Source organism: Sylvia atricapilla, chromosome Z (assembly GCF_009819655.1).
Source record: "Sylvia atricapilla isolate bSylAtr1 chromosome Z, bSylAtr1.pri, whole genome shotgun sequence".
NCBI classification, from domain to species: Eukaryota; Metazoa; Chordata; class Aves; order Passeriformes; family Sylviidae; genus Sylvia; species Sylvia atricapilla.
Window position 1 is genome coordinate 40,654,363 of NC_089174.1, and position 248,352 is coordinate 40,902,714.

A 248,352-nucleotide genomic window follows, 5' to 3' on the forward strand; every position below is an offset into this window, starting at 1 on the left:
GCAGTCCATGTGTCCTGGAGTTGACTGTGTTTGGCTCTGTCTGACATGAGGGAAGCTTCTGGCAGCTTCTCATAGAATCCACTCCTGGAAGCCACAAAACCTGGCCACACAAACCCAACACAAACGGTTTGAGTTGGAAGAGACCTTAAGGATCATCTAGGTCAAACCCTCAAACATTTGTCCAAACACGCCCTGAACCACCCATATTCCTTCATAGAGCACTACAAGGAAAAACCTACTTACTAGCCAGCTAAAAAGTAGTTCTCTAAAAATAAGGATGATAGAGACTTACACAATAATGTATACACAGTTTTCTTCATTGTGTTTCATGCAAGAAACAAATGTCAAATGCAAAAAATAGTTAAATGTAATAAGAGGGCAGGGTTGAAGAATATGTGGTCCAGTTAAGCCATTCAGGCTCCGCAGTCTTTAAACAAAGCTATTTCAGAGGTACCTTATGTCTCAATGCCTTTCCTTTAGATAGGAAATGGAAATATAGTGTATAAATCTATTTTAACTATCATACTCTCGTTCTTTAGGCATAAATACAAGTACCTCAAGAATATTCAGTACAAATCTCTTACATTAGACCAGATAGACATGGATAAAATTTATTATGAAATTAAACTGGAACTAGAGAAAAGGAAATCCTCATTTAGTGTTGCATATACCTATGTGGCTTCAAGACTTCAAAGCTAAAAGTATCTTCTCTACAGAAAAATTAATTCATTTATGACTTCAGACCTGCTGCTAAAAAAAGAAAAGAAAACACACAAGAAAACATTAAACTTGACTGTAATCTTGCTTTTACATTGAGCTGTCTTAAATGAAGGTTAGAAATAGTACACTAAGTCAAGTAATAGTTCAAAATGTCTTTAACGTTAGTGGCAAACTAGGCTTACCTAGTATTGTTAGTGAAATATTTTTACTTTAGAGCAACTAGAAAAGTTCTTTGAATTAGCTCTAAAAGCTGAGCTGCAGCATGCCAAGAAGAAATGAGGCAATGAACTCAAGGGATGGTGTTTTTTTCCCTGCCATTCTATTATTGCCTGCACATGGCACACACCCTTGCAATCCACCCAACCTTCCCTCAGAACCTGGCAAAATCTGTCCCTTACGTCTACTAGTGATGACACATCCTGGAGGAAAATTTTCTTGACATTTGTTAAGTTAGCTTCTGAGGTGTCTTTCCTCAGGTTCAAACAGTGGAGACACCAGAAAAGGAGAATGACAAAGCTGGGAAATGTTGGTGTTTGTCCAGGGGTAAAAGCTGTTGTTAGCTGCGTTGGTGTGAGTTGAGGTGTGAAATATTATCCATGAACTTCTTACTAAGCAGACAGAGAGCCATGGTCCACAATTAAGTCAAGGGAACCAGACTACCACTGCTGGTGTAATGAGTACAAAAAGATCCATTCACTAAACATCCTCTCAAATGTCCCCAGAAAATTCTGAGGAAAATGAGGGATCAGCAAACCAAGACTTCTTGAAAATATTTAATAGTGATCAAACATGGAAAGAGTAAGAGATTATTCCTTTATCTAGGCCAAGTCCCAAATGCTGTCCATTCAATTTGTGAAAATAAACATAGAATTTGCCTCCATAACCCCTAAAAGCTCTAAAAAACAATGATTCTACTTGCATTTGACTCCAAACACATTTGAGAAGTAAAATGTTATTTCCCTGGTACTAATAGTATTCTCAAACGATGAGCCTTTTCTCTTTTAAAATTATTATATTTCTAGAAGGCAAAAGACACACCACCTTAAGCTGTGGGAGCTTAGAAACACTATTTTGTTAAAAATGTCAACTAAATGGTAGTTGATGCAGCTGTAGTTCTGCCCTATGTACCTGAGGTAAATTCTGCTTGGGCTAATTAGCCATGAAAGAATGTTGTCAAGTCTCAGAAGAATAAGCATGGACAATTCCTTCCTGACTGACATATTATTCTCTAACACAAAGCCATTTTACTTTTCTGTCAACAATTCTCATGGAGATGAATCGGTGTTAGTTAAGCCCAGTGCCCAGTAACAGGAATGCAATAAAATGGTCAAGAACACTTGGCATCCAAAGCCCCAGTTTGCCATTTTTGTTTACTGTTCCTCAGCTATTATTCTTAGAATAGAATATATTGCCTCATAAACAGAAAGAAAACAATTGCACCTACTAAAAAAGATCATTTAAAGAAGTGTTCTGCAAGACCATTTTCTCAGCCACAGGGTGTCAGCCTCCATTCCTCTCCCCGGCTATAGGTAACACGCTCATACAGTTTGTGAACTGGTTTTCTGCAGAAAATGTGAGATGAAGGAAGCAGCAGATGATCAGGAGATGTGTAGTTTGAGAACTGGCGGAAGTGCACTGCCAATCACCAGCCTTTGTAGAGGTCCTTCAAGCTCTCTTCTATTACAGGACAAGATCACATGCTTCGAAGGATGAAGAGGACAGCAAGATACTCCAAATTTGCACATGAAGATAAACTAGCACTGTCAGAATGCCTTACCAAATGTATTTCCTATTCCCTTTCACATTTCTGAGAGGTTCTTAAGGGAAAAAATAAAACAAAATACAAGCCACAAAATTAAAAGGAAACCCCTGAAGAACAAAACCAAAGAAGCAACAACAAAAAAACCAAACCACCAACTCACACCCCTCACAGAAGAGAACAAAACCAAAACAAAACACAAAAAATAAAACAAGCCAGTTAGGAGAGCTTGTTTGAATTTCATCTGATCTTCTGCATGGTTCTTGGGGCAGTCACAGATCTGTGGACATGGTGAGTCCTCTGCTGCTGGAAAGAACTTGGTGCTCTATCCACATGTATGAAGTCACCCTGCAATACGCATCAGCAAACTGGACTTGGTACAAGCACAGCATATGACAAAAAAGGGACTCTACCGCTCTGCCCACTCCAGCAAAGCAAGGAGTTAAACAGAGCCCAGAGAGAAAAAAAGGTCAAAATACTTTTTTACATGCACAGACACTTTAATTGATAGGGGTCTTCTAGTAATGGAGCCAATTTAGTGCTCACCTTCTCAATGGGTATTTGATCCAGAACAGGAACTCCCCCAAAATATGGTCAGTTGCAGGTCTGCTCACTAATTAGAGTAGAAGGAAATGGATGTTTCGATGTCCTTCATGCAGCCTGACTCCTCCTCACCCTTCATCTACTGCTCCCATTACAGGACTCGTAGTCAAACACCTTGCTTGCCCTTCTTGGGCCAGGCAGCTCAGATCTTGCCTGCGTTTAAGGTTGGTGACCATTCTAGCTTTGTGATGAACAATCTACAAGCCCAGGGTCACCCAACAATGAAGTACTTAATTCAATCAGCTACCCTAGCACTGGGAAATCTGAAGGCCTGGCATTTTTTTTCCCCAGCAGACTGCTGGGCAGACTTTTGGCAAGCTGGCATTAATCTGGGCAGGCTTTTGACAGAAACCTGCCTGGCAGGCAAGTTTGGAAATGTGCCTGTGTTTTGTCAGAAGATTTGTTAAAACAGACACATTCCCACAGAATGTTCTGATTTTGATTAATCAGCACTTCAGGGTGGGTAAAGTGTTCCCCTGGAAGATTTTTGACCATCTTTACGACAATCAGCTGCACATTTGCAGCATTCCCAATGATACTTCAGTGTCTTCCACTCAAAATGTTCATGCTGATGATAGTCTGAGTGCTTCCCTGCAGGAAGGCTAAGCTCCACCATTTCTGTCATGAACAAGGGCAGGGTGTGACACAGACAAGGATTCCAGGCCTGGGTTTTTGATATTAGAGCAATATCTTGCAGGCAAACAGAGAGAAAATGTCCTTCCCATGACTAAAGTACCTAAAAAATATTCATAAATATGAATTGCATTAGTTAGTTGGTTAGTTCATCTCACACAAACCCAATCTGTAGCAATGTATCTATATAACAGGCCATTCTGATGCACCAGCCAAACTGGTTTTGAGTAATATTATCAAACCAGCTGCAGTTTTGTTATTAGAGCTCTCAGGAATTCACCAAGGTTACTGAGAGAACAACAGGATCAAAAATAACAAGAGAACCTGAGAAACTGTCTGCAAAAAATGTAAACCCTAGACAGGGGAAGCACAACGTGAGGATGGATGCTTGACCAGCTGGATGTCCTGAAGGATGTGCCTGCCTCATGAAGAAGCAGCTCAGCCGACCCAGAGATGTGTGCCACGTGGACAGTAGACCTAGAATCTGTATCTGCTGTGTAACATAAACAATAAACAGATTCTGTTGGAATCGTATTGGTTCTGTATTCAGTGGCCCATTTCTCCCCTGTGTCGATTGCATTTTGCAATTTAGTATTGTGAATTACAGTCATTAGAACTGCTGAATTAGAAAAACAAAGAAAACGTGCAGGTTAACTCATACCATTCTCTGCTCTTCTTTCTGTGTTCTCGTTTCACATTACCACCCTGCCTTCTCACCTACCCCCTGACCTCCCTCTCCCTCAGTGCGTCTGGTATATATACTTGAAAGTCAGTGTTATTTGTTTTCATCCTTGTCTTTTTTAGAATAACAACAAGGTTCTGCTTACTCTGACAAACTGAACTTATTCTTAGGCCCTGCATTTCAAAGCAGGATTTGATACACGAGAAACCCAGAGGAGTATAATAAGCCTGTCACACTTACTTTTGGTTTTGGTTTAACTGATTAATTTATATCAAGGTATTGTAGAGCATGTAATGATTCTACTGCACTTTTGTGCATCTGTGAGTCATGAGGTAGCCTGGGTCTGAGAGAGGGCCAAGTCACAAAGTTCACATATAGATTTGGTTTTTCTGAAATCTAACGAAGTTCAGATTTGAGGGTTTTGACCATCTCAGAAGTATACAAGGATTCAGTTCCTATCTAATTACTTGTGAAATGTTTCTTTTTCCTTTCTCTTCCATTCCTACCATTTTGGATTTTATTTCAGTGATTGTGTTTGCCACGATTGGAAAAATTAACAAAAAAGTCATCATTATTACATTATCCTTTTGCTGAGATTAGAAGGAAGAAGGAACAGAAATGTTCCATTGAATGAAAATAATATTTCCCACACTTGCAGTCATCTGTGGCTAACTAGTTGTCAGTAAGATCTGAGTGACTCAGAGGTAATATCAATGGCAGTGACAAACTCCGTAATGGATGTCATGACCAAGGGTTTACAGGCTCTTACTTTTGAGGTCAAATATCTCTTTATGGGAGGAGTGAGGAAGCTATTAGCTTAACAATTAAAATATACATCTGAAAGGAAACATTTATGATATATAGATTTCTTAAAGTAGAAAGTTTCTCCTGTTTCTGAAGACTATCAGTCTCAGGACTTTCTCATCTTCTCTACTGAAATTAATTAACAGATGACATTTTGTCTCTGGTTCATCAGTGCTTATCTCGTACTTCAAATTCATCAAAGACCAATTTTTTAAAACAGAGGTAATTTTTCTCTGGTTGTCTCTAGTTTCTGTTTTCTTCAGCTCTTGCTAATCTCTTTCTGCAGAATCCAAATTTACCATACAATGTGCAAACTTTGCTAGCTCTTTGACCTTTGTATTTAATTTTCTGCATGTTGCTATGTAATACTGTCTGCAGTCCTTTCTCTTAAAAATCACACATTTGCATGCATACTTTTGAAATATGGAATGAAATCTTCAGGCTCAAAACTTTTTTCATTTGTTCTTTCACAAGTTGGTGGAAAAAGTATTTTAAGGCAATATAAACCCTGCCCCTAACTACATAAGAAGGAAAACAGTAGTAAATGGAAGTTTAAGAGAGAAGAAGTGAAGCTGTGTGGAATAGCATTTTGAAACACACTGGATGTTAAAATCAAGAGAATAGTTGATTCTGATAACTCAAAAGAAATTTAAATAATTTTTTAAAGAATTTAAAGAATTAGTAAAGTCCTAAAGAACATGTTATGTTTGATATTTAGCATTAATAGAAAAATACCAAATTGGTTTTCCTGGCTGATGGTAACAGCATAAGGTTTCCAGATATGTGAGAAACTATGAGTGTAAAGATTGATGTCTCTAGTAAATGTATGGTATTGTTGTGCAGACTGTGACTCTAACAGAAACATACTTTCAACTAAACAATCATATTATGGACTAATATGATTGGTGGGTTGATGGCCTACATCAAGAACCTAATGGGAAAAGGAGGCAGGAAATCCTACACATAGATGATGCAGCCAAAAAGTAATCTTAAAAAAAAAAAAAAAAAAAAAAAATTAGAGGAAGTAGGGAAGTGATAACGTGAAGTAGTAAAACCAGGAAGGAAGCGTAGGAGGAGAATGAGTAAACAGAGGTTAGGGAGGTCAGTAAAGATGTCAGAAGCAAACTGGATGCACAGATTAATGGGCCTGGACTAAATGACATTGACTAAATGACATTAATGCCACTACTTTGGGTAAGCTACAGAAGACAGTATTCAACTGTAAGAAGCAGTCCAGTCTTCACAATACAAGAAGAGCCTGGAATAAAAACATCAAAGACATAGTACAGGAGAACCATATGCCACCAAAGTATTGTCAAGCATAGACTCCGGGTGTTTATTTTAACACCTAACCTGAGATGATGGGGCCCAATAATCTAGTTTACAGTTAAATTTTCTTAGTATTGAACTGAGATATTCTTTACATGCTTGCTCTTCATAAGTGTGTTTCATGACTTAAATTGACCCAGTTTATTCCAATCATAAATTCTGCCTAAATATCCTTCTGTAATTTGAAAGGAATTAGCCATAGTCATTATGAAAAAAACCCCACCAAAACCCAAGACGCTTTAGTAAGAAACCATATCACTGGATGTAGGAATAACATTTGTTACATTATTATTTTATTTCAACTTGAAGGTTAACAGAAGGATAAAATCATTTTTCCTGCCATACTCTTCAACCTTCTTTCTTCTTTCTCTATTTGCAAAAAATAGAAATAAATCTATTTTCATCATTAAACCCCAAATGTTTCTCACACAACAGTTTTCTGCTACAAACAAAACAAACTACCAGTATTGACACTTCTGCCCTCACTCTACCAACCAAGCCAATATTTAACTGGCTGTTCCTATGTAGTCTTTTTTCTGAACCTTATTCTTCATAGGCTGCAGCAGCAAGAGGGAAAGAGGGTCTTATGTTCCTCTTTGCAGAACCTGATGGCTCAGAAGTACACATTAGAGAAATCTCCCTTTTTGCAGAAGGTACAAATCTTTTTGACAAAGTTATGCCCTGGTGCTCCAGCGACTGATTCATCATCCATTATCCAGGAACATGCTCTGCTACTCTTTGGTTCACTATCACCCTTTTGGAGTGGAGAAGAACACCTCTCATGCTTGTCAGTAGTTTTTATTTGGTTCCTGGCCTCTACAGACCAACCTCACCTTCTCAGTGGAAGAAATGAGGGTGGGCTCCTCTATATCACAGCAACTCCAAGGACATCTCACAGCTAAAGAGCAAAACTGAGATTTTTTGAGATTTGCGCTTCTTTGTAAATAATGGTCCAATAAATCTCAAGAAAGCTAACTTTATGTAAATTGAATGAGGTCTTAACTGCACTCTACATGCCTACCTTCAGACACATTTTGTCCATGTAATGCTGCCAGTTTTCATGCTTTAACTGCTAGGGGAGATTTCTGCAGTGGCCACTGCACCAGCACAGAGTGTTTTCTACTCCTCCAAACCTGGCTAAAAGCAAGTAGCAGTGCTCTATGTTACGGCTGGAAATGGCCACACTCTGCACACAAGATCATGTTTCTCCCAGCCGAAAAAAGATGTGTATTCACTGCTGGCTATGTGCTGAGCAGGTAGGTATTTCACAGCAGAGCAGAGTGAGCTCAAATTTCCCATTGTGAAGCACCGAGGCTTTTATTACAGGCTTACTAGAGCAGATGCTCTGTGGGTTGCACAGCCATAAAATAGTTCTTGATTAGTGTTACCTCACTGCTAGTAAGTTGTTGGTGTTTTTACTGCAGCTGGACTTTGGAACAGAACCAATTTGGTGTTAGTACTTTCTTTTTAGGAAAAAAAGTTTTGGTTTTTGGCTTCTTTCTTTTTCTATCTGATATCTCTTATTCCAAATTCAACATCTTCTCATCTTTTTGATGTGTCTGGAGGTGATCTGTCTATGGTTTTTGTCACGGCTCACCAGCAGGGTTTTCAGGGAAAGGAGCCGTTAAGAAACATGGAGCTTGTCATCATATAAATATCTGTATGCTGCTCCAAATTGAAGAGAGCTACTAGTATCCAGTTTCCTATCAGGTACACATCAAATTTTGCAATGTCTGGAAATCCAGTTCTTGACTTGAGGAGGGGAGTAGGTAAGCCTCTGATTTACAGATTAGCCTCTGTAGTACCTAGAGTCAGCAACAAGAATTCCCTGGCAGATTCTTTGACAGATTTCTATATCCTGTCTCTTTGTACAATACATGCATAATTTTGAATAACATGGGTTTAAGACTATTTCAAAAATTTTATTTGCTCTCTAGAGTAGAATCAGGTGCGTATTTCCATTTCTAGGCTCTGTTTAAGTATCTGATCATCACCCGTGAACAGATGCCAACAGTTTCTATTTCCTTTTGCAAGATGCTTAAACAAATCAGGCCATTACCAGCCGTCTGTGTTTGTTGCTGAAGCTGCAACAAACACAAATGAACATTACTGGCAAAAAAATCTCAAAGTAAAAAGGTTTATCTTTGTCAAGGACTGGCATATGTTTCTTAAAATCATACAGGATTCCTTTTCAAAGCATTTTGCTGAGCAGTATCAGTGTTGCTACTGCACTGACAAAGCTCAACAGTGTGCTGGGCTCAGTTTTATAAGAATCCCCACACTGCATGTGCAAGGAGAGCTAGCCAGAAGACTTTTATTTCCTGAAGCCTGAGGTGCATGCAGAGCCTGAGTGGAATGCAGGGCTTGGGTCAGGTAGCTTCCTGCCCAGTGCCACACTGTGGATAGGATGTGGTGCATCAGGCACCCAGCAGGATGGGATGTAGCAGCAGCCTCAGCACAGATGTATTTTAATAAGGCACATCCCAAGCAGTATTAAGCACTGAAAGGAGATGCCCAGCTAGGACAAGTCAGTCTGTGGTTCTCACCAACTGACCTGGAGTTACTGAATCCTGAAGGGTCACTTACGGCACACTCTCCACTTTGCTTCTTCTCAGCTTCTTCACTCTTCTAGTTATCTTTCCTCCTTGACCTTAAGCAAAGTGTTTGAAGAATAAGGATTATTACACTGGTTTTACATTAAAACTTTATTTTACATTGCAAAAATAGTGTGTTTGATATAAATTTACTTAAATAAAGCGCCTAATTAGAAAAAAGGTAGCATGATGGAGAGAAAAATAAGAAAAAAGGTGGAGTCAAGAAAGAGCTGCGAGGATGTAAAGAGATCTTTACATCTGGCTGCACAGGTGACACACCTTACCCAAACCAAGCCTTGCTTAGGCCCAGCATGCATACCCAAACTTCACTGGTTCTGTTTGGCCTATAGCAAACTTGCAAAGTAATTGATATCTGCACAGAGGAGCTCTCAGTATACACAGTCTGCTTCAACTGAGCGTGCTTTCTGCAAACCTAACCACCTGGTTGGTGAGCAATATCCTAGATTCAGTTTCAGTGGGAGGACATCAGTGTAAGGGCGTGCATGATTCAGGAACCCCCTGCAATGACAAACTGCGATTTTTACATACTGCTCTTTCAACTCTAGTGGAGGAAAGTACCATGAGATGACAGAGGTTAGTTTTGAAACTTGAAAACTATTTGTATAAAGTTGTGTTTTGTGATAACCCAATATCACAACATACCAGACACAGTGTGTTCTCTCACCTCCATAACAAGGGGCAAGCTAGTAGTTTTGACCTTCACACCACAAGCTGCATAATGTTTCTAGATGTCACTGTGTCTTAAATGCAGGCATATTGCTGATGGTGATTTTTGTGGACCATGTAATATTAGTATTAGTTCTGCAGCTAGATTAGATGCAAAGAGCTGTTGAAGCTGCCTAAGATAGTGACAGCTAAGCAAATAACTCTTACTCTCCTCTTTAGACCAAACAAAAGCTTCAAGTAGTCTTGCAAGTTCTCTAGTTTTAAGCACATGCAAAGTGCAGCTCTCAGAAATTACTTCAAAATAGAAGTAAATTTAAGGAAATAAATTGGATTTTCTTTTACCATTTTCTGTGTTCATAAAAATAAAATTGCCATAATAGAAACAGCAGGGGGAAAATAAGCAGTGAAAGAACATCACCATTAAAGCACTCATCGTGAAGCTGACAAATGTATTTTCATAGTATTATCTGAGTTCCAAAGATAGCTCTGGAAAAGGAGGTCAGCCTGGAATTGGGGCATTAAAAAAATGTTGGCTAAAGACAGGAAAGGTCATGACTGTTTGCACAGTGCTCTACTTTCTCCATTAAAAAATACCCACCAACAATAAAAAACAGTTAAGGAGAGATGATGATACAGTGCTGGAGGGAAAAAAAAGCAATGTGTGTGATTGGTGAGCACACTCACCCCATCTATGAAATCATCTACATGCGTGGCTAGATGAACATCTGCTGCATAAAGTCAGCACTGGTTTCAGTATGCCACAAAACAATTTGGCTTTTGCTTATTTTCTGAGGAATGGTACAGGAAGAATATATACTATACTCGAGTAGCTAATAATGTAGCATTTAATAACGACATCAGTGAGCAAGCAATGCTAATAAAATTCAGCATCTTTGTCTCAAATGTGTTGTTAATCCAACATGATTCAGAAATGGATGAACGGGGGTGGGAAAGTAATCAAGCATACTTGTTTATGTTATTTCCTCTATTCTTTATCAAGAAAACTAAATGCCAGCATGTGATCAGCTCTGATTCCAGCACACAGTTGTTTGCAATGAGTGTTTTAATGGACTGCTTGAACTGATGGCAGAAATAAGAAAGATCATCCCTTAAATTCTGTATATACATACAATATAAATCCGGCCTGTATTTATCAGTGATTAAGTATGACAGGGAGTAGTAGATTATCCAGGAAATTCCATATGCTGTGTGGGCCAGATCCTCAGCTGGTACAAACCAGTTTAGCACCAGTGAAGTACTAGCAGTACAGTAGGGACGATTGTAGCTGCCAAGTTTGATACTGCACCATGTGTGATATTCTATGCCAATTATTTTACAAGCTTATTAGGTATTTGCATCTAATTTGCATATAACCAACTTCCTTTTTTGAAAGCCTACACTCTAGTACTGTGGGGGTGGAAAGCAGCCTTGCTGCACAAAACCCTCAGCTTAACTACTGAGCATGTAAAAACTGGTGGAGGTTTTTATAGCCACTCATGTTCTGTAGTTCCATACCTATGACTGACAAAAGTAAACTGCATCTTCTAGTAACTAAAAATGGTGGCTAGGAATTTGTGTCTAGGGACTGCCACTGAGAGCCCTGGCCTCTCAAATCCTGCCCCAAAATCCTGTGCCTTACAGCAGCCACAAAACATTAATTACATGTGAGCAGGTTTAATTCTACAGATCCAGCTGAGATTTGTACTGGTAAACTTAAGACAAAGATTATAATCAACCATGCTGGCAGGTACTTAGTCTTCTACTAGAATGCTAGTAACTTTTACAAGAGAGTTACTAGGTGTGCTTGGAAAGTTACCTCTGTGAAAGTGATGGCTGAGATTTGACAGTCACCAGTAGGCAGCCACACATTATTTTGTCGCCCTACCCCACCCAATTGCTTAAAAAGACAGCTCTCATCAACTCACTGTTAGTATACCAAACAATTAAATTTACTTCTCTAATGCAATATTTACATCAGAAGAGTGTATGTCAGGCTGCTGACATTTACACTTTTTTCTTTGACGTGGCTTTGGAATGGCAGACTAGGAAGGCATTGCACAGTCCTCTTGTATTCTTTCTGCAGAGGAAAGAGCGGAGAAAGTCATGCCACTGTCTGGTGGAGAACAGCCTTCTGAGTGCAGCAATGTTTGGGAGTGCAAAACTTGGATTTCAGGATTTTCTGGGTTTTTCCCTTACTCCAAGAGTAGACTGTAAATAGTTAAGAGTTGGAGATGCTTTGAGGTTTGGGTTGACTGCAAGAAACTAAATTCAGAACAATTCTCTTCAATCCATAGATTTCATTACTTGAAAAGATCAGGCACATTAAAAGGAGACTAATGAAAAGCTATGCATCAGCTAATCTGCTCAAGGATAAAGACATGTGCCGCACCCTGAGTTTGGTTCCTTACTCTGAGAGGCAGAATGACAAAGCAGGGGAGAATGTAGGCTAGAATGGTTCAGAAATAACTTTTTAAGCCCCTCTGTAATCTAACTGTAAAATAGATGAACAGCTGTTGGTTTTCTGTTTTGGAGCAGGATCCACTGATAGGCAAGATCGTTAAGTGCCCAGGAACACAAGAAGCTGCCTTAAAAAAGCTGTGGTTCCCTGACTTGTGTTTCATTACACTTTGTTCCTTAAGTTAGAGAAAGGACAGGAAAGTACAGGTCAGCCAAAGTGAGCACCTGTTGCAGATGAGCTAAGACACACTAGTAAAATGGGAAGGTCATATAGGGCCCACAACTTCTAGCAGGTTTGATAAGGGACCAGGCATGGCTACACTCCTCAGTGAGCAAGGGCATCACACTCTGACCTAGATAGGAAGCTTGTCTGAGAGGATATCAGTGATGATAGCACACTAGTACAAATTATTACTGGCAGCATGAACTGAATGTCTTACAACACATTCTCTAGAAAAATTAACTAAAGTAAGATGAATGCAACACAGATTTTCTTCAACTAGTGCAGGGACTGTCTGCTACCTTAGTTGCTCCCTTTGGTACTCTCTAGAAACATCCCACAAAGCCTAGGTCTCAGACAATGTTCTTTCTCTTCATCTTGTTTAATAGTTTTTCCTTTACTGTGTTAATTTTCACTGTGTTCCTTCTTCTGGCTCTTCATTAATTTGAAATGCCAATATCAACACATTTTGGCACTTGCTGTGTAAATACATATCCAAGGTGTGCTCAGTGTGGTATTAACAATTCCAGCTCCCCTGCTGCCATTAGCTCTCTCAGTGCAGACATCAAACAACAATACATTATCTTAATGCAAAGCTGTCAACTGCTTACTACATTATACCTACTGTATAGTATTCCCAGGCCAAGACTATATTAAAAACAGAGTTGGGACAAAGATCATGGATTAAAAATGTGGACAAAATAACCACTGCAAGAATACTGCAATTATCCCCAAAACAAATATTAAAACCCCTTACTATTCAAAGTTCAATTTATACCAATAGAAATTCACAGTAAGGTCATCAAAACTACTTCAACTCTGACAAGTAGTGACAGCCTTCAATAAACAAGCATGTTAGTCTTATAATATTAACAGCTGCAGTAGCATCAAATATTTCTAAAGTTTAAAAGTAATTCTTTCTTTTTCATATGCTGTCTTTGCAGTGAGCTCATATATGGACAGCAAATACATGCCTTTTTTTTAGCATGTGGAATGGCCTTCTATAATAGAGTGGAAAATGCCGGAAGAATGCATTTATATTGGACATAGGAACAGCTTTTATCAAAACCCATGTGTCTTAATGCTAAGTGTCTCCAGAAAGAGTCTTTGCTCTGATGTAAATTGGATCACCTGCTTTTATAATGTATATTTTGACTTGCATCCACAGAGTTCATGACAGTAAAATAGGACACATCCTTCACATGTAATTACAAGTTCAACTGTCTACAGTGTAAATTGTATGCCCTTTAAAAACTGTTACTGGTATATAACTAAGTAATGAAATTATTCAGGGTTATTGTCCACATGCAAGCAATATTTGTTAGAGAACAGTTTACATTCAGGTTTAACCAGTTTGCAGCCCTGCTGGCTTACCATATTACTTTCCATGATAATGGTTTTATCTAGTTTACGAAAACCACATTTTAAGGAAAAAAAGCTATGTTACAAAGTAAGGATGGAAATAAACAGCACTGAGGGAAGTGGCATCATGAAGCAGCACACAACTACAAGGGAAGAGCCTGTAGCCCATCAGACTGAGGCACAAAGGGTGAGAGCAGCTATTTGGGGAGAAGGAGGGCTAGAGGTCATTTATGCTTGGCAGCATGTTTTGAGAAGTTGCTTACAATCTCCCTTCTGGACACTACTGGGAAAGAAAACATCAGATGAAAGGAACAAGGAGGTTCCCCCATAACCTGGCACTTGAGGAGAGACTTTGACTGGAAAAGGACCCGGCTCAAGATTGTATGTGTTGCTCTGACCTTTCTCTCTTGTTTGGAGTCCAGACTGTCAAATTTTGTCGCTTAACACCCAAGCCCCAGCAATGTGAATTGAATTTATGCCACTGGCCCTAGAACTGTATTTCCTTTGTTTGCAGCCATTTAAACAAATTCCTCTTAATCACTTAATGTAATTTTTACATATAATTGTGAGCCACATAAGCATAAAGAGGCAGGCATGGCACCAGAAGTATTCATGGAACTGCCTTTGCTTACACCAAAAGCTGAATTTGGTCCAGTATTTTCGCACAGAAAGGCAATGTGTAATGTTACTGCAACACATTTGCTCTGGCACTGTCTCACTGCTGCTGGCACAGACACAACTCTTTGATATTGAGTAGGTAAATTATTTTCCTTGCCAGCTTTCTATCTGTAACTTTGACTACCAGTAATATTTGCTAGCTACGATCAGTATGTTAGCTGTTAAGTTTCATTTCAGTTGTAGCTCAGACATTAAAACAAAGCTAGAGGCGATGCCTGTCCTAACAAGTCACGATATTCTGTGATGATGCACTTCTGCGTCATCTCAAAATGACAGTATGTTCCATGAAAAAGAAAAGGAAGGGGGAGTAGGCTTATGTCTGCATTTATCAGAAAGCACAAAAACACATTTCTGTCTTCATTCCTGTGAACAAAATGCAACCACAACTCTCCATCAAAGAACAGACTGCAACACTGTAAAACAGTCAGTAAAATCAACACAGTGAGGCTGGGTTTTGGGATGGGAAAGAAAAAAGGTGAATAGCAATCAATACCAGATTTTAACTGCTACATCTTAAGATTTTAAGATGATTAAAGAAGGATAGTTTCTTACCAACAGCTACCTATAAACCATAGGAACCAGCTTAAACTACTTTAGCTGTACTTTAATTTATATTTTAACTCTACATTAAAATATCAACAAATGTGATTCAACCTATAGAGCCAACTGGACAAATTCTACAAAATTTATTGTCTCATTCCTTCCATGCTGGCATATCAGTCTACTGAGTTACAGAACAACACAGCAAATACATTGCCTTTTTGAGTGTCTAATAACAGAAATAACAATCTCATACAATTAGAAATAATATTCTACTCAAAATATGGGATCTGGATTAGAAAGGTGCAGTGCTCCTACCTATGGAAAAGAGTATGCCTCACAAATGGGAAGGGATTTGTGCAAGAGAAACAGAGAGGATATTTTGCTCCACATGCTTTTCTCGATGTGCAGTTTCACACCACAGCCAGCTAAATGAAATGGGGAGATTACTTCAAATGATCTCCTACTTCTTGTCCTCTCTCCAGCATTTTTCACCTGCTCCTGTTTATGTTCCATTTTGCTCTCAGGAGTTGCAGGGCTGGCCAGTGAGCAGCTCAGACAGATGGTGGATTATCCCCTGTGCTGGTTCAGTGAGCTGATCCAATGCTCCCTTTGGCAGAGAGATCACTAGATCTGCTGTACTTCTTATGCCAGTGTTTGCACCAGAGCTGTAGCCATCTCTGGCTGTATCTCAGATCCAGCATACGAAGCACCTTGTAATCCAATGGCTTGAATCTGTGGGGCTGACAATCAATCAGCTATTCCAAGCCCCTGCTAAATTAAGCTAAACAAAGACAGCTAATTTTGTAATTTAAAGTGACGATGTTGATGTTACAGGCAGTGCATCTTTTCATTAAATGCTACCCATCAGACTGCCCTACTTACTGTGAGGGTGCTGTAATGAAAGGGATGCAAATATTTCATAATACCAACAGAACTTCATAAAAACACTATTTCTGAATATTACCACTCATCACTTGCAGCCTGGTATTGCTAGCAGCAATTGAGGCTCACAGTCTGAGGAACATCACTGCTGCCTCTGCTCCTTTGCATGACTTGTTTGTCTGGTATCCTCCACTGACAGGTCAGATTGTAATCTCGGGTGAATTGTAAGCACCATGTATCTGGAAATGTCTGCTAAGATACATGTTTATGTATGCTGTGTGCCCAAGATTAGTGCTTGGCCTAGCACCAGGAGTTAGGAAACCAGACCCTACCCAGAAGTTAAGAAACTTGCTTACATTTGTTGTGTACTATTTTAAACATAAGAACAAAGAGGAAAACACTCTGCACTGATCCTTGTTGATGTGGAAAGTCAGACTAAGACACCTATTTATGTTTCACAATGTTGAGGAATATCTATTACTGACAGTTGTGCTGAGCTTGTTGTGCAATAGGGATTTACAAGAACTTCTGCAAACTTACCCTCTTAGGTACCAAATGAACTTAAGTATCTCCATATTTGCTACACAAAGTTCATTTTAGTGCTGAAATACTTCATGGCACTCTTTGTCCCATACTTACTTCATACTATTCAGCAAGCAGCATGTTATGCAGGCCTGGAGGCTGATTCCTGCAGACATATAGGGGAAGGTCTTTCAGTCAAGAGCAAGGTCTTTTTCTGCAGGATTTTTCCACAGAGTTGTTTGGGAGTTTTGGTGGTTGTTTTTTCCTGTTGTTTTTTTGTTTGTTTGTTTAGGTTTTTGTTGTTGTTTTTATTTTTGTTTTCCCAAAGTGAACAGAATAATGCCAGTAAAGACTTTGAATTTCTAGTGCTAGCGTTTAAATGAGGCAAACACTTTAAAGCATCCCCTCTCTCATGTCAGAGGTTCAGGGGGCTCTGGAACTGAAATTTGGTGGCCCCTGGTCTCTCAGAGGCAGTCAGTGGGGTCTAGGAAGGTGACCTAAGTGTGGGCAGCTCTCAGTGCACTCACTGCAGCCTGGAGGAGCCACTGCCTCCAGATCACAGAGAGCAGTTGCAAACCCACAGCCCCAGCATGTGCACGTCCCTGAGACATAAAAAAGGTAGAAGAGACAAACCCCAGCCTGCTGGAGGGGGTTGCTGGTAAGTAAACAGCACACAGGGCTCGACTCAGGCCTGCAGTGCATCTGTGCAAGACAGATGCCCAGTTTTGAAAGGTGTCTGGGCAAAACAATGTTGAGGCCTTGTAAAACTAGGTGCTGAAGTTGGGCTCTTACCACAACAATTAGTTGCTTACATAAGTGACCTGATTTTTCAAATGTGCTGAACATCCAACAGTTCCCATGGACTCCAATTAGGGCTGCTGGCTGCTCAGCAGTTTTGGAAATCAGACCATTTCTCTGGATGCCTAAATATGGGCTTGGGGATGCTGGCTCTAGCCACCTCGACTTACAAATTCTGGTCATGCTATTTCTGCAGCAGAGGCAACCCCAATTAAACTGAGCAGTTAGAAGTCAGTCTAGAAAAGGAACATGACTGCACTTGGAAAATCTTTCTGGTCTGCTGACATGGAGAAATGAAATTGAAACTCCTGTGTTATTTATTGATAATCATCTGTAAGATAAAATAAGAATGCACATATCCTTCATACCTTACTATTTACCATCTTGCTTGCACTTTAAGAGAAGTTGCAGAACACCAGGAACTGATTTTGAAAAACTGTTAATTTAGTATACATTCCACTAGCCCATCCCAAAACACAATGTACACAGGGAAAGACTTGGACTTCTTTTCATAACAAAGAAAAGAAAACAGCAATAAATAAAAGAACTAGGAGGCAATGGTCAGTGTTGAAACTAGTTCTCAGGTTGTTCTGCAAGACTTCCTTCGTCCACCCCCTCCTTCTAACCCTCCACAGGGAAAAATGCTTGGGGTGACAGGTAGCAATATGCTTCAGAAGCATTCTGATAATAATGAAAATTTTGCATTCCCCTTCAAACTCCATCAGATGGAAGCTCTTGTTAGCCATTAATAACACTTCACAGTTGTCTAACAGATTAGCCAGCAGTAGAAAGTGTACAGTGCAACCTAAGTTTGCTCAGGTTCTTTGTAGCACTGATGTGAATGAGACAAACTGTTAGAGATATTCATACTTCTTATTCATACTTAAGCAAGCTCTCTTTCTAAATGCCTCCTGACATCCCAGTCATTCCGCAATCTCTTTCACCACTGTCTGCTTAATGCGTCCCCATGCGAATCTGGAAATGTGAAAACAAGGTTGAGAGCCAGCACAGGTTGTCTGAGCAGTGATGAAAAGGTGTTCTTGTTAGGGTATTCAGATTAAGCTTCTGTATTTGGCTCCCCGAAACAGGCACGCTTGGCAGATGTGGTGTTAAGTGTATTACTAATAATGGCTTTCAGCAAATTTTTTGTAAGGCTTTTATACCAATTCATTCTCCTGGCAAGCATTTTCTAAGTTTTGAAAACATATTTAGATATTATCACTAACTTATGTAACACTTACAGAAAGCATGGCAAGTAGTATGGAAACTGAGCTAATTTTCATTTGTATAGCTGATAGAATCATGTAACTATATGTTTGCCTGTGGCCTGTTTGCATGCTGATTCCTGTCCCTATAATGTTAATGTAATTATGTAGTCTTCACCATGAGTCACATAGGAAACTTCAAAGACAATGAAGTTCGTTCATTTGTACACCATGTATTTCCCAAATTTAAACAGGAAAGTTATCATCACAGCATCCCCCAAGGGGTCAGCCCAAGTGATAACAGTTCCCTTCCCTTTCCCTTGTAAGTATTGCTCAGAGTATTAAGTAACTTTCTCATGGACATTACAGAAAGGGTAATGTGTAATCTATGACTTCACATAAGACAAAGAAATCCCTACTCATCTCATATAATGGATCTCTACTGAATAAAGACAATTCATTCTTAAACATATTTACTTTGAGGTGACAGGGGGCATTTCACAGCCTGTGATAGCAGTTTCATAAAAGTATCCATTTACTCAGGAGAGCTTTTTCTGCCCTACTGGAGGTAATGATGCTTGTAACACCATTTCTCTTTCTCTTCTGTTTTCACTCAGCCCTAAATTGCTAGACACTGATTCCTCATCTTCCAGAAGGTATTTTTTCTAAATAAATGGAAAAAGGAATATTAGTCCGGGGTGGACTGGTGTAAGGCTGTGTCCTTTGAGAAAAATCCCAGCATCCAGTTTTTAGATCCAATGGTTGGAGGAATTTAGGTATACTGAGAAAAACTATCTGTGTGGGCTGTCTAGGAGCTTCATTCCTAAAGTTTCAAATGAATCTCTGGCTGGACACTGAAAAAAAAAAAACGAAAGAGTTTTGTTATAGTGCCGAGTGAATCTTACTATTCAGAACAAGAGAATTTATGTAATTTTTCCTTTCTGTCCCATCAGAGCAACACAGAGTTGCATTTAGGATTTGATTTGTCATTCTTCATCACTGACAGGAAGGGGAATTTTATTTATTAGTCATAAGAAGAATAGAGAATGTTGGATTTCACAAGATATCAAAACATTTGGTTGCAGATCCAGAAGTTTCCACCAGTGCTACACAAATATCTCTAAGTCATCAGTGATGTGATATTCTCAAATGGATCTCAACCTTTAGAGACCAAGCCACTGATTCCTGAATTTAAAATGCACCTTCACTTCCTGGGCTAGCCTTACCTCTTTCTCATCTGTGTGCCTCAACCTGAATTCCACTCCAGTTCTGTAGGTTCAAGGCAGACCGCAGCTGGTGAAAATTTTCAGCAAGCAGGTAATAGACAGTTGTTGTAGCTAGGTAAGGACAATGCTTGTGTACAAGAAAAAAATTGACTTGCTTGGGGACCTGGAAAACATATGAATTAAAAAATTATTGTTTCTCAGACTCCTGCATAGATCAATGTACTTAATATCAATAAACATACTAATGAAATGCAATTCCAGTTACTATTCAGAAATAACAAGGTCAACCAAATTTACTATGTATTTTCTCTACAGATTATACATCTGCTATACTAAAGCCCATTTTAATACTGTTCTTCTAAAATACAACAATACTGAGCATTTGGAATTTAAAAAATCCTGGCAATCCTCCCTGTGCAACTTTAATTCAACCTCTGTGGTACATATGTATTGTCATCATGTATGATGAGATAGTCACATAGTGGTTTCTTCTTACAAGACCTCTGCCTCTTTCTTAGGAAATTACTTAGGAAGCACAGTGCCCTGTAGTTTTTTAATATTTAATTCTTTCCTCGTGCAGTACACTGTTGCCTAATGTGTTGTTTATTTAATACTATTCAAACCAACTCTGAAAAAAAACCACATAAAATTTCCTCAAGGGCTTTTCTGTGGCGCTTACTATAACAGGGCTGCAATGATACACAAATGTTAATGAATCATTTCAGAGGTTAAGAAGTGAGTCAAAGAGATTAAAACCTGGTAAGCAATTTCAAATGTCTGCAACCTTTCCAATGATTATTTAGCACTGTATTTTCAAAGTTCATCTTCCACTAACTACAGCTACAGCTGTGAGCATTCAGCATTTCTACATTACAGTCTTACAGTCTAAAGTCAGAAGACCAAGAAATATGGGGAAACAAAATAATGGCCAGGCCTGAGAAATCATTTAGATGTTGCCTAGTTAGGGCTTCCTTGTGGAACAATCCAGGTTTATAAAATTGGTCTGAACCAGCCATAAATTGAATTTCTAAACATAAAAATTCCAGTCTGGACTTCAGAAAAGTTATGTCAAAACTGGAATGTGTCCATGAATGTCTTTATTTTGATAGACTGGAGTTTTGTTTTAGCAGTGTGCCTTTTGGGTGTGGAGCTGCTGCCTAGATCCCAATAAGCTTCTCCAGTGGAAAAGCCGCTTGGGGGAAATTCAGGAAAAGCAGTCAAGCTCACACATCCACACACGCTACAAGGCTAACTCAGCAAGGAGAGGCAGAAGGGCCTTTTGTATGATAAAGTTCCAGCGAGGTTTATTTCAGGCGCTGAAGAGTATCAGGAACAAAAAGAGCAGGCCATGTGCTGAGAACCAACTTCAGTATGGGGTCAGCAGCTAATGACCTGATGCACACGGGTGGTACAAAGGGTAGGCAGGGTCAGTGACCTATAGAGAAGATGGACTGGTCACCAGGGTCCCACAACCAAAGAATTATCAGGGAAAAGAGAGACCATGAGAATCTGGGCATCAGGGAGAACAAAACTGGGGTAGTGTTACGGAGTGTGACAAGGCACTATGGGGACGTCCTCTCTTTATTCTAGGTGGGAAGTCTCTATGGTAAATCCTTCCAAGGCCAGACCCTGGGTAATACCTCAAAGGGCTCCAGGGACTCCACATTTTGTGACAAAAACATCGTGTAGAAAAATTCCTAAACAGTTCCCTTTGCACTGAGGACACACCTAGAAATCAAATTAAGGTTGTTCCAACATTCTTTTTTATTATTATTTCTTAGCTTTTTAAGTGCTTTAGAGTACATTCATAATAATAATAATAATATAAATCATTTACTAGTGTTTGTGGGCACTCTGGTTCCATATCAGTGAATGCAGACGTGTTCATACCGACAACTGCACATAGACACAAACATGCTGGGACATGGTACTACATTGACTGTCAGCATTCTTATTTCCATTTGTGTACTGCAATTAAGCAAGATAGAAACAATATATAAACAGAAGATAATCTGCTACTTCTGATATTTTTGGTAAGTAATGGCAGACATGTCACTTAGGAATATGATTTAGTGGTGGACTTGGCTGTGCTGGGTTAACAATTGCACTCAATGATCTGAAAGGCCTTTCCCAATTTGAATGTTTCTATATTCTATGAAGGTGCCTCAAGCTTTAGCTTACACTGTAGAATCAGGTTGTTAGCAATTTTCACAACTATGAACAACTATATATAGACAATAAATAGATTTTCAAAATATTGCTGTATTCATTGTTGTATTATTTACTTCTCTAGACAGGTTTCTAATTCATTCAGAAAGGATATTACAGGGGAGGGTTAGGAGATGGGGACGACTTTGCAATGGGAATAGGCTATACTTTTACCCTAGATGTTATACAGAAAGAATTTTAATAAAACCACCAATTGTATTACATCAGTGCATCCTCTTAAATCCCATGGAGATTTTCCTAAACAGAGCTAAGCCATTTGCTTCAGACATCTTATCTATTTCTGTCACTACACAAATCCCCTAAATATTTCAGTCACTGCAAGGCCAACTGAAATGGTAAATTACCTCGTATACTAAGGGGAAAAGTGTTGAATAGCACTAGGTTTGGATCCTGCTGAAAATGAGGCTGCTGGGATTGAAGACAACTGCAGGAAAATCAGAATTATAAGCAGTATCATCCCTAACCAACAATTACAGTAGTGCCTATTGGTAGCATTCCTTTATACTTCTCCTTGCTTTTATTTTGTCTGATGAGACATTCTGCTATTTTTCTAAGAGCATGTTGAAAGAGAACAGACAAAGGATGGCCTCACCTATTATTCTTTGCAATGGAACTGTTTGCAGACAGGTCATCAGAGGCTACTGCAGCTTTTGGAAAAGCTGACAATACAATGAAAGTGTTTCTGAAACCTAAGGCTGCCTGCCTCTGCTGTACTTTTCCTTCTTCATTTTACAGTGTCAAATGCTTTTCTTAGTGCCCTTTAGCTAATTTTGGAAGCAGGGGCTTTTATTAGATGTCTGGTTTTAACCTGGGAATAAAGCTAGCAGCATCAGGGCACAAACCCAAGTGACTCAGATAAGGTTCAAATTCACTTACAAACTTATTCATAAAATTGTACAATGAAGGACAAATCCAAAGAACAATTAGCTTCTGCCACTACATGAATTATCTTTCTAACAAAACCACCAGAGCATTAACTCTAATCCTAGGAACTGACAATTCATAATGATGACATCAGCCTACAAAGGGAAAGCAGAAAGAAATGCATGGAAAGTATTATTTTGCTCCCTTACACTCTAGGATTATTATTTGTGGTTTGTGGTACCATCTCACTTGTGACACAGCCTTTCAGTTTTAAGTTTTGCCACTGGATTTTTTTAAGATGTCCTTATCAGGAAAAGACATAAGGATTCTATTTTCAGCAAAGATCCTGAGTTTTGAGGCTTTTCAGTTTTAAGTTTTGCCACTGGATTTTATTAAGATGTCCTTATCAGGAAAAGACATAAGGATTCTATTTTCAGCAAAGATCCTGAGTTTTGAGGCTTTTCCACACCCTTTATAGATGTTTCTGAAATTTAAAGGCAAGTCAAGAAGCATATGACATCTTTACTAACAGAGAGCAAACTCCAGAACCCATGCCTGTAATTCTCATGTACTATAAAAACACCTATAGTTTCATATTATTAAATACAGCAGAGACAGTTGAGCCACAGAATTCTGATCGATGCTTCAAAAATTGACCTTGTTTACACTAGCAAATAACTTGCTGGCAACTCTAGTGTGAAATGAGCTCTGCTCTCAAATCACGGAGGAGATCTTCAGGAAAAGGCTTGACATACACTTTGCTGTATGCCAGCAGATACACTTCATTAGTACAAGGCCATGGAGGAGGTCCCAATATTTTGGACTCTGCCTCAATACCATACTAGTTCTGGTATGGACATCTTTTGCCCCCAACTAATTTTCAAGACAACACGGAGTCACTGCAGCACATTAGAGAGATGCCATCTGTGTGGAGATGGATCTGCACAGCAGCACACTCTTTTGAATTAAGCAGTTCCTGTTCTCCTTCTCATTTCTCTAGCCTGCTCCTTACCCCACTAGTGCTGGCCTCTGCATTGTCTTACCCCTCTGTAACTTAGGAAATTTGGCATCTTCATGCAAGATGCCAGTGGCATCTCCATCCTGTCCCAAACAGCCCCTCACCTGAGTTGCTGCACTACCCCTGCAGGAGACGAATGCAGACTTTAGGGCTGTTCTGTCTGGTCTTGTAACAAAACAGCTCACCGTTTGCCAGGGCACTGGCCTTAAGATCTTGGAGTGTTGCCATCCTGCTGTCAACCCCACTCCCCCCACCACCCCGGCTTTGTTTTCACTGATGTCTACTACTTTAAAGGATTAAGTCTGCCTGGATATGTATCGGATGTCAAGTGGGATGACATCGTAGCAATGCTGTCACAAAGGAAAATTAACAGCATGTTTCTATTTTGGCAGAAACCAGTTGTTCATGTGGGACTGGAATCTCATTGAGTTGGGGCTCATGCCATTTGTACCTTAAAAATAAGCAGCGTGGACAAGATGCCTGGTTGAACATGCATGCCTGCTTAGCACCTAGATTTTAAAATACACTAGAAGAAATACATGTTTTCCTGCAAACTGTGGTGTTTGGATTCAGAAAATTCCCTGCTGGGCTTTTTAAAATAGGTTGTCATACTTACATGCCTCCAAGAAGGAACTTTTTAAAAATAGTTCTCTCTTGTATGATGATGACACAATGATACCAGCTTTCTTTTCCTGTTCTGAATTGAAACTCATGCTCAGTAGGAAGTGGAAGGGAATCTTAATCTCTCTTTGTTTTGAACTTTCTTGAAGGCTGACACCAAAATGTAAGTATACGGGTTGGGCACATTTTTTCCTTGAAAGAGGTCAGAGGGGTGAACTCCCAATTTCCTCTTACTTCACTGTGGAAAGATGCCACAGCATATTTCTGCTGAATGTTTATACTTTTCTTGGGAAGTTTCTTTCTTTTTCTTCTTTAAAGAATTTATGACATTTTCTAGAAATCAAGGGCAACAACAATATGCTCAGACCAACTTGAAAAGCCAGCAGATTCACACAGATGTTGGGACAAAAGCTTTCCAGTTCATCATTTTGAAACAAAGTCGAAGAGAGAGGTCTAATGCCACGCTTGGTTTTGTTCGTTTTGTAATTATTTGAAACACAGTGGCAGTCTCTCCTGAAGTGGAACCTCAGTAGAAAATGAGGATGAGGAAAGACTGTAATTTCCATTTGATCTCTATGCACCTGTATACATGCACGTACGCTTTGTTTTCAGATGTGTGGCTCTAACTGCAGCGTCCCAGGTAGAGCTCCCATGGACTGCCCCTGACCTGTGCAGGTCAAACGAAGTGAAGAGGGTTTGGTGCTGCAATGAGCACACACTCTCCCAGCAGGTGAGGGTTGCCCAGTGACCTCCTTCTGGCACGGCTGGAATCTTCAGCCTTCCTGCCATGGAGCTCTTTCTCAATGCTGTAGTCCATCTGCAAGCCTGGACACCAATGCTAGAACTACTAGAAAAGACAAAAGTGTTGTTGCAGTTACTGCTCAAAGCCAATTCAATCCACTATAGAAACACTGGTGTTTGTTTGAAAGAAAAAGCACACTGTACCTGTATGTAAAGAGATAACTGAAGTCTACTGTAAAAGAAATATTAACTGAGCAGTGAAGTATTTATTGAATTCTCCCAGCGGCAGTACACTTTTTCTTTCAATTTAATACTTTAATTGCACCCAAAATTCTTTGGACACAAAAGGTTAATGCAAAAATACTATATCCCCTGGTGTGCAGGCTGTTGTCAGCTTCCATCTCTTCATCTAATCTTCTAAGTACAAATCAGTTCTTAGATATGGAAGAAATGAAGAAAGGTGTGATTAATACTTGAAGCTGTTCTCTAGTTTCTCACCTATTGGCAGAGGCTGTAGCAGCAGTGATCAGACCAGTGCCAGCCTTCCTAATTCACACTTTACACAATCAAAATCCCTGAAGATCTTGTGTAATCTGCAAAAATCCTGGAAGACGGTATTTGAACCACTGATTTCTGATGTTGCCTTTGGCCTTCAAAACTTCAGTATCGAAAAACCAAAAACTCATCCTGAATTGTTTTCATCCTAGTGCTATCTCCTAGTGAAAGATTTCAAACCATTTTGCTAAGCACTGGTGAAAAAGCCAAGACTCACAACACTCCTTGGAGCTGAATAGGATTTGCTCTTACCTTTTCTGATCCTTCCTTTCCCCATAAAGCAAATTGCTTATAACCGTACTTATTAGCAATGTGACCTGGTTTTGCAGCTCAGAACAGTGGAATGTTGTCCATGAAGAAACATCATCCAAAACAGCAATAGACCCTTATGCTCCAGATACCATAGCTCACACTCACTTGTCCATTAATTAATTTTAATTTATTCCTGACAGTTATCACTTGCACACAGGTTGTAAACTAGACTTACAAAACTAGATATTCATTTCAGTTTATCCATGCTTGGTTTCTCTCTGCTTCTGAATAAAGCCTCTGACATTACTTTTAGACACCAAGCGATGTGCTCCAAGTATTCCATCCCCGCCATAATTTAAAATGGCTCTTTAGTATTTGATGTGACTAATTAATCTAAAAAAAAAAAGAGGCCCAAACTGATCAGCAACTTCAAAAAAGTATTGAAAGCAAGCCTCTCATCATTTTCACATGGAGACATTTCTTAGGATATTTCTTAGGACCTTAGAAAAATAGTAAAGTAGATCTGACTGATTAGAAATAAACAACTGAAGTTAAGAATTTAAATGACATTTAAATAAAAGTATAGCACAAGAAAAAATTGGGCTAATGTTGAGGCCATCCAACTAAACTTCCACATCAGACAAAGATTACATTTTTTCCCACTAGTAGAAATACCTGTCTGGATCACTTCTGATGGGGGAATCCCTTCCAAGTTAGATGTCACAACTTAGACAGGAGAAAGAAATTCTGCATCAGAAAATTAGCCAGTTAATTAAGTATTTGTCAACAGGAAAAAAGCCACAGGCACAGATGGATTCCCAACTGAGATTTCTAAGCTTTTGGAAGTAATACCATCTTCTAAGCTGTTTAGAATCCTTAATGATGTTTTTGAAGTCAAGGGCAGTTAAAACTGAATGAATCTGATGGAAACACTGTCACCTTTAATGAAGATAAACCAGTAAGCCTGTTGCCATTTGCCAAGTTATTTCAATATAAAAAATACCTACAAATAATTTGGCAAACAGATTGGAAAACTGTATAAAGCATTTGATTGGCAGAGATCAGGTTAGTTTAAGTTCTGGCAGGTGGATAACATCTGGCAGCTTATGGATTGAATTGTAAAAGGAATGAAAGTGACATAATTAAAGGTTGTTAAGGTTTTTGTTACAGTCCATGGAGATAATTATTATAAGCATGACAGATAATGGAGAAAGAGCAGATCTGAACAACTGGACAGCAGTAAGATGAGGCTAACCATTTCACATGAAGGAAGAATTGTACACTTTGGAAGAATCATGTAAGCAACAGTGACCTCTCCCTTGCACTTCTGACTTTCAAGCTATTAGAAAAGGACAAGTGCAGCAGATCCAGAGAGCAGTAAATAAGGAAACAGCAATAGTTAGCTGAGCCAGATGAACAGATAACTGCACCAATGAAGGCATAACAGGTGTGTTAAATTAATGTTTTGAAAAATCTACTGACAAATATCTACTGATAGCTTACTGATAGCTGGTTAACATTAAAAAATAAGAAAGCTGCCTTTTTTAGAGTAGTGGCCAAGGACACAAATATGTCCCTAACCCTAACACCTGACATGGCTAAACTGCTCCACATTGTTTTAGGCTGATGGTATCCAAGATACAAAACTGCACTAGTGACTAACTTATCGACTATCTGGCAGGTACATCTTGGCTGCATACAGCCAGTGTTGTCTACACGATTATATCTTTTGCCTCTTCCCAAGTAGTTTTAAAAGGGAAAAATAAGATCAGAATTGATGAAAGAAAATGCCAAACACTTGCTAAGATTCCAAAGAGTTTTTCTTACCTTGCTTTAAGAAATGAGAGAATTCACCCAATGGGATTTTCAAGATATCCCAGAATCTGTTAGAGGGAGAGAGGTGGGCTGAGGTACCAACTGAACTCATACCAGGCTAAATACAAATAGTGCAGCTTGGCTATTCTGGTACAGAAAGATCTTAAATATTTCACACAGGACAAACAGTATTAATTGGCATTTTCAGAGGAACCAAATGAGCTAAAGTGTCCAGATCCCTGCCTAACTCCATTGGGCTCTAAAAATACCATCATTTTGTAGAGAGATAAAAGTTGTTTTCTCAATATAATTTAAAATCGCATTTCATTTCAGTTGAAATTCTCCTCAAAGTTAAGAACTTTGCTGAAAGTCATTCATTAGGTATTTAATTTTCGCCAAGATTTAAAGTTAAAACACAAACATATTAATTACACTTTAGTCCTTTCCTAAAGGAAAGTATTAGCACCAATATAATGAAGATACCTAGAAATTTTTATCAAATACAAGGGAACAAAAACCTTAGAGTAAAATATTTAAACTTGTTTTTTAAGGTTGTGGTTGGAGGGATTGTTTTTGTGTTGTTCTTCATATTAAAACAAAAAAAAAAACACCAAAAAACCACAAACAATCAAACAAATATAACACACAAAAAAATTGCAACTAAACAATATTTTGAGGACCAAGAATAATGAAACAAATACAGAATCCAAACTCTAATAAAAATTCTTCCTTTTTACTTCAGCCACAGGGTCCAGCAACCTCTTCAACAACTCCCAGTTCCCAGACAACATTATGCCTCCATTTTTTTCATAAATGCAAAGAAGAAGGACTCCAAAGCACAAGAGAATTAACTAAAGGAAGGATTTAGAGATATCACAAAAGCATTTATATAAAATTAATTTTAAAATGCTTTTATTTCAAACCTCAGAGAAAGGGTAGAGTTTGCAAGCCACATGCAGAGGCAAGGAGGTGATAATTAATTCTGTGAAAGGACCACAGACATAATTTCAAAACACAGCAGTGAACCTAGCAAGCCCGATACAGGAGATGAAAGTTAATTATAGGAGTAAGTAGGGAAAGACTTCTGATAAGAAAATTCCCATTGTGTTTTGGACCCCTAAAGTGAAGGAGGGTAGCTTTCTCTACAAGAATTTTTTCCTAGGGAAACAGAAAATAATTAAAAGTTATTAATTCAGAAGCACCAAAAATTTTTTTTCTTTCAAGATAATTCACAAAGATGTGTATCACTGGCTATCAGAGAAAGTGTGGGCTGAAAGGCAGGTGAATTTTATGCAGATTCAACCAGGCCATATGGACTTTAATTGGATGATAAAATGATGTAATACTGGATAAAAGGCAAAATTATCACTTCCTGCACTTGGTGCCATAATAAGACTCATGAGTATATGCCATAAAAAGAAATGCCTTCAGCAACAAAATGTGAGTAATAAGCAAAAATTTTTATTAATTCTGGGCAGTTAGCGTGCATGTTGAAAATCTGGATACATAGATGGCAACTTCAAACCTCTTTTCTATAGAAGAAAAAATATTAGAGCAATGCAGACTTCCTCCAGTATTTTGATGAGATGGTAGCAAGTGGGGTTTTTTTGTGGGCATATGCAATTAGTTTCATTAACAGAAGAAATACGTGCAGTACACCAAGAATTGATTTACCCTGCAGTGCACATAAACACCTGGGATATCATGATGACATCCACAGTACCCAAACTCTAAACAGGTATTGAGACATAGATTGAGCTGACTCAGAGGAGAGCAAAGATGGTAAACCAGGGCTATGTTAGAATATCCTAAACTCAACTGAAAATGGGCTGCCAAGAAGATACCAAACATAGATGCAAATTCTTAGAATTTGGTGCATGCTACAAATAAAAAAATATTACTAATGTCACAAGCATTAATAATTTGTTATTTTGCTTCTATCTGTCTTCTGATTTCATTAATGAAAATTGAAAGGTGCAGGGAAAAGAATAAAGATGTTAAATATGGAACAGACACCTATTTTTAAAATATCTATTGATCTTGTAAGATAGTTACTGTTTTTTCCTCTGTGGTTCACACCTTTGTCTTCCAAGTAACATTATTGGTGTTTATTTCACTTCTGAGAGCCAGTCTGGAGTGCACTGAAAGAGCTCCAGTGCATTCACCAGGCATGTCTACAGCTTGTACTTTCTCCACTGAAATATTTTGAAGTGCTCATACACTTGGCCTTATTCAATTTTCATCCTCACAAAAGCTCACAAAATATTTTAAAGTGTTGCAGAAAACAGCATGAAAAGCAGAAGCAGATCTGAAGGAATTTTCCTAACAAAGTCACTGTTTCATCCATACAACCTAGTATCTTTCCAGGAAGTTCAAGCTTCCATTTGTACAGATCACAGTAGAAAGTGATATACAAGATACTCTTTATAGATAGTTTTGTTTTGTTATTTGCATGCTCCATTAGGAAGAGTGGATTAGAATCACAGGAGCACATAGGCAGCAAGCATTTTGGCCATGCAGTTTTGCCCTCAGTACACTAGGAATGCTCACAACCACTAATCAAATTTACAAACCATGATACAAACCGTACCAATTCCTCTTTGAAACTTTTTAACAAACATTGGAGCCCTTGGAGCACAAGAAGAAGCTCTGGAATTATTATTAAGCATCCTCATTATCCTAATCAACCCTCTCCTTAAACTTTCCCTTTACTGAGCTAACACTGCTCTGCTTTTAGCATTAAATATCCTGTATCATACTGCTCAGTGCTGTCTTGCATCTCCCTGACCCCTGCTCCCTATCCACTGTACAGGCCCTGGCTGCTTTTGGTATTTCTGGTTCAGTTTCACTGGGTGATTCCCAGCTTGTGGATGATTCCGCAGACTGAGACTACTTGACCCACTTAATTCTGTCTGTCTTGCTACCTGTGTGTCAAAGAAGCTCCAGTTAATGAAGATACACTTGATAATAGTCTTGTCTTTTCAAGAAGGCTAGCACAGAAAGTTATTTTTCTTCAGCTGATAAACACTGCTTAGAGATTAGCAATTTATTCAAATAAGCCTGTCCATTCCTTTTTTTCCTCTTTTCTCTCCTCTGCCTCTCCGTTCTATAGTAGATTCTTTTTTGCTGGGTACTACTGCCTTCTGGTTTTCCATAGCATGTCCAGCAGAAACAAGTGAAATAATGTATTTCAAGGTTAAATTGTTCCTCCTGTCCCTTACAGCACCTCCTGATCATTAAGTCTCTAAATAGCAAAAATAGAGCTGTTTGTTCTGGTGGGAAGTGAAGGCCAAGACAATCCGTGCTCTAGGGTTCTTGTCTCTTCCCAAGCAGCTGAAATCGGTCTTGATAACAAGCACAGGCAGCAAGACTCTATATTTTCCAGTCCAGAAATACACCAAGAAAATATCTGAATTGTGGAGAAAGCTGTCTAGCAGGTGATTCGTGCTCTGCAGTTTCTTTCCATGATCATAAATGCCAAAAGGACCTCGGTGGAGGTCAAGACAACTTTTCTCCTCTTTTTCAACATATGAAGAACACTAGCGCTCTGCAAAACTGTATTATTGTCTTGTTCCATCCTCAGTTCCTGAACATGAATAGCAGCTGAGCACGAAGAAGACACATGCCCATATGAACAATGAAGTACCCATAGCCTGCAGTCCATGTTTCAGTCCTTTACCAAAGACAGCCTCACATATGAAAGATGAAGGTGTACCCAGAAAAACAATCAAGGCCCCTAAATAAAAATATTGTTGCACGTAATGCTTATATTCTTTAACTTCTTTTGTCTTTACAGTCTCCTGCACATAAACACATAGCATCTGGATTGTGAACAATCTTGAGATATTTGTAAAGTGCCTTCACTATCCAGGCTGTAAAGGAATTCAGTGGGGTAACCTTGAACAGAAAATTAAGCCTCTGTGCTATTCTCAACCTTTCGTATTTGCTTGTAATACCCCAGAATGTGTCACAAGTTGTCATAGCTACCAAGGGGGTAGATTTTCAAGTTAAGTGCGTGCCAACATCCATCTAACAGAAAGACATAGCACATTTTAAATCTGTAGCTCTTTTCACCAGGAGTTAATGATGCAGTCAATTTGAGCATCACAAGGCACACAGACATTAAAAATATAATGATTTAAGGAAAATAAGTTATGACAAGGCAATTTTAAAAATGTACTTACAATCACCAATCCAACCCAATGCAAACAAAACCAATCATTTCACAAAACCAAGGCATGCACCACAAGAATGTTCTGCTGGGTGGTGTTTTCAAAAGGGTTCTATTGTTCAAAGTAGCTGACATTGCCAAAAGATACAATAATTTTATTACATTTTCTTAGTGAACAGTAAACTTCTCTGTATATTACAAAATGGAGGAAGAACTGCAGGGTTTTCAAAGGAAGAAAAATCTGCATACTAAAACATCTCTGCTGCAGGCCTCAGCCATGAAACAGTTCAAAGAAAATACAAAATACAGAAATAAATTATCCAAATTTTACTGAAGGATCAACACCTAGCTGTTTGTTTCTGTGATAAATTACCTATAGACAGCTATAAGAGCAGAAGTTTATAGGTCTACGCTTAAGATAATTGCAAAAAGTATGTAAATTTAGACAGCTAGTCAGTGGGAAAAAAAGGAAAACGTGATTAATCAACAGAATTAGATGGAAAATGTCTTTGCATATAAATGTAAGGAGCAACTGTGCTTTAATTGTAGCATTGAGAGAATGTGTCTTTCAAATGTTAAATTATTCATCATATTACATACTTGAATGATCTTTTCTTAAACGTTCATGTAGGAGGTAAAAATTCTACAGACAATGCTTAAAGGAAGATACTGTAGAAAATTCATATGACAATTTTAGGAGTCACTTATCTGCCTAGACTGATAAATAGTAAATATGAAAAGATAAAAAAATTAAAAAGAATGAAAAAGAACTTTGAGAGATACAATTTGAGAAGCCTGTTTCTTAGAACAACAAATAGTGAGTCATCACAATAGAGAAAGAATTAGTCATTCTTTGCAACACTACAGTACATGAGTTATGCAGAAGATATGCAGAATATGGACTAGACTCTAAATCAGGACATAAATGGCTAATTTTTAACAAAGGTTCATAAAATGATCAACCAAAGGATGAAATCCTGTTCTTTATAGTGTTCTGTAGCTGCAGCATCAAGCCAACAAAGCAGTATAAACTGGATTCAGGCAGGCAGTTTGGAGATGCAGTTAATAGCAAAATCTAATCCTGACATGTCACACAGGTAAAGCTACCCTGGGTTATACCAAGAGATCTTACCAGAATGAGGATGACATGAACAGAACTAAGCATGCCTTGCAGACACCAAGTCTACTAGCAGATAGATGTAATCTATCAGGATTACACCAGTAATTTGGCTTACTGACACCATTTTATAGGCAAACAGGGAAAAACTGAGCAAAAGTATCTGTTTTTTTCCTTTTTAACTTAAGAAGTAGTCTAGATTAAAATATGTAAACCAGAATATTTTAGTCCACCCTAAAACATAATCCCACATAAAGTTAGAAAAATGCCACCAAAAAAAACATGGAGAGTGTTAGTTATTGTTGACTGATAAGAATGGAAGTGGCATTTTTCATCTGGATAACCTCTCTGGAGCAGTTTCCTGCCTAGAGAACACAGTTTGAGCTGGGATTTGGGATGTCATAAAGAGGATACCTGCTAAGCCTGCTAAAAGCTGAGGACTATCATCCAATCTTACTCTTTCATGTAGGATGAAACGATGCCACAACAAACAGATTCCAAAATACCAAAAGATACTTTATGTGTCTCAGAAAGATGCTGAAAGAATCTGGATCACAGATAGTATTACCTTCCATCGTCCCAGGTGGTGGACTGGGCCCCGGGCAGTTAGACAAGTGGATACAGAGGATGTCAAGGCCAGTGCCTGTTCAGGGCTTCAGGGTCTTTGATCTGGGACACACCTTCAAGAGACCAGGGATGTTAACAAATGGGGAACACGTGACCAAGTAAGGCACAAGTGTTAAGAAGAGCAAGCTGGCAAGACTTATTAATGAGGCTTTAAACTAGGTTTAGAAGTAGGTGCTGTACTGAGTGTCAGTGAGGAACCAAAAAATAGCAGGGAAATACTTGTAGATCAATCCAAAGGAATTAAAGAGGGCTCCTCCCAAAAGATGAAGAGGTTGCCATCCCAGATGAAGTGCTTCATCACCAACAAGCATGGGCCACAAGCAGGAGGAACTGGAAACTGATACAATTAGAGAATCATGATCTGATTGCTGTCACAGAAACACAGTGGAAAGAGTTACAGGACTGGAGCACTGCAATTGAGGACTACAAAAATTTCAGAAGAAGTAGGCTAGGAAGGGGACGCAGGGTCACTGCACTCTAAATTTAGGAAAGGATCAATTGTGAAAGAGCTGCCTCTACAAACCAGACAGGAACAGGTTCAGAGTCTGCAGGTGAAAACCAAGGACAAGACCAAAAATGGACACCTTGTGGTGGGGATCTACTATAGGCTGCCTGACAAAGAGGAACCTGCTGAAGAGACCTTTTGCTTTGGATACAAGAACCATTGCACACCCAAGCTTTCATCCAAATTTCAACTGGGATTTCAATTGCCCAGACATCTGCTAGAGGAAAACAATACAGCTGGCTGCAAGCAATCCAGGAGACTCTTGGAGGACAACTTTCTGGTCCAGGTATTAGAGAAAACCAACCAGAGGTGAGGTGATACTGGACCTGATGCTTGCCAGTGGGGATGAGCCCATTGAAGGAGTTGAGATGGAAGGCAGCCTAGGCTGTAGTGACTGAGCCCTGGTTGAGTTTGGGATCTCAAAGAGCAGGAGCCTGGAGATGAGCAAAGCCAGAACCCTGAACTCAGAAGAGTGAAATTTCACCTATTTAATGCATTGACAAATGACATCCAATGGGAAACTCTCCTCAAGGTCAGAGAGGCTGACCAGAGCTGACAGCTCTTTAGGGACAGTTAGAGCACAAAAGCCTCTCTCTAACCTAGAGTGTAGGAAATAGAGCAATACAGGCTGGAAACTGGCATGGTGGAGCAAGGATCTGCTTCTCACACTGAGGAGTAAGAAAGAAATGTACAACCAGTGAGAGCAGAGAAAGTGACCTAGAGAGAGTACAGGAGTACAGTTGAATGTGTAAGGATAAGGTCACGAAAGACAAAGGCAGAAATAGGACTTGGAAAGGGATTTGAGCAATAACAAGAAGGATTTCTGTGATTTCAGAGCTGATGAAAGAAAAGCCAAGGAGCATGTACCCCCTGATAAGCTTGAAGGATCAACAGGCAGCAACTGACATGCTGAAAGTTGAAGTACTCAATGAGTTCCTTGCCTCAGTCTTCACCAGCAGTCACTCTTCCCACTTGTCTCAAGTCCTTGATTCTTTGTGTGGGTATAGGGGAGTGAAGTCCCTCCCACTAAGTGAAGAGCAGTTTTAGGATCACTCATTGAAACTGAATAGCCCCAAGTCTATGGGACCTGATGAGACACATTCCAGAGTCCTGAGGGAACTGGCTGATGTTGCTGCCAAGACAATCTCATCATACTTGAAAAGTGAAGGCAGTCATGTGAAGTCACCAGAGACTGGGAAAAAGGAAATATCACTCCTATTTTTAAAAAGTGGAGAAAGGAAGATCTGTGGAGCCCCAAACCAGTGAGCCTCCCTCTGTGTCTGGAAAGATCACGGAGCAGACCCTTCATACAGTATGGCACATATAAGACAAGGAGGTTATCTGAGGCAGACAGCAGGGATTCACTAAGGGCAAATTGGGCCTGACCAATCTGGTGACCTCTTATGATGGCATGATGGCAACACTTGATATGGAAAGGCACAAACATCTTCTATCTAGAATTCTGTAATGCCTTCAATACTGCCATGTTTTTTCCTGTCCGGAAGCCATGCTGTTCTTCTCAGCAGCCAAAGAGTCCCTTCTGCCCACCCTCAGCAACGACCTGATGTGGTATTAAATAACATCTGGGTTCTGGCCATGCCCCCTCCCAGCTACTGCAAAAAATTACCCCTGTCCTTGATTGAAAGCAAGACAATAGGGAATATGTTATACCCACTTACTACTGTGCCCTCTGGCCCATGTGTCCGTGGGGCTATTTATGAAATAAGTCCAACTTGGTTCTTTCTGAGTTGCCATGTTGCCATAGAAGTTGCATCTCAAGGCCCAGGGTGGTGTTTTGGGCCCTGATGTGAGGCAGGGAGTTCATCTGCAAACATCCAATGTGTTTTCCACTGTCGTAAGCCCATAGCACTTGGCTTGGTGAGTTTGCAGCAGTGTGATGTAACCTGTTTGCCAGGATGCCCCTTTGTATTTCAACCATTACCCACCATACCAGAGAGGCCTTGCCCGCTTTGGCCAGCTCGTTCCACAGAGCATGTTTCACAGCTGTGGGTAACTGGGAGGCAGCGTCCATGGTTAAGTCCACCTCTTGATCACAAGCCCACGTGTATGTCCCCTTTCTTCTCTGATGAGTGGCATCTTGAGCCCACTGAGCTAGAAAAAATTTGCTCTTACATTGCCAGCCCAGATTAACCTGAGATGCTTTAATCTTGGTGGCCTCACGCACCAATGCATCATTGTGATGCTCTTCGGTAGCCTAACTCTGGGCACATGTGCAACTCACAATGTACTTCCTCAGCCAACTTCTCTATCAGGGCAGCAGTTTCTTGCCATGATTCATCAGCCCAAATGGGTTTCCCTCTGCACTGCCAGCCAACTGGCCTTTTTCCATTGGTCCAGCCTCAATGCAGCATTTGCCACCATCCACGAGTCAATGTAGAGGGAGATTCCTGACCATTTCTCTCATTCAGCGATACCTAAAGTGAGCTGGATGGCAGCCTGACTTGATCCACCTTTTCCTTCATTAGCTCCTGTGACTTGTCACACAGAATTTGTCCCTGTGATACAAAAGGAACTGTCATTTAAGAGAGTGTATCACCTTTAATTTTCAGGTAACTGATTCTATGGTGGGGCCTCCTAAGCATGTGTCACCTTCTCCACCTTCTCCTCTGATCATAGTCCAAATTTTTCACCTTCAGGCCAGTTAGTGATGAATTCCAAGATCCCTCTGCAACTGGGGTTTTTATTCAAGCTTGCTGTGTGGTCAGCACAACCCACTCACTCCAGGTAGCACCAGTGGCATGATTTGTGGAAAGGACTTTACTGCTGAACACCCTGCCTGGCGCTGGCAGCTGGGGCACCAAGAGGAGCTGTGCTTCATTTACAATCACTTCTGAGGCAGCTTGAATCCCTTCCTAAGACGTCAGTATCTCTTTTTCAGTCAGCATGTAGTTAGTTTTGGATCCTTTGTATCCCTGACTCCCGAACCCCTGGGGTCATCCTCGAGTATTTCCTCGGTCATCCTCCCTGGGTATATTTTGCCAGTGATTCCAGGAAGGACCATTCTTCCTGGCTGCAGTGTACAGTTCATTTTTAATATCTTGTCCTGACCTGACTGGCCCAAGGGCAGTTGCATAAATCCTTTTAAATTTGCACAAAAGCTTGTTGTACAGGAACAACAACAAAAAAATCATCCTTCTTCCACAGGGTAGAGCTTACAATCTAGAATATGCATCTTCCAAAAAATGATAAGCTTCCAGGAAAGCCTGCATTTCCTTCTTGCTGATTGTGGGGACATAGCTACTATTTTGTTCACCATGTCCACTGGAATATGACAATGTCCATCTTGCCATTCTACTCCCAAAAATTGAATTTTCTGGGCAGGTCCCTTGTCCTTGCTTTGCTTTATAGCAAAACCAGCCTCCAAGAGGATTTGGATTGTCTTCTCCCCTTTCACAAAAAAACTTCCTCTCCTGTGTTTTTCCACATGATGATGCCAACAATGTATTTCAAGTGTTCTGGAGTCTCACCCTTTCCCAGTGCAGCCTGGATCAGCCCATGGCAAATGGTGGGACTGTGTTTCCAAACATGGAGCAGACAGTTCCAGGTATACTGGATACCCCTCTAGGTAATAGCAAACTGTGGCCTGCACTCTCCCACTAAAGGAAGAGAGGAAAAAAATTAGCAATGTTGATGGTGCTACCACTTTGCTGCTTTGAACTCCAGTTCATACTGAAGTCCCAGCATGCTGGGCACAGTGGCACTCAGTGGTGGTGTGACTTCATTCAGGTTGTGATAGTCTGTTGGTTCCTGGGCTTACACACTGACCATACAGGACTGTTAAAGGGTGAACGAGTCTTGCTGATCACTCCCTGTCTCTCCAGTTCATGGATCATCTCATGGATGGAGGTCACAGAGTCCCGGATGCTGCAGTCCTGTCAATGGTGCAGTGATGTTGTAGTCATTGGTACCTGTTGTTCTTCAACCCTCAGCAGTCCCAAAACAGAGAGGTCTTCTGAGAGACTAGGCAAGGTGTTCAGCTGTCTCATTTCCTCTGCCTCCACAGCAGCTTTTTGGGTCCTTAAAATAACCTCTTTTGAAGCAATCTGAGCTAAGGATGCACGAGGCCTCTGGGCCAGTCACAGAGAACTGTTTTTCATTTCCAGTCATGCTCTCTCCACCTTCCAGTGCAGCCAGCTGCTGGGATCCCCTTAGCACCCCAGAAAGACGTGGATTCTGTCCCCAGATAGCATCTATCCTGATGGCATGGGGGGTACATCATGTGCTGTTGTGAACTAAAACCTTACACTCCTGCCAGGGCTCTGGATCCACACAGTCCAATAGATCTGATTGTCCTTTTCTTCTGATATCTTCCGACTCCTTGGCTGGAGTCAGGGCCCTCCTAGTCCTGATCATGGCACTCATTGCTCACTCCTTGTAAATATGAACTCAGGTCCCTTCAAGAGGATTGTAAACAACATCAGGCCTCCTATTCTGTCTGAGAACTTGCCCACTGGAAACTGGAGTGGCATTTATCCAGAACCTCCCATGGTGGCTCTTCTTCCTTTCAACTCATGTACCCATGCTGCAACAGCAGAGGTGGGTTTTCCATCCCACTTCCTCATGTCCTCTACAGGATCATGCAGGTAAAACCACAGGTTATCTTGTGGCTCTCTCTCTAGCACGGGGTGCTTACTCCTAATAGCAGAGACTCCAGCCCATGCTGGTGGGGCACAGGAACTTTCTCTCTAACTTTCTTGAGTCTTTCAAATCTGTCTGTGGCATTGAACAGTCTTTCCACATTTAAGGAGCATGTCATTAGGGAGGAGAAAAGATGATGATATTCCCAGAGTCAGGTAGTCATTTGAAATATTGTTGGTTCTCCTTTCATTGACTGCAATGAACTTCAGTGAGCTGGTGTACAAAAATGGTGCACTCCTTATGAAGTTCTCCAAATGGATTGTGTACACTGGACCTCATCCAGATCTACAAGAAACTGTTAGTTATTTGAATCCTTAGAGACTACCTCCTGCACACATATTTCTATCTAATTTTCTCCATTGTGCTCCAATGTATTGGGTGAATTATTAGATTACCCTTGGGAGAATATCTTTCTCTCATGCTTGACAGGAGTCACCTCCAAAGGCTGAGAGTTTCTATCCTCTTCCCAATCTCCTTTTCAATGTCCAAATCCCAGGATAGGGATACCAGTTGCTTGGCTTCACTACCATCTAGTTTCATATCATGGGCCATGATATCCCAGCATCAGAGCAGCCAGGTTACTCAGGGCTCATTCAACTGACAGCTAAAATCTATTTGTATTTCTTCGAGATCACCCAGGGATAGAGACAGGGTGATTACCTCTAGTCCTTCCTCTTCCTCCTGTTCTTAGGGCCCTCCTTCCTCTTTAATCCTCACTATGTGATGTGTTCTTGAATTTCTTCTTCTGTCTAGGGGCAGCTGCTACCAGCACAGGTTGTTCTTCTGGTACAGGTGAAGTTTCAATGGCCATGGTGCCTGTTGGTCTGCTTTCTTCCTTCTCCCCATGAGGGTGCTGTCTAGTGATCAGAAGTGTCCAATATACAGTAACCAGGGCACAGCATGTTATGTAACATTGACCCTCTCTGGAGATACCACAGAATTTTTCTTTCCCATTTTTCATCACTCCAACAAGATGTAAGGCCCCAAATGACTCACTGAAAAGCTGTTTACAGTGGCTCCTATACTCTGGGTTAAACACACAGGAAAAATATTAACTTGATGTACTCAAGACAGAAGTGTACTGACAAACTACAGAAAAATCAAGAAAATTTGGCAAAAGGTTTACTACAACAGCCGATCAACATAAAGCACTTCTTACCGCATTAATGTGTCCCACTCAACTTAGCAAACTTAAAAACTATTCAATGTTAAGTTACTCAAAATGTTTCAATAAGAGGGAATTAGATTAAGAGAAAGACAGAAAAGATAGAGCAAAGCACACACATAGCTACCAACTCTCAAGTACCACCAGTGCGCAGAGACAAACTCCCAGAGGAAAGTAGGTTCAAGACATGCTGGCCTCATGATCAGCCTTAAATACCCCTGGGACTTTGTGGGTCCTCCCCACAAGTGGGACTTTCAGTCATTTGGCCCCTCAGGAGCAGGGTTAGGGAAGAGTGGAGCCCCAACTCCAGTGTTACTCCAGTGATTGGCAGCCCTGCCAGGCTGGGATACGGGCTCTGGGATGGGGGCCAGTTCACTATCTACCCAGAGCAAGGCCCCACCTCCTCCCTCACCTCCCCACAGGAATCCCAAAATGAATGGAGACATCAATCCCTCCAGACTCCAGACTCCAATCCCTCTCAACAGGGGGTGAAAAGCTGGGGAAAATTATCCTTCCCTGTTCCCTCTACAGACTGAGTACGGTCTAGACTTGTAAAGGTAATACCTGAGGTAAAGGTAGGAGAGCAGCACTGAATACACACCCCAAATAACCTTCATTGTTCTTTATATTATCATGTTATAAGCTGATACCATGCAGTACAGCAGCAAAGCAATCCTGATCCCTCTTCCTGCTCTGAAAAAGAACACTGCAAGATGCACAAACAGGAATATTTACAGGATTGAGTAAGATACCCACATGAACTGACCAAGCAACATTATGACCAGTGCCTCCTTATCTAATGCAATGAATGCTTAAGGTCAAAGCCACCTTTGTGCCAGTGCCAAATAAGCTGGTGGTAGTTTAGGAATGGTATTCAATTTAGTACTCTCTCTAAAACGATGCATGGCTCACTGCGTCCTCCACTTCACCTGCAGCACCCTGGAGACGGGAATTGGAAGCACAGAAGGCAAAGGTCACAGGAAGAGATTAGAACAATTTACTGGAAATAGCAATGTGATAAGAAAATGAACAGTAACAGAAACAATACTAACGACAGAGGGTACAAGAAAAGGAACAATTCACAGGAACCTCCTGATGACAGACAGTACCGGATGGCTCCATCCACCATGTTTACTTGCCCAGACTAGGACCCCTTCTCTCCTTCTCACTGACCCCCAGCAAAGACACAAAGTGGTATAGAATAACCTCCACGTCATAGCCATGCGCCTCCTGGGAAAAATTAACCCTATCCTAGCTGGAAACAGGACAGATTAGTATGTCTATACAGAGACACAGAAAAGCTTCAAGGCAGTCTATTAACCCATTAATGTATTCCTTAACTTTCACAAGCTACCTACATTAATTCTGTAAATAAGGACATTTATACAGATTTGTAACAACAGTATCATAAAAGCATGCTAACAAAACACGGGATAAAACAAAGAAAAAGCAAACCCAAAACATGCTTAAAGAAGTGATTCATTGCCCTGTTAGTGATCAAAAACAGGTTTGTCTGGCTGTGGAACACAGGTTACATCTTGCACTGCAGACATGAGCTCAGTAAAATACAATTAAACAATTACAGAACAGTTGTGGATCTATAATAGGTAGAGGACATCCCAGAGCCCCCACTCAACTCTGTGGAAGAGAGATGCTCACCTTTTTGGAATGTGTTGACAGAGTCTTGCCTTTACATTCACTGTCACTTGAAATACACAGATTATTTCTTCTCATTGCTCTGTGTTAGCATGCCAGTGTCTTCTGCTTGTTTCCACTAGAACTAACACAGTCAACAAACTAAAAGGCAACTGACTCAGTCTGACCAGGGGTGCCTTTCATAAATTACCCTTACATTTATGACACGCTTAGGGTTATGTTGTGCTCAGTATCTGTTCCAAAATATTTCAGTTATTACAGAGCCAAGTTTGCCAAAAGAACAGTTTATCTACATAAAGAAATGATACCTGGAAATCCTGCCAAGTGAGAAAAAGGTCATCTATTTAAGCAAGGAGTGAAGTTGACAAGTAGCTCTGCCCCACACAGGCTTGCTCAGATCTATCATCTGTGAGCTGTGCATCTGAAGAGGGACAAGTTAGCATTACCCTTGACTCGTGTAACATGACAGTTTCACAGCTGACTTTTTCTTTTTAGTGGGAGCTCACCATAGATTGGGCATATTTTTTTTCTTATTTCCCAAGGCATTTTACATTCTACCTTAGCTTTTTTTACACACAAAATGGTTTGAATACAAGGAAGGTGAAGTGCCCTTTCTTTAAAATACCTCTTTACTTGAATGACTTTATAATCAAACAACTTTTCAAAAGCTAGAGTACCGGAGAAACGCCTCAGGGTTTAGTCAGAACATCTAAGATGCTAGAATTTGGGGCTTCAGCTCTGAACCCCTCAAGTAAGGTGCCGGTAAGCCTAGAGCTGCCTGACGCATTCTCTGATTCCCACATTTACAGGTACCTAAAGCAGTAATACTGTGGATGGTCAAAACCACCCATGTTCTTTATGCCGACCAAAGTAATAAGAAGTCAAGAATAAACTCTGTTTCTGCCCAAGCCTTCTGTGAGATATACAGAAAGCATTCCTGAAGCTCACCTAACCTTTGGCAACAAGTCACATTACAGTATCCTTTTACAGTGTTTCACTTGTTCCCAATGCTTCTTGTATTGCATGTTTTGCAGGAGAAAAGCTTACACAGGAAGGGTGGGGACTGCCTCTAGCCAACTTCAGAGCTAGTCTGGTGCTGACAACACTTTCCTAGAAGAGAGGTAGGAGATAAGGTTTTTGACAGCCTCAGGCTGAGCAGGGTAAGGACATACACTCTTCCGTTTCCTAACAGAACATTCCAAGCACTTGACTACTATCTTAACTGGGCTTCAGGCAAGCCCAATTACCATCTTTCTTCTTCTTCATCAAAGTTTCAAGGATCTAAACAGCCACTTTTCTCCGAAGAGAGCCCTAACCTGTGAATCTGAGGGGAACTGAAGGTACTTAAACAGCAGCCTTTGCTCCCTGCCTGGTTAGGATTGCCAGCATCTTGCTTTTTGTGAAAATTTCTCGTGGTTCTAGGAGGCAAGTAGCTCAGTAGGAAGGCTGTCATTTTCCCCACGTAGTTCTTCCAAATGCCTGTTTCTCAGCATGAAGCCTTTAGAGAGCTTATATGCATTATATAAAATCCTGGGTTGTTTTTCCCAGGCCAGACAAGCTTCACTGCTGGGTGGATAAAAAGATCACCATCCCATGTCTCTTCTATTTCCACCCATTTGACTGGCTGCCACTGTGCATTTTTCCACACCAAGCCATGCAGTTTCTTTCAGCTGTGCATCCTTCTCCATTAGAACTGCAGCTGTGTCAATCTCTACACTGCTCAGCTACAACAAGAGGCTTATCCTCAAAGCATTTGTGGATTTCATTATTAGGAAATTTCAAAATACATTCTTGAGTTCAAAGCTAGAAATGATGCACAGAAAAATCCTTAACAAATTAAACTTTTCCTCAGACTGAATTTGATATATCATACAATTAAAACCACCACCCCTAAAATAGTGAATAGACCAAATTGCAGTGATTTGATAGATTTCAGTGGACTTGTAAATACTAGTTCAGGTTTTACCCTAGACAGCATAAAATATTAGGAGGACCACTGTGTTGAAAGCAGCTAAAGTCTCTTTCTCTGTGTGTGTCTGTGTGTGTGTGAAATAGGAAACATTAATATGTTTATGAGTCTGAGAATTAAAGAATTAGGTTAAATTAAATCCCTCACCAAAATGTTAGTGCCCACTATGGTCAGCATTGTGTTCCAGATTCATTATCAGATTTAGTACTTTGTACTGACTCCTAAAAGAGGATGGCTGATAACTGAAATCAAAATAATAATAAAGGAGCGATTCACTTGTGGTCTGATTGGGACTCCAAATTCTCATCAAATCAGGAGCAAATACAAAAAGTGAATTTGATCGCTTCTATTTTAGGAGGTTTTTTGATTTGTATTCAACAAGCAGATATAGAAAGATGTTGTTTTCTTTTTCAAAAACATGACTTGATTTTGTTGATTGTTGAAAATTAGCTTCATGAATATTTCAGTATGGAAAAAGCATTTCATCAAGTATTCACTGACTTCATAGAGCTAATACACAATTGACTTAAAATAACTTCTGTTTACAAGGCTGTATTACATAGAAAATGTGCAATCTGCTTGGTCTAAGATGGGTATTATTCAACACAGATATCAAAGCAAAAGATCTCTGAGCATTTTGGAGCCAGTCATTATGAAAAATACTGCAAAGAGTATTCCTTACTAGCCTATATATTTTTAAGAGTAATGGATCTGAGACAGGTCCAGAACTTCTGAACTGAGTTTCTCTGTTTTGACTTCTGAATGCATTTCAGTATTTCAGTGAATGGACTAGACAACTCAGGTAAAATGCTGAGAATTTTTAAAGATTTAATTTTAAACATTTAATATTGAAAATCAAAATCATGTGTTTTTAATGATGTATAGACTGTAGCTAGATTTTCTTGGGAAATCCCAACTTTGTGACAAAGAATCAGAACAAATTTGGCTAAAGGGGGTGATAGGTAAGTACAAACATTGCTGTATGACAAACTGTCTGGAAGCCCATTTACTAAAAGCTGTTATCATCTTTATTTATTTGACTTACTAAACACAAGTTTACAAAAATTCAGTCGTGTGGATTTGGATTCGCCCACTAAATCTAGAAGGCAAAGAGATTCCAAATACAAAGTGCTTGCGTCATGTACCTATTGTTATTTTGAAGACACATGTAATAGAATTCATCAGTATCATGTTTATTAGGTTTTTCTAATAAAAGAAAGCCACCATTAAAACTACAGCTATAATGGGATTGCTCTGAGCTCTGTTAAGAATAATTTAATAACCAATCTGAAATTCCCCTTTTGCACCTTGCATTTTCTTAGTGATTATAAACAGCAAAGCTGCTATGAACATCACTGATTTTAACTGCTTACTTTAACAATTTTACTTGTTATTGCTTAGATTCCATAAAAAGAAGAATGTGCAGGGAACATTTTGCGTGTGTACAATACATTATGGAAAGCCAGGGCAGACTCCAGAGATCTGAAGAACTAGTGCAGTTGGATTTATGCTGCTGAAACCAAATGTAAATAAACATAATTTCATTTTTATAATGTAGATCATATTGCTTCAAAATGTGGCAATCTCATAAAACCAGTTGATCTTACAATTTTGCCATATTTTCAAAGAAGATCTGTCTTGAAAGATGTTCCAGTGTAGATAAGTACAAATATTCTGGTTCTCAACAGAATCTGCTCAAGCTTAAGTGAATAGCAGGAAAAAAATATCTTCCATTGTACATAAAATTACAACTTTCTGGATTAAAAAAGCCCCTATTAAATCCAAGAATTATTTTAATTTGAAGGTACTAGTTCTAGGATAACCTTAAGATTCAGAAAAATGCCAGTTCTTATCAAAGGAAAGGTTACATTGATATCTACAGTATGTGTCATATTTATGCGATACTACTAGAGGCCTCTAAACTGAAGGCCAACATGTCAATTATTAATAGATCATATAGTACAGCCATAAACACTAGGTTTGCCTAATAGAGTCTTTTTTTTTTTTTTTAATGAAATGTATATCATACAAATATTTACACAAACTTCCAAGTAAACATGTTAACCAGTTGATTTTATTTGCTGCAGTTTTAGATGCTTTCCATATCAAAGCCCTGCAAAAACTTACCGATTGATTATCGTTGGTGTGCTTGACAATTGCTATATATAAATTCCTGTATTTGTGAAATTATGCCATGTCAAAATTTTTTCAATTTTCATTTTTGATTAAAGCATGATTTTTTTTTTCTCATTAAATTTGAGACAGATTTTGGAGAAATATCATTATTCTCATTGCATATTTGGCAGAATGACAAAGAAAAACAACACAGTGCCCAAATGTACCTCACAACTACGATTATGTTGTGTCACATGGGCTCAGCTGAGCTCAACCACAAAGACAAGTGATTATCTCCTTTCTTCCCTCACTGCTTCTCAAAAATGAGGGACAGTTCATACAATCAACATTGACACTATACATCAGAGTTCCAAATATATACATATGCTACCTGAGAAGATTACACCACTGCTTTGTGAGAGCACAGGTTTGTTATTTAATGAGAACATGAAGGTTTTTTGGACCAAAAGAAGGTTATTAAACACAAAAGCAGTCCTGATTTGCAATACCATTGACTAGCTTGTGTCACAGAAGTCTTTAATGAAAATCAGTTTCTTTCACAGTGAGCCCTAAATGTTATCAATCAAAATCTAGTTTCCTATGGATGTGGACACCCTTTGAAATTATATGCTATCAGGATACATAAAGACAATTCCATTTCTCAGCATCAGTGGAAAAGTGCTCAAAGCTTTTGGCTGCCTGTTTATGAATTTTAATGAGGCTTGGATTTGTCTCAGAAGGAGGCAGCCCTAATTTTCAAAGTGATTCAGACAAGTCAGTACAATATTAGAAAACAGTACAAAAAAGCATGAGCAATAATATAATAAAGCACTTTGATGAAGCTATGTTGAGGAGGGGAAGGTGGCTTATATAAAAATCACCCCCGCTGTTTCTCCTCCTAAACTACAAAATTACCAACTTTAGATCTCAGTTTCCAATGTCATTTTTACCCCCTTTTTTGCTAAATAGTCTGTGGTATGAAACGAACAGTAAAAATAGAGGCTCACTGTTATATATTAGTCTCAGACAGGATGATTTGACATTTCTCAGCCATCAATTACAGGACAGACATAAGTTAATCTTGGTTTTAGAAAATGTTTGCCTATCTGAATTAATTTACCAGGATATTTAAGTGCAGAAATGGATCAATCAGTAGGAGAAGCTACTCCATTATTAGCAAGGCCTTCAAAGTTCCTGGTCCAAAGTTCCTCCACTCTTCACATCTCCCAGATATGTGCTCACATCTATGTACCACAGCAGCCTCGCAGCGCCTCGCAGATCCTATTCCAGCCTCTCTCCTCACTTTATTTCTTACATTTCTTATGTGTCCTAGCTGTGGGCAGGCATATACAGTGTTTTCTAATTGGCAAAATAGAGAGCATCATTGCCCAGTGTTGCAATACCAGCACAAGGCTCATTTATGCAGTGTCCTTGATCTCTTCAACAATCCAGCTTTCTGGGCTCTGTGAAAACCTGTACTCTGTTTGTGTGGGCTTAGAAAGAAGCAATAGATGAGAAGAGTCAATATTTACCACACAGAAAAGACCAAGTCCTGCATAAGTTTCCTCATCGTAGGGGGTCATGTGGAGTGAGAAAGGTTGTAACCACTCAGTTCATTACAAATTGGTGGCTTTAGGTAAATGCCATGGTGGCTGAAGAAGATCAGTGTTTAGAGCAAAGAGCCAGCTCCTAGATTATCAGTCTCTGCGCAATGGATGAGTTACTGAAGACCTGGGAGATGGAGGAAGGAAGAGTGTCTCTCACGTTCTTGTAAGAGAGACGGCCCAGGACCTTCGTAAGCTGGAAGAACAAACTGATTTCTTGCATTCACTCAGCTCCATCACCCCAACTTTCAGCACAAGCAACATGGTCTTATCGCTCCTGCTGGAAAAATGTGGGATGGAAACGTCTCTCATTCAGACATCCTTCTGCAGTTCATCCTGCTGGATAAACGGTACTTCTGTAAGACATAGAAGGTGAGGAGAAATGAAATAACCTAACAATTTCCATCAATGATAGCAACTAAAGCATGGAGTTGTTCAAAATACCTCAGGGAAGACTTTGCTCTCTCATCAGAGCTACTTAAAACTTGCTGTTCTTATCTTCAAGATCTCCACTTTGCGTTCTGAAGTCAGGCCCTTAAATGCAACAGCAGATGGAAGTTCCAGGTTGTTGGGAGCCTATGTGAGTCTTCACATGGTCAGATAAAATTGTATTGGTTCTTCTGTTGCCTTTACTGCCATGAACTGCTAAAAACATTTAAGAATCTGTAGAAAGGAATTAAAGTCACATAAATGCTGTAGTTTTCCTCATCTTTTTTTCCCCCCCCATATTTTTATGCTCATTTTCTCCTATCTCCATGTTTTATTCTCATCCTTACCTACTGGACTGTTTTGTTTTCCAACCTCATTCCACTTTGTCAGTCTTTTTTTCTTATGTAGCTCTTTAAAGAGGTATCTATTCTTCTAATATCTATTACCTTTCATTTTCATTCTGCTCCCATTTCCTTCAATTTGCTTACTTGTACTGAGGTCTAGCTTTCAAATTGTTTTAAATTCCCCTACATTTATGTTTAGTGCCAGCCCCTCACTTAATCTATTTCATCTGATTTCCCCCCTCTCTCCCATGTTTCATATGTTTGTTGAGAAAGATAAAGGAGACAGTATTCTTAGAATGCCAATGACATAAAGAAAACAACGGCACATTTGAAAAAAACCCTGCTATTTTTAGCCAGAAATGGCAATCTCTAAGCCAGGTATTGTCATAATATCCTTCAAAAAAGGTGAGAAGTAGGTTGAGAAAATTAGTTTTACTCTTAAGCTAAGCACTGGTTCCTATTGCATAAGACCATATGATATATTCATCACATTCAGTTAATGAGATCAGTTAATGGTAAAAATAACATTTAGGGAGTGTTCATTTATGAGCTATTTAAAATGCTTCATTTTGGCATTGAACACTACCACACCCAGGAAAAAAAGGCTTTCTGTTTTCGTGCCTTGCAATATATCAACTATTAGCCTGATACCAGAGTAGTTGTTATCTCACTTTGTTTACTAAATTGGCAGGTGATAACCACACCTATCAATGATGAGAGTCCTTAAAATTTCCCTGGAAGGAGCATAAAATAGTCTGTATTTCTGAAACTTTTACCTGGTAAAGGACTAGGGATTTGTTACAGGCACATAACATACTTTTGAATGACCACCAAAAAAACGTGATCTCCAAATTCCTTCTACTGTTTCTACTCGGAAAATAGATTAAGCACTGGCTTCAGAACTACAGAATAAGTTGTGCAAGTGCAAAGTGTCGTAATCAGCAATTGGTCAGATAGTATCAAGTAAAGGACACTTCTGGATCTAAACTAGGAGTAAGTTGATTTTATCTTCCTTTTGCTGACTTGCTTCTGTAGCCATTGGCATCTCATAACCTATGTCTGGATTCTGCCAAACGAACTATTTTATATTCTTTTAACTTAGTTTTTCTTAAAACAGTTATACAGTAAATTGCAAATGTGAAGGTCTTAGTAAGCTTTGCAAATGTAAGTCTTTAAACAGACAGCAGTGTTCCAGTTATTCAGACAGATCCCAAACTTAGGACATTGCTACAGGGCATCTAAAGAGCAAACCTGAATTTCTTAAATTTGTGGTGCTTAGCTAATAGCCATATCTCTTTCATGTTTTTTAATTCCCATTACTTTTTGCATTGTCCTAGGAGTCACAGTCATGGATCTTTGCTCTCTGTGTGCTGGCTTGGGAAACACCCTACAAGATAATTAGTCATTGACTCTGAAACGTGAGTATAAGGAAACGTGTTCTGCCTCCAGCCTCCCAGTGATATTTTTTGTTGTCTAGGAATGCATACCACAAAGCCTCATCTGCCAAGAGAAGTGCGTGTATGTACATATATATATATATATATATATATATATATATATATATATATATACACACACATATATATAATATATATAGCAAGACCAGAAAGTTCCCTCACTAAATAGGTCATACAGCTAAGCCACACAAAAAAGCTGCACACTGGCCTAAATGACAATTAAGGAAATTTCTGTTTATACAAGTGTCTTTTGCTCAGGGTTGTTAATCTACTGACAAAAGAGTTGTTTCAGAATGCAGTAAAGATTATGAAATCAGATAAGAATGCACAAAGATTTCAAGCAAAGTTATAAAGATAGAAATATATTAAAAGACACATTCCCATGCATCCCTGGGCAACCCATCCAAGGGAAACAATCAAAATATATGACAAGCATGTGAATATGAAGCTCAGAGGTCTGATGCTATCTAAATATAGAAGTGACATTTGTTGTCCAGTAGATGAAAAAAACATTTTATATCCAAAATGGCAAATTAGATAATTTAAGTGCTCATGAGGAGAAATGCCTATTTTGCTGAGAAGGAAACAGAAAGGGTAGAATTTATATAATGACATGGCATTTCATGCCCAAGCCATGGATGACATTGATGGTACCTGCGATTATACATTAGGCATTCCTGGTTCCCCAGTCTCACATCGGCATTTGGAAACTTATGTCTATACACTGAAGAGAAAGCAGTGATAATAAGGCTTTGCCAGAAAGTTCTTGAATATCAAAACAACTGTCAAGCTCTACCCTCATCATGTGTGAATAAAGTTCAAAATAGGAAAGTATTAAGAAGCACAAGCCCTAAAGCCACATTCTCTGTCTTGAGATACATGTTATGAACTGCAGAAACCCTGTGTCAGCAGATCTCAAATCATGTCAGGCATGCAGGGAATAAAAGAGATTATCAAAACTGGGATGAACTAAGCCCATGACGTACAACCCTGCAAATGATCTGCTATTCAACAGGGGCCAGTACAGATCTTTCAACACTGGGGACCGGTGTTTGAAATGCTTAATGGGAGCAAGAAGCCCTGCCTCTGCATGTTCAACCTGCTCCTGGAGCATCCACACGTGCTTGGCCAGGCAAGTTCAGCAGCAGTTTAATTTTCTGTTTCCAAAATTATGACTTCCTACACAAGGTGCTAAATCTAGGTGAAATGTTTAGGTTTTATGAGCAAGTCTCTCATATATAAGTCTTTCATATATACAAAAACAGCAACTCTAAACATTGCAGCTAAAAGAAAACATGAAAATTTGTTACAGAGGATGTGTATTCACAGACAAGTGGCTACCTACAAATTTAGTCTTATAGTATATTAGGAAAAAATAATGTGTTTAGTTAAGTGATCTATATCTTAATAAAAATATAATGGTACATATTTCTAGCACTGCTAACAAATAATCATAAACAAATCCTCTTGTATTGGGGAATGGTGCTCTTTTCATCATTTCATTTAAGCAGGTTTTTCCAGGAGGAACTTGTAATTTTCATGTTAGAGAAAACTCTTTCCAGCTGTAATTTTGCTCCTGTTTTGAGTGTATATGATTCTTTCAGGACTTTGAAATGTGAACAGGATTATCTGAGTTAAGGCTCAAATGATAAACTGGCATGAATAAGTGTTCTTTCCTCTATTTGACTGGACTGATGAAAATACAGGCAACCATATGATCCTACTCTTTTATTTTATGGGAATTTAATTTAAATGAAAGTATTAAACACTTCTGACCTGCCTTTCATAATAATTATCATTAGGAGAACTTCTTTAAATGAAGAACAATATCAAACCAATTAATTTTATTGGCCTATAGAGTCTGTCTTTGCTCCAACAAATATTTCTTTGTCATATCCATTGCTGAGTTTTTAAAGGATTAATTTTTCTAGATAATGCCATGGGCTGATGTTTTCTTCTTTTCTCCATGCATTCTGCCCCTACAGATTTTTCCTCTTTATTTGGAAAGGAAAATTGAAAAGGCTTTTTTTAATCTGAAAATTAAGTAGAAAATAGAAAATTGAAAGAATATACAAGCACTGTCCTTCTCTCTATATTTTATCTTGAACTGCCTGTATAGCTGCCTTGTGGACACAGTAATTTATGCTATAGATGCTTTTGCCATAGCATTCTTGTACCAGAATAAGGAAATCAGGAAAATATTTCCCTTTTCAGGAGATTATTTTACTTTGTACTTATAAGGCCAAGCTCTCCATCAAAGGAATCTTTGGATAACTTTTCCCCATCGTAAGTGCCAAATGAAAAGGATTCATCATGAAAGAAAAATTGACAGGTCGATATTCTTCATATCTGTATACTGAACTTCACCTCCAAATAGGCTTTAACAGTGTTTAGAAAGAGAGGACACCATTAATTCTTTTTGGAATTTGTCTCCCACAGAAAAGGGCTGTTTGAAAAGCACTTGATTTTTCCTACTGAACTTTCTATGGTCTGCCTATTTTAAAATGTCACCAAAGCTACAAACTGCCTTGGATATTCACAGAAAAGTCCAAAAATCCTTCCTATAGATATCTGAAAAGAGGTGCCTAGGGATCTTGAAATTTATGAAGAGACATTAATGTCTGCACAATGAAAATAATTTTTTAGGCCTTCAAATGTTTTTTTCTAGCTTCTCACATTTCTCCAGACCTGTGATTTCAGTCTTCAGTCATTCTTTCCTCATCTCTTAAAAACTAATGTATTAGACTACTTCATGTTCTTTATTCCCTATTACAAGAAAAATAAATACAGTCACTCCTGCCTGAAATATTCTTTTTCCCAGTAAGCCACTCCTCCTCCCTGTCCAACACTGAATTTAAATCTGATAAACATGGTGAAGAATCACACATTTTGTGGGATCCCAAGTCATTAGGGAATCAGCAAGTACTCTTGTATTTTGCAGCAGTGCTAACAAAATACATAATTGCTAGAGTTATTTTTTCCTTCTTTGTAATCAAAGGTAATTAAACATTATTTACTGTGTGGTCAGTATGAGCCCAGATAATATGAATTATAATAATCACAAAAGAGCTTTTAGGTGAGTGGAAAATAGCAGCCATAATTTTTTTCCTCCTTTAGAAGAAACTAACAAGCAAACCCAAGCAAACAACAAACACAATGCCATTTTAGTGCATTTCTGGGAATACCTAATTAGAACTACACAGCACAAGTCAATATTAAAGCTCCATAACAAATATATACCTTTTAAAAATTCACCGGGATTCAAATCCAAACAAAAGCTGCTAAGTGACAGAGAAATAATAGAATTACAGCTGTAGGCTAGGAATGCTGGCTGTAACAAAGAATCATGCCATTCTCTGTTGCCAGTCCCACAGAGGCATCAGTAGAATTGATTCCTCTTGTAGTCTAAAAGAGAAAAACAAAAATACAAATATTTTCAAACCTTTTTCAGCTGTACAGGTGTTACATATTTTCTAAATGACATGCTAGTCACACAGTTTAGAAGAGCAGATCCTATACTGCAAAAGATCAATATTTTTAACTAATTTCTCTTTTTAAAAATATAGGGGAATATATGGGATAAAAATGTCAAATAGCATGCTGAAGTATACATTTAAACTGTTAATAGACAAAAAAATTAAGAGCTTTTTGAGCTTTTACACAACACAACTTCATCAGCAGCAATGCCCCTTCTACAGACACCTTCATTTTCATACTAATTGTTCCATTTTGTTTCAATACAGAAACATATTCAAATTTAGTGAGCTTCACGTGGAGACAACCAAACATTTGTGTTACAAAGTAAAACAACCAGCAGGAAATCTGGTTCCAGTTAATCATATCTACTGGATATGATATCTAATCATATCTGAAGTTTGCCTTCAGTTTTTGTCAGTGTGATATTGTTATTACTTAGAAACATTTTTCTCCTACCCATCCAGTCTTAAAAATTATGTCTGCCATATTTTTTACAGCTCAGCCACTGATAGATCTTCCTTGTGGCCCTTGATAAATGCTGCAATACACCCTCCCTGCTCATTCGCAGCTGTTCCTTCTGACCTGCCTATTTTTCCCACTGACTGTCTTTCACATCTGCTGTAGCTTTTCTTCTTCCCACATGACATCCTAAGAGCTCCCCGGCTTACTTGCCGTCCATCCTCTCCTCATCCCTCCCTGTGTCTGACTCCTGCCTACCCACAGCCAGCTACACCATACATTGCTTTCCCAGCCTGCGCCATTCAGTTTTTCCAGGTTTTCCTCTGCGAGCTTGAAGGAGTGCACGGGGAAGCAGCAGCAGCCACGTCCTTTGTGAGGATGACTGGAAAAAGATTGTGTCCCTGCCATGCTTGTCAGTATTGTCTCATCAATATCTCTTCTCCAGATGCTGCTGACTCGCAAGAAAGTCTTAGTGTTTGATGCTGTGAGAGCCTGCACAGTGACCTCTGTGTTGCACCAGTTCAGTGATCTCTGGCTGGTGGCTGTCCCCAGCCCCCTTAGACCCATGGTGATACCTGGCATTGCTTTATTAGCAAAGAACCCAGAGCAAGGGTAGCAGCAACCCACAGAGTCCAGACCTGTTCTTTTTTTTAAATTCCAACTTTTGATTTCCTTATTGCTTTTTTAGCATAAAATAAAGCTGGTTTTTAAACCTGATGGTATTACAGGGCTGGGAAACAGAACTTATCAACATTCACTATTGGCTTGCTACACAGTACACATGGTACTTTAAGCGTGATGTTTGCACAATTCTTCCACAGTGGCTGGTTGAGCGAAGACATGACATAAAGACTGTGTTTTTAAAATGTCACATAACCAAAAATTTTGCCCAAGGAGTTACACAGAAGAAGCATGAAACAGTTTTAATATAAAACAAAAAAACCCTGACTTTGATCAGTACTTAGAAGTGAAATCTATCCTTAGGCCACTTCTTTGAAACACAGGCATCAGGAGAGCAGAACAGCATCTTGTTAAAGACAGACTAGGCAAAGAAGGTGGTAAATGAGAAAGACCTTTACAGACCCTTAGTACCAGCACTTACTAGAAACCTAGTAAGTGTCTTAATCAGCATACCTCCGTGGAAAAACAGCATTTCATAGTCCAGTTTTAATTATCCCTTCTTTTATATTAAATTCTACATCACTGACCTTGCAGGTTTTCAAAGAAAATGTGAATAAGTAAAGGTTTTGCATTCTTGCTAGCATTCATATTTCATACACGCCCTGAAGTCTGAACATGTTTTTAAAAATTCAAGTATAACCGAGATGTGGTAAGGCAGATCATACATATTAAAGTGCACTGTGGATTGCATATACTGAAGTCTATGTATCTGTCTAGGCACATAGCTGGAAACCAGCCTCTTGTCAGAGATGCTTTGACTAAGCCCATGTATCCTAGATGTTTAAACATTTTGTGGTGTGGATTTTCACCCTTTAGGTTTTGGTGTGTGAATTTAATTTTCAAAATAAATGTTTGTGGATTAGTTTTGGTCTGCAGACTACAATTTAGCACATGGATGAAAATGAGACAGACTCAAATCTAATTCACACTATAAAATGCAGCTGGATGTACTGAAGTACAGCTGGGATGAACAGGCATGGAGTTTTTTGATGGTTACAAATATTGTGAAGTATATGAGCATTTCCAAAAACAGTGGCTATAACACTATGACATCACATTTCATTTTCTCAGCATTCTGTGTTGAAGAATGAAAGGTGGAAATGCAGTCTGTTTTGTCTTTCCCAGCAAAATATTTCTTCCCTTTTCTATACAATTTATGTTGAAAAGAAATTATCAACCGGATTTACTTTTTTTATATACATTATATATCAACACAATTCTGAGCTGAATTTTATGTTCCATAATCCTATCCAGAAATGTTTTTATCATGAAAAAATAACTGCCCTCTTGAAATTCAAATCTATAACACATAATTGAGACATTAACTCTAGACTTGTAAGAGGATATGTGGAACTATTTTCAGCTGCTATCGATTGTTCGTGACTGTGCTTCTGAAGCACTTGGAACACAGGGATTGCCGAAACATTTTTTGAAGGGGATAGATTCTGTAGAATGATTATTTCCATAAAGAGATACCTTCTAGGCTTTTGCCTTCACTTTCTACAATGCCCACAGTAATTCCTGGGAAAGTTAAACACATAGTAAAGAAGACAGACCATACAAAAAAAATTGAAACTGCATTTTAAACCAATTTTACACTGGCAGTGGCATTGCTTAATATATCAAAAACATGGGATGCACAAATATTTTCTCATCTGGCTCCTGAGCTGAAGATTACGTGATTGGAAAAGAATTGCTTATGCAACTAAAACTTCATCTGAATAGTTGTTTATGTGATTCATGCCAAAAGTAAAATTTTAGTGTCCTTTCACCTGCCCTTGAAAAGCTTTTCAAGAACACCTTAAGAAAGTCTCAAAGGGAGAGAAAAGACAGGATGTAGAAAAATATGTCCATCTTTGTTCTCTCTGTATTTAAAGATGCACCAAAAGAACTTACTGTGATTATAGGGCATATCCAGTAAAAGATAAACTACAGCAATTTAGCCACAGATTAGGTGTCTAAATTGTAACCCGAGACTTTCCTGTCCAACTCACTTAGGTCTTCATTAACACGCTAATATTTAATGTGCAGAGCAACAGGCTTGTCTTGCAAGGTGCAGGATGACCCCTGTTCACAGCAGCAGGAGAGATGCTTATGGTGATACCAGGCTTGGTAGCTCTTCTGCCAGAAGTGGAAGCCCTCTGCCACTTGTAGCATCACCAGGCAGCACAGCCCTGGTCTGCACCAGGCTCCAAAAGTTCTTCTCTAAAAAGACACCAAAGATAACTTTCTCACATATTGAAGTAGTGGATGTAACCTCAAAAGTGTACACTAAAAGGCTCAGAGTCAGCAGCCTAGGATCACAGTCACTAAAGGAAGATAGTTTTTATGGGTAAAAAGAAATAATTCCATCTTTCATCAGGGCTGTGAAAGATCATGTCTGAGCCACACAGATGACACTAACAGCCAGAAGACTAAGGAGATGCCTGTCATGTCCCTGATCCATTTCACTGTACACATTTGTACACATTGTACACATTGTATGCACACCTCTTGTCAACTGAGCCAGTGACTGTTTCAGCACATTTCCTTGTCATCTGGATTTATTGAGGGAGGCAAAGTTGAGTATTTTCAGCTTCTTTTATGCTGAAAACTAAGGCCTAATCCTCAGGTAAACTCATCACCTGTCTGTGTTTCTGCTCAAAGAATTACTGAATAAACTCGTGGTGAGCTGTACTCACTCTAGGTTAGACCCTGCCTAACTTTCACGTAGCATTGGTCTACACTTCAAGGAAAGTAGCACAGCTGCTTGGATGGAATGTGGTTTTATGGCTGTTGCCCCGCAAAGTAAATATTAGATTTCATATACATTTAGCCTATGTAGATCAGTTTAGTGAACTTACTTTGCTGACAGCTGAAATTTGTGTGATGTGGTTTGATATTCACAAAAGACACACATTTGACTTTGTAAAAATACTTATGAATTTTGTAGCATGGACACATTCAGCATGTGGAACATAAACATTTTCATTATCTGCACTAAAACAAATTCTTCTCTTGACATGCTCCACCAGAATTCTCCTACAGGTTTCTCTGTTGATGCAGGTGGGTTTTCTTATTGTTTGGGTTTTGTTGTTGGGATTTTTCTAACATTTCTTCTTTCCATGTCTCACAGTGACCTTTACAACATAGCCATTATGCCTTTAAGGTTGTTAATTAATAGAAGGAATAAAATCCAGCTTGCCATGACCAGTCAAACTTTGAATCTATTACAGACTCTTCTTCCACACTGCTCCCCTGTGTCTCTTCTAAGAGGCCGCAGACAGGACATATCACAGCTCCTCACAGAGAGCTGAATGTGTTGCTCATGGTACCAGCCCACCCACATGTACACCTGGATTGGCTGGACCAGTTCTGCCAGATACACTGTGTCCTTGTAGGGAAAACTCACCTATTACAGGGACCCAAGTCTCTTCCCACCATCCCTCTATGTTGTTTTAGAAACTAATTTCAACAGACATTAAAGGAACTTAATGGAAGGAAAGAAACTTTCACTTGTCTATTCCAAAGCTGATAAAAATTGGTCAACAGATTCAAATTTCTTAAGCAAAAAGAGATAAAGAAAAGTAGAGATTGCATAATGATATTTTCATCAGGAAACAATGTTAAAAACAGGTTCCTGAGTCCTTAGATGTAATAATTACAGTTGGTACTGCATAATACACATTTCTATTAGCATTAACTCATTAAATATAAATAACCTTTGGAGTTTTCAGTGGATAATAACCCTTTAATTTGACTTAAAAAAGAACTAAATCTGAGGCAATTGCAAAGTCACTAAACATGGAGATCCAGTTTTCAAATCTGAAGGCAGAAATTAGCAAGTTTTCTGTATTAATGTCTTTAACCAATGTGCTAGATAGTATTTGTCACATACCCAGGTATTCTGCTGGAAATTTCAAATTCCAGGTATGGTCTTGGTCTCAATTCACACAAAGATACTTGTATGGCAAATACATATCATATCTGTACTGATTATACACAGATTGCTACCCAAATTCTCAGTTTAAGGGTCTCATATTTGTCCAGGTATAAAAAAACTATACTGCCTGCTTATGATAATGTATGTAACAGATCAGATGGGGCATATCACAATTTTATATGATCACAAGCAGTGGAAATGTATTGAATAATTATTCCCTGTTGAAAAACTGTGAATTTCATATGAAGATAGTAGGTAGCAATTTCAAAGCAAACAGAAGATATTTCTTCATCTAACACATAGGAGTTCAGTGGTTGAAGTTCTTCTCTCTGGAGATGATGGATGATGCTATCAGACAAACTGACAAAGCCACTGATAATATGCAAGCCACAAATTATTGTATAAAAGCATCTATTTCTTGGACATTTGCTGCTGACCAGCATTTCCTCTGTTTCTTTGTTTTGTGAAGAAACAGGATTTATTCAGGCAAGCATCCACACAGTTCCATGTATCTGTCAAGCATCCCAGACCCAAGACACAGTAGCAGCATCCTCTCTGTCCCCATGCCCTATGATCAAGACCACACCATGGTAGCTACTCATTACTAGAGCATGGAAAACATTCAACACATTGTGGCCATCAGGATGTTAAATTTTAGCAAGCAAGAAGAACAGGTGAGAAAGAGACTTTTAGGTTCAAAACAGTTCTTGGATTCTTATAAGCTGAGTTTTCAGTCTATGGATTGAGAGGCCCTGGTCCTCATGCAATACTGGTACCTGGTGCATACTGACAGCAAACCACAGTGTATTTTGACATCACTTTTAATTAGCTATTTTATATGAAAGGAGTATTTTATCTTGTTATTAATTTTCATGCTAATTGTTTTCATAAAATTTCTGTTCTTCAGAAGTGCTACCTCATAAGGCAATATGTGTATTTCCTTATAAAACTTAGCACTTCTGTAACTGGTAAGAACACAGCCGTCAGAAGGCATCAATAGGGTTTTTTCATCAGAACATATTTCATTCCTTAAATATGACTTCACATAGCCCTTTCACAAATGTTTTATAAATTAATCATCATGAAAGGATGCCAAGTAGGTTATATACTTTCTTGGTAAAGGGGAAATGCAAAAGGCCAATCTTCTATTTGCTCTAAAACAGAGGCCTCCTGTTTATATCTTGTTGCCTATTTAATAGGAAATACTCTTTTGTATTTTTAAGAAAGTTCCCATGCTATTCTTACGTTGCAAAAATGAGACACTTTCCCAAATCAAACGCACTTAGGTTGTCCTTGACTTGAAGCATGTTTATTAAGTGTGCATCTACAAATATGAAGAACATCCTATGCACATAATTTGTTTGCACAAAATAAACTGTTCAGGCAAATATAGTGTGACACATTGCACTTCGCAGGAAGAAACAGGAAATGTTTTTCAGATGACTTTTTTTTTAAAAATGCCTTTTCATATTGATGATGCATGTGCATATTACCTCCAGCATAACAAATATCAAATACAAGGGATTTTTAACATTTTTATATTAATTAATTATTGCATTGTTTCATCTGGAGAAAAGAAAATCTTTTATAATTTCAATTAAATTAAAAAAAATAATTCTCAAAAAGAATATTTTTGAGTTTAATAAGAATCCATGTTATTAGCTTGTCCAGTTGTAAAATTGAATCAATAATTATCTGCACAGTTCAGCTTACAGGCAAAGCTGAAAGGGAACATTTGCACACAACTACATACAACTGACTTCATTATAACCTGAATACTACCAAGATGAACTTCTAAGGCCAGACCTACACAAAAATACTCAACATTTACTTCTGAAAAATCTCATCTAATGTTACTAATTTATTTAAAAGTAAACACACATTATATGTATGCCTAGAGAAGGTACTTGTCAAAAAATGTAAGCAACTTCATTATTTTCTCAGATCTCTCTAATTTTAGTAATTTGTACATGCAGGAAACCAAGTGCATATGAAATAATTTTAAACGTTATTTAATACAGATCACTCTTAATTTTACATTTGATAAAACAATTGATTTCTTGCATGTCTATATTCAGAAAGGCAGCTTTATGTATTGCAAAAGTGAAATAATATAAGAGAATATCAGAATTGTGTGGGGATCCTACAAAGAATTGCAAATTAAGATGCAAAGCTTTAAGCTCACTAAATTTCCTTTTGCCACTAAGAAACAGTATTTGTTTTCCACCAAAGTTTTAAAAACCCAATTGCACAGCCAGGCAGCTCCCTTAGTAATATTGGGATGTTTGAGAAATTTTTCTTCCAAAAAGAGAACATTTTATTCAGTTTATCCAACTAATTTGGACCAATTCACTCCACTACTGATAGCCTGATTGACATATTAAGGAAGAAAACAACACCACAATCTAGAACTTTTTCAGTTTATAGGCTATATGAAAATAGACTATAGAACCTGAGATCTTCTAGAAGTAGGTCTTCGTGATGAAGACAATTCTTTCATTTTCATTTTTGTACACACTGCTTAATTGCTTGACTAGATACATTCATTTAGTGTCTAAATCACACTTTAACTTTAGAAAATGCATTACATAGCCAATACATTTATGATAGCAGTACTGCTTAATAGAAATATGTTTTAACACCATTTGTGTTTATTTTAAGTTAACTCCTGGTCTATTCAAAAACAATTTGGCATCAGCCATAAAGAAAAGAATAATCACAGGGTAACATAAAAATGCATAATTTACTTTTTAAACAAAATTAGCTACGATCTGTTTAATAAATATGTACAGGTACATCATTAGGTTTTTGTTAGCCTTACATATAAATCTCGAAGTTCATTAATTTGATAATCAAAATGTTTAGGTTCTTACCAAACAGTAACAATTTAATATTCTTGAAGAAACTAATATTACTACATCAAAAAATAAACAAACAAAAGGAAGGAAAAAGAATCACCAAAACTACAGACATCAAGTGTGCTTGCTTATTGATCTAAATCAATCTATCTGCAAAAAAAAAATTGTTTGAACTTCCTTAAGGTCTTGTGAGATGATCCCTTTTTTTCTGCAAAGGAAGATACTAATTTTGCAAGATAAAATGCAGATTTGTTGTTCTGTAGGTATAACAAAATGATGTTGACTCACCTGTGTCTTAAAATGGGGCTATTATTTGGAATGTTTTCTGATAACTGAATCTTTCCAGACAATCATAACATGATGTTGGAATTGACAATTACATCAATGATACTGCACCACGCATTGCACATGACCTGCATACTGAGGGAGAATAGTACAAGCAGGAAGGAATGTTTTTTGCACTTGCTGAAATTCATCTCATCTCATAACATCCACTATGTTCAGTAATTTTGAAGTAATTTTGAAGACAGATGTAAAACCAGCAACACCCTACATCCACGTTCTACATGCTGTTACTGCCTAAGTTCTCAAGAAATGCTAAAATAATGGTGAAATAACCTGAGATAAAGTGCTGAAAAAACTCCAGAAAAATACTCTGACACAGATTAAGATTTGTAGAAATGCTCACAAGATATTTAAGATTCAAGCTAAAGCTTCATACATGAAAAAATACAACTGAATACTTAAGCAAAATTGGGGTGATTTTCAGAGACACCCAGCAGTTTCAGCTCCCATTTAGTTTACCTTTAAAATTTCATAAAACAATCTATTTGTGTAATCTGTAGCCTTGAAAAAAAGGTCTCCTGTGATATCTCATAAAAGATTCTTAGCAGATAGATGTAACAGAAGAGATATTGTCTCTTTCTTCAAAGTGAGTGCTGAAAGTCCAATAGCTTTTCCAAACACATTGTTTATAAGCATTTTTTTCAAAGAGGATGAAACTATAACACTTTTAATGTTTTCCTCAAAGTGTGTTTCTGTTTGGTGGCTTTCCTCCAAGTTTTTCCAAATTGTTCTGTGAAGTGATGAGGAATGCTTGATGGAAATAGGAATAGCAAATCCTACACAGAAAGGACAGAAATTACTCTGAAGTGATTGATAAAAGAAGTCAAATATGTTCCAAAATAGAAGATTCTTTTCTTTCTAGTTAAAAAGAGCAATGTTCTGCTTCAGAATGTTTTGTCTGAAAAGGACACACTATTTTCTAGGTGAGCAATTGGCTGGCTTGAAACACACACTATATAAGTGTATATTTATATAAAGATATATACATGTCAACAGAAACACACGTGTATGTACAATATATCAGCGTATATTTAACTGCTTCCCACTGAATGCAGTTTATGGTTTACTGCTTCATAATATTTTATTTTCACTCTTACTTCCACATTTTCTTTTAAGAAACAGAAGTCATGGTCTTTGAACAGAGTCCACTGCAGGCTCTGAAACTCGAGGGTATGTTTCCTCTTGTCATCATTAAATGACCTGTCATTAATTAAAGGACTAGGAAGTTATGACATTGTCTACTACCTACATAGACCCTAGGCATCAGCGTTTTTCCTCACTTTCAGATGATTCTCCTTTGGACTGCTTCTGTAAAGGGGAACAGCAAATTGGAAATGGAAGTGCACTGTATCTCCCCAAGGGAAGACCACGTGTCAGTACAACAGCCAAACCCTGGGACGTCCTCCCAGGGCATTGCAAGATTATGCAGGGCTCAGTGGGCAGCAAAGGATCTTGGACAATGCTCAGAGTGCCAAGGTTTTAGCATGGGTGTCAGCAATCATGAGCTGATGTGCCTGTAAAATCTCTTCCCACGTAACGCCCAGGGCTATGTGTTTACCTCTGTCATGTGATGTGACACAGAGATTAAAGAGAGGCACTGTTGGAGAGTCATTTGGGAAGCAACCAGGTCAGACTGCAGCTTGTCACCACTACAATTATGGTTCCCTTCTCATAGAATGGGCCAACACTCCAACCAAAGCTGTTCCCAAAGATCTAATCTTCATTCTGCCAGCTAATAAAACTAAAAGAGAAGTGTAAAGAAACTTGCCAAACAGATCTTAAAAGACCAAGAATATTTAACTATTGACTGGTACCCTTCCTGCAGCATCTAGAGAAAACATCGTCTCAGAGTAGACTTTACGTTAGAGCTCCCCACTGGACTGTGGGAGAAGAATGTCAGTCTGTGGATCACAAGAGGCAGGGAGCAACTTGATCTCAGGTGGAGCAGGTCTCAGTATTGCCGTCCTTTATAGTGAAAAGGGAAGGAGCACAAAAGAAATCAGTTTTGTTATAATGCTAAGGGGAAGGGCCAGAGAAGAGCATACCCTTGCTTCCTCTCACCCTCACATGTGAATGCTAAGGCCATTCACATCAGTGCAAGCACTAACATACAGCACTTCTTTCCTGCCAGCTCTGCTCTCAGACTTTGGAATGTAACACAAGTAACCAATTTAATATTAATTTTTATTGGAGCACAGTAGCATGTTAGTCTTATTTACTTTTTATAAACCCTTAATAAAGGCATATAGGAGGACTGGACGAAAAGTCAATGTTCATAACGGCCCTGACCCCAGATATTCTGTACCCAGCCAAAACAACACCCAGCTTGCATGATCTACATCTGCGAAATAGAGATGGAATTAACAAAGCTCGTATGTTCATATTCATATAGTCACTTCAGAAGAAAATATTTTTAATGCAATGAATCCCAAGTACTAAATAAGACAAATAAGATTTCCCCAATGACTACCTTCAATCTTTGTTTACAACATCACCAAAAAAAGCCCCAAAAACATATGATTCAATTTTTTATCTACCCATTATTTATTCATTCTCCTAGTAGTATCTCAGTAAACTAGCATGTGATTTGGCTGCTCAGTTATCCCCCAAGGATTCTGGCCAAACACTCCTGCACAAAGGAAACCCAGAGAGTATTTTCATTTTATAACACAAAGAACGTAGACATATCTTTTCTAATCTCTTTCACTAAATCTTTAACTGCTCATGGACATATTCCAGACAGCCTAGTTCCAGCTTGGATAAAGTCTTCAAACATTTGGAGACTTCTGAAGTACCCTTGCGCTCTATTGTGCCCCTGAAAGCAGGTCCTAGTAAATCTCCTTATCTCTGGAACACACTGAAAAGGTGTATTTGGTTACACATTCCAAACACAAAGAAGAAAAAAATGAATGTGGGTTTACATACACACACACACACACACACACACACACACACACACACACATACATATTCTCTCTCTCTCTCTTGTTCATGTAAACCGAACTGGTTAATTTGAGGATATTTTTATTCTCAGAAAGTGTAACTTACAACTCCAGCAGGCTTGCTCTGTCTCACTTTGAGTTCCCCTTTTTTGATTTTTGCCTGAGAAACATAGCTCCTACTCTAACTATGCAAAACCTGCTGCTTTCACTTCACATCATTTCCCCAAAATTAATTTCTCTCTCTATCTTGTTTTTCTTTAGTGAAGAGGGGAAAAAGATCTGTCACAATAAACGAAACATCAGGTTTTGTATCTCATCATTGTCAAAAAAGGAAAAATCTGTGGTCAGGTTCCAGCAGAGAAAAATATTCAGAAATGTTCTGAAATCCTTCCATAAGCCTGGGCCAGTCTTCACCATTAAAGGATCTCACATCTGTAATCTAACTACACCCTCTTGTAAACAAGCCCCTTATAAGCAGAGTTCAGCATGAATGCACCAAAGCTCAGCCACCACAGCAACTCCCTATTACAGTGAACAAAGAGGGAAAAAACAACCACCCTCACACACATCTTCAAACTAAAAGAAGTCAGAAGCTGGTGGCTGGAGAAAGACAGCTCTCAGTGTAATAAATGTAGTGGGGAAGGTCTGAGGGGCACTGACATGTCCTCCTTACTAAAGAATAGAGTTGGTAAAAGGCAGAAAAATCTAAATAATATGAGAAAGCATTGTGAAAAACAATTGGTGGAAGAATGAGATTTGGGGTGGGCCTGAGCTGTAGTCAACCACCCACTTAAGCCCTCTGTATTTTAAACACAATTGGTATGTTCTGAGGACAACTATGGTTCACTAAGACTATATTATTTGGGTATCTAGAAACTCTGAAGTATTATAAAACCCTGTCAGTCGCTTAAATATGTAGTAAATGTTATCTATTTAATGGATTATAAAAATCCTGATTAAAAAAAAGTTTTAAATTGTACTTAGAAATTAAAATCTTCATAAGAGTGGAATAAAGAGTAAGACAGCTAACTCTGACTCTGTGGAGTGTATGGCTAAAAGCATGGTGTTTTTGAAGCCATCACCTTCACAGGAGAGGACACTAAATATTATGGGAAGGCACACAGAGATGTTTTCATTTATAGCATGGCAAATTATTCCATCTACATTTATTGTGGCTCTTGACAATTCACTTCCCAATCCCAAGGTTTAATTGTAAAGTTCCTTGAGATCCCAGGAGACAGGGTAAGACACCTAAGTCCAACACACTACAGTACTGTAAAACTGCAGTGAAAATAATTTTTACCACAAGCATAATTTAAATCAAATATAAGCACTGAATGTCATTCTTGTGGAAAGATGACTTTGTCTTGGCCTTTTGTCCAGGGCTGATATTTACTTACTGTATATTTATCAGAACAAAAAAGATAATGTCTAAAGAACTGAAAGAATTTCAGGATTTGTAATAAAACAAAACCTCTCTAATGACTCTGTAATGAATGTAATGTAATTCAGGAATTCAAAAGATGTAGAGATTTTAATAAACTGAATCCCTTCACTGCATTTGCTTTTGTTCAGGCATGTCCTGCATTTACTTTCTCACAAATCCTCTTCAGACTGGCAGTTTAACTAAAACTAGCATAATCGAGTGTATTTGTAATAATACACGTGGTAATGCTTCTCACTAAAGACTAAAGTCTAAATTTTCTTATTTCCAAAAAAGAACACTAAGTGAATTATTGCACTTCAGAACATGAAGCTTTTAGGTTTTACTCATGCACCTCAAAATATGACACCATAGTGGTCAGACATAAGCCACGACAAAATGAATTTCTATAGAGACATACACTTTTAGTATGAGCTTATGATATGGGCTTGTGGCTCATTCAGACTCTGCAACCAGACCAGCAATACCAACAAGGACTGGAAAGGAATAAAATAGCTTGCCTCTGAATCACAGAACTAAAGGGAAGCTGATTTGTTCCCTTGCCAATATGACTTTTTTTGTTTTTGTGGGTTTTTTTTTTTTGGTTTTTTTTTTTTTTTTTTTTGGTTTTGGTTTTGGTTTTTGTGGTTTTTTTGGTTGTTTTTTTTTTTTCTTTGAACAGTTCCAGTAAAATTTTGATGTTCTAGTGTTTCCTTTTTACCTCTTTCATAAAAAAAAAAAAAAAAAAAGTCGTTTCACAATCTGGAATATGCAGATGTGAAAACCAACTTGAGAGGTACCGATGTCTGCAAATAACCCAATGATTATATAGCTCTAAGGAGAAGCCTCAGACTGCCCGCTTCAGAAAGACTGGACAAAGCTTGATCACAACCCACTATTATTTCTCATAGATGCCATTTAGTCCATGCTTGCAGTTTGCCAGTTGTAAATTGTACTCTTATCATACTCTTTTATTATTCCTTCAAACCTTATCTGACAAGGAAAACCAAGAAATTTTATTGTAGCCAGTCAAGAAAGTATCTTTCTGTGGAACTTACAAAGAATTTGGATTGAAACTGGCACTACACATCCCTTAATCTTTTTATTACCTCATAAACTCATTATGCTTAATATTTCAGGGGACTCCACTAAGGATTTATTACAAATTTTAGTATCTTAGCCACACGAAGAGGTTTGAGAGGGTTTTTTTTTAGATGTCATTTTCTAATTGAGCATTAAGTGCCCATTGTAGCACTAGGTCCCTCATGGTGTAACAGATGCCTTTATGTTTTAATTCATGTAAGTTCCATGAATATTTACATATATTTGTTAAAAACAATTCAGCTACAGCAATACTATTCAGTGTTCCCTCATCAACAAATAAGAAGTGCTCCCTTTGCCACATGCTTATCTCTCAGTTATTAATATACAATAACAAATTCCAAGCTCTCAGCTGGGAACATTATATTGTAATTGCTTAGTAGGCTATTAGGGCATACCTGCCTATCAGAATCAAAATACAGAAATTAACTCTCCTAGTATGAGTAGAGGTCGATTGAGTTCTTATGCCATCTCGTGGAAAAGTTATTAATTGCAAGACAATCTTAAATATTTCACATGGTCTGTATATGAAGAAATCTGGGGAAAAAATCTGCTGCTTATGAAGTAGTAATCTTGTTTGTTAATCTTGTTTGTTAATGTCTTATAGTCAAATATTTTCAATTATTTGACCTAAACTCAGTGGCTTGTCTTTCTGTTTGCTGGGCAGACTGTACCTTATAAAAGCTTGATTTTCTTTGATTTATATTTCTTTCCTACCAACTATTTTTAGATCTTCCTTCATGTCCACATTTATACAAAAAGATTCTGTGCTTCTTTCAAAATCTGATGCACAACAGAAGCATTTATTTTCACCTGAACTGCTGGCTGGAATCTGTTTTTTTCCCTCCAGTACTTTTCTGAAAATCACAAACTGATTGTTCTGAAAATAAATATTCACTGATTGCTTAATTAAACTTATTAAAATGCAAATTAAAATCCCAAACTAATGGCAATAATTAAAAAGAACACATTACCACAATGATGAAAGATCAGATTTAACTTTTTCCATTATCCAATACAACGTCAATTAAGTATAATTGGAAAATGAGAAAGCACAAAAGAAGTCTCAAAACAGCTTTTGCCACAGAAACTTAGCCAGAATGAGTTACCTCACACATAGATCAGAAGAGGATGACAGTGTGTTATTCTGCAAGGGTGTTTGGATACTTTTGTGTTCTATGTCCACTTGTAGTCCATGAGAATTTGAAACACAGGCTAAATCTTCTGTCCTCTCCCCTCCAGCCATAACATTTTGGCTGTAGAAAAAAGAAACAATTTTCTAGATCCCACATCTTTAATCTATAACCACTTGCTGAACTTCATTCACAGAAGAATACAGGTGACAAGCTCCAGGAAATTCAGGAGGTGTGTGGTCAAATAACAGCAATACTTGAGGAATTAACCATGCAGCTCTTTTTAGCACTAATGTGAGTCAATAAAGTTAATCTCTATATTCCACTTTGAAACTATATGTGCAAGGGTTTGAATTATTTCCTTTTATTTTTTTTTTATGGTTTTCCTTTGATGTCCTTCAGCATGTGAATGCAATAGTGGAATTCAGCACCATTTACTCATTGCAAAAGAAATGGAATAGAATTGCCTGTGCACAATCTAATTCAGCAAACTTTTCAGGAACTGCTCCATCCCACTCTCAGAAGGAACAGGCTGTTTTGCTACATTTCTGATTCTTCCTAGAGCAGATATTGCTCTATTACACTTCTGCATTATATTTCAACTGGTCAAGAATCTTCTACCGATAATGTGAAGAACTAAAAAATTGAGTGATTATCTAAATAAAAGCCACTTGACATAGCAAGCTACTGTGCTAACATATTGCTGCATGGACCTCCTTCAAACTGTACTATTTAAATTCTTCTGGCCTCTTAAATGTCACTTTATGATTGGATGCTGCTGCAATACCTGTGCTATAAAGCACAGTGGACTTTTCAGAGAGACTTTGGAAGAGTTCTTGTGGATGAAAGCAGTTATTCTTCTGATTGTGTCAAGCTCTCAGTAAACCCGGATCAATCACAATATGAAGAAACACAAAGCATGAACAGTTAACCCACTGCTGGGAGTGTCTCAGACAAGAAACAAGGTGGTGTCCCAGCTCCTGTTATCCTGGTCTCAAGCATGCAGTACATTAGAAGCCTACATTACAGCCCTAAGTTCCTACCAGAGTGCTCTCATCACCTTTATTGTTTCCAGAGATTTTGTGATCTCAATAGCAAACTTGCAAATAGTGAAGTCTTGAATTACAAACTATCCATACAAGCCTAGTCCAAGTCACACTAATTCAAGAGCTGACATGAGTCAGTTTTACTCTGACACAAATAATTTGCTTCTTAACATGGGTCACAGCTTACATATTGTTCTCCATACCATAAGCCTATGGAAATACTTGCTCCAGTACCATCTTTCACGTCACTATCAAAATTAGACCTGTTGTAGGTGGTTATTGTTGACTTTTTTCCTAATAGGAGAAGTGAAGCCTTATTCCAGTCACATAAAAAATAATGAGACTATGAAATTAAAGTGCTGACAAAGTAGAAAAGATTATGATCTCTTCCTTTCAGAATGTGTAATGTATGTTCCTCTGTAGCAAGGGTTCACCTAAGCATGCTTTCTCATTTGTATATTTTGCTGCTACTGTATATCTGTGGCAAATAGCATTTTTTTCTGGTCAAAATCTCTCACTCAGTATTCAATTACTACAGTAAAACCTGCTGTCAAAACGTTATCCCTGATATCTCCTCAAGAAACTTTCCTGCCTTGCTTCAGATGTAGCTCCCAGATCTGTACATGCTGAGGATTCCTACATAACTCAGCGTAATTTCCAGACATTGGATCCATTCTCTTGATCACATGGACTCAGATATGTGATGGACTGGGTAAGAGAACTGGCTACCTGGAGTTTCTTGTGTTGCCAGCCCTAAGCATACAGAAACTCTAACCACTAAAAATTACAAGATTCTAACAAATTAAGTTGATTCAAGGGAATTTTCTTGGTTTTGAGGTTTGACAATCATGTTAAATCTTGTTTTCCAAGTTGTCTTCTAAGGATTTAATACTGATAGTTTCTTTTCTTTCAGAATCATTAAAAATTAAATCTAAGTACCCTTAACACAGTGAAGTCAGTGAAGATTTCTGAGGTCAGCTTGAGTCAAAGGACAATTTGGTAGCTATGTTAATGGACCTATATTCAAGGAACTCAAGTACATAATCTGCAGTAATTACAATTCTGCAAGACAAATTAGATGGTTAATAACATTTAAATAGAACCATGGTATTCAAATTTCGTCATTAGTAATAGCTGTGCAACTGCGATGTCGTCAGAGGGAACACACAGACAGACCTACATGAAAACTGCGAAACTGTTTTTTTGATAGGGAAGAAAGGGAGGAGAGCTGAATGCTGCCCTCCCAGCCGTGCTGGTTGTATAAGGTTAACAGAGTGGAAAGTATTACAAATTTAATTTGCCTTGGAAGGTCTGCCAATTTTCCATATTCACACTTCTTTTATAGACAGTGCCTCACTCTTCCTTGCTATTTTCTTACTTGCTGTCAGGCATTTTCTTTTCAATTAATTATTGCACTGCTTCTTGACATGTTTTGTTTCATCTATTTAATCTCCTTGTACATATAGCTATGGAGACATGAAAAATGTCATCACTTGCCTCAGAGAGGACATGGAAATGACTTATAGCTCCTCTAGTCTTTCCATAAGGAGCCACAACTCACTTTGGTGTCTAACCCGTGTGAATAAAGAAGAGTGTAGGGACCATGTATGTCCCCATGGATATGACATTGGCCACAATGCCCTTACCTGTTGGAGTGAAAATGGTGTCAGCTTCAAAGTTAAACATTCTTGTTATTATAAGCCTATGCAGTGACAGGACAGTAATGCATATTTACTGAGTGTTTTGATGATCTTTTCTCAGAGAGTTATAAATTATTTCTTAGATGAGAGCTTTTCACACTTGATGAATAGCAGATGATTGTCAGTACTTTACTATTTAATTTTTAAATTAATTTGAAGTATAATTCTCCAACTATAAAGTGCTCTGAGACTACTAAGAAATTAATCACATTAAATGAACATCATTATAAGTAATCATCCTTACATGACTCCCAGAATCAGACACTGGAAGAAATTAATGCATCAAGGTAGGATTTGCAAGGCTTCCTTTAAACAGAAAATGCATTTCGGAATTGCAAAAACACTTGGAATGTATTGAAATTGTGGAATTATGTGGAACTCCTCCATTTTAGGTAAAAACCCAAGTTTATACTTAATGAGAGCATACAAATTTGTAACACCTGTGAAATTTAAACTTATTCTTTAAGCTCATATTATTAAAAAAAAATTAAAAGCCTTCTAGATCTGAGAAGTGACCTGCAATCTCAGTCTTATGAAAAAATTCCAGTAATTATACTTAATAAGACAAAAAGGCAATCATGCATGAATAAAAGCAAATATGTTGCGCTTTCTATGAAAACCCATGACATCCTCATAGTGAAAAGTAAAACACCAAACACACAAAATATAATTATTAAACTTACTAGCAATTGCCATTAAGCTCACTTCTTGTAAAAAAATGCACAAAGTTTAAAGAGACACTGGAAGAGAAAATATGAAGCACATACCAGAACTACAGTTTGTAACTATATTTTGCTTTTCTGGTAAAATCCAATCCCTTGAAATGAGAAAGAAACAGGAATAAACTAGTTCTGAACATGGGACTGCCAATTTTTTTATAACCATACGGATATTTGCAAGTCTTTAGACCAATGTCAGAAAAAAAGCAACAGGTTGAAGATCCAAGCTATTCAGCTGAGGCAGCCATGCAGAATATTCATACTGAAGCAGGAAATTACAAATTAAGAAAACATAACTTTCTTTTTTCAAGATAGTTCTAAATTAAATTTAAACAAAGTACAGAGGACCTGAACTTGAGTAGGAAGCTTCTTGTGTTAGTCCTTCTGCTAAATGCTCAGCTATCCAGTGGCTTACACTAAACTCTGGAGACCACTATTACGATTAGTTTAGAAACTTGCCTCTGCTTGATTCGTCTGGTTTTTTCTAGCATCTGCTAGGGTTTTTGGTTTTGTTTTTGGTTTTGTTTGTTTGTTTGTTTGTTTTGTTTTGTTTTGTTTTGTTTTTTACCACATAGAATATGAATCAAAAACTGAAGCCTGAAAAGCTAAGTTTTTAAAACTTTTGTAAAAAATTGTCAGAACAACAAAAAAAGTGCTGAGAATGAAATGCTACAGTGTAATGTTGGAAACCAATACAAATTAAATTTTAGATACCACTCATTTCTTCAGAATTATTTTAAAGAAACTGATATACAATGAACAGATTTAAACCTGAATTGCAAATCAGAGCATTTTTTTGGACGGAACTTCAGTGTCTTATTTGTAAAAAGGTCGGCTAAGGTTAACCAAGAGAGTTGCAGATTTATTGAATATATAATACATAAAACAGAACAATTCTACAGAAATAATAATGAATAATAATGAATACTACAGAAAACGAAAAGCAAAACAAAAAAATTCTGGATCCACACTAACAAGACTTAAACTTAATATGCAAGGTAATTCTTAGACTTCAATAAAATTTTAGACTCCACAGTGTTTAAAATTTTTATCCAGTTGATTTTTGAAATTTCAGGGAAGTTTTGGAATTGCTGATAAACTTTCCATAAAAAGCCAGAAAATGCCTCAGTACAAGTGAATTTCCTAAAGTGTTCTCATTTTAAAACAGTTTGAGGAAGAGTGGAATTAATTCTTCAGCACTCTAATTTTTCTACACATGAGCAGACATTTCATGGTCAACAGATGAAAGCACAAAATACTAACGCACAGAGTCCAGACAAAAAGGTCTTAAGAAGTTTGTTTTTCTTAGCTGGTTTATGCCTACTTGATGAGGCAGAGGTCTGCAAAACGAGTATTTTACGACCCTACACCAAAACCCAAAAAGCAACTTTGCTGCCCCTGACCCTATGCACCAGAAAAACAGAAAGAAAGAAGTAAAAAGTGTGGTAGAGGGGCTGCCTTCATTTTGCTCCAAAATAAACACTTACTTGCTTTTTAAAGGATAGAGGGAGTAGAGAAGGAAAACATTGACTTAATGGAGCATAAAAGAAAACAAAGTTTGTTAAGTTCCTTTGTCCCTCTCTAGAGAATTACCTCATTTAAATGCAAGACCCATTTATGGATAATGGGAAAAACAAAAGCTTTGTGAATGTAGGCATGAAAAATTCTTATACTTGCAGAAAACATTGATGAGTCAATATCTATTTATTTGGAAGATTTATTTGGTGTAATAGATAAGAACTTTAATTAAAGCCTTCATCTGTGGAAGTTGACAAACACTGCACCTTTACTGTTTCTAACCGTGATAACGCTGAAGGGTAATGTTTCTGTGCAACAGTGTCACCAAGGTCATTATATGGTATTTAATTATTACGTTGAAAAAATGGAGCATCACACACTTATCTCTGATGTGAATGTAAATGTGACCTTTTCTAGAACTAAAAAGGACATGAATATAAAGAAGGAGCAACATATTCCACTTATTTCACAGTATTTCAGCAAGAAGGCAGATCTAAATCAAGAATTACAAGTGAAAATGACACTGCTGTGAGTGTACTTCGATTTATAAAAAATAAAAAGTGCAGATACAAGCTGTGTGGGTATATGGGTAAATAGGTATTAATATCTCTGTATTCTTCTGGATTACAATTTCATTGCATTTTAGTTATAGTTTCCATGTGTACTGAATCTGCTTAACAGAACTTTCCTCTGTCACCAGACAAAGTGTATCATCAAGATGCAGAAACACAAATTTTTTAATTAAACAGAAGTAAATGGTAAAAACAATGCTTTATAAGTAATCTATTTAAGTATCTCCAGTAAACCTACTGGAGATATAAGAAAAGCTGCAAAAGAAACATTGAGTGTAATAGATTATATGTAGATTGTAAAAATACATACACAGATGCAAATAAAATTTATGGGACTAGCAACAAAGGTGAACATATACCAAAGTGTCATCTGCAACAACAGACCACTGTCACTAGTGTGAGAGACAAGGTGCAGAGGTGGAAGACTGGTGTTCACAAAATTACTGCTCAAGCAACTGTATTACCCAAGTAAAGAGTTTCATTTTAAAGGAGATGAACTAGGCAATGATCAACACAATTACCTAGTTTTCCGTAAGGTTGTCATACAATTGTAAAACCAAGATATTTTGTTACATAACAAAAGATTTGAAATAAACCCATAGTTACAGTGCCATCATGGGTAACACATCTTGCAATATTATGCTCATGCAACACTTTAACCAAATCAATAAAAACCTTTGAGAAAGTGTGAAATGAAATATATAGGCAAATCTATCTCACTATGACAATTCCAGGATATTCCAAAAAGCATCTGCTTTGTTCAGTGCCCTTCATTTTATTAAATCCTAGAGTTCCAAGTGTTGTCTTTTATAAAGATTGTGAAATCAACTGGCAACATATAAATATTGATCTAATTGTTTTTACAGTGTCTAGTTTCAGGATTACTGATAATAGGTTTAAGGTTCTGAGAAAAACGCATGAACTTTGCTCTGTTAAAAAATTTACTAAGGATTTGCTGATAGACCAAGTCACAATGATGCACAATTATATAAATGGTTTCACCTCATTATGGAACACTGTACTGCAGAAATTTCAAGTTCTCATTTATACTGAAGCACAAATGCAAACTGAATTTCAAAGGTACAATCATGAAATGTCTTACAATACATCTCTCTTATCCTACCTCACACTTGCAAAAGGAGCTGATATATTTCTCATAAGTGTTGTGCGATTTATGATTTCAAGAAGCTCATTTTCTTCATTGCTTCTACAGTTACTTAACACTGTCTTATTGCAAGCCTACTTGTAAAAGTCTGACCCTGCAGACAAATAACAGTGTTCAAAACATGTCTGTATTTCCATGAAAAATAGTTTCAGTGAAACTTGCTGCTTTGTTGCTACAACTGCATCTTCATGTTTCAGAAGCAATTATTTAGAGACGCCCACAGTACTAGCACATTTGATAGGTAAAAAATGCTTATCCTCTCTAGCCAAAAAAATCACAGGTCAAAGCTGCAGTTATGGTTGCAATACATCTTGAAATACATCACATCCTCTAGTGATGTCAGCAAAAAAATAAAATGTTACTACAAAGGCTGTCACTGTCTCTAGCTGCACATCTCTTCCCCCTGTTTGCCTCTGACCAATGGCCTGTGCTGCCACTTGTGTCACAATAAACAGGGAAGGCCAAGAAAGCATGGCCATTTCCTTTAATGAGATGTAATTTCTGCGCTGGCAGCAATATTCAGTAACGCTCAGGAACATTCCAAGATAATGGAGAAAATTAATTTTTTTAAACACAACTCTTAAGACATCATCCTCTGAACATCTCACTTCTCTTACCTAACAAGACTGTTATACAACCTAGACATCTGTAGGCCTGAAATGTAAGATGTCTTAATAACTGTGGGCCCTTAGAAAAGATATATTCTGGCTACTGCTGTAGCCAAGACAAAGAAGAGGGCAAGGTCAGAGTCCAAGACCAAACCAAGTTTTACACTGATCTTTCTTTATTTGATTTTCGCTGCCAGCTGGAAATTGAACTGCAATAAAATTAACAGCACAGTTTCTCTCTATTATGTTTTCTTATAAAGGAAAGTTAGCTGTCAAAACTGCAAGATTTTCAAATTATCTGATTGACCAGAAATGTCAAACCTTGTGACAGTCAGGACTCTAAAGAACTGTTCTTTAACTCTTTAACTCAGCTCGTCTCTCCCCGAGTTAAACCAAACCAGAACGGTTATGGCAGAGCTTACCAGCTCAGTTCACAGCTGCTTCACTGTCATTTGACACTCGTTTTGTTAAATGTCACTGGGATCTCTTTGCAGGGATGAGACAATGGCATAAGCAAAACAATGCAATACAAAAGAAAATTATTCTTAAACTGGTTCCTAAATATGCTGGGTGATTTTTTTATCTTCTAATCAACATCAGTGCAGAAAACTGCACTGAAAAGAGAGGCTAAGATACATAAAAGCAAAATAATCCTTAATTCATAAGAATCTATAATGCCAGGTGAAATGTCAGTGTACTGCTCAAAACACAAGAAATTCTTTGCCAATAGCTCACTGGATTCCTTTCCTGAAACTTACTGCTCTGTCTTTTCCTTGAAACTTTTCCAGGGACATTGTTTAATATAAATTCTAAAAAGCATTAAAGACCCTTTTAAAAAGTGCTGAAAGTGCATCCTTTACCAAAACAGGACTGTATTTGACTGTGTCACATGAGAATGACATTCAGGTTTTTTAATTCAGTTAAAAATAGTGGCCGGTTTTGCAAGTATGTATTCATTCAATGTTGGGAAAGATGGGACAGGAAGGTCTTATGGATATGATTGTCTGGTAAGAAATACTGGAGATATAAAATCTGTGAGTAAAACAGAAATGAAGGCCAGCTTTGAGATGTAGGCATGGCAGGCAGGAAGACAGTGATTAACTGAAGATAGGCTGAAGGACAGAAAACAAAAGGACCCAAGAATGCAGCCCCTCTCCACCCTGCCAAGGCATCAAGGAAAAAGTAGATAAGAAGAGTAGTCTTTAGGGTTTAGAATATAGCATGATATGGTAATTTAGTAGTTCTCATAGGCTGCATGCAAAGTTTGTAGGTTTTGTATCTTGCACCTGTTGGTCACTGTAAATGAGAATATTCAACACAAAAGGAAATATAATGTGTTGGAACAAGGTCCTCGCTCACTTCTCTTCTTGCTCTTTTTTCCTCTTGCCTCTTTGCCCCTTCTCTTGCCCGCTCTCTCCCTCTGCTTCTTCTACCTCCCTCTCTCCTACCGCTCTGACCCCAGCACTCTTCTTACCTCCCTTATCTCATACCCCATCTCTCTCTCTCCCTCTCTCTTTGGGGCTTCCCTTCAGCCAAAGCTGGTGGCTGAAGCAGGCCCTCTTTACCCACAACCCTTGCAATAAAACCACATGTTCCTAAAATATCTCAGGTCTGCAGAGTACCTTCTCCCTGCCGTCCACAGATGCCCCTACAATCCAATAGTCTGCTCAGCCCTGCGACAGTACACAGGTATTCACATGCGTATGTGTACAGCAGGAATTTAAATAAGCAAGAATTTAATCTATATGCAATTCATCTCAAGGTCACATTTAAAATTATCCTGACTTAAGTGAAACTTCTGTGAAAAAATATTGAAGGGGTTTAGCATTTCCTCACAGGCTTTGCAGAAATATAAGATCCTGACTTACAACCCAGTATTCACAGCAAAACCAATCAAGAAGAAACACCAGGTGACAGCTTGCACACAAGAACACACATTGGTAACATTGTCTTGGAAAACTGCAAGTCAAAGATAATAACCTAAGTAAACGTGGAAGTTATGTTGTCAAAGGTCCCCATTAACCACTAGCATAAGAACATTGTGTATTAAACCCACAAAACCATCATGTAAACTGATTTTTATGTTAAAAAAAGTCATCAATTAATTTAAACCCTGCATTTTACTTGCACAAAATGCCTTCTGGGTTCCCAGAAAGTATCTTCTCCCCTGACTGTGGCATGTTCTCCTGCTTTCAAGAGCCATCCAGAAGCAGAAGTGCTGGAGCAGCAGGAGAGGGTTTGCAGAGCTTTACTCCTGTCCTAGAGAGAAGAAGCACTAAAAACCCTGCCTGAAACTTGATGGCAGAGCAGATCTCTCACAGGATGAAGCATCTTCTTCCTGTGAGTGCATTTCCTGGAGCAGACCAGGCAGGTGAAATCTCAGGAGCCTCCGAGATGGGGTCTGTATCCGCAGCCAGTTCGACGCCGTGCCGCAGGGCTGGGCAGCTGTCAGTCTCCACCACCACATTCCCTGGAGCCACACAGAACATGGTGGACTCAAAGTGCTCAACTCTCAGTGCCATGGGACATGCACCAGCTATCAGGTCCTTGGAAGAAAGAAATAAAAACCCAGTAGCCAGAGGCCAGCAGGGGAGGGTCCAGGTTGGCCAGGAGGTACTTGAGTGGGACAAAGCAAAACCTTACTCTCCCCATTGCTTGGGCATAGTGTGTCAGATTAGCACCTCAGACTGGAGGTGGACCTCTTCCAAAGAGACAGAATTCCAACTCCCCTCCCCTAAAAGACCCTCTTGTGTTAGCACACTTTAAAATGCATGAACAAGGTAGGTATATTAAACTCCCACTTATTAAAATCAGATAATCGCAAATATGTATGTGGGTTTCCAAGCACAGTCAGAAAAAAAAGAGGTTTTCATGAATGTTATTTTGGCAAATATTTTTCCCAAGGGCATGGGCTAGTGAACAAAAGGATTACAAGAAATTACAGGATGTACCATGAGTACTTTTTTGTATGCACAGAACAATTTAAGGCATTATAATGTCATATTGCCACATGAAGGAAAAAAAAAAGAAAAAAACCACAGACTTTTTAATTTATTCAGAAAATCATACTCTCTTTACTGTCTCATATAAAAGCTTTAAAAGCAAAATGAGATTTTTAAATCATGCTTTAAGCATAATGTCGATTACAAGTTGGAGAGTGTTAATTTAAAGAAACAAAGTGAAAATTTCTTGTGGCTTTAATCCAAACCCTTTTGAAGCTGCAGAGTTTTTCCCAATGACTTCAACTGGCTTTGGTTCTGGCCTCAGAACCATTTGTGATTATAAGATGTAACCACCCCTTTCAGACCAGCGCACTCAAAGAAGTGCTACATCTGCATACGGCGTACCTGCAGCCAGGCAGCCTGTACCAAGCCCGGGGTGCCAGCAGCCTCTTAATCCACTGATCTCCTGGGGAACAGAGGATGCCTTTCATAAAGCCTCTGTGCCACATCTTGCATGATGCTTTGCTCACCTTCAGGGTGCTAATCTTGCCTGCAGCAAGAATTCCCTTGTATCCCATGTGTTTCCCTTCCCCATGCCTGTAGAAGCACTCACAATTTTGTTGTTTGAAAGAGAAGCAACAGAAACTCAAACAATTTACATGGGGTCCCAAAAGGTGCCAAGTGACAGACAATCAGAGTAGGCATTCAGTCCAGAATTAATCTCATCCCTTGAACAAACATGATCAGGAAAAATACTTAGTCCTAGCCCCCTGCCCTCATCCAGCACTATCTCAAACACAGTCTTACAGAGTCTCAGCACCTCCAACACAGTCAGCCAAAACAACTGGCTTGAGGCTGAGCAGGGTAATGAGTATTCACACCATTCTCTGCTATGGCTTTTGCTGAGTGTCCCAAAGCAAGAGGATCCCTGAGCTGAAAGCATCTGTTTAGGAGGGGAATTCCTCATTGGTTTGGTTGGATTTGCTTCTTCTAAACTGGAGAAGCTATCTCCACAAAAGTAGCAGACACCAACAGCAGAGGACTGTTACAGCAGACACCTCGATAAAAGAACAGGTAAAGAAATTACAAAAATAGTAACTAATCATAAGCAAAGACATGGAAAAACACCAACTGAGCACTGACATTTAATGGGATGCAAAATTGCAGGCCACAGCAAAGCCAGGGGTGAACTTGTGCTGAAAACCAAAGATCTTTCTTCCAAACACCCTTTCATTCAGGAATGTTTGAGTCTGCAAGTTAGTCAATGACAAAATTCTTACTCTACTGACATTCAAAATGTCAAGACTGAGTCCATTCATAAGTTTATCTATTTATAAATCTACAAATTTTGTCTTTTAATCTGCTTTAAAAGAACAGTATTTCAAGTAAAGGAGATGTAATAGCGAATGCTGTGGTTGTCCTCTAAGAAATATCCAAGAGAGGACAAGGGAGAGGGATATAATAAAGGCATAAGGAACAGAGGAAGCAAAGACAGCCTGAAATACCTTCTCTTCATAAAGAAACAGATTTTTTTATTCCTGGTGCTCTCAGTGTTAGCAGTATACAATTTAAAAGGCTTCCTCAGTAATCTGTGAAATTATCAGCTGACCTGAGGAGACACGCATTTGTTGTGGACACAAAACAGAACAAAAATGGAGCACAGCATCCCTTCCTTGGTATAAAAAGCACATGGCTGCTAGCATTTTGCAAGACATTTCTCCCATTTTGCAAGATAATTCTCCCATTTAATTACTTTCATATCAGATTTAAATTAAATCTGATATGAAAGTAATTAAATGGAAAACCACATCAAATTATGAAAAGGTATCCACAGGATTAACAACAGAGCAAGACAATGATTTTTATCATAACTGTAAAGCCTCAGACTACATTTGAGAATAATCAGCCTCAGCTGAAGTAATATTATATCTAAATTAAATTAATGTACCTTAAATGTTTCTGGGTTTAAGTTACTTAGAGATTCACTTTAGTTTGCTGACTGCTTTCCTACCCACCACCCCATCTGTTAATTATTTTGTCATTGTGAAAGGAATTTCTTTTGTTTCACAGTGCTGGTGGATATCAAATAGCTACTTCAAAAGCAGACTAGGAACTACAGTTAAAGTTCTTGATAAGAATTTAAAAACTGATTGTTATGAATCAAAACTACAACAGCTTCAAACACCTTCAGTGGCTAGTTTATTTGTTTGAAAAGAAATTGATAAGAAATCTATGTGGATGGTGGGTGGGTTCTACAAAAAATATATTCTTCAGTAACAGATATAAAATATGAAGCAACAAAAACACTTTCTGTAAACCTCCATGACCATTTTTTATTTCTTGGTGTATGGAAAAGACATTCAATTAAATGAATATTGTAATTTTAATTTAAAGTCTCTCCTCTAATTCCGCTGTTTTTAAAGTTAGCAACCTCCTGAACAGATGGATTATTTTAGTTTTAGACAGAGGTTTTAAAAAGGACAGTTAAACCATCAGGTACACTGTAATCGAGATAAAGCAAAGTTCCTCTTTTAGATCAATAAAAATGAGAAGTAGCTACATGGGATTCTGCCTTCATTCAGTATTTTATTGTATTAAATTCCGACTCCTGGAGATTTACAGCCCTCAGAACCTCATACTATTTCCAGATCCTGCCATAACCTCTGTTACATTACTTCCCCCTGCTTGTGCAATCTTGAGGTGTTCAGCTAAGATTTAGAACTGTATTTTTTTAATTTTAATCAAAAACGGGGCCAGGATAGAACAAGGACGCCATGACAGTGAAAACCCTCTCTGCAGTTCTGCACAGGGGCAGCGGTCCGTGGGTGCTCCTATGGGATTCCTCACGTACTGTTTGTCCTGTGAGTCTGCTCCTGCCACAGCCCCAAAGGACTGTGACTGAGTGGAAGCAGTGCCCAGTAAACACTTCAGACCAGGAGAAATTAATTTTGGATTCAGAGCTGCAAAAGATCTCACACAGCCCTGGAACAACAGCACATCACATGCAAGTGTGTCTACACATCATTTGACCCCAAACACAGAGCTGTTGCCTTATATTCCAGCATATTTTTTCTTGTAAAATTGGGCATGTATGCAGGCCAATTACCTGCAGGGGTTGCCTTCTATTTGAGGTCACAAAGCAAGCCAAGTGGCCCAGTTTTCTGCAGTGGCAACCCAGTGCTAGGAGCCCCCTAGCTCTACTTGTATTACCACTGTGTATTTTTTAAGGAGAAATTGTTAGACTCCAGACACTACAACTTTACAACATCAATCATAGCATAAGCCAGGAGCAATAGGTGCAAAATGTTTCTACAACATTTTTCTAGAAAGGAAATCCTGCTGAAACCATTCTCCCATATTTTATCAGAGTAGACAGAGTACATTTTGGTCTAAAAAATCTGACTTACCCAGATATTAGAGACTTGGTTTACCTTTGCCAAGTGAACACATCTAGTATTGTTTAACAGTCCTTAGCTTGTTTAGAATTCAGATTGGTGACTGAAGCAGACCAAAACTTGTCTTATCTGACAAAGACTATACAAGGTCCCTTTTGTAAAACAAGAAACAAAATTCCTTTTCTAGTAAGGTTGAACTAAAAATCACACACTGAGCTATGCAATTGTTTGTGCTGTATGCTACTACTATTCTAATACCAGTTTTTCATTGTTTGAGCAAATCCCCAAAGCTTGCTGCTAGTAATGGATTCCACTAATATTTACAGATTTATTCACAGAACAGGAACATACATTGTTGTCCCTTGCAATATGAATTTAGTCCCTTTCCTCAAAAAGAGGATGGTTTTGACAGTTGATTTTTTTATATATATATTTTGGGTAACTGAAATGGTGTTTTAGAGGAGAGTTTGCAGTTCCATTTGCCTGTCTAGAAACAGAATTACTTTCTTTGCATGGGGAAACTATGGCTTAGGTTTTCTTTGAAGATACTACTCTCCATGCAACTGGATGTTACTCCTCCTTACATCTGTTTTATCAAACACCTCAAGACCTGACATCTTTTGAGAGTGCTCCAATTCAGCAAATGTTCCTGAGTCCTCTTCCAGAAAGCATCAGACCTTTTCCCGGCACTCCCACATAGTTGAAGTGAGGTGATTACTCTGAACACAAAAGTCAGTGACATCTGATTAAGTCTTTAGATAACTGAGGACAGAAAAAATCAAATTCATCTCTCTAATAAGAGTTTGAGGTACTGTTACCATGATGTAACGAAATTCCCTGTGACTCACTATGATGTTCACAGCCATAGCAGATACAGAAGCAAAGGATTCTTATCCCAGCAGGGAGCTTGCTCCTCTGGATGAGTCTTTAGGGAAATCACTAGATGAAACTAAGAATAGTGACATTTAGATGAAGGAATGAACCTGCCTATCGAAATAATGTCTGTTTGTACTTAGCATTGTGGGTGAATCCTCAGCTGCCTATAGTGTACTTTTTATAGCCTTGTCTTCCCCATAGTCTCAATGGGTGGAACAGAAGAGAAGACCCTGCAATAATGCAGATCTTGGACAATATCAGAACAAGAGTCAAACTGGAGCTAGTGACACATCTATAATCAGTTTCCCCATTCAGAAAAGAACCATTACTCAGCTTTTCTGCCCTGTGATTGTAAAGCCATTCTTCATGTACCCAGTGTGCTATTGTGAGCAGAGATCTTCCTGCCTCACAATGGACTGCTGTGGACAGTGTCAATGTCCAATCCACTTTTTCTCATGTCAGACCTAGTCTTCTCTTGAAAATCACGTAGACAGAGTAGGGTACTAGAAATAAGAGAAAACCTTTGAAGTAAACTTATAGTCTTCTAAAAAACACCTTGCCCTTTACTAGCCATCCAGACACGTATTTACTGCTAAAAAACCTGTTCTGCCCTCAAGAAAAATTCCAGCTTTGCTAGACCTGCCAGGAAGAAATACCTTTGCAAGCCCAAGAGAGAAGTATGGTGCTGGTTTTGTTTGGACACAGCCCCAACCCTTCCCTCACTTACTGCCACTTTACCACCTTGTCCCATCCACTTACCTCTTTGTCTCTTCCCCGATCTCCCTTGGCCTTGCTTCCAAGTCTTGGGGAGGAAAGGCAGACTGACACCAGCTGGGACTGTGCAGCAGATATCACAGGCAAGAGTAGTCTGCAGAGTTGCAGAACAAGAAGTTACTGCCAATCCTTATGACTTAGAGTAGTCACTATCAAGCTGGTAGTGGTGTTTGTGCAGAGATGCTCACCTGAAGTGCAGAGGAGGTGTTTGCATGCTGTCATGACTCCGATCTTGGCAGCTCAGATGGGCCCAGCCACAACAACAGAGGGGCAACACCCCTCTCCAGTACTGTGTGTATTACAAGGCTGACATAGAAAATTATTTATTGCTCCTTGACCATCACTTCAAGAGCACATCCACATTAAATGGGGATGGAAAAATTAGTATAGAATTCTGGCCTTTTTTTCTGTCTGTAGGGAATTTTTGAGGCTTAAAGAAGAGAATTAGGAGTTTCCTCAACTGTATTTAAAGCACACAAAGTCATAATGCTCTTTGACTACTAGAAACAGGCTGAACTTCAGACAGTGCTGTACAGAAGTTTCCACTGACTGCCATTCATCTGCTTACTTATCTTTTCTCTCATTTACAAATCTGTGGTGTAACCAGACCAATTGCTCTCTACTTAGTCTGATGTAATTTAGCAAAGGAATAAAGAAATACAATGTAGTTGATTAATCCATTTATCTAAGATAAGAAAATCTAGAAAAAACAAAGAACTTCACAATAAATAAATTTCACTTTTTTTTTTAATTATCCTTTATTTAGTAAAAGCACCCAAAGCTGCATTATATTAACACAAGTAATAAAGCTTTCATGTTTTATTCCTACCAGTGCATTTCCAAGTCCAGATGAAATGCCAGAAATAAGTAATGCTGCCATATCTTGAACACAAGGTGTAGATCACAATGATACATGACTTACAAGTGAATCCCAATGTAATAAAATAAAAAGATGAAGTGTAAGTGTGAAACCTGTAATTTAAGCAATTGAGGCCATATCTACTTCCACAAAGTACCATAACAAAACAGTGGCTGTAGAGTTAACATACTTAATCATACTTTTTGCATCATGTATTTTATTGAATACTCCATGTTGGACATAGAACTCATAGCTATAGTGTGTGTTGGCTACAATGCTACAATGAGAATATGTACCGCTTGTATTACAGAAAGGGGTCATGAAATGTATGGACCTGTCTGCATGTTTAACAAAATGAAACAGCAATACCATAAAACTGCACTACATGTGAATATTGTAAATGGTTAAGTTAGAAAGTCATCCATTCAAAATTCAAATATTTCAATGAAAAAATGTATATAAAATGTAGTAAAACATAAATTACATTTAAAGGTCTGTACACAATTCATCCTGCAAATAGAAGCACAAAAACAGCACCTTGTACATTACTGCTTATTTTGGTCTTCTAAAGTTCAAAGATCATTTTTACTAAAAAGTCAGGAAAAAACATGGTTTCACATGCAATCCACCAGTAACTGTGGTAAATCAAGTAAGTCTATAACCCCGCACAAAACCCAACACTTTTACAATGTAGGAACAGATATGTGGAGCCCTTTTCTGTACTTGATAACCAATTAAAGTTGGATTTGTTAAGTTAGTGCACACCTATAATATCCCCTACAATATCCCCATTTTTGGTTAACAGTGTATTAAGGCTGTTTGCTGTTGAGAATACACAGCAGAGAAGGAATACTTTCATCCACAAATGTAGTCAGATGATCTCATCTGAAAGCTTCTGTCAGTCATTCACCCAAAGTGATGAAAGAAAACCATCCTTTCTCCTCTCATGTTATTCCACAAGCTATTGTGGATACTCCACCTCTACATGAGTTCAAAATCATTTGCACAAATTCATGGTAGAAAATTCCATCAAGGGCTGTTTAACAGAAAAAAAATCCACTTCTGTCTTGGGAAGACCCTAAGCCACAAATTGCTGGAGGCTGGGGCAATACCCTGGGAAATTTCTGCAAGGGAAATGGCCATTGCAGACTATCCCTCGGCAGGCATTATCAATGGTCTTTCAAGACATGCTACTGGGCTGCACAGACCCATGGTCTTACTCAGTACAGTCAATTTTATGTTCAGTTACCCCCTTTTCTTGTTATTGTAATACAAACACAGAGTATTATTCTCAACTTCATTTTTCAGACTCCAAAAGCAAACAATCTTGTGTCCATCCATTGTTGAAGAGATAAATACCACAAACAAAGCTGTCCATCACATCCAGGGCACTTCTTCATACTTAGAGCAAATCTGCAACCATAGCCAGATTTCTTTCTGTGTTATTGGTTTAGGCATAATTCACTAACACTACACTCATATATCATGATATACATGATGTGCAATGCTACTCTGCAATATGTTGCACAGCAACAGTACATATTTGAAAAGCAGCTTCTCTCAAGAATTGTAGGACAGTAAAAAAGATTAAACCCATCAAGTCTATACAACCATATTCGAAAAATCTGCTGGTGGAAATGGTCATTAAACCTGGTATGTCATTACTGCTGCACTTTTAAATGGATGTTGGCTTTTTTAAGTCTTGTTTCTTTAAATCAGATCAAAATTACTTTATTAAGCCTAACGATCTACTGTCTCCATGCATGGAAGCAATGTGGAATTCTTAGCAATGAGGCCAAATTCCTTAGGCTTCTGATTGAATTTCTGCTTCATCCATCTGAAGTGTGTCATTATCACCCAGCAATTCTGTTTCAGGCACAGAGCCCTCTTCTTCCTCCTCCTCCTGGACAGGGTTCTGGGCAATATCTTCTGTTCCATTGTGGGTGTCATCTGTGCCTTCTGACAGCAGAGCAGCCCTGTCGGCCACTGACGCATTGGAAGGTGCTGTTGTTACATAGCCTGTGCTGGTAGATCCACTGCCGCTGTGGTGGGAGCCTGGTTTGGGAATGATCTGGGGAGGTATTTGCTGAGGAGCCATTTGCATTGGAATTTGGACAGGATAAAAATTTGGCAAGTAAGCACCATAGGCAGGCATTGGCTGGTAACCATTGACTGGAATGTAGAGCTGAGGAGGTGGGACCATTGGTCTCATCTGGCCTTTCATTTGTATGAACTGAGGTTGAGGGAAGGCTGGAGTTTTCTGCTTTGGTCCAATGTATCTAGCATTGCTGACATTGCTAACAGGGCTTGTGCTGAGAGAACTTGTTTGTGTAGTGTTGCTTGCCCCAGAAGTTTGTGCTGAGCTGTTGTAATTAGAAAGGTTCCCCCATGTTCTTAGCCTGTTATGTATATCTTTAAATCTTGGTCTTCTGTTGGGAAATTCATTCCAACACTCCAACATCAAAGAGTATATCCATGTGGGGCAGTCATCTGGACATGGCAAAACTTGTCGGTTCCTGATCATCTCAATGACATCCTGGTTGGAATAACCACAGTAAGGCTGCAGGCCATAGCTGAAAACTTCCCACAACACAACTCCATATGACCATATATCCGAATCAATAGAAAACTTGCCATACATAATAGCCTCAGGGGACATCCACCGGATAGGAAGAAGGGAATTTCCCATCAGTTTGTAGTAATCAGCAGCATAAACTTCCCTGAAAAGGCCCAAATCAGATATTTTCACATTCAGCTTATCAAACACCAGTATATTTCTAGTGGCCAAGTCCTTGTGGACAACATGGTGGCTAGAAAGATATTCCATTCCTGCAGCAATCTGAGTCACAATGTGAAAAAAGTCTGCTGGTTCCAGAGTGGATTTCACCGTCTTGTCATCATCAGTGCTGCCAACATCCGAGTGGGGAGATCTCATTACCAAGAACTCATGGAGATCACTGTGAGAACAATAACTAAATATCATACTTATAGGTTGTTCCTTTGTCACTATTCCCAGCAAACAAACTATGTTTGGGTGCTGTAATCTTGATCTCATCATTGCCTCATGTTTAAACTCTTCCCGAAGAGCCAGTTCTGCCTTGTCTTTAAGTGTCTTAATGGCAACAGCTTGTGTCTGTTCACCTGGTGATGTACCAAAAAGATGCCCCTTGTAGACTTTGCCAAACCTCTCCTCTCCTAGTTCCTCCATAAATCGTACAGTGGACAGATTAATTTCTTTAAGCTTAGCCTGAAATGAAGAAAAGACAGTCAGTAAAAGAATCCCAATGTTTTCTGAACAACAGGATCTCCTACTAAAAAAATCTCCCAGTGGTTAGATCTCCAAATGGAAGGTAAATTGGGCCAAGAGGACTTTTCTGGTTTTTTGTGTATTCACATCAGTATATTGATTTCACAATTAACCTTGAAATGAGCTACACTATTATCAGAAATATAAATTGAATTATACTGCGGGACAATGGATATAATTATTTTTATAAAGGAGTGTCTACACTTCCTGCAAGCTAAATGAATATCGAGTTCAGAGTAAACCTGGGAAGCATCTATTAACTGCATCTGTACTTCCCCTGCAGACCAGCCCTGAGCTGCCCAGTGGATGTCTGTCAGAAATGCAAGGAGGCTGAGGAGGTAGCAGTCTCAGAGTGAACTGAAACATCTTTTCCAGCAGAAGAAGGAACAAAACCTTTCTTTTTCAACTCTGCCGTACCAGATAATGCCCTTTCTTCTCTTTTGCACTATAGGAATGGCTCCTGCCTGTGGGCAGCAGTGTACTGTACCCCCGCTGACGAACTTTGAGCTAGCTTTGATAAAGAGGGGGGTGGAAATGGAGAAGAAAGGAGTAGGAATTTCTCTCTGGTATTTGAAGGAAAAGATTGCAAACCCAGGGGTGGGAAATCCCCAGAACGTTCCTCCTGCAGCTGCAAGGGAAACCAAGGGAGTTTGTGGTGGTGATGCAATGGGTCTGTCCTGACCAACACAGGATGAAGGAGTCCCTGATGTGCTACATGGGGTTGTTGGCCAGAGACAGACAAACAACATGAACTCACCAAGGGTCATCAGCAAGTAGTGTTTTTTATTGTTCGGAACTTCTTTTTATAGGGGGCTTGAATTTCCCAGGTTTGGATAGCTGATTGGTTGGGATCTCTGCACCACCCAGGTCTCTGGCCAGTGATTTGTCTACATTTATGGCTGCATGGGATTAGCTGAGGTCTTTGTTTGAGTTCAAATCCCTCCTATCATTGCTCACCCAGGGACTCGTTTTATTTCTAGGCTGATCGAGTTTAAGGGGGCAGCTTCAGACCAGCTGCACTGTGACACTGATCAAGTGAGGTGCAGCTGGCATAGCTTCACATACAGGGCATCACAGCATGAAGGAGCAGGGCAGGCTGGGAGGATGTTTTAGCACATGATTTGGGAACAACCTCTGATTTTAGAGTCCAACAGCCTGTAGACTGGGCTGGAAAAATTCCCTTAAATATTCAGATCAACACAGAAAATCATCACAATTAGTTACAATTGGTAATATTCATCAAATACGCTACAGTTTCCTGAACAGATGTTGCCAACTTCTAAAGTAAGCGCTGTTTATTAGAGCTTGCATCTTATAAATGCTGTGATTAATAATTCAGGGTTAGCTCTGAACAGGATTTTAGTGCAGAGATCAGTTAGCTGACCCAGAAAATCCTATGCAGGAGCTGACATGTGTAGACATGGGTTCAAAGCCATTTTCCTTTCAACATCCTTTGTGATACACAGCCTTGGAAACATGTTGCATGCCATCTCAGCTCTCAACTCACTTACAGATCAGAACATCAGAGGTCTTGAGCTGAAAGATTAGAACAAAAAAACCCACTGTGCATCATGCTTTAAACAGGCAAACAGGCCATGTCATCACCAGGGGCAAAAATGAGCTGCAGGCTGAAGACTGGCTCAGAAATAACCATTTTCTAGTCACTCAGACAACAGGCAGAATGGCGACTGCGTAATGACAAATGCCATTAAATACTGTGTACTGAAAGCTGTTGTCCCTGGTCAGGATTTCTAGATACACCCGTGCAAGACCTGGTTTTCCCTGAAGTAGATGCCCTGCACAGGATGAAAATTAGGTCCGCAACAACATGGCTCAATTTGAACACAGACAACCTGAAATGCTGAAAATCATGACACCTTGAAAATATGCATAAGAAATACCTTGTGTAAGAAACTGTGTAAGAAATACCTGTTTGTGTTGATTAATGAGTGGCATTTCCATGTCTTGGCTGGGAGATGCCATCAGCTGGCGGCGTTGTGGTGTAGCTGCAGATGCCTTCTGCTTGTTTCGGCACATGCAGACCAGGAAGAAAAGGCAGGCTATCACCAGAGGGATGGCTATGCTGGGAACAAGGATGTAGAGGATTCCCATTTTGCTGTTGTCATGTGGACCTGTCAAGCACAGAAATGCTCATTGCTTATAGTAAGTATTTTTTAGCTATTTGATAGTAACACAAATTATTAATACTGTATTTTAAATCAAAAGTAAACTATATCCTGAAAACAGAAATCACATTACCCTCTCCCCCTTCTTCGTAATGTTCCATTACATATTTCAAAAAGCTTGAATGGACATAGCAACTAACGAAGATAAACTAGGAGCCCCACATTTAATGTGTGCGCTGTAACAGTACGTGATTAATTTTACTTTATTTTTGAGACTTCAAGCTCAGGAAACTGCAGAACACAGACCAGGGTATCATTGCTTTATCCCGTTATAAATTACAAGTGAGCAATCTCTATCACAATATCTAAACAGTGAACTCAATGTGACCCAGCACAGAAACACAGTCTGACCCACTCTCATAAATTCAGCCATTTCATCAACACTTGGGCCATTATTTACCTCTACTGGTGCTAATTCTGCCCAGAATATAATAAGTCTCACTTCTCGTTGGTAGAGATATTATTTGTTCTGTACATAATAGAGTTGCAGAGCTTTTATATTATAGTGAGACAGATGTGAAAGAATCATCAATGGACTTGGCTCTGGAACTTCCCTAAAATACTTTTTCACTTAGAAACTTTAGGAAAACCTAGTGATGTCAAAAATGTTCACTGGAACTGTCTGGGATGTTTTCTGTAACCTGTGTTTTTGCTATTTGTGGCAACTGTTCTCACCACAACCACATCCCAGTGTTATCTTTACCCTATGGTACATGCAATGTAGAAATTTATTATAAATGTCAAATTGTGTTACTGCAAAAAAGTGAAGTAACTGAAAAATTTCATATTACTTTTGAGCAGTTTCAAAGATCCACATAATCCACTTTTATGGCTTCCATGACATATCTATATCTTGCTCAAGAAACATGTTTTTCTTCTGAATGAAGAACAGTATTAACTGTCATATCCAAAGACAATGTCATATCCAAAGACCATTACCAATGTGTGAAGTCTGTACCAATACAGGGAAAAATGAGCAGAACACTACTAAAGTGTGAGAGCTGTACTTTTTCTTTTGCAAACACTTGTGCTGTACAAAGCCACTAGCAGCTAGTGTAGGACTTTAGCATAAGATCATCTGCTTTACGCACTTCAAACTGCTCTGTTTCTGCATTTAAACTGTTTCTTTTTAACCAGGCATGGTGCTATATCTCCCTCTATAGGATCTGAAAATCCTTGCCACCTACAAGATGTCATAAAGAGCAAGAGAATTTACCCTCGAGAAGCATGAGCAAACCAAACACATACTGGTGATTTGCACATGCAATCTATTATTTGACAGGTCAAATAACTGTAGCATCATCATCATTAATTATTACCTCAGACTAAGTGACCAGTATGAATAAAAAAGTGTTACAGTATCTCACAAACTCTGATCTCCAGAAAACATTAAAGAATTACAATACAAAACAAAGTTGCTGGAAGTTAAACATTTAAAAGTATAACACTCCTAAATGAAATGTACTTGTAATATCCAGGAACATTCAAAATTACACAGGATTCAGAACAGTAGTAGGAGAAAAAAGAAAGAGAATACATACTACAAGAAGGTATGTCACACAGTTCCATGCGTACGTTTTTATTCTTTGTAAAACACCAAGGACCATCCATTTGACCTCCAGGATTTCTACAATACGCATGTCCTCCACCTAGCTCTGGAAACTGTGTGCTGGTCAGATCATGGTTGTGGGGACTCTGTGAGTCCCAGAGCTGGCAAGTGTGGCCAGACTTGGTAACACTGACAGTCCCTCTGTAGTCAGCTCCAGAGCCGTTGTAGCACTGATGATCTAAAACACAGGGTTTGGGAAAATGTTAAAAAAAATCAAAACAACAAGGTACATCAGGACCAAAACAGCTGAGCCCACAAAACAGGTATGCAAACCAGTACTTAAATTTAGGTACCTAAAGATTTAATGAAAGTGTTTGTTTTGAAATTTCAATTCTGTGTTTATCTGTACTTTTACACCCAGTTATTTCTGGATTCTGTCCTGGAATGTCTCAGCTCTATCTATGGTAGACACGTGAATATTCACAATTCTGAATTCAAATTGAGACTAAGAAGTATGTATGGACTTTTAGATACAGAACATGACGAGTTAACCAGAAATAAGAGTTTCCCTTCAGGAAAAATTCTCAGATGTCAAAAATGGAAACTTTTATTTCTCATAATCTTCCCATCTTCTTCACATTGCTCACTTGCTATAGAAATAAGTGCTATGTGTTCTAATGCCTCATGCCCCTTTCTCCTTATTTTCATCTTTAGAAAGAAAGGATTCAGGATCTTCTCTTTAGATGCATCGTTTTCATATCTGCTGGACCCATATCTTTATTCTTTGTTTTATTAAGCTGCTATCCTCCCCTCATACTTTTTGAGTGCTTGTCTTCTATATGCATCATCTGAGCTGAATCATACATTTTCCTCAATGTTTGCAGCATTAACTTCTCCATTTTTCTGTTCTCCTCTCTGCAGCCCTCAAGAATCCAGCTCTCTCAAACCCCACAAACACTCAAGTTGCAACTGCACCCTGAGAATCACGGGTAACAGACTTTTTATTGGTTTTGTTCTCATGCTTTTTACATGGTATCTCTTCCCGGTCTGGTTTGTCTCTGTCATTGTATTCTCAGTTACTTCTGCTTCTCAACTACACTACATTATTTACATTAAAGCACAGAACTAGTCTTTCAAGTCCACCATTATGCCATGGTTCCTGCTCCTAACTGTGGATTCAGACAACGGATAGTCAGAATAATCTTATCACACTTTGACCTTTAAACATCTTTGGTCTCTTCAAGTTTTCTTATTGAACAACAGAGGGAGTTGTGATTAATTGCTATGAAATGGAGTAGTCAGAAAGACTGTCATCACATAATTAATGACAACAGATCAGCCCTTCTACTTCTGGATGTAAATAAAAGTTCATGGAAGCAAGATCAATGTTTTCACCCAGCCAGTGTGCGTAAAGAATGACAACTGCATCCCATGTTCAATTTACAGGATTAATATTCTTGTGAGTTTCCATATAGAAAGAATGGAAATCCTATGTGGTTCATTTCCTGACAGATCTTCCAGTGAAGCTTTAACAAACTATATGAAGTTTATCAATAGATAAACAAAACTCTCAAATAGGTGTACGGGGAGGCTCACCCAAAAGGGCAAGCACTGAGCTACAGGTGGAGGCAACACTGCAAATCTGCATCAAATCAGCCATGTGAACCCAAAGTTTTGTAGGGTAGGGTGGTTGACATAACACACTCTAGTACAAGCAGCATTCTTTAGGCCTCCTTGCCATCCTAACTATACCTTACAACAGTGAATGCTGTCAGTATTAACAAGATAAAACCAGGTAGTTCAGCACTTTCTTTACGAAAAAAAGACTGATACAGTATTGTCTCTCAGACTCAATCTGAGGAAGCAACAAGCTGTACTTTTCCCCAGTGATGAAACACTCAGACTTACATCGGCTCAGCCTCTCCACAGGGATCCCAATCCTGATGCAGTTGGCAGCTTCCAAGGTGTCTGGTCGTGGGAGGTCCTCACACTTAGGCAACTGTAGCTGCATCAAGATGAGAGGGTTTGACCTAGCGATGTTGTACTCCTGCCTACAGAGATCATTCTCCAGAACTTCACACTCATCCCGGCACAGCTCCCGTGGCTTAGGGTTCCGAGAGCGCTCATCACACAGAGGAAACACAAAGTGGCAGAAGGAAGGTATGGCAAACTGTGAGCACTGGTCAGACAACTGCGTCGACGTTCCAATCATGGTGAATGCAGCTGCACAGGAACAAAAATACTGGTAAGTGTTGATTCACAGCATGAGAAAAAGCTTAATTTTCATGTCATTTGCCTTTAACACCTTTATTCTTTCCTCAAAGGTCTGAAAGCCTACTGAGCAACAAGTAAATGAGGTAAAGGAGAACTGAGAAATGCAGGAAGAAAACCCAGCATACCACTGTCCCTCTGACATCTGCACAGAGCTTGCAGGCCTCAGCTCCCAGGAATTAATTCATATGACTATCATTGCTCAGACTACAGGCAATTGGCTAATTTTAACTTGAAAGGATCAAGAGCAGGTAAGATACAACTGCCAGGATACTGGTATGTGTTTCCAAAGTTCCTAATTACATAAAATCTGAACAAAGATCACCTTTCTCCTCTAGACATTTTGATTAAAAAAAAGTATTTTTCAACTCTTGTCAGGCAAAAAGAAGTCTATCATTGATATTTGGGGAAATATGACTTAGAACAGACATGAGAAGCCTTACAGGCAGCAGCTCTGGGGAAAGTTAATGTAATCAGTCTCATCTTAATCTCACATTAAGATGAATGTCATAATGAGTTAGGAATGTAACTCTCAGGTCTCACATTTAGCTCAAAGTTTTCTTGCACATTGCAAAGGAAAAACAAATGTGCGTGTGCATCGTGTATCTGGTGCTGAATCAACCTTTAAATGTAGGAACATTCACTCCCCCAGTAATGCATCATTTATGAGTGAGAGTTGCTAGACTGCATGTTCCACCGACTCACACTGTAAAGAGAGGAAACATCATTCAGCAGTCTATTTACAACTACAAATAAATTCTTTCGCCCTTGTCCAGCTTTCTCCTTTCATCTATAAATCATCTATTTCCTGTGGACACATCATAGAGTCTTGTCCTGAACACCAAACATGCAACAAGCAGCTGCAAATCTAGCCTTTTAGACTGTTTACACCTTCATTTATTTTAATCCAGAAATATTAATGCAGGAATATAACCATTCATCAGTCATGTTGGAAACATTGCATGCAAGCAGACAATCAGGCCTCAAAAGAGAGTTGTAATATATGCTTATCCCAAAGACTAAAAGGGAAAAAATAAAACTGAAGCACTGAAGTAGTTACTCTTGGTTGTTTGAAACCCCACACTAAGTTTTACGAAGGCACTGCTTTACAAAATTTAGATCATGAGAGAATTTACAGTTACATCTTTATTTTGATGGAAGGTGCAAAAGCCAGCAGTAGAATCTGCGTGTGGTAGCATCTAAGGGGTTTATATTTTATTTATTAAACAGATGTTAAACAGCACAGCAGAGACCTTGCTAGCCAAACACATATACATAGGTCAAGCATCAAGTCTGTGCACTATTCATTGTTAGCCTTCCAAGCCTTTCAAGCCACATCTGAAGTTTTCCTCTGGAACTGTGATTCTTTTTTTTAACCAGAGGTTGCTGTTCTCACCCAATCACATGGCCAGGACCAAAAAACACAAGGGGCCATGGAGACAAAGAATATGTGTTTCTCACAAGAGTACAGCAGGGAAATAAATATTCAGAATGAAAAACTCCTAGAGATGTAACCTTGCTAAATGCTCCTGTTGTTGGACAGTAGGTGTCCTCACTTCCCATGCATATTGGAACACACACTTACCATCAAACATTGCACTTAAGAGGTATGGGCAAAACTATCAGCAAAATCTCAGCAGCATTTATTCATGTGTTTTTTTTTTCCTTTACCTAACAAGTTATTGAACTTTCAAAAATACTTTCTCATTTGGGTATAGAAGACCCAGTCTTACAATTTTTGTTTTACATATGATGTGACTTACAAGAATCAATAATGCTATGAAATCCTCAGGGTACTTTTGCGTAAGATGTTTAGTATGGTCTTCGAAAGTATATAGATTGAAAAAGCTACATTATTAACAGACTGTCATTACTGCCTAGCTAGGCATTGGGCAGCTCTATATGGTGGTTCTCAGTGTCTTCCTGAGAGAGAACATTTCCATCAGAAATTCTCCCCAACTGCAGAACAGACAGCACCAGCACCTTAGCCTTGGAAATCTAACCGATAATTAGTAATATTAGGAAGAAAGCATCCAGGTCATCAGTCCCCATGTTCCATATCCCAAAAACAAGTACAACTGAATCAATACATATTTTCTGGATAATATCACAGTTCTTTCATTGCTGGGTTTGATTTTGGTTTTTGAAAAGAACATTATTAACATTATGTAGTCCATAGAACTACAGGTTTAATAATTTCATATAGTTGAATATTTCTATATTGCTGAAAAACACCCAAACACAACAGAGATTATGTAGCTGGCAAAAATAAATCTATCAATATGTATTAATTAATTACATAATATTTAAAGAGGTTGGAATTACGACACAGTACAGGAGAAGGGTAGGAGAAGAATATGCTGTAATCGCTTAAGTAAAGGTCAGCACCTGGATTTTGCCAGCCCCAGAATCTGGTTACCATTTCAAAAACAGGGGAAAATAATGGACCTGGATTTCTGGCTTAACAATGAGTCTTTAAGGTAATATCTTTAGGGAGTTAGAGCTGACAAGTGAAATTAAACTCTTTTTGGCAACTAGTTATGCTGAAATTGGAGAGTCCATTAGTGAGCTGTATCTGGCCAGATGCAAATCAGCTCCTGCTGGACTGAGTTAATTTGCTATACATTATGACAAACAGTTTCCTCTATTCCATGGGCTCATTTGCTTGCTCCACTTCATAGAGTCACAGCTGATAATATCAGCTAACTGAGATCCAATTAAAAAACCCCACTTTGATGTACAGCCCATTAAAAGTTTTGGATGCATGTTTGTGACTCTGTAGAAAAACTATGCTCAGAGAAAGATTAAGCATAGGCAGAGCACAGGAAAGTCAACTCTTGTTTTATATAAATCAATGTGAAATCCAGACTCTGCCAAAATTACGCAAAGCAGAAAGACACCCAAGGGAAAGGCTACCATACAGTTTTTCAAGAAAAGGAAAGATCAGTACTTTTTCACTACATCACAAATCCATTAAAAAAACTCAAAATCTTCTTTTTGAATCCATTATGCAAAAAAGCTCCAGTATGAACTAGAAGCTGTTAAAAATTCAGTACTCTGACATTTTACTTAAGGACACGGAAGAAGCTTTACACATTGCCTCATCTTTCTTGCTTCAAATTTTACTAACTGCTCAAGTGAGAAACAGGCTCACCCCCTCTAAACCTTAATATAAAGATGTCTTCTTCATTGGTTGAAAAAAAAGAAAGGATGATAGCATTGTTTTTACCTGAATTGGATACTTTTATGAATGTTTCTTTCTCCCTGCTAAAGAAATGTGTAAGCTTACCAGTAATTCGGTTTTCAATTTCCCCTTGCATCTGGAGAGAGTCCACATAAATGGTTCTGTTTCCAATGATTCGTGCACACGCAATTCCCCTATATGGCTGACAGAACCCATCCTCATGGTAATCTTCTCTGCAAAAGACATGTTAGGATTTTATATGCAGATGTCTCTCTGCTGCCAATGGATTTTTACAAAACATATTCTTATAAAAGTAGAAAAACTCAAAATACTGTAAATCTTAAATTGTCTTATTCCCAAGGTGCAGCTTTTTCCTCCAATTCTCTCTTACCTTAGAAATATTAATGGCAGACCCTGTAAACAGCTCATTACAGAAAGAAGAAAACAAAACCCAACATTAATTTTAAAATAATAAATTAATGATAATGGAATTTGACAGATTAATCTATTAAAAAGCCTTTAGACTGAGACAACAACATAGACCTAGTTACATGTCCCCATGCATTTTTGGCATCCAGCTGTACCCCATAAAATTAGGCAGTTTGTACTCTTCTCCCACTTCTCTCTCCTGCTCTTCATTTCCTGTAGTGAATAGCAGAAGAAATTTTGCCAAGCTCGAATTAAAACATGGAATAGGAGTAATCAAGGCTATAATCTTTTTTCTTCTTCTCTCTTGTGAAAGTTAGTGCCAAGTTTCTCTTTCAACATATATTTCAATATAGTTTTCAATTCAATGAAGCTATGGGCCTTTCACTCCCTTACATCAACATAAATATTTTGGCACAAAAGCCCTAGCCTATAGGCTCAGAGGTTCAACACTTCATCCCCAAAGCCCCTGTAAATAATACAGAACTGATCTGCAGATCATAACTGTCAGAGCACTGAAAAGGGACTTCAGAGTGAGAGCACTCTCAGAGTAAATATTCAGAATGCCATGTGTTTTCTCCAGCATGGCACCGCCTCTGTACTAGGATTCACTAACCTGATGGATCACATCATGTCATTTACTGCATGATGGACCAAAAATAGGTAGAAACATAATCTAAAAAAATGTGTCTAAATTTAGAGTAGGACATCTAAAAACTTAATTACCTTTTGTAACTAAATGGTTCTAAAGTCTGAGATACCTCTTTAATACCAGCAACATTTGAAGTATTTAATGCTCCTCTTCACTTTGTACTTTTTTATCTTTGGATACTAACACCCATTCTGGTCCCAATTCTCTTGCAAATACCTCCACCCCTCCTTCGGGTACCACATGAGCAGGATGAAACTGTCAGTGACTGTGTAAAATTTCACAACTTTAGCTGGGAGAAATCAGCATGAAAATCTTCTGCCTGACAGCAGCTAGCCAATATTACCTGTGCCTACTGCTGCCCCTTATACTGATACCTCACTCTTACTTAGGAATCTTCTCGTTTTCCCTTTGCTATGTCTCCCTGATAAAGCTCATGTCTTCAGGAAAATGTTACCAATATTTCTTACTCTTTGGCAGTGGGAGGTGACAGAGCTGCCTGTACAAGTAACCAAAAGGTGCAACCACCAATCACCACTTGACCTGCATCTCTTCTCTGCCTCCCAAAAAGACAATGACTTAACAAGACTCTTGATAAGTCATAGATGTAAAGCATATCATGCAGTTGTTATGCAGGTATGGCCTTTATTTCCCATCACACTATTATTGTTAAAAATTAATAAAGCAGTATTTTGTCTACAGACCCTGAAACAAGCTCTCCTTCCTCGAAGATATGTAAGTTTCTGATTAGATTGGATGAAGTAAAGGAGGAGCCATAGTATTAAAACTCCTTTCGGTGACATTCTTCCATTCTTACAATAAAACCTGTAATTTTGAAACAATTGCATCATGCCTGAAGGGACAAAATATCAAAGCGTTTTGTCTGTGCTTGTTTTATGATCCTTGACCACCTCAGTAGGAAGTGAGGAATTCCCAAAAGGAGCTGAATGAACATGAAACCTCTATTTGACCTCTTTCTTAAGAGCAAATTCATATTCCTATACTGCAGAACAAAGTCTGCAATGTATCTTACTGAAACTGTATCTCACACTTCAGGTCTCAGTTCAGGGTTCTCTTGCCAGTAATAAAAAGAAAAAAAAGGCATACTCCAAAGAGCTTTTGTGACAAAAGCAGTGTGATCTCTTACTTAGCTCCGTTTATTTATTTCTGTCAAGAACTTTTAAACACAGCTTAGATACTATAAATACACACATATGCTCCCCTCTCCCATGTTATAGTCAACTGCTGATTATACTAAACCAGATACGACCATTACCGTGGACACAAGCAAAAGTAAACAGTAACCTGATGTCAGTTACTCTGACAGAAGCGTGGCTGTTACTCTACATGCATCTTTGTCAGGTCAGGAAACTCAGTGAATGCTGTCTGACTAGTACTGAGAGAACAAAATTACATTAATCTTCTTAAGGAAAAAACTGACTTGACCTGCAGAAGTGGCAGTAGTAAGAGTCTCTTTATAGATTACTCTGTCCTTCAGCTACATGTACCCTTGGGACACAGCAAAAAATCTGCAACAAAAAGCAATCTGGGGAGAGTCCAATAAAACATAGGAGTGGCATAATCCTTAGTTCAAACAGGAGCCCTTGGAACCACGTGCAGCTTTAAATCATGTTTCAAACCATATGCCAGCAATTCAGTTGCTGATCAGAGCAATAATTAAAAGCTGCTGAAAATAGGCAGAAATACTGACTCTTCAATTTCCTGCTGCTTGAGCTATAATGTCTGCTCTGATCAAGAACCCAGGTTAAAGCAGAACTCTGACTCCACAAAAGGAACCCAGATTTGTTCCACTTGCAGACAAGGTACGCAGAAGAGTTAAATTTGTTCCACTTGTAGAAATCTTACAAGCTATCCACCACAGATACTTTTAAACCTTTGCTCTTTAGTTTGCGCTTGTTTCAAGACAGCATTAAATTTTCTCTCTAATTATTTTTTTTCCATTTTTATAGTATTAATTTTTTATATAAAATAGTGTCAGGCATATGCTAAGTGTTGGTCTTTATTGCAACTTTGATGGAAGGCTGAATCAAAAGCAGTGCACCTGGAAACTGAATTTTCTCAACACTCGGTTAGAATGGAGGTATTCTCTTACTAAATGAACTCTCATCCCAACTAATCATTATATATTTGACCAGAGTTTGGATTTTTTTAAAAAAATTAAAGAATATGACTAAACAGACCTTTTATTTCTAAAACTCCAATCTCCATAGCTCAGTATCAATGTGATCAGTTTAACAGGCCCACAAGGTGAGCTTCTGCTAGAATAATTCAATTAAGAACTAGGCTTTCTAATCAAAAGCAAAAGTAGAAGAACCTACTACCTCAGTCACACATAAATAAAACCAAAATATTGATACTATTTTTAAGTACAATATGGAATTTGTACCAGGTCCGGAAACATCTTGGCAAACCAAGCACTGATAAGCACTTACAAGTTCCTTATCATACATGCACTGCAACAGCTCATAAAACACAGCCTGCCTTCAGGTTTGTGGGCAGAAGTCCATATGAAATACAGAATTAACGAAGCAAGCAAGAAGATGCAGATTCAATCATACAGTGCTAGTCCTCCCACTGTTAGAAATCATAACTTCTAGGAACATCTGGGCCTATAAAAAAGAACTGGAAGATCCAGGTGCCTCTGAAGAGGAATAAAACCTAGCATAATGAATAGAAAACTCTCTGGATGGAGGTCATGTGACTCTTCCATAAGATAGCTATCTGTTCTAGAAATAAATGAAGAGATTTCTAGATGTCCTGGAAAAAAACATAGTGGACTCACTATCCCTACCCTCTCATTAAGCATTACTTTAATTTCACATGCAACACAGAAAGGACACCAAACAAAATACTACAGAAGAAAACACATTGGCAACAAATATGCTTTTCTTCATGGAAAATTTGAAATGTGGAAAGACTACATCTCAGCACAATACATTATATGCTATCTCTGTAACAATACCTATTGTTTGCAACTGCCACAGCTGAACAGACTGGAGGGCATAAGAAACAAAAAAAAAGTCACGGTAAATGAAAGGCAACCATGGAAACTCTGTTTAATACTAAAATCACCTTCAGAAGCACCTAAATCTGATGATTGTTCTCAGTATGTGTTTGGTGCCCCTGAAAGCAGAGTAAATGCAGACCTTGTGGTTTTCCTCAGGAACAGAGAAAACACATGAAGCTCTAAGAGTTTTCAGCAAGTATTCACAATGGGAACTATGAAAGCAGAACTGAGAGGTACCAGATATTCATTTGCAAGTGGGATATCTTTATTCTGATTGCATACCACAAGTTTTAATTAGAAAGACGGCAGAAACCTCTAAGTTAAAACTCTTTTCCTGAAAATAGAAGAGACAAACCACTGTGCACCAGCCATAGAAAGAAACTCAGAAATTCTTCAGAAAACTCAGAAAGACTAATTTAATACATTGAAAAAAAGTCTGATTTAATAACAGCCAACCAACCTACCCTAGCAGACATAAGGACAGACATATTCTCAGTCTACACTTCACCAAAGTAAACAACATAAGCCAGTTCATAGATTATAACAGGATATTCCAAAGGTTAGCTTTTCAAAGGCAGTAGAAACTTTGTTACAGAAGTTTCCCACAAGCAAACTGAATGCAATTAAAATTTTCTATAAATTTTCCTTCAACAAATAAACCTGAAGCTTTGACCCTCTTCCATGTTGTCCAGGGATTAAGGAGCTTTTAATGAAAACTGTTAAATACTGAGAATGTTAGCCCTCCCCGTAACGTTCCATTACAAGTGGAATGGCAAAGCAAGGAAAAATGCACAGAAAACCACAGACTGTGATAGATGAAGGAAAGGACTAATTATTTATGTCAGCCTATTTGCTATTCTTAGAGAAATACAATATTTGGTATACAGTTGCTCATCTTGTTGGGATGTCTCGGGATTTTTGATAGTTACAACTTGATAACTAATGTCAAAATCTGCACAAAGAGAATGATCATGATGGAGAGTGAGATCAGAGGGAAAAGAACACACATCATATTTCAGATTATGAGTTCACTTAGCCCAGTGTGTGGCTTTTTCATATAAATATAGAAACAAATCAGAGAAATTAAATTACCTGCGATACTAAAATGAATAAAGGAATAAAGGCTCTATGCTTAATCAGGGAGAGACAAATATCTCTGACTGGGAAGGGCATTATAAAGGGCTGCAGTAAAAATTAAGTTATTTCTGGGTTTTTACATATATATATATGTATATCTTTATACACGCACACATATAAACTTACATATATATATATATATATTCATATACTGAATCTCAAAATCAGGACATCTTATAATGCTGCACTACAGTCCTTGTAATTTGTTACCCTTATTGACATCATATCATACTGCTGGGGAGCAAAGTCTATTCACAAGAGGGTCACTTTTCAATGGTTAAAATTATTTTACATCCCTCAATATTCCCTCCCTCAACAGGCCACAGATGAGATCTGAGAGAAGAGAAATATACTAATCTTGTCATGTACCATCTATAAGATTTGCCTCCTGTTAAACGCACAGTGAATATATATTAATGTTACCACAGAGAAATACTTGGTGCCTTCTGGACAGGTTTGTGTATTTGTCATCAGAGAAAATATCTAATATAACATGCAATTTTTTGTTTCACCATGAAGTAGAAATTTGTCAAGGAATGTTATCTTTTAAAGTAATAGTTATAATGGACCTTAAAGTGCTTGTTCTCACAGGGCCTCCCATTGTGCACAGATCGAAGTTTTACTACTGACATTCAATGCAACAGAATTGGGGTATAAATATTTGATGGAGAAAAAGAATACATTTTTTTAGAAAGTATGGCTTGAACTATTACTATCCATTGAAGGGTTGGGCCAATGCCAGGTGTTTCTGACATCACCCATACCACATGGCAGAAATTCAGTAACACACACAAATCGGTTTTTGGTTATAGTGTAGTTTCAAAAACCCAGGTGTACAGAAAAATCTCCAAAAAACCCCAAACCCACAAACCATAAAACACCCAAAACTCCACACATGCACATTTGTGTCCTTCCTGCTGAAGCCAAGAAACCAATGGGTGGCACAGACAACTTGACTGCTTCATCGAGCCCTTGCCTGAATGGAGGCTACCCTGCACCCACATCATGGGAGAAGGGCACAGGCTTCCTGCCCTACATGTATCCATTCTCTGAACAAATAGTTTCATCCTCTGACCAAAGGGTTCTGCAAATAACCCACCTTTCTGGCACTTAAAATCATTGTTTGCATGTCTTCCCCTGTGTCTAAAGATCACTGCTTCTGGGATATCAGGAAATGTATGCTGATACACTTAACCCCTCAAAGAGAGACTTAGAGTACTACAACAGTAAAAATTTCCCTTCACACTAAAGGAATGTAAGAAATACTATCACAAAAGAAGGGGAATCCAGTGTTAAAAAAGAAAAAAAACTAACAGGCAGGGGAATTTGTATAAATAGTCATAGCTCAGTTGAAGTTAATGGGCCTATAACAATTTACACTCACAATGGATATGGCCCATGAATTCTGCTACCAGGTGCTTACTGAGAGTAAAAACAGACCCAAAAAGCAAGATTTCCTTACATTTAGCACACAACATGGACAAATATTTCCTTCTTTTTATCTGAAAAGTCGTACACCACAGAATCCCTTAAAGAATTTACTGAAATTTCCAATTACTGGACAGAACAATTGTGTTGCATTTGACTTGAATATTTATCTACTAGTTACTAAAAAATACAGTGTGAACTGAAACTCCATATTCAATGTCTAAAATCATAAAAATAACAGTTGATCTTTATTCTACTGGTTCTATTAGATTATGGATTATGTATCTATTAGATTTATGGACACTAATCAGAGGATCTGAGAGAGCATTTCAAGCCAGTTAATAGAAAAAGCAGCTAATTAAATTAAAATACTGCTACAAATGGACCGAGTGTTTGTGACAAACTAAAGAGAAGACATTTGTTTGTCAAAGAGCAACTGTAAACTTTACAAAAACCTAATATGCAGACTACTGAAAATACTGCCAAAATGGATTATAAAATCAGTATTTTTAAATACAAAACTCAGGCTCCAAAGTCTGTCTCTAAAACATAGTCCAAATAATGTTTTAAACATATATTCTAATGTTATTGTGGAATTAGGATTCTTTTACTACTGAATATTTAAAAGGCTTTTAAAGACAAGAAAGGGAGAGGACATCAGTAGGGTTTAATCATAGGCCTTCACTGACTCATGGCCCAAACTGGTCTCCTCAGTAGGCACTGCCTTAAGCAGGTGTCAGCACTCTTAGCTGAACTGTGTCCTTGATAAAAGACACTGCAATTAATTATTTAAGTGGATAAAACCAAAGGAAAATGGCATTGCCTTCCTTTTTTCACATATTCATCCACCGCTGCTCCTATAACATGAAAAATAGCCCTCACAGGCAAACATACACAAGAGAAAGAAACACATAAAATTGTGGCAGATTTCTCACTAGGTAACACTGTATGCTGCTATGGTTGTTTCTTGGTATCACATTCAGGTATTTATTATTGCTTTGCACCTTTAGAAAAGTTCTCAGTGTACCAAAAAATGTTGTCATTCCCAAGTACATACAGAAGTATAGACATAGGTGGTAGGGTTGTTTTTACTACAATAACTTGAGTAAAACAGTCAAGGAAGCAAAACTAAACAAGGACGTCAATGCTATGAATTTCTGTAAAAAGCAGAGGACTGTCCCTACCTGTATAACCAGCCACAGGCCTCTTGATTAACGCATGTAACTTCAAACAGATGATCTAATATTCTGCCAACAACATTCTAACTTCTGCCCACAAACTCTGTCTCTCAGTGTACTAAAAGGACATTTTTGTAAATTCTCTCCCTCTGCTTTCATAGGTGTTAGGACGTTGGGATGAAATCTTGAAATCACATGAGTCAGCTGGCAACCCAGGGAAGGCTGCAGATTTGTTTTGCTGAGTGTCAAATAGTTTTAACAGAAACATTTCTGTTACAGCCACAGTTAGTGAAAAGCTGAAAATAAAAACCTTCAGAAAACTAATTTCAACATATGGAAACACGAACCTGGCCATGCAGCATTCCAGCTTCTCACTCACCAAAGAAGTCATTATGAGCCTTCTTCCCCACCCCTTTTTTTTCAAGGCATCTTATCCCCCTCACTGCGTTATGACTGTCTAATAAATTGTCTTTCTCTGACAACTCCAAGGAAAATGAGCAGGGCCAACAGACCCTCTCTGAAGAGCCTCAAACAAGCAGCTCCCTCTTCCCTCTGCTGACAGAAGAAAGCAAAATTCTTAGCTGTTATCCATCCTCATCCTGCCATGCCACCCTGAGTGAGCAAGTACACATAGGTCAGCTTCAAAAAGATCCAGCAGCTGAAAATTATTACTGCTGCTATATCAGGCAGCAAGTAAAACTAGCAGGGGCCATCCTGAGCAGTTCAGAGAGGGCTCCAGCAATGCAGTTGCTCATGCTTTGGGGTCGGGACAGGGGACCAGGCAGTCCCACCTAGGCAGCTGGCCTTCAGCAAAGGAGGGATGTGATGGGGGAAAAGCTAAGAGGTAATGTCAGCTACCAGGGAAGATGGGAAAGTCATGCAGGAGAAGCAGAAAAGAACTTAGATGGCTGCAGTGCTGAGGGACAGCAGAAGGGATATCTGGTCTCACCAAGATGATGGGTCTGGGAATAAGGATCCCTTCTCACCCTGAAAATGGGTGACAGAAGGGCAGCCCACCTCTCACCAGGCTACTCTGACCTTGTGTGGTTTGATCCTCACCTCACTCTCTAAATTCCACTAAGGATAAGTTCAATATGATAATCTTTTTCTTTTATGAAATCCTTTAAATTTTCAGGTAGACATTAATGCATTGTGATTTACCTACAGAAGCAGGTTTCATGCACAAATAGGAATTTTTTTAGTGTAGTTGAGTTGATTTAAGTCCACTGATAGAACTTGATATATATTCCAGGAAGAAAGTATAAAGTAGGAAAAGAGACAAAAGACTGTGAAAGTATGGCTGAAAATTTCAAGTCAGAATAATCCAAAGGAGAGGTTAAAAGAAGGACAAAGGAATAATTCAAAACAAAAAAATTAAATCCTATGGAAGTATCTTTAGCTTTTCAATTTGATTGTTTTTTTTATTTTTTTATTGAATGATGGGATATTTAAGCTTTCTAAAAAGTGTTTCCCGGCTTTTTATTAGAGGTTAAAAAGTTAAAATATTTTTTAAAAAGAAAAAAAGTCAAAAGTCATTATTAATTTTTTCATAATTAAAAATGGTTTAACTCACCATGCCATTAGAAATGTGATCATTTCTGGAAGAATATGAGGAAATGAAAAAGTGAAAATAACTGTACTGGTATAGTTTTTTCTTCTTCATTCTTCTGTTTTTTTAAAACAGAACAGAGGTGGCTTTTCTATCTCAGTTACCCCAGAGATTATATATCTGATAGCAGAGAGCTTTGCAAAACAGCTACAAGGAATCATAGCATCAGCTATAAACTGCCTACATAATTATATGTAGAAGTGTGCATCTTCGAAGTCTTTTGCAGAACACTTTTATTAAAACTACAGAAACAGCAAGTATTTAAGAATATATAATACTGAAGTGTCAGTTTTCCAGTCTTAAGGAAAAATTAGCATATTCCATCCACTTAAAAAACTTGACACCATCTAAATCACATCTTTAAAAACATCTAAGTGACAACATGAAATATTTGTTAGTTTCTCTGCTACTTTTTATGGATGCAATATGAAATAAGTGTAGGCAATATTGCAGAAAGTCAGAGTTTGTGAATACTTCCCAATATTACAGACAATTATCATGGCTTCTCTTTGATAAGGCTTATTTGAAATGAAATTTTCCACAGTCTAAAGAAATTTTTTACTCTTTTTTTGTTACTTTTAAGGAAATTGTCAGATGTTCCAAAAATAAGGCCAGCGAATTTTTTAATATGTCACTTCTCTTTCAAGAAAGAGTAAATCAAAACCCCAAACACAACCACTACTAGTAGAAGGAGCAGCAACTTGGTTGTGATGCTATTACATTGTCTTGCTATTGAGCAGACACGTGAGACTTGGAACAGACCTTTGTCTGTTCCCAGAAATACTGCCTAAGTTTGCCCAGCCTTTATGTAATTTCCACCTTAATGCACTCATCAGCCCAGCTGACAAGAGTGCACCTGATATTCTTCAAATACTGTGTCTACAGCAGGCTTTGCACCCGTGTGTGACAAAAAAAACCTGCTTAGCATCCGTGGTTATCTCCTAAGGTTATCTGAGGCACTGGCGTGAGGAGTTTGTGGAGGGACCAGGATGACAGGGACTGCAGAAGAGGGGTGAAGAGGCAGGGCAGGTATGCTGACAGTGTCTACCATCAGGGGTACACATGTCTCCTTCAACTCAGGAGCAAAACTAATAATTTTTGTGTCTCATAATTTCTTTCTGTCAGTGGATAAGTAAAGATATGTCTCCTCTTCTGGTCTGGTCTATACTGGAACAGCAGTCTATTATTAGTGTTATCCGCTTGTCATCTGGCTCCAGCAGCTGAGGTCTGGCTAGCATAGCTAAGGAATCCAGAATTCATCAAATAATTTTGGTGTGTTGTCATGATTTCACATAATAGGCTTGTTGGTTTTTTCTAAATTAGGAAAATTAGTTTTTTCTCCACAAGAAATTTTATGCCAGTTTCAATCAAGGCCTCTAGGGTTCTCAAAATTAAAAATAAACAGACACTCTTCTACTTCAGCCACTGGATGAGGGTGGAAATGAACCAACCTTGGCTCTGTAGCTTCCCCTTTTTTGGAGTTGAGGTAGGAGCACCCTGAATCACCCAAAACTGGTGGGAGGCTGGGGTGTTCACCCAACCTTGATGTAATCCCCAAAGTAACTTCCCCTTACATTTCTTCCTTTGGACTTAAACTTACCTACTGAATATTTATCTGAAATTCTGAATGTATTTGCAAAGCCTCCTTGCTTCTTTTTCTCTTTTTTCCCTGTGTATAACCAATTAATTCCTGACTGTCACATTTTTCCATTTAAATCTTTCTGCAATACAACAGTGGATGGTGGCTGCATTGTTCTACAGGCAAAATAGCTCACATTCCAAAGTCAGAACTAATTTATTTTCAGATGCCACACACATGATGCTATGCAAACATCATTAGCTTGATATTCTCTGAGTAGCAATTGTACCAACACCACAGCTCTCTAAATTAATGTAATCGGGTTTAACATTAATAAACTTGTGGCGAACTCAATTAGGAGAACAAATGCTTTCCCAAGTTTAATATGTCAGCATTTAGTTCTTAATGCTTAAAAACTGAGATCACATGTATACTGATAGATCTGTCAGTCCGAACCATGGAGTTACATAAAGGTACAATGATCACCCACAGCACATTCTTGATGGAGTGTCTGAATCCTAGAACTACCAATTTTGTGTTAACATTTTTGCTTTTCTCTCCATTCCTCAACCCGGTTAAAAAATGCAGCTAAAGTTCACTGAACACTGAAGTTGTCTTTTTTCTACATTAATTACCAAGTGCAGTATGAAAATTCTACTTTGCAGCTATCTACAAATGAGTATCACCACAGCAGCCTCAACCCAAAAAGTAACTACAACTTAGAGTCTGTAATATATGGCACACCTACAAACACACCTTAGCTCTAAGATTCAAATTCCTGCATCATTTAGCAGATGTTGGAGCTGAGAGTGTTTTTAAGGTAATGCTGCATTTTACGGTTGGACTCACAGATCTTAAGGGTCTTTTCCCACTTTAATGATTCTACAGCTGGGAAGCAGCCCTGCAGAAAGGGATCTGGGGGTGCTGGTGGGCAGCAGCTCAGGGTGAGTCAGCAGCGTGTGCCCGGGCAGCCAGGAGGGCAAACCCCATCCTGGGCTGCATCAGACACAGCAGCACCAGCTGTGATTGCGATCATCCTGCTGGATTCAGCCGTGGTGGGGCCTCACCCTGAGTCCTGTGTGCACTGCTGGGCCCCACAGGTTGAGAAGAGTGGGAAGGTCCTGGAATGGTCCAGAGGAGGAGAACAGAGCTGGTTGAAGAGCAGGAAGCAATATACAACGAGGAGTGGCTGAGGATTTTGGATCTGGACGCTTTTGGAGGGAGAGAAGCTGACTGGTGACCTAGCTGTTCTCTATGGCTTCCTGGGAAGGGGAGGAGGAGAGGGAACTGCTGATCTCTTCTCCCCAGCGTTCAGCTACAGAAAACGTGAGAACGGTTCAATGCTGCATCAGGGGAGGCTCCAAATAGACATCAGGAAACATTTCCTTACCAAGAGGGTGATCAAACTTAAACAGGTTCGTTAAAGAGGTGGTCAATGCCCTATGCCTGTCAGTGCCTTAAAAAGAGGCATTCGAACAATGGTCTTAATAATGGGCTTTAATTTTGTCAACCCAAGGAGTGATCAGGAAGCTGGAATAAATGACCACTGCAGGTCCTTGCCAACAAGAGCTACTTTATTGTATTGTGCTGTAATGCATTATGTTTTATTGTACTGTATTTTCTTCTAGTCTATTACTTTCTATTCTGTGTGTTTACTCCTCTACTAGCTATTTTGCAATACAGAACTACTTTATTGTGATTAGACAGGCAGAAAAAGGAAGTCTGTCAACAAAATTTTTGCAAAATTCAGTCATATGAAATTGTAAGAATTTCTATATGCAGGTCAGCCTGCTGAACTTAGGAGACATTTCCCAACTTGAATGAAAGCACGATGAGGCAGGAGAAAAATGCTTTCTGGCATGCAAATTGAACTGCTGAGAAAACTCGGGGTGGGTGGAAGTACGTGTATGTGTGTGAATAAATATTAATAAAAACAAGCACTCTGTGATAGAAAAATGTTTGTGTCCCATCTTTGCCTCTATTATGTCATTATAGAAGTGAACAAAATGAGAAATCAGATACTTAAGATTAGGCTTTTTGAGTGTTATGAGAAACTGCTGATGACATGCTTCTTGCAGCCTACTTTTAGAGTAGTATTACCTCAAATACTTCAGATTTTAGACTTAACAAAACAGTACCAACTTAAAAGAGCCGATTTCCTTATTGAATTTTCTTTCTTCTCAAAAAAAAACCAATTCATTCCATCACTGTTAATGCTATTTTTAGTCTTGAATAGAATTGTTCAAATATTATTGGTTCACACACCATCTGTTTGATTTTTTTCTCAAGTGCACTAGATTAGTTGCTCTTTTTTGGCTCTTTCAAACTGAAATAGAGAACATAATAATAAAAAAATAGGGAAAATCTAACCATAAAGCCATAAAAATTGAAAGGATAATTTATAGTCTGGTGTTCCAGCATTATCATATTTTATTAAATTACCTACTTTTCACTAGAATAGTGTTCCTTTATCTTTGTCCCTAACTACAACATTCACGCTTTCCTTGTATGCACTTAGAGGCTATTCAGCATACTAAGGAACTCTAATTAAACTCAATGTGGCATCAAATGCCTACAGGAAGTCTCAGGGACATATAACTGTCCTTTTGTAAGACACACAATAAATACTTTGAAAGCCATTTAAGCTACTGAACAAGTGAGAGTAGGGGAGGGATAGAGGGAAGAAATAAAATCTAAACACACTGAAGATTGCTGGTTATATCAGGGCTGTCCTACAGCTGCAGTAGATACTTGCCAAAAGCCCAAGGGCCATTACTACTCTAAATATCAATTTACATATATCCTTAAAGGGAATAACAAGTGTCTTACTTTGCTTGCAACTTCTTTGGTAGTTTAATACAAACTGTTTGTCTGAGCTGCTAAAATCTAAGCACCTGCTACTGATCTGCAATTTGCTGGAAGAGGGCGTGTTGGGGTCACATATTTACAGTGAGCTGTAAACTGGCTCTTTGCCATGTATTGCACAGCTTATGAGTTGGACCTTACAGCTCACCTGATAAGAAAGCCTAGGCTTTTTTAAGCTATTAAAAATGTAGCCACTGCTCCGAAGAGTTGGGTAGCAAGCTCTCCCAACAAAGAGGCTGTGAGTGAATTCTCACCCACAGGAAATATAACTCCCTTAAATATTCATATACAAGCTAAAGGTCTAAATTTTGAAAAAAGAATTCTTAGGAAAGAAAATGTTTGTGTTGGGTGTAGTGCATGCTTGCAGCCCTACATATAATAAATTTCATTCAGTACAATGTGTGATCCAACCTATTTAAAAGTATCTTGACAGTACTACTAATAACAAGTGGGCAAATGCTTCCCACATTTACCCTAAGTTAGATTAAATGTAAGAAATGTAACTAAATACTACTTCTTCCAAAGGTATTTAGAAACCTTGTCCAACTACAGGTCAAGGGCTGTATGGTTGCTTTTTTGTCTTTGCCACCAGTCTCTCTCAGTAAAACAGTGCATCTGCGCTACACTTTAATTTACACAAGGGCATTTGATTTATACAATGGCAAAAAGAAGGGAAAACTTTAATGAAGACTTATTTTTAATCACCCATGCATATGCTTAGCTTCCTTTGTTTTTTGGGGAGTTCTGAACAACTTGGGTTCATGAGCATAACAGATTGAAACAAACTATTATCCTTTTTTTCCCCCTACATATTCCCTGTAAACTTCTTTCTTCAGTTCTTCCCTTCCTGTAACAGAAAGGGAAAAAACCCTACTACTTGTAATAGTTTCCCCAGATAACAAGTCACAGGAATACAGACACTTGTGTCTACTCCAAGATGGTTTGTATATTAGCTTAAATCTGGCTTTTAAAATTCATCAACTTTGTAAGCACATTGAATTTGTACTTCTATCACTAAATAATACAAAATGCGTTAGATTGTTCATCATTTATTTACTTGTGATTAGAAATCATTTAAATGGAAAATTAAAGCTGAAGAAACAATGTCCTGTGGGAAGAAGTTGTGATCTGGTGTGTTGCAAAGCAATCCAAAACAGTATTTCCACTGCTCTTTAACTCTGCCTTGAATTATACGTGTTCTGGGGTTTAAAATGAGGGGGAAAATGTATTTTTTGAAATGCATGAGGAACATTAAAATAAAAAATTCAGGTTTTATTACAAGATTGACTGTCATCTTCCTCTGAGTACACCCTACATCACTGGGCAGAAGAGAGTATAAATTTTAGTTATATGTTAACTTGTGAGGTCATAAACTTCTGAGCCTTTTTAGGCTGTATCCTACATAACTAGATGAAAAACTGAAAAATTGCACTCTAAAATAGATAAGAGAGAAAAAAATTTAGTGCAACCTGGTTTTTGTTCTGTCCTTCCTCCAAATTTCCTGTTTTGGCATGAAGGGCTGTCAAAGGACATTTAAAATGATGAAGTCAAAAGCAGATCTGAGATTGTGGATCAAAATCCCTTGAAAGGAGCCCCAAACCCACAGGAGGGTGAAATACAGCCTCCCTTTCAGCCTTGAAAGAAAAAAAGGAAAAGCCCCTGACACACAGAGGCTAGGAGGGAATTGCAGCATGTTTCAGCCAGATTCCCAAACTGGATTGTCAGGGAGTCAGGAAATCTGCCAAGACAAACACATGCTGTTTAATGTAGACCAGCCCAAGAAAATCTGTGCCTCAGTTCCTCGCTCATAAAACAGGATAACATTCCATCCTTTATGGGGAGACGAATATATCTGAAATTTTTTGAAATAATCTGATTCTATAGCAGAGGAAGGCAAAAAATTCCCAAGATCTACCATCACCATCTGATGTACAAAACATGAAGAGACAAAGGTTAAACAACTTGCTGCAATCACACACAGCGACATGAGTACAGTCAGAAATTAAATCCAGACTTCTGAAATTACAGTCCAGTGTTTTAATCACAAAATTCTTTTTTTTCCTTGATTAAAACAGGAAATGAAAACACAAGTATGAGCTTATTCTATAACTTAATGTATTGCCACAAGCAACTTTAAAAAACATACATTGTTCAAACATGGTTGTCTCAGCCACATGAATATTTTGATGAAACAAAAGATGTGCATATCATTCTGGAGGAAGCACATCATCAGACACCCTGGTTCTTATGAGCCTGAATAAACACTGTAAATTCTGAGATGAAACAACCTTGTATTGTTTTAAGAAAACATCGTTTTATATGAATTTTGAGATAGTCATGTATAATTTACAAGATTAACAATGTTATCTGTGGCTAAACTACATTGAGACCAAAGAAATTTGCCACACCACCTGAGGAAAGGAGGAATACATAAGTGGTGCTGCTGCTTGATGGTAAGGAAAGCATTCTTTCTTTTTGGTGTGATTTAGATACCTTTGGTTTGCTAGAGAGATTCAGTTTACAAAACTATTTTCCCCCTCAGCTACTGTTGTTTACCTGGAAGACCCAAATCAGGGGCAGGGAAGTGGCCTGAGGGGTGAAGTGCTCTGATGATTCACTGCTTTTTACCTTCTTTCCCAAGACTTTATATTCTCTTTTCCATCTTGTAATTACATGAAGATTCATTACATGATGAAAATTACTTTGTTTCCACCACAAAGATATAAGAGTGTCCCTCACATCATGGAGGAATTTCTCTTTGGGGTCACAGAAAAGGTGTGCTTTTGGATATGTAGACCATTGAGAATAAATTGCTCAGGAACCCAGCCTCCTCACTGGAGTTTTAATACCACCACATTACTGGTTTTTAGACATTCTGTTTTTCACTGTTTGAAAGAACTGGGCTTTTTTCCTAACTACAATGGCTTCATCGCTTTTCTTCCATGGACCATATCTTTAAAAAATAGCTGTTGTCCCAAACTACAGGAGGAAATCAGGCATAAGAACATGTAAATTTATTGTGAATAATTAATACCTCAAAAATTCCTCCACAAAGCAATGATCATTTCTATCTGGTCGCAGTGTTTCTTCTCACCTATTTCTCCTAAGCATCCAGCATACAGGCATCAAAGGCTGCAAACCCATACTATAGTCACTACTATAGTCAAACTGCTTCAAAACAGCAATTTGCCCAATAGGTAAAGTTTAATCTAACCATTCAATCAAAAAGAAAAATATATTAGACTAGAAAACATGCAGTCTCTTTGAATGATGTTATCTTCTAAGTGCAACACTTCTGGAAGGAATGACAACTATTTCTGCCCTTCTGCTCTTAGACTCCAAAATTTTAATATCCATTGCTTTGTTTTAAATCATGAAAAAAAAAACCTAAACAAAAAAAACCCAACCAAAAAAAAAACCAAAACCCAACATTCTCTGGTATTTGTTGAGCATATCTTTTATATTCACAAACTTGTATCTTTATGAACAGGTAGGATGTCTCTCTTTTCAGAGGCAAAACTAAAAATATTAATGATTCAAAAGGTAAATGGATAATGCAGTGAGAGAAAGGCTTGCAAAAGGATTGTGCTCTAATAAAACAATGCTTTAGTAGCACAGTCCTCTGGACAACAAAGGTTAATCAGAAACTCTTTTTTTTTTACTAGTTTTTGATTTCATTTCCTTTGTAAAATAATCTGTATTATCTATTATTATTTGATAATTGTAATACTTCATTGATAAATAGAATAGATGGTAATTCTCTATTTCTACAGAAAAATCCTGAGAAATCTTTACAAATATGGATCTTAATGGAAAATAAAGATGTCTCCAAATAATCTGGAGCAATTTAAGACTATGTAGCTGGCTGGAAGTTTTTACATTTATATCCTTATGAAAACATCTCAATTTCATTACCTGAAGATCAAGATGCCTTTTTGCACTGGAAAGTCTGACTGGATAACACACATTTTCTCTCTGACAATCTTTAATTGCCAATCAATTCTAGGAATCCACAGCATGGATAAAGAAACTTGCTAGATGGTATCTACATAGGTAATGTTTCTTATCCCTTAATATTCATTAGGTATAATTTTAAACCAAGTTACAATGGTTGTATGTTTCAGGTTTCCACTGAAGCCTGTATTTTCTGAAGCACTAATAACAGCAGCCAGAGCTCTTGTGTGGCTCAGTGCGAGGCTGCACTGTGCAGCGAATGGAAAGAGCCCTTTGTTCCTTCTAAGAGCTCCTTCCAAGCAGCTAGGTATTCCTCTGCCTTTTTCCACTTTTCTCTCTCCTGGCTTACAAAATGACCTGTGTGATTTTATACAAAATATTCAGTTTTAAAAAAATCCTGATCACTTTCTGAAAACAAAAAAAAAAATATACCACCAAAGCATGGCATTTTATTTGAAGGACTGATTTTTTAAAAAATTGAAACAGAATTAAGAATGCAATGAGGCAAAAATCTCTAATCCCTGAAAGCTCCTTGGCCTCAAATGATAAGACCCTCATGACTTCTCACTAGACCTTCGACCTGACCTCGTTTTTCTGAAGTTTCATGTTTCTCTCCAATCTAGTACATATTAAAAAGAAAATAATCTACCATCAGTGTATTCTTCACTTTTTAATGGCAGGCCCAGAACAATGATGGCACAGTACTACTTCCAACACCAATGGAACAAGACCCATTGTGAAGTGTCATAAGCCAAATTAAAAGATTTTCTAGTTTCTAGTTATTTCTTTATTTTAACTTAGCATTCCAAAGCAGCAAAGGTTGCATAGGTTGCATGCAAAACCTAGGAAAAACCAAGATGACATACGTCTTGGGAACCTTAATTAACTTCCATTTGAGGAAATCACATGCACATTAATTCTTTATAATATAATATAATAATTATAATAATATAATAATTCTTTATAATAATAAATCTATATATCAGTTGAAATGTTCTATTTATGTTGGTATTTGTGAAATATTAACAAGTTCATTCTCAGTACGGGAGAAGCACTTGTAAAATGCTAAGGAATCCAAAAGAAATAAAATTAATTACTTGCACTATAACAAAAGTAAAGCAGTGTAAAATCTGGTTCGCAGGTTTATCAGTTTGACATAGGCCAGAAAAGAAAGGCCAAGGAGAATGTACCCCATGATGAGCAAGAAGGGCAAACTGGTAGTGAGTGATAGGGAGAAAGATGAGTTATTCAGTGACTTCTTTGCCTCAGTGTTCACTAGCAGTCACCCTTTCCACTCAAGGCCTTGATCCTCTGTGTGGGTATGGGAGACTGAAGTTTCTCCCACTGCAAGTGAAAAGAAGGTTTGGGATCATTTGGTGAAGCTGAATAGCCCCAAGTCTATGGGACCTGATGAGATACGAGATGTATGAGATATATGATGAGATATGATGTATGAGATATATTCCTGAGGGAACTGGCTGCTGTTCTTGCCAAAACAATCTCATCATATTTGAAAAGCCAAGGCAGTCAGGCAAACTCCCGGGTAACTGAAAAAAGGAAGCATCACTCCCATTTCTAAAAAGAGGAGAAAGGAAGATGTGAGGAACCACAGATTGGTGAGCCTCGCCTCTGTGCATGGTAAGTCATGAAGCAGATCATCCTAGAAGTTATCTTACAGATAAACTATATAAAAGTATAATATATAAAAGATAACAAATTGACCTAAGGCAGCCAGTGCAGCTTTACTAAGGGCAAATTGTACTTAACCAATTGGGTGGCCTTTTGTGATGGAGTGACAACAATAGTCAATAAGAGAAGACAACAGATGTCATCTATCTAGACTTCTGTAGGCCTTGATGCCATCTCACATGCCATCCTTATCTGCAGTTTGGAGACATGGATTTGGACTATTCAGCGGACAGGGAAATGGCTGGATGGATGAAGCCAGAAAGTCGTGGTCTAAGGCTTTGTGTCCAGATGGAGGCCAGTGATATGTAGTGCCCCTCAAAGCTTTCTCTTGGGGCAGGTGCTCTTCAGTATCTTCGTGAATGACATAGACAGTGGGATCAAGAGCACCCTCAGCAAGTTTGAAGATGACATGAAGCTGAGAATTGCCATTGGGACAACAGAGGCACAAATTTGAGAAACAGGTCCATGAGAACTTCATTAAGTTCTACAAGTTCAATTTCCAGGTGTTGCATCAGGGTTGTGGAAATCCCAGACATGAACACAGACTAGGAGATTAAGTCACCAAGAACAGCCCTTTGAAGAAGTACTTGGGGGTTCCTGTGGATGAAAAACTGGATGCGACCCAAGAGTGTGAGCTCTCAGTCCAGAAGGCAATTGTATCCTGGGCTGCATCCAAAACAGAGTGTTCAGGAGGGTGAGGGAGGAGATTCTACCACCCTACATGGCCCTCATGAGACCCCATCTGGAATCCTGGGTCCAGCTCCAGGGTCTTCAGCACAAGAAAGACATGGACCTCTTAGAGTGGGTCCAGAGGAGGCCAAGAACATGATCAGAGAGCTGGAGCACCTCTCTGTGAAGACAGGCTGAGAGAGCTGTGGTTGTCAAGCCTGGAGAAAGGTAAGGTTTTGGGAAGATCTCACTGCAGCCTTAAAAGGTTCTCATAAAAAGGAAGGAGGGAGATTTTTATACTGGTAGATAGAGCAGAACTAGGGGCAATGGCTTTGTACTGGAAAAGGGCAGGTTTAGATTAGATGTCAAAAAGAAACTCTTTACTCAGAGGCTGGTGAAAAGCTGGAACACACTACCCTGGGAAGCTGTGGATACTTCACCCCTTGAAGTATCCAATGCCAGGCTGGATGGGACTTGAAACAACCTGATAAAGTGGAAGGTGTCCCTGCCCATGGCAGAAGGGTTGGAACTGGGTGATTTTAAGGTCCCTTCCATTCCAGGCCATTCTATGATTCTCTTTTCATCCTTACAACTGAATCAGCAAGTGAGCCCAGGTGCCTTGTAGAAATCACTGAATCAGCACTCAAGTCAAAATGACACTAAGAGTGGTTTTGCATAGCTACTCAACGACAGGATTCTAGTCTTGTTTTACCTGGCTCTTCAAGTTATAATAATATAACATGGGTAAATTTGCAACCACTGCATTTTACCCATCCATTTTTAATCATTCTTCTAGCCCATACTTGCCCTGTAAACAATTACTGTTCCAACATGAGTTTGTGGTAATTTCCTTGTTCAGAACATGAAATAAGTAAGCAGAAGTTCTCAAGAATAGTCAGTCAAATCAAAACTCATTGTAACAAAATGCTACCTCTGTCAAAAAAAGGTGCATCCATTCTGTGAATTTTTGCTCAAATTAGATACTTTTAGTAAGAACATTGTAGTTGCAGGCAGCACTTACTGAGTTTATGAACTAAATTCTGACAGACCAAACTAGTCAGAGTACATTAAGTAATTTTCCAAAGAGTACTTACTGAAGATTGTGATTTGGGCTGTTTGTTGGACCTGCAAACACAAAAAAAACCAAGTATTGCTTACAAGTTTAGCTCTAGGACAACATCATAAAAAAAGTCAATAGCAATCTAAAAGCAATTGTCTCTTAGAGGAAGGTTTATCTCAAGATTCAAACAAAACTCTCTGCATTCCTGAACATAATAATATATTGTTATTTTCAAAGCTGCAATAAAAATCACATGAATCTACTGCTGCTCCAGCAGCAACTTGAATGGACTTAGTTTTTTTCGTAAAATATTTTCTACCATAAAAGCACAGGCAGCTAGACAAGGTATTATCTTGACACATCACTTACCTTTTAATAAGCCCAAACTAAGCCTTACTATCAGAATTTAGGATGTGGCAGGGGGATATCAACTTTTGTCACAGCAGGAACAAGGTTCAATACTCAGCACTTCATTTCAATGCTCAATCACTACAAACTAAACTGTGGAACTATAATTATTTACATTACAAAAGTAGAAAAAAATTAGAATAATGCCTTTAGAGTTTTTTCTCCCATGGCTCCAAAGGCAAGCTAAATAAAAGGTTGGCTTCTATATCAGATTATTAAGTCTCCAATATGCAATATAAGCACTTCCTGAAAGGTGTGGTGTACCTTTACATGTGAAAGGACAGAATTTGAGGCCACACTTCACAGAGCAGTACAGAACTGATATTCACAAGAATAGCCCCAGAACTGTGAACATCACACAGAAAAGTACTTCTCATTCTTCTCATCAGCTTTTGGTTTTTTTTCACAGACTGAGTTTAGCAGTAGAATGAAAACTCCAGGCAATGAAATATTACCTTTTTGTACTTTTTACTGGCATTTCTTTAATTTTTTTTCTTCACTGTGTATTTGCAGACCTCTACATCTGTATTTACTTTCTTTTATTACCGGTACAGGGGTATCAAGTTCAGCTGAGAAGTTCTGTGATGGGAGAGAGGCCCCAGGCACTGACTTTATTTTCTTTTGTGTCGAGAATTTTTCTCAAAACATTAAATTCATTTCTCATTATACTATGGTTAAAATTAATACCTAGTCTATAAAGCAGTCTGACTAGCCATAAAAGCCAGGAACTCACCAAGCCTGACAAACAAAACTCCTGTTGCAGTTATTGTCTTCATCCCATTTGAAGCCACACACTGGTAGTATCCTGTGTCTGTGGTATCCAGATCCTGAATTCTCAGACGTGAGCCATAATCTGTTTTCCTGATGATGATCCGTCTTGGCTCCTGAACCACAGGAGCATCATTTTTTAGCCATCTGACATTCGGAGATGGATTTCCTGCTACCTTGCAATGGAGGATTGCTGTTTGCCCTTGGACTACAGTGATATTGTTTACTGGTTCCAAGAAGGTCAGGAAATAACCTAAGAGGATAAAAGGTCAAAAAAATCAAACTTTACTTGGGTTGAGGTAAAAGCCTGCTCAAAGATACTTTTCTAAGAGAGAAGCTTGGAAACAATTTCAGTTTTCTTTCAATCTCAAAAAAAAGGCAATTCACTGTTCTAAGAGCACCATAGCATCACACTCCAATTTATGTTTCATTGCTGACTTCATATTTGCGTGTGGGTAGGCATGCAGATTTGAAGGTCAATCATGAATTGTTATGATTACACTCCTAAATGCCTATTTGGATAGATATTTTGAGGCAGTAGTGACTTTTTCTACATCTGACATGCTAAAATAGTAACATCCTACCATACATCTAGTGCTGTTCTGTTCTAACAGCAAAATACACTCTTGTTTCACAAAAGAATAATCCCAGTTGGAACCATATTGAAATATCATTGTGAGTTTACCACATAATCTTCTTACATGATCACAGATATCTCTCAAAAAAAACCTAAAACTGGAAAAGTTACTTTTAGATATTGACTTGTTAGTCACTCAATAAAATACTAAAATTAGACTGATTTGGACAGACTTATACTATAGTAAATTTTAAAGATTATATGTCTCACATTCAATTTAATGAAATAATGTGTCAATTGCGGAAGTAACCTGTAAGGGGACCCATAAGCTGATTATAGACTGACATTTTTTACATCAAGTTAAAATGTATGGTCAAGGAAATGTCTGAACGGATATTGTGCAATAACTAATTTTGTAGTAATTTTGTAAGTGAAAACTACAAGCCCTAATTAGTGGTTTGTGGAAAGCAAAGGGCTTGTCAAGAAGGCTGTACTGGTGATCTCTAGGGATGACAAAAAAAACACGGAAGAATTTATGGAAGAACACTGTCAAAACCTGACAATCAAATCTTTTGTAGGTTATTATTTATAAATTTAATTTGGTGTTAGGAGTCCTGCTACTGATACACATCACACACTGAAAGCTCAACAATATATAATTCCACCAAAACAATAATGTTATATTACCTTACAAAACAGGTAAGAAAAGTATCTAGCTGTCATGCTTACGTGTTTGTACCAGTGAATTTAGACCTTCTAGACATAAAAGCACCAGGAACTCAAATTACATTATATTTTTATGGCAGCTGGATCCAAGTATCAAATAACTTTGATGGATGTAGACATGCGGACATTTCCTATCAGTCAAATTATTTTGCAGTTATTTAATTAAGAAATAGCACATTACTGTACACAAATCCATCATCAGTAAAGAAATTGTCTACACTGACAGTCTAATTGCTGAAATACCTTAAGAAAATTGATGCTCTGCTTTGATTTATATTTGACAGGACTGTGAAAATCAGTTCTTCTACAACAGCTAGGTATAGCATTGGAGAAGGGAGCAGTAGAAACATCAGAATATAACAAATGTACAAAGTCAGATATTGCTGGAAAACTGGGGTTTCCTGTGTTTCACACTGTTATCTACCACTGGCCTTTCAAAAGAAATTCTGTTATAACGAATAGTATGGAAATACAACACAGGCAAGTGTGAACTTAGTTTATCACTGAATAGAAAATTAAATAAATCCAAGTACATAAAATCTCCACATAATATTGGAACTTACAGGAAAATTATTTCATTTTTTTTCATCAAATAATAAATTATTTTTTATGTAATTTTATACAAGTTGTCCCTATTTTTAATTTAAAATCCTTAGCAGACTTCAAAACATTCTGACAGAACACAAACAATATCTTTTTCAAATAACTTATATAAACAGGAGAAAAAAATATTATTGCTTTCAGCAATGTCACAGCACAGCAATGTAATTTGTTATGGTTTCCAGTTATGTTTCATAGGTGAAAAAATAGAAATACTAGAATAACATTTTGCCAGGGAAAATAAAACAAGTAAATTTACTTTTTGATATAATTAACTGAAGCCATTGATTAGAACTTCTATTTAAGCCAACATTTTACACACATAAGCATTTCTAGCAGCATGAAACAAAGCATGATCAGCCCTATCACAAGTAAGAAAAGGATTTTACATGGCTATTTCACTCATAGCTTGTTATTTAGAGACTTATTTCACTACTTTTTCATAAACTATATGTAGTTTATACTCATGAGCACCACTGAGATACTGGGCTGCATCCATAGGGGCATTACCTAGCAGACAGAGGATATCACAATCCCAATATACTCAGTGCCTATCAGGCCACACCTGGAGCATTATGCCCAGTTCTGATCCTCAAAATTTAAAAACAGCACAGAAAGACAGGAGAGGGTTCAAGAGAGGGCTACCAATATCATCAAAGGGCTAGAAAACCTGTTCTGTGAGGAAAGACTTGAAGTAGTTAAGTCTCTTATCGCTAGTGAAGAGACCAGCCAGGGGGGCATCATCACAACTTCTCAGTACCTAAAAGGCAAGTACAAGGAGAACAGAGACACTTGTCACAAGGAGTTACATGGAGAAGTCATAGGGCAATAAGTGAAAGTTGCCAGGAAATATTTTATTTCAATAGAATAAAGAATTTTTTGACAGTGAGAACAATTATTCACCAGAAAATGAACTGCCTAGAGGTGTGGTAAGAATCCTCATCACTACAGGATTTCAAGATGGGACTGCACAGAATATTAGATTGTTTTGTCTAAGCTTTCTTTCCTCAGAAACATTGGTTTGGATAATCTTTTGTGGTGCCTCCCAGGCTGGAATGTTTTGTAGTTCTGGAATGTTTTATAGTTCTGTGGATCTATGATTCAGCAATTGTGGGGACAGGCTGAATGCTCTCATACGAGGGAGGCAAAATAGACTGTTTTAAGACCTCTTTGGAGAAGAAGCTTGGCCTCTTCCTGCTAGCACAGCACAGAGGTACATTCATGTGGCTCAGAGATGCTTCTGATACCCAAGAAATGAAAGAAGCAGAGAAGATCTGTCTAAAACAGATGAGATGAGGCAAATTTAAGCACTGTAAGATGGTAGACAGGAATTGTGGTTCATCTGGCTCTTTAATAGACACTTTGCTCTTCACATGCAAGTACATGAAAGGGCTACATTATGTCTTGCTAAAACCTTATCACTATTTCACTTTTTCTGATTTAAAATCAGGTGGGTGGAGTCTTCTTTTTGGGACAGTCATGAATATTACATTCAAATACATTTGGATGAAAACAGATAGTAAATTTACTCATTAGGACTTATTAATTTAGTATTAAATCCATGTTAGAACTTCCTGTTCTACTAATTAAAACAGAGTAAGGAAGTAATTAGACATGTATCTTTTAAGCCATCCAAAATATTCCATATGAATCTATGAATCTGATCTTTATAATAACCAGAACAAAACGATTACTATAGTTTTAAAAGCAATGTCAAAGATTTCTGGGTTACTTCAGACCCAGTGTAATTTGATAGACTTCACCTGAACTCAGTGTCACTGCATCTATTTCCTGCAGAATTTGGCTTTAGTTCATCATCACTCTTGCCAATTTTACACGTATTTTCTGCAGTATTTTATATTACCTTGTAATTAAAAACCAAATAAGAAATATTTTAACTTATGAATTTTGAAGCATTTGTGTTTTTCCAAAGTTCTGCAGAGCAGCCCAAGAGCAGTAGAGCAGCTCAGGGCCTGTTCTCTGCCTCTGTCCACCCCCCACTGCACAATCTCTATTTGCTGGTTTCATTTCCTCTTCGAGAAATGATGTTTATGTATTCACTGATTCTGAAGTATTTGTATGACAGAGTGGGCAGCCATTTGTTGAACTGCTCTGTTATTTGGTGTCCACTTTTGATAACCCATAATTGCAATTCTTTCAAACAAAGTGGAAAATTCAACCAACCATGTTCTAAAGAATGTTTTCTTTATTTAATTTCTGTGGTGATAATCAGCAGTTACTTTTTTGGTAGCGTACATCACACCACAAACACAGTGTTGATGCCAGTTTGATGGAATGATTTGGGATAAAAAAAATTTCCCAGGATAAATTGGGATCTCAAAAATATGCAAAAACTTTTTTTTTTTTTTTTTTTTTCCCAGTGTAGTTCTCCTTCTGTCTTAATAAATCTTAATTTGGACAGGTATGAAGGAAAATTAAATGTGAAAATGCTAGAACTTGTATTTAATTTGTGTCCTGTATTTTGTATTAAGCATCAGTTGAGTAGAATTTTTTAAAACTGGAACGGAATTGTTAATCCATTTTAATACTAACATAATTTTGAAACAGAGAATAAATACTCTCTATAAAATATTTTGTGCCTGCTAAATATTGCCAAACTTGTTAATGTCCTATTGTAAATGTCATATTATAATAAACTACATTTTACTTGGGAGATGGATAACAAATATTTTTTTTTAAAAACATACAAGTCCAGAAATTTCCTGTGCTGAGAAATTAATATTTTATATACTGTATACTCTAGATGGTTTCCAAGGGTCATTGAAGTGAAGGAAAATGCTTCCCTTGCCTTCAGTGATCTTTGGCATATGCAGCTATGTCAAAAGCAAAATCTATCTGGTAGATATTTCTGCTCTTGCTGTAGGCAATAATCCGATAAACTAAATTTATCTTTCACTATGGTTTCTAACATAGTGTACAACTAATACTAGTATTTATTTTGCTTGAATAGATTAAAAACTATTCTGTCAAGAAGCTATGAGAGGACAATGCAACTTAATCTTTATATTATGTTTTGCTATCATATTCTATGTACTCTATGAATAACATAGCTCAGGGAAATGATTGACATGAATTCCAGCAAAACTCTTTCATATTTGGAAAACCTTTGTTAGGTTGCCAGCACTTCAGATTTTTAAATGGAATGAATTTATATAAATATATCAAACAGAATCCCACAGCAAATCAACATTAAGTTGACAGGTCTACTATTCATGTTTTGGCAAGAATATAATAATAAGCTTTTCCAGTGTGTGTCAAATCGTTGTCAAGATATGCACAAGAATAGATATTAAACAAAAAACCTAAAGGGTGCAACTATCACTAAGACCTCACATGCGTATTATATTTCTTAGTTTTATTTACATTATTCTGGCACTTACATGTCCAAGTTATTGGCTCAAACCATATGTGTTATTCTTGGCATAAACACAATATAAAATGATTGCTCTGCTTTTGTTATTTTAAGATCTTAGCTGAGATTTTGAAGTTCATTCTAAAAAAAATATTTTAAAACTCCTTAGGTACTTTAGATCATGTGAATTCTGGCACAATTGTTTTCAATTCAAGTTTTGTTTACCGTACATTTTTTATTACTTTTAATCCTCTTTTCTATATGTTTTTAAAAATAATTATGCATTCATACTTTTAAAATGAGTTTCAATATGGCAACATAGGATAGGACAGAGTAAAAATTTTTAAACTCTTCTTATCTTGTCATTTATCAAGTCATTTATGAATATTGAAGTCTCATGAGATGGGATGATATCATCACCCTTATTTTCCAAAAACAGAAAGTAGAGCAAGGGAAGTCTAAGTGACTTGACAATTTATACATGGACTAAGTGTCAGTATCTGTGATATTACACTGAGATTCACATCTTTCTGTATTCCTGAGATAATGATGCTCTGAGATAATCATCCACTTTGGCTCGTCTTATCTCTTTCTTTCTGCATTGCACAAGGAACACAAACACTGAATATCCAGTCTTTGAGACAAAGAAAGGAAAATCTGATTCATAAATTGCTAGATACCTGAAGACACAACAGTCTTTTTAGACCAAGTAATAATAACTGCATATATGTTTTATCACTTGTTAGAATACTTATTTCTCTATAAGTCATATGTATTTATTTAAATAACTTTATGCAACAGTCAAAAAAGCCCATAAAACCATCAGAATGGTTGGTATTTGGTATTATAGAACACATCACAGTTTACAAGCATCTCAGCTTGTAAACCCATAATAGATACTCAGAATTTAAAATCATCTGGTTTTAAAAAAGGACAAATACTTTTTCTCCTGCATAACTGCATAAATTTAGACCATTTTCAGATTCATGGAATAAAATTTCTAGTGTTCAAAATTCCCATGAAAATAGGTGTACTATGATTTGTGTAAAAAGCAATGTGGGATTTTTCTTCCTGAAGCTATCTTGGTCTTAATTTTTTCAATGCCTTCCCAGCTTTTTTCATTTTTGTCTTTAAATAGTCTTCTTTTCTTAGGTATGAATAAAAGAGCATGATCTTTCCCCATCCCAACTCTTTCAAATGGCAAATTTCTGCTTTGGCATTTTAAGACTAATATAAACATATCAAACACAAAAGGGGTTGGGGACATTATTTTGAGTAAATAAACTAATGGTATTTCCACCATAAGCAAAGTCACATTTTCCCACAATAAGACATAATTTTTTACCTAGGATGCATACTTTAGCTTATGAGGAAGACACTATTGTTCCAAAATTTACTGTGTAATGAACACATTACTAAGCATGAAGTGTTCACAAAATTGACAGGTAATCTGTGAAGAACATCTAAGAGATGTGGAGTTTCCTAGGCATATAAAAGAACTGAAGACTGTTAATAGGAGAAAAATTACGTGAAAGTTGCTGAAATTCAAATAATAATGTCTTTCTAGAGGTGTATATAACAACATTGCTGCAAGACATGAGTTTAGTTATGGTGTGAATGACACCACAACATCTTGGCAGGTGGTGGGAGTTCAGTAAGGTGTGACTCCTTCCACAAGCAAATCAGAACTCTAAATAAACTGAGAAACCTCATCCTACCAAGGAGGGTAGATTGAAGCCTAAGACTCACAATTTCTTGCATGGGACATTTTCCTAAACCAAAAACAGTCTCCCCAGTTCTTCACCCTCTGTTTCATTTAATCTCCATATGAAGATGAGTGATTTACAGTTTATTTGAGCCAGGTTAGAAAGTGGAAGGGATGTTGCCAGGTCTCCCAAAATACATGAGTATTTAAGGAAACTACACTATAATATACTGCCACATAATATTTCCAGATGAAATGATACTTTTATAGCCTAATCCAATTTGCATCTCATCCTTCATCCTATTTTTTTTTTATCTCAATGTACAAAAATCCATCCAGAAACAAGTAAAATAAGTTGATTTAGTTCACATTCTCTTGAAATATCCTTAGGAACAAGGAACGAGCAACTGCCAATCCAGGAATGAAACAGAATTAGCCTTGAAACACTGTTACAATGTGCACATTGTCCTCTCCTCCAAAATCAGTGGGTTTTTAGGACCCAGTGAGAGTACGTTAGAGAGTTTGTGCAAAAGGCTTACTTCAAGTAAGTGGCAAAGTGAGAAAGCAAGGCTTACTTGAAAGAAAGATTGAGGAAACCATCATCCTTGCAAAGGCTGACTGGACTGAGAGGAGAATTGTGCTCAAATGTTTTATACCTAAGTTCTTCTACAGCAAACGCCCACTGCTCTGCACTGGTTTGCAGTGAAATTTTGCTCAGAGAGAGCACTTTTTAGTCATTCAGGTGCTCATTCAAAGGAAACAAGGGACAATGAATCCTCATCAAAAGGCCTAGCCAAACTATTATCCATTCACATCATCTATCAGAGGGCTAGCTTCACTTGTGGGAAGAGACTTGCAACATTTTTGCAAATGCACATTATTAATAATACCTTGCTTAAACTGGTTTTGTCTTTGAAGACAGAATAATTTCTCAGGACTTCTGGAAGATTCTAGAGAAGAGGATGACGAATAACACTTGGTATTTCTTAAGTGGCTTTTAATTTGGGTATTATTAAAGCTGGTTATCTCCATGCCTGTTTTGAGTCTATTCTAAAATATGAAAAATTTTAAAAATGGGAGGTTACAAGCAAATCAGAATAACTAAAGATTTCTGGAGGAAGGAAGAATGTTGATGTGATGGAAGGGTTGAAGAAGTGTTTCTACCACTCTCAACAATATACCCAAATTTTGAAGTAGAACTGTCTAGTGTGTTTTTGTAACAAAACCTGATACCTTACTATGACACAGAAATATGTGGGCTAATATTCCAACTAGTTTTGCTTGTATAGAGAATTCTGTACCCACATAAATAAAAAAAAAGGGAAAAAAAAAAAGGAAAAAAAGAAAAATGCAGCCATTTACAAACCAGGTATGCTAGAAACTGACAAATGATTCTATAACAGCAAATAATTTAAGAACAGGGGGCTCTTTTTTTTCTTTTTTTCTGAAAGAAATATACAATTCTTATGGTGTAGACATGTTTGAAATGTGATTAATTACTTCCTCAGACAGGTACTGCCTGTGGAAATAACTGGAACTCCTTTTTCAGCAAGAATTTAACCAAGCTCTGTCACATGAAAAAAACCCCAAAACCTCTTTTATGTCTGTAGCCTTAAAAGTTCAGATATAACAAAAGAGAAAAGTGGGACCAACTTGCCAGGCAAATAAGCCTATCAGATGCAGTTAAAAGTTAAACGTGGCCCCTTTTCATCAGAAGTAGTGTGTGTGTACTTCAGTGTGAATTAAACAACGGATAGTAATACAGTGCTACTAACAGGAACGACTAATACAAAAATTTATTCCTAGAATACATGGCAAATTCTAAACTTCTAAAATATTTCAGCAGTTTCAGAAAGTGGCAGAGAGTCAAGAAATTGAGTATACCAGGTCGTCTTCCCAAATAGGAGGGACTTAGTCCCATGCTGATAATCAGTAGCAAGGTGGTGAGATATATGGAAACAGAAACACGTACTTTTTACTGACTTATTGGCAAAATGTAAAAGAAGATTTTTGTAAAAAACCTCCTAATATGCACAATTAGGGTAAGAAATCTAACTAGTATTCAGGGCAACAATCAGGACTAGATAACACTGGATATCTATGAGAAGGGAGACCATAATCTCTCAAAATTGCACTCTCAAAATTGCAATTAGAAGCACAATTTGCAGTAAATATGTGCATCCTCAGATGCAAGAATAGCATTTGGATCTATTTTTAAGTAGTAAAGTGTCATAAAATTTATGTTAATAAATAACTAGAAATTCTGACACTACAGACAGAAAAAACCAAAGCATTAATGCTCAGAGCTACAAAAAAAAAGTAAGTATTCTTGTGCTGTAATGGGCTAGATTTAATTACCTCTAACTGAAGACACCAATACTTAACACTGACCTAGAGATGCTGAGTGTGGCATTATACAAAATCAAATCAAATAAAATTAATTTCATGGCAAAAATTTGAAATAAAATATGCTAGGAAGGTAATAATAGCACTCTGTGTTTGGATCAAACATCTAACCCATCTATATGGGAGGACTAAACATGCTTCAAAATTAATTTTTATACACTTGTGTAGAACTTGTTTAACCTTGCTATCCCTGCCTGGAATCAAAAGTGCTAATTCACGAAAGGAAGGTTGCCTTCCTTACAGGCTTGTATCGATTGACAAATACAGGGAATATACAATAACAGGATTTTGCTGGTACTTTCTGAAGAATGTTTATACTTGAGCAGGCTGATGAAATTACAGTTCATTTTACCTTTAGGTGTTGGAATTGGTCTTTCAAGTCCATCCACATGACTTAAGGGGTCATTTGAATCTGGAATTTCCATTTCACCTGCAAAGAAAAGAAGATTTTATTGAATTGAGGTAGTGAGCTAATCCTTCTGTAAAACAGCATTATAACAGAGAGTTGAGCAAACTCTCAGTCCATATTCTGCCTCCAACGGCGCACATGGGAAACAGAGCACACAGGAAACACATATCTACAAGGTCAGGATTTATCCATTGCAGGTTAGAAAATCCTACAATACCTACTTTGTGGATTACTTGGTGTTTGGTAAAATAGAAAGCATTAAAAACTACATTCCAGTTCTTAGCAGAATAAATTTCACATATTTTCACAAAGAATGAAAACATATCCTGGAAGCACTGCTGGCTTAGCAAATTAAGCATCACTTGAGCTTTACTGACACTCTCGGTTAAAAATGACATAAACTTGCTTTTAAACTTATATTATGGTAATTCAGATTCTATCTCCAGTGTTGCTGTTAGGGACATGAAAGGACGAAGCTCGCAGCAGGAGGTCAAGCAGGAAAGCTCTCTACTTTATTTCTCTGACTCCATTTATATACAGTTTTGTAAGCAGGCCAAGATTGGTTACACAGGTAGCCACTTCTTTGACTTTGTTGGTGAACATCACCATCAGTCATCTTTCTCCTCCCAGAGGAGAAATATGTGAACAAATAGATAAATTCTAAAATTATACATATTTTACTTGAAGCTGCGTGAGAACAAATGCAAACAGTGAAAAGCAGGTAAACTTGAAGCAACACTCCAGAGGTCAGACTCATCATCGTCACTGACTTTCTTATTCTATTCTCAGGCTCAATGCTAAAAGACATATTTAGAAATAAAACTACAATAACTGTTTTCCAAGGACTTCAAAGTGTGAGGAAATGGATAGACATCTTCTGTAAGTGGTCCTTTTTTGTGTCTATTATATCAGTACAAGCTAGCATACTGCAGACAGTTCCTTTGCTTTTGCAGGCCTTTCAAAACTCCAGGCATTTTAAATCAAAAGCTGACCTGCTTGCTCTCTTTTTTAAAAATATAAGGTAAGGAATAGAACTGAACTCCCAGCTCAAGTAACAGTATAGACATGCTTTAACTAAAATAACTTCTAAAACAATGCCCACTGTTTTTTATATTTTTATATTTATATTCAGTCATCCAAAATTCCTTACATCTTTGGCATATCACCAAGATATGTAAATCTAAGGTCACCAAGATCTAAAGTGAAAGATCTGGGATTTATTGTAGATCTGTTGGGGGTGTTCATGGTATTATTTTGGGTAAAATGAAGCTAGAGAAAAGACTCTCCCTCTTCATTTTGTCCCCATTACCCCTTCTTAAAACTACTCTAAATACTACCACTCTAAGTGCAAGTAAAATACAAATAACCTCATCTCTGTCTTACATCATATTATGACGAAAGAATTGAGACTCTTTTTTGTTTGTTCGTTTGTTTCTTTGGGTTTTTTTGTTTATTCTTTGACCCATTATTTGAGAATAGATTCAGCTGACTTGCCTTTAACTTTACCAGGTAAAGCACAGAAATAAGAGAAATTCTTTACAGCAGGCTGGATCTGAAAGTATTTCTTTTGTCACATTACTGTCACCTTCTCACTACTTCATTTCTTCCTTTATTTCCCACTGCCTGAGGTTCTTTGCCTCAAGTAGAGGTTCCACTTGGTTTGTGTGCTCAGTCTCAGACACCACAATTAGAGTGATGGTGAAAATGGTAGTGTACCCTTGGTAACACAGCCTTTCGATTTGGAACAACTAAGGCTTGGGCAGACATCCTCCATCTTCTGCCACTCCCAGCACTGGCCAGTGGAAATCATAGATAATATTCACCTGCAGACAGGCAGAGAAATGGAGATGGGTGGCCAAGCTGGCTATTGCCAACCTTTGCCATTGCAAATCCTGACACGGTGTGTCTTCATAACCCTGCAGGCGTGGTACAGACTTAGTGCCTGATTTTTAGCTGTACAGAAGCTTCACTGATTTGTTTGATTCAGTGTGAAGTAGTGAATGCATGACAGACATATTCTGTCAAATTTCAGCACAGATACATCACATCTTGTTCTTACCAAGAGGAAGCAGGACAAGCTCACCTCTATCTCTTGTTCTTGCCTGACCTTCTCTGTGTCACACAAGAAGTTTAGAAGGGGTAGCAGCATTTACTGGCCACAAGAAAGACAAATTCAAGATGAGACAGCCAGAGAAGAAGGAAGAGTAGGAAAACCAGCCAGTTTTTTAGTCTAGAAGTACCTGCTCATATCTTATTCTGCTGATCATAATCCACCAGCATTCACAGGATGGAACATTATTACAAACCCGTTCTTATGGACACTTGACTGCTGAACATTCAGCAATCCAGACTCCAGGCTGCCTGAGATCTGAGTGGCACTTTCAGTTTAATACCATATCTTCAACTTTAAAATAGTGGTTTCCACTTCTTCAGTAATGTCATGGGATTCACAACAGAAAAAGACATTAAAAGTTCAGATAAATGAGCACAGAAATGTTTTTCTCTCTCATCTCTCCCTCCCAGACCCCTATCTCCCGGGTTTTTTTAAGTTTTTCAGAACAAATGCATAAAGAAACAAAAGCATCTGTTGTTTTGAAAAAATTTCAGTGATAGTTTTATGTGATTCATTCTTGATATGCTTCTGTCTGGAAAAACATTAATCTTCAGATGTGCTTGACCAGAGAACAATTAAAAACCACAGACGCCACCTATCATCAAAATCTCCAGAACTAAGCAAAATGAAAATTAAAATCCTTTGCCTACTTTGCAAATCATAAATACAAATCTGATCTGTCACTTAAACTTGCTTTTATGAAAGAAACATGCATATTTTCTGTAACCTGCAAAATTCCACTTCAACTGCATTTATGACAAATTCCAAGCTTTAATCCTCAAGTTTCTCTACCACAACCTAAAACACTAGAAAGTTATTATCAATTTGAAAAATTAAGTTTTTAACACTACAGAGACAACCAGCAAGTCACTATAACAAAATAAAATCTTCTTCTCTTGCACTTAACAGAATTTAAAAATTCTGAAGTCAAGAACTTAATGGAAAGAGCTGTGTATTCCTCTTGAATACACATGCACCCTGATCATGTCCCATTACCAACTCTCTCCAGTCTTATTCTTTTTTGAAGACATCTACACAACTATGCTCCTGTCTACTCCTGGTTTTTAACTCCCTTTCCTTACTTTGTTTAATCAATATTTCCATAAGGGTATCCCATTTTGCTTTTTTCTTCCTACTTTTGTTATCTTTTCCTACAAGAATATCCACGTGCTCTTCTACTCCCTGAAGGGGGAAAAAAATCCATGAAGTAATTTAATGTGCCCAACTTTCACTGTCAGATTTAATCAGTAAAAAACTAGTACTAGGAAAAACATAATTGTTCATTAAACTGGTTTTAGATGTCACAAAGATACCAGACAATCACATCTTTTTTATTTCTTCAACAATACAGCATTGTCATGCAATGCTAAGAAAAGAGGTAAGACTTGCAAAGCACAAAATTGGAAGAACAGCATCAATCCACTATGTGGTTGTTATTAAAAACTGGTAAGAAAAAAAAAGTTCAATAATTGAACCTTACGTGTGATCTTACCAATTCACTCTGGCAGTAAGTATGCTCTCCTTGTGTGCTGTTGAGGCTCTCTCATGTCAAAAAGGGTACAAGAAGAATTGGAAGAGTTTCAGAGAAGTGAAACTATTTACTTTATAAACCAGGTTTTGCTGCTAGGACTTGTCACTCTCTGAGAAGGAAATGGCTGAGTTCAAGGACCATAAAGTTCTATGGAGTCATGAGAGTCTACAGAGTGGAGGGACTCTCTTGGTAAAAATGGCAGTGTTAGAAAAAATAGCAACAATCAATTTCAAAACAAAGATAAAACAATGTAAAGTTTTCTCAGAAGAGATGTATTTAGACTGAGTGCAGAGTTCACATGACCTGTAGGTGAGACTGGACATGTTCAGTGAGACTTACCTCACAGAAATCCTCTGTGGACATGGAAGTCCCTGGAGTCTTGGTAAATAAAAATGGCTGGAGTCTTGGTAAATACCCAGCACAGAGTGGTACTATGTACTTAGAACTCTTCTTAGGCTTTTACTTCAGCATTTCCTTTTTTGCTGCCATCAGAACCAAGACACAGCACTGCACAGATCTCTCATCTACTCCTGTATGGTTATTCTCAGATTTTCACTAGCATATGCTCTCTCCACAGACATTAAGTGTATCACAGTTTATTTCTGAAGACCTAATTCTTTAATTTATGTTTGCATTGGGAGTGGGAGGTAGAACAGATCATGGGTGTCCTCCTTGCACACTGCATGACCAAACAAGACTGCAACAGAACCAGAACTCAGCCTGAATGCCAATGGCCAGTCTGGGACAATGTATGTGCCATACGACAGGTACAATGGAATACCTCATTAATCCCCTTTTCAGGGAACACACAGTCAAGTAAAATGCAGATGCTGTAAACAGTAACTTTTTTAAACTGCTCACCCATACAAAAATGATTTCTTAACTTTTCAAGGCAGTAAAGCAAGTAATTTCATCTTAAGGAAAATCACACTACAAAAGAAAACCCATATTTAAAATAAATATAATAATCTATATTCTTGCTGATTTTGCATATTTGTAAAACATGCATTCAGTTCCTTTGATTTATGGAACAAACTGCAGCAAGGAAACAGGAGATACAGAAAATTCTTTTCCCGCTTGTATATAAATAATTATCACTTATTTTTAAATTTCACTTATCCTGAAAATACGAAGATGATTTTCTTACTGACAAGATCCAACACAGATAGGCCCACTGCTCTATTTTATGCACCAGTGACCAACAAAATACAAAAGAAAATATCCAGTGTTATTGAGACAGGAAGGTTCTTTTGCACTTTTGAAAACTAAGTTGCCCAGCTGATCACAGTATCAAGTCACAGGGCATGCACCACTCATCATAAAAGACCTGAATTTTTTCCTCTGAAACGGTTATGACTTCACTCATTACTTGAGAGGTAAGTGCAAAAAACAGATTCCAAAATGCTCATGTCATAAGCAGGCATCAAAACAACACATTAATCTTCATCAAAAAGCTGGTCATAAGGAGGGGGTTACCATAATTGATACCAGGAACAAACCAAGGTCTCAGCCTCACATAGAATGAGAAAAGCAGTACTCAGGTATTTTCAGCCAGAGTAGGCTTGATTGATTTAGAGCAATTAAGAACTGGCTGATGCAATACCATGCAATGTGATTAACCATCTTTGCAGAGCACAGATGAGATCTTAAAAGATGAGAAACTCCAAAAACATTTCCTATTATTTATTAAAAGGGGTAAAAAGGGAGTGCCAGAGAATTATAGAGCTATCAGCTTAACTTCAATTCCTGGAAAAATAATGGAACAAAGAAGTTATTTTTAAGCATTTACAACAAAGCAGAAAGATGAGTAATAACTAAAATAGAAGCCAACATTGGCTGACACTGATTAGAATCATACGTAAGTCAACAATTGCAAGGTACTGCAAACAAGGCAAACTTAACACAGAACACAAAAAAAGCAGTAATCTGCCCCATTTACTCAAAGCTAGTAGAGCCTTAGACTACTTTCTCCAATTCTTCTGTATTCCATTTCAAGATGGATAGGAGTAAAACCAAAATACAGCAAGCAGCACCATGAAGACAGTCTACAAAACATGACTAAGAGAATCAAAAATATAATGATTATTAATGCCTGCTTGATCTGAAGAAGATTAGCTATGGATAGAGAACAAGTATTCTTCAAACACAGATATCTTAGTGGATGAAATTTTCTAGTGTGACAGATCTGGCAACTGTTTAATTCATGATACTGTCCAGGTGATAGATGCTTCTTCTCCCAAGTGAAACAGAGCTTCTTAAGATCTTTTCCAGTCTTGTGATTCTATGAATGAAATATCCCTCTAGCATTGTATTTTAAATCCCTAGCCTTACAAATAAATCCTTCAACACTAATAATTGCACAGGTCTACAATCAGCGGAACTGCAGACTTTTGTTCTGACATTTCTTCCACTCATCAATAATCCTGTTTCTGTAGCTGAAACTGTTTTCAGATTTAAACATCAATATGCAACCTTTGCTTCCTATGGCTGTAACCTTTTACTCAGGTTCTAACTTTCTTCCAATAACATAAAATTCCCAAACTCTCTCTCTTCAGACTAATACCCTCTAATATTCTGTTCTTTTCTTCATAAAACTTTGTTGACCTTCTGTCAATTACTAGCCTCTGGAGCTCCCAAACAAAGGCCCCACTGTACCCTTTGATTCAGCTGCCAATCTGATTACTTTGGCTGGGGGAGGCAGGCTGCTTGGGTTGCTGAATCAGGGCCTTTCATTGAAATTTCTCTTTTCCAACATCTGCAGCCCCTGGCAACCAATTGCAGAGTGGGCTTGGCAGACCTGTAAAGGGTGGTGAATAGGCTACAAAAGATGCAGTTTGTAGCATAAAATCAGTGCACCCTTTTCATAGTGATGGCAGATTAGAACCGTCACAGCACATGTTTCTTAACTGCTGCAGCTTCACATAAAAATAGCTGAAGGTGGGGGAATAACCTGCACTTTCTCTCTCAGTTGCTCTACTGAGACAACATTGAAGTCTGCAAGACAGCCACTTCGTAGCTGGTTATCAGCTTGCAAAGCATACCGTTCATAGGTTAGCATGTTAACTAATTAATGTATTCTTCGTCTATTCAAAATTCTTCAAAATTACTTCCAGCTAAGTTCATAGTAATAAAAAGTTCTCACCACGAGACCATTAGAAAAGGAGTAAGCTTTTCTGAGCCTGCTCTGTTATAACATCAAAATAACATTTAAAAAGTATATTTAAAGTAAAAGCAACAACAGCCTAAAATTCACAGAACCTTCAGAAAGCTGGTATATAACACAGACAAGAAACCTTTTTAAAAAACCTGGGTTGAGTTATACAGAATGCATTCCCACAATTCATAAGTATTCCTTGTTAAAGCAAATATCTTGTTTCATCAGCATGGATTTTCTTCTCTATTAATTTTTTTCTATTTTACTTAATTGCTATATTGAAATGTTTTAATTTGCATAAGTATGAGGAATAACATTCTACTGCAAAATGTGGGAATTGCACTACAAAGGCAGATACAAGGTTTATGATCTGTAGCAGTAAAAGGAGTATCATTATTTGGAAGGAAAATATATCAATATTAAATAAAGTTTTAAAAACCCATAGATGTTAAATCACTTTCATTCTGTACATTGAAGACTCATTTCTCAAGCGCATTAGGAGAGATTGAAAATTTTGTATCTTGTCACTTAAATGCATAAAAAAGGAATCTGCATATTGCATTAATCTCTGTTGCTGTGAATGTTTGTTCACAAATTGATTCGAGACAGACCAGCAGTCTGTTCTAGAAAACATTTTGTTAAGTGCATGATGAAAAAACCATTTTATAAGTTTCACAATATTCCTGCAGGAACTTCTTAATTTAAGTAAATAATCCTTATTAACCTACCATTCAGCCACCCTAAAACACAGTAAAAAAGATCAGCTGGTCATCAGCACAGAGCTATAGAGAAGGAATGATTCTTGATTTTCATATAGAGCTGCAACAAACCCTCAAAACAGAAAAAAGTATACTGAAGATGCACTTTATCTTCTTAGTCATGAACCAGGCGCCTTAGTAAGTATGATGAAGTCAGTGTGAGAAGAAAGAAATCAGATAAGTAATTTAAAATATGATAAACAGGGATTCAAATGCAGGCTTCAATGAATACCTTGATTTATTTCAACACCTCATACTGTTAAAGCATATTACACATTAACCACACAGCTGCATTTTCAATTGCACCGTCAATCTTTGTCCTTTCATTGCACAACTTTCATCATAGAGCTTAGCTATTAAATAACTTAGATTCTTCCTCCTGCACTTAATATGAGAGTTCAGAAATGCTAGTGAGACAAACCAGAGATAAAGATTTGTTCAGATTTCAGTCACAGAGGAAGCCTCACTAACAGCTGTGAAAACATTACAATGAAACCAACAAGACCCATGGAAAAGAAGATACTCATTTGAAGTCAGTATTTTCAGTACTTCAAAACTAAGTTTTGAAGCTGTTAAAACTTTGGATTACAAACTACTCTATTAATTTACAGGCAAAATACTCAAATAAAGTTACAATAAAATCCAATAAATATAAATATAAATATAAATATAAATATAAATATAAATATAATAAGGTCCTCTTATTTTACAACTTAAAATGGAGAACATTTAACAGAACACAGCCTACATGATGAAGGAATATCCAAATCCTATTTTCAATTCTTAGTGCTTCCTGCAAAGTCCTGGCCAAGTCACCTTAGGCCAGATTAGAAAAGAATTTGATGCCAAAAGATGAAGACAGACGTCTACCAGGATTTTCAAAAGTATGTGGGCACCTGAATCTCATGCCTGCAGTAAATATCCCTTAACCTTTTGTACCTCAGTTGCCCAGAGGCTGAGAGGGGAAAAGATTAGCTCCCTGATGTGGTTCCCAGTGTAGCTGCATGACTGTTTCAATCAGCACAAAGAAGGGAGCAGCTTGGAAGCAAGAAATTAAGACAGAGAAGAGGAGGAAGAGAGTTTTTTGGAAGACTGCTGTGATTTATATCACTACAATTCACCACAGAATTTCAGACAAAGCTGTGACAGAGACACTTCACAGTCTCCCAGAACTGTAGTCTTGCAAGGAAAGCAAAACATAAAGCACTACTTGGAAACAAATTAATAAAACTGTTCTGAGTGTTTAATAAGTAAGAATTAACTCCATGGTATTTACAGTGAAAAATACCTGAGGTTTCTTAAGCCATATTGGTTTCAATGTAATTGCTAATTCAGAAGAAATATAACTAAGTCTACTAGCCACTACAAACAGAGCTTTTCTGTACAACTGTATGCTAAACAGTCAGTGACAATATACCAGGGAGCACATAAAAGCTTTAAATCACAGAAGAAAACTCTAAAAGTAATTGTGGATTTCATAATGAGTGGTATTTGTTGCTAGTGCATTATGCTTTGGGGAAAAAAATTAAAAAAAAAAAAAAGTAAAGCAATTGTGGGTACATTCCAAAGCTCTTCACCATCTCAGTTGTAAAATCAGTTTAAACACAACTAGTAGAGGCTCTGAACACACCTGCAGTAGCTCAAAAAACACCAAGCAACATGATAATTATCCTTGGCATTATTACATGATTGATTATTTTACTGCTTCTGGCTGTGAAAACAAAATAATCTCAACCAAAAGGTTGAAAATAATCATGATTTATGAGTATAACACTCTATCAACTGGGATAAACAATGATTTTCACAATGCTCTTTTTTTCTGAAAGAAAAAAAAGGCATAGAATCCAAAAATGCCAGTCCTGTTTGCAGCCTTAGGCTGAAATATTTAACACTTCAGTTCAGGAAAACACTCTGAGTCAGAAAACCACTTGAAAATAGGCTCATTTCTAAACGCCCTCTTAAATGCTTTCCTATATTTGAAACTAAACAACAATAATAATATCCCTCAGTCTGTTACAGCCGCGTGTAAGAGAATACAGTGGAATGAACTTACCTATTCTAATAATTATTCTGAACTGGATTGACAACAGCAGAGGAATAGTTGTAGGTGCAAAAAATCTTCCTACAGGTTGTTTAGTTTTCATTCTGTAATTTTATTTCAAAAGCAAGATTGCAGTGCCAGTCTTTGGTGGCAGGGGTACAACTAGCCCCTCTCCTCTCTGGAGAATAGTGAGAGTAAACAGCCTATTCATATTAATCAGATTACTTTTTGTATTATTTATGGTAAGTATTATAAACAACCCTGACCAAGAGGATACAGTGAAAACCAAAGAATAATTAATTCTCAAAAACTGCCAGCAGATACTAATTTGAGAAACCTAGACACCTTAGCAGGACATATGGCAAATGAGCCAATGACAGGGCATTATTTATCTTTCAATAAAATCATGAAATAGATGGTAATGCTCTTTTCTACCACCAACTATCACAAATAGATATTCATGGTCTTTCCTATCACAAAGCATCAATTATTTATTAAAGATCCAAAGCAGCTAGAATACTATATACAGGAGCTTTACCTAAGTATTTGGAATTTGCCCTAAGTCAGAGTAGAATGGAATTTTATAAAATTACACTGCTAAAATTAACATCAAATTTAAGGAGCTGATCACAAGTAAACTTTACTTCCTACTACTTGTTTTTATCATGACCAGTAAAAGAATTAGTTAAATATAGCAGATCCAATTGTTAGAGAGGGAAAACTTCTCTTAATCAGAAAGTTTTTTGGTTTTTAGATCAAAAGTCTAAAATTCAGATTTTTCCAATGGATGTTCTCTTTATTATCAGTAATTAGTTATGGTTTGTATACACAAAAAATATTAACTCCTCTTCACCAATAAAAGGTACAGCGCTGATGGCCATGGGGCAAATACGGACAGAGCAAGTTGATGTGCAGCTGGTGTGGCCAGGCAGCTCACAAGTGAGCATTCCCAGCACTTTTGACCAGACCAAATATTGTTCTAGCTAAACATTACTGTATGTTAACACATGCATGTATGTGTGTGAATACTTGCCTCTGTGACTAGAAAAGAGAGGAAAAAGATAAGAAAGTGTGCCAGGATGTAAAAGAAACTAACACCTGACAGGTACTTTAGCCATTGAAAAATGCAAAAGAGTTATTCTAATTGTAAGTTTTAAGATATGTTATTAATTTATTTAGTAAGCTTTCCACATCTCCCAGTATGAGGTTATTTATTTAAATAACACTAATAGTAAAGTTTAAGTAATATTTATATCTCTTCATTTAGGAGTAGATACCTAAACCTCAGATTATTTCTGTTGACAGGTTTTGTCCAGTCTACACTGGAAGTATTTTCTTCCTACTGCATCTGTTTGACTTCTTGGATTACAACTGGACGCATACAGTAAAGTCATAATACTTGTCTGCTCTGAAAGAAACTCCCATTTCTCTTTCTGCTGTTGTTTAAACTACCTTTTCTTCTCACTGAGGGGAGGGGGTGGGGTGGGGGGGTGGGGGGAAGCTCAGACACTTAAGCGGACTTTGATATGGTTCCTCTTTGTTATTTAATTAACAGAACTAAGCAACAGTTTCTGGACAAAAAGAGATGGCGTATTCTTTGCTTATGTTCTTCTCAAGAAAAACAATAAAACAAGAGGAGACCCCTGAGATGATAAAGGGTTATTCAGAATGTTTCCAGATTAATCCAAAGACAGGATACACACTGTTTTCAGTGAGTGGACAGTGAAAGAACAAAATGCAAACTTGGTCAGTGTCCCAGTGACAATAGCCAGCATGGTCATAAGGATGCACATGAACCCCCTTCTGCTGTGCCTGCCTGAAAGCAAAGCAAGGAACAGCTTTGTTAACTCTGCATTGCAGACAGCCCAGGCATGCACCCATTAGCAAGCAAGCTCAAAGCCTGTAGCAGTTTCCACCTAACTCACCCATTTCCCTACACCAGGAAGGAATTTCCTGAGCTCCCACTACCATTGTTCATTATCCAGTTTAATAACTGTAACTGGTCACAAGATCAGACTTAGCCACTGTATTAGCATTTTCTTTCAGCCCCAACATTGAAGGTGGCCATGCTGCCATTTTAAAAACCTGAAGGAACACTTGGGTACAAGTGCAGTGTGCTTTCCAAGTTTTATCTTCTCTCGAAGAGCTCTGAGTCTTACATGTATAAACTCTTATTTTGCAAACTACAATCTTTGCCGCCTTTTTGTTACTCTGACAGCAGGACTGACATAGGTTTTTGCTCGTCACATGGTCAGTCTTGTTTCTATATCAGCAAAAATACTGTGGCTGTAAAACACCTGCTTCCATGACATGCAAGTGAGAAGCAATTTTACATTGCAAGGTTAACTCATGGCCCAGTGCCATTACCTTGAATTCATACTTAAATACCAGAAAGTCACATACAACCACAGCTGAGATTTCATTAGATGTTTTCAGGAATGCACTCACTTGAAGTGATAGCCTCTTATTTTGAAAAAATGCAACAAAAAGCTCACATATCTGATCATAAATGGGAGTGGAACAATCTGTGTGGAATCAGCAGCAGTTAGCACTGGAAAATCAGTTGATCCACCCCAGAAGTGCAAAGCACACAGAAGACAACAGAAACTACAGGTAACTGCCAAATATGATGGTCTTAATTCCTAATATTTCTGAGCCATAATACTAACTCTAGTAACAAGGAAAGGCTGCTAGAAGCAGAATATATCTGACTACACAATACTCAAAGCAGACATTATAACGGAGAGTAACATTAACAAATGACATTATTTTAGGCACTTGTAAGAATCTGAGAATTTGTTGATATTGAAGCTTCAGTGAAAAGTGTCCCATTTTGCATGATGCACATGGAAGTAACATTTGCATAGCTGACACTTGCTGTGCAATGCAAAGACAGAAAGCTGCTAAGTTTAACAGGCAGCTTCTCAATGGCAAATATTCTTCTTTATTCCCAACACTAGGTATTTTGTCAAATACTAAGTGGGTTTCCTCTGGTTTAAAAAAAAAAAAGTAGAATCAAATGTTTCCATCCTTCCTAGCACATGCAGGAAAAACCACTTTCTCTGTGCTATGCGAATTTCCCGGGTCTGGCTGGTACAGAGCCCATCAGATAATTACCAGCTTTTTCTGCACTCTTGCATAGGTTGTGATCTGCGGTATTTGGAACAGCAGCAGATTCAGAGAGGGAACTGCCACAGATGGAGAGGACAGCATTTTGAGCTCTCCATGGATAGTTGAGGGGTTCAGTCAAAACCGGAAGGAGCCAAGCTGTGGGAGCGACAGTGGCATGCCAGTCAAGCAGGATGGAAGAGAAAAACTCACAACGATGCAAGACATTTGGCTGGCAAGATGACTTGAAATCAGAGTGCAGTTCTTCTCATTCATCTGACCATTCTGCTGCCCACACAAGTCAAAATTAATACAAGGTGAACAGTTGTTTCCTATCAAAAGTGTCTGATATGAAATAAGCCCTGTTGCCTGAGTTTACCCTGGCAAAGGGTCACAGCAATAGAAATAGTTATCTAATTGTTGCCTGAGGGCTCAGCTTCATTTACGGTAAATAACCTTTACATGACAAAAGACTACCATAAAAATTAGCAAGCACTAGATGTCTTCTTTAGCAGACACAGAAATGCCATCATTTAAATGGTCAATGTGATCTGTCATGTTACCTAAGACAAAGAAATTTTATTACATGTGCATCAGCTAAACAAAAACAAAGCTTTTTGTTCTCTAGGATTATCAGGCACTAATTTCTCAGCACTTACCTTTTAAAAATGTTTGTTATTTATAGCATTTTTTTTTTCTTTTGTGGACATCTAGTTTTTCTTCGTCACTCTGTGATTTGTGAGAATATACATCTTCCTATAAAAATTCAACTACAGATAAGATTTTAAATCTTGGTGGAGTACCTGCATTAGGTAGCAGTCACTGCGTTAACTAAGTGTATGGAAGGGGGCGGGGGTTGTGGCATACATGCATGTTCTCATGCTTTGGGAAAACATTTAGGAAATTTTCGTTAAAGCAGGAAGTGAGATGCTAATCACAGCCTAACCATTAGCTGTCTGCTGTGGCACTGAAGAAAAGCATCTTTGAAAAATCTGGAGTGGTTATTTGCATGTGCTGCACTTTCTGTTGGTAGATATGAAATTAAGAATACACTGCAAAAAACTCCTGTGGATCCTCTACTATGTCCACTACCTACTGCCTCTCAGACTTTCTACAAAGCAGCCAACTTTAAAGAGACTGAGTGATTTACAGTCCAGCTCTATGAATGTAGATAAGATCTGGTCAAACATCTAAAACAAAACAAAGAACTCTGTATTACTCTTGGAATGGATTCTCAAATATTTAAAACTACTATGACCCAGAAAGCCAAACGATTGATATATTACCCTCGACCTTGTATTTCTTGGCTAGTCTGTTTTGCTCTGCTCTGTCTCTGTATTCTGCTTTGTATATATATTAATCTGAAATATCTAACCTCTCTCATTTGATAAAGTAAGCACTGTAGAGATAATTGGTTATTAAGTGCTCTGCTCAGTTACTTGGCTGTCCATACATAACTCCTGACTATGTAATAGAGCAGAGACATTTTGTTAGTGTCACTATGCAGAAGAAAAATATCAATAGAAAAGCCTACTAAGATTCCTTCCTTGCAGGATAATGAAAGCAATACCTAAAACACATTCTAAGAATATGCATTTTCATTTTGCATATTGATTCAATAAAATGATATATTATTTGTGTTTTCACCTACTTGGAAAAAATGTACAGTGAATTATTTTTTCATCCAGAAAGAAAATTCTCTATATATTTATAAACATAACTAACCCAAACAATAATAAATGCTAGTCAAACTAAAGGAAATCTTATTTATAACACAAGGTACATGAACTCAATTTTCTCCTTATATTTGCTTCTCTAACACAGAGGTAAAAACTTGAACATGTAAATTTAGCATAGCAACCTAAATATAATAAATGAAAAAAAATCATGCATATAGAAGAAACAAATAGACTGGATTACATATATGTCTCTTCCTCCTGTTTTTTCTTTTCTTCTTCTTCTTAATGAAAATAAGTACACAACAAAATCCCAGCCCTACCTAAAAAACCTGTGAAAAAAATCTAAATTTCACCTCATGCAGAAATTGGAAAAGAAGTCAGAATTGAGTATGTGTCACTGCAATTCTTGCATGCTTACAACTGCTAACAGGAGTTTGAGAAAAGAACAATAACAGACGAAGTCCTTAATTGCCATGAAACACTTTTCTGGAGTTTCTGGAAAAGGTGTACAAAGTGGCAAAAGTAAGATTAAATTATAATGATGAAGAAGGACATTCACAGACTCTAAAATTCAGCTTTGAAGAACACATATCCTGACCACAGCATTGCCACTCAAGTTATGGAAGTCACAGAAGGACTGAATTAATTTACCATAATCCACTTTCTCATCCACCAATTACCATGAGACAAAGGCTACTATAAACTTGCAAGCATTGGACTTGGCAGGAGTATGTGAAATTACTTCATACACAAAAGAAGTAGCAAAAATACAGGATTATGTTACTGTAACAAGGCTTTTAAGCAGATTTTAAGTGACCTTTTGGCCCAAGTCATAAAACAGTAATGCTTAGTGGACTTAAAATTCATGGAGAAATTTGATATGAGCAACAGCCCCTTGCTGCTTTAGCTAGTAAAAAAGGCTATAGCACATTCTGATTTATTGCATTGTCATTCCTATCCTTTTATTTGATTTTTAAAAGAGATTTGTAACAATGTTTTTAATAGAACTCCAGTTGAATAACAACAAGAAAATCAATAACCGAACAGTTTCATATGCACCTTGCTTTTCAAACGATGAATACAGCACTCAACACCCAACCTTACAATGCTAGCTTATCAGCTACAATCATTATATCAGTCAGATCGTTAAGATCCAGTTATGTCAGTTTACTGCAAGTGTGTCTAATTCAGCAAAAACATTAATTACAGAGTTCAAGTATGATTAAAATACCACATCTTTCCCACATGCCAGTGACAAAACTTTCAAAAGTAAATGCTTAGGCACAGTAATGCTTAACAAACAGTAATAAAGTAAGGTGAAGCCTTTGTGTTTCAGCATTGGGAGCAACAAACAACATTGAAGAGACAGATAGTCCTAGTCCATTAACACATGATTCTGTGACTGGTCTCATCACCAATATGTTGTGGCTTTTGACATCAGTGAAATACCTTCAAAAAATTAAGGGATGTTTCTCTACAAAGCTAACATGACCAACTGCCCTGCTGAAGCGTCTCTACACCAATGCATGAAACATGAGCAACAAACAGGATGAGTTAGAAGCCACTGTGGTGCTTAAAAGCTGTCATCTATTTGCCACTACTGCAAATTGGTGTGACGAATGCCATGTGTGGCTCCTGAGGGCAGCTATCAATGGCTACAGGCTGTTCAGAAGGAGCAGGAAAGGAAGGAGGGCTGGAGGGCTTGCTCTCAACATCAGGAGGTGGATTGAGTGTGGAGTGCCATATTATAAGAACAGCTATGAGGAGGCTGTCAGCCTGAAGGTAAGAATCAGGATCTAAGCAACAAAAGGAGCCTTGTGGATAGTGTCTACTACAGGCTGCCTGATCCAGGGCATTTTGTGGATGACGCCTTCTTGCTCAGGTTATGGGAAGCACTATGCTCAAAGACTCTTGTCCTGCAAGGAGACTTCAACCACCCTGACATTCACTGGGAAAGTAGCAAAGCAAGCTTTAGGCAATCCAGGAGCCTCATGGATAACTCCTGGAGCCAGGTTATAAGAAGTCCTACCACAAAGGGTGAGATACTGGACTCACTGGTCACCAGCATGAGCAAGCTAACTGGGGACATCAAGACTGAAGGCAGGCTGGGTTGCAGTGATCATGCACTGGTGGAGTTTGCAGACCTGAGAGATTTTGGTAAAGATCAGACAAAGAATAAAGATGGGACTCTGAACTTTAAGAAAGCAAACTTCCAGCTTTTCAAGGAGATAGTTAATATGACCCCTGGGGAACTGCCCTCAGGAACAAGGGAGCAGAAGAGAGCTGGTAGATCTTTAAGAATGTCCTCCATCAAGTGCAAGACCTCTTGATTCCCAGATGTAGGAAATCAAGTCAGGAAGACAATATACCGGCATGTCTGAGTAGGAGGGGCAACTGCTGGTTAAACTAAAGGGCAGGAAGTAAATGCACAGGCAATGGAAGCATGAGCAGGTATCTGGGGAAAAGTATAGGACTGTAGTCCAGTTGCATAAAAATGGAGTGAGGATGGCCAAGGCAAAACTAGAGCTGAACTTGGCAATGGATGCAAAGAATAAAAAGTGGGATCTCTACAAGCTTTTGAGCCAGAAAAGGATGGTCAGAGAAAGCATATTCCCCCTACCTCTCCCCAAACCTGATAAGCAAGACTGACAAACTGGTAACAATGGACGAAGAGAAGGCTAAGTAACTCAAAAATTCTTTTGCCTCAGTGTTCACCTTTCTTCCCACAACTCTTGAGACTACAACACACAAGACAAGAACTGGAGGACCAAAAGCCCCTCCCACTGTAAGAGATGATCAGGTTTGTGACCACCTGTCACCAGCCTGCTTTAATTCTGTATCTTCTCTCAGTAACACAGCACAGCACCTTGGTAGTCTACCATTGCTTGTGTAGCCATTTTCAGATTAGGCACCAGTAAAGGAGGCTGTAGCCAGGTGAGGGTCAGCCTCTTCTCCAAGGCAAGGTACAATAGGAGAACACAATACAGCCTCAAGCTGCACAAGGGGAACTTGAGGTTAGACATCAGGAAGAAATTTTTCACTTTCTGAGGAGTATTCAAACTACTGGAATGTGTTGCTCAGGGAAGTGGTTGAGCCAATATCCCTAAGGGTGCCCATGACTGGACATGGCACTCAGTGTCAGGGTGTACTTCACAAGGTGGTGTTTGGACAAGGGGTAGACTTGATTTTGAAGGTCTTTTCCAAGTTTAACGATTCTATAATTCAATAGACATCTGTGGTTCTGTGAATATTCTAGAAAAGAGCCATAAAAAATGGACCATTCTCTGTGTATTTACAAAATTCCCAGGGGTAAGGATACATTTCACCTTGGTAGGCTCATGGTCAGTCAGGCCCCTTTCCCTTTCTATCCATCTTTCCCACTTTTCCTCCCCCTCTTTCTCCCTTTTTCCTCCCACCCAAGGAAAGTTCTTGCTTTTCCTCATGTTTTCACTTCACCAATTTAAGCCAAAGGACTTGTATTAACCATAGTGAAAAATATTTAAGCTTACTGACATAGAAAGTTTTGTTCTCACTAAAATCAACCAAATTCTAAGGTGTGGTTAAGCCATTTTCCACTGAACTTCCCCCGGGTAACAGGTATGTATGTGATTATTTTAGGATAGAACTGACCTCTTTCCATTTATCTCCTTAGACACAGGTCTTAAAGACTCAGATCCAAAGGTCTTACATCCCTCAACTTTCAAAGCATAAGAAACAACAAATATTATGATTTATTTAGATGTATAGGTCTGACTCAACTTATTTTTAGAATTAAATTAATTTTAAATATTAACATATCAAGAAATAAATTTCGAATTTTTTCCTCTCCTATTTTATCCAGGGAAAACATGTTTACAACCAGACTTCTCTAAAATGTTGACTTGTTACTCATCAAGTGATAGAACATTGGGCTCTGTTTACACCACTGCAAAGCTTAAGGCATTTTGTGGAATTTTTTCTGCCAGATGTTGCCCTATTCAAAATTTGTACACAGCAAAAGAAACATAACAGTCAAGTTCTGCCTTTTGGCAAAATGACAAAATAGACATACATTAAATGTCAGCTTTCTAGAGTTTACATCACTCACACCCTTCAGTCTACAAGGACCTACAAATTACAGCTGTCGAAGTTTTTGCATAACCTAAACTTTCAGCTCTAGAGAACCCTTACTTGTCTACATTTATTTATATTCTTGGTAATGGAGTGGTTCATTATTTATACTAGCTGTTTAAACAGTAACTGGGTTGTTTTAGGAATTGTGCATTTGTGCAGAGATGGGCTGTGCATTTTATGTATCTGAAGGAAATCAAGATTCCTCAACAAAGTAAGTAGAACTAAAATTATGCAATCATAAGTGTAAAATATTTTTCCATAAAGTCTTTTGCAATAGTTTTTGCAAGCAAAGAATGTATTTCTCACATCTATTAGTCATGTTTTTTGACTGCTAGGATTTAACATTTTAAAATCTATAAACAGACACTGCTACATTTTCAAGTCTCCTTTCATTTTTACAAATCTGTAACTTTGCTCATGTATAAACAGCTCTGGAGATGTGTTATGGAAGAGTTATTACCTACACACTAAACAATCTCCTAACTGAAACTTAAAACCGAGACTGGTGCTCTGCAGACCTTCACATATAGAAACGGGTGAACCTTTGCAAACAGGGAGTCTTTTGATCTTGATGATCCAAAAGTCCACAGAAGTAGAAACTCTTACATCTCTTATCTCCAACATTTCCAATGCATGTTCCCTTTCAAAACTGACAGTATCAAGAGAATTGGTCATTATTTGTAAGTAATTTGAAACCTAAACAATGTGTGAATGAAAGACAGTCTGCAATACATTGCAAAGACTGAATTAACATAGGTAAGAATAACCTGCATATGCATAAATTTGCACCCAGTAAATATCAATTCAGAGGTTTTTTTCTCTGCAGTCCCACTCCTCCAGCATCTTTTAAGCATGCACACTTTAAAAGATATTCAACAATGTAGAAATTTGATTAATTTTCTGAAAACTATCTCAAAAATGTATAAAACAGCATTTTGGATTCCACATTTCACACCACAGATGCACTTAACAAGAAGTTAAGGTTTTTGTGATAAAGCACTGGTAGTGACCATGTACCTCGTACAAAGGTGAGTGTTTATGACCTTGGTGAGATGGGAATTCCATTTCCTTTCATGAGCCAAGACATCAGACTCACACTCTTAAGTCATGCAAACAGAGAACCTGCCCCTGGGACAATCTGTCTGTTTCTGTGGAAGCACAGGAAAGTAGGTGTGGAGAAGCGGGGAGGAGGGGAGACAGGGATGGGGATTTGCTTAACCAAACCAAGACAGAGATGGCATCTGTGGCTTAGCTGATCTTCGGGCCTGAAAGAAGAGGAAGAAACTACAACTACGAAGTTTTGCATTGGGAGCTGATGGCGGCACCCCTGTTCCCCAGCTCTGGGTAGCACTGCATGCATTTTTGTTTCAGAGGCTGACACCGTCAATAACTCTGATCTCTGCAAAATACTCCTTCTCAATTTGGTCTCTCTGGAACAATGGCTCTTAAAGGCACAAATGACAGTGTATTTTTCAGAGCTTCTTGGGTTTTGAGTTGGTGGAATGGCAGATGTATGTTACCTCAGCTTCCTTGTCAAAACATTTAATACTGGAAAAGACAGCAAAACCAAATGCCAACTATATCAGAAATCATCTGTGATATTTAAAGGTGTCTTGTTTATTCCTGTCACTCGCTTCTTCATTAAGTCAACAGACACAAAGCAGACCTACAACATGTGTGGGCAAAGTTAAAACTCTGAGAGTTAAAGTTAAAACTCAAAGTTCCCCACTGAGAGGCAGGATGTGGTGCTTAGCCAAAGGATCACAAAGCAGGCAAATCTGATGGGATAGTGGAGCTTGGCTGCTGACTGAGTAAGGGCATATATGCCAGCTGTATGGTCACTTCTGGCTGAGCAGCCACACCCCTTGTCCAGCAGAATGTACTGCAACTTCACCCTGGTAAATCAAACAGAGCAAAGGGGAGTAAGTCCATACGGAGATGAATTAAAAGACAGGCAGGATGGAGAGACTGCAGGACTCCAGAAGAACAGGTTATATGCAGTGATATATGGGAAGAGGGAAAAGAAGTCTTGTCAGGAAAAAACAAGAAGCCAGCTGGTAAACAGACTTCTAAGCACAGCACCTACTCACACACCTAGTATAACATAAGCTCCTTTAACCATACCACCTGACTCTCCATTTCTCACATTATCAGAGACATGAAGGCTAAAAGTAACCCAAGTCTTGGAAAGCATTTTAGAAAATATATGAAATCAAGAGTTAAGGGAAAAAATAAACTGTGGCATTTGAAATATAATTTGGAGTCACAAATAGAAAACTCTTGATGGGTAAGACATAGAATGTCAAATGTACTACTTCTTTGCACAAAGACATTCATAATTTGAAGTGTACATTGATTTATTTTTAATCCCAGGCTGATAAGATTGAATCTGCATGACCACTAACATTGAGATGGTTTCTAGAAGATTAATTTATAGAAGAGAATGAGAGATGTTCAGGTAAAATACATTTTAACTACAAAAACAATGAAAGGTTGAATGGCTAATCCTCTTCCTGGAGCTTTTCAATTTCTTAATATCTGTGAAAAACTGAAACTCATTTGTTGCAGCTGTAAAGTCCCATTAAGTGCCAGACTGAGTCATGCCATTAACTCCTGTTTCTGAAAGAACAGCTTGCTAATTCTATAAAGTCATTCAACCTCCTGGTAGCACATGTGAGGAAACATAAGCCAACCCCAAGGCCTTCCCAGCCACTCCTTCTGAGAACAGATTGGCAGTAACAGAACCAGAATCAGAGGATGGGAAAACCACATATGGCATTTATCTGATCTCTCAGCCTTTGTCATAAGGAAATGTAATCCGCACACAGAAGAAATTACACTCTAGTCCAAATGCTCATTTATGTATCTGCCTCAATGTTGAGCAGGGGTTTAGCTGTAATCTACAAGCTCATGAGACCTACACAAGCCAGTTGTTTCACAATCAGAATAATGGAGCTTCTGCTCTTACAAAGAATGAAAACATTGGTTTTGGATAAAACAGCCAGGTAGACACAATTGTTAATTGTCTTGCTTATACCATGTAACCAAAGTGCAAGCAGAGAGCAAGGAAGACAAAAGGATTTTAAGGAAGCAGAAACTTGAAATGGCTTTAATCTTAAGCAGCCTTAGCAATCACTTAAAATAGAGGAAAGAGCTGTGACTGATGTAAGAAACAGGCATTTACTCTTTTTAAATCAACCAGCCCAGATCTCAAAAGTTACACATGCTAGTTTATGTGTGAAAAAGGACTACAAACCATCATTCATTATAATAGCCTTGCACTCCAGTTATTTTCTTTTGAAAAACAACTTTAAAATAAGTAAACAGTGTATTTTAAACTCATAGCAGCATGCCTCAAAGCATCTTCTTTCATTAATAGTTTGTCATTTTACAAAAACATATACTAAAGCTATTTGTATTCTACACAAAGCTAGAATGTAGAACTTGAAACAGAACAATCAACATTTAAGATAAAATATGTACATTTCAATTCCAAATGAGGCACTAAATCAGCCAAAGCCTGTTTCTGATGGACGAGTGATAAATTATAGGATTTTCAGTAATCTTCCAATAAACAAAGTGAACACTGTTCTTCACACAGAAACTACTGGTTAAATCACACACGACACAGATCTGGTATTCTTGCTGGAAAATATGATATTGCCTTGATTGTCAGACAGCCCTCTAGAAACACTCAATTTTCCAGCTTGCCTCTATGTAAGCACACAATTTAAAAGAAAAATTATGTGATAGAAGCCATAAACTTACAAAGCCCCTACCCAGCAATGTAGATTTGAAAGAGTTTTCTATACTCTGGATCAAAGGAGAAAAATACTTTCATAAATATACTGTGAAGGAAGGAAGATTACACGAAGCTGGAATTATTTTGCAGAAGAGAATGCAGCCTGTTGTCCTGCTCTAACAGGCTGTAAAGATGCCTAACACTAAAACTGGCGTCTCACTTGTAAGCTTTTGGCATGGTATTTGCAACAAGACCTGCCTTGCAATGGCAAGCTCCCTAAATGTTTGGCAGGGAAACAGTACCACCTGCAGTATATGGCAAAGCTTGTTTATTTGTGTACAAGGACAAGATCACATACTCCTTGATGAAAAATGTCTACTTTAAACATGCTTGTGTAGCAAAAACATGGTGTATTTACTGCTCCGTGCTTTGAAGTGAAAGTTTGCCATGGCAGGAGTCATTCATAAGATAAGCTCAACTAGAACATCTATCTTTTCTTTCATACAAAACAATTCTCTTGTATGAATGACACTTTGACAGCACAAAACTATGTTCCCCTGTGCATATCTCTGTTTTCAAAGTGATGAGCAAAACTGTGTTTACTGAAGTAGAAAAATCCATTATTCCTTTCTATTAAATTTGTTTTCTACAAAATTACACCTTCTCAGATCTCTGAGAGGCCTGGGCAGGTAGAATTTTTTTAATGGTTGCTTTTCAGATCTTTATTTAAAAACACTTTGTTTTCAAATACCCTATTTATATTTAAATATTAAAATACTGTATTTTGTGCAAAGCAGTAACCTAGTAAAAAAAAATTCGTTTAAGCTACAAAAGTATTCAGTAGTATTTAAAGCGTTCAAGAAAAAAACAGATCTCTGAAGAAACAGAAGCCAAAGACAAAGGAACTGGAGCTAGAATAAGCTGAAATGCTAAACCAGCTTTTGACAGAAACAGACTATTCCACAGGTGCATTGTGAGCCTTTGCTTCATTCCAAATTTCGACTTCATTCAAAGCTGAAAAACCAAATGGGATTTTAAAAGCCAGGAAATCTTCTTTTTCTCTTACAACCTATGAATAAAAATGAGGTGAGCGGCTGAGATCCAGGTTTAAAATGTCAAAGTCAATGGTAACAAGAAACAATCAGTTCAATTCATTACTACAGATAAAACTGTACTTATTAAGTCAACATGTTTCAAATTAAAAACATATTTTAGAAAAGTAATTTTCTCTTCCATATGAATGTTAAAGAAATTTTATTTTATTGTGCTTTTTACCAACACTTATTTTATACACAAATATCACAACCGTGGATAATAAATGCTTACAATAACATTGTTTAAATATTGGGAAATGAGAAAACATAATAAATGTATATTAAACCACTCTACTGATCAAGTGCCATGCCCCATCAGAGAAAAAGTGTACTAGTAACATATTCATAAACTGTTTAAACTGTTTTAATTACCAAAGACAACGAATATTACCCTAACAAAAACAAAGGAAAAAAAAAAAAAAAAGAAAAAAAAAAAGAAGACTGAAAGTAACAGTTTTCTGATTTTCCAATTTCAATTATAATCAAAATTATATTAACTTATATTAATTTTTTTCCACTCTGTTTTTCATTACCTAGAACCTGGAGAAAAAGGGACTGAGTTACTCTGCTTGGAAACTGACGGGTACGAGATTTCATTTTCTTCTTTTAATAAAATATAGCAGCATGGAGCTGACAGTGCAATTTGCTAATTGGCACCACCTTCCCCATTATCTCAACTTGAAAAAAAAAAAGAGCTAATTTCTGGTTTAAGACAATTTTTTCCCTTTCTCATGGTATACAAGTATTTTCCCTTCATCCTTCAACAGCAAGGCATGGTGTACAGGGAGGACAATAGACCAAATTTCCCCAAAACTGAAGTACAGAGAGGCACAAGCCTACATACTCCATCTGAAGCCACAGAATAAATTTGCTTTAAAGCCCTGGGGTGGGAGCATAATAAGTGCTTTGATATAAAACAACACCTCCATAAGTAAGTAGATTGTACCATGAAAAGACTTCATCAAGTTGCCTTCAATTAAGTCATTTACTGCTAGAAATTCATCTTCTGTTTCCCTAAGAGAAATGAGGAGGGAGTTGAAAGGGCCTATTTAGGCTACAAGGAGGTGTTTTCTGCAGCAAACTATCCAGGTGAAATCAGAACACTTCAAATTGATGGTATGAGCCAGGTGCCTAGCTGGCACCTGAATTCAGAAAGTTTGATATTAATTAATGTTAGGAAACATGTTAAGAGAACCTTTTGATGGAAAATAAAGACAGAAACTAATGTTTCTCTTTCTTTTCCTGTATAAATATCTAACAAACTGCTACAGCTGTATTTATGAACAGAAGCAGAACTAGCTTAGCCAGCTTTGTAATTACCTAAAAACCTGTATCACTGGCTCAGTTAATTTGATGCATACCTGATCCCTGTCTGAAGGTCTGTATTTTAACCAGGCAGTTACATCAGTTAAGCAAAATGTAAGTTGCTTAAGAATAGAAATGGCATATTGTGATACAATGTAGGTGTTCTTGACCAAAACCATGGTACTAAAATAAAGGTACTAACTTCCTCCCATCTACTTTGCCAATTCAATCAAGCTTTCCTCCACCAAGATTCACTTCCATGCTAATACTGATTGGCATAAAATGTGAACATATTTTTCTGTTGTACTGTTTATTGACACTTATTTAACAAGAGGTTTTCCTCACAGTTTTGATCTGTGATAGAACGTTTATTTACAGTTCCACGGAAAATTTTCAGTATCTTCTTAAGATAAAGTTATTTCTATTCAAACGAAGAAAATCCATTCAGACAGCCACCTGGTAATGCAGAATAAAAAACACCAAGGCTTTTACTTCAGATGTACTCTCTAGATCTGATTTTGAACCATAAATACAGGTGTATATATAATATATAATTTCTTATTACAATCATATATGAATAAATTTAAACAGCTCTATGTTATCAGGGAAAAGCAAACAACTTTTAAAGCCTAATTTTCTCACAAACCAGAATGAGCTACCTGAAAGGTATGAAGCTGATCCTATTTGGCTGATATAATTAGCTTCCGTTGCCTGAGCTCTGATACCATATTAGGTAGTAAAAATGTTGCAAAATGGGTAAGAGCGTACTGTTATAAAGACATTTGTATCCACAATCTCCTCAGGTACCAGTGGCCCTGTAGATATTCTGGTGGCCAGTGGGTGGCCACCCGGGTCTTCCAGATATTTGCTCACAGGATCAGCAAAAGAGGAAACTGAGGAAACAGGATACTGTACCAAAAATAAAAGTAGTATGACAGCAGTAAAAGTCCTTTTTTTGGCTAAGCTTTTTCCTCTCTGCACCACCATGAGACCCAAGCACAGACTAAAATCACAAAAGAGCAATAACCACACAATAGTCTGAGTTGGAAGGGACCCACAACAATCATCCAGTCCAGCTCTTAAGTCAATGGCTCATACATGGATTGAGTCTGTGACCTTGGCTTTGTTAGCACCATGTCCTAAGTAATTGAGCTAGTCTCAAAGGAGCTCTGGCTGCTCCCAGCACTAGGTGTTTTGCAGACACTGCACAATACCAGGCATTAACCTCCACTAGGACAGGAGATGGCTCAGCAGCAGAACTGCCGTTTTGGGGTATAGAATGCAGGAACAGAAGAGCATAGCAAAGCCCTGAGTTATGCTGTCTGTGAACTCCACCTGTTCACCTTCTCCCCTGCCCCAAGCTTGCTTTCCACTCATAATCATCTTTTCCTTCATCTTCCTTTACAGAGGGAAGATGAAGGGAAAGATGCTTTGGCATCTTTGGCTTAGTCTCTTTGGCTAAGTCTGGCTTACGAAAGTTCATGCAGCAATAACTAGGCAGTGTAGAAACCTCACTCTCCCACTCACCTTCAGTATCATGCAAAGTGGCTACCTGCACCTTGAGGTTCCAGAGGCTGGGAGCTATGTATTGTAATAAGCTGGAAACCTGGTCAGGTTGCTAGGGAAGAGGTTTGCTCGTCTTTCCTGGGAAAGCCTTTTCTTTCACAGCACTGCAAAATGGTGACACAGCATCTGACCCTAAAACTGTATGACTGAACATGGTTACAACTGGTTGGAGCCAGGTGCAAGTAAGAACAGCATTTTTTTCTGGTACCTAGAGACAGATCTTTTTTCTCCAGTACCCAGCATAGAACAATAGAAATGGTCTTCTGTTGTACTGTAAAAACGAGACAAGGAGCAGAAATATCTGGGAACATGGATTCTGCAACTTCCAAAAGCAGATGGAAAGGTTAAAGTGATCTCCAGCTGGGTACAAACCCTACATACTATGTACAGCTATGTTTGTTAAACACAAGTCAAAAGTGATAGCAGTATTTGCTTAATCCCAGAACCTTTGTAGCTCAGATACATACAGCTAAAGCCAGGTTATTGTGGTTACATGGCCTGCATTTGAAGCAGTATGCATTCTTCCATCATTTTCACATTAAATAAAATCAGGACACACTTGAGCTAAAATAGTAATGTCTGTGACACATTCTACCAACTAACGCCTTTTCCATATATTTTTTTAAAAATGTGGTAATTTCTTGGAGTGACCACCACAGGGTCCGCAACTAATGTCACACTGGTCTAACAGTCAGTGAACCATCACACTTCAATTTTCAGTGTTTTGCCAAGCATGTAAGTTCTAAGCACAAAAACCCTGCAGCACTGTAATTATGCAGTAGCAACAATATAATTGTAATTGCACTAACCAAGCAGGGCAGTTCTGGGGAAGAAAAGAAATGGCAAAGAACCATCACTATGTTAGAAAATGGTAAGTAAAGGATCCAACAACCTAAGTGCAACACACAGTATCTATCTTCTGTCATTCAACCAGAAAATGCCATAGTAATCCAGAAGACATGACCAGAACTCACTTTAAATACATTTGGTTCATTGTATTTAGTACAGATTTTAGAGTATCTGGTTAAGCAGGCTTATTTTCTCTTTCTCTATTTAAAATAATAGTATTAAGACACAAAAATTAAAGTTTCACCCCTGTTAAACACTGTGGAAGCTAAAGATTGGACTTTCAAAAGAAGTCAGCCCCCCTAAGCTCCCTTTTCACAGATGCTGAGCATTGAGAAATATGGGAATGTTATCGCAGGGCTTTTATTTCCAATTGTAAAATCATGCACTGCATCTGCATCTGTATTTAAAAATAAAAGCTGGAGGATCTAATGATGCTGTGTAATACAGATTTATTGGCTCAAACTGATGCTTAATTAAGTTTCTTGGAGATTTAGTACTCAACAGTGCCTCTGCTTTTGCTCTCATTTATACCTTTGACTTCTGTTTCTATATTCTGAGCAAAGCTTTTTCAAAATTCTTGAATGGTGTTTTTTACCACAGATACGGGCTAGTTACAAGCTTTGTAATCTTCTCTAACACTTACCACCTCAAGAAATCTCAATAAACAGAGTCTTGGTGGCTGAAATGTGTTTTAACTGATATTCAACAATTTTTAAGAATTTATTGGAGATCTTTCTGTAAAGATCTCATCATTTATTAGATAAGTAGATTCTTAAAAGTATCAACCTGGCTAAACAGGAGCATCATTATTAAATACCAATTCTGTTATTTCATGTTTTTAATGAGAATTTTAAGCAGACTTTTGCTCATCTGTTTTCTAACGACCTAACAAAATATTATGAATCTTGTGGTCCATGAAATGAAAGAAACAAATCAGCTAATTCTTACACTACTAGGCAAACATTTTCAGAGAACTCATTCCAAATGTACATTAGAAATATACTTCACAAGCCAAAGACAGATCACTAGACTAATAAGAGGAAAGACAATTTTCATGCCATTTATCCATCTCTTACTCCTTATCTCATTAGTCATGTTTCAGAAACATTAACTTAATTAAATCTGCAGTATCAATCAACAGTAGCTATGAACTTGGGGGGAAAAGTGTCAAGTTAAAGAAAACTTGAAGCATCTATCTTGATATTGAACACTTTCAGTTCTGCTCCACATCTCTGTCAGCAGAATCACCCAAAACAAACAAAACTTAGAGCACTACACAGCAAGTAGATGAGGATTTCAGCTGTTTCAGGTGAATAAAGAGAAGGTGCTCTAAGAAAAGCCTTCTGGGAAAGTGACATCTTTGGTGACTCAGGTGCCTCAGAGACATCTCTGTTCCTCTGAATTCAGCTATTTCAGCTATGACAGCTGGGGATATTTCATGAGAGGATGTCAGTTCCTGGAGTAGAGAGAATAGCAGCATTCAGTTGCTATCATCTGTAGGGACCAAAAAGAATACCCTGTGTCTGAGGCAGGTGAGGCCCTGGCTTATCTCCTGAGCAGCAGCAAAAGACACAGTGCAGACACCCAGCAAAGGTAACCAAGTCCCACGCATTAGAAATAAGAAATATTGGAGAAATAAGAATACTGGAGCCAGCTCTGCGACAAAAGAACCAGGGTTAAAGACAATTGTGTAACTGAAAATGTGCAAGGGCTGTGAAGACACTTGGCTTAGAAAAACAGATTGAGACTGCAGATCCAGATCACCCCTTTAATTTGTGAAGCAACCTAGAAGATTCAAGATTTGCCTCATGCTTATCCACAGGATATGATCTGCTCCTAATATGTATCTGTAAACAAAGCTGCAGCCTCCATTTTCAGTTCCCTGCTAAGTGTCTCTGCCCTTACACTGAAATTCAGAGCATGCTTGCAATGCAGGCACAAGGCACCTCTTCAGAAAAAAGTCATCAAGAGATGCAGAAAAGTTTCTTTAGACCTTTATATCCAAAAGGAAGACAGTAGGTCCAGGATAGCTATCCAATGCGCCTACTTCTCACTACCTTTATGGTCTGATCTGTTTTCTTAAAAGCAGTGAAAAGCTTTGCCATGTTTGCTTTTCTCCTTTTATTTATTTTGCATCCTATATTAAACAAAAACAAACAATAAACAAAAAACAAGGTAGTGAGAAAGTGGGACAAAAAAATGAATGTAGTAAAAGGTACCCAAAACACTGTAGTCTGGTAAGAAAATAACCCACTCGCAATAAACCTGGACATCTATGAGCTGAAGGGTTAACAAATCTGTTGCTAGCCTTACTTTCCCTAAACAGATGTTCCACACAACATTAAACAGGGGGTGGAAAGAGGGGGGAGGGAGAGAATGAACTCTGGTGCAATATGGAATTTTTAAAGGCATTTCCTTCTCTGTAAAAGCCAAAAGCTGTGATCACTTAAGTCTTTGCTTTTTTAAATACATATTAATTTTGTAGCCTTTGCCAGACTAAATGAATTTAGTCTTTGAAAGCCCCCTTTGAAAAAAAAAGAAATCATAGTTTCCTCTATCATACTTGAAGTCTGAGGTTTTTCCAAGAATGCCACCAAAAAGGTATATGAATTTCTCTCTCTCAACAATGAATTCTTAAGTGTTCAGGTGTGTAACACTGTTACAACATTAACTTAGTGTTACAGTTCTTAAAACTTTCATATGTAAATAAACCAATTTCACTCAATAATTACAAAATTTCTTTATTGTTTGGGGGGATTTTTTGTTTGTTGGCTGGTTTGTTTTGATTCTTTGCTTGGGTTTTCTAAGTGGTTGGGTTGGTTAATTATTTTTATTTGCTAAGCATACTATCAAGTAATGCTGTAACAGCTGAGTATAGAACAATATTTAAAAATCTTATTAATCTGCATCTGGGAATATTTTTCTTAATGAATAATTTAAAAGTTGATCATGTTTCCAAACACTGATCCAGTTTTCTGATGACACAGATGTTTGATACATGCTCCTCTTCCTTTATGTGAAGTCCCCAAATGACATATATAAATGGTTCAGAAAAGTGGACTACTAAATGAAATACCTCTTTCACTCCTCAAGAGCTATAATATATTTTTTTAAAATGTAACTTTAAAATGTTAAATATGTTAAAAATGGTTAAAAATCAGAATACTGTTATTTCCCAAGTAACATTGTAACCCAGAGACTCTTATTATGAGAGCAATTTCTCATTTATTGCAATAATTATAAACTTGCTGATCTAGACAAATTACATGAGTTAGAATAAATACAAAAGATGTATGTACATTACACATTGATGGCATTGTTCGTGTTCTGCTTTCTCACTCCAACATTATGCCTTTTACATTTAAGAAATTTAATCCTGAAAAACATTAGCCAATTTTAACACGCATAATGGGAGGCAGGTGGTAAATGAAAACAATAGTGATAAATTATGGATGATGTGATAAAAAATTCTTGCTAGGTAGGGCACCATGTTTATGTGTATGTTGAAAGTGTTCACTATAGAAACAATCTTTAGTAAGCTAGCAGTAGCAAATTAACGATAGTGAACTGGGCCTCAATGTAGGAAAAAAACCCAGATAAATAGTTAAATGCTCTGAAAAAAGTGAAAACCTTAGGTGTTCAAAACAACCAAATCAAAATAGCTTTAGATAATTCCCACTCAGAGTTCGTGAGGATCCTTATGTAAGTGTGGATTCCCAATGCAGATCCCACCTATGCACAGAGCAGGAACCACCACTTTGCTTTTGTTCTAACATAGAAAGGTATACATCCTGGAAAACAAATAGGAATTCTTCTTCTGCTCTGTGTCATGCAACGATCAACTCTTTTCAGATAGATTTGTTTTTAATTAATTCAGTTCCAAAACATTAATGGAATAAAATTTATTGTTTGTTATTTTCCCTTAATAATTTGTCTAGAAGGTATGCTTTCATCTCCCTTAACCAGTTTGCTGTGTGTTGGGAATTGATTTGTGACCCAAACTTCTCCTCCAACAAATGAAGTGTTTTGTCTCTTTTACAAGGTCAAAGAGTAAAGAGCATTTATTTCCCTTTCTCTTCCTATATACTTGATTATTTTGGCCACTGTATATCCAATAGCAAAAGTCAAAATAAATAGAAAAACTATCAGACTCACAGTAAATTGAGAGTATATTGTGGTTTTTTGAATGCTACATAGTCCAGCACTGAAATAAATGCTCTGAAGGTCTGTTATGTTGCAACAACTTCCAGCTTTTTTTAATGAAAACTTCTATCAGAAACCAAAGCACTGAAGACAGTGATGAACTTCCTGGTTGTATAAAGCAAATACTTAATATAATAAACAATATTAATAATTAAAATTAACAATAAAATAAAATAAAATAAAATAATCACTACTGACTTGGGAGTATATGGGATACCAAAGTTCCTGACACTGCAGTACTACTTCAAACACTACAAGAAAAAAAAGTACACAACACAGATTGGGCAGATAGTGATTAAATTAATTCCTCAGTGTCATATTTGCATTAAAATTATGTGCTTTCTAGAAACATAAGTAGCATACTCTGAAAATAGCAATAATTTAATCATAGTTGAAGTACCAAGCCTGAGGTCAGACAGAACCCAATCCATACTCACAATAGGGAAATTTTAACATACAACTCTTAGGAAAACAGGCAGTACACAGCCAGAATTTCTGGGACTCAGATAAGAGACAGTTCTATTCTCCTCTTCTCAAGCTCTTGCATGCCATTTTTCTGTCAGTACCTCTGACCTGAAGGAAATGTGAGCTTTGCTTCTTCATATGCATCACACATGATGAAAAATAACAGCAAGGAAGAAAGAAATATCCAAAACATAAGCTGATTCATAGGCCACTCATATTTCTGATTAAAAGCATACACTCACATCTTCTGTAAAACAGGAGACATACCACTTGCCTTTTAACTGTAAGGAAATTCAGCCCAAATAGTGAAGATTTTTCAAGCATAAAATAAAATGACCCCCACTAAAACAACAGCTTGAAACTGTCTCTCAAAACCCTTTTTTCTGTTAAGTATGTGTAAGGAACTTTGTACTTTCTGGTGATGAGAGAAGTAGCTGAACAAATGCCAAAGACCATTAAGAGTTGTTTCAAAATCACTAATCCTCTGAAGATTTCAAAACTGGTTCCATAGATACCAAAAGACATCCTGAGTGTGGATGGCTCCTCATGGAAACACCCCAAATTCTGACTACCTGGGTACAAAAGAAATTACTGGAAATAAACTAGGATATTTTTCCAAAAGCTATTCAAAACAGTCCTCAGAATATACTGGACATAAATGGAAATTGTGTTCACTTTTCAAAAGTGTTGTGGCAAAGGAATAGTAACTATGCATCTATATTTCGCTCATCATTTCACATGAAAAAACAAAAAAACACCAAGAAACAAACAACAAACCCCCATACACTAAACAGTGAATAAACTGCTATTTACATTTATACAAACATGACCCTTCTGGAGGAGAACAGTTCACTGGAGAAGAGAAAATTAACTATGTGTTCAGTGCTTTAAGGCTGTGATGTCAGGGCCCTGCTGTGCATAGGCCAACATTTGTATTACAGCCGTTACCTGTTCTTGCTAAGCATCAAGTAACACTGAAAAGATAACAGAAATACACAAGATTTTTGAATTCTCCTCAAATTTTCAAACACAGACAATACGCTGATAGAAAGCAAAAATAAACTGTCCTTTTTAATTCTTAGCAAGGGAATTGCTTTTTCAAAATCTTTTTCCTCTTAGCATAAGCTATTTTTATTGAAATATTTTGGGGTGCCCACTGCCTTCAGAGCAGCTGTACTTTGTCTCAGTGTGATAAAGCAGACCTCCTCTGACAGAGAGCAGGGTTACTAAGGGCTGTCACTCATATATGCTAAACCAGAGCAGGAGATCAGTCATTTTTGAGTCCATGCCCTGGTCCTTATAAATATTTCCATGTGTTTGCAATTAGTTACTGGGCTATTCTGGCAGCAAAGGTTATTGAAGGCTGTTTTCCAGAAGAGGATTGTTTCTTTTTTCCAAGTCTGTACAACTAAAACTAAACCTTAGCATTTTTAATAACAACCCAGCCAAACAGTAGGCTCCTGTACATATATATATATATATATATATATATATATATATATATATATATATATATATATATCAAAAAAACCCTTAAATGGAAGAGTTTATCTGCCTTCCCTTGCAAAAACTGAATGTCCTTTAGATCTAGAGGGCTGCAGAATGCAATTGTGTAGCTTTTCCTGTGACAAGGAACAGAATCCTCACACAGGAGAAAGAAGATTTCTGAAACATCATTTTAACTGCCATGGAGGGCACTGAACAAGGAGAAGGATATGACCCCTGCTGATCTGAAATTTCACTGCATTAATTGTTTAATTAAGAAATTAAGTTAATTAAGTATTTCCCTCCAAGACATGTAAGTATTTGCCCAATTAATGATGCACTGTAAGTTACATCTCAGAAAATACATTCACTTGTGCCTGACAGAAGTGCAACCTACATCCTCCTCAAGTAAATCAACACAGCTTTCAGAAACACATGGCATGACATACCAGACATACATCAAAATACTGATTATTGTTTTATGTTAGATGTTAACTTCTTTATCAGCCTGTGTCCCATAAATTGCTTCTTTGATGAAAAACAGCAGAATAATACATAGAAAATATCCCCAAACACATACAGTATTCAGACTTATTCATAATATACCACTACAATACTAGGGAATATGTTGGATTCAGAACTTGCACCGAATAAAGAAATATAACAAGATTGAGTATCTTTGTCAACAATGCTTGCATTTCAGCAGGCTGATTCTATTCCTCAGTGAAATTAAAACCATAGTGCTTCCTTTAAAATTCTTGGATACAAAAGGTAAAAAAAAAAATAAACTGCAGAGCAAAAGGCTACAGTCTAGGAGAAAGATCTTATGGGATTACTGATTTACCATCCAAACCACCCTTTGCAGACTATGTGGCCTTCTTACTGTGAATTCAGTACAGTAAGAACTGAAGATGTAGCATAAAATAATTGGCTTGTAAATGTAACCAAGCCATGTGACTGATACTCTTATATCAGTGAATACAGTCCTACAATGGCTAAGATCATCCAAACAGAATTAGAATAAACTAAATTTGACAGCTAATATAAATCACTATTTCTTGTCCACATCATCCTGCTACTGGAGTCTGCCTCTTCACTGCAACACAAAGAAAGGCAACTGAGTCAATAATAAGCCTCAGAAACAGAGTCAATAGTAGCAGAATTAACTTCTGTTAACTTCTGTCTGTTATAGGAACCATTTAAATATGTAATAAGCCCCACCATTTTCAGGTTTTATAAAAATCAGAAGGAATTTAAAATATATGAGACTAGGAAGACCTGTGTTGGTGGAGCTATCAAAGCCAGGACAAGTCCAACACATTTCTCCTTTTCATTCTCATACTTACAAGCTAGGCCAGAAACATGTTACCACAAGGAGAATAAAACAGGTTGTTCCTGCTCAGCACCACTGATACATATTCACTTTAAAGAAGAAGATCGTGAGAGAACAGAGTCAAAAGAGTTGACTCTGAAAAGGTTTTTCACCTTCAGTTACAATCAGTAGGATTATTCACAAGACTACATAAAACTCACGTCATGGATTAGGTTTCAAATAAAGAAAATGCCAGAATTAACACTCAAGAAGGATGAGAAATAGGCTGGATGAAAGAGAGGACTCTAAATGAAATCTTCAAGCATACCACTTGAAGAAGTTCATTAAAGAAGTCTGTTTAAAGGGAAAATCATTAGATGATTCTTAAATTCCATAGCTACACATAAACCATAACCAATTACGTTCAAACCATATCTCCATATTACATATTTAATACAGATGTGTTAGAAAGCAAGCCTACAATCTAGTCCTCTTCAGTGCCTGGACAGAAATAAGAGTTTGATCCAGAAACCAAATGCAGTCTAGTTTTTCCAGTACCAACTCAAATACAGACATAACCTTATGAGATATTTTGGTTTCAAGGTACTTTTACCATTGGGGAATGAAATAGTCTGATAGCAGCTTCCAGGAATTCAGCATAATTAGAGCCAGGCAAAACCAAAATCAAGATCTGGGTTTGTTAAGAGACCAGACCATAGGCAAAGTATCATTCCAACTGGCCCTTCAATTTCATCTCCAATGTTTATATTATTAAGTACATGAGAGGAACAGACCTGACTAGAAATATAACGACATTACCTGGAATTGTATTTTTAGTGGTATCCACTGTTGCAATTTTTTCTAATGCTTTGATTACATAACGAAGGTAAAAAAGAGAAAATCAAAGTAAATTCCTCACGCACAAAAAAGATCACTCAATACCTACCAGACATTTACAGTCCTAGACTACTGAGACTGAGAGTACTCCACGTAGCAGTGAAAATCTGTGTTGTTGGTTCAGAATAGGATTAAACTTTTCTGTGTCCACTCTTTTAAAAAAGGCGACAAACCATTTCACTGTTATGCAAGAAACTGTTTGAAAATTCCTGTCTCAAAATATTCCAATCACCAGCAACTCTGTCTACACAAGGAGGATTGCTTTATAAACAGATAGCGCAGCTTAACTACAACACTCTGACCTCTGAAATCAATTCAAGCCTCACTGGAATCCAGCCCACCATCTCATTCATAGTTGACTGTTGCAAAGGAATGTTTGCAAGGAGTAAGAACAAGAAAAGAGATAAAAGGTAGTAGTATGGCCAATAACATGATTGCACAGCATACTCTGCATTCATCTTGAATTTCCCATCTGAGATACAGCTGTGGTCTTTAACAGCATTTGCAACAACCTTTGATTCACAGTTGCTAAGAGATATAAATGTGTAACAGATCACAGTCATTCATCTCTCTGCCAATGGAGTATTACTTCATACAGTATGTTTTTTAGTATTTATCCAACTCAGTTTTATGAGTTCTAAGAAAAGGAACATTTGAGAAACTATTCTGACAAAAAAAGAATCCTTCTGATGCTATAATGCATTGCATTGACAGTAAAAACATAAAAAAAAAACCAAACCAACCAAACTCAAACCCAGATAAGTTCATTATTATTTTCCATTATTTTACCATAATCCTTGTCATCAGTGATGCTTACATCATTTAAGTATTTCTGCACTTGCATGTTCCTATGCCATCCTCAATTCCTCCAGCTGCTCACACCTGACCAATCCTCTTCATGCATTTGTACACTAATACACAGGTCTGATTTTTTTTGCTGCTTACTTCAACCTCATTTCAATTCATATTAAGGTCTCTCTATTAATGGCAGATTCACATCTGCAACAACTTACACACACAGCCTACACAACACTCCTTCTGTGCAGTCTGGTTGCCAGCCCAGCCTCTCTGAGGAACATCTAGAGACCTTTCCTTCTGCAACAATGCTGTCTTAAATTTGTCTTTATCTCCCTTATCCTGACCACTTTTTCTCAGTATGACTATGGCAGCAGTGTATCAGTTTATCCAGCCATGCTGTGACTTAGGTCAAGTGACTAGCCAGGCTAAAAATAACACATCAAAAGATTAAAAAGTTATTTTTAATGCAAATCAGCCTTCCAATCCAGTTCACTACACAGCTGTACACCCTGTTGCACCAGTTGATGATGTGATCTCTAGAGATTGGAATAAGCAGTGGAAAGCAGCAGCTGTGGTACAGAGCAGCACTGCCAGAAAAGGATATAGCTATGAAACTACACAGTCTTCCTGTGAAGAACATCTTCCAGGGAGTGCCTGGAACTGCACATCATCGCCTGCCCAGTGAGTCCTGTGCTGTGATGAAGTGCAAACAAACACTCACTGGTGTAAGTGAGATACTGGCAAAATCAGGTCTATTTTTATTCCCCGTTCTAAATAAAGCAATGTATATCTTTAAAAGTAGAATAAGTCAGTATATTTTCACTGCCAGTAAAGTTAGTGTAAGAATTTCTATCCTTCCTCTCCATAGAATATTTTCCAATCATTTCAGCTCATGCAAGCAAGATCACTCATATGACAGCTTAGAAATATCCTAGCTTTGAGAAAAGATATCGTTCATTTAAAATCTCATCTTTTAATAACTGTGACCTTCAAAACAAAATAAAAACCTTGAGGGAAAAAAAACCCAAACAAAAACACAAAACCAAACAAAAAAAAACATATTTCCCATGGATCCATTAAAATAGTTATGTATTTATATGTAATTTGTGATCCAACTGTCTGTTGGTTGTGTTGGATAGAGTAAACCTTTGGCAGAGATTGTCTTTCCAGGGACAGGACACCAAACCTATAACAAGTCACACTGGTTTAATTAATTTCAGTAAATAAAACAAAACTTGGTCTGAGAAAGACCTGGAACTTAGAGGTCTTCACTTTCCTCCTATTGCCTTAAGATTAAAAATGTGCCCTGAAGTTGCACAAAAAATTTACTGTCAGAAGGAAAAGTCACCTCACAGTCTCTTTTAGGGAACAACCAGCTGCCAGGGGCCTTTCTATCTTATGCCCTCATCTGGCAGGAAGGCAGCTACTCTGTTCACACTTCCTGCCATGCCTCTCATTCTTCTCTTCTTTTCAGAGCTCTTTAGCCTCTGTATTCTCCATTTGCATTACTGTTTTTAAGTTTCTTTCTGCTTTCCTTTCACTCTTTACAACATGTAGTTCTGGATGCTCATATACTCTCAGCTACAGTGCCCTCATATAGAATTCTCTCTGTGGCCCTTCCTCCACAGCCTTCTAAACAAATGTCAATGCTCAAAGCCTACTTAACCAATCAAGTTCTCGACATAATTGAATATATTGACTGTTCTTCACCCTTTCCACCAGAAAAGATAACCAAGATATTAAGTATCATCTCATGTAGAAAGCTGAACATTTTTTACTCCACACCATGCAAGTTAGCAATTTTGTGGGTAACAGAATTTTATTGTTGAGCATTCTTTCACTTAGACAAGGACAATTTCCTCTCTCCACTTCAGATCCCCCAAAAGATAGTGACTCATTTTTAGTTCTGCTACCATAAGTTTGTATATGCGTTTCCTTACTGTGACAAAGCATTTCACTTTCTGCAGCTGAGAATTACTGAACTTCCACTGTGACTCAGGGAAGTGTTTATTACACACCCATACAAGAACACCTAATTTTCTCAACAGGATCTTTGAAAAAAAAATTTATCAGGAAGAGAATTTCAACCAATCTTAAAGTAGACAATTATAAGTAAATTTGAACAAATATTGATTTTAAATATAGCAGTGGGATCAAAAGCCTTGCTTTAGTGAGATGTGATCCAATCCAGTGATGTCCAAATCAGAGATAAAGAAGTTAAAAAAAAAAAAAAAAAAGGACAGCACTACAGGAGCTCACAGCCTGTACAAAAGAAAATATGACCAATTTGATCAAACATATATGGAAGACTGATAGCCATGAACTAAAGAACTTCATTTTGCACCAGCTGAAACCTTCCATTTGTTTTTTATCCAAGCACAGCATACAGCAGTATCTTGCCTGCCAGGTAGTTGAGGCATGACATATCCTTACCCACCCAAAGATGACAGATTCTTATGGAAAGGGCTTCATGATTATTCAGTACAAAGTAGACTATGCCATAAAAATATGCCTGTGCTTGTCATAAACCTTCTCTGTAGTATGTGGAAGGCAAACAATATGAACCTAATGATGTGATGGAGGAATCATCTAGTAAAGACCTAACATACCATACTGCTGACAAATCTGGATTTAAAAAATACTGTAAAGGCTTCATTGCTGATCCTGCAGAGCTAGCTTCTTTGCTTCCCTTTATGCTCCTTGTTCCATGTTTTGACAATGTTCTTTAGAAAACCTGAAATTCTCATTGTATGTGGCCTCTTACTTGTGCACTACAAAATTCTGCCTCCTCTATTATTATATTAACCTTAGCACATAAAGTGAAAATCTGCTCTGCAGTTTTGCCAGCATTACCTACATTCCAGGCACCTTCTTTCCTTCCGGAAGGACATGAGGAAAGGAAGACAGCAATTCAAGAAATTGCAGGCTGAGACTTCAAAGGACTACTTAAAAAAAACCAAAACAAATACAGTACCACAATACAACAAAACCCTTGCTCTGATTAAATTTATTTTGGTACTCCTAACCTTCCTTTTCTGAATGGATGAATGACAGAGAGTTTCTGAATTTCCCTGTTTGGAGGAATATAGGCTTGGATACTATAGGATGGGAAGCTGCATTTTTTGTATGATTTGGATTACCTTTGTGTTCAACAGGAAGCCAGCCATGGAAAGCTAGGTGCTACATAAACATAAGCAGAACAAGAGGCTCAGCTCAACCTGGGGATACAGTCTTCTCCACGTAAGGCTGACGCAACTGACAAGAGGGGCTTTACAATAAGCAAAGGAGGAAAGGCTAGGGATATCTGTAATTTCTATACCTATTACACAATGAAAGATAAATCTGATAGGTAAGAGTAGAGCAATAATAAATAAAAAATAGTAAGTAGAGAAAGCAAGTCCTAATATGAATGAGAAAATTAATCAGGTATGCATAAGAAGTAATTCAGAGGGCTGTGTCTTAAATAGCAAGGATTTAGGGTGCGAACAATCAGAAGTAACCAAAATGTGATCAAGGAATTCCCAGGCCTAGGTTTCATTAACAGACAAGACTTCCACAGATTTTTAAGGAATAATTAACATGCAAATCAATCACAAACAAAACAAATTATAACAGGATCTATAACTATTCTATCCATTTTACCAGGTTGCCTTTTCTAATAAAAGCAATATATTTCACAGGCAAAATCCTAGCTTTGATTAAGTAAAACATTTGACATATGGAAATTTATATTCAGTATCAGATGAATGATAAGTACTACAAGAGCAAGACGAAAAATAGATGGCAGTAAGTAAGTGTCAACATGACTGGCAGGAGATCATTAAAGAGATCCAACACTGACTGGTGCTTGGTCCAACCTTGCTTAATATTTTTAGTGATAAAGCTGTAAGAAATACTATAACTTTGATGCTAAAATCACTTAATCACAATGCACAGTGATGGAACCACAAAATGCCTAAGAAGAATGACCTCAAGGTCATTCTGAGGATCAGAAGAATTTGATTAATCAGTATCAAAATCACAAGATCAGTGAATTAGGGAATAACATAAAATTTCACAGTTTATTGGGAGCTCGTATTTTAATCTAGTTAAGGACTGGTCTAAATGCTCTGGTAATACTGATGTGAAATGGGAAGATAAAATTCTTAAACATATCACGTGAGACACTGCAACACTGCAGAGCAACTAGAAGTTCTGTATAAATCCATGAATTTATGTCATATACAGAATGAAACAGAAAATAGAATAGGTGCAGTAAAAGGAACTGACAGACAGTACATACTGCATACATCAAAACCAGGTGTGCTTGTTTCCTACAGCAAAACAAAACTATAGAGAACTCATGTCTGGTCTTCATGGAAAGTTCAAGGAAAATAAGCACAGGATGAAAAATAAATGCTTGCCCAACAATAAATAGACAAAATGAGAAGTGGATAAACTTCTCCTCAAAAGTGAAGTTTCCTACCTGTTATAGCAATCAAAACCTAGGACAGCCTTTCCAATAGGAGTAGCAGAGGAAAGAAAATACTAGCTGGTTTTCACACTGACTTTGATAAGTTTAAGGAAGGGACTACATGGGAAAGTGCCTTCAACAGCAGAAAACTGTACAGTGATGCAAAAGGTTCCTTGCAGTGCTAGGAAACTTGCTTTTTTCTCCTTGGCTTCAACAGCTCATAAAGAATTTGGACCTTCTACTCTTTCCCTTCCAGCTGATCCCTGTTACAACTTATTGGCTGTGAAAAAGGAGTTCCTGAGACAGTACAGAGTATGACCACCAAGAACCAGAATGATTAATGCCAGAATGAGGAGGAAATAAGAAGCCAGCAATATGCTCACACTTCATCCTGCAGATGTGGACTGACCCAAGCAGGATATTCCCCAGATAGATCTTGCCTGACTGAGAAGGTGATGGGTGCGTCACCCCAGATACAGGATCTTGTTTCATTTGAGACTCTAGAAAAATGCTGCTCCATTTTTTTCCAAAAAAAATTCAGAGGGCTGTGTCTTAAATTGCTCCATTTTGTTCTAAAACAGCACCAGAGCAAAACAGCTGGGGTCAGAGGGAATGTGACTGCCCCTTCTAGCAGCAGCAATATTACATCAGCTTAACTGTAACATCAAATTTAAACGTGTGCTGAATGTGGGCTAATTCAGCGCAAGATCAGCTTGTGCAGCGCTGCTCTGTGCTTATAGCACTGGTGCTCTGGGCCATGTCATCTGCAGACAACCAAACACTTCTCTGAAAAGTCACAGCTCAGCCTGGCTGAGTTTACTAGTTGATTCCAGCACTCCTGGTAAAGATCTATGCAGCATATCTGAGGGTAAAAACCCTTGGCTGGATCTAATAACTTCTGGGCCTACGGTTGAAGAGGCTACAGAAAAAGGGTTAGATTCTGTGAATCTCAAGCACCACTGTTTTCCTCAGCTAGGCCACAGCAAGCACTGCTATACAGCACATAGGTCACGGGTTTTAGTGTTGTAATAAAATCTGTACACAGGCCCTTCCTCTTCCTAAAAGTACACAGCCTACCTTTCAGAGAAATGCATCACATAATTCTGAAGCCCATCTATCAAAGCAACAGTGGGCTTCTGAAATGCATTTACTCTTCTTTATTTTCTACATTTTTTATGCTTTTTTTCTTTTTTTTTTGTAAAGAGGCAATTTCTGAACTGACAAAAAAGATATTTCAAAATGAAATGAAACCTTTCTCCCCAGTCCCATACTTCATAAAGGCAAAACCCTTAGATGTGGCACAAGCATTTACCTAAAATTTCCATTTCTCTTTACTCCCACAAGGCCCAAGATAAACAGTACCCTAATAAAAGTTGATATCACGGGCTCTGTTCAAGTGAAACCACTTTATAACTTGATCAAGTTTGTTCTCTGCCAGGAAATGATTGCTTTTCCAGCTCAACCCAAGAATGCTGCTCTGCCTTATGTCTGCTGGCAACAACTTCTCTGTTTATGGGTGGGCTAAAAAAGGAGGATTCAAAGACTAAGTTCAGGCCCTCAGCTAATGGTGGTATGATTAGGAGCTGGTCCTAGGTTTTACCATATCTAACATGCTGGTCTGGGAGGATGAGCAGACAAAACCAAGAAAGTTACAAAAATGTATGGCACAGTTCACTATCCTTCTGTTTTCTCCTTATACATACTTCAGTACATCTCCATACAAATCAAAATCAGATCTATAGTATGAATGAAACCACCAGCAGATTCAATTTTCCTATAGTGCTATAACACGAGCACATACTTTTTTTCTGTGGAAGTCACTTAGTTTCTTGTAAGTAAAACCCTTGCACCTTACTGCAGAAGAATCTTCCTGATTTACAATGCCAAACCAGCGCTGTAATTTTCAAATGTATTGCAATGTGTCATGGCACTTTAATGAAGAGAGGAAATTGGTTCCTACCAAAAGAGAGTTACTTAAGAAGTACTGCTGCAGCACACCATGCGGCACTCTTGGCAGACATGTGGTGGAACATGCTGCCAGTATTCCCCACACTGCTAACAAAGACTGAATACTAAAATTAAACTATGCCCTTATCCTGCACCCAAAAGCAAAACACCTCAACATTAAGCTACATACTTTAAATGCATTCACAGGAATTGTCCAGGTTTGAGGAATTATGAAGAAAATCTAATATAAGACAAAGTGTTAAAGTTATAATTCCCTGGTTGAAAGTTTTATGCAATCATCAGCTAGAATAAAAAAGAAATTGTGCTACACAGCCACACCACATTTATTATTCTACCTGCTGACTTCTTCACTGACTTCTTCACTTGGAAAAAAAATACTATGTTTCTTCAGAATAAAATTCTGTTACAGGCAAAGCTGTGTGCAGTTGAGGAATTGTACTTTAATTAATTTATCGCCTTTCAACACCAATCTCTGATAATTGAGTTGAACACTGAAAAATAACATAAACTACTACACTTACATAAAGAAATAACTTCTTCCTTCTCCAGTCTCAAGTTATCTTTCACCAGAGATTAAGTTCAACCCATTCACATGGATCTCGTGAGGCAAAACGCAGTATAAGAGGTTGAAGGGATGCACATGACAAATTTAGTCTGCTTCTTTGTTCTTAGAACTTCTGCTGCCAGATGCTGAATAGTTAGTTTTAGCTTCCCATTATTATTTCTGCCCTTCCGTTCCTCAGTGCCCCCCCTGCCTTGTCATGGGTTGTTCTGGTCTATCTGTGGGCTGCAGTGTTTTGGGGGTGTCCTGCTCCATATCGCCCACCCATGAGCCCCCCAGGAGTGATCTAGCACTGCTGTCCCCTCCTACTTACAACCTGGGACATATTTGTATCCAACCTACCACCCTCACCCCAACCAAGACCACCTTTAAGCCTAGGCAACAGGAGCTAACATCCTAAGAGTTGGACACATTTTTGTTAGACAGACCTTCTGAAGCAGAATTATTTTGGGCACAACTGCCAGAATAGTTGCAAGAAGAGTGATGGATGACAGAAATAATCATCAACAATACAGCTTGGAAAATACGCACAGCTATGTCTAAGCAAGAATAGCAGAGGAGGGGGAAACAGCTCAAATGAACTTCTACAAAGAAAAACAAGATTTGTATCTAAATGTGTCAATAACTATCACAAAAACAAATTATCACTGAGCCTTTTATATACTTCTATAGGATCAACGTCTAAAATAATTCCAGGGTAGCAAGGCTTACCTTCACAGTCTGAGCAAAAAAAAAAACCCAAGTAAACAAGCATGACTAGGGATCTTTCAGCAATTTCCAGTGTCTTCAGTGGGGAAAGCATGAGTGAGTGAGGTTTCCATTCTCACAGCTCTTTAGATCTCTACTTATGACTTGTCACAAATGAAGCAGATGTCCAAGTCTACCCGTGGAAAGAAATACTCTCTACAATTTAATACAGCTACAGAAAGATATGTGAAAGTATGCCTCATTAACAACTTATTCGGAACTGAGAACACTCTGAACTAGTCCAGATATAAATTAAATCAAATTGATCAGAACATCTTCATGCCAAACCTGTGTCAAGTGACAGAATTGCCCTGATTAGCCCCAGTAAAAATTAAAAAAAAAAAAAACAAAAAAAAAAAAAAAAAAAAAAAAAAAAAAAAAAACAAAAAAAAAAAAAAAAAAAAAAAAAAAAAACCACCACCAAACCCACAAGCACCACATCAAATAGATTCTTGAAGTAACACAAAGATATAACAGACACTTGGGAGATGAACGTCTAACACAGAATTCAAGTACACACCAGCCTTCTCAAACTGATACTTGGTGGCCTTCATTTAGCTTTAGCAGTTTGCAGTTTACTTCCAAGCCCTTCTGTATTATTCAACTTGCAGACTGCCACTGGGAAATCACTCTCATCCAGAAGAAGGACATTCTTCAAATTGAGCCCTCGGACACACATCTGACAGTATCTTGCCTCAGTTGTCACTAGAATTTTTTAATTGTTTGCAACACAAAGCTTTTTATTGCAAATGAGAACAGGGAAAAATTAAGACTTGGGCAAAAAGACCAAAAGATTATTACAGTCTTAATCTAAGGGAATTTAGGATTTATTAGCAGATAACAGATATACTACAAAAGTATCTTCTGAGAAAAGAAGATGTAGAGACCCAAAGGAGACTCAACTGTCAAAGAAATCACTACATTAACTGTGTTTCTATAGGGTTTACATATAAAATTACTAGGCAAAGTGAAATGAGACTTTTTCAAGCACAGGCACAAAAATATATCAGAAGGCACACTTGTGTAGGAAAGAAAACCACCGCAGCAGTAATATAATAAATTTCAGAGACAATAAGAAAAAAGATAGTATCTCTAGTGTATGAAGAGCTTTTAAGGTGAACAGAATCATTGATCTACTTTCTAAAGACTCTTAATGGACTCAGAAAAAGGTTGGAACTCTGTAATTTTAAAAATCAGCACCTTGTAAAGTGATAATGTAACAACGTGTATCTCTATTTATAGAGGAGCATCAGGAAAGACTTAAAACTGAGTGAGGAAGGACTATGAAGAGAAATTACAAGGATTTAAGGAAGAAAATAAGGCCTCATTTTAGACCACTGAAAAGGGCAGTAGACTCACCATAAGAGATGTCAGAAGCTCCATTAAGGAAACATGGTAATCTGATCCACTGACCATACTAACAATACTACCAAATAGAAATATTTAGAAATTAACTAGGAAAATAATCAAATGTTTCAAAAGTGTTTGAACAGAGCCTTGGGAAACATGGGGACTTTTAGTTTATTTTTTATTAGATGCTGTTGACATTAACGTGACTAGGTTTGCTACTGAAAAACTTGACTATACTGCTCCAGATCTTTTCACACTTTGAACACAGGCAACTTAAGTAAAGTCAGAAAGCTGTGGTTATAGGCAGCCTTTTAATCTCAGCTTCTTACTGATATCTGTAAGAGCCTGCTGGTTGCTCCAGTCAAGCACTGACATTCCCACCAATACAGCTCTGCTCTGATTTCTGCAGCAAGCAACTGTGTCAGGATATTGCTGTACACCTAAAAGACATCCCAAGAGTGGATGAAACAAAAATTTTTGCATGAAAACTAACTTCTGTAACAACATATATATACATATTTTGTTTTAATGTCTATATTACACAGAGGAGTCATCACATTCCTATATTCCTCCCAGCTGAAGGTTGCTCAGATGTATTGTTCTATGACACTAGTACATAATTTCTGTGTTTAATGAGTGTGGAAATATACTCAAGGTGAGAATTTTTGCTTGGTATGAGGAATATCCAGATGATGCTCAGGTCTATAATTAAGTAATCAACCTAGTATCTACTATAAACAGTCTATGTAACACAGTCATAAAATTAGCCAAAGAGCAGCAACTCAAAGCCTAGGAAACAAAGAAGAAAAATAACTGCTTAGAAGGAAAAAAGTTCAATAAATTTACCAAGGTAGTGCTTGTTCATTTGAGAGGTGTTGGTAAAGGGTCTGGAGCACAAATCCTATGAGGAGCACCTGAGCAGCTGGGACTGTTTAGCCTGGAGAAAAGGAGACTAAGGAGTGACAGTGACTTTGTGGGTCTCTACAACTGCCTGAAAGGAGGGTGTAGACAAGAGGGAGCTAGTCTTTCCTCTCTGGTAATAAGTGACAGGATGAGAGCAAATGGCCTTATATTGCACCAGGGGAGGTTTAGATTGGGTATTAGAGAACATTTCCTCACTAAAAGGATTGACAGGCATGGAAACTGGCAGTGCAGGGGTCACCATCCATGGAAGAATTTAAAAGATATGTAGTAGAAGTGGCTCTTAGGGACATGTGAATTTATTTTGGTTATGTTTACAATTGTACTCGATGACCTTAAGGGGTTTTTCCAACCTAAATGAACCTGTGATTCTCTGATTAAGCTCTTGTTAAATCTTGCTATGTGTTGTAGTTTTAATTTGGTTTTCACATTCATGCTAAACCACCACACTATGACACACACAAACTCCGGAGAGAACAAAGGTGCATTTTCTATTTCTTTTCTGACAGGGGAAAAAATTTAATTTGGCTCTAAAATGAAGAAACTGCCTCTAAAATTAACTAACATTTCATTTCTCTTAAGTATTTTTTAATTGTGTTTAGCTGAGGATACATGCCAGGTTCACCAGTGAAACTCATGAACCACATTCATGAATCAGCAAGGATGCCTACAAGATCAAAGCAGCTTGAGCTTTATTAGCTGTTTATTCATTCTGGGATGAATTTAAAGTTCTGACTTACACTCAATAGGAGATTGACACGCACAACAGAAATTCATTAGATATTTTGTCAAATGTTAAATGCTACTTCTAAAACTCTGTGTCACAGCAGATCATACAGTTACATTATGTTCAGACATAAATAGTCTTTCTCAAAACCTTCTCTTATAATGGCATCTTACTATAAAAAAGAAAAGTGAAAACAGAAAGAAGGATGGAGAGAGCAAAGAATATGAAGGAAAGACCATGCACTTGACTCAATTCATATTAACTTTACTTGTAGGACTATGATAAGATAAAAAGACGCAGTGCGCCTTTTGGGCATCTAATATGTTGTCAATGCTGGCTGGCACCTTTCTATGGTGAAGTGCATTTGTATCAGTGAACTAAGGTGGAAGCCTAACATGCAGAAATGCATTCCACATTTTGGATACTATATACTGACACTTGACTACTGACTTCAGCAAGGCTTATGCCAAATTCATATAAACCTGGCCCTCCTCAATAATCTCTCCAGTCACAGAGTCCCATTGTTAAACTGTGACACTGGCAGATGTCAAAGACAATGTCACAGCAGATGGAATCACCAATGAATCCCCTGAACACAGTATAAAGAAGCACTGAAAGAAAAGATGATGTCTGCTTTCCTTACAGAACCAAATTTCTTAAATCCCAGGTGATGTAAAAGATAAGGAATTACATGGAAAAGACATCTTCCTACACAAGATTATTATTCGTACTGTAGCAACTGAATTCTTTCTGCAGAGTTCTGAAGTGCTGATGTCTAGAAAAAAGAAAAGTAAAACTCTTCTTGGGACTAATGTTTGTATGGGGTATCATTTCACAATTTAAAATGAGAACCAGATCAAAATTAGTTCATAACAATGGTAAATCATTCAAATATTCAAACGATTTAAATAATTTGAATTTGCATGTGTTTAAAGAGCACTTCAACTATTTCACAATACTAAAACTTACATGGGAAATTTGACACAGAAATATGATTTTTTATTTTTCCCATTTGAATTATTTAGTCTTCCCCCAATATCTGTTCTCCAGGTTTTCCTGGTCCCTGAGGTAGATATTCCATATATAATCAGGTCTCAAAAAAACACACACAAAAAGTTAGAAAGAAGTCCCTCTAAATAAATATATATATAGCTTCAAACAAATTAGAGTGGAAAAGAATACAAGTACTGTTTCCTAATCTCACTTCTTTTTTCTCTCCTTGTAAATCATCAAATACATCAAGTACATTTGGGACCAAGAAATTATTTTTGAAAGAAAAGTAAAGGCTTGAATAAAAATCTCAGACACACTTTGGCTTTAGAAATAAAGCTCATATTCATATGCAGTTTTCTTCTTATTTTAATGACAGAACAAGACAGGAACTGAAAAGAAGGATAATCTGGATTTAAATAACTTCTTTTTAACTATAAATTGCTTATTATAATTTCCAGTGCACTCTCCATAATGAGGCCTTTCTCCTGCAGTATCTGTTCACAATGCAAAGCTAACAAAAGCAAATGTTTGAAGAATTGGGACCTAAATTCTTCCAATAAATTTTGGTACTTTTAATTGCATTCATGTTTACATGTTTGTAACATAAAATGATCCAGAATCTAGCAGCAAGAAAAAATCAGCAGTAAAAGAGAATGAATTCACACAAAATTATCATTTCTGCATACCACAACAATAGATGATAAATTCAACAGTATATTGATAACTTCCAACTATCCCAGCAAAAATTAAAAGTGTAAGCAATCCTGAATAAAGCAATTGTGTTGTTGGCAAAAGTCACACATAACTGGACAGAAAGTATTGAAGAAAGGCTCCCTGTTGAGTTATATCTGTTTTGCAAAAACCAGCTCTTTTCTTGAAGAAAAATGTAGATTTCTTAATCGAAAACTCCCTTCATCCTCCTCACATGGATACTCCTTATGTGAACATACCTTGGATATTTCTTGAGTTTTCCACATTCTTTTCATTTTCTTAACGAAAAGCCTGCAGTGAGTTATGGGCTTGTGTCCTTAAAGGCAACTACCATCTGTAAAACACCACTAAGACCTGAAGAAACAATTTTAATTCCTCTTTCTCCTCTAAAATAGGTGGCTGAGCTACAGAGAACTGGGAGAAGGAAGCTACAGCATTTAGGATATTCAGAATATATGGACTTATTATTCTGCTTAACTTGCAAAGAAGGCAAGAAAAGGTGAGGACCACTGCTTTCCAGTCTTCACATGCACCTGTGAAGGAGCAGGGAAAATTTTTGGATTTGTGTTCAAGATAGAAATACTTATCTTTTAAATTGCACAGTCATCTGGAAAGCTGAACTATATTTTTCTGTAGTGTAAGAAAAATTAAGTTCAAAGATAACCATTAAAATTTTACTCAAATCCCTCAGCTAAGTAATTTCATTGTACACTGTTCTCTTTTTCTAATGTTGGTTTTAAACTTTTGTCTGGCTCTTTATGTATGATGATGAGCACTCTTGATTACGGTTTCTTATCAGAAAGGATTTAAGCACGGCTCTGCTCCAACCCTAACAGAAAAGTGTTTGTGATTTCCCCCACAGCACAGGGAACATTTCAATTCAGTGCTTTAGTTCATTGGGTGATCAAAGACATGCCTATGAGATAACACAACACAGTGGCCAGTTAAAAATCACCCAGCACAGCATCACTCACTTTGGTAGAGGGCAGGGGAAGCAGCTGAAAGGCTTCTGCTGCCCACAGCCATCAGGGCTGCCTGAGGAGTTTCTGTATGGCACCACATAAGGCTGTGCTTTGCAGCCTTGTAATCACAGACCTGTCCCCTCACACTGGTGAAGAACACAAAAGCTCTTGTTTTGAGCTCAAGCTGTCCCCCAAAACCAAGACAGAAGATGGGTTTTTTCCTTAATGCCCACGAAGTATTTCTGTTTTGGTTATAAGTAAAAGCTGCATCAAACATTAAAGGCAATGGGTTATACAGACACAGCTGTAGCATAGCACACTGTTCATAGCATATGAAATGTAAAGCCTATGCTTGTCTAAATCCAAGCCCAACTCACAGAACTCATATATGTTTGTATGTCTGCATTTGCACATACACGTATGTGTGAGGTAGGACGTTCACACGTTTTAGCTGGAGTTTTTATGAGTTCACACAGCTGAGCAGGTAAGAGTGTGTTTATATGTGGGAGGGAGTACGGGTGGGTAGCTGTTTGTAGATGTGTGTGTGCGAGTATGTGTGGGTACAGGGATATACATGTCTGTAATGCTGTGTGGAGGTTCATGTGTCAGTGGAGAGATGTAAAGCTACACGTCTGTAGGTGAGACTGTGAAATTATTTGTGGGTTTGTGTGAGGAGGCTGGTGTGCACAAATGTGTAACTGCATGTATGTGGAGTGAGTGAGGGGAAGTGTGCAGAGGCCTGTATCCAGCCAGGGGTATGCAGTGCAGTGCCTAGGAATTAAGTGTGAATGTTCAGGTGTGGGTATCACAGGAAGGTGCAATGATGTGTGTGCAGATGGGAAAGCACCAGGGGTCTGTGCTGTTGTGTCTGTAGGTAAGAAGATGGCAGAGGTGTAGGAGTGTGTGTGCAAGTGCACACACAACATAAGACAAGCATATGTAACAGCATTTTACAGAACACAGATTTTCAATACAGAAGTCCATTTTCAAATAAATATTTTGGACAGAATTTAATGCTATCTTTTACTGACTTACACTTATGGCTAATTTAGAGTTTATTTTCATTTCTGTGACTTTTATCACAATTAAAGAATTAAGTATGCATTTAGAGAAACAATGAGTACACACAGCTGTGTATTCAGACATCATCGCATGACACTGATTTGTATGATTTCACAAGGAAACTGTGAGCAGTCAATTTCTTTGAGAGTCTTCATAAACATGGTGTGTCTAGTTTAGTGTGTTGTAGTAGCCTTGGATTTATCCAGAGTCTCTATACTTTTCAGCACCGATGTAATTTTATAACCCAGAATTTTATAATATACCACCATGTTCAAGTGAGGACTGTCTTCTGAGAAGCTGTAAGTTTGTGCTTTCTAGTTTGATTTATCAGACTGCCATTTATCATGTAACTGAGAACATACCATAAATAAGCTGAAGTTCTTTTTCTCTATAATATGCACTACACTGAAAGAAGGTTTAGACCATGTATTTGGAATAAATTCTTTTCTAAGGGGGTGATGAGATACTGGAACAGGTTGCCCACTTGTGGATGCCTCCTTCCAAGAAGTTCAAGGTCAGTCAGGGCTCCAAGTCACCTGCTTTGACAGAATGAATCCCTGTCAACAGCAGAATTAGAATTAGATGATCTTTAAGATCTCTCCCAGACTATTCTAAATTATATGAAAAGCAGTATCTGGTTTTGAATTTGCTAGATGCTACAACTTAATTTCTAGGGTTTGAACATATCATATTTGAAACCACCAAAATCACCCATTCAAAGCCCTCCCTGTTCAGAAAGAAAATAGTGTTCCAGCACAGAAGGGAAATAACTGTATGAAAGTAGGATTTTGAATAAAATAGCTTTTCTGTATATTCGAAAAAGAACAAAAGAAAGATGATGTTTAAGGCACTGCTCCCAAGGACAATATTTTTAAAGGAGAAAAAATTCATAGCATCTGAAACTGGAGATCCTTTTGTGAAAATATAGATGTAAATCCCTCAGCAGGGTATAAGAGGTGAGCATAGGAACTGTACCATACAGCAGCTAATTCTACTTGCATTGCTTTGGTAAGTGTGAAAACATACACATCTGAACCAAAATGTGCAAGGCATTATTGACCTGAGTGACAAAGAAGAAAATTACCGTACTTTCAGTTGTCAGGCCATTCTTGTTAAGTACCAAGGACAAGGACTAGATTTTTACCACAGAACACATGTTGCTGTTTCAACTGGGGTTACTTCATATAATCACTTTCAGGAACTCTAGGTACACAAAGGACTCCTCTGCCAGAAGAGCAGTGCTGTGAAATCTCCACATTATACCAACTCCAACAACTCTCTAATAAAGACAGGGGAACAGGACACTGTTTTAGACATGTTAGAAATAAGAGATACTCAGGAGCCATTCTTTTCCTGTGTTGCTGATTTTCTCACTACTGAGCTGTGGCAAGTATTGCAAAGTAAATATTGCTCTCTTACTATATTTTGCCTTATATTGAGGGTCATGGCTCTTACGTCCTGACTTGGAGCAAAGACTTAATATTCAGAACATTCACAAGGGTTTTTTGATGTTGAACAAGGGATAAAGCAATGAAAGAGCCATAAAGCAATTTTAGTGAGGGAAAAAAAAAGAGAGAGATAGATAAGAAGTCAATAACATTCCAGACCCTGTTATTCAATAACAAGGATGAAAAGGGCAGAGAAGCATCACTTCTCCCTTTTGCAAATGTTGTTTCCATAGACAACCATTTTTGAGACTGGTTGTGAGATGGGACCCCATGCTCAAGGGAAAGAAGTAATACTTCCATCAGGAATACAAACAAATGCTTTTTCTTCTTGCTAGAATGCTCTTCTCCTTCAGCCCATGCATGACTGGTATTAACAGATGAATTATTTACAGTGAAGAGTAACAGATTTACCACTACAAAAGGAGTATCATTAGATAATAGTGCAGTTTCTTTCACATGGAAGGCAGGTAGTAACTGCACACACAGAGATATTTTTTCATCAGGAAGTGAAATTCATCCAACGTAAGACATGAATTTTTACATGCAACATGAACTGCATGTTGCAACATGAACTATTCTCTTTCTGAAAGCACTCCATCAAATTTTGCACCCCAACACTCATCATTCTGGTACACAACATGCAGTTTCTGACACGCTCATCTTTTTTGTGGAAGAACCTAAAACTTGTCTGAAGATGCTCTTCAGAAAATCACTTTTTAGTACAATGGACTGTAAAGAAGATGCATTGCTGAACCCCCCTGAAACTCATGCAATTACCTCTACTGAGACACTATTGAGGTATACTTGGATATGAAAGGCCAGGTCACATAGAACAAAGGATTCATGTCCTAGAATACCCTTTCTCAGTGTTCAATGGCAGTTATTTTGAAAGGAACATTAAAAAATAAAAGGCAGTTTATAATGATGTCTCCAGTACATTCTCACATCTATTAGCTGCCTGCAGCTGAAAAGCTTCTGAGCATAAATGCACTTTCTTTTTTAATATCTTCTGGAAATTCTAGAGACCTCACCAGGTGCAGACCTGGAACAAAAGGTAAAACTTATTCCAGTTTATATCTGTGAAACAAAACTGCTAACAAAGAATGAAAGCATAGAACTGGCCATATTACATTAGATCAAATGGACACTTAGCCCTGTGTCTAAAGATAGTCAAAATAAGGTTCATATATGACACTTCTCTTTAAGTCTTCCACCTTCAAACTCTTTTCAGTTTCAGAAACTTCCTGAGGTGGATGCATTGTCAATAACCCTCAAGGGATTTCTCATCCATAACCCTGACCAAAGCTTCACTTGAAACTACATTTTGGCAAACAACATTCCCAACATCCCTTGGTGACAGAGATTGCAACCTCTACTGCCAGATGTCTGAAGACTCATCTCCTGCTTGGTAGGTGATGGTTCCTAACAGGTTCCTTTATTTGATGCCTCTCAGATATTCTGAGTTTAAAATAAACAACACAACCTCACATTTTTTAAAGAGTGAAAATGAAAACTGGAATGAAAAGTATCCTTCAGACAGAAAAACACTACAAATTCAAGAAGTGGGTATATGGTCAGTGCAATTTTGATAGTATAATTACAGAACCCATACCTTTAAGTGGCCTTTGCAAATGAAATATTCACAAATACCATGTTCTCAAACAAAAGCAGTGTGTATTAAAGAAAACCACACAACTACTGCTATATCCTTTACATCACTTCACTAAAACTAGAGGAGGTGAGGTATCTTTGTGTGATCTGAAGTGAAAACTAGATTAACTTCTGTTTCAGTATGAGAGGAAAACTTTATTACTTAATCCTGGGCAAAGAGTCAAAAAACACATTAAAATACAGATACAGGAAACACATTGTGCAGGATGCTGGTAATATCCATACTCCTCACAAGCAAGGCATATCTAAAAGCCCATAGTGATTCAAATATGGAACAGTAACACTGAAAACTTGAATATAATAAAGTATCAAGCAATTTTTAGTGAAAATAACAAAACAAAACCAAAAAACATCTCCCCCGCCCCCTTTGGTCTGATTCCTGGCGCCACTGGTTGAACAAGGAACCACAAGCATAGCATATTTACAGCAAGTTTTCCCAACTGCATTGCAAGAGCCAAGAACCTTTTCTGTAAAGTGAGGCTTCAGCCTACCACACACACTACATATTGCAGCTATATGCCTTTAATAAAACTTCACATACACATTTTTATTTTTCTTGTTACATTGTTTATATTACCCTGCATTAATTTCCTCTTTGTAAAATCCCCTAAACTGCTCATAAAACTGCCACTAAAATAAGTAAAATGATACAGCTCAGAGATCAAGGAAGAGAAGTAGGAATATTTTTCACCAGAGATGTAAAGAACACAGAAGAAAAATAATGTATCACTGACTCCTGTACAAGTCCTGTCAGCAGAAAAAATTTTGGGCTCGTTCATCCCAGAATTCATCCCAAAATAGTACATGATGGTGTTTAAGAGAAGGCACTCATATTTCAAAAGGCATTTCTGAGCACAGAAATACAGGTATGCATGATCCCCATGAAAGTACAGCAGGAAGAAGAAAACCATATACAACCAAATTTTGGTATCACATGTTTGAAAATCAAGTCAGTCGTCCGAGTTGTCTTGACAGCCACAAAGGTGTATCCCTACTTACCCTGACACTAACACAGAATCGCTCACATAGAAAATGAGGTGAAGTGTTAGTAAGTAACATTTCAAAAAATAACTGCCACAATAAAAAACCCAACCCAAACCAAACCACAACAACAACAACAACAAACCAAGGGAAAAAACCTAAAATTAGACTTATAATAAAGGAATAAATAAGAAGGCCAGAGAAACAGCTGTGTTCATACAGCTATTCCATATAGATATTTAACCTTAAATCTCTGTTTTCATAAATCTTCAAGAAAGAAAGAAAAAAAAGAAAGAAAAGAAGAAAGCTAAAAGGCTTAGGCTGATGACAAGCCTATTTGGCAGGAGCTACTATAAATATTGCAAAGTTTCCATTTATTTCTCTTAAAAAGCACAAATATAGTCCTTTTATGTTTCCATTTAAGTAATCACTTCCAGGTTCCATACAGATCTATCCACATGTGTAAGACTTAAAGTCTGCGATTATGAACAGAAAGGATAAAACTGCCCTTTGGCAGAAGTATTATTTTCATGTAGTTAAGTCTTTTGGATTTCTACCACTTCCCTTATTGGCTTCCATTCTTCCATCCATCCCTACCTTCACACAGGACCTTTAACTTGCACTGCCAAGCAACCTCCCTCCAAACAGAACATCAGGGGAAACAAAAAAAGTGGTTAAAAAAAAAAATCAACTTCGCTTTCTAATATTCTGTAACAAATAAGCCACAAAAGAACTTTGAGTCAGCAGAAAACAGTAGGCATTTATCCCCTGCAAATGTTCTATCTTCTGCCTAGAAGGGAAGCTACACCCACTGGAATTCCACCTATGCTGCTCTAGCTTAGCTGATTCTCCTTGGCTGGCAAGTCACCATAGGCATGTCATGAGAACATTTAAAATCATACCCCAGAAAACTGTTAATCATAATATGGTCACTGAAAAACTCATCACGGAACACAAATTGTACAATCTGAACCACGACATTTAAGAGCCAATAATCATCAAGATAACTATCAAAGCTCTAGCTTCTGCCTCTTATGCTGACTTATGCTAAACAAAGCTGCTGGATTCCCCAGCGATAACTGTTTTGCAGAAAACAAAGCTAACATTAAAAAAATTAACTACAGTTCACTCCAGGTTTGTAGATGTTAATTTTAAAACTAATGATGCTGTACACCTCCACTTTTGAATAATCAATGAAACATATTCCAAGGACATCTTAGTTTTGGCAAAGCTACTTCATGAAAATGGTTCCTATGAAGGACCCCCACCGAGCATCAAAATTAACTAGATTATTCACACAAAATATTATCTGAGAATTATAGGAGGGACAACTGCGAGGCAACATGCTAAACGTTTGAGATGTTTATACAGAAACATCAGAAATAATGAGAATAAACAGGAAGAACATTAAACTCTTTAGAATCATCAGAAATTGATTCTACCTTTAGATAGATTCTAAATCTACCTCACAAAGACCGAGGATAAATCACAAAGCTGGAACTGGTGTGGAAGGGTGTAATGAACTTGCTGGTGAAATGGGAATGGAAACAGGGCTGAAGAAAAATGGAGAAGGTCTGATATTGTTGACCAAGAACACACAAACTTGCTAAAAAATTCAGAATGAACTGAGAATCAGATTAATGAGAATCTCTGAGCAAATATGAAGTGTGAGAAGAGTGAGGTCAATCACATGTTCTTGAAAATCTGGTATAAATCATTTATCAGAGACTGGAATGCATTATGCTTATCCCTTAAGTAACTAGAAGCAGCATCCAGAATAAAAGAGATGATAGTGTGGGGTCTTCACAGGGAAAATTCATAGGTGAGGAGGAAAACAGTCAGAAAAGAACATACAGATAATCCAACATAATTTTGAGGAGATTTCTTAGATGAGGTTGACTTAAATGTGAGTAAAAAAGAGACGAGTCAAGAAACAGAAGTCAAACTACTGGTCATAAAATGACAAATTCTTTATTCCATGGAGGCAAAAAACCAAGATAGACAGATACTTTAAACTTATCTTTAAAATTAAAAAAAAAATTTAAATAACCCAAACTTCAAACTGACCTCCAAAATGGATACAATGAGGAATGCTGTATTCAGAAACACATACAACAACATTCTAAGGATACTGGTAGGTGTCTGGTAGTGAAAATCTTGAACAAAAAGAAGACAGAATTTGCCCCAGAATGGAAGAAACAAGAAGCACAGTATGGGACCAATGCAGCTATGGAAGGGCCTCTTTAAAACCAGGAAATATAAAAGGAATATTCTTTTTAACGTTCAGAAATAAGGGCCTGTGATGAATGATTAGTCATAGTATAGCGTAATTATATAAACATCTATGGGTAAAATCAGAAAAGCCAAAGAACACAATGGGTTAGAGTCAGCATGGATACAAAAAGACAACAAAAACATGTTCTTTATAAACTGTATGTTTAAAGAAAATACAAAAATTAAGGTCCTTAGTTAAGTGGGAAAGAAAACAAACATAAGAATAAAGAGGCAGAAGTTGCTTTCTCAAACAGTAAATTTCTTAGTCAGTTTTTAAAAACTAATTGCGACCTGTATTTTGAACTAAGGAATATCACCAAAGGCTTGAATAAGCAAATGCTATAAAACTTTTAAATTACTTTCAGGTTGTTATCTGTATCTGATCTTTCATGCCCTATCCTACCAGATTCTTTCCTAAGTGCCCATTAGATGAGGGCAGTATCTCCAGGTTCCCACCTCATACAATGGATATGTCCTCACAAGGCAGGACCTTGTATGTGTGTGTGTGTGTGTGTGTGTGTGTGTGTGTGTGTGTACAAGGTGAGAAGAGTAGCAGTCGCCTCCTCACAGGGTTATGGGGCTGTCAGAATGCAGAAGGCATGTCTGAACGGCAGTCATGATGCATATCTTTAGAAGCACAGCTTCTGACCTTCTCCCCAAAACAGGCAATGGGAACATAAGCAAGAAAGTAAGTTAGGTGGACTAACAGCAAACAGAAAAACTGTCTGCTCAAAGAGTAATTCTGGCTGGTTGCAGAAACTAGAAGGTAGGCTGTAAAAACTTAAGACTTTAAACCAAATAAATTTTACTAAGTTATCATAGTGGGGTATCTTGGTGGATTACTTGTCCTACTAGATGCTTATGAGAAATGGAAAAAATTACTCCCCTAATTAAATGCTAAGGTTCTTTGGGCACCACTGAAGAGGCTATGATCACCTGACAGCTCTGAAAGCAAACAGGAAACATGAGTCTTTAAAAAAAACATGCATGACAAGGTTTAAGCATAAAAGAGACATAGGTAAGCATTTGTCAAATGTACAAAGCGTTGCTATAAAGAAGACAAGAAAGCGTCTATTTTAATTTCTGCTATATGAACAAGAAGGTGAAATAAAGACAATTCGCAGCCTTAGAGGATTTAGGCTAGAAACCAGGAGAGGATATACTGTTCTGGGGATAGGGGAGCAAAGGAACAGTTTCTTCACTGGAGATTGTCAGGGTTTGCTTTGAAGTACACAAAGACTGATTAGAACATGAGCCTGAAGAGCATCACTTCTTGTCTGTTTTAAACTCTCCTTTTTCCTAAACCTTTAATTATTTCTTTGTAGTTTTTATCCTACAGCTGAAATTTCTGAAATGGACTGACAATACTTTTTAAATTTCATTTTATAAGGAGCTGTTTAAGTTCCTATATTTTAAAAGTCCCTTCCTAGAAAAATTCTAGCTCATTATTATGCCAACCTTCTCTTTCCAGGGACAAGCTTGAAAGAAATGAAACAGCTACTTATGTTTTTCTCAAAACTGATGGAAGACAGAGAAGAGATATAGGCAAAAATCGCTGGACACAAATTAGTCATCTCATGGGCAAGGGAAAAGGCGGGAAAAGGCAGAAAAAGGGGGGTAACAGAAAGAGTAGGACTGAACTATGGGTAATTTGAGGGACCTGTGGAGCTGACGGGTCTGAGATACCATTTTCCAGGTCCTGAAGAAAAGCAGTCCAATAGATCACTTTCATTCAAAGGACATAAGCAAAGTAATCAGTAAAAGGGTCTTTGTGCTGCCTGAAGAGACGTGAAACACTTTAAAACAGTAAGAACAACCTGGAATGTCTCCTTCTCATGTTTGAAGACAGTGACCTTCTTGTATAGACTTCCTTGATTTACCATGCTTGAATTCAGCTTTAATAGCTGTTAAAGAGGTGCTGTCAAGAGGTGTCTTTTCCAATAAGCAATAATCTGCTGTCTCTTCTATTCCCTCTCCATACCCAAAAGAGCAAAACTAATAGGCATTTAGACACCCACTGTAGACACCCACTGAGCCTAGATTAGGCCTAAAGTCTTACTGGCAGGAGTTGAAAGTAAATTCTGGTCACAGTCCAGAGGCTGATTTTATCTGGGAGAAGATAGGGGACCTAAATGAGCATGTTAATTCCAGAACTTAGTTTTCTCTGTTCATCTTTGCTGCAGTGAAGAGGTGAAGCTGGAAAAGGATGGCTGAACATACTGCAAAAAAATGCTTAAGCACATGAATAAATTTTCAGAAAAAGCATTCAGTCTTAAACTGCAGCCTTGCACAGACCAGAGAAAAGTGAAAACACACTGTCTCTTCTTACCTGAAAATGCAAAGGTGGAATATCAGTGTCACTGACAAAGAAAATTATACACCAAGATAATACAACCAACAGTAAGTAGTACAACAGAAATTAAATAACTGCGATTGACTTCTATATAAGTTTGCAACATTTGCAAACTCTATAAATTTGCAGCATTGAATTATATAATTAAATAAGAAAAAAATATCTAAAGGTACTTAACCTGCACTTACATTAATAAGCATCACCCTGGTGTTTTCGTTCCCTCTCCAAAAATCTTGAAAACCTTGAAAAAATTAACTTTCACTACAACAGCAAAGATTCTATGGTTATTACAGAGGCATTATCCTCCCTAAAAATAAGTTAAACCTGAGTCTAAGTTCTGTCCTATCCTCCTGTTAACAGAAGCTCTCTTTCAACAGGACTAGTCTACCAAAACTACTTCTTTTGTACATCATATTCCTCCACAATCTAGCTAATACTTCCATATTTTCCATACTAACAACAAAATACAACAGCAGTAAAAAAAAAAAAAAAAAAAAAAAAGATGATCGGTTGCTATTTAACCTTAGGAAAGTTTTTCTAAGTGATCCAAACATGAAGAAATTCATACACTTTTTGTCCTCCCAAGCATACTTTCTCCACATCTCACTGATCAATGGATGGTCCAGCTACATGATGGCACATTCCACAACAGTCTGGCGGACAGACAGAACAGGAAACACATGACTTGACACCTACCATTTGCTGGGTTTTATACAATTAATTTATCTCAGTTGCTGACATATCTCTTACAATGTTTTCCAAGAGTTTTCTTTGGAAACCAGTGAGGTTTTTTAGAAGAACATGGATCTCAATCTGAAAACACTTTACTGAAGTGTATCTATTTCTAAGAAATGCAGACTGAAATAGAAACCTTCCATAAATCTGAGGACAGGAAACCTTTCCCCCCTCAAAATACTTACTATTCACATATGATGAGCAACCCACATCCATCCACTTTAAAATTACTGCCAGTAGAAGAATTTCAGTACAGATCTAATTCATCATTAAGAAAATGTTTGGTAGGAAAATTCTACTATTCACCCAGAAGGGAGGGGAGTCCATAAATGTGTGAGTGTTACATGGAAGTATGATTACGCTTTGCCTGTTTCAAGTTACTGGCTTTTAGCCCAGATTTTCTACCTAACTTGTCAAAGTGGCTAATTATCCCACTGTTATGAGCACTTAATAAACATTAGAATAATTGCTTTTTGCAGAGTGGGTAACCCTGAAAATGACAACATACTTTCCTCCCCCAAGATGAATCCATTACTTATCATTTTGTCTGCTTGTATCTGACAGCACCATGTAGTTCAAACGACAAATCTCCAAACCACAAGGTCTGTGCTAGACAGTTTAAAAGTACATTTCCCTTCTTAATCAAAAAAAAATGACTCTGCAGACTGGCTATGCATTGCAAAAATAAGCAAAGTTGAGGGTTTTTTGAAATCACCTATATATTTACTGCCCATACATACGGAGATATCTCATCTTCTAATGTGGTGAAGGTGAAGGTTACTAAGCTACTATAATTACTGTAGCTATGCCATAAAAGAATGATGCCAGTGTAAGAACACAAGAAATCCAGCCTTAAATCCCCACATTCAGCCAAACTCTGTCCAATTCCGGAACGGTGTAAAACCACATTACTGTTGATGTCAGACAGCGATGCTGCATGACATGCAGCATGGCCACCAGTGCTAAAGCTGTGCCTCACCTCTACTACTCAGGCTTGTCTAGCTTTGGCTTCTGTACCCCCTCAAAGCTGGGCAGGGTCTGAAGCCAATTATGTCTCACCAGAAGCAATTCCCCCTCCCGGCAGCAAAGAGCCAGCAAAGACATCATGCAGTTGAGTAAGCCATTGTGCAGTTTTTCCACTTCTGGTAATGCGCAGCTGAAACTCAGGTTAATGGTGAATTACTGTAGAATCCCATGGCCCATGGGAGAGAAAACATACCCAAAGTCACTACCAGGACATCTTGGGGAAGAAGGCAACCTTATTCCCTTTTCTCACAAGAGAATTGATCTGCTTGGGGCTGGGAACCTGTTAACAAGGGATACAGGAGGAGGAAAAGAAGGAATAAGACCTAATTTTCTATCCACCTCCTTCCAGAAACTCATTCATCTCCCAGCAAAAGGTCTAAAAGGATAGCAATTTTTTCATGCTTATTATGGCAAGTCCAAATAAAATTCCAATGACCTCATTTCTATGTCAAATACTAATGAACTGCAGGGGAAAGAGGCCAGATACCTTTCAACTCATCTGAAAACAAAATCAGGGTGTGTTGGGTTTTTGTTGTTGTTGTTGTTGTTTTTGGGGTTTTTTTGGGGTTTTTTTGAGGCAATTTCTGTGTTTACACATTGAGCCAGAAAAGGCTTCTTCTCCTGAAAGTCACTTACTACATTGCATTGGATCATAACAGTGACTGATAGAACAGTTAAAAAGAAATCCTGAACCCTCAATTCAAACACATAATGATAAACATCACGAGGACGATATTATCTTTCATTGCTCAACAATTACTACTAGTTATTTCCCAATATGATCAGAGTAGCCCTCGATTTCTCAGAGTTCCTTTGATGTTGGAGATCTGCTTTTCAATTAATTCAGAAGAAGAGAAGCACACATATTTCCATTGTAACTCCAAATTTAATATCTCACAACTAGAACATAAACTCTCTGGTAAATGCAGAACAGATGAGCTTTGAAAGAATGTTATTGATATCACTGAATGTTATTGATATCATTTAGTCTTTCAGTCAAATTGAGAACTAATGTGGACCTGTCACTTGTCACCTGTCACTCTCCATTAATGAAAGCTGAGTATGAATACTAAAATATGCATGCAATGGGGAAAGAAGTATTCTTTAATGATAGAATTCCTATAAAAATCTAATGACAATTCAGATCTGTAAATTCTTTAAGAGCAAGTTAACAAGAAAAACAATATATAAATACAGCAACATTTTAAAATGTTGGAACTTAAGAACAGGTTGTTTAAACTTTCTCATCTTGATACTAATTATGGTTCCATTTTGGGCAACTTCATTAAGAGGCATCACTACATTCCAGGGTTACTGTCTTAATAATTTTCAAAGCAATGTCTTCAGTTTACTTTCCTGCTCTGTAAACTTGAATTGGAACCCAGGCATAAAACTGAAGTACTTCCTCCCTGTATAAAAATCAAGAATGAAGCTGAGCAAAATGTTGCCATAGTGACAGCAATCTATCACCACTATCAGCATATCAGATATTGTAATTGCTGCCTTGTCAGGAAGCCAGGTGAAAGATGAACCATAAAGAAGATAAAATTAGCTCAGGGGGATGACAGAATTACAAGTGTAGGGTGTTAGTAGTGCTTGAGGAAGAAAGAACGGTCTCTGATGGCAAACTTCCAGGAGGTATGACAGCAGATGAGTTATAACATGACATGTTCAACCAGATCAGTCCATCTTGCACCCAAACAAGACTCAGGAACAAGTTGAATATAAACTACTAATAATTTGCTACTTTTGCTTATAAGAAGAAAAGACTGAATGTACCAAAATCTTTCCTCTGAAGTCGAAGATAAAGCTTCAAAGTATCTAATCTGTCTCCCCCATGCTTTCTTGGAAAAAACTTTCTGATCTGTAAATGATTTATGAATTGGAATATTCTGCTGTCAGATGTGTACCAAACACCTATAACAGAGTACAAAGGGGAATAACTAAGAAAAAAGTATCAACAATGATCCTCACAATTAACTTTGTACTACTCGTACTTCAGAGTTTCAAAAATGCTTGCGTCCAGATTTGCACATTCATGAGTAGAAACAGAGGTTATTACTTCTTAGAGGAATTTTAAGGTAACGTTTGCAGTATGCTCATGGACTCAATCTGTAATTTCTAACGGTAAATCAGCTCACACATGTTGAGAAATACCGTGTAGTTGTCCTCATAGCATAAGGCACTCATAAAGCCCTGATATAGACTAACAATACTCTACGGCCTTTATACACTCTTTGATATATATAAAGAGAGAAAATGTGTAAGAGATGTATTTATTTCTATTTAAATTTTCATATAGTGTAAGTACAAAGAATGCAGCCAAATCTACATACGAAAAGACTTTAGAATCTTTAATTTATTCAACTATTCCTTGATTTGATACTTGGAAACAGTTTTTCTTTGACAGAAATTATTTTAAACTTTAAATAAGTTAGAAACTTATTTTAAACTTCTAAAATTAGCCGGACACAAGATTTTTCTAAATTGCCAAAAAAAAAGAAGATCAAACATGAAAGTTACAGTATAGTTTGTCAGAAGACACTGTTTTTCTAGAAGGATGGAATAACCCAACAGTTGTTGGCTTACATTTCCTCTTCACTTTTTAATATTCTGCTATAAATTTTTATCCGGTGTGTTACTGCCTGAAAGTAACTTCAAATAGGTGAAAGCTGACAGCAACAGTGGAGTTTTCTCTGCCAGGAATATACATTAAAAAATAAAAAATTCTGCAAGCACGCTATGCTGTTTAAAATGAGACTCTAAGGCACCACAAGAAGAAACCTTTTATAAATCAAGGGCACACTTTATACAGTAATTCACTTACAGTCCTGAAGAGAGAGATTGTTAAAATCAACTAATCCATTTTTGGCATGAACTGCAAACAGGCGATATAGTTTACAAATACAGATTATGAGCACTGTTGCTAAAGCTGCCATTCATGTGATCTCAGGCAAACTCTAAAGCATGTTGCTTCCTTTCTGAAAAACTTAAACATGTTTCCTCCCCCCGCACACCCTTAGTCTGGACAGTTGAATCATTCTCACAGCAGATAAATCTTTCTGACTGCTGATTATTCTGACGGGGAGAAAAAAAGCCACTTCGTGTGACAGGGTCCCTTTTGTTTCACTGCAGGCACAATCTGTTTTCCATTGAACACAGGTTTTCATTCTCCCTCCACAACATTCTTCTTTAATTATGATAAAAGACAGTAACTTAATCAGGCATAAATCCTGTTCAAGCAAACACATGAAAATAAAGGGGTTAACTTTGGAGGCAAAAAGCTAGACACGTGACTTCTCAATTACAACTATAGATAATAAACCACTAAAACACAGACAAGTGAAAATTTGTTTTTTCCTCAGATTTGCACTAGTATCACTAGAGAAATTAATTAAACCCACAACCATGTTTATTTTGTTTAACAAGATTGTCTGCAATGTAGCTAATCAGTTTTAAAATTATCTTGAGTTTTACTCCAATAGCATAACCATATACACAGCTGCATCCAGAGAAAAACATCTTCTTGTTTTGTGACCAGCACCTCAATATGCCAAGAAAGTCAGTTACAAATTAAGATATTGCAACTGATACCAGGAAGAAAAGATACTGGCTTCATTCCTTGTCTGATGCATTTAACACAGATGTACATGAAGGCTAGGATCAGCATCCTTAGAGTATAGTCAGCATTGTCACCTGTTGCTGAGTCCTAGGACTGGCCCAGTAAACTGCAGCTTTAACTTGTTTTGCTTCTGTTGGAAGCAAAATGCAGCTAAACTGCAGCAGGACCATTCTCTACTGACACAGCTACTTTTCAAGATGTGAATAAGCTGCCTGTATTTTAACCACTACAATGAAGCAGGTAGAAGCAGGAGTCTACCTCTACTCATGTTCTTGAGGAACTGAACATTGCAATAACTCCAATGACTCACCACTTAGGATCCTGAACATGGTGGAAGAGGGAGAACATGGTTTCAGCAGAACAACGTGAGAGGATACACCAACAGACTTGGTATGTAAGGAAGCCTGGAAGTAGGGACAGGCAAACAGGAGTGTAAGAAAGACATGGAGCAATAGTGTGAAAACTATGGAGCCAGGACATTTTCAGGAGGAAGGCACAAGGTATTGTTATACAGAAAGAGGAGACAGCACAGGAAAGAAATTTGGGGGCTGAAATCTGGAATTCACTGGAAACATGAATAGGTTGTACCTAAGGTATTCTAACTAACCAGACATTGGATCTTTCTGTGTAGAAAAGGCCAGGGACAGTTTGTCGGCCCTGAGGACAAATGAAAACACCAGTGGTCATGTACATGTACTCTTCTCACCCCCAAAGAGATTGGCCACATCAAAGCTAAGCCTGGGAACACACACATGTTCCTCCTTCACGTCTTGCTACTGGCAGCACCACAGTCAAACCCACAGACCAAAATCATGGCAGAAAGCACCCCAGTAAACTGCAGACTGGTGCATAAGATCCAAACAGATCCTCTGTTGTTTATTGAAAGAATGCAGCCCAAGCTGCTGGAGCTCAAATGTGCTAGGGAAAGACAAGGGACAAAACCTCACCATTGAGGGTAACCTGGGGGGCCTGGGTAGTTCTCTAAATATGGAGGAATGGGGAGATCGGACACAAAGGTCTTGGTGAACAGAGTAAGTGGATTGCACAGATTTACGCAGCAAAGACACTGGGCAGACCCTACAAAACACACAAGTGTTTTATTCCCCCTATAAGTAACTGCTGACCAATCATCACACTGAGACTCCATTTTGAGTCTCTCAAGTCATGTCTGGCTTGTAGCTAGTAGCTTCTTTGCTTAACTAGCAGGGAGACAGTCTCTGAGACTTCAATCTCCCAATAAAAAAATAGGTTTAGTTTTTTAGTTAAAAGCATTTCTGAATAAAACATTACACATTCAAATTACAGATTGTATAAACCCTTTGGGTGGGCGTGGGGTTGGTGGTTTATCTTGTTGTTTGTTTGGGGGTTTTATTTGTTTGGTGGTTTTTGTGTGGTAGTGGGTTTGTTTGTTTGTGTGGTTCGTTGGGTTTGGGGGTTTTTTTGTTGGTTGGTTGGTTTGGGGTTTTCCCTGACCAGTCTGGAGTGCATTATTTCAGGCAGCATGGAACTGCCTCTGGCTATAGTTACAGAGTAGACTTTAAATGAAAACTGGTGTTGGTCTGCATAATATTTGGTGCACCTGGGGAAAAATATTTATCCAAACAACAGCCAAATCTGTGGCCACCAAACTTGTTGAGGACTCACTTGTATTATTTTCAATGGAATCTTTGAACACACCAACACGTACTTGTTGCATTTAAGCAGGTTTCTTACCTCTGAAATATAAGAACAAAAATTAGCAAAAAAAATCACACTGAATTAACAACTACGATATCACAATGTGATCAAATTTGCTACGCAGTCACTCTCATAGTATGTATTCTCAATATGACTTTTACAATTACAACTTAGGTTTACAAACATCACACATGTAATTAGTTTTACCCTATTAGGCATTTAGTAGCTTTAAAAATGTGAACACTCATTTAGGATTTTCATATCCTAGTATAAATCTACTCTTTTAAAAAATCCTATACAGACTTACTTGAGCATATCAGTTGGGTTTTTTCCCAGCACAAGGATTCGTGATAAAACATATCAGCTTTGCAACATCTCAACACCAAATGCTGGACTTTTGGGGTGTGTGATATTGTACAGAATCAAGAATGGAATCAGTATGCTTCCTTATGAGGAAAGCAGACACTTTAAAATACCAACATTCTTTGTTTATACAGAAAGATTAATATATAAACTAACATACATTCCTATGCTTCCATGCAGTCCCAACTTCTCCTTGTTCATATTAGTGCATTCCTGCCCCTAATTATTACAATATTTGAGGCACTGGGGAAGTTTCCGTTAATATCAACTATATCTGAACCATTTCAAGTACAGTTCACCATCTATTTTTTTTCTTTCTTGGAGTAAAATAAAATACGACAGCCACTTCAAATACATCCAGAGCTAAATTACAATTTATGTTGTCCTTCCCCCTACATGTTGAAAGAGCTCTCTTTGTAAAAGAACTCTACTGAAGAAAGAGTCTGTTGCACAAATGCATTTAGTTACTTTCCTAATCCTGAGATAATTAAAACTGCTAAGGTAATAAGGTACTATGTCTGTAAAGAGTTTACTGGAGAAATGCTCTCTGCATTCTGAACAGCATCTACAAAGTTTCCATTGACATGCACTGTTTTTTGGTTTTTTTTTTTTTTTTCCTAGTCGAATAAAAGTACTTCTCAACAAGAGCAGAAGTGGAACTGCCAACAGAACCACAATTTATGCATTAGAGCACAGCTGCCTCAAGCCACGTCGAAAAGCATCCTCAGCACATCATCAGCACTGTCCTGCTCTTTAGCTGTACGCTCCTTGGAGTAATTGCTTTCTGAAGGAGTTCAGACTATAAATCACCTCTGACAAATTGACTTTCATTTTGTCTACTAAAGAAGTAAGATCAGAGATGCCACTTAAAATTACATTAAAGAGATTATTTCTTGTTCCCCAGGGACCACATTGCCTGGACTAGGCCAAATGCAGTATATAAGCCATCTTTTTCTACTTTCTGACATGCAATTTATTTTACAACCACAGGTAACCCAAGCTGAAGCAAAAGAAAATTGCAATGGACACATGAAAAGGTGGGCCAATAACACTTCTGCTCTGAAAACCATCACAAAAGCTCACTAAAAACATGCTAAAATTTCAGGGGACAAATGCAAAAATGAAAGTCATAATTGCTCTGAGGAAACTCAGTGAAGCAGCAGGTCTATTCTGAGATGATCTGAATTAATATAATTTTCCAGAACATGCAATATCAGGAATGAAAATCTTTTCACTCTACCATCTACACTGTTAACTAAACCACATCCTTAGTCCCAGAAATTAACACTGCATAATGGGAATACAAAATTCTAAGCAAGAATATTTCTTTCAAATTTCAGTTCTAATTTACAAAAACTTTTAAGTGCTACTACATTTATGAAAATCCTTTCAGACTAAACTATTTCAAAGTACTTTATCCATTTATATACAACCACAGTGATTTATAGAAGCCTAAAATAAGACAAAGTTGGCACTTTAAATCTCGGTTCATTTTTTCAGTGACAATGTTTTACCAACTGATATTTTTCAAGACAAGGGAGGTGCAGAGCTAGGCAACACAGAGAGAAGTACAACTGTTTTTTCCACCTCTGTGAAGTGAATTTGCATTGCGGGATCACTGATGAAGGTTTTGCAGCTGGGTGGAATTCCATGACGCTTCTCCATCATCTACTATGTGGCAGAAGACACTGTGGTCCAAAAGTGGACCACAAAACAAAGCACCAACTTATAGTTCCTGCACTTTAGCATCCTTTAATTTCAGAGTCTGTCAGTAGAAGAAGGATTCATATGTTGCCTACTTGCATAAAAGTGGTACTGCATAGTCCAGAATCGTAAAGTTAGAAAAAGTAAGGAGGTAACAGTGAACAATCTTTGATAACTCATTAGGCTAACAAAGCATTAGCAGATTAACACATCAAAGACATTGAAAACTCAGATTTCAACCTCTCTCACTCATGAGTAGAAACTATTGCATACATATGATTTTATCTTTTATGAGAACGCTCTAGAAAACATTTGGCAGAAACACTACAGAAATTATGAGAGCTACAAAGTGAAGATCTTCACTTCACCATCTTACTTTACCCCTCGGTTTTGCTTAAAGGCTGAGACGTAGTCTTTATCAGACTTATCAACAATCAGCAATTGAAACATCACCCACAAGACCAGATGCATAAAAAATATTGTTTACAATAGACAGATGAAATGCTGGCTTTAAAGTGAAAGGGAGCAATGGCTAAAACTCGCAAGCCCGAACCAAAAAATTGCTGAAGATTCATTCTCAAAAATAATCGGGACAGAAATGTTTTTGAAGATCACTATTTTTTTTAATTCTTCCATTCTACTTCTTACATGTTGCTATAACTGTTTCTGAAAAAAAGAACTGTCCAGTATTAACAGTCTGTTTTGCTATTTCATATTACAAATTTTTGTCTGCCTCCTTTTCAAATCCTTGGTAAACTGGGAAAGAAATATCACAATTGCATTTATATCCGTTATTACCCTTATTTGTTGAGAAATTGTTGGATTAGAAGCAAAGAAAGGTTGGTTGGGGTTTTTTACTGCCTTGACGATTCATTTGGCAGAAGAAAGAAGCCTTGATTGCTGGCAGTGAGGAATGCACTTAGAAATCTGTGACTTGGCCAAAGTCACTTCTAGTGCAATAATGGAAAACATAAATGCATTGTTGAAAAAAAAGTTACAAAAAAACCACAACAACAACAACAAAAAAAACCCCACCAACCAAACAAGCCCCACTTTCTTAAAAGAGGGAATCACATTATCTTCTCATTCAGAAATTCTTTACATCAATTAAAAAATGAAGACTAAGCAACATCCTATCTAAGCCCAGAAAATATGGTTGGGGGATTCTGTGGGTTTGGGGTATTTTGCTGGGAGGATGGGGGGTGGGGGAGAGTGTCCCATTGTATTTCTATTTCCTGAAAATCTTGTGCTTTCATTTTGAAGTGTAGTGGGTGTTCCTTCTCTGTCTATCTTCTGCTTGCAAAATCACACTCTTACAATTGCAAAGGTAGTATTACAAAAAAACAAATGCAGTACTTGTCCCCCGAATTCACAGCTGTGATAACACAGTTATCAGTTAGTCTCAGAAAGTTTACAACTGCTGTCCACAACCCCACATTGCTATATGGCAGTAAAACTATCATGAACCAAGTCAATTTCCAATAGTTTACAAAAGCTGTGCAAAGATGTGAAATAGGGAGTTCAAGTTACTATCTAAGGAGACACATCCAAGAGATCCAGGGGGCAGTAATTTTTTATCTATGTGAGCTTATCAACATTCTATATGTGCCAGCTGCATGTCTTGAGCCATACAACTTCTAGCTCTCCCACATGGATACTCTCTCCTGCAAACCCTGCACACAAAAGTAATGTTTACACTTTTACTAGGACACTATAATCCACCAGAAGTGCTCACATTTTTGGAATAGAAAGTGATGAGACTGAAAGAAAACAGAAAATCACCATTGCCCATAATCCACCTCCAAAAATGTTTTCTCTTCCTTCAGACATGTACAATTAATTCTTGATCAAACTCAATCCATTCAGATTTTCACAACTGCAATTCAAGGTTTCTCTCAAACTGAAAAGAAAATTAGTTAGACATATACACAGTAGCTTTCAATCCTCTGGGCCTCTTAGCACTTCAAGCCTATGCTGGTCTGGGTTGGGGGAAAAAATGGAAAAATTTTAAAAAGTCAATACCCACAAACCACACACCACAAACAAACCGGCAAAAATTTGTATGATTTTTATAAGGTGCAGCAATGACCAACTCTATTGCAATCAATTCAGACTAGCAAAATTTTGGTATTTATGGTTCTTAGTCCACAGGTATTCAGAAAGAAACATTCATATAAAAAATAGAAGAGGGTTTGGAGGGGATTTTGTTACATGCTGATTTAATTACATCCATGATTAAATATTTGTATCATGTTGACATGTCTTCTCAATTATGAACTATGTGGAGATAAAAATATTCTTAGGATCTTCCATGCTTACATGGAAAAATGTGTTAGGTAGACATGCTTAGAAGAAAGCAGCTTGATATCTTGAAAAGAAGAATCTGCAAAGTTAGGAAAAATAAAAATATTCTAAAACTGTAAATACTCTGTATGCAAAAACCTTATTGAAGCTTTTACAATGACAGAAGCCCTCCTTAAAACAAGAAGTTGCATCATGAAAGAAAACTATTTTTGTCAAGTACCTAAACCGAACATATCTAATTAGTTTTGCGCCACCAAAAAAATTATAAATGAGCACTGTATGAAAAAAACCACACTTTGTTTTCTCAAAATGGGTTCAAAATCAGGTTGATAATTTCATTTAAGAAAAGATCTTAATATATCATGATCTGTTATGAATATATCACGAAGTCCATGACACTTCAGTTTCAATAAAAGTTTTCAACATATTTTAAAATTATTTCGTACACAGAGGGTAATAAATACATTTTAACCTCCACCTCAGGTAGCATTTAAAACAAAGACACAGATGTTTGTACACTATCGTATATACTTTAAGATATCATATATACATGCATACATATGAATTATACTCTCATATATACATTTTGTATACTATCAAGTTTCCAGATCATACTTCAACTCCTATATCCCAAGAATAGTAAGTTGTTCACTTTTCAGTTGATACTGGCAACTGCCTGCAGGCTGCAGGAGTTTTATAAATCCCTTTTCCCAGACCCAGTTTAACTTTCTGAAAAAGCTTGCAAGCTGCAGTATAGTTTTCCAGGAATGTACCTTCTAACTCCATTTCCTGTTGTATTTAAAATCCTGCCAAAGGAACATTTCAAAGCAGAATGCAGGATGTAAGTGTACAACAGAAACTTTGCTGATGGTTTCCAAAATCACAGTAAGAGTCATACTAATTTAAAAATAAGATGCAAAATTCTCTATTAAGAAACATGGACTACAATATTCAAGTGGGTCTAAGAAATAATGCTAAAACCATTGCAGCCCCTACAGACTTGTTTTTGATTTTACATTAAAGGTTGTTAATGAAATAAAGGACAAATGTTCCCAATGTTGTTTTCTTCCCATCGCTCTGACCCCTCTAATATTTGGAGTGAAGCAAGCTTTGAAGAAACCGCCTTTAAAACACTGCTTTCTGCAGACTTTGGACAGAGTTGTATATGGCTGGCAATGCAATTCACAACTTGTAGCAACAACACCACAGCACATTAGTCTGCCTTGTGTGTGGTGCAGCTCAGAGAACAACTGAAAACTGCACTTCAGCGGCACCACTTGACAAATTTCATGAAGAAGGTATCTGAAGGCATCTTTTGACAGGGAAGATGTGTTAGCCATTCTCCTGCAGCAGCAGCTGTGTTCTTGAAAACGCTGTAATCACTCTACATGAAAAGAAAGTGAGCTCTCAGCCACACATCAGCAGTGAGCAGTACCTGTGTCTGGTGCACAGCTTCCAGCAACAGCTTCTAAAACTGACAGAATTTTCTCTCAACATGGCAATGTAGAGCTCAAAAGGACTGACACTGCAACCCTTCAACAAGCTGGAGACTCCTAACCTCATAAAATGAAAAAACATGTGGATTTATACAGCAAGGAAAGTAAAATCCTGTGTCTTTGTATTACCAATACAATTTCCTTCTGAAACCCTCAAAGTTACAGTGAGAAAGAATACAAATGGGTTGTATTTGGAAAACCTTTTTTTAAGTGACCATGAGCAGAATGTTGCATTTAAATACTGGATTCACTGAGACACTATTTAAGAAAAATAGTGCAGCAAATGAGTAAATGAAAGAAGCTGTTCTGTTACAGAGGAACAGATATTGACCAAAGTCTTCAAAGTATACAAAAACAGAAGAAGAAATTACATGCACTGACATCCTGAAAGCATTAAACTTGACAGGATTGAGTACATTGGCTGTCTTCGGTAATAAGAAAATATTGAAAAGTACATTTAAGAGAAATTGATTTGTTTTCTGGTTTGCTGTTTCCATAGTATTCTAATTTACACAGAAATACATGATCTTCCTAGGATGATTAACTATGCTTCCCTATTCAGCAAAAAACACCTGTAGAAACTTAGGCTAAAGTTTGGTTACAACCCTTTGGAATGACTGGCATTAAATGTGGCCTTTTTAGTAATTTTTTTAGTAGATAAAAATGCTTTAATTTTTCTATTAATTGCTATTTGGTTTTGTTGTTTTGCTGTATGTTGGCTGTTATCTGTATTTAAAAAACAAATATTAAAAAAGGAGTGATTTGCTAGGGAAAAAATCCCCAGGATGGTTAAAGAATTGAATGCAGATGTCAAATCAAAGGTAACACCTCTATTGTAATCACAGGTCACTAGTTCTTCTAATTTTCCTATGAAAAGTATGTTTTAAATAATACTACTCATGCCCTCTTTTAAAGAGACATTTGTTTCTGACAGCTGCTTTCATTTTACATGCAGGAATATTGAAGTCTTTTATTATTACAGAGAACACATAATTACAAAAAAAATTAACATTTGCCTTCAGATGGTCCCCAGATTTCCCCATCCACCCTCAACATCTCCACTACCATGCTATTTTCGTGTAAGAGACAAATAAATACTACAGCATATAATTTAAAATAGTCTGAGTTTAAATTATACTAACTTGAAAGCATGTCTTAAAAAAAAAAAGTTATTTTAATCCTGCTGCAATTCTGCTTTTCTTTAGACTTAGAATTGATTAAAACAAAACAGTGCTCTCTCCAACTGCATTCTTTTCATGGTTTTCTCATCCTTCCATTATCATCCTAAAATACCATACTCTCACAATATGGAATTCTTTAATCAGTGCTAACATGCATCTACTTTTTTACTTGGCCCAGCCCCAGCAAACAGAGTTGTGCTCTACTACACATCAGTTCTCTCCATAACCTGTTTTCCTTTGGGTAACATACTTAATTTCAAACCTCTGGCTTCTGTAAGAGTTAAATTAGAGGCTGGGTAAATGGACAAAATTGAAGTCTAAATATTATTTCTGCTACAAGTATCACCATTTGAGATCTCAGCTCAACATCACCAGTAGAAAACAAATAATTTTCCGGTACCACATCACTGGCAAATCAAAAGATTTACCTATATTTTTCTAGTAATGCTAATGTATCATGGAATCAATGAATCACTAAAGTAGGAAGAGGCCTTCGAGGTCATTGAGGCCAACTCTTAACCCAGCACTGCAAAGTCCACCACTAATCTCCCTAAGTGGCACACCTACATGTATTTTAAATACTTCCAGTGATGGTGACTCACTGTGCAGAAGCACATCCTTTCAGAGAGTAAGTCTTCTGCCACTGAAGGAAAAAAAAAAAAAAAAAAAAAAAAAAACCAAACCAAAACAAACCAAAACAAAAACAAAAACAAAAACAAAAAAAACCAACAAAAAACCACAACAACAACAACAAAAAAAAAAAAAAACAAAAAAAAAAAAAAAAAGAAGAAGAAATCCCATTTCAGAGAATATGAATACTTGAAACTATACATAACTTTTCTACACTGATGGGTTTAAACCAAAATCCATTAAAATTAGTCACTCTTCCTCTGACTTAAAATGAAGTGCCAGTAGACGTAGCAACATATTAAATTATGTGAAATTTTTGGGCCCTGTTTTTCCTCCTCCAAACTGAAAGCCTGAACATGAAACTACAATTTCATGTTAGAGCTCACTGTTCTGGAGGAGAGTACTGACCATACATCTGTTTTATATACAGACTTTTCAGAAGGAACAGAAATGTCCTCTTCTGCCATCTCCTCCTCTCTTTCTGGAAAGCTGTTCCACTGCAGATGAGACAGCACCCACTTGCTCTAATTTAATGATATTGTGCTATTTCATCCTCAGATTAGACCAAGACTTAAAGATAAAAATAAATCACAACAGCTACAAGACTCAGAGAAAGACTCTACGAAAGAGATTTTGAAAATACCTGGTCAGAACAGCCCCAAACAATTGCCTTGGTGGCTTGAAGAAAAAAAAATAAACAACAACAACAAACCCCCCTTCCAAAAAAAAAAAAAAAAAAAAAAAAAGCCTAAACCACCAAAACACAACAAACCTAACACAACAGAATTAAGAATTAAACTTAGCAGTTCTCTATGAACTTGTATAGGAGCAGACTATGATGTGATCATGCCTTTATATAATCCTTCACATTATTCCACAAAAGTGCTCTAGTCTGGAGCACATAAACTTCAGCAGGTCATGTCATGTGCTGACAATCCAAAGCATGTTTACTGTCCAGAATACACATCATGTTACTAATCCTTTTTTGCTCTACACCAGAATGTTTTGATGGTTATATCAGGCATCAGATTTACATAGGAGTTCTGATTTTTACAAACAAGGCATCCATAATTCTATTTCTGCATAACAGTAATTTTAAAAATATGATTTTGAAATATTCATAAATTCTCAATCCATCTCAGAAGCAATGCTCACGAAGTAGTTTTGTGCTTAGAAAAAAAAGTGGGTTTAGGGTCTACTCATGCTAACACCTTATACAGCCCCTCCCTCCTGTGATGCAGAGCTAGGGCAAGAAATTTAATAATTATGTAAGAATTTGTACAAATCAGTAAACTGAATGTCTCTTATACAACTGTATTTTGAGTTGTGTTTTTCCAACAAAATATATGTGAATCGTTAGAAAAAACTAAATCCTTTTTCTAAGGTTCTAGAGCCTGAAGTCCTTAAAGCATGTGCTTAATATGCTTAAGGCTGTATGTTGCCTCTGCAACAAAAGATGAAATGCATCAGCCACAGGAAGGAGCATGCACATCTTATGAATTATGCAACAGACGTATAAAACTGATTCTACACACTGTTGACAGAGGAGGCAGAAACCCCCTCTGGGCAACAGGGATGGAAACAAGGAGCTCCTGTTTTTGAGTTGCGAGTGTGTTCTCTAAAGGCCTTCTTCCTCCTGGATAGCAAGCCACACGTCCTGTATAGGCAGTGCCTCATTTGCACATTAGACAGAGCAGCTAACTGAACAAACAGAGCAACGCTGAGTCATGTCATAGAGCCTGGTCAGGTTGGGACACATTCATTGCCTCACGCAGTTTTTGCATGCAGGTAAAGAACAGAAGACATAGCTCACCATTCCTTATATGTGCAGCACTACTTGCACCACTTTCCAAGACAAAGAATCTTCGATATCTGGCAAGCCAGACTTTGGTCTGGTGCCAAAAGAAATCTCTTTTGATCGCAGTCTTTCCCTATCATAGGTTGTCCTTAAGAAAACAAAACATAAGAAAACTGCTCTTTGCCTTGACAAGTCAATAAAAACGATCTTACTTCTACTACTGTTAAGCAACTGTAAATACTTAGGAACATAAGACAATGGAGATTAATTCATTTTCATTTGATTACATAAACAGATTAAGGCACATTGCAATTCTTTTTGTTTAAGAAAATCTTTAATGTTTTGTTTGCTTTGTTGTCAAAGATAACATTTTTTCACTCAGGTAAAAGATAAACCTTGTGGCTCTTGTTCAGATAAATTATCAGAATTCCAAGCCTGATGTTTGACCCTAATCAGTAGGACCAACCAAGTAACTTAGATGTATAACTTATCTTGAGCCCATTTATGCTAACCTTTGCTGTAGGGTTTATATAAAAGCAAAGCTCAGTAAAGGCAAGAATAAAATGTCCATTATAACTGAACTAAATGAAACTTGCTAAGAATTCTGTTTAAAACACCTTCAAAGCAGAACAAGAAAACTTTTAATATGTAAGAATATGAAATATAAAAGAAACTAGAGTTTAAAATACAATAGGTAATGATCATGGATTTAAAAAGTGAGAAAAGCTATCTACATTAAGCTAAAAAACTTGTGTTGTTCTGTTAAATGTTTTCCGTACTACAGTCAGGAATGCAATAAGCAGTTTACAAACCCAAGATCATTTTCCCTGTAAGATGTTTAAATCCAGGAAGAGAGTCTAGCCTCAGACTGGCAGTCAACATCAATCACTACCAATTCCAAACACCTCTCTTAAAAACAAAACTTTGCTTCCAGATTTTTGACAAGCTTTTTCCTTATTTTGTAGCACATTTTGAAGAGAGGGTGATGCTCATCATCTGAAGGTTTAGGTAAACCCAGAGAAGAACCCAGAGGAATAACATGAAACATCCTCACTTGAAGTTTGCATGGCCACCTATATTTTTTTCCCATTTTCAAGTGATCCTTGGGAAAAACAAAAAACAAAAAAAAAAAAACAACCAACACAATTAGATTCACATAGACCTAATGTTAGATAAACATAAACCTATTTCATTCCCTCATGACCCTATACAACTCATTAACAGTCTTCCAAGAGGTGATGAATCTTATGCTTCAAAAACATCTAGCTCACCCTACGTACTGTTCAAGCCAAACAACAGTGAAAGAAAAGTCTGAGCTCCCAGAAGGTAAGCAGTGCTAAATGTCTTCCTCTAAGGCTCTCTTTAGAATGTAAGGTAAGCATCTGCACATAAAGACTCTTGAGTCCTCAAAAACTTCAACAAAACACCTAATAACAGGTAAGAAACAATTAAAAAAAAAAAAAAAAAAAAAAAAAAAAAAGCAATTCAGTCTGCAGGACACAGGTAAACTCCTAGCAGAACAAGTAGTAAAAACGGTTCAACTCAAGTGAGACGGCCTGAAAAACCAATCACGTGGTGTCACAGTAATCTGAGAGCCCCAGGAAATGCCAGAGTTGTCAGACCACCATCTTCTCAATAACGTTTCACCCAAATTAGAAACTGGATACACTAGGTCACTAGCTGGCAGAACTCCTAGCCTCAAATGATGGCCTGTCAAACAAGAGAGAAGGGCACTCTTCCATCTCCTGCACTACTAACAGGAGAGCCTGACTGTCTCTGGGGAATAGAACCAGCCCTTCACCACAAAAACACCACAGCAACACATTTTGTTTTGTGTAGAGTACTGCACACGCCAGCAAACGAAGTTCTTCAGAATTCACAAAATAAATCTTCCTTTCAAATTGTCTCTCTGTTATAGTGATGGACAACTTGATCTCTTTGTTGTGAAATGCACTGCACTGAAACTACAGGGTGCAGCTAGAAGTTCATCAGGAGAAAAGAAACCTGATTATCACAGTGATAAAAACCTGACAGTTACTCCATTGTGAAGGATTTGTTAGGTGTTGATCCCTTCCTAACAATAAGGGTGGGGAAGATGGTGAAAAATGGAGCATTAATAAATGGTCAATCACACTTTTTCTAGTGATTGGAACAAGAAAAACTGTTGATTTTAAAATCAGCATACAATGTCACGGGCTCCTTTGCTCACTTGCATCCCTTTTCCTTCACAGCACTGCTACAAGAACTTCATCCACACATATGATGGGAAACATAATGCCACAGTTACACATTGTTACCCAGTATGTCTTTATTTTAGCTGGGTCCTGAAATGCTTATGTGGCCCACTGTGGCAATGTAAATGCCTCAGCCCCAATTCACAGGAGGGAGGTGTGATTTTGATCTCTCTGCATCATGAAGAATGAATGCTCTGCAGAACACACTGTAGCTGTGAGCACAGAAATGCTCGGGTCAGCAGAGCACAGAATTCAACGTAGATCTTCATTTCCTCCCTGCCCAAGAACCTTTCCAAAAGGAAAAAAAAAAAAAATACACAGGACCAGTGCATGTCTAGTCTGATCCGGACGTTGAATCAAAGCACCCTGAGAGGCACAGCAGGAGACCAGAAGGAACACAGGTGTCCTGAAATGGTTTTGCTATGTACAATAAGCAACCATTGAAGGCAACAAAGCAAAAGGAAAAGGCAACGAAATCATTTGCACTGCTGAAAATTCAGATAAAGTTAACTAGGCTATGGTCTATTTCTATTTATGGGAAATAGGAAGCCAAAATTAAGGTGAGACTATGAAGCTTTCTGGAACAGAGATTCTCCTGAAATTCTATTTTGTACAGACACACTGTTCCCACATACTTCAAGTTAAACATTTACTACATAGCTGAGAGAAACGAAACATTTACAGAACTAGGGAAAAAGAATCTCTCAAATTCTTTCAGAATGTCATGTATATGGACTAAATGTCAATCAAACCACTGTACTGAAAACCAGTAGTGTAAAAATCACCAGGAAAAAAAAAAAAAAAGAAAGGCGCAAAATCCTAACTCACTCTCTCTCTATAATGAAAACCAAACACTCCTTTTCCTAAAGATTGACTAATTCTTGAAATCTATCATGACAAACTGACTAGAAAACCTCTTTTGGGGAGTATTTACTAAGGTTCTTTTCCCAGCCAACCTTAAATTATCACACTCAGTACCGCAGAAAATGATCAGAAATAATGCATAAGCACAGACTTTCAAAAATTCCCTTACATATGTAGGGTTTGGTTTTTTATTTTTAGATATAGGCATGGTATCTACTAGAGACAGCACATATAACAACTGATAAATCGATAAAAGTAGAAGAACTGATAAAAGTATAAGACAGACATCTGTAATCATTAGTTCTTTTTAGTAACAGTAACAGTGAAATGAATAAAATGTAAGAAATTCCCATTTTTGACAAAGTCTGTCATTTGTTAAGAAAGTTATGCTGTTTAAAATGTTATGCCAGTTGTACCCTGTCTATTAAGAAAGTTATGCTGTTTGTACCAAAATTTGTACCCTCAAAACCTTATTCCAAGTTGTATACCCCCGCTAAAACCCCGGGTTCCCTTCCCCTTCCGTCGGGCTAGGCTGTCACCATTCCCCACCTGCTCCTCGAACTGCCGGCCCCGCCTAATAGGAAAATCCAAGGACTTCCATGGTGCACCGCTCCAAAACCGATGTGCAGTTGCCGGCAAACGGACCCAAAAGCCGCGACCCAGCACCAAATCCAGGTAAAAGAGAGACACTACAACAACAAGAGGACCCTCAGCTACCTAGGGACTGAATTCTGCTTCTGCCGCCTCACCATGACCACAGGGAGACTGGGAAACAGTGGCACCCCTAGACCACACAAGCCCAGTTGAGTTCCTGAAGATTCCCGCGAGGCCGGAGCTCCCGACTTTGCAGAGAGCAGCAGATTCGACTGACACCTCCTCAGTGGCGGCCCGGACGAGAACGGCGAGAAGGGCAAGAACGGCAATAGGAGCGGCGACGGCGCAGGTGACCCCTTGAGTTCCCCCTTGAAAGAGCTGACTAATAAAGGCCTTCCAAAGGAGCAGGTCTCCTGGCCCATTTTTAACAACAGGACAAAAACTTGTGAATTATACAAAAGGTTAAATAACATACTTAAGTTATTCTAATGGCAAAATAATTTGTACTAAGTCTCAGTAAAATTACAGAAATGGCACATGCTCAGGTGCAGTTTTTGGCATCTATAGATCTGGTTTTGGGATAAACTAACTGAAGCAGAACTGGAAGCTGAGCCATTATTTTGCACAAGTTGATTGAAGAGATAGTGCTAGTCTGGCAAACCTAAAAACTGACTTTTGATGAGGAAAATCAGGTTCCTGAAGAAGAAGAAGGTGGGGAAAAGTAGAAGGGACTGCATGAAAATGTCATCAGACCAATTCTGCTAAGCAAAATGGAGATTATACATACACTGGCTTTCTGCCCCAAGATAACCCATCCATCATCACAGGGACAGCTTTGGAAGAAGGAAATATATCTTCATATAGAACTCTGAAATATGTACAACACCAAGGATTAGGAAAGAAGACAATATTAAGCAATGTTTGACAATTTAGTTCACAAATATCAGCATCTATGACAAGGAGTTGATGAGCATCTTACTGCAGAACATACAGCTTCTTCTCTGAGAGAAGGGGAGCTAAACTGGGGAGTGTAAGATTTTGTGTCTCAGTACTGAAATATGGACCTGATGATAATGTAAAGAGGTGCCAAAAGGGGTAACAGGTTAGTGAAATCCTTGAGGTAGCAGGAGTTAGTGCCTCTCAGGCCACCTAGACCCATCCAGCTCACTTTCCCTGCCAGGGGAATCAGGCACCTGTGCAGGCACAGACCAAGCCTGCGCAGCTGGGCACAGGGCTGTGGGCAACCCCCACCCCAGAGCCAGACACTCCTGTTGTCTGTTTGAGGAAGGGTGCAATTTGAAATGAAGGTGTTGAGGAACTGCTGTGAAGACAGCAACACAAACCCAACCAAATCTGAGATGGACACCTTTAGCACTCTCTTCTCTCTTGGAAGTGCAGACAGCTGGTGCCACTGCTTGGCCCCCTGGTGCTCCTCCAGCAGCTATTCCCAGCCAACACCCACAACAAAGGGCAGAACAAAACCCCCTCTTCGGTCTTTCCAGTCTACACAACACAGACATCAGAATAACAAAAAGCATAAATCAGAAATAAACTGAAAACTGGCTAAAGGAACTTTTTTAAAACATAAAGGGTAAGGGACAAGCACCCTGGCTATGTAGGCAAATGATCACGCAAAAATTGAAAAAATGTTAAGAATTTACATCTTCACACAACATAAACAAACTTTTCACCCAGTACTTTTGAAACATTATGACAGACAGAGTTAAGCTTAATTAGCACTACTCTAAATTCTCTTAACAAAATCAAGTACAAATAAGTTCAGTTAGTAGACTACATCATCTTCATCACAAGCTTCATCACAACATTTAACTTTCATCTCAGCAAAGGCTTAGTAAGTTCGTATTTCAAAGACATCTCTTGCCACTCTCCAATAATTAAAAGTGGAGGCCACTAGAGAGAAATACCAAGAGCCATCCAGGAGACCTTGGAGCCATGAAATAATTTAACTCCTGAAATGTGTTTAAACGATATTCCAGTGTGAAGAAACAGACATCCTTACTGTGCACTACATTCTTGCCATTCCAACCTGTCCACAGGTTCCTGTTCATGTTCTTTTTCCTGTATATACAGAAAGCCTTCTTTCTGGGAATACACATTGCACAGGGAAGTTTCAGACCAAGCTACACTTTCAGATGACATGCCTGAAAGTTTGAATTATTGAAAAAATACTATCCTTTAAGAGAGGGAAAAAAAAAAAAAAAAAAAAAAAGACCAGGGGAAAGACATAGACCAGATGGTGTGGGAGGCAAATCAAAACAGCACAAGGGTTATTAAATTGCATCCACTTGGAACTATTAACTGGCCAAGAGTCAGCAAGACAGGTTTCCAAGTGAGCCTGAATAGTCAAGGCTAAAATCCAGGGCCTTGCTGCAACAGATAGTTGAAAAATCAATATCAAAACAATGACATTGTAAACACACAAGAAAAAAGAATACCACAGTATACTGGAACTGAGCCATCTTTCTGATGAGGGAATATGAATACTGACTTTTATGCAGAGTACAATCCTCTACCAAATATATTCTTCCAATACATGGTATGTCATGATATGAGTAAAAGCCATAAAAATACTTCTAAAACTTAAAAAGTATGTGTTTTTTTTTCTGAAGAAAGCTGAAGATACTCTGTACTTCTGGAGTTATGCAAATTTTACAAGAAATTTCAAACATCCAAGTTAGGAAATTTTGGCCAAATTTGGCCACTGCATACAATGTAAATGCTTCCCAAATTTGCAAAATTCCACAACAGTTGCAACATCACTCATTTAATTAAATGCAAGGAAGTCATTATTCCTTTTTGCTCCTACACTCTGAACTGCACAACTTTAGACACTGTCTGCTGATCACAGAAAAACGGGAGAAGAAAACTCTTCTGAAAGGCTGAGGAGTAGAGTAATAAACATGAAAACATTTTCTTATTTGTCAGAGAAACAGAGGAGCTAGGAGGGGCATTCACCTAAATTGTATTAGGAAAATAATATGACAGTTCAGATTCTGATGGCTAAGGCCAATCAAAAAGAGCAGTTGTTTAAACAAAAAAGAATTCTTGAGGCCAGACAACACTTTTCACAACTCTTTTTCAAATATAATTAAAGTATACTATGCAAATAAAGGAAATCACAAAATTCTGCAATGCCTGCTAAAGGAAAGGGCTTAGGTCAGGTATTATCAGTAATTACAGCTATATAACCTCATCTTCAAAGCACTAAACAATGAAGATCTCCACTCCCCACTGACTCAGAGTATCATTTCTATTATGCATAGAGAGAAAAATTAAATGCTGATGGCAACCTCAGGCTGTCAAATCAGTCAATCAGTCCTCATGCAGTCAAGCATTACATGTTGAAATTTGACTCATACTCCTTGTAACACAACATATGATTCTTGCAGAGTCAGAAAAAAAGGAAATATGAAAGACACTGTAAAGCAGGACTGTCAAGAGAAATTAAAAATGCTTTAGTGATATCTGCTTTTTCTTTGGTGATTTAACTTATATAGCCACAGAAATGTTAGCCCTGCTTTGAGGCCTGGATCCCATGAGGAGCTGAGTTACCTTCCAACCCTAATTTTTCCCAAATGGTGCATATTTCCACTTCATTTTCCTGTTCAGTGTCTAGCCTAACTAATGTTCAATTATTTAAATTATTTAAATTTTCTGTTATTCCTTTCTCTATTATCCATATCACAGCTGAACATCAGGATGTCCACACTGCAAATCCAGTCTGTCAAAAAAAACCCCACTAACAACCATTGGCTGGGCTGTGTATTTGACTGCTCCCAGCACTCTCAGAATGCCTTCCCTCAGTAAAAATACAGAGATCAACCTGAAGATAAGCAAACTGCTGTAAATTAAAGCAGATTCATGAGTAAAATTTCCAGTGACACTTGCCCCAGTGAGATAAAAAGCAAAATCAAGTCCTATCAATAGGTATAGGACAATACACTACTAAACTAAACCAGAAAAAAAGACATTTAGGCAAATGAAAAGTTTTAAGCTTTAAAGAAGACTACACTTCATTTACATACACTTCTACATACATAAAAATATACACCTCTATTAACATATCTATCAGGATAGTACGAATGAGACACACAAGACAAAATTTTTAAACTTTCTTTTATTTTAACCAGTTTGCCTTCATAAAGAATCCCTAGGCTATTAGTAGTCTAAAATATCCCACCTTTCTGATTTATATTCGGAAAAAAACAAAACAAAACAAAACAAAAAAAACAAATAATGAATGGCTATAAACTATAATCAAGCAACCTGAACAATATAATTCAGCCATCATTTAACTAAAATAAAAAGGGAAAAACGAAAGAAAACATAAAACAGACACCTTGAAATCCAACAGGAAGCAATTGCCAAGACGTGCAAAAGCGCAAGCCTCAATAATTTCCTGTATTTTCGTAAGACTCAAGAGGAATGTTTACAACTATAATGTTTCAAGGGAAGGCCAGTTTGCTTGAACACAGACTTTCTAATCTGAAATATCTTCAAGACATTGAAACATCATCAGTCAAGTCTAAGACAGTCTAAACTCTTTAATAACACCCTCACTGTAGCTTCAATGACTGCAACAGAATCGTACCATTTTGTAAACCTGAAGATGGGTATTACACTTTTTGTAGTATTACCTTGTAGGCAGCATCAGCCTTTGCATTCTACAATCATATAAAAAAGAATAAAGAATGAGGAGAAAAAAAGTAACTGGAAACAAAATGCCCTGGCAATGTTTGGTACTTCTGTGGTCAGCAGTATCTTAAAATTCACTTCGAGAAAATGAACTGTTCCACCACTAACATTAAAAATGTGCAGTTTGTCCTGCAAAATAAAACCGGGGTGGGGGTGTGGGGGGTGTGTGGGGGGTGGTGGTGTGGGTGGAATCACACAAACAAAAAGCCCCCACAACAACAACAACAACAACAACAACAAAACAAAACAAAACAAAACAAAAAAGCCCCCCAAAATATCACACACATACCAAAAAAAAAAAAAAAAAAACAAACCCACAACTATGAACAAACCAAAAAACCCATACACAGCACCATTGCAAGCAAGCTCTTTCTAAAGCAGCTGTGTCTGGATGACATTTTCTGGTCCCCAAAAAACTCTCCACTACTCAATTTCTTCCTTCATACCCAATCACTTCTTCTGTGCCTACAAAAATTTTGGTGTCTTCCAAAGCCTGAAAGCCTGTCCTTCACAAAAAGGTTTTAAAAGCTTGCTACTTGAGTGAATGATGGCAAATAGAATAATTACTAATGGAAATCTAGTAGAGAAAGTATTTTAACTGTATCTTTGTGAAGAAAGAAGCTGGAATTGCCATTAAAACAAAATGTCTTGTGAAATTTGGTTTTTTTTTCCCACTCCTCAAATTATTTTAAGGAACTCTCACAGGAACTTTCTATTCACTGATATAAATTAGAAAAATACTAATTTTCTCTAAAGATACACTAAAAATGTAAGTCACAATGATTTCACAAGTCAATTGTTCAACTGTTCACACACATTTTCCTATCTTCTAATAAACCCATTATAGAGATAATGTGAAATTCAGTCACTTTAGAATGGCTGTTGGTTTCCATCTGGTTATGAAATGCCTAATTTTCTTCTATATTTTCTGTTTAAAAAATAGATTTTTTTATGTCTCTTTACAGTTCTGGTTGATAATAACTTGTTCACCGCACTGCTTGTTCATAAAATGCTGTTAAGTATTTGCCATTTAAGCTGTTTTCTGTTTCTTCTTTTTAACAACTAATCATTAAGAATGAACCACAGAAATTAGTCAAAGTTATTTAAATGCAGTAGGGTACATATATACCAGGATATGTAAATGCAGTAAGAGCTTAAATTTTATATTTCATTGGATAAAAATGTAAGCAAGCTAGTTACTTGACTATTTGAATCCAAATGAACAACAGGAATTCTCTGATAAATAGCTTCTATTTTAGCATTTTTATCTTTCATTTTCTCTTCACAGACTTTTGCCAAGGTCTCCATTAAACATCATATTAAGTAAATGCACCATCACAATCAGTCTGGTGACACGTGTGCATGGATGCACTGTACAGAAACTCCTGCTTACACTAAAACTTCTTTGCTCTCAGCACACTTCACACCCCTTCCTTCTGCCCCATTTTTCTCATAAACAAGACTATCTCACTTTCTCATAAAATTTTAAAATTCAATAGCCTTCATTATTTTGTTTGCCTTGGCAGAAGGAGTTTCAGAATGTGTCACTGATTCTACAGAACAAGATACCACCAACAGTTATGACTGTGTCAGTGAAATGAGATCCCTGTTCCATTTTGGATGCTGAACACTAATGGATGCAGAAGTAACACAAAAATGCATATCTGGCAAGTTTTCCAGTTCAAAGTTCATAAAGATATACTTTGATAATTTAGATCAGACCTTTTATTTTTTTAAATCTTTTATTCAGGTAAAAAAAAATTAACACTTTATGTTCACAAGAGAATATGATTTCTTACAGAGTTAAAAACTCATCATTACCTTTATCAAAGAGTTATAAATGCTACCTTAACTAATAAATTTTAATTGCTTATCTTACACAAAAGGTAGAGACTGCTTCCAGAATGCAACTTATAATGCCACTACATGAGAGACAAATAAATGTCTTCAATTCTTTTGGATAATAACTATTTTAGAAGTAAAATGAAGTGGAAAATATGCTCATGAAACCAGATGTTTTAAAGTTCATCCCAGTAGACAGCTGCTTGGGGGAGAAATAGTAGAAGAGTCTATTGATTTTTGCACAAGCAATTTTGTGGGATCTTAGGTATGAACAAGTCATGATTCACTTTTTTCCTTAACTGAGCAGTCTCATGAAGACATAGTCAAGTTTGTCTTTACATGGTTCAGGTTCACTCGTTGTCCAGTTCAACAAAACCTTACAGTGCAAGGGGTTTTTTTACAGTGTAAACCATCTTAATGCAAAAACACACATTAGTCAGGAAATCAAATCCTCATGAAGACTTATTTTCATTCAGATGTATAATTATACAAATGAAAACATAAATAAGAAAGGGGACTAAAGCAACTATTCTATTCTACACTACACTCTACAAAGGTCTGCCTGTCTACATGAAGCCAGAAACAGGGACTCCATGGCTGTTCACATAAGTCAGATACAAGGAAAATTAATTAGTCTTAGAGAATCAAATCAGAACTATTTCCAGAGAGTTGGGATGGCACTCTAGAGCTAATGAAACATGACCAATGAATTAGTGATGTAAGTCACTAATTATTCACTTATCGTTTAAATGCTAGTCTATATTTACTGGAAAATTACATCACAAATCATGCCTGACATAAAGTCTGCTGATACATAACTGAGGAGAGAAGTGCTCCCTCACATACAATTTTTTTTAGTAAACATGAGACACAGAAACAAACGACTGCTGTTCAACAGACATAAATGAAATGCCAATGTTGCTTTCAAAACTTTTTATGGTGAAACAGTGGTTCATGTAGAATTTCTTTTTAAAAGACCGTATTGACACTGCATGTCTGGGAAACACATAGAACACAAATACTTCTTCCTATGCCTTTACCACTATGGCTGTAATCATGTTAAACACCAATAACTACACAGAAATCAGGGAAATAGCTGCTGATAACACTGCTACATGGCAGACAAAACAATCCCAAGCAGGTATCATAAATACCAGTTTCAAATACTTACAAGAATTTAGCACAGTATTTGATAAGCCAGTAAAACAAGTCTTGGGCACCAAAAAAGTCAGCTCAGGAATATGTTCTCAGTCTTTAGCTGTGTTTTACAGTCTCCACATACTATAAACGTATTAACATGGTTTCTGAATCAAAAAAAAATCCCTTCCTTGGATAGCTACTTACAATATTAATTTATATGAAATGCTTTTTCTACAGCAGAAGTCAAATTACTGAAGTTTTGAGCAGTTCCAGACACTCTACATATTTAGGGGGTTACGAAAAGATTAAAATTGTTGCAGTCAACCTTGACACAATTTGAAGTTGAACTGCTTTATTTGCTAGTTAAATAGCATTTTGCCCCACGCTAGAGACTAAAGTCACCGCAGAGCAGAGAATTCTTACCACTTCATAAATATCTTATTAACAGCTAAACTATGACCTAGTAGGACACTTCATCATGAAACAGAACATTAAATCAACTGAACTTATTTTTGTTAAGGCAGCAAAACAAACTGTAGCCTTTTCAGGAGGGAGGACAACCATAATGGTGAAGAGAATGATGACTAATCGTATAAATGAAAGTACTGGCCTTTTTCTCTTGGGACTCAAGAAAGATCCTTTCCAAATTATGGTTTTAAATTAAAGACATTTGGAGGTCTCAGATCATGTCCCTTTTGAATATATATCTAAATCCCTAAACCACCACATATTTTGTAAAAACTTGGCAGTCTCTGCACAGAAAAGCCTAAGACTGCAACTGACTCAGAATTACCAAAGAGAGTGGTTTCATCAGTTCAAAGGGAGAAAGAAAGAAAAAAAAAAAAAAAGAAGGGAAAAAAAAAGGGTGGGGGAAGGAAAGGGGAGAAAGAAAGGAAAGGATGAAAAGAAAGGAAAGGAGGAAAAGAAAGGCAAAAAGGTAAAAGAAAAGAAAGGGGATAAAAGAAAGGAGGAGGTGAGGAAGAAAGGAAAGAAGGAGGAGAAAAAACAATTAAAAACATGAGGGGAAAACTAATCCCCACACTAGGAAAAACAGTAAAGAGGGGAGCAAAAACCATGAACAGTTTTCATACATTAGACATGTACAACAGTAAAGGATGTAATGATTTTCACTATTTCACAACTACAATTTTGACATGCAGAGAAACAAAGCATGGGTTTTTTCCTAAACAAGCAGAGTCCATTGGTTTTTTTCTACACTATTAAGGTTCCTGAAGGGTCAGAACCTGTAGATGATAAAAACTTCCTTCACACCTCTATTCACTTTGAGTGCTTCAAATTCAACATGGTATTTCAAATATGGTCTGGCCATCACAGCAGACCCAGTTTCACCTCCCTTCTTTTTCCTAAGTAAAGCACGCTATACCAGCAGGGTGAAGACATTGTTGCACTGTACATCCTGAAGAGGAAAAAAGTAACCACAGTGTAATGTAGGACTTTCCCAAAGACACCACTGCAGCCATTGTGGTGCTGCAGCAGCTGAAGTTTCCAATTCTCTGCCACTTCACACTCACAAGCACATTATACTCCCTGAAACTTGCTGTCACACATTCTTACAACCCTAACCTCATTTCTGCACCCCACAGATATTTATTTTCCTCATAAACTGAATCACAATCCAGATGCTCTGCTCAGACATGTCCATGCAGCCTCTTCCCATACCACTCTTCACCGGCTTTAGTCTTCTATTTCATGTTGATATAAGTACAGGTGTTGATACCAGCAGCTTTCTCAAGCAACCTGAGTTACAAAGGAGCATGTTAATTGCTCAGTCACCGAAAATTATCTCTCTGGAGTAATATTTCCTACCTGCTGTCCAGGAACATTTTTTTTCCAGAAAGCTAGGAACAGCCACTGTGGATCACTGAATACTTTCTATGATTAGTAAGCAACCATAGCATGTCTCTGAATCCCTAAGATCTAAAGTGCTATTTAATGGGCAAAGAACTGGTCAGAAAGAAAACAAACAACAAAACACCCAAAAGGCAGAAGAAATATGCTATAGAGAAAAAAATTAAATCAATGAACATTAAAATAAGATGAAGGAAGAAGATGGAATGATGGTGAGGAAATGAGGCAAACCTTGTAGAGACAATGACAACTACACCTATTTATTCTTACATCAGTTCTACAATTTTAAATCTATAACTTATATCACGTAAATATTAACACTTAGAAATTAAGTTATATCATATGTTTCCAAAGCTAGAGTAAATTAGTTAATTGCCTTGGCCTTGCAGCATGCAACTATTCACTCAACATGGGACTTTGAAGAGTAAAAGAAGTAGGAATACATTACCCAGTGTAAGATTAAATGGAACTATTTTAATCCATGAAATTGATGCAGGCATGATATTAAGAGTTAGAGAGAGAAAACTGTAATTTGCAAAGTTTCCTATGGGCTTTATCTGAACTCAGAAAAAAAAAAAATCAGTTTCTGAACAGGCAGGAATGAACTCTCTGCCTTTCAAACTGACGAAGCTAGTACAATATGAAAATGTACCTTACCAGAACTATAGAAATGAAAGTTACAGAAAGCCAAGTTATTTAAGAAGAAACCACAGAGGCACACACACATGTTACAAGACTTTCTGCTGATGGTAGTTTAGCTCCTGAGGACCCTAACATGACATCTACTATCTTCTATGGAATGATAGCCTGAAGGTGCTAGTCGGGAGGGAGTTCTTCCCTATGACGTTCTCATAGGTGAAACATGAAATTTTATATAGAGGCAAATGACAACTCCTTAGAAAACGATTAGAGTTAAGTGTCAGTGGTTAACTGAAACAATGGACCTTCACAGGTTTCAGTGCTATGGATATCTGCCTTACTGAACTCCACAGGCAACACCAAGCTACTAGGTGCTGCAAACATTGTGGTCTTAGTAAATGGAAGGAATCAAACACCATCAAAAAATGGTATGGAGAGGGTAGGAATAAAGACAGACAACAGAGTGAAGACAGGCAGAAAGTTTCCCACTTAAATAACATGAAGTAATGCACTTGGATTGCAAACAAGTATAAATAATCAGTAAACCTGCATGCCTGCCTGTGGAAGTCATTGGATCTCTGCTCTTGTCACCTCTGAAGAACAGGCTATGCCAGCTAAAATGGATTCTGTCTTGAAGAAGAAATAATACAACCTCTCAAAGTCCTTTTAGATAGATACTTTTCCCCCCACTCATACTGTGGTTACAGGAGACCTTGATTTTCCTAGAAAACATAACGGAGGTAAAGGCATTTGAAAAATTTCTACAATGCCACAGTATTGAGGTTTCATTTTTCTCCATTTCTAGAAATGTTAAATCACATGCCAAACTGATTTAGTACAAGTAAAGATGACATTACAAGTATTTCACTGATCATTAAGGCCTTGTCTGCAGGAAGAAACCTGCATTCAGTTTCACACTGAACTAAGACTTTCTAATAATTACCTCTGCGGACATAGTAAGTGTTCAGTAAATGTGAGATAATGTTTTCCAGGCTTTGTAATTCTGAAAATATGCTATAAATCAACATCTTTGTTTTTGCAGTCCTTTCTTGCATAAACACATCATCCTCAAGTTCCAGAATCAAAGCTGCTCCTGACTTTAAATTTTGCCTTTGGATTACAGACCAGTGTAACTTCTAAAACCTGTCTTTCCTAATTCTGCATGCCCTTGTCTTTGACTACCATGATTCTCTTCAATACATTTTCTACATGTGATATGTTCTTAAATAAAACACTAGCAGGAATAGGCATATTTTTCTTCAAAGCAAAATTATCCAAAAGCTCCCTAGACATAAAATTTCAAAAAACCACAGCTGGGTTTTTTCTGTTGCTTTGAAAACGACAGTATCATCAAAACGACTAAACTTTGTAACAGTTTCATTATTACCTCTGTTAGAGAACAGATTTCTGAATCGTATTTCTACACTGATCCAGAGGAAAAAAGATAAATGTGAGATCAGCTTTAAGAAAGCATGTTGAATTACTATCTGTAATTTCAGATATAAACATCCAAATTCACCAAGTCTGCAAAACCGAACAGACTCACCCTTTCAAGGTATTTATTAAATACTGTTTCTGGTCTGGCTGGAAATACTTTCTAAAAAACAATTTGTTGTATTAAATTGTTTCCAGGCAGAGCTATGAAGCACAGTTATTTTTAAAATTGAAACAACAGCAGATATGTTTTTCTCATGTAGGCTTGGTTCAGATCCTATTCAAGCTTGCAATTTATCTACATACTACCACTTTTCCCTTCGTAAGGTATTCTGGTCTACCATGAAAGGAGTTGTGATTAACCACCACTATAACTACAATTTTTAAAACATTTTTAATGTTTAAGCTCAATCCAACTACCAAGTTCCTAGGTTATCATAAATTATTTTAATTTCCCACTCCCCAGTAAAGGAAATTCTTATATGAATGCAATTCTCTGGTTTCTCTGCCACAGACTCTTCTTCCCCTTTTTTATTCTCAACTTGCTGAAAAAAAATGTTTCACATCTGCTTAAAAGAAGCATGATCTATATTTCTGCACAGGAAGTTGTAAGATTTAAAGGAATAATTACAGATAGATGCTACAAGATTCTTGGTATTTTCAACTTACAGAATATTCAGAAAGCTTTGATAGGTCTTTAGAATTTTCACAAAAGTGGGATTCTGTCCATTTCCTTGTTTATTCAACTGAAAAAAAACCCCTCCATTGTTTTATTAAAACCTTTTATTTCAAAGATCATCTATTCTCATCTATAATGCAATGAAAAATCCAGTGGACTCCTAAAATGCAGCTAAAGCAATAACTGCAGAAGATTCAAGAATTCTAACACAAAGCCAAATGGCTAACACAGTTTGTGGTGTGAATCTGACAACTAATCAAACACCTGTTTGCAGACTAGCCTTTCAAGGTGAGTGAGAATTTTCTTATTAAACTGCACGGGTTCAGCTTCACTTTGCACAATCCAAATCTCACATAGCCATCAATTACAATAATATTGTGGAATTGTCTCTAAAATTTCTAGCTCACACAACTATGTTGGTACTTTTACATATTCAATTTTCTGTCTCCAAGAATAAAGTTCTATGGCAATTTATGGTGCTCTGTCAGGGCTGCCACGTGCTCACCCCCCCAGCCATCTACTGCCTCTTCCCCACAACAATGCTGGTGGATCCATGGGACTGGAGGGAAGCCAATTCAGGGAGCCGGCCCAGAACTGGATTGGATCCTGAAGGGTTAATATTTGTCCAGCCAGCTCTCTGATATGCAGTTTCTATAGTTTTGTATTACTTGACAAATATACATCAGGGCAGCACATGTCAAGAGGGCATTTTATTAAACAAATGTGCCTCCAGTTTGTCAGTAAAATGTGGAAATTGACACATATTTAGAATCAGAACAGAATTATTACAGCCTGAAATAAAAGAGTACATATGATATTTTATTTGAGTTCACTGTCTGCAGCCTTCACTTGCCTATTTATACTTTGGGATTTTTAAGAAGGGATAAATTTTATTATATCCAGATACACTGCTGCAACGTTACTAGCTCTAGTGTTATTACTGGGCTTTTTCTATAACACAGTTCTGCTGTGTCGCTTTTCCAAACTAGGAACAAGTACAGCAAAACTATTTATTAACTTATCTTCCAGAGCACATGCTCTCTCATTTTAAGCATAAAAAAAAATCTCAGCATTCTCTTTATACACTGTAACTTCTTCCTAAACTTTAAGATGATGGATGACACAGAAAATTTTATACCTGTGGCGGTATCTTAAGCTTTCAAGCAGTTTTATTTTTTATTGGTTCATACAAGAGATTGACGGAACCTACTTTAAAGTTCCTTAGCTGCTGTAGTCCAAGACTGGCAAGTAAAACCATTTTTCTTTTTTTTCCCATTTTCTCATTTTCAGACCTTGCTCTAGTCAACAACAGTTTTGTAATTTATATAAGTACTTTCTTATGCAAATCCAAACAAATTGAATTAATGCTTCTAGAACAATCCTTCTTGGCTTTTCTCCTCCAGAGACATCTTATTCTTACACAATCAGACCTTTGTTCTGCTTCCAAAGGGAAGGAGGACAAACAACAAGGTCCCACAACATCTTCATCCAATCTGAGGCGGCACTGCTGCATCTCGGACCTCCTGTCCTTCAATGTGCAACCCCCTCTGCCAGCACTGGCTGTACCACAGACAATTACAGTTTTATCATACCACTCTCATATGTTTTATCATACACTCTCACTGTACCAGTTTCAGATTATTATTTCTTTAGTTTTTATTTCTTTACATGTATATATATGAAGAGCTGAGACGCAGGAAGGATGTATCTTCTCTTAATGATGCCTTGCCATGTGCAGAAGAAAAAGTTCAACAATTACAGCTTGTTAAGGGCCTCAGAAGTGAAAGATTAATGACTTTCAAATAAAAAGGAGCAATGTTAAAATTTTCCTGTGAAACATGGCTCCAACACCTGAGGTGAGTGTACGTTGAGTTAATCTGCTCCTAGGATTTCCCTGGGCTGTTTACCTCTGCCCCTGAAGTTTGTTCTTTAAAAAAAAAAAAATTGTCTCTTTTACAACCAAGTTAAGAGATATGACATTCATTTATTGTGTTGCAGGCATGGAAGAAAGCAATCTCCTCCATTTTTGCAGCAGCCTGCCACTCTTATTAGTCTGCCTTTCGTAGAGCTCTGTGATCCCTCCTTTAGAGTTATATACAATAATTCTTGTTTATTTATTTATTTGACTTAGGAGAGTGTTTCTGACTAGTGGAAATCAAGTTTATTATTTTCAAACCATAATTTTTATGCTTAAGGACACTAATATTTTTTTTCCTTCTTTTGTGGTACATTATCTGTTCTTTAGCTACACAATAATTGAGTATGTGACTGTGTTATTGCTCTGGTAAAGAACTAACCCATTGATATTTTCATGTATGATTCAATTAGACAGTTGAGTAGATTGTTTTGAAAAATAAGCCTTCAGAATTTTTGAACTCTTACAGAATTTACCTCTTCTTTATACTACCAGCCAAGTCATTCTTCTTATATAGACCATACCATGGGGGAAAAAAAATAATGTTAAGGTGTTAAACTGTGAAACACAAGGAAGATAATTTATAGAAACTACTTCACCTTGAAAACATACTTACTAGATGAACTGTTTAATGAACACCCTAGAGCAGTTCTGATGAAGACAAGTGGCAAAAGATGAAGACAAGTAACCTGGAGTTGAAGAATTAAATGTTTATGCCATTCATATAAAAGAAGTCCAAAAAAAGGAAATACAAGACAGAAATCTAAGTTTAGTGGAGGTTTTATAGGTATGACAATATACACATGGTGCTTTTTGGTCAAAAAAGAATACTGATTATATTTGTTGCTGTCTTAAAATAATATCTGAACAGAAATTTCAAATCCAAAAGGTACATTAGATGTGTCTCCCATGTGATATTGACAGATTGCTCAGGGAAAAAAAAAATGGCAAATTAGGGATCCAATCTAGTTTCCTGATTCAGCTACTCAGACTTTAAAACCATACTCTGGAAAACTGTGACCCTCAGGAGTTTGCCATTAATTTCACTTTGCTGTTTCTGCAAGGTGTACCCAGACGAGACACCCTTCTGTTGCTTCAACAAGAATTATTACAGTGGAAGAAAAAAATGCCTTATCTCTTGTGCTAATTCTTTGTATTCTTCCACTTTTTTCTCTATGGCTACTTTCCAGTGGAGCCAGCTTTCTGATTTAACTAAATAACCCAAGAGCTTCAGCTGTATGTGAAACTACGCCCTCACCAACCACACAGCCTTCTCTTTATGAGATGACAGCAAACTCTGCTCTGGACTCAGAGGGACAGGCACGCTGACTCTTTAAATACCCTCTTACAGAACCAGTAATACTGTGGTACCCTTCCTCTCCCTCTACTATATCACAATTCTTCACCATCAAAGACAGACACATGTTCTAGCAAGACCAGAAGGCAGCAATACACATGAAGACCGATTCAATCAGCACACAGGGGTATGCTCCCTGTGCTTCGTGAAGCGGCACACACTACTGTTGACGCATGTGCACAATGGCACAAGGAGATACACAAAAAGTGATTTAACACCAGCTGAGAAAGATCGAAGTGCCTCTAGAATGCTCACACAGGGTCTTCAACACTGACTGAATTAATTTACTTATGCTGGTAATAGTACACTACTTAGTGAAATGTATTTCTATTGTGATTTCTTGCTCTCACTGATACTACAATGAAGATTTGTTTGCATCCTTAAATGAAAGCTTTTGCCCACTGCCATCTAAAAGACAAAGTCACAACTTTTACCTCAGAGATCACCTTTTGACTTTTCAAAAAGTACAGTTTATGGCCTGGAAAGTCATGTACAGCCATTTTTAGTTTTAAAAAGATCACCAGCTGGCATCAGTTGGAAGAGGAAGTCCTTTCCCAAGCTGGCCAAGGAAGACAAACAGATGTCAATAGAAAAAGCTTGTTTGTAAGACAAATCTATGGAAAAGATCAACAAAACTATGTAGCAGGATGCTGCAAGTGAATATTGGTGTATGGCAAAAGCCCAGAAAAAGTAAGTGCAAAAAGCTGGTAAGGGACATTTCACTACTTACATTTAGTCGAAACCAAGAGAAAAGACAATAATTTGAGTAAAATCCATGTTTGTCTCAAATGATTACTAGCAATGCTGCAGGAGTCTTTAGTGGACTAACAACTAAAAGCAGGATTAACAAACAATGCATCTTTTTTCAGTGCAACAAAATCCTGTCGTTCCTTTTCTTTGAAGCGCTAACTACTTTGTAGTCACTGGATTAGAAGACTTGAGTGCTTGCATGCTTTCCAGACATGCTGAGCCTAATGACAACTTCCTTTATAAAGCAACAGCCTCACAATGAATAAACAAACTTAAATAGCAAACCATTCTTTGCACAGAGAACATAGTGACAGATGCTATAAATTAGATGGAATACTGTAAGTAGCATTTCTTCCTTCTGAGCAACCACACAAGGCCAACAGAGAACATCTATAGAAAGAATTATTATTTTTTTTATAAAATGAAAGTTCCCTTAATATTTTTTTGTCTGCAATGTTAAAAAATAAATACAAAGATACCTTTAAAATAAATTCTCTCAGTCAGAAGTATGATTAAAAGCTTGAGATGCTGAGTACTTCTAAAAGACATTTTTGTTGAATCTAAAATGTGAATTTAAGACTCTGAAAATAAGCCATGAAAAGGACCCCACAAGTCTTCTACACAGAAGATTCTCGCAGCTATCAAACAAAACTCAGTATTTCTTGTCTTTTACTCTTCCTTCTCATTGGTTAGTGGACTAAGATTGTCAGTTTCCCAATTAGTGGTGAAACATATTTCCATGCCAATGCCTGAAAGCTATTCACACCTTAGAGAAAGTACAGTGAGTTTAGAAAAAAGATCATCTTTTCTGCAAACAACTGAAAATTCACTAAACAGGATTAATTTGCCTTGTCTCTCATCTCCTACTTTTCTTCCAGCATCTTGCACTTCTGTGCTGTTTACAGCAACAAAGAGATTAAGGGGAAAAGTGCAATTCCACTACAAATTCTTAATTTAATTGAGACACTCAAAGGGAAAAAAAATTCAGTGCCAACTCTCAACACAAAGATAAACTTCATCACTAAAATAACAACTTAATTAATGCTAGAAAGGTTTGATTAAGATTTGACATAAAAATAGTTAATGTGGTCACTGTGATTTATTAAAAGCTATCAGGAAATTCCTTGTACTCAAAGACGTACTGACTTTTATCAGATATACCTCTGTACAATTTCCAGAGCTGAATCTTTTTTATTAAAGTCAGGATGGAGCTATAGCTAAATCTTACATGACTTACAAGATACAACTTGCTGTAGTTTGGCATTTAAAGGCATTCAGAAGTAATCCATACTTGTACTGGTTTCTCCACAAACATTGTATTCAGAAATTAGATGGAGTTAGGCAGAAGTTTACAAACTTCAGAGCTTTGAAAATCATACGTATGACTTACCATTATGTTTTCATTCCTAGACATTCTGTTGACAGAATTTTGGTTGGGTTTTTTTTTAAACACTGCATTCTGCATATTTATCAAGTCACATGATCATTAACTTCCAGTTGATTAAATGTTCTTTCCTATTTAATGGCAAGGGGGCAAAAGCAGAGTCCATTTTTCATCACCATTCTCAACATTGCCTCTCACCTGGGCATACTCTAAAAGTGAACACTGAAAAGGCTGAAATAACATTTTCAAAAGTAAACCTTTAAATGAAATGTAGATTAACAAATACTCTGTTTACCATTAAGCAAATCTAATTGAACAGAAGAATACCCCTCAACAATAGAAGTACACAAGAATTTATTGCTGTGATTTTGGGCTCTCAACCATTGTGCTGCTTATTCAGAGAAGAAAATGGAGTCTCAAACTTCATGCCTATCGAAGTAGAGTGAATCCACACTTTCTACCTTTCTACAGGTAGTTGAGATGATTATCACAAGCCTGTTTATGGATAGAATTCAAAAAAAAAAAAAAAAAAAAAAAAAAAAAAAAAAAAAAAAAAAAAGGAAATACAGTTTTAATGGTAATTTATGATTTTATACTGCCTCCGAGAAGGTTGAAACTTGACATGTCTCCTGAGAGCATATACAAGCGGACAGGGCAGAACATTGCCCACTAAAGAAGACAGAGAGGTGCGCTGCCACACTCCCAGCGCCTTTCCGGACCGTTTTCCCAACGCCAGGCGCTCCACCGTGGGCAGCTCCGCGCCCGGCCTGAGGTTCCCGGGAGCCCGCAGCCCTCCACCCTCCGGGAAGCCGTGGGGAGGCTCTGCGGAGAGAGTCAGGCCGTGGCAGATGCACCGGCGTCGGTGTTCTCGAGCAGCGGCGGGGGGCAAGAAAACGAAAGAAGGAAGAAAAGAAAGAAGTTCATGGGACACTTGCGCACACCTCCCTCCCGCTGCATTCGAAAAACAGATCGAGCTGCTCGGGGTAAAGAGAATAAAGCGGGGACGGGGACAGACAATCTGGCATGTTCTCTCACAGGCGTCAGAGGACGACCGCCATCCTCCCTGCGGCCCCGGGGGATCCCTGGAGCCCGGGACCCCGCAGGAGGGGCAAAGCAGCGGGGCAGCCTCTTCAAAGGGAGCAATAAAGGCTCTAGGAAAAATAAACGCTACGGGAACTGACCCCAAATCCGCGAGCTGAAACATGCCCGCCTCCTGCTCTCGCCCCGGAAAGCTCCCAGACCTCTAGCTTTCTGCTGACCCTCTCCCTTCATGGCAAGGCAACAAATGGCAAGACCTCGGACCCCGGAGCTGAATAACAGGAAATATAAGCATCTGTCACCTCCTGGGGAGAGCTAAATGGATTAGCGAAAGCAACAAAGGGAAGAAAAGCTCTTTCAAACATGCAATTGATTAACAAGTCCCCTCTAATCTGCAGCATCACTGTTTTTCCTTAAAGACATCATCGGTCTCCTCCAGCACGTCGGTGCAATTAAGTTAAAGCCAGGAAAGGCGGGGGAGGAAGGCACTGCTGACCCGCCGAGCTCCCGCGCTGCCCGGTGAGGACAGAATGGGAAGAGTAACAAACCTAGCATGGAAATGGTGCAGCCTTGTCATCTGCTCCCTCAGTCCCTGGGCAAAGACTCCCGAGAAAGACTTTGCCAGTAAGGTTTACCTGCTGCAGAGGGGGAGAGGGCAATTTTCCAGAGAATGGCTTCATGAAAGATCAAAGAGCTGGATCCGGCAGCTCCTACCTCGACGGTGCATTTCACATCCCAGAGAAAACGAAAACGTTAGGCCTCCCCTTTCCTGCTCTGAAAGCACCACAAAACTTAGGCGCGAGTGAAGGAGGAAAAAAAAAATTTACGCGGCTTCTTTCACAGGAACTGTGTCGTACACCATCGTGGCTCTCCAACCCCACACGTTCCCTTAAGGTCTCTCTAAATCACGGCGCTACCCTCAGAGATGCCGGACAAACTGGCATCTATTCAGCAGCCGCACCTCTGCTGCCACGGCGCAAGGTCAGATCCTAATAGGGACAGTTTATTCAGCCCTAAATACAATCGCGTAGATCACTGAACCGCGCGTCCTAGTGTTTCCTGAGCTCAGAGTCTGACCTTCTCAGTCCCTGAGGGTCGGCCAGGTACACAGAGAAAATGGGACCCTCTAAAGCTCAAAAACATACAGAAAGAAACCCCGCCGAGCCTCCATGAGCTGCAAGCATGGCTACTGCCCCCTCGCCCACTCAGCTCTAATCCCCTCCTGGTTCCCGCTGAGATTCTGGCAACACTCAAAGTCCCAAATAATAACACATTATTATAACCATTCCGAGGAAAGGGCTGGAGGGCGGGCAGTGAAGGAGGAAGCTCCACTCACTGCTATCCACCCTCGGCTATAGCAAAACCCCGAACTTTTCCTTTGTTTTCTCCTTCTTTCTCCCTCCACCCTCCCCCCCCCCCCACCCCGCCCCCCACCTCAGGGGCTACCAACCAGCCTCGGAGCGCTGAACCGGCCGAAAAGAGGCACGAAGCGCCCGCCACTCGAGTAGGGCAGAGACGCAGGGATGCGACCAGGGTAAAAGTTTGAGCTACCCTCGCCTCCTGCCAACCCCCGCCCCCTCGTAAAGAACACAACCTCAGGTTTCCATTGTGCCAAGAAGAACCGAGGGGAAAAAAAAAAAAAAAAAAAAAAAAAAAAGGATGGCGCAAAGAAGGCGAGAAAAAAAAAATAGGAGAAAAAAAAAAAAGGGGGGGGGGAAAGATAGAGGAAAAATAAAATAAAAGAAAAAACTAAGAAAGAAAAAGTAGAAAAGTAGCGAACATGAATCACCACCTGGGGATGCTTGCGGCTCCGTCGGTCCCAAATGGATACGTGCAATTCTCCTAGGAACAAGAGCAGCTTTCCCTACCTCATTCTCCCCACACACCCCTACTCGAAGAGCAGAAGCATCTTCCCCCCCAGCCAGGGGTCCCGCTCCTTACCTGCGGCGCGGAGGCGAAGGAGCGAGGCGGCCGCCAGCAGGAGCAGGAGGCGGCCCGCCGCCCCCCGCCGTCCCGCCGCCGCCGAGAGGTCCATGCTGCCCGCCCGGCCGCCGCGGCACAGATCCCGCAGGGAGCCGCAGGGAGCAGCGCCTGCGGGCAGAAAGGGCTCCGGTGGCGCTGCCGCAAACTCGTCCCGGGCACCGCCGCCCCGGCCCTGTGCTCCCGCTAGCGGACCGACCCCGACTGGGGGCGGAGGAAGCTGCGCTCCTTTCCCCTCCTCCTCCGCCTCCTCCTTCCCCAGCATCCGAACGTCACCCGGGACCCTACACAGAGGAGGGGAGCAGCGCCGAGGGGCGGACAGGACAGGGACAGTCCCTTACCTCCGGCACCCTCTGCCGGGAGCAGCCTCCGGGCCCGGGCGAGTCCGCGCACACTTTTCCCTCCGCACTCGACGATCTCCAGGAGCCAGCAGGACTTGGGCCCCCTCTGAAAGGCGAGTCCTGATCCCAGAAGCCTCATGAGCCTGCAAACTTCCTCACAAAAATCCCCGGTAAAACAAAAAGAAGCGGGCGAAGGGCACATCGACCAAAACCGCTATGGCTTGTCTCCTTGGCCTTCTTCCCTCTCGCTGCAAAAATCGAAGAGTTTTGGCACCGCTACAGTGTTAAAAACTGTTGATTGAACACATTTTCTCCTGCACCCAAAACGTCCAGGGCGGCACGTACTCCGAAAGGGAAGAACCACCCCGGCTGGGATCTTCTTTGTGCTCTACCGGTTCTCTCGTCATAGGGTGTCAAAAGTAAAGTTCGCTTTCTATCTTCTGCGGTCAGGAAATACTCTGCTGCCAGTTAAGTTTCAAGATACTTCCAAGTAATTTACTACCAGAAATAAATCTGAGCATAATTTAAATAAGCTTTTCGAACTGATTTGGGGGCAGGAGAGGAGGGAGGGAAGAAGGAGTTGTCTTGGTTTGGATTTGCAGTTCAAAGAATCCCATTATTCTGGGATAATGCAGAACTATCTAAAGGCTTCTTTTAACTATCTCATATAAGCTCCAGGAATACAGTTCAACCAATTAATTGCTGCGTCATAATTTAACAGCATATTTAATTAGATGTCTTCTCTGCAAATACATTCCTATTATTTTAGACTTAAGTTTCTAAAGATCTGACGCTGAGTAATACTGAGTGCATACAAATCCCTTTAAGTTCTTCTCCAAATCAAGCTCTAAATTCACAATCATTTTAGTGAAATTAATTTTCCAATAAATTTATTTCCTAATGCAAACAAAGGCAAATTTTACAACATATTCATTCTTCCTACTTTTGCACCCTGTTTCTCAGCTCTCAAGTTCTTAGTTCCATCTTGAAAATTGTTCTGGCACCTAAGAATGACAAAGGGAGGTCCTGATCCTGCTTTGGCAGAAATGTAGGACTGACTGACTTCAGCCCCTTACCATCACAACAACACATTTTAAAATCCCTTTCATAAACATATCAAACCCAAGGTAAAGTAGTGATGATCCTTTTTATAAACTCCATTCCTTGGATTAAAGGAATCCAGACTTTGCCTCTTTGATAGTTAGCAACATGCTCCTAAGTTCCAGACTATATGTATTCAGATCAGTATATATTCCTTCTCTCATGTGCCTCAACTACCCTTCCCACTTCCCCTCTCTATGACATAAAATGACATACTCACACCTAAATCTTTATGTTGTTACACTAAAAAAACTTAAATATTTTAATTTCCTTTGAAATTCACAGTTAGGTGTTCATTGATCACCTTTATCCTTTTTTCTTGCCTCACTGAATATCCCTTAATTCCTCAAAAATTTTGGGAGTCTGATTTAATGTTTCTGATGATAAGCGGCTTGAGCTCAACAGTGCTGGAGCTGCTTTCTCTACTAGAGGATTTTAACTTCCTTTCTGTGGTGAAAAGACTGATGCATACCAGTGATTTACAGCACCTTGCCATATATACTAGAATGAGTTAGAAAATATACTTCCCTCTTTCTTTATCATTTCCAGTGCATAAATAACAGCAGAGACCTGCATCAAAATTCTGATCTCACAACTCCACCCCACCCCATCCCTTTTTTTGTAGCTCAACTCATCAATATCAATTCCTTCTGCACCTACTTTAAGAATACCTCTTAGCTCTCCATCAGCAAAAAGTTTTGGTTGCACATCAGTAAATAAAATGTGAAGGAGTGTCCCCAAAAAACCAAAACAGAGTGCTAGAACTTTTAAAACGAAGTTTAGGTGGTTAAAAACTGCAACAATTACTTGCCTTAGGTGTTAAAAGTTCAAACTCTATTTACTCTGAAATTTAGGATTGTACAGCTGTGTTACTTGCCTTCCAACCTTAATAGGAAATAGAAATGTCTGCATAGTTTTGCATAATCATCCCAATAAATAATATTTTGGATTTTTCTCTTATGCTCTCAAAAATCTCACAAAATAACTAGGATATAGATCCACTTTTTTGCATTTGGGAATAAATTAGCATTCAACAGAAACTTTGGCTGTGAATAATTTTTCTGACTTGGGAGGGAAAACTGGTTGTGTCATGAAAGTTAAATGACTAGGCCAAGTCAGCCACTGAGACTTTAAGTCAGCTTCAGCCCCACAAATTATTTTGTCACTAACCACAAAAACTGCTATTCATATTTCACATTGCAAGTAAAGTCATTACAGTGAAGAAACCACAGTACAAATTCCCTCTGTATTATAGAAAAACATATACTGCAAAGATGCATGGAACAACTGCACATTCTGAGCTGGTTCCCCCAATTCATGCAAGCCATTAGAGAGATCACTTGTGTTGTGCAGCATATGGTCTCAAACTGTTTTGTCACTATTTGAGAAAGAAAAAGCTGTGCACATATTTGTTTGCATGACCATATGGTATGTGCCTGATAGGAGCAGTTAAGAGCAATGGGCAAAGCTGGAATTCAGTATGAACTTCCTTGGGAATCCCTGACAGAATTTGGGTGGATTTTTCCCTACATCTTTTTTTTTCTGCTTTCATAATAAATATAACAAAAGTGACTTTAAAGAAAGTGTAAGATTAAATATGGTTCCAGCTTGAAGGTTATAGTGTGTCTATAACCATCCTACAAGCTTAGATAAGTTTTAATTGGTACACTATCTTTAGTAAAAAATTATTTCCTCACCTAGTCCTTTTACTTGTGATGAAAGCAGCCCAGAAAACCTATATGTTTCACATTTTCAGGATCAACTCTTGGGCTTTCTTCTCCAGTATTAAAGTACATCACACAGATACCCACTATTCTCCAAAACTAAAATAAGGATTGGGGCATAAAACATAGGATTCAGACACTAGAGTCCGAATTTCTAATGCAAAAATGTACCTGTGTTTAGTTTTGAATATTCATTCTTAGCTGAATCCTGTTATGTGTAAACCTTCCTTGTGTGATCAGTTATACACGTTCAGAGCTGCCCCAGCCACAGCAATGGGATGATCCTTCCACAGAGATCCAGAAACTTTCCTGCCACAATGCTTGAGGCTCTTGACAAAATCATGTCTGATTCTGACCACCCATACAATTTTAGCCAGTGCCTTCTGAAGAGTAGCACATTTTGGAAGAAAACCGAGGTGATTGTGCTCAGTCTTATGCATTGGCCCAGCAGATACCAGCCTAACCCATGGAGAGCTGGGCTCTTAACCTTTCTCAGCATTTAGGTCCTCAGAGAGTGACTTGGTCACAGTACACTGTGTAGAAGAGTGGGACCCATTCTACTCCACTTACTGGATCTCTGCCATTGTATGCAAACAAACTGGAGAGTTTGGGATGGAAGTGGGAAGTCCAGCTGGATTGCTCAGACACTGAGCAGAGTGTAGGAATCCAATGAGACTGTTGGTCATCTGATAAATGTTACAATTCGTGAAAGACTGAGCAGAAAAAAGAGACTTTGGAGCAGCTATTCACATTAAGAACTGCATCTTTACAGTGTACCTGCACATTTCTCTGTTATGTTGTTTTGTTGGTGGGGTTTTTTTATGAACCAAACCTTGTAAATATTTAAATAAAAGACAAGTTAAAAACACTCATTAGAATTTCTTTTTGTAAAAAAAAATAAAAATAAATTTTTAAAAATAATGTTTTGATCCACACTTTTAGTCCAGTGTTTTTAAGCTTTAAATATTCATGATTTTGAGAGAGATATGTGTATGTGTGTATTAAAATAGTCACAATAAATATTTTGAAGAAATTATTTTTTACCTTCAGAAGATAAAACCCATTTCTACATAGGCTCAGGAGCCGTCTCCTTGCATTTGTTTACAGGTCAACATACACAAACATGTCAAGTAGTACTGCTACTGGAGCCAACCCACCACAGAATAAACAAATCTGCAAGCACTCATACCATCAACACTCCTATTCAAAGATCAGCAAGGATATTTCTCATGCCTACAACCACAGGAAACAATAAACAAAGTGTTTCATTTGTTTCATGAATTAGGATGCAGACAACACTCCCAAAACCAGAGCAAATTGCCCTAACTTGTAAAATCACACTCACCTGACGGTTTGAGCATCCCCCTGCCGTGTCTTCACATTGATGCACCCTCAAACCTCTCTAGTCATAAAGACTGAAAGGGGGGAAAAAGCTGCATGTCTCTTCTGTATCCATTATTCTGACAAGTCAAACAATTACAGAATGACTTATTGAAGATAAAAATCTGAATAGGGACTGGGGTTTAGGTTTTGAGTACATGAGTAAAACAAGAACATGAGTGTCTGATTTAATTTAATTTAGGACTTAAATACGCCTTGAAATTGTTATGATTACACTAAAGAATGATCTTGGCATTTAGTCTCATGCTCAAAAAATTAAAACCAAGGACTTTTTATTCATGTAGTTTTCATTATCATCTTGTTGGTTGTACTGAATTACTTATGGGTATTTATTTTAGTTGTTTATGTCAGCCATCTCATGTCACTAGCCCGCTACAATTTTGTAAATAGCATATGAATAATTAAAATTGTAGCTATTTAACTTGTGTAAACTCCAAGGCAAGTTCTGGCTGTCAGACTGGAGCACCAACCATGAGACATTTGACTGACTGCGAAGTGAAAAAAAGGCTGTCTATTCATCCTTGAAATCCTAAGTTACTTGCAGAGTTCATAGAGAACAATAAATGTACGTACCAAGCTCACAGTACTGGGATAAAATGCTAAGTATTGCAGTTTACAAGGCAAGACCAAAAATACATCATTATGTCAGTGAGACAGACACAACCACATCAGTGGATCCTATACCAGAGATTCATACACTATGCAGAATAAAAATACAGTTCAATTTCAAAATGCATCAGATTTTTACAAGTCATTAAAAGCTATCTATTATTTCATTTTGGAAGATCATCTGGATGTGAAGGTGTCAAACCCTGAACTGAACCAAGATTTTAAGTCAGCACCCAAGGGGTACTGACTATGGAAAATTTTGTTTTGAGAGCCTGGATGTGCCTGTCAGTTTCTAAAAGATAGTTATGAGGGAAGTTGGGAGAGAGAAAATAATAAAAGATGAGGATTTTTTTTTAAATTAAATGCAGTCTGGGTTTGGGGCATTTTGTTGGGGTTTTTTGTTAATGTTTTGTTTTGTTTTTTAAAGGTAGCTTTTAGCTAGAGAACAGGAAGTCTTCAGGATTGGAACATGGAGGTTCAGGTCCAGAGACAGACGGATATACTTAAAAAAGAGGTAAAATTTGTAAGGAAACCAGAAGCAGTCATGACAATTTATTTTTTTTCTTATGTTATAGACATGAAGTTTCTTGCAACTCTGCCTTTGGAGTCCCAAAAAGTCCCCAAATAGACAACAAACAGTCTAGGAGAGGCAAGCTAAACACACTACAATCCTGTAGTAGGGATCAGCTGTGTGGTAAAGTAAAAACCTTCCCTCTTCTCCCCACACTTGGGGGATATGGGTCATATTGCATGGACACAAGCAGGAGCAAGAGCAGCCACAGGAAGAACTTCAAAGACAACACAGCAACAGTAATGGGAACATGAATACAACTACAAACCCTTCTGTGCTGCTGTGTTCTATGGCATGCAGCAGGTGAGTGCTGCTGGCTCTCGGTACACATTCCCCAGGTTTTTCCCTTCTGCAATCCTGAGGAAGAAAGTCTGCCACGTTTTTACCTTCTCTTACCTACAGTCTGGACTCCAAAACATGAAAGAACATTCAGTATACTGATAAATATTAAAATATTTGGGATACCATAAGCTAATAATGTATTCTACAGCATTCACAGAACATTATGCTTAATGAATGGGAACCTGTGAGAGTGATGGGCTCAAATAGATTTACAAGTTTGAATAAAACTGCTTCACACACACACAACTAGTTATAACACAGACAATAAAGACTTTGCACATAAAGCATATATGATTATATTCGATTGTACTTTCAAAACATTTTAAATACAACTTTTCTCCTCAGAGAGATTTACAAAGCAAATCACCTGGAACACAAACAAATACTGTGTTCCCAGCTTCCACATGAATCATTGAGGTTCACTTCTATCTAATGGAGTATCATGCTAACAAGCAAAATGATTTTAAAATATATTTTTTTATTATTTCCAATTGCAAGGTTGAATTGTGTCTTAATTGTCTCTCAAATCAGTTTGATTTTGCAGTGTTGCTATCTTCTATATAGTATTTTTTTTCCTTCTTTTTGTCTGTGCACCAAAAAACAACATTAAAGTGCGGTATTTATGTTCATGTAAAGAGGCTCTATACCTCTTCTCATTCCTTTCACTGGCATTGGAGCAATCTGCACAACTGCAAAAAGGAGTTTGTACCTTTTCTGCTCCTTTTTTAAAACTGCATTTTTTTTTTCTTATAGTGTACTTTTAGTATCTAGCTCTCCCATCTCTTCTGTGTACAAGCAGAGAAACTTTATCTAAATATATTTTGCCTTCATGATCTTATCATCATCCCTTTTACATTCTGTATCTTCAGTTCACAAAAGAGACACAACAAGACTGGAGACAAGTAATAGTTAAAAAAATTATTCGTTTTGTCTTATGTTTAATTGCAAACTCAGTCTGACCTACCAAGGGAGAAAGGCAATAGCCTCAACCTAAGGGCAGATTAGATAACTCTCCTGAGCGCAAAGGTCTTTTCTCCATACACAAGGGGCAGAGGAAAAGGGATTTCAGTCAGTAAGTTTTTTCACCTTTTATTAGGGAATCCATATTTTGTAGCTGCTCTGCTACTTTGATGACACCATGTTCTGTGTCATTCAGAAATTGTGAGAATACATTTTGGGGTCTGAGTCCCAGTTATGAAACTGAATTTCTGCCTAATCTGAGGCCTTGCTTACAGGGATCAGTACCCCTCATCTGGCATCAGTCAACATTCCCACTTCAAAGAAACAGGCAATGATGGATTATCATTTCAGTCACTAATGTTGTCCCCAACAGCTGTAATTTGACCAAGATCAAGACAGAGAGAAAACTAACTTTGTTGTCTGTGTTGTTCAGAAATTCCTAAATCATAGATTTTGATAGAGCCTTATCTTACTTGCCCTACATCAGCAGCTGTGCTACACAAGTATCTATCTGCCTTATCAGGGAGCCTCTCAAATGAACACTTCTTGATATCTTTCTTTTCCAACCAACCATAGCAGCAACAGCCAACTTATTGCCACAAACCTGTAATTATATTAAATAGCACAGTTAAATTAGACTCAGATGCTCTGAGCTATTGCCTAGACTTGATGATATTTCCAAGACATCAGTAAAATTTTTGTGGAGAAGAGTTCATCTAAAAGTCCCCAAAGTGTGTCAGGTTCTGCCTTGTGCAACAGCTAACATTAGGCAATGCTGGCCAGTGAAAATTAGACCCTATGCACCATTGTCCTCTGTCAGGTTCTCAGCAACTATCAAGCAGTGTGGGAATCAAGAAAGATTCCCCTAAGAAAAGTACCAAGTGGAAAAACAGGACAGCTCATTTCCAACTCTTAACTGAAGCCCTCTGAGAATGTCAAAGATAAATATGAAGAATCTAAACAGCACTTTTTCTGTTGCCTGCAAGTTGTGGGTAATAGGAAAAGCAAAAGACAATGGATGGTAATATTAGTTCTCTGTGTGGTTTGTTCTGAAGTACTTGCTATTTAATATTAGCTAAGTAAGACAAGGAGTAGACTGATTTGGCAGAAAGTTTGCTCTAGTACATAACATAAAACATATGAAGGTGATCTATTTCACCTCTGCATTTCTACCCTTGCACAGCTTTTAATTCAACAGGAAGTGGGGAAAGATAGCATATATATATATAAATATATATATGTACTTTTAAAAGGGTAGGAGAGGAAGTGGAAGATTTTGTTCTTTTGTGACTTACAGGGCTGGCTGCTCATACTGAAAAGAACCTCAGTGGAGCAGAGGGCTTCTGAGCCACACATAGCAACAGAAATAAAAACATCTAAGTAAATGTATCTGGGTGGAAGGAATAATTGAAATAATTTTTCCACTGTAAAATGCGTGGATGTGTACGTGTGTAGTCAGTATCTTTTAGCAGAACGGCAGCTAGTGGAGATGACTATGAAACTGACAGCTTTCCTCAGATATTAACCTCATTGAGGAATTTTCTTCGTGGACAAGAGCATGAGTTCCTAGGACACACAGATCATATACTGGGTATTTTATTCATGATGTACCAGGGACACGGTTTTGTATTTATACATGTGTATATTATTGAAATAAAGAATCTTACAAGACCTTCTAATGCAACTAATCAATTCTAATGCAACTAATGCAACAGTATCCTAAACCCACAATTTTTTCACTTTTTGTTCAAATTCTTTGGAAACAATGCCATTAAATCAAAAGGAAGAAGACAGCATTAACAGTGCAGTAAAGAAAAGATAACTTAAAACAGAGTTCTGCATATATTCGTTGTACAACTAGTTTCTGTTTACATTTGGAATTTTATAAAAGTTCATTATTGTATTCCCAGGCAATAAAATTCCCACAAAAACTATAAGCCAAAACAGAAATATTTTCCTCATCTACAATATGACTGCATTATTGCTACTCTTGGAAATTTAACTTTTTCTATTTATTTTAGTTACAACTTCAATATTTTAAATAGAACAAAAGAAGCCACTGGTGTTAAGAATTCCAGAGCAAAGCCTAATGAAAAAACTCCTGTCTTTAGCATTGATAACAGCCAAAGAACTGTGATGTTTAAGGCTTTAAAGTTAGCCTTCCTATTACCTAGAATAAACTCCATGGCCTTTATTTTGTTTATTTAGTGGTATATAAGGTTGGGGTGACTTCTGGGATGACTTGAAGCCTACAACTTTTTCAGTTTTCTTTAGTATTTGTGGGAATCACATACATGCATCAGTGTCAAGAAAAACTCTAAAAGAATTTATCTTTAGGATAGAAGGCACATTTAAAGACAGATTTCTATCTACATTGTACATGACTATTTTGTTTTCATCCACAGTCAGCAGGGGTGCCTGTTATTCAAACCATGTGGTATCTGCTTGGTATGCAGGGCATAAATACTGCTGCTGTCAGCATTTGCTTTAAAATCTGATGCAATATATTACAAAGAAGATTTGAACAATCGTTACTAAAATTTGTTGGGAAGACTTGAAACAAAGGTTTGAATGAAGTTGAAAACTTATGGAAACAATAAAATCTGAAATGTTATAAAAAGAAACTTAGTATCCACATGGGAGCTATTCTACAACCTTCTTTGCAATTTTTAATCAGATATATCTAACAAAAGTAATACAACCAACTTCTATATAAACAAAAACCTTCCAACAAAGGGATTAAATATTGCAGTTTACATTTTTTAGAACTACCATATATAGGAATACTTGGTGCAATCTTCTGGCACTAAACCTAGAGAAAAATGCACAGCCAATAGTTTCAGTAAAATAGTTTCCAATACATATCTGTTTATCTGGTCATTTTTCACTATTTTCCACTGTAAAATCTATATTTACATTGACATTCACACAATGTAATTCATACAGCTTTATTCCATCTGCCTTTATTTGGTCTTCTTAAACCTTATAAGAGACTCTTCTGTCCAAAACACATACACTGATAACTATAACCACTACAACCTGCCATATTTCAATTTATTTCAAGTTTTAGTATCAACATTGCTCTAATTTAATATTTTGACAGGTCTGTCAGGAATTACAAAGGAGTTCAGATTAAACAGTCCTTTCCGAAAGAGATCTAAAGGTGTACTATAAATTACACAGCAGACACAGGACTTGAAAACAGAGATCTGTGTCATAACAAATCTTTTATACTATGTAACTTTTTTGGTCCAGAGGTTTTCAAAGTCCTATGAAAACATTAATATCTGCAAGACAAAATTAAAAAATCTGTGTTAACAACTTTTTAGAGATGAAAAATCCATGGGGACATTGATCAACATTTTACAGAAATTGTGAGAATAATCGAAATACAACCTCCGTCTCTGATCAGGATATTAAAACATATACCACTTTGACATTCAATCTGTGCTTCAGAAGACTGGTCTTCTGGTGCTTCATCTACACACACACACACAAAAAAATTCTTCCTTTTCCACTCAAGTAGTGAAGTCTTTTCTCCAAGCTTCAGTTGCGTTAATTTTAATATATTGAGGGTTAAAAGTAATGTGGAAACTTAATGGAACACGTAAATATACAGCATATTTCCAAAAAATATAAATATAAATATACAGCATGTTTCCAAATGTGGAAAGAACTCCAAGAAGGATATTTGAGATAGTAAAATATATTTTATGTTATTTATAGTGATATTAAGTAAAGGAAATGAGATCAGCACTGCAGGATTTGACTAATAAAAATATTATTTTGCACATTTAAGATTATCACTATATTAGGAAGCAGAAAGGATACCCTTAACTGAGGTAAAGTCATCTTTTTAATAGGTGTTTCTTAGTCTGCCATAGGCAGCAATCTGATAAGTTTCTAGGCAGACAGACCTGGATTCAGTATGATCGGTCTTTAATTAACTGTGTTCAGAAGGATTCTAGTATCAGATTAAGACTAGACTTAACAGCCAACAATTGACATGTACTTGATTCTGCTTTGAAACAGCAAAGATTTGAGATCCTTTTGAGATCCTTTCCAAGATAATTTTTATAAAAATGGCAAGACGGGTTTTATTGTTAATATATTAAAAAATATAAAATCACTCTATGACCACATTGAAATGCTGAATTCTACCACCAAAAAAGTGTTTTTCACTGACATAAACAAACACTGAAGAATCAAAGTTTGTTTATAAAGATGAATACAAGGAAGTTGAATCTGAACTAACAACAATCATTATTTATATTTCATATCACTATATGTCACTATCAAGTATAGATTCTTTCACAAATCATGAAAATAACTTTTAAGGGACGTGTTAGCCCAAATATTCTCATGGCAGAAGAATGTATCTGAATTGTGCTTTTGTCACTTTTCCACTTATTCTTTTTGGCTTCAACATAGCCAATTCTATTTGCCAAGATGGTGACATATCCCTATGGATACATACACAAAAGGAATACCTCAAAATAGAAAACTCAAATACTTTCTTCAGTTTAACCAATGGCAAAGATACTACAGAAACTTGTCCACTTCAGGTCTCAACTCTTTCCCTTCCATTTATGTGAATTATTTATTATTTCTTAAAGAAAAAAGATGACTTATTAAAAAGAAATAGTGCAATCATAAGAAAATAACAATGTAGTAACAGTAAAGTCAGCTGCTATATTCACTGCTCCTTCTCATCACAGGAAGCCAGCTTCCATAACATAAAAGGACTGGCCAAGTGTGGGAATTTTGGGCTTTCTTTTAAGAATTATTTTCCCTGCCTACTGTGTAGCTAGACTACTGATGTAATATAGCAAACATTTATTTTTATGTTAGACAGATAAATGATGGTATTAGAGCACAAAGGTTCTTAAAGAGCAATGTTATAGGGACTTCACTGACCACAAAGCACAGAACCATCTGTCAGACACAGTACCAGAATGTATAGGTCGTGTATTTCTGGCATTAGCTTTCTATTCTTTTCAACTACCTATCAACACACCACCATATGGTAAGAAAATACCAAAGTCTTCTTGCTGTAAGACATTATGTGCAAAAGCAGTCAGGGAATTTGATGATATAGTCCCCATAAGCAGCGATTACTATCTAGAACTACAATCCAGTCAAATTCTACAGACAAATTAAAAATTTTTATTATATGAATACAATATTCCTAAGGATGTTAATTATGCCTTATCACAGTTACCCATTTTGCACCAATAACATACTTCCTTTCATTTCCTTGCTTTGATGCACTTATGTCAGTTTTATCCCTAATACATGACACCTTGTATTTCAGTACTTCACTTATTCTGATGGCCAGAATAAATCACCTAGAGCTAGCTATTTTACTGATATTTGAGATGCCATTTCAAAATCTATTAAGTGTTTCAGAATAATAGTTCAATGAGCCTGAGCAGAAAGTTCAGACAAGAAAGACTTACATCCAATGAGATTCTGAGGGTATGCGGAGTGGTATGTGGGTACTCGTTAAATTTCCAACTTTCCAGTACTCCACACTCAGAAAATACACATTTCTAAACACTACCATCCAACACAAATCCCTAAGTACAGTACTGGGCACATATTGGGTAATAATGTGATCTGCATATTCCTCAATCCTGCCATAATTTCCTGTTTACAAATACAGATCCTGTTTCAAATCAGGGCCCTCAGAAGCTGGCACAATGGTGGTAGAAGTTGTTCTTTAGTTTTTTTAAATCACAAGAACTGTGAAAAGACTACAATTGAAGCCATAGTTTGGGTATAAATAATGACTCAGACAACTGGTTTTTATTTTCATTTTTGTTTTCACTGACTGAGAATGTAAATTGAACTTCAGTGCTATTGTGCTTTGTTCTCCCTCTCTGTAAAAAAATGTGTTCTGCATTAAATTGCATGGATAAACTCAAACAGCTCCAAATATCACCCTTCAGCTTTTGTATAACACAAGAGCCAAGAAAAGATAGAGAATGTGCTTTTATGACCAACAGATGGTGTAATTGGTATCATAGATGTTTTTATGTCAGGGGGTCGTAGGTTCAGTCTCCATCTGGAGCCTTCTCAGATCTGATGTGTAGCTCAATGATTAAAGAAGCTATATTGGGTCAAAGACACAACCACCTGCCCGAGGGTAAAAGAATTGCTTTCCTGATCTAGCTGTACAGTTGCCTCCCCATACTACTTTTCAAGCCAACCACTGCAGCAGTTAATAACAACAGGACTGCACAAAATATTCACCAATTTGCTTCTATCCTATTTCTCAGGATCTTTTGAGAAATCTTGTAAATCTTTTCTTGCTTACATGACTGAAAAGCTATTCTAACTCAAGATGATAAAAAATTGCAAAAGACCCACAGAAAAGTAAACAAGTAATCTGGATAAGCCTTGAGAGATTCAGCATTGCACCACTGGCCAAGAGGGCTCACACCTCTCAGTCAGAGTTAGACACACTTGTACTCTGATTGTAAAATGCAACATCAATGCTCAGCACATTTAGTCTTACCTACATTTTATGGATTAGGATCAGAATACTAAAAAAATGTTTAATCCTACAGTATTAGGTTTGTATATGGTTTACCTGGCAAAAGGGTGTACACACAGATGAAATAGTAATTTATGTACACAATGAGATAATCAGTTTATGGGGTGAGTATCAGCAGTAATAAATGCACAAAACAAGTCAAACTGCTTCACTGGAAACCAATACTGTCACTTCCATGAAGCAGGGATTCTGCATACTCAGAATTATTATTACACAGTGCACCAAACTTGCCTGGCATAACTAATGACTTAGCTGTTCTCTGTAGAACTGGTGCCAACCTGGCTAATACTGGAAACAAGCAAAATATTTGTCTAATTAAAAACCATCTTGCAAATTACTAGTTTCATGAAGTTCTGCCACAAAAAATCCTATGACTCTTCACAAACTCTGGATAGCAGTATCCCTGTGCTAGACAGAAACCCATCCAGGATCTAAATTTCAAGGATAATGATACAAGCATGAGTAAAATTATTTCATTTATCACATTTCATATGCTTACATGTAAAAAAACAATAATGTTAAACTCTTTCAGAATGTAAAAATATTCCCTTATATTCTGTGTTAAGGATTCTCTCATACTAATTGGTCCATATTAGTACTTTAAAGTAAGCTTTAACACAAATTAAAAACTATTATTAAATAGACGCGTATATGTTGAAAATTTAAAAACAATACCTATTATTTTAACTGATTATAAATACAAAGAAAATAACGTGATCTCATTACAAGCTTTGAAATTTCTGTTCCCTTACATGACTGAACTGACAGCCTGCTAGATCACTGTAATCACTTACTAAAGACTTGTCTGGCAAACCTACATCACTGAGGTCGAGCTTCAATATCACAAATTTCAGCTGTTGATAATATGCAAGATTATGTGTTTCTTTTTTCAGATCCCTAAACAAAATTCACATATACATGTATCTTCAAAAAAGCAGTTACAGGTGAAGTTTAACTACATTTGCTTCAATGCTTTGCATGAGGTGTCATTCACATGATACATACTTGCTAGTATAAGAAAAACAGGAGATGCAGTAAGAGGGGAAAAAAAGGTGCATTTTCTCTCTCACATCGTAAAAATATGCTTTTCTACTTATTTTTACTTACCACAAACAGTGAAATATTTTCTTATAACACAAAAAACATATTCTTTCTGTTGCAGAGCGCTCTTCCTAATAGGCTATGCTATTAAAGGATAACAATTGCCACTTCAAAGTAATAATATATATTTCCACTCCAGTCACTTCTACGTAGCTGAGACATTTCAAGTAGAGGCAGGATTTAAAAAATGAGTAAATTTAACTGACCAAAATATCTATATTTGCTACTGAGCATATTGCTTAGAAATCTGAGTGTGGACAAGTGGGAAACATCATCACCATAATCATTCTGCAACCAAATAACCAAGCTTGTTAATTTAAATACTTCTATGCAAATTCATGTAGTCTGTACTCATGGGTACATCATACCCTCTTCTTCCACTTATCTCCTCAAATCCATCAATACTCCCTACGATAGACAAACACACAACATTGTGTACTAGCAGTTGAAGACTCTTCAGAGACTACTCTTGTTCACTGAAAGTAGTGGGCTGTGTCAGTCAGTCCCTTCACACTCACCAAGTAAGATATTCAAATGTTAAACATCTTGGGCATTGTGCAAGTCTCATGCTGCTCTAGAGCATTTCCACGGTAAACTACACCAAAGGCAAATGCTTTGCTGCCATTTTATCACCCATTAAAAATGAAAAGTCCTTCACCTATGAATTAGGTCACTAAATATTTCTTCTGTCCTGCTGGCTGCACAAAGTATCTCTTTGGCTCAAGCTGAACTTCTACAGTTTTTCCATTTTAAGGCTTGAAGTGGCCAAAACTTGTTCAAATCCTGCCACTTGATATACCTTTATCTCTGGTCAAAACTAGTAGGAAGTTATGGAGAGGGTTTTTGTCTAGCTGTTTTCAACAGGTTTTGTGGGGTTACACCAGGCTGAAGACTGGTTGCTACCAGGGTTTCTCAAGGTTCCACCTTAGGCTCAGCTCTCTTCAGTATCTCCATAAAAGACTTGTATTCAGGACTCAAAGACACTACGTCTGCCAGCCGGAGAAGCTGTCAACTCCATCGAAGGCAGAGAGGCCCAGCAGAGACCTTGAAAATCAGAGGACTGGGCAATCACCAACTGTATGGCATTTAACAAGGAAAGGTGCTAGATTCTGCTCCAGGGACAGGTCAACCCTGGATGTACAAACTGGGGTACAGGATGCTAGAAAACAGTGTCACAGAAAGGGACTCAGGGGTCCTTGCTGAGGGCAAGTTGAATGTAAATCAGCAGTGCCCTGGAAGTCTGGAGAGCCAGCCATATTCTGTGCGGCGTCAGACACAGCATCACCAGCTAGGCAAGGGAGGGCACTGACCCCCTCTGCTCTGCTCGCCTCACCTCAAGTGCTGGTGGCAGTTTTGGAGGTCACAATATAAAAAGAAGTAATGGAGAAGGTGAACAAAGCAAAAGCCATAAAAAGAGCAGCTGAGGTCACTTGGTCTGTTCAGCCTGAAAGAGACTGAGGGGAGACTTCACTACAGTCTACAACTTCCTTTTAAGTGGAAGAGCAGGGGCAGGCACTGATCTCTTCTCTGTGGTGCCTAGTGACAGGACTCAAGAGAATGGCCTGAAGTTGTGTCAGGGGAAGTTTAGTCTGGGTATTAGGAAAAGGTTCTTCCCTGAGAGGGTGGCTGGGGAACAGCCTCCCCAGGGAAGGGGTCACAGCACCAGCCTGACAAAGAGCTCAAAAAGTATTTGGGCAATGCTCTCAGGCATATGGTATGATTCTTACAGCTGTCCTGTGCAGGACAAGGAGCTGAACTTAGATGATCTTTGTTGGTCTTATCCAACTCAAAATAGTGTGCAATTTTGTGATCTCTTTTATTAGCCCAGCATAAAAAAATGTATTTATAGAAAGATATATGAGTACAATAAATTGCCCTTGATATCACACACCAAATTCTTCCCTTAGGTTGCAAAACATATATGTAACTTGACTCATTTGCTAGTTTCTTTGTGATGCAGTTGCATCTAATTTTGCTGTGAGGTAAGACACTATTTTATCCTGTGAACAGTTTCTGATTATGCAACAATTTGCAGTACAAGCTCACCATTCTCCAATGTACATTGTTACTACCTAGACTTTCAGAGGACCAACAATGGGTGAGCAAGAATTCTGGGGACAGAACTGTTAACTTCTAACAACTGATTAGTTTCATTACTAATGACAACAAGGATCCTGCTACTTCCTTCACAGCAGCTCTACTGCAGCACATTGCAGTCAACTCACTATTCTTAATCAGCATCTAATGAGCACTTGTGTTTTGTGCTCAAATTGAAGGCTCTTCAAATACTACCAAATTCCACCTTTGTAAAAAAACACCATCTTCCACCTTCTTCATCTCAGAGTATCCAAAAAATGTTTCCATTTTTGACCTGTAACTCCAGCATATCTGACAATGCAGCTGTGATATTTTGCCCACAATTAAACTCTGTGGTTTCAAACTGGAAAAAAATTTAAAATGGAAAAGCTGGTCTTCTATACCTAGAGGTGATCATTGACAGCTTGAGTATTTGTTTCCACAGACCTCAACTTACACTTAGCATTCACCAGTACTATGCATCATGGAAACACGTCATCATATTTTCATCGGCATCATCAAACAAATAAAATTAATTTGTACCATCATATAAAAGCAAACTCTCATCACTTGTGAAATTTTCAAGCATCTAGCAATGCATTTAGTGTTGGTGTCTGTCCTGAAAAATGAAGGAAAAAAGCAGGAAGATGACAGGAAAAAATACAGGAAATAGCAATAGCTTCAATAAACATGAAAGCAACCTATTCAAAAGTTCTAATATTTTAAAATCCTTAAACATTTTAAAATCCTTATTCTCAAAACAGCAACCAAGGTTAAGCAGTTTTTGAAGTTGAGCAGCTAATGCATTTCAAATTTGTTTATTAAAAAATTAATTAGCAAATTTTAGTAGAACTATCATGCCTAGTCCTTTTATCCATAAGGAAGTCAGGAAATTTATTATCGCAAATGCAGATTACTGTTTAATAGTGATTATTTTATGCATGCTGTCTTTGAAAATCTAAAGATGGATAAAAATGGACCTATAGTATTTCACCAATAAAATATTCCTTACTCTCAGCTATTTTAAGGGCCACTTAATACTCCTACATTTTAAGCCTCAAGGTTACTTACAAAGGTGAAGGAGTATTGTTGCCTGTTTAGATTATGTAACTAAAGTTCACATTCACTCTTGACATCAAGGCAAAATTTTATTTCATACAAACATGATACACAGAACCGAGGCTAGTTTTTTAAAAAAAGTATCATGCTGGACAAAGTTAAAACAAAAAAAAAAATTGTATTTGATCTTTCATCCATTAACCGTTGAGAACAGCCATTTCTTTCCCTCATTATGTGAAAGAACAAAAAAAAGTCCAAACCACTAAAAATAATGAGGAATTCAAAATCGCCACTCAGGTTATCATTAAGTGCTGGCATTCCATTACCTTCTTTTATCCTCTCAGTCATCAGCCTAACTTGTACTTACGGTAATGCACAGTTTAAATTCTTGCTCATGCACTCTCTCAACACCTACTGTGACATTGGTAATTAACAATGGGCTTGTTCCAAACAAAATCCAATTCTAATTAGATCAAATGTGAAAAATTATTTCCACTTCCTGTTGAGTTACAGTCACAGAACTACAGAATTCCAGAACAGGCCAAGCTGGAACGGGACTCAAAAGGTCATCTGGTCTAACTTCTTGTGAAAAAGGTAGTCTAGATAAAATTATTCAGCAGCCTGTCCACCTACATCTTGAAAATCTCCCATAATCCGTGAGGAGGTTGTTTTCTAGTGACTGACCATTGTAAAAAGTTATGTCAAGATGAAACCTTTCTCCACGCAACTCGTATGTATCAGATTCCATGTAACTCACCTTGAAAAACCAGGTCTGCTGGGGGGTTGGTGGGGTCTGTCTGTCAGACAAGGAGAAGAGGATCTTTGCTAATTAGCTTGGCAGGCTGGTAAAGAGCTGTGCCAAGGGAGGTTCAGGTTGGGTATCAGCAAGAATTTCTTCATGAAAAGGGTTGTCAAACATTGGAACAGACTGCTCAGAGAGGTGGTGGAGTCACCATCCCTGGAGGCATTCAAGAAATGACTGGACGTGGTTCTTAATGCCCTGGTCTAGTTAACATGGTGGTGTTTGGTCAAAGGATGAACTTGATCTCAGATCTCCTTCTCCAACCTTAATGATTCTATTCTATTATACTACCTATGTAATCTGTGGATGCCTCATCCCTGACACTGTTCAAGGCCAGGATGAATGGGGGCTGGAGCAACCTGGTCTAGTAGAAGGTGCCCTTGCTCATGGCAGTTGGTACTAAATGATTTTCAAGGTCCCTTTCAACTCCATGCACTTTATGATTCTATTGCTCCTTCCATTCTTCA

General features: G+C 37.7%; 1 protein-coding gene across 1 annotated transcript; it reads right to left on the reverse strand.

Moving 5' to 3' along the window:
* Positions 1-84,012: 84,012 nt before the first annotated feature.
* Positions 84,013-229,411, reverse strand: ROR2 (receptor tyrosine kinase like orphan receptor 2). Its single transcript, XM_066339746.1, has 9 exons — positions 229,201-229,411; positions 128,816-128,893; positions 119,042-119,329; positions 117,935-117,965; positions 96,735-96,862; positions 93,083-93,397; positions 91,167-91,412; positions 89,369-89,571; positions 84,013-87,379 (listed from the first exon to the last, which is right to left on the reverse strand). Exons 1-9 carry the CDS (start codon positions 229,292-229,294, stop codon positions 85,937-85,939), a joined length of 2,826 nt encoding a protein of 941 aa, XP_066195843.1. The 5' UTR covers positions 229,295-229,411; the 3' UTR covers positions 84,013-85,936.
* Positions 229,412-248,352: the final 18,941 nt, after the last annotated feature.

Coding starts and splice junctions, on each gene's coding strand:
- ROR2 (XM_066339746.1), bottom strand. CDS start 229,294: ATGGACCTCTCGGCGGCGGCGGGACGGCGGGGGGCGGCGGGCCGCCTC. Junction 128,894..229,200: donor CCTTCGCCTCCGCGCCGCAG/GTAAGGAGCGGG, acceptor TTTTCTTTGCAG/GTGAAATGGAAATTCCAGAT. Junction 119,330..128,815: donor ACCAATTCCAACACCTAAAG/GTAAAATGAACT, acceptor TTATCCTCTTAG/GTTATTTCCTGACCTTCTTG.